This window comes from Rana temporaria, chromosome 8 (genome assembly GCF_905171775.1).
Source record: "Rana temporaria chromosome 8, aRanTem1.1, whole genome shotgun sequence".
NCBI lineage: Eukaryota > Metazoa > Chordata > Amphibia > Anura > Ranidae > Rana > Rana temporaria.
The window spans coordinates 1,217,460-1,502,688 of NC_053496.1; the positions used below are offsets into that span (position 1 = coordinate 1,217,460).

Sequence of the window (285,229 nt, forward strand, 5' to 3'; positions counted from 1 at the left end):
GCCAGCGTAGAGGGGGGAGGGAGGAGAGGAGCCAGGTTAGAGGGGAGGGGGAGGAGACGAGCAAGGTAAGGGGGAGGAGCCACATAGGAGAGGAGGAGCCAGCTTATAGGTGGGAGGGATGAGAGGAGCCAGGTTAGAGGTGGGAGGGAGGAGTGGAGCCAGGTAGGAGGGGGGAGGAGCCAGGTTAGAGGGGGAATGAGAGGAGGAGCCAGGTTAGAGAGGGGAGGAGAGGAGGAGCCAGGTTAGAGGGGGAAGAAGAGAAGGAGCCAGGTTAGAAGGACAGGAGGGGAGAAGCCAGGTGGGAAAGAAAAGTGGGCAAAGCCAAGTTAGGATGGAAAATCCAGGTTGGAGGGAAATATGAAGGGATGATTAGAATGTAGAAAAAAGAAAGAAATTGAAATGTAAAAGTTAAAAAAGAATCTCTGGGGACACCAGGCGATGTCATTTTGGACAGGACAGGAAGGTGGAGCAAGTCTACTGAGAACAGAAAAGATCGAAGGAATCAGACAAGAGAGAAAACAGAAGATTTGTAAAACTGAACTCCAAGCAAACTGCCAACATAGAGTTTTACCTTCCGAAGGGTTCACAATCCGGTTCCGCCGGTGATTTAGCCCCCTTCTTCCAGGCTGTGTAGCCAGGCCTGGGACCTCTAAAGTATTTACAGCACTGCAAGACCACGCCCCCCAGGCAAATTCAGAAGAAGCAGCAGCACACTGATGAGATCAACCTTCTGCTCTCTCCCTCTGTACATGCAGCAGGGGGTGGCCCGTCCCTCTCCCAGTCTCAGGAGGCGGATATGGATGTGAGGTGGGGGGGGGGCTTAAGAGTGTAAGCTCCTTGGGGGTGGGACTTCTATACAATATATGTAAAAGCACTGCGGAAACGTTCAGCGCTATATAATCACCTGTAATAATCCAGGTACTAATAACATTAAAAAATACAGAAATTCATACAATCGCGGCATTCATTAGCGACGATCGCGTCTGCCTGGAGTTCAGGTTTAAAGTCTGAGAAGAGAGAGAGGGGCGTGGTTCTGGAATTGCGGTATGATGACGCTGGACACGCCCCCTTCACCGTATGATTGCGTACAATTAAAAAAAAATAATAATAACCAAGAGCGGAGAATACGCTGAGTGGATAGATATACACACTTTGTTCTGTATATATTTATACATATTATATCCAGGACACAGGCTTAAACATCCCCTGGCAGATTAGCAGAAACTAGCTAATTATAACCTTTAATGTAGAGTATTATCTCATTAGGGCCCCACCCCTCGCCCCGCCCCCTTCCCGTCAGTCTTTCGTCGCTCCTCCTTTATTCCTATGCGGTGAAGTTCCAGGTGAAGGTTTTGTCAGGTGAGGAAGAGCAGGAATCAGATAAGGATTAAAAAATAATATATAATACAGAACTCCACCCCCACCCACCCCCTCCCCCACTTACATATAAGGGTATAAAATAATGAGTCCAAAAAAAAAATCTTAAATCATTATTGACCCCGCCCCCTCCCTCCCCAACCCCCTCCCCCCACTAGTCCGTCTCACACAGGCAGATCTTCCTGGCTGCGTACAAACTGCAGTTGCTCCGTAACACTGGCAATGCACCATCCCACCCCGTTGGCACTGCAGTCTCTGCGTGTGTGTTTTTTTTTTTTTAGGGAGTGCAGCGCGTCGGGTCGAAACGCGTCGAGTCGAAACGCGTCGAGTCGTAACACTGCGTTGCAGCCTCTCCGCGTACTGTTAATGTATACTATCAGCAAGCAGCATGGGTTTTTTTTTGCGTTTGGGTTCAAAACGATTCCCCAAAAAAACAGCTTTGAAGGCCCCTCCATTATACCGAGGCTGTGATAGGTTCGTGGATTCCTCTCTGCCGTCTGTCTCCTGACAAGGCCAAAGTTCCTTGTAGTCTCTCAATATTTCCCCCCCAACCCTCTGGGAGAGGCGTGGCCCAGACCCGTTGATACTTTCCCCCCAACATTGTCTTGGTCTGGGACCTCTCTCCCCCCGTCTTGCCTGGATATCCTGTAACCCCGCCCCCCCCCCACACGGCCCCCCTCCCCCCCTTGTGCGTAACTAGGAGCTGGCGAGATGTTCCACTTGGATGGTACTGGTGGAGACGGTTAGACACAAGTCTTTGTGGTGGTCAGTCTTGAAGGGGTTCATGTCGAAGGAGCACTGGGGTCCATCAGATGACGGGGCCTGGGACACGGGGGTGAAATGAGCTTGTGTGGTCAGAACCTGCGTAGGTTGCTGGCTTTCGGGGGCATTGTGTTTCCTCATGTGTTTCATCAGATAGGTCTCCTGCAAGACACAAAACGGCAAAGAAGAAAGAAGTTTAGCGGCAGAAAAGGAAATGCGCACCGGGAAATACACACAATAAATACATTTAGAACTGACAGGGGTGTCCAACCCGCGGCCCAACAAAGTTTAGCATGTGGACCGGGCATGTCTGGAGAGATGCTGGGGATGCCGTGCAACTAGAGCAGCCGCGGCTCCTGGAATATACCTGGTGGGCTGCAGTGCCAATGGCCTCCCAATGGATGCATCTTCCAGCACTTCCCATTTGCAGCTTTCCTTCCCATTTCCCTAGCGAAGAGTAGGACTGCTGTTTGCCCTCTGGGACCCGCAAGGGAAGAGCGCGGGGGGCAGCGCGGCGCAAGGGAAGAGCGCGGGGGGCAGCGCGGCGCAAGGGAAGAGCGCGGGGGGCAGCGCGGCGCAAGGGAAGAGCGCGGGGGGCAGCGCGGCGCAAGGGAAGAGCGCGGGGGGCAGCGCGGCGCAAGGGAAGAGCGCGGGGGGCAGCGCGGCGCAAGGGAAGAGCGCGGGGGGCAGCGCGGCGCAAGGGAAGAGCGCGGGGGGCAGCGCGGCGCAAGGGAAGAGCGCGGGGGGCAGCGCGGCGCAAGGGAAGAGCGCGGGGGGCAGCGCGGCGCAGGGGAAGAGCGCGGGGGGCAGCGCGGCGCAGGGGAAGAGCGCGGGGGGCAGCGCGGCGCAGGGGAAGAGCGCGGGGGGCAGCGCGGCGCAGGGGAAGAGCGCGGGGGGCGGGGCAGGGGAAGAGCGCACGGTTAGCGCGGGGCAGGGGAAGAGCGCACGGTTAGCGCGGGGCAGGGGAAGAGCGCACGGTTAGCGCGGGGCAGGGGAAGAGCGCACGGTTAGCGCGGGGCAGGGGAAGAGCGCACGGTTAGCGCGGGGCAGGGGAAGAGCGCACGGTTAGCGCGGGGCAGGGGAAGAGCGCACGGTTAGCGCGGGGCAGGGGAAGAGCGCACGGTTAGCGCGGGGCAGGGGAAGAGCGCACGGTTAGCGCGGGGCAGGGGAAGAGCGCACGGTTAGCGCGGGGCAGGGGAAGAGCGCACGGTTGGCGGGGGGCAGGGGAAGAGCGCACGGTTAGCGCGGGGCAGGGGAAGAGCGCACGGTTAGCGCGGGGCAGGGGAAGAGCGCACGGTTAGCGCGGGGCAGGGGAAAAGCGCACGGTTAGCGCGGGGCAGGGGAAAAGCGCACGGTTAGCGCGGGGCAGGGGAAAAGCGCACGGTTAGCGCGGGGCAGGGGAAAAGCGCACGGTTAGCGCGGGGCAGGGGAAAAGCGCACGGTTAGCGCGGGGCAGGGGAAGAGCGCACGGTTAGCGCGGGGCAGGGGAAGAGCGCACGGTTAGCGCGGGGCAGGGGAAGAGCGCACGGTTAGCGCGGGGCAGGGGAAGAGCGCACGGTTAGCGCGGGGCAGGGGAAGAGCGCACGGTTAGCGCGGGGCAGGGGAAGAGCGCACGGTTAGCGCGGGGCAGGGGAAGAGCGCGGGGTTAGCGTGGGTGCAGAGCGGCGCTAGAGCGAAGGTGGGGGGGGGGGGGGGCGGCGCTAGAGCGAAGGAGGGGCAGCGCGCCGCTAGAGCGAAGGAGGGGCAGCGCGCCGCTAGAGCGAAGGAGGGGCAGCGCGCCGCTAGAGCGAAGGAGGGGCAGCGCGCCGCTAGAGCGAAGGAGGGGCAGCGCGCCGCTAGAGCGAAGGAGGGGCAGCGCTAGAGCGAAGGAGGGGCAGCGCTAGAGCGAAGGAGGGGCAGCGCTAGAGCGAAGGAGGGGCAGCGCTAGAGCGAAGGAGGGGCAGCGCTAGAGCGAAGGAGGGGCAGCGCTAGAGCGAAGGAGGGGCAGCGCTAGAGCGAAGGAGGGGCAGCGCGTCGCTAGAGCGAAGGAGGGGCAGCGCGTCGCTAGAGCGAAGGAGGGGCAGCGCGTCGCTAGAGCGAAGGAGGGGCAGCGCGTCGCTAGAGCGAAGGAGGGGCAGCGCGGCGCTAAAACGAAGGAGGGGCAGCGCGGCGCTAGAGCGAAGGAGGGGCAGAGCGGCGCTAGAGCGAAGGAGGGGCAGAGCGGCGCTAGAGCGAGGGGGCAGAGCGGCGCGAGAGGGGGCAGCGCGGCGCTACAGCGAGAGGGGGCAGCACAATCTAGCATACCATGAAAATTAGACACCTACCGAAGTGTACGCTCGGCTGCAGATGGAACAGGTATAGACTTTTGCGTGTTTGACGGTGTGCGTTGACAGATGGACCTCCAGCGAAGTGGCGTCGGTGTACGCCCGGTGACAGTTGTGGCACTTGAAAGGTTTATCTTTGTTGTGCTGCCTTCTGTGGGACTGAAAAACACACACAAGGTACAGAAATAAATATTAGGAGACATTAAAAAAAAAAAATAATAATCCCTGGTTGCCAAGACCTGAGATTCCCCATCGCGTCTCACCAAATACGGTCCTGTTCATATTTGGTTAATGATGTCATCGCCTTTATTTACATTCTATTGGTCACTGGAGGGGAACCTTTCCAATGGGGACAACTGAGAGGATATTTCACTCAGTGATATTAAAACACAGAACTTTGAGCCTTTACAAACACATGAAGGGATAATTCCTCTCACTTTCTGTTGTGTCTCCAGGAGGCTGCAAAGCATTGTATCTGCGATCAGTGGATTGCGGGTGGCCGGGTGCAATGTCAAGCTCCTGCAGACACTTCCTAGAACTCTCTACCTGTACCTCTGCATGGGCTGCCAGCTACGGGAACCGTCAGTGGACTATAGAGGGCGCTGATCAGTAGTCCAATAAAAACTACAAGTCCAATTTGTTGCAGTGGCAGATGGGACTTGTAGTTTATTGCTGTGAATGAATGATGCCACTGTGCTGATTAATGCACAGATTGCTGTGAATGAATGACACCACTGTGCTGATTAATGCACAGATTGCTGCGAATGAATGACACCACTGTGCTGATTAATGCACAGATTGCTGCGAATGAATGACACCACTGTGCTGATTAATGCACAGATTACTGCGAATGAATGACACCACTGTGCTGATTAATGCACAGATTGCTGTGAATGAATGACACCACTGTGCTGATTAATGCACAGATTGCTGTGAATGAATGACACCACTGTGCTGATTAATGCACAGATTGCTGTGAATGAATGACACCACTGTGCTGATTAATGCACAGATTGCTGTGAATGAATGCTACAGAGCCCTGTATTTTAAATGTAGAAGTGGCTGCCGTTGGAAAAGGAACCCATGTATTCCGTCATGCGGGTGCTCGTGCATAGCAACATGTTACACCCTAAATACAGGTGTTACATGGCCCTTAATAAAAGATATGATGCTGCGACATTGCGGCGGCGGTCCCGGTGACACGGGACGGGAAGAGTCGTCATTACCTGCAGATTGGACAGCTGGGTGAACGCCTTCTCACATCCAGGCTGGACACATTTGTAAGGTCTGTCCCCGGTATGAATCCTGTGTGTGGAGACAGAACAGAAGACTTTAATGACAGGCACACAATCATATGAAAAGGCAGGCATGGGTAAGCAGCACAGGGCGGGGGAGGGGATGTTAATGGGGGAAGGGAGGGGGGGGGGTGGTGAAATGAGCAGACAAGGGTGTCATCCCTCCCCGGACCCCGTTTCCATTCAGACAAGTGTGCATGCGGTTGGTAGGGGGGGGGGGGGGGGGGGGGGGGGAGGAGGGAGGGGGGAAGGGCACATGCTGGTGTCGGGGGCTCCCCCAGCTCTCTCCTCCGGCCCCCCCTTACCGTGTGTGTTGCTGGAGGTGAGAGAGCTGGCGGAAGGCCTTCTGACAGTAGCGGCAGTTGTACGGCTTGGCCCCCGAGTGGATGCGCAAGTGCTGGGCCAGGTAGGAGCTGTTGGCGAAGGTTTTGGAGCAGTGCGGGCACTTGTGGGGCTTGGACACCACACTATGCACCTTCATGTGGATCCTGCCAGAACAACACAATGGTTGGGTCTGGGCCAATCAAAGCAAGATAGAGGAGGGGGAGCTTGGAGAGTGGATGAGACTAAAACAGACAAGGTACTGCACTGGGGTTCTGCTCCACATACGTGGGGGAGGGGGGCCCTCAGGAACATGGGAAGGTACTGGCATCACCCACAGGTGGACAAATGGAGTTCAGGAACAAGTCAGTCTGGTCCAGGAGCTAGCATGGTTCTTTAAAGGGAAACTGTCACTTCTGAAAATTTCTCATTCGTCCTGATTAAATGAATCAATTCACATGTCAACACACAGGGTGGCGCTGTGGGCACAAGCTGATAAACCGTGCCTCTTCCTTAACTACTCAATGGTATTGGTTGGCAAACAGAAAATGGACTTTAATGGCGCCACAAACTCCTATCTGTTCAGATTTAAACATTTTATTATCCAAACAAAAAGATTAAAAGATTCACATTCAGTTTACATCAATTATTGCTGGTGCCCCCCCCCCCCCCCCCAATGAGGGTATAGGAGACTCGGGAGGAACAATACCCTACGCTACTAGCCAGACCTCAAGGGTTACTCGGCCCAACCCCTACCATGCCCCACCCCCAATCCCGCCCCTAAACACGCCCTCATAAATTATCTCATTAAATGACACTTAAATGTTTTATGCAGAATTAAGTTCTAAAAATAAATATTAACAACAACTTTATCCATGCCCAAAAATGCAGCCTGTCTGTGTCCACCAATACAACCTGTGTCCCCACAGTGCAGCCTGTGCATGCCAATGCAGCCATGTGTCACCAATTGTGTCCCCAATGCAGCCTTGCGTCCCCAATGCAGCCGTGTGTCCCCAATGCAGCCTTGCGTCCCCAATTGTGTCCCCAAATGCAGCCGTATGTCCCCAATTGTGTCCCAAATGCAGCCATGTGTCCCCAATGCAGCCTTGCGTCCCCAAATGCAGCCGTATGTCCCCAATTGTGTCCCAAATGCAGCCATGTATCCCCAATGCAGCCTTGCGTCCCCAATTGCGTCCCCAAATGCAGCCGTATATACCCAATTGTGTCCCAAATGCAGCCTCGCGTCCCCAGATGCAGCCTCGCGTCCCCAGATGCAGCCGTATGTCCCCATTTGTGTCCCAAATGCAGCCATGTGTCACCAATGCAGCCTTGCGTCCCCAATTGTGTCCCCAAATGCAGCCGTATGTCCCCAATTGTGTCCCAAATGCAGCCATGTGTCCCCAATGCAGCCTTGCGTCCCCAATTGTGTCCCCAAATGCAGCCGTATGTCCCCAATTGTGTCCCAAATGCAGCCATGTGTCCCCAATGCAGCCTTGCGTCCCCAATGCAGCCGTATATACCCAATTGTGTTCCAAATGCAGCCATGTGTCCCAAATGCAGCCTCGCGTCCCCAGATGCAGCCTGTTGTGTCCCAAAATGCAGCCTTGCGTCCCAAAATGCAGCCTTGCGTCCGTGCCCAATGGCCTACCTGTGTAGGGAAAGGGAGACGCCGCCACCGCCTGGTTGATCAGCGCACGGGGAACATAACCGCTTTCATTTCAATAGCTTCCCCGCTGCGTGCCGTCATATACAGCTCCTCCCCCTTGTTCGGGCACTTTTCTGGGACAGAAAGTGCCCAGACAAGGGGGAGGGGCTGTATATGATGGTGAGCGACGGGAACACACAGCTATTCAAATGAAAGCTGTTATGTGGCAGAGAGGCAGTGGCAGCTCTCTTCCCCTACGATCGACCACCCCCCCCCCCTCCCAGGCAGCCCACGCTCACCAGCCCTCAAAATCCACTCACAAAATGCTTGGCCCGCTCGTCTCTATGGGGCGGTCTGGTGTGTATGCAAGTCATAGCTTGGCCCGCTCGTCTCTGTGGGGCGGTCTGGTGTGTATGCAAGTGATAGCTTGGCCCGCTCTTCTCTGTGGGGCGGTCTGGTGTGTATGCAAGTCATAGCTTGGCCCGCTCTTCTCTGTGGGGCGGTCTGGTGTGTATGCAAGTGATAGCTTGGCCCGCTCGTCTCTGTGGGGCGGTCTGGTGTGTATGCAAGTCATAGCTTGGCCCGCTAGTCTCTATGGGGCGGTCTGGTGTGTATGCAAGTCATAGCTTGGCCCGCTCGTCTCTGTGGGGCGGTCTGGTGTGTATGCAAGTCATAGCTTGGCCCGCTTTTCTCTATGGGGCGGTCTGGTGTGTATGCAAGTCATAGCTTGGCCCACTCTTCTCTATGGGGTGGTCTGGTGTGTATGCAAGTCATAGCTTGGCCCGCTCTTCTCTATGGGGCGGTCTGGTGTGTATGCAAGTCATAGCTTGGCCCGCTCGTCTCTATGGGGTGGTCTGGTGTGTATGCAAGTCATAGCTTGGCCCGCTCTTCTCTATGGGGTGGTCTGGTGTGTATGCAAGTCATAGCTTGGCCCGCTCTTCTCTATGGGGTGGTCTGGTGTGTATGCAAGTGATAGCTTGGCCCGCTCTTCTCTATGGGGCGGTCTGGTGTGTATGCAAGTCATAGCTTGGCCCGCTAGTCTCTATGGGGCGGTCTGGTGTGTATGCAAGTGATAGCTTGGCCCGCTCTTCTCTATGGGGCGGTCTGGTGTGTATGCAAGTCATAGCTTGGCCCGCTCGTCCCTATGGGGTGGTCTGGTGTGTATGCAAGTCATAGCTTGGCCCACTCTTCTCTATGGGGTGGTCTGGTGTGTATGCAAGTCATAGCTTGGCCCGCTCTTCTCTATGGGGCGGTCTGGTGTGTATGCAAGTCATAGCTTGGCCCGCTCTTCTCTATGGGGTGGTCTGGTGTGTATGCAAGTGATAGCTTGGCCCGCTCTTCTCTATGGGGCGGTCTGGTGTGTATGCAAGTCATAGCTTGGCCCACTCTTCTCTATGGGGCGGTCTGGTGTGTATGCAAGTCATAGCTTGGCCCGCTCTACTCTATGGGTGGTCTGGTGTGTATGCAAGTCATAGCTTGGCCCACTCTTCTCTATGGGGCGGTCTGGTGTGTATGCAAGTCATAGCTTGGCCCACTCTTCTCTATGGGGCGGTCTGGTGTGTATGCAAGTCATAGCTTGGCCCGCTCTTCTCTATGGGGCGGTCTGGTGTGTATGCAAGTCATAGCTTGGCCCGCTCTTCTCTATGGGGCGGTCTGGTGTGTATGCAAGTCATAGCTTGGCCCACTCTTCTCTATGGGGCGGTCTGGTGTGTATGCAAGTCACAGCTTGGCCCACTCTTCTCTATGGGGCGGTCTGGTGTGTATGCAAGTCATAGCTTGGCCCGCTCTTCTCTATGGGGCGGTCGGATGTGAATGGGCTGCCTGTCCCTCTCCATCCAAATGTCATCTGATGCACCGGAGGGTAGGCGTACGTATCCCCCATCTGTCTGTTTTTGCAGACTGGATCAGATGCCGGCGGGTGTCAGCGGACATTCCCCGGTCCATAGAGAACAAGGGGGTTGTCCCCCGATCGGTATGAAAGGGACCATAAAGGATAACTCTGAGAAATAACCGTTTTCTCCAAATAGTCGAGAAAATAATAGAGTTCAGAAGTGACAGGTCCTCTTCCGAGAAGCCAAAGACTAAACCTCTCCAATATCATCAACAGGAAGACAAAACCAAAGGTCAGTAGCGGGGGAGTCTGCTCTGGTTAGTAGCAGGGAGGTCTGCTCTGGTTAGTAGCAGGGAGGTCTGCTCTGGTTAGTAGCAGGGAGGTCTGCTCTGGTTAGTAGCAGGGAGGTCTGCTCTGGTTAGTAGCAGGGAGGTCTGCTCTGGTTAGTAGCAGGGAGGTCTGCTCTGGTTAGTAGCAGGGAGGTCTGCTCTGGTTAGCAGTGGGGGGGGGGGGGTGCCTGTTATGGTTAGCAGTGGGGGGGGCTGCTCTGGGTAGGGGGCTGCTTTGGTTAGTAGTGGGGGGGCTGCTCTGATTAGTAGTGGGGGGGGGGGTTTGGTCTGGTTAGTAGTGGGGGGGGGTTTGGTCTGGTTAGTAGTGGGGGGGGGTTTGGTCTGGTTAGTAGTGGTGGTGGGGGGGGGGTTTTGCTCTGGTTAGTCGTGGGGGGGGGGTTTGCTCTGGTTAGTCGTGGGGGGGGGTCTGCTCTGGTTAGTCGTGGGGGGGGGTCTGCTCTGGTTAGTCGTGGGGGGGGGGTCTGCTCTGGTTAGTCGTGGGGGGGGGGTCTGCTCTGGCTAGTAGTGGGGGGGGGGTCTGCTCTGGCTAGCAGTGGGGGGTCTGCTCTGGCTAGCAGTGGGGGGTCTGCTCTGGCTAGCAGTGGGGGGTCTGCTCTGGCTAGTAGTGGGGGGTCTGCTCTGGCTAGTAGTGGGGGGTCTGCTCTGGCTAGTAGTGGGGGGTCTGCTCTGGCTAGTAGTGGGGGGTCTGCTCTGGCTAGTAGTGGGGGGTCTGCTCTGGCTAGTAGTGGGGGGTCTGCTCTGGCTAGTAGTTTGTCCTGCCCCCGCATAAAGCTGAACGCCAGCATTGTTTTTTTGGGTACAGCACCGGCCAATCGCCACGCCTCTAAGGATGAGTATCCTACGTCAGCCTGGCTGCTGTAGAAATCATTGGATATTACTCTGCGGTGATCTTCCTGTGCAGCAGGGATGAAAGGCAGCGGCTCGCAGCAGTGAAGGCTTCTGTGAATGGACAAGGGGAGATCCTGTTATTTATCCACCCCCTCCTCTTCCCTTGTCCATTCACAGAACATGATTTGCAGGTGGGAAAGTGACGCCATGTCTGGCGGTGAAGGAAGAAGTAAGGACACCGAGCTGTAAAGAGGAGAAATTGTTGGTGCCGCTCATCTGGGACTGAAGTTACCAATTTATTTGTGTGGCGAGGTGAAGTATCAAAGGTTATGACGCCATCTTGCGTGGTCCACATGGCAGGGTGGATATAAATCAACGATTTAAAAAAAAATATAGATATTTTTGGATTTAAATCGATTTTTTGTTATCAATTTTTTTTATTAAAATGCTTTTGGAGTAAAGAAAGTTTTCTATTTAAGATATATTAATAATTTCTGTAGCATGAGGCTGAATATTCTGCAATATTTACATTTTTGGAAAACTCATTCAATGAATCCAAGCTCTACAAGCTGAGATAACATGCACTGCATTGATGTCACAGTAACCATGAGATAAAACAAAGTTCAGGACTAGTCCTCCATGTACACTACAAACTGTATGATTGGATCGGTTCTGTTATCACTTACGTTTTACTAACCTGACAGATTATTATTCTAGATAGGAAATCTTCATCTGACAGAGGGTCAGAGGAGGCGCCGGCAGAGGCAGAAAAAGGGCCGACAGAGGGTCAGGGGAGGGGCCGACAGAGGCAGAAAAGGGGCCGACAGAGGGTCAGAGGAGGGGCCGACAGAGGCAGAAAAGGGGCCGACAGAGGGTCAGAGGAGGGGCCGACAGAGGCAGAAAAAGGGCCGACAGAGGGTCAGTGGAGGGGCCGACAGAGGCAGAAAAGGGGCCGACAGAGGGTCAGAGGAGGGGCCGACAGAGGCAGAAAAGGGGCCGACAGAGGGTCAGAGGAGGCGCCGACAGAGGCAGAAAAGGGGCCGACAGAGGGTCAGAGGAGGGGCCGACAGAGGCAGAAAAGGGGCCGACAGAGGGTCAGAGGAGGGGCCGACAGAGGCAGAAAAAGGGCCGACAGAGGGTCAGTGGAGGGGCCGACAGAGGGTCAGAGGAGGGGCCGACAGAGGGTCAGAGGAGGGGCCGACAGAGGGTCAGAGGAGGGGCCGACAGAGGGTCAGAGGAGGGGCCGACAGAGGGTCAGAGGAGGGGCCGACAGAGGGTCAGAGGAGGGGCCGACAGAGGGTCAGAGGAGGGGCCGACAGAGGGTCAGAGGAAAGGCCGACAGAGGGTCAGAGGAGGGGCCGACAGCGGATCAGAGGAGGGGGCCGACAGCGGATCAGAGGAGGGGGCCGACAGAGGGTCAGAGGAGGGGGCCGACAGCGGATCAGAGGAGGGGGCCGACAGCGGATCAGAGGAGGGGGCCGACAGCGGATCAGAGGAGGGGCCTACAGCGGATCAGAGGAGGGGCCGACAGCGGATCAGAGGAGGGGCCGACAGCGGATCAGAGGAGGGGGCCGACAGCGGATCAGAGGAGGGGGCCGACAGCGGATCAGAGGAGGGGCCGACAGCGGATCAGAGGAGGGGGCCGACAGCGGATCAGAGGAGGGGCCTACAGCGGATCAGAGGAGGGGCCGACAGCGGATCAGAGGAGGGGGCCGACAGCGGATCAGAGGAGGGGCCGACAGCGGATCAGAGGAGGGGCCTACAGCGGATCAGAGGAGGGGCCGACAGCGGATCAGAGGAGGGGCCGACAGCGGATCAGAGGAGGGGCCGAAAGCGGATCAGAGGAATACCTGTGAGGAACAGGAGGAGGAGCCAACAGCAGGAGAGAGATGACAGTTGCTCTTTAAAAAATATTTTTTTAAATCAAATCCACCCTGCCACATGGTCACCTAAACCAAGAGAGACAAAAGGACATTGCACCGGATTGTGACCCGGAGTGCAGAGGTCAATCTCCGTCCCCTGAAGAACGAGTCTGAGCTCTGCAGTCACAGGTATTCTTTCTGCACTTGTCACAGAGCGCCTTGTATTCTGGAAATGAAAGGTGTTTTGTGAATGGATGAGGAGAGATGAAGGGGGAGGGGCAATACTTTACTGCCAAAGCTTCTTATCCCCACAGCACCAGGAGATGACGGCTTAGTTGGGTTCCAGGAAGTTTACTGGAGCTCAGCTTTACAAGTGGTTGTAAACGTTTGATTAAAAAAAACATGTCTATACTTACCTGCTCTGTGCAGTGCTTTTGCACAGAGCAGCCCCGATCCTCCGCTTCTGGGGTCCTCCCACCGGCACTCCTGCCGCCTCTCCTTTTCATCGGGGTGCTCCGACGTAAAGCCGCTTTCACCGGGAGGGGGGGGGGCACTCATTTGTGCTCGCTCCCAAGACCCGCTGCTGCATTCATTGACGACTCCGCCCCTGCGTCAGCTTTTGATTGACAGCAGCGGGAGCTGATGGCTTCTGCTGCTATCAGTCTGTCCAATAAAGAGGGAGACAGTGGCTGGAGCCGCTGCGCTCGTGTACATCGCTAGATCAGGCACGGGTAAGAAAAAGGGGGTGGGGGGCACAGAAGGTTTATCACCTTAATGCATAGAATGCAAAGAAAAACCTAAAGACTTTACAACCGCTCTAAGACTAAAACACAGGAAGAAAAATAAAGTTCATACATCTCCAATGTGGGAGAGGTCCTATAGGGCCCGGAGGGAGAGCTCCTCCCCCATAGGGCCCAGAGAGAGAGCTCCTCCCCCATAGGGCCCGGAGGGAGAAGTCCTCCCCCATAGGGCCCGGAGGGAGAAGTCCTCCCCCATAGGGCCCGGAGAGAGAGCTCCTCCCCCATAGGGCCCAGAGAGAGAGCTCCTCCCCCATAGGGCTCAGAAAGAGAGCTCCTCCCCCATAGGGCCCAGAGAGAGAGCTCCTCCCCCATAGGGCTCAGAGAGAGAGCTCCTCCCCCATAGGGCCCAGAGAGAGAGCTCCTCCCCCATAGGGCCCGGAGGGAGAAGTCCTCCCCTATAGGGCACGGAGGGAGAGGTCCTCCCCCATAGGGCCCGGAGAGAGAGGTCCTCCCCCATAGGGCCGGAGGGAGAGGTCCTCCCCCATAGGGCCCGGAGAGAGAGGTCCTCCCCCATAGGGCCCGGAGAGAGAGGTCCTCCCCCATAGGGCCCGGAGGGAGAGGTCCTCCCCCATAGGGTACGGAGGGAGAGGTCCTCCCCCATAGGGCCCGGAGGGAGAGGTCCTCCCCCATAGGGCCCGGAGAGAGAGGTCCTCCCCCATAGGGCCCGGAGAGAGAGGTCCTCCCCCATAGGGCCCGGAGAGAGAGGTCCTCCCCCATAGGGCCGGAGGGAGAGGTCCTCCCCCATAGGGCCCGGAGGGAGAGGTCCTCCCCCATAGGGCCCGGAGGGAGAGGTCCTCCCCCATAGGGCCCGGAGGGAGAGGTCCTCCCCCATAGGGCCCGGAGGGAGAGGTCCTCCCCCATAGGGCCCGGAGAGAGAGGTCCTCCCCCATAGGGCCGGAGGGAGAGGTCCTCCCCCATAGGGCCGGAGGGAGAGGTCCTCCCCCATAGGGCCGGAGGGAGAGGTCCTCCCCCATAGGGCCCGGAGGGAGAGGTCCTCCCCCATAGGGCCCGGAGGGAGAGGTCCTCCCCCATAGGGCCCGGAGGGAGAGGTCCTCCCCCATAGGGCCCGGAGAGAGAGGTCCTCCCCCATAGGGCCCGGAGAGAGAGGTCCTCCCCCATAGGGCCCGGAGAGAGAGGTCCTTCCCCATAGGGCCAGAGGGAGAGGTCCTCCCCCATAGGGTACGGAGGGAGAGGTCCCCCCCATAGGGTACGGAGGGAGAGGTCCCCCCCATAGGGTACGGAGGGAGAGGTCCCCCCCCATAGGGTACGGAGGGAGAGGTCCCCCCCATAGGGTACGGAGGGAGAGGTCCCCCCCATAGGGTACGGAGGGAGAGGTCCTCCCCCATAGGGTACGGAGGGAGAGGTCCTCCCCCATAGGGCCCGGAGGGAGAGGTCCTCCCCCATAGGGCCCGGAGGGAGAGGTCCTCCCCCATAGGGCCCGGAGGGAGAGGTCCTCCCCCATAGGGCCCGGAGGGAGAGGTCCTCCCCCATAGGGCCCGGAGGGAGAGGTCCTCCCCCATAGGGCCCGGAGGGAGAGGTCCTCCCCCATAGGGCCCGGAGTGAGAGGTCCTCCCCCATAGGGCCCGGAGAGAGAGGTCCTCCCCCATAGGGCCCGGAGAGAGAGGTCCTTCCCCATAGGGCCGGAGGGAGAGGTCCTCCCCCATAGGGGCCAGAGGGAGAGGTCCTCCCCCATAGGGGCCAGAGGGAGAGGTCCTCCCCCATAGGGTACGGAGGGAGAGGTCCCCCCCATAGGGTACGGAGGGAGAGGTCCCCCCCATAGGGTACGGAGGGAGAGGTCCTCCCCCATAGGGTACGGAGGGAGATGTCCTCCCCCATAGGGCCCGGAGGGAGAGGTCCTCCCCCATAGGGCCCGGAGGGAGAGGTCCCCCCCCATAGGGTACGGAGGGAGAGGTCCTCCCCCATAGGGTACGGAGGGAGAGGTCCCCCCCCATAGGGTACGGAGGGAGAGGTCCTCCCCCATAGGGTACGGAGGGAGAGGTCCCCCCCCCATAGGGTACGGAGGGAGAGGTCCTCCCCCATAGGGTACGGAGGGAGAGGTCCCCCCCCATAGGGTACGGAGGGAGAGGTCCTCCCCCATAGGGTACGGAGGGAGAGGTCCCCCCCCATAGGGTACGGAGGGAGAGGTCCTCCCCCATAGGGTCGATCGATTAACTAGAGAACACTCAGCCTGCCCACACATGGTTCGACTCTCGGCCAGTCCCTGCTGAACCGCTCGATATTTGAACAGTATATAATCTTCTTAAAGGGGGTTGTAAAGTCTCCAGGTTTGCATTCTATGCATTAAGGTGAAAAACCTTCTTTGCTGCCCCCCAGACAGCCCCCCCTTTGTTTTCTTACCTGAACCCATCCATTTCAGCCACTAGCACAAGCCCAGCAACTCCAGCCGCCGTCTCCGTCCCCATTGGCTCCCGCTGCCGTCAATCAAATACACTGACACGAGAACGGTCGGGTGGGGGGGTGTCCGGGTCCAGCTGTCTGTGTCAATGGGCGCAGCAGCGGGACTCAGGAGCGCGCCCGCACAGAGCGTGTCTCTCCGTGGGGGGCACCCGATGAGGAGGAGCCAGGAAGGCCGGCGGGGGAACCCCAGAAGAGGAGGATCGGAGCTGCTCTGTGCAAAGCCCTTAACACAGAGCAGGTAATTATAGGCGTGTTTAACCTTTAGAACCCCTTTAGGTTGGAGAAGTTCTGAGGACCAGATGAGTCCGGGGGGTCGGACAAACCCACCAAAATGGAACTCTTCAGCTTCCTAAACAAATCGGACAATAGAAGGTGCCCCACTTCCCTCTCCCAACCTTCCCTCTGTTTCATCAACATAGCCTCAGCTAGAGGCTCAACATCTGACACTTTGGGGCTCATTTACTAAAACTGGAGAGCTAAAACGTTAGAAGCCAATTGGCTACCGTGGACAGCTGCACCAGATTCTGCACTCTTTTGGGAGTGTCGGATTCCTGTGTCCCCCGGCACACCACAGTTCAGTCCTCCAACCAATTACACCACCGCTGTGTCCTGAAGTAACATAGGGACAAAATTAAGCAACTGTGAAGCATGGCGGTGTACTTATGGACAGGCTGAAACAGAGGGAAAATTAAGAGGCATGGGCAGCTATAGAGGTGGTGAGTGCAATTCTACTGCATGGACCTCATATAGACACCCGACGGGGTCTCCTTACAGTACACCTGCCATACAAGACACACAGGAGCCTCAGCACTATCTTAATCACATACCTGTCCTTATCTGTAAGTTTGTTTCAGGTCAGGGGCTGGAAACATACTGAACTAGGAGGATCAAGTATGACAGTCAGGCAATTTGTATTTTCAGGTGGTCAGCAATGGCAACCACCACTGGTCTCTACTGATTAAGGTAGCACAGTCACCCTGCTGGGCCAGTCGGGGAGGGGGGGGGGGTAGACTATCTCCCTGGGATTGATCCAGCCCTGGATGAGCCCCCCCCCCCTCTAAAGTCTACAGAGGATGAACAAGTAGAAGATGTGGAGCTGAGACTTTGTACTTTGTTAGGTGGGAGGGGGAAAGGGAAGGGAGGAGGGGGGGGGGGGAAGGGCACATGCTGGTGTCGGGGGCTCCCCCAGCTCTCTCCTCCGGCCCTCTTACCGTGTGTGTTGCTGGAGGTGAGAGAGCTGGCGGAAGGCCTTCAGACAGAAGCGGCAGTTGTACGGCTTGACACCTGAGTGGATGCGCACGTGCTGAGTCAGGTAGGAGCGGTTGGCGAAGGATTTGGAGCAGTACGGGCACTTGTGGGGCTTGGTCACCACATTATGCACCTTCGTATGGATCCTGCCAGGACAACACAACGGTTGGGTGTGGAAGCAAATCGCACAGAGAATCTTCTACAGCCGTCAGTATACACAAAGGGGCGTGTGCGTGGTGTGATATGAACGTGTGTCCTAGTGTGACTTTACTGGTGGTGCATGTGAGCCAAACACTGCCGGACTTCACCCGCCCGGACTTCACCCCCCCCCCCGGACAGCCAATCCGTTTACTACAAATCTGTGCCATGTCTTGGAGCTCACACGGGACTTCTCTTCCTTGCTGCATGGGCAAAACACAGCTATGATTAAGCACTAAAGTTTAGTGTGAAACGCGTCGGCTTGCACCCCGTTTGCCGTGGCATGTATCCTGTGTTTTTTATTTTACAATAAATGCGGCTGTCCAGAAATCCTTCCTTGATTGGGCAAAACACACGTACTTACATATCTAAAGACCTTAAAAGGGTGGATATCAAAACAGACGTGCCCGGCACTAACCGATCATCAACTGACTCCTCCCCCCAAAAGATCGATCAGCAGATGATGTCCGTTCAGATCTGAACAGATGCAGCATAATTACTGTGATCTGATCAAAAATTATATATATATATATATATATATATATATATATATATATATATATATATATATATATATATATATATATATATATATATATACATACATACATACATACACACACACACACACACACACACACACACACACAGTAGTACCTTGAATTATGAGCATAATGCTTGTAATCCAAAGCACTTATATATTAAAGCGAGTTTCCCCATAGGAATCAATGGAAACTCAGATAATTCGTTCCACAGAGGTGGGGGGGGCACTGTAGACACTTGGAAACACTCTGGAACGGAGTGTTTCCGAAGGTCTCCCCAGTGGGGCTCCAAAGGTCTCCCCGGTGGGGCTCCAAAGGTCTCCCCGGTGGGGCTCCAAAGGTCTCCCCGGTGGGGCTCCAAAGGTCTCCCCGGTGGGGCTCCAAAGGTCCCCCCGGTGGCGCTCCAAAGGTCCCCCCGGTGGCGCTCCAAAGGTCCCCCCGGTGGCGCTCCAAAGGTCCCCCCGGTGGCGCTCCAAAGGTCCCCCCCGGTGGCACCAAAAGGTCCCCCCCGGTGGCACCAAAAGGTCCCCCCCGGTGGCACCAAAAGGTCCCCCCCGGTGGCACCAAAAGGTCTCCTCAGTGGCTCTAAAAGGTCTCCCCAGTGGCTCCAAAAGGTCTCCCCAGTGGCCCCAAAAAAATGACATGTCAAATGTGGCATATCAGGGGGGTCACCTTCCCTTAAAGTGGAATATTCATTTTTGGGTGGAACTCTGCTTTAAGGTGAAAAAACTTCTGGCAATAACCGCCCCCCCCGTTTTACTCACCTGAGCCCCTTCATTCCCTCGGCAGCGACACGCTCTTCCTCTCTGCACGGTGGGTCCCGGCTGTTTGTTGGCTAAATTGATAGCAGGGCAGCCATTGGCCGTCAATCAAATCCAATGAAGTGGGCGCCAGGGGCCGAGTCCTACATTCCGCGTCTATGGACGCAAATGCTGGACTCTGGAGCACGCCCCGCAAGATAAACCCCCTCCCCCCGAGGGGAACCCAGGAGGAGGAGGATCGGGGCCTATTTGTGCAAAACTAACTGCACAGTGGAGGCAAGTATGAAATGTTTATTTAAAAAAATAAAAAACAAAGCCAATCACTTTAAAGCAGAGTTCCACCCAAAAATGGAACTTCCGCTTAATCCACTCCTCGCCCCCTGGCTTGCCACATTTTGGGGGGGGGGGGAGTGGGGGCTTCAGGAGGAGTGGGACTTCCTGTCCCACTTCCTCCCTCCGCCGAGGGGCTGCAAAGGCGAAAAACGTAATCGCCTTTTGGCAGCCCCTCCCTGTAGGCGATCGCCTGGGACACGTGACAGGTCCCAGGCGATCGGTAATGACTGTGCTAGACCCTGCGGTGCCCCGGGGGTTGGTGTATTTGGCGGCAGTGAAGGCAGTGCTTGTGGTGCATAGTCTATTCCTGTGTGAGGTAAGTACTTATCGTGTCCAGTGAAGGGGGGAAATAATAAGTGTGCGCACAGTGAATGTTGCACCTCTAATATTGGGGGGAAGAAAGGTGTTGGTAAAAAAAAAAGGATAAGCAGCAAATTAGAAGAATCAAAAAAGAGAAGACATTCATGTTGCGTCTATGAGGGGGGGGACGGGATATGGGGATGGATGGATGAGAAAGGAGTTTCAGGAATGCTGGGAAAACACACAAACACTGGAAAGACTAGAGATGGCTCTACATCTATACTATATATACAATAAGCCAAGAGGAAGGAAAGCACGGCACACACAATGCAGGGAAACAAAGGCCATGGCAGGCGAGGGGGAAGCAGAGCCACAGGGGATTGTGGGTAACAGCAGCAAAGATGAAGCCAGGCCAGGGCAGGGTGAGAAAGAGGCAGGAAGACCATTCGGAAAAAGAGCCATGTGGCCAAACAAGGGAACTGCAGACACTAAACTGTACAAAGGTGCCCATAAACAGAAGAACAATGCTGAAGGATTCACTCATGGAATGCGCACCTACAAATGGATTTGCAGGGGGGGGGGCGGGTGTATGAAAAGAAGGACGAGTTTTGCACTGTTGATGGGGGAGTTTGTGGCATCCGCCCCCCTTACACGATATAATTGTAATACACCCGCCCCCCCTTGCAGAGTGGAGCGAACATCGGGAGCGTGCGCCAGCGTGTGGCACAATTTTCGGAGGTCCGCTGCGCCTGCGCAGGACAGAGCGGGCAAAATCCGCCGGGGGACAATTCTCGGCACCTCCACCTCGGAGCCGAGGGACGGGTCTGCTTCAGGTGAGGACATCGTGGGCACCCTGGACAGGTAAGTGTCCATATATTAAGGGCCAGTGTACACTAGACGCAGGTCCGTGCAAAAAAAAAAAAAATTCCTGACGCATTCATGGCAGCACACACTGGGGGCGGAGTCACAACCCAGTGTGTGCTGCTATGAAGATGCGTCAGGAATGGAAAATTACGGAAAGGCGAGTATACAATTTTCCGTTTTTTTTTCTGCACTAAAAATGCAAGCGCAGCGTTTTCCACGTATTCCAGTGGCTCAAATTCACACCATGCGGTCAGATTCCGATGCAGAAACTGACCGCAACGCACTGTGTTGGTGCAGACCTGCATCTGCTGTGAACTGGCCCTAAAAGGCTGCAGTAATTGTAGCTGCTGACTTTTATTATTATTTTTTTTGCAGGCGAAACTCCACTTTAAGCATTACTTTCATTTATGAATTATAAGCCATGCCAGATTATTATTTTTTTTTTTTATATATATATCTTTATGTAAACAGCACATGTGCAGAAAGAACAAAGATATAACCTAATGAAACCTGAAGCTGGAAGGATGCGGCTGTAAAGAGCAATGCTGTGATATATGCGGAGAACACTCATATTATTAGTATTCATCTGATAAATTAAGACCCCTTTCACACTGGGGCATTTCTCAGGCGCTTTGGCATAAAAAAAAAAAAAAATAAAAAAAAGAGCCTGTAAAGCGCATGAAAGAAGCCTCACCTGCAATCCCAATGTGAAAGCCCTGAGTGCTTTCAGAGCCCTTTTACACTGCCAGCGCCCAAAAACGCTGGTAAAGCGCCACCAAGACCCCTTTCACACTGGGGCGTTTTTCAGGTGCTCTGGCGTTAAAAAGGCTCCCTCAATGGGAAGGGGGTTTTAGGAGCCGTGTATTCAACACACTCCTAAAGCGCTGCAAAGAAGCTGCTTGCAGGACTTTTTTTTACGTCCCCTGCCAGCGCAGCGCCTCAGTGTGAAAGCACTCGGGCTTTCATATTGAGGCTTCTTTCAGGCGCTTTAAAGGCGTTTCTTTTAACGCTAAGACCCCTTTCACACTGGGGCGTTTTTCATGCGCTTTAGTGTGAAAGCACTCGGCCTTTCACATTGAGATTGCAGATGAAGCTTCTTTCAGGCACTTCACTGGCGCTTTTTTTAACGCTAAAGTGCCTGAAAAACGCCCCAGTGTGAAAGGGGTCTTAAGGCTGGGGATATAGCACTAAAAATAACGCCTGCAAAGCGCCCTGAAAGAGCCGCTCCTTTCACTCCAGTGTGATATCCCAAAGGGTTTTCACACTGGAGAGCGACGCTCCAAAAAAGTCCTGCTAGCCGCATCTTTGAGGCGCTGTAGAAACGGGGGAATACACCGCTTCTAAAGAACCCCTGCCCAATGAAATCGATGGGTAGCTGCTCCGAACCGCTGGAAACACGCAGCTGCAGTGGTGCTTTGCAGGCGGTTTTAACGCTAACAGGGGTTAAAAGCGCCCCGCTAGTGCCCTGAAAAGGACCGCCTAACGCCGATATACGTCGGCAGAATGGCACAGCTGGGAACAATCACGTACCTGTATGTGATTGTATAATGCCCAGCCGTGGGTGCACGCCCGCGACCCGTTCCAAAGCTCCGTGACCGCGGGACTCGCGGACCTGATCGCCGCTGGAGACCCGCGATCGGTCCCCGGAGCTGAAGAACGGGGAGAGCTGTGTGTAAACACACCTTCCCCGATCTTCACTGTGGCGCCGTCATCGATCGTGTGTTCCCTTATATAGGGAATCACAATCGATGACGTCACACCTACAGCCACACCCCCCTACAGTTGGAAACACAGATGAGGTCATACATAACCCCATCAGCGCCCCCCTGTGGTTAACTCCCAAACTGCAATTGTCATTTTCACAGTAATAGTGCATTTTAAATGCATTTTTTGCTGTGAAAATGACAATGGTCCCAAAAATGGGTCAAAATTGTCCGAAGTGTCCGCCATAATGTCGCAGTCACGAGAAAAAAAAAAAAAAAAAAAAATCGCTGATCGCCGCCATTACTAGTAAAAAATAAATAAATAATAAAGTAAGTAAATAAATAATAAAAATGCAATAAAAACGATCCCCTATTTTGTAAACGCTATAAATTTTGCGCAAACCAATCAATAAGCGCTTATTGCGATTTTTTTTTTACCAAAAATATGTAGAAGAATACGTATCGGCCTAAACTGAGGGAAAAATGTGTTTTTTTATATATTTTTGGGGGATATTTATTATAGAGAAAAGTAAAAAATATTGCATTTTTTTCAAAATTGTCGCTCTATTTTTGTTTATAGCGCAAAAAATAAAAACCGCAGAGGTGATCAAATACCACCAAAAGAAAGCTCTATTTGTGGGGGAAAAAGGACGCCAATTTTGTTTGGGAGCCACGTCGCACGACCGCGCAATTGTCAGTTAAAGCGACGTAGTGCCGAATCGCAAAAAGGGGTGGTCCATTAGCTGCATTTTGGTCCGGGTCTTAAAGAGGGAGTTCACCCTATAAATTATTATTATTTTTTTCTAGCATTAAATTAAGCATAGTAGCGCGAGCTACAGTATGCCTTTATTTTTATTTTTTTGCCCCGTACTCACAGTGTAATCCTATAGTGAAGATTCCGGCTCCCCGCGGGGAATGGGCGTTCCTATCCAGAGGGAAGATGATTGACGGCCGGCTCTGGCCCGTCACGCTTCTCCGGAAATAGCCGAAATAGGACTTGGCTCTTCACGGCGCCTGCGCATAGTCTGTGCGCAGGCGCCGTATAGCGCCGTGAAGAGCCGAGACCTATTCCGGCTATCTTCGGGGAGCGTGACGCGCCATAGCCGGCCGTCAATGCTCTTCCCTCTGGATAGGAACGCCCATTCCCCGCGGGGAGTCGGAATCTTCACTATAGGATTAAACAGGGAGTACGGGGCAAAAAAAATAAATAAAGGCATACTGTAGCTCGCGCTACTATGCTTAATTTAATGCTAAAATGTTGTTATTGAGGGTGAACCACCGCTTTAAGTGGTTAAAATATCGGCACTTTACCGCCGACGCCCCAGTGTGAAAGTCGCCTAAATGTGTTTGAATCCTGACATTCTACGGCACTGCTGGACAGCTACAAAGTCTGGTGTATTTCTGGTTCTGTTACTTGGACTGTCACGTAGCAGATAGTTCAGTTATTGATCCGTGTATAATATATATATATATATTCATCTTCTGGGAAGGAGGCTCCTATGACAGTGAAGAAAAAGGCAGATAGGAGCAGATAACAGAGGACAGCGGGGGAGGGGAGCTATGGAGAAGCAGCGTGGAAGGAAACGAGGATCATCTCTATATTAGACACAATGAAGAGCAGCTCAGGATCACATGACACATGAAGGACGACACACACGTGATAAACAGAAACAACGCATCCTGTATGTGTGACACACATGACAATATATAGAAGGCACATGGAAAGGTTAGGAGACACAATGTCTGAATGGAAACGCTCCCTGTGTACAATCTACACAACATCACATCAATATCACTTATCTTACACCCTCCAATGATAGCCACGTACAGCAAGATTCCCATCGCGCCAAATCTGCTACATTCATCTATTGTGGTCTGTCTCTTTAAGGGGGGGGGAGCTGCTGTCAAGTATAAAGTGAAGGCACCCAGAGGCAACTTTTATTGCACCCGCTTTGCCCGAATGCCAAGCTGCGGAGTGTTCAGTACTTGCGGACGTTTGTCTGCTCCTCCCACATCACATCCTTAGACCCCTTTCACACCGAGGCGCTTTTCAGGCACTTTTGGGCTAAAAATATCGCCCATGAAAAACGCCCCTCCCCTGCAGTCTCAGTGTGAAAACCCCAAGTCATGTCACACTGTGACACGGACGTAGAGACCGGTCATATGTGTGCCCTTGAGAAACGGGGCATGTTGTGGACGGCCCAGCGCGTAGCTAAAGGCCGGCACACGCTCGATGGCCGAACATGGGGGGACTAAAAGGATCGAGGATCCAGCCTGTCACCCAGTCGGCAGTTGATTGTAGATCCCAGGATCCGAAAATGCAGTAAAAATAAAAGCGACAAAATCGCAGAAAAAAAAAAACCTCCAGAGCACATGGGCCCAGAAGAGCCATGTCTTCTCCTAACGCTAGGCAGAAAAAAACTGGGGCTGCATGAGGCAGAGAGAGAGAGGGATGTACCCGGGGGACCCGCCCCCTGGGAGGTACTGTACTGTGCAAAGTGTTTTAACACTTAACGTGCCGTTTTCTGTCTAGTTAATCTCCTAAAAGGGAGGATAATACCCTAAGGTCAATTGCTGCTGTGTCCGTCCATGAACGGAAAAGAAAAATAAAAAACTGCGAGCTGCTGCTTTGGAGCGGTGTGTGTACACCCCTCCTCCACCGCTCTAGTCCATTGAAATGAATGGGCAGCGCGGCCGAACCGCTGGCAACGTGCGCTTTGCTTGTGGTTCTAACCCTTTTTGACCGCTAGCGGGGGGTTAAAAGCGAATAAAGTAAAACCTTGGATTGCGAGCATAATTAGTTCTGGAAACATGGTTGTAATCCAAAGCACTTGTATATCAAAGCAAATTTCCCCATAAGAAATAATGGAAATTCAAATGATTTGTTCCACAACCATTTATTCACAAGTCCTTCCGTTTATCGTCCATATAAAAAGATTATAGCGATGTGATTGGTTGTGTGACCAGAAAATGTCCACAAATGGAAGCCTTTATAAGGAAATTAGAAGCAAAATCCCGCAGGAACTCCAGAGTATAGAAGAGAAGAGAGGCGCCTCTAAGGCGGCGTACACACGACCGAGTTTCTCGGCAGAATCCAGCAAGAAACTCGATGGGAGACGTATTCTGCCGAGAAAACCGGTCGTGTGTACACTTTTCACCGAGAAACCCGTCGGGAAACTCATCGAGCCAAATAGAGAGCATGTTCTCTATTTCCTCGTTGGGCAATGGGAAAATTTGGCTCGACAAGTTTTTTGACAGCCGAACGAGAAACTCGTCGAGAAAAACGATGCGTTTTGCCTGTCGAGTTTCTCGGACGTGTGTACGGGGCCTAAGTGTAGCAATAAGTTGCTAAATGTTGTCCCTTCATTAAAAATGTAACCATATTACTACACTTAGAGGCTCCTCTCTTCTCTTTTATAGTTGTGACATGACGCTACTCTTATATCAAGACATCGCTTGTATATCAAGGCAAAATGTATTAAAATATTTTGTTTGTCTTGCAAAACGCTCTCAAACCAAGTTACTCTCAAACCAAGGTTTTACTGTCCCCCCCTGCAAAAACAACGCTAAAAATAGCGGCACTTTACCACGACGCCGCCCCAGTGTGAAAGGGCTCTAACTGACTGGTGAGGCAACTCATCGTAGTGAGTGATGGGACATGAGAAATGTCTAAGACCTCTTTCACACTCGAGCTTTTTTTCAGGCGCGGTTGCACTAGCAGGAAGTTACAAAAAGTTCTGCAAGCGGCATCTTTGGGGCGGTGGAGGAGCGCTGTATGCACCCCCTCCTTCACCGCCCCTGCCCATTAAAAAAAAAACGAGTGGGCAGTGCTGCCGAAGCACCTGAAAAGCGATTCGGCAGCGGTGCTTTTCTAGTGTGAAAGGGCTCCAAGGAAGGGAGGGAACAAGCTGACACTACCAGCAAGTGCTGAGGGGATGAGAGACACCGCACCAGCGAGTGCGAATGCCTTAGAAGCACAGCCCAGTATTCAGGTGGGGGGGATAAAAGTTGCTGAAAGCGTGCGCCGTCACCGTCAGCTCCTCGTTTCTTTGTGAACCTCGCACGGCATCTGAATCGGAAATCTTGCTGCACGTGGCTAATTAAAACACAAGCCCAGGAAACCGACATCCTTCATGCTACTGAGGAACTGTAAGGCCCAATGTGCACTGCTAGCCGATGACCACATTATGGAAGATAGGGGGTGCAATCTCTAGTTTGAGAGACCAAAGGCCATCTTGGAATACATGATCTAGCTCCCCAATGCAAACAATCTTTTCTAAGGCCCCTTTCACATGGGGCGGATCAGTAATGATCCGCCCCGTGAACCTCCGCTTGCTCAGTCCCTGCACACTGTGAATAAAAAAATTAAAATAAAAAAAATATCTGTAGGTCAGCCCAAGACGGCCCCCCTCCCACGGCGGGAAAGAGTAGAGACCCAGGTCCACAAATAACTGGATGATTTTAGGCCACAAATCCTCTCATGATGGCAGTAAAAAGGTCAGCCAAAAGGGCAGAAGAAGTGGCCGTTGACGGAACAGATTCTAGGAGCAGAGGGGCCGCGTGATTTTTAGCAATGTCGGCCAAAACAGCGAGCCTAATGCATGCAGGGAAGGCTCTTTCTTTTATTAGCCATTATCCAATCCTCCTGTAGGGGGCAGTATAACCTAAAAGGTGAAAGACTTCTAGTGTAGACTTTGATTTCTGTGTTTTTTTTTCGGGTTATCAGGTACACAAGTAATTCTGCTTGTGTAGAGAATGTGAAGATAGTATTGGGAAACGAGGTTGTGGTGCTCCTGTTCCAGAATACTCTAAGGCCCCTTTCATGCTGGGGCGGGGGTCGGCGTTAAATCGTCATTTTTAGCGGCGCTTTAATGCCAATTTCGCAGGCTAATCTGCCGCTAGCGGGGTGTCCTTTTACCACCGCTGGTGGCCGAGAAACTGTAAAAACCACCACAAAGCACCTCTGCAGAGGAGCTTTGCCAGTGATCCAACGATGCGGTTCCAGCTATCGAGATGGTTCCAGGCGCAATCCTTGCCGACTGAAATCACCGATCCTCCAGGGCGACGTGGAATTTGAGGTAAGTGGCCAGTCGGCCTCACGCCCTTGCTTCGCTCAGACGGCTCGCTATGCTCGGACGGCTCGCTATGCTCGCTCGGCCTCCTGGCTCTTTTTTTAACATCCTCCAATCCACGGGGATGTTGAGGAATGAGCCTGGATGCCGGCCGAGATTCGGAGATTTACGTCGGCAAGGATTGCGCCTGCGCAGTTCTTACAGGAACCATACTCGACAAGTCACCGGTGATCTAGCCGTGTGCCCCATTGATTTCAATGGGCAGGAGCGGAGGAGGAGCGGTATACACACACCGCTCGAAAGATGCGGCTAGCAGGACTTTTTTTTTACCGTCCTGCTAGCGCACCGCTCCAGTGCGAGAGCCCTCGGGGATTTGACACTGGAGACACAACAGCGGCTGTTTCAGGTCGCTTTGCAGTTGCTATTTTTAGCGTTATAGCGCCTGCAAAGCGACCCAGTGTGAAAGGGGTCTTACATATGCCCTAGTCAATAAAAGTGCATCAAAAAGAGAAAATTCTGTAAGCCAATTAAGAGTTAAAATATGGTAGCAGGCAACGGGATCCTGCGGTTCCTCAGAAGCTGAATGGGCGCAGATTTCCTATTCTCGCTCTACACGTTACTACAGAAAGAACTGCCCAGTCATGTTTGTTGGCCTACAGGAGTAAATAGGAGGTAAAGCGAACATATATGATGAAAATGGTGATCATGTATGTGTCATGTGACAATACTCAACAAGCTAATACATCAGTACAGAAGATCATAATACAACAACAAACGTTCATATTTATCTATAATCTACTTGAATTGAATTGGGCAGAATTAAAAGAACTGATCTATTTCCCTCCCTTTCTATATTTCCAGCCCAAGGCCCGTCCTTGGACCAAATCCCCAGCTTGTCTTACCGTGTGTGCTGCTGGAGGTGGGAGAGCTGGCGGAAGGCTTTCTGACAATAGCTGCAGGTGTAAGGTTTGGCCCCCGAGTGGATGCGCACGTGCTGGGCCAAGTAGGAGCTGTTGGCGAAGGTTTTCGAGCAATGCGGGCACTTGTGGGGCTTGGCCTCTGTATGCGACTTTGAGTGAATCTGCATCTCCGACTTGGAAAAGAAGGTGATTGAGCACATGCGGCATCTGCAACACACAAAACGGGTAGAGTGTTAGCTCTGGAGGCAAACTGGTGTAGTTACATAATAAAACAAGTGATCACGCTGAATGGCACATGCTGAGAGCAATACAAAGGATTCCAATTTCCTAGTTACCTGACTGAATCCTGATTCTATACATTCAAAAGACAAAGACCCAGAACAACCGCAGAGAAAATGAAGTAACTATTCCCGATTTGCTCCAGGTCAATGTCTTCCAGGCATCCGCTATTTTAACTATTTTACTCATAGGATGGTGGACGGTCACAGGATGGTGGGCGGATGACCTGGGCTGTCACAGGATGACCTGGGCTGTCACAGGATGGTGGGCGGATGACCTGGGCTGTCACAGGATGACCTGGGCTGTCACAGGATGGTGGGCGGATGACCTGGGCTGTCACAGGATGGTGGGCGGATGACCTGGGCTGTCACAGGATGGTGGGCGGATGACCTGGGCTGTCACAGGATGGTGGGCGGATGACCTGGGCTGTCACAGGATGACCTCGGCTGTCATCGGATGGTGGTCGGATGACCTCGGCTGTCACAAGATGGTGGGCGGGTGACCTGGGCGGTCACAGGATGGTGGGCGGATGACCTGGGCTGTCACAGGATGGTGGGCGGATGACCAGGGCTGTCACAGGATGGTGGGCGGATGACCTGGGCTGTCACAGGATGACCTCGGCTGTCATCGGATGGTGGTCGGATGACCTCGGCTGTCACAAGATGGTGGGCGGATGACCTGGGCTGTCACAGGATGACCTGGGCTGTCACAAGATAGTGGGCGGATGACCTCGGGAGTCACAGGATGACCTCGGGAGTCACAGGATGACCTCGGCAGTCACAGGATGACCTCGGCAGTCACAGGAGGGTGGGCGGGTGACCTGGGCGGTCACAGGATGACCTCGGCTGTCACAGGATGGTGGGCGGATGACCTGGGCTGTCACAGGATGGTGGGCGGATGACCTGGGCTGTCACAGGATGGTGGGCGGATGACCTGGGCTGTCACAGGATGACCTCGGCTGTCATCGGATGGTGGTCGGATGACCTCGGCTGTCACAAGATGGTGGTCGGATGACCTCGGCTGTCACAAGATGGTGGGCGGATGACCTGGGCTGTCACAGGATGACCTGGGCTGTCACAAGATAGTGGGCGGATGACCTCGGCAGTCACAGGATGACCTCGGCAGTCACAGGATGACCTCGGCAGTCACAGGATGACCTCGGCAGTCACAGGAGGGTGGGCGGGTGACCTGGGCGGTCACAGGATGACCTCGGCTGTCACCGCATGGTGGTCAGTTGAGCTAGGCTGTCACAGGATGACCTCGGCGGTCACAGGATGGTGGGCGGGTGACCTGGGCGGTCACAGGATTACCTCGGCTGTCACTGGATGGTGGGCGGATGACCTAGGCTGTCACAGGATGACCTGGGCTGTCACAGTTCGAGCACCCACCCGTGCACTGTGGGTAAGATGACCAGCGTTGCCACCATCCATTAGAACACTAAGCCCCGGTTCACACTGCTGTGACTTACGAGTTCAAAGTCAAATCGCGCCCCATTAACTGCAATGGAGCCGTTCTAATCGGTGTGGCTCAGGTCGCAGGTTCCTGCACTACTTTGGTGCGATTTCAAATAGAACTTGCATTGACTTCTGTTGCATGCAAGCTGCGATGAAGCCGCGCAGGGATGTCGGATTCAGCCAAGGATCGCACTGAGCTGCAGGAATGAAGCCGTGCGAGTTTTCAGCTGAACGCACACGATTTCACTCCCGCATGTCAGTCCCGATTTCACAGACATGTGTGCGGGTTTCTGCACAGATGTCAATGTAAATCGCAGTCCGAAATCGCAAAAAGTAGTACAGAAATTACCGTATTTGTCGGTGTATACCGCGCACTTTTTTCCCCTTAAAATGAGGGGAAAATCGTGGGTGCGCGATATACGCCGATACCCGCGCTGTGTTTGAATGGCGCCGCCGACATATACCGAGCGCAGTACACTCGGCCAGGCTCGGCTCCGCTCGCGGTCACGCCATGTGCCACCTCCTAGCCTTTATGCGAGAGGAGACGAGTGTGGCTGAGCGTGCCCGAGTGTACTGCGCTCGGTATATGTCGGCGGCGAGAAGCGGGGATCGACTCAAACAGTGCGAGAGAAGCGGGGAGGACACCACCAGGGCCGCAGACATACGCCGGAAAAGGCCGCCAATGGACGCCGGGCAAGACACAGACGTGGGGCATTCAAACTAAGTATTTTCTTTTTTTCCTGAAATTTCCCTTCCAGGTTGGGGGTGCGCGCTATATGAAGCCGGGGCGCGCTATATGAAGCTGAATACGGTACTTTCTGAAATTATGCCATTGACAGCCATTGCTCAAGTCACGTGGAAGTCACACAGGGATGCTGGAGTCAAAGCCACGTGGAAGTCGCGGCAATGTCAACCCGGGCTTACAATATTGTACCCTCTGGCCATGCAGCTTTACCGGACTTTGGGCTTGTACCATTTGCTTCCCTTTTATTGTGTGTACACATTGCAGTAATACCGATCCCCACCTGTACATCTTCCCATCTTTAGGGTGATCGTCGTCATCTTCATTAGACAGGTCATAGGGGTCATGTAGCTCCGGTAGTGTGGGTTCCGGGATCCGCTTCTTCTTACGGCCACGTCCCGTCTTTTGGTGGCCCCCTTCTCCCATTTCTGCAAGCTTGGCCTTGGTGAGCTCAGACACGACTTGTAGGGTCTGTGTGCCGGGCAGAGTGGATACGATCATGGTAGACGGGGCAGAGATGGGGAACGCCTGGCCCGATGAGGACGGGGTGGTTACCAGAGATCCAGAAGGAGAAGTGATCACCAGGCCGGCTGTGTAGAGAGCAAAGAACAAATCACAAAATCAGAATCCAACATGGCGGCGGCGGCAACATCAAACACACTTCACAACAACAAAAAATAAATTAAAAAAAAATAGTTTTTTTATTGTTGGGCTTTACATATCAAAGTTTCACCCCAGAAATATCCCTTTCCTAAAGAATCAACTTTTACGGGATTCCGACCGGTGATCTGACGATATGGTTCCGGCTATCGAGATGGTTCCTGTAAGGACTGCGCAGGCGCAATCCTTGCCGACGGAAATCACTGAACCTCCAGGGCGACGTGGAATTTGAGGTAAGTGGCTAGTCGGCCTCACGTCTTCGCTCCGCTCGCTCGGCCTCCTGGCTCTTTTTTTAACATCCTCCAATTCACAGGGGTATGTTAAGGAATGAGCCTGGATGCCGGCCGAGGTTCAGGAGATTTCCGTCGGCAAGGATTGCGCCTGCGCTGTCCTTACAGGAACCATCTTGATAGGGGGAACCATACCAACAAGTCATTGGCTCCTGTACATTTACCTCGGCAGAATGTCACGGCTGGGCAAAGCAACGTATATTTACCTGACTTTGAAATTTCCGCCGTGTCAGCAGCTGCAGTATTTGTAGCTGCTGACTTTTAATATTTTTTTTCAGCGGACATCCTCTTTAACCCCTTCAGCACCACCTACAGGTTAACCCCTTCCCTGCCAGTGTCATTTTCACAGTAAACAGTGCATTTTTATAGCACTGCTCGCTGTATAAAATGACAATGGTCCCAAAAATGTGTCAAAAGTGTCCGATGTGTCCGCCATAATGTCGCAGTCAAGATTTGGATTACAAGCATTCTCCTTGAACGGATTATGCTCGTAATGCAAGGTTCCACTGTGTATATGTGCATGTATATATATATATGTATATATATATATATATATATATATATATATATATATATATACACACAAACGTCTATCTATAATCCAGTGCAGCAGGGCCACACTGAAGCAGTAAAGCTACAGGAGACGGTCTGGAAGTAGTCAGGGAGGACTTCCCTTCCCTACACTGACCACCTCACATTATGAATAGAAGAGAACAGGGAGGTCAGGGTAGGGAGCGGCTGTAATTTGGGTCTCTGATCAGAGAACAGAAGTGAAAGGTCTTACCTGCTGTCATGATCCCCGTGGTGGGGACCGGGAGGACCGTGATGTTCTGTGTGACAGAAGCTTGGCTGTGCGGGATTCCATGGATCTCCACCTTGTTCTCTCCATCCACACTGATCCCAGCGGGCAAAGACACGGACGTCGGCACGGTCAGAAGCGTGGGGTAGTGTGTGCTCAGGCTGCATCCCTTCTCCTGAATCAGCTGCTCCTTCACTTTGTTCAGAAACATGGAGTTGTCTATCTGCTAAAATGAATGACATGGAGTTATCAATATGCCAAGAGGCTCTGGAAGACAGAGGGAGATCAGCACAGGACAGGAAGTGACATAGTGCTGACAGGAAGTGACATAGTGCTGACAGGAAGTGGCATAGTGCTGTCAGGAAGTGACATGGTGCTGACAGGAAGTGACATAGTGCTGACAGGAAGTGACATAGTGCTGACAGGAAGTGACATTGTGCTGCATGACATGCAACTATTAAAAGTCTATCTCCAGGAAAAAAAGTAAATTTCTGCAATACATGAACATTTCCATATTTTATCCCTTAATAGAGAAGTATGGCTTTCCTTTTTTAGCTTCATCCTCTTCCCTGCGAGTTCCCAATACATTTTTCTTCCAGCACTCTGAGAAGTGCGTCCTTTGGCTCCATACACACCGGCTTTAAAAATCTTGGCTTCTACAGGAGTTTTTGTGTTCTTCATATAGAAGCAGCTTTATGTTCTCCAATGTTCTCCTACGTCTCCCAATGTCCTCTCCTACGTCTCCCAATGTCCTCCCCTACGTCTCCCAATGTCCTCCCCTACGTCTCCCAATGTCCTCTCCTACGTCTCCCAATGTCCTCTCCTACGTCTCCCAATGTTCTCTCCTACGTCTCCCAACGTCCTCTCCTACGTCTCCCAACGTCCTCTCCTACGTCTCCCAACGTCCTCTCCTACGTCTCCCAATGTTCTCTCCTACGTCTCCCAATGTTCTCTCCTACGTGCCCCCAATGCTCTCCTACGTCTCCCAATGTCCTCCCCTACGTCTCCCAATGTTCTCTCCTACGTCCCCCAATGTAGTATCCTACGTTTTCCAATGTCCTCTCCTACGTCTCCCAATGTTCTCTCCTACGTCTCCCAATGTTCTCTCCTACGTCCCCCAATGTAGTATCCTACGTTTTCCAATGTTCTCTCCTACGTCTCCCAATGTCCTCTCCTACGTCTCCCAATGTCCTCTCCTACGTCTCCCAATGTCCTCTCCTACGTCTCCCAATGTCCTCCCCTACGTCTCCCAACGTCCTCTCCTACGTCTCCCAACGTCCTCTCCTACGTCTCCCAACGTCCTCTCCTACGTCTCCCAACGTCCTCTCCTACGTCTCCCAACGTCCTCTTCTACGTCTCCCAATGTCCTCACCTACGTCTCCCAACGTTCTCTCCTACGTCTCCCAACGTCCTCTCCTACGTCTCCCAATGTCCTCTCCTACGTCTCCCAACGTTCTCTCCTACGTCTCTCAACGTTCTCACCTACGTCTCCCAATGTCCTCACCTACGTCTCCCAACGTTCTCTCCTACGTCTCCCAATGTCCTCTCCTACGTCTCCCAATGTCCTCTCCTACGTCTCCCAACGTTCTCTCCTACGTCTCTCAACGTTCTCACCTACGTCTCCCAATGTCCTCACCTACGTCTCCCAATGTCCTCACCTACGTCTCCCAACGTTCTCTCCTACGTCTCCCAATGTTCTCTCCTACGTCTCCCAACGTCCTCACCTACGTCTCCCAATGTCCTCCCCTACGTCTCCCAATGTTCTCTCCTACGTCCCCCAATGTAGTATCCTACGTTTTCCAATGTCCTCTCCTACGTCTCCCAATGTTCTCTCCTACGTCTCCCAATGTTCTCTCCTACGTGCCCCCAATGTTCTCCTACGTGCCCCCAATTCTATTCTATGTGACCCAATGTTCTCCTATGTGTCCGTACACATTAGGACCATTACTGTATACAGCGCTCCCAAAACACCCTCCCTATTGAAATGAATGGGCAGTGCAGTGCGTCCGAAGCGGCTGAAAAGCGGTTCAAAAGCGCCGCAACACGGGCACTTTGAACCCCTTCTTCGGCCGCTAGGTTAAAAGTGCCCCGCTAGCCGCCTGAAAAGTGCCGCTTAAACAGCGCCGCTAAAGCAAGCGGCCCTTTAGCACTAACGTGGCCCCAATGTGACAGTACCCCAAGTGTCGGATATAATTTGTTTGGGCCAGCTTGACCCAAATTAACTCGTCGAGGGCCGGTTCACACTGGTGGGCTGTGCGAGATCGCATGTGATTCGCACCGCAAATCACATGCGATGTCCGTGTGATACGATTTCAGCCATACAGGCTGAAATCGCATTCAAAACAAACTCGCACAGGACCCTTTTTTTGCACCGCACCAGAATCGGATCGCATGGGTGATCACCTATGCCAAAGCTCGACAAAATCTGTGTGCCCAGTCGCAATTGCGACAAGAAATTGTGACCTGGCGCCCGCTGGTAATTGAGGCCGCGGCTTTGCAGCCTTCACAGAAGGAAGCTTAGGCCTGCAGAAGGCCGCAAAGCCGCGGCCTCAATTACCGCCGAGAGCGGGATCCTGTGTCTCCGTGCGCCCCCACCCCCCTCTCGGTGCGATCGTGGCGGGCCCGGGCCCGCCAGTAATTGAGGCCGCGGCTTTGCGGCCTAAGCTTCCTTCTGTGATCTGGCGCCATCTTGTGGTGGCCGTTGGCATTACAAGTAAAACAGCAGTTCTAATGTGCCATCTCCTTCCCTCTAATTAGAACCTCCAAACATTATATATATTTTCTATTCTAACACCCTAGAGAATAAAATGGCGGCCATTGCAATACTTTCTGTCACACCGTATTTGCGCAGCGGTCTTACAAAAGGCACGTTTTTGGGGAAAAAATACACTTTTTTAAAATAAAAAATAAAACAGTAAAGTTGGGCCAATTTTTTTTTTTTAATATTGTGAAAGATAATGTTACGCCGAATAAATTGATATCCAACATGTCACGCTTCAAAATTGCGTCCGCTCATGGAAATGGCGACAAACTTTTACCCTTTAAAATCTCCATAGGCGATGTTTAAAAAATTCTACAGGTTGCATGTTTTGAGTCACAGAGGAGGACTAGAGCTAGAATTATTGCTCTCGCTCTACCAATCGCGGCGATACCTCACATGTGTGGTTTGAATACCGTTTTCATAAGCGGGCGCTGCTCACGTATGCGTTTGCTTCTGCGCGCGAGCTCGGCGGGAACAGGGCGCGTTTTCTGGCTCCTAACTTTTTTAGCTGGCTCCCAGATTCCAAGCAAATTTGTCAAACCCTGACCTATGCGATACGATTCATGCCCGAACTGACAGTTGGCAGTGCGATATGCGAGCTGAAATGGGGGTGTCATTAACATTGTATGGACGATCCCGGCAGTTGGCATAGGAGTGTGAACTGCCGTGCGAGTTGGGCGCGATGCGGCAACCCGCAGTGGATTCGCAGGGTCCTCGCATCGCACTCGTGTGAACCCGGCCCAAAGGGACAGTGAGGCTGGAGATGATCTTTCAGTGAAGATTTTGCCCCGCCCATGCTCAGTAAACGATGGAGCTTTTCATATTCAGAGAAGAGAATATTTGGCATGGAAATGGGCGTGTACTTACTTGTCCGGAAACTGTGGGGACCGCTGGCCAGAAGTAGGAGGAGTTGAAATGGGACTCCTCCATGGCTCCTGTAAATAGAATGCAGGCATTAGTAATTATTACAGAAACAACGCACTCATCTAGAACGTTTACATCCGGAAGATTTACCCCCCCTCCCCATGACCAGGCCATTTTTTGCTATACGGCACTGCGTTACTTTAACTGACAACTGCGCAGTCATGCAACGCTGTACCCAAGTGAAATTTATGAAGCCCCCCCCCCCCCACACAAATCTTTTTTGGCGGTATTTGAATCTTGTGCATTTTTTGCACTATAAGCAAAGAAGAAGTTTAAAATAAAAATATCCAAAAACCAAAAAAATTATGAAATCAAAATTTCTTTATCAACTTATTCCAATATGTATTCTTCTACATGCTTTGGGTGGGAAAAAAAATCCCAATCGGTGTATCCTGATTGGTTTATGTGAAAGTTAGCATGGGATCTACAGGGGAACCCCGGAGTATAATCCGTTCCGGGAGAACGCTTGTAAACCAAAGCGCTCGCATATCAAAGCAAGTTTTCCCATAGAAGTCAATGGAAAAGAAGATAATTTGTTCCACATTGACTTCTACAGGGGATCCCCGACTTACGAACGCATTGGGGACTTTCCTCTGGTTTGTAATCCGGAAATGTTCGTAAGTCGGCCTGCGCATGCGCGAAACGGCAATTACGGACATTTCTGTCATTTTCCGAGGCTCTGTCTGGCCGTGCAATGCGCAGAGCGGCACACGGCCCGCGCAGAGCGGCACACGGCCCGCGCAGAGCGGCACACGGCCCGCGCAGAGCGGCACACGGCCCGCGCAGAGCGGCACACGGCCCGCGCATCGTCCCGTTCGTGGAGTAGTTCGTAAGTTGGGCGTTCGTAAGTCGGGGACCCCCTGTATTGTATGCAGTACCACAGGTGGGGGGGCACCAGAGAGACTCGGAAATACTCTGAGCCGCTTGGAGAGAACCCCCTCCCCCCCCACTCTTACTATTTGTCCTGTTTTCCATTATCATTGAAAGTGAAAAAAAATCCCCAGAAAAGTAATGGAGGGGAAATGTAACGGGGACACTGAGAAATTCATTTAATTTGCAGGGGTTTCCTCTCACTTCCTGTTTTGGCTATGGAACAGGAAGTGAAGGGAAATCTCCCCAATGGGACACAGATGGTAAAAATAAACCTTACAGGTAGAGGTAGACCGATATGGGTTTTTCTCTGGGCGATGCCGATATCTAGAAATCGGGGCGGCCGATTTTTTTTTTTTTGGCAGGTGACACTGGCAGACACCAACATGTGGCACTGGTTGGCACTCATTGGCAGGTGGCACTAATAGGCACTGGCAGGTGGCACTAGTTGGCACTGACAGCTGGCACTGACTGGCAGGTGGCACCAATTGGCACTGATTAGCACTGGTAGACACTAACAGGTGGCACTGATTGGCAGGTGACACTGTCAGGTGGCACTAATAGGCACTGTCAGGTGGCACCAATAGGCACCGTCAGGTGTCACTAGATGGCACTGACAGGTTGCACTAGATGGCACTGACAGGTTGCACTAGATGGCACTGACAGGTTGCACTAGATGGCACTGACAGGTTGCACTAGATGGCACTGACAGGTTGCACTAGATGGCACTGACAGGTTGCACTAGATGGCACTGGCAGGTGGCACCAACAGGGCAAATGGCACTGGTTGGCACTGATTGGCAGGTGGGACCAATTGGCACTGATTGGCAGGTGGCACTAATTGGCACTCACTGGCAGGTTTCACAGCCGATAGCAGTGTGAAACTGCTCTCTGCAGCGCAGCAGTGTGTGAAACTGTATGGTGAGAGAGGAGCCGACCAATTCAGCGTGATGTTGGAGGTGGGCGGGGCCCAGCAGCTATCCAGCCAATGATTGGGCTGTTTAAGGAAGGGGCGGGGCAGATACCTGTATAATACAGGTATTTTCTCCCACTTCCAGGGGAAAGATCGCTGCAGTATCCGCGGCAATTTACGCCATGTCTGGCCCCCATCTCCGCCCCCCCGCTGGCTTCTGTAAGACACACAGGCCCCAGAACAGGGTTCGACAAACCCCGGGCACCAGGTCGCATTTGCGACTAGAATTAGCGACCTGGGGCGGCACATCTGTGGTATCTTGTGTCTCCGTCTAAGACAGGTATTTGCACCCACTTCCGGGATTACAGAACTGCGGCAGCCATGCCCCTACCCGCAGCCCCTGCTGTCTTCTGGGAAACACACTGTTCACAGGAGAGAGCGGGGACCAGTGACGGCGCCGCACTCGCGCAGTAGGGAACCAGGCAGTGAAGCCGCAATGCTTCACTTCCCGATTTCCTAACCGAAGATGGCGGCGGGTGCAGCCGAGGGACGAGCGGCGTGCTTCTGAAGCGCTGCCCATTCATTCGAATAAGCAGGGGCGTTTGGGAGCACTAAAATACAGAGCCCAGAAACCGCCCCAAAAGATGCAGTCCGCTTGCAGGACTTTTCAGAACGTTCTGCAAGCGCACCAACCAGGTGTGAAAAGTCACACTAGAATGAATGGGGAGGCGGTTTTATGGCGCTTAGCAGAGGCTATTTTCAGCGCTCAAGCACCGGAAAACCACCCTCGGTTTGAAAGGGGGTCTTACAGGATGTAATAAAATATCTAAAACCTCTTTCACACTGAGGAGCTTCCATGAACGGAAGAGAAATAGCACCAGTAAAGCGCCCTGAAAGAGCCGCTCCGCACACTCCAGTGTGATATCCCGGGGGCTTTCATACTGGAGCGGTCCTGCTAGTCGCATTTTTCAGGAGCTGTAGGAGTTGATGTATATACCCCTCCTACAGGCACCCCTGCCCAAGGAAATCAATGGGCAGAGCCGCGGAAACCACCGTCAAAGCGCCGGTTTTAACCCTTCATTTTGAACTCTAGCGGCCAAATAGCACCGCCCCAGTGTGAAAGGGCTCCAATGTCTCACCAAGAGAACCGAATACTTGCCGCTATGGGCCTCCCCATAATGAGGACATCCGGGCTTGTGCACCGATCCCCTCCCCCCATTCCAATGTTTAGCTTTTTCTTATGTACAGTGTAACAGACCTATGTATTCTGCCTGGACATTTATAATCTTCATGCATGGAGGACTACAAGGAACTGCATGGCTTGTCACAATTGGATGTACCACATTTTATTCTGAGCTCAAAGGGTTAATTGGACAAGGGTCTCTTTCACTGCTGAATGCTAATGTCCCCTTTGCATAGCTAATGAACTCTCTTTTGTGTAGGTAACAGCCTCCTGTGAGGTGTATGCTGATGGGGATTATGTGTGAGTGATAATTGTTTTAAAGGTTAATTGAATTCTATTGTCTGATCAAGCTAAGTTTAGGAGCCAAGACGTCTAGCAACTGATTGGCTCAAGGGAATGTCATTATTTCAAAGTATGTGTATTGAAGCCCCCCCCTGGGGGGGGGGGGAGTGTCATTTGTTTCTGTACAGTTTGTAACCAGATATAAGGAGGTAAAATGTGGCATTAAAAGTCAGTCTGCTTGACTCTGCAAACGTAGCACGTCTCGTTTCTTGGAAGGGCGTTCGATGGCATATACCGGCGGTACTTGCATATCGCAGCTTGCCAGGGAAAAGGACTTCTCCAACGGCTGAGACCCTCTCACTATCTGGGTAGCCGTTACATTGGTGGCAGCAGTGGGATGGTCCTTTTATCCAAAGAGCAAGTGCTGAATGGAGTCGCAGTACGCCAGGCTGAAAAGATCCACACTAAAAGATCTATTGGAGAGTCGTGGTAGGAGTGCCAGCAACAGACCACGGAGGGAGCCGATAGCTGACCTGCTGGAGCTGGACGAAATGGATGGATCCATGGAAGGAACGGAGCCCCTTGCACCGGTCAGCAAAGAAGATGTAATTACTGGGATTGTACAGCGGAGATTATCCTTGTATCCAGAAACGTCCGTGGAACTAATCAACCAGCTGTTCCGGGAAGCAAGGGAAGAGATACAAACGAAGAGGGGACAAGAACTGGAACTGGTAAGAGCGAGACAGCCCATTACACCTGCAGTTCCTACCCCCCCACCCGCTGCTACAGGAAAGAAAATACCGTTCACTGCATTTAAAGCTTTTGTAGAAAGTGAGGAGGAAATCGATGGATATTTGGCGGACTTTGAGAGGCAGTGCTCACTACACCAGGTACCACCAGACCAATGGGTCACTATTTTGTCGGGGAAATTGTCAGGCAAAGCCAATGAAGCCTTTTGGGCTCTCGCTCCAGAGGATATTTTACAATATCAGCAAGTTAAAAAGGCGCTGCTAACCCGATATGCCGTAACGCCAGAAGGAGATATAAGGAGGTAAAATGTGGCATTAAAAGTCAGTCTGCTTGACTCTGCAAACGTAGCCCGTCTCGTTTCTTGGAAGGGCGTTCGATGGGATATACCGGCGGTACCTGCATATCGCAGCTTGCCAGGGAAAAGGACTTCTCCAACGGCTGAGACCCTCTCACTATCTGGGTAGCCGTTACATACAGCTTTTTCATCACAACCCCAGATTGCTCGGGTATGACTTTATTGATTTAGTCATGGGATTGGATTTTACATATCTGTTTATTTACAGAGGAACTACACTTCATCGGAGCACCACAAAACAACAAAAAAAATACAATTCAATTTTAACCACTTCACATCCGGGCCATTTGTGACACTGCGCTGTAAAGATCTACTTTTTTTTTTTTGCTAGAAAATGACTTAGAACCCCCAAACTGTGCGACATAAACAATTGCAACACCCACCATTTTATTCTATAGGGTCTCTGCAAAAAATATATATATATATATATATATATATATATATATATATACCGTATACACTAGAGTATAAGCCTAGGGTGGCCATCTGCAAGTATCACCGTGTCCATCTGCAAGTATCACCGTGTCCATCTGCAAGTATCACCGTGTCCATCTGCATGTATCACCGTGTCCATCTGCATGCATCACCGTGTCCATCTGCATGCATCACCGTGTCCATCTGCATGCATCACCGTGTCCATCTGCATGCATCACTGTGTCCATCTGCATGCATCACCGTGTCCATCTGCATGTATCACCGTGTCCATCTGCATGCATCACTGTGTCCATCTGCAAGTATCACCGTGTCCATCTGCATGCATCACCGTGTCCATCTGCAAGTATCACTGTGTCCATCTGCATGTATCACTGTGTCCATCTGCATGTATCACCGTGTCCCATGTGCATGTATCACCGCGTCCCATGTGCATGTATCACCGTGTCCATCTGCAAGTATCACCGTGTCCATCTGCAAGTATCACCGTGTCCATCTGCAAGTATCACCGTGTCCATCTGCAAGTATCACCGTGTCCATCTGCATGTATCACCGTGTCCATCTGCAAGTATCACCGTGTCCATCTGCATGTATCACTGTGTCCCATGTGCATGTATCACTGCGTCCCATGTGCATGTATCACTGTGTCAATCTGCATGTATCACTGTGCCCATGCCTCACTGTGCCCATGTGCATGCCTCACTGTGTCCATCTGCATGTCTCACTGTGCCCATGCCTAGACTGACGTTTGACATGGGAGTCTATGGAAGGGGTGCCCGGCTTTGAGAAAACAAGACAACAAACTTTGCACACCTACAGAAGAGAAATGGGGCTACATATGTGCCAAGTTTCGGGTCCAGGGGACCTACGACCGGCCAATTCCGGGTTCCCAGAGTCACCGGAGAAATTACCGTTTAACATGGGAGTCTATGGAAGGGGTGCCCGGCTTTGAAAATTTGACGTTCCCCAGTCGTAGGTCCCCCGGACAACAAACTTTACACAAGATTTGGGACTAGGGGACCTACGGCCGGCCGGTACCGGGTCCCCAAAGTCCGGGAGATCAGGCGCAAAAAGGTGACTCGAGTATAAGCCGAGGGGGGCATTTTTAGCACAAAAAAAGTGCTGAAAAACTCTGCTTATACTCGAGTATATACACACATACATACATACATACATACATACATACATACATACATACATACACACACACACACACACACACACAATATATATATATTTTAGCAGAGACCCTAGAGAATAACATGTTTTGGTTTTTTTTACGTCGCACTGTATTTTCTCAGCAGTTATTCAAAACACATTTTTTTTTAAAAAAACACTTTAAATGGATTAAAAAAATAAAAACACACTAAAGTTAGCTCAATTATTTTTTATGTGAAAGATGTTACGGCGAGTAAAAAGATACCCACGCTTTAAAAGTGATCCTGTATTTAAAGCGGAGGTCCCACTAAAAAAATAAAAAATAATAATATTAAAGGCCAGCAGCTACAAACTTTTAATAAATGGACACTTATCTGTCCAGGGCGCCCCCGCCATGTCGGCAGCCGAGGCCGACCCGTTGCTCGAGGATCGGCTGCTGTCGCCGCCGCCATACTCGGTAAGGGAATTAGGAAGTGAAGCATTGCGGCTTCACTTCCCGGTTCCCTACTGCGCATGTGCGAGTTTGCGCTGCGCGTCTTCACTGGTCCCCGCTGTGTTCTGGGAGCTGTGCGTCTCCGAGAAGACAGCGGGGGGGTACAGAGTAGGCACCAGAAGTGGCGTAGATCAGTGGTCATCAACCTTGTCCTGCAGGGCCCACTAACAGGCCAGGTTTGCAAGATAACTGAAATACATGACAGCTGATATCATTTGCTCCTCAGTGATTGCAGTATTCTAGTCTGTATCTCCCCCAAGGTAATACATAAAACCTGGCCTGTTAGTGGGCCCTGCAGGACAGGGTTGATGACCACTGGCGTAGATCACCGAGGTGGGAAGTGGGAGCAAATACCTGTATTAGACCGGTATTTGCTCCCCCCCCCCCCTGAAAGGTGCAAAAATGTGACACCGGAAGGGGGGAGGGTTCTAAAAATTCAATTTTTGGGTGGAACTCCCCTTTATTAGCCACTCGGATCACTTCTGCATGAAAGAGAATCGCCGGCTGAAAGGAATGACACCGGGATGATGCTTGTAGGTCCGCCCACCATCCCGCTACAACCAGTGAAATCCGAGGACGTCCGTGTACCTACCTTGGGTGGCAAATGGTTAAAGTGGACGTAGTTAAGTCTCATTCTATGCATTACGATGAAAAACATTCTGTGCTGCAGCCCCCCAGAGCCCACCCCCCCCATCAGCACCCCTCTATCTTACCTGAACCCTTTCTTTCCAGTGACGAGCACAGCAGCCGCCGTCAATCAAATCCAGTGACATGAGAGTGGGGGGCGGAGTCCTGCCGCCTGTGTCAATGGACGCAGCAGCGGGATTTGTTAAGCGGTGCCCCCCGTGGAAAGCAGCTCTCTGTGTGGGCACCTGACAAAGGGGTGCCCCCAGAAGAGAAGGATTGGGGACGCTCTGTGCACAGAGCAGGTAAGTGTAACATCTTTTTTTTTTAATAACTCTTACAATCACTTTAAGGTTTGCATTAAGGAGACTCGTGAGCGCGCCCGCACAGGTGCCCCCGTGGAAAGAGGCTTTCCGTGGGGGGGCACCCGACGAAGAACGCCAATGGGGGACCCCAGAAGAAGAGGAGGATAAGAGCTGCACTGTGCAAAACCATTACACAGAGCAGAGAAGTACAACATGCCTGTTCATATTTTTAAATTCGAACGATTACAACCACTTTAAGATTTAAAAGCAAACTCACCCATCCATCCATTCATCCAAGTCTCCATAGTTTTTAATTTTTTATTTGATTTTTTTTTGTGTGTGTTGAAAAATCACTTTGAAAAACACTGCCTAGCATTTCTGGCTGTGGCCATCTTGAGTAAGGGCAATTGATTCACGTAGCATCTACTTCCTGGGATCCACCTGTTCTTAGCTCAGGCACGCAAGCAGTAGAGTGTTACTTAGCTGAGTAAGCCCCTCCTCCCCTACTGAAGACTCCTGGGATTTATGACATCATTTGCCTAGGCCTAGAAACCAGAAAAGTAACTGAAGAAATGTAAAAAAAAAAACAAAAAAAAAAAGTTTAAAACAAGTAAATATAAAATATTTTCCTATCTATTTACTAATCAGCATAAGGAATAAACAGTCAAGAGAGCGACGTTCCACTTTAACCACTTGCCCTCCGGAAGATTTACCCCCCCCCCCCTTTCATGACAAGGCCATTTTTTCCAATACGGCACTGCGTTACTTTAAAGGGGCTGTAAAACCTTTGTGTTTTTTCACCTATGCATTAGGGGAGGTTCCCCCTAAAAAAAAAATCTAACAATACATTGAGAAGACTGATTACACTGCGGGGTAGGCCGGGTTTTTTATTTTTTGCCGTACATACCTCGTTATCGCCGTTTCATCCCTCGGCTTCCGGGTACGATTCTTGCTGGACCTAGTTGATTGATGTTCCTCCGACCGGCGCATACTGCGCGTCACGACTTTCCGACAGAAGCCGAACATCATTGCGCAGGCGCCGTATAGAGTCGGCTCTATACGGCGCCTGCGCAGCGACGTTCGGCTTCGTTCGGAAAGTCGTGACGTCAAGTATGCGTCGGTCGGAGGAACGTCAATCAACTAGGAACGCCCAGACCCGCAAGAATCATACCCGGAAGCCGAGGGATGAAACGGCGATATCGAGGTATGTAGGGAAAAAAAAAACGGCATACCCGCAGTGTAATCAGTCTTCTCAATGTATTGTTAGAATTTTTTTTTTAGGGGGAACCTCCCCTTTAAGGTCAAGAAACACCTTGCACTGTCCGGCCCCCCGTTTTACTTACCTGAGCCCAGAATTTCCATGGGCGCGATCCCGCATTGCTCTCTCCACGGCTTCTCGGCTCTTCATTGGATAGATTGATGGCAGCGCAGCCATTGGCTCCCGCTGCTGTCAATCCAATGAGGCGGCCGCCGGGGGGCTGGGCCGAGTCATATACGCGACGGCTATGGACGCCAAGTGTATGACTCAGGAGTAAGGATGAGCTCTGGCGTGTTCGCATAGTACACGTGCAGAGCCCGCCAGGAAGTGAGCACAGGCGCTGCGCTGATCACAGCCAGGGAGACATTGTCCTGATGCTCGGCTGCAGAGATCGGGACAATGTCTCCCTGGCTGTGACTAGCGCAGCGCCTGTGCTCACTTCCTGGCGGGCTCTGCACGTGTACTATGCGAACACGCCGGAGCTCATCCTTACTCAGGGGTGCGCCCGCAAAGTAACCCCCCTTCCCAGAGGGGATTATCTAATGCGGGGGTGGAGCCGTGAGAGCCGCCGAGGGACCCCAGGAGGATTTGGGCCACTCTGTGCAAAACGAACTGCAGAGGTGGCAAGTATGATATGTTTGTTATTTAAAAAAAAATAAAAATGACTAAACCTTTAGTATCACTTTAACTGACAATTGCGCGGACGTGCGACGCTGTACACAAATACAATTTGTGTCGCCTTTTTCCCCACAAATAGAACATTCCTTTGGTGGTATTTAATCACCTCTGTGGTTTTTATTTTTTGTGATATAAAAAAAAAAAAAAAGACCACAAACCATATTTTTTACATTCTGGTATAAAACATTTCCAATAAAAAAATGTCCACAAAAATTTAGGCCAATATGTATCCTGCTACAGATTCTTTTGTAAAATGAAATCCCCAATAAGTGTATAATGATTGGTTTGGGCTAGGGTTGTCCCGATACCACTTTGTTAGGACTGAGTACAAGTACCGATACTTTTTATCGAGTCCTCGCCGATACCGAATACAGATACTTTTTTTAAATCTCATGTGACAGTGGCACATGTGTCAGTATTTTTTTACAATTATTTTTATTTAATTTTTTACAATTTGTTTAATTTTTTTTTTTTACAATACTTTTTTTTTTTTAAGGGGATGGGAAGGAATGGACAGTGTGTCAGTGTGTTTTTTTTTTTTACACAATTAATTTTTTTATTGTTTATTGCAATTCCTTTATTTTTTTTTATCAGCCCTGTTGGGGGGCTTTGGTGAGATATCGGGGGTCTTAACAGACCTCTGACATCTCCCCTCTGAGACAGATTAAGAGACTAGGGACACATGTTCCCCAGTCCCTTTCTCAGCAGCCTCAGCTGCACTGAAAATGAATGGAGAGAAGACAGCGGCTTCTTTTCATTCATAAACTGAATCATTGTAATCACAGTTTACGATGTTTCAGTTATGTGAATGTACAGAGTAGGGTTGTCCAGATACCGATACTAGTATCGGTATCGGGACCGATACCGAGTATTTGCGGGAGTACTCGTACTCGCGCAAATGCTCCCGATACCTAAATAGAATACTTTTTTTGTATTTATCAACATGTTCTATGAAAATTCTTTGAGTTTTTTACTACTGCGTGACAAGCAAATAAAACATTTTTATTCATTTTTATTCTTTTATAATGTCTTGAGTTAGAGTTCTTCATAATTCTAAAGAAAATATCCTTAGTCTGTATTGTGGTTTGAAAACTGTCACATGACATTTAAAAAAAGTATCGGTATTCGGTATCGGCGACTACATGAAAAAAAGTATCGGTACTCAGTCCTAAAAAAGTGTTATCGGGACAACCCTAGTACAGAGTCATCACTGACTCTGTACATTTGGAAAAGGTAGGAGCCGGATTTAGCGGCTCCTACCGCCGCTCTCCATCCTGACTGATCGAGGGGGTGGAGGAGGAGAACGGAGGGGGGGACGCGGCGGCAGCACGGAGGGGGGGACGCGGCGGCAGCACGGAGGGGGGGACGCGGCGGCAGCACGGAGGGGGGGACGCGGCGGCAGCACGGAGGGGGGGACGCGGCGGCAGCACGGAGGGGGGGACGCGGCGGCAGCACGGAGGGGGGGACGCGGCGGCAGCACGGAGGGGGGGGACGCGGCGGCAGCACGGAGGGGGGGACGCGGCGGCAGCACGGAGGGGGGGACGCGGCGGCAGCACGGAGGGGGGGACGCGGCGGCAGCACGGAGGGGGGGGACGCGGCGGCAGCACGGAGGGGGGGGACGCGGCGGCAGCACGGAGGGGGGGGACGCGGCGGCAGCACGGAGGGGGGGACGCGGCGGCAGCACGGAGGGGGGGACGCGGCGGCAGCACGGAGGGGGGGAGCAAGAAAAAAGACGGCAGCATGGAGGGACACGGTGGGGGGCTGGTGGCGGACAGTCAGCGGTGATCGGTGCTTGTAACTCCCCCACGCACTGATCACCCTGACTGTCCAAGTATCGGGTGAAGCATCGGAGCATTTGCCTGAGTACAAGTACTCGGGCAAATGCTCGGTATCGGTCCCGATACTAGTATCGGTATCGGTACAACCCTAGGTTGCGCAAAAAGTTATGACATCTAAAAACTAGAGCTGTACGATTAACCGCTAAGAATCGAAATCGCGATCGTTTTCGCCTTCCCGATCTTCAAAACAGCATTTCAGGATTCTAACAAGTGCAGAGAGTTCTTACAGCTGAAAAAAAAAAAAGAATCCAGGCAGCCTGCCACGTTTTATCACAACATCTTGGAGAAGTATAATAAACAAAGTAACATTTCTTCTTAGATCAAAGGAATGAACTTCTGTCTGTAGATGAGGGAAGATTAACTACTTAAAGAGATGTTCTGGGGTTTTAATGTTTATTAAAAGTAAGCAGCTACAAAAAGTGTAGCTGCTAAATTTTAATAAACTGACACTTACCTGTCCCACGATCCAGCATTGCGGCCGCCCCGGATCGTCACTCCTCTCCACCGGCGGGCTCTCCATTGACACCGTGGGCACCCGGCCGTGACAGATTGCGGCTTCACAGCCGGGTGCACACTTACCTACCCCATGGTCCAGCGATGTGGCCGCTCAGAGGCTCGCTCCTCTCCTCGGCGCCGCCATAGCAACTGTGGGCACCCGGCCGTGACAACTTACAGCTTCATGGCCTGGCGTACACTGCGCGAGATTCCAACTCTATGAAAAAGCCATGTGGGTGGGGCGAAACGTGTCAGTAGTAGCCGAGGCCTCTTTACACTCTAAGGCCCTGTACACACGAGAGGATATCCGTTGGAAACGGTCCGCCGGACCGTTTCCAGCGGACATTTCTGCTCCCGATTTTGATCTGATGGGCTGTACACACCATCAGATCAAAATCCCTGCGGAAAACATACGTGGTGACGTGCCGCGACGATGACGCGGCGACGTGCGCGACCCTGGAAGGTAAATACTTCCACGCATGCGTCGAATCACTTCGACGCATGCGAGGGATGGGGATCGCTTGGACTTATCCGGAGAGTCTGTACAGACGACCGGATAAGTCCGACGGACAGGTTTCCAGCGGATAGATTTCTTAGCATGCTAAGACATTTTTATCCGCTTGAAAACCGTCGGCTGGAGAAATGTCCGCCGAAAAATGTCCGCTAGGCCGTACACACGACCGGATTTGTCTGCTGGAACTGATCCGCGGATAAATCCCAACGGACAGATCCAGTCGTGTGTACGGGGCCTTACAGGCATGCTAGGAATGTGGCCTCCTCGGATTATATTCTAATACGGCAGGCTTGGACGAGCGTCAAGATGCCAGTGTCTTGTCGATAAATGCCCCCTGTCAAAAAATGTCTGCCCGGTACTGTGCATGCGCAATACCGAGCCGCCGAACATCCGAATCGACAACCAGCTGTACACTGCGCCTGCGCCTATACCCGACATACTGCCACACACTTACATGAGAGTAGAAAAACACCCGGGGGTCCCAGATTCTCTGACTTTTAGGGGACAGGTGGAGAAGTAAGGGGAAAGCTGGTTTGGCTGTACATCTTGTTCTGCACTCCTGTGACCCATTTTCAGCAGACAGGGCCGAATCCCGCTGTCGGCTGACGTCACAGAGCCGGTCCAATATTTGGGAAGAAGACCGCAACCATATGGATGGGATCCGCCTACATGCCTGAACCGACACCCGGCCCCAGCCTCTCAGCGAGCCATTCCCGTCCCCTTACAGCACAGCGCTCCATTGAACGAGAGGGGGGTGGGGGGATGAGAACAGACAGCTCTCTGCTCATGGAGCTCTAGGAACCCCCCCGAGCGATCAGAGGCGTTAGATCGCTCCGTTCTCAGTGTTAGACCCCTTTTACACTGAGACGCTCTTTCTGGACGCTAAAAAAAGCGTCCAGAAAGAGCGGCTCCATTCACTCCTGAGGGCTTTCACACTGGAGCAGTGCGCTGGCAGGACGATAAAAAAAAGTAATCTTTGAGGCGCAGTAGGAGTGGTGAATACACCGCTCCCACAGCGCCCCTGCCCATTGAGATCAATGGGTGGCACTGCAGCGGCACTTTGCACCTTTTCTCGGCCGCTAGCGGGGGGTTAAATGCGCACGCTAGCGGCCGAATAGCGATGCAAAAACATTGGTAAAACACCGCTAAAATAGCGGCACTTTACTGCCGACACCCCTGACCGCCCAAATGTGAAAGGGGCCTTAGAGCTGGCAGGGGACACATGCAGCATCCAGTATGGATATATAAAAAATAAATACAGTGGAACCTCAGATTGCGAGTAACGCGGTTAACGAGAGTTTAACAATACGAGCGCGGTGTATTTTTATAAATCCTAACTCGGTTTGCGAGTGTTGTCTCACAAAACAAGCAGGATTCAAGCCAAAGCGGTGTGCAGTACCGCGTTTGGTCTGAGGTGGGGGTGGAAACGAGTGAAGCCAAACGTAGCCGGTCGCCGCCGTTCGAACATGCTCGGAAAGACCCGGAAATACTCCATTCCTGAGGCTTGCCAAGGTCAGCCGAGCTGACCTCGGGCCTCTCCGGCTGTTTCCCAGGCTCTCTGGCACCCCCCCCCCCCCCCACAACTCTGGCCAAGGGCTGGGGGAAAATTGATATAAAATCTGAATTGAGTTGCAAGGGCAAATCGATTCAGATTTTGACCGAATACATTTTTTTTTTCCTGTAGGACTGGCGCTCCGCAGACTAGGCTGAAGCCGTGGCCTCGTCTAAAAAATGCTGCTCGCAGATCGCCGCGATCCTGGGAAAAGGCCACGAGGCCGGACGTCTTTTGCCTTTTCCCAGGATTGCGGCGGACTAGGCCGAAGCCTTGCCTAAAAACGCCTGCCGGCGCGGTGTCAATCAGGGAAAAAATAAAATAAAAAAACTCGATACGAACCGTCAATCAAGTTGTTTTTTATCGCATTTTTTTTTTTTTTGCACAAAATCGCCCAGCCCTACTCTGGCCACATGCGGTATTGCATGCCACTGAAGTCAATGCGGAACAAATTATTTTTGTTTCCATTGACTTCAATGGGGAAACTTGCTTTGATATGCGAGTGCTTTGGATTACGAGCGTTCTCCTGGAACGGATTATCCTCGTAATCCGAGGTTCCTCTGTACTTCCCTTTTAAATAATGATGATTACTAAAAATAGAAATAAAGAAAAAGCAGTCAAATAATAGTTGAATAGAGTTTTCATAATAAAAAATAAAAATTCCCAATTGTCAGGTTGCTTTAAAGTAGAACTAAAGGCAAAACTTTTTTTTCCATTTCGCCATCTTTGTCCTAGTGTGAAGATTTCCCCCTCACTTCCTGTTCAATAACCACAAAACAGGAAGTGAGAGGAAATCCCTCCAAAAAAGTGTTATAACCCAATGGGAAGATTTCCCCTCTATTACTGTTCTGGAGACGACCCAAAATGTGAGATTTTCTTTCACTTTCGGTGATAATGATAAACAGAACAAATAGAGGCGGGTGAATCTCCCCAACGGGCACGTCAAGCATATCGGCCGAAATTTTTTTCCCGGGGGTTCTAAAAAAAAAAAAATCCGGGACTTATGAAAAGTCTTGACCGCGTATTTCAAGTGCGGCTATGTCAGCAAACAGCTGTTCGCGGGGCTTTACCGCACATGCGCAAATTCATAGCTGCTTTATTGCGCATGCGGTCAAGGTATTTTATAGGTCGAGATTTTTTTTTTATTACACCGGCATTTTGCCAATAATGCCGCTGAAGACGCACGCGATTTTACTGTGCTTATGGGTGCGTTTTTCATAGATCATGCGACTCAAAACCTGCATCAAAAACGTAACGCGAAGTGCGTTATGGGTGCGTTCTTGCTGCGCTTTCAATGGGTGGGAGGTGCAGTTTTTTTTTTTTTTTTAACCGACCAAAAATACAGCAAGTAAAACATTTTTAAAAACGGAAGCTCAATGGATCAGTGTGAAGACATACATAGAGAATTTAAAGGGATGCATTTTTTTTTTTTCTTGCGCTAAAAGGTGCCGATAATGGCCGACAATTAATTCATATTCATTTCACATTCATGATATTTAGCGAAAAAAAAGTCAAATATACATTTAAATATAAAAATATAATATTTTTTTAAAAAAACTGTAATTTTTCATTTTTTTTGCGGCCAAGTGCATCCTGAATTTTAGGTTTTCTGCACAAAAATTTCCATTCGGCGCACCTCTAGCCAAAATGTAAAAAAAAATTCAAATTAAAAAAAAGTTTTTCCTTTAGTTATACTTTACCTGACATTATATGAGGATGGAAGTTCATCCTTGATCTGCAGATAAATGAAAAACGGAGTAAAAAAAAAAAAAAAGGGACAAATGTTACTTTGTATCTCTCGATTTCCCGTTTGAACGGTGTTGATAAACACTGAGTTACATTTTGTTTTTTTTGGACAGCAGGAGCTGCTAGATCTTTCTATTCACATAGCAACTCCCAGCTAACCCCTCCCCCTACCAGGCCAACCCTGACAACGTTTTTTTTTTTGCTAAAAAAATTACTTAGAACCCCCAAAAATATCTCTCTCCCGTCTCTCTCTCTCTCTCTCCCCCGTCTCTCCCTCCGTGTCTCTCCCTCGTCTCTCTCTCCGTGTCTCTCTCTCTCCCCGTTTCTCTTGTCTCTCTCTCCCCATCTCTCTTGTGTCTCTCTCCCCATCTCTCTTGTCTCTCTCTCTCTCTCCCCGTCTCTCTCTCCCCGTCTCTCTCTCTCTCCCCCCCGTCTCTCTCCCCCCCCCCCGTCTCTCTCCCCGTGTCTCTCTCTCCCTCTCCGTGTCTCTCTCTCCCTCTCCGTGTCTCTCTCTCCCTCTCCGTGTCTCTCTCTCCCTCTCCGTGTCTCTCTCTCCCTCTCCGTGTCTCTCTCTCCCTCTCCGTGTCTCTCTCTCCCTCCCTCTCCCTGTCTCTCCCTCCCTCTCCCTGTCTCTCCCTCCGTGTCTCTCTCTCTCCCCGTCTCTCTTGTCTCTCTCTCCCCGTCTCTCTTGTCTCTCTCTCCCCGTCTCTCTTGTCTCTCTCTCCCCGTCTCTCTTGTCTCTCTCTCTCCCCCCCTCTCTCTCTCCCCCCGTCTCTCTCTCTCCCCCCCGTCTCTCTCTCTCCCCCCCGTCTCTCTCTCTCTCTCCCCCCCCTCTCTCTCTCTCTCCCCCCCCGTCTCTCTCTCTCTCCCCCCCCCGTCTCTCTCTCCCCCCCCCGTCTCTCTCTCCCCCCCGTCTCTCTCTCTCTCTCCCCCCCCCCCCCCGTCTCTCTCTCTCTCTCTCCCCCCCCCCCCCGTCTCTCTCCCCCCCCGTCTCTCTCTCTCCCCCCCCGTCTCTCTCTCTCTCCCTCTCCGTGTCTCTCTCTCCCTCTCAGTGTCTCTCTCTCCCTCCCTCTCCCCGCGTGTCTCTCTCTCCCTCCCTCTCCCCGCGTGTCTCTCTCTCCCTCCCTCTCCCCGCGTGCCTCTCTCTCCCTCTCCCCGCGTGTCTCTCTCTCCCTCTCCCCGCGTGTCTCTCTCTCTCCCTCTCCCCGCGTGTCTCTCTCTCCCTGTCTCTTCCCCGTGTCCCTCCCTCTCCCCGTCCCTCTCTCCCTCTCCCCGTCTCTCTCTCTCTCTCTCTCCCCGTCTCTCTCTCTCCCCGTCTCTCTCTCTCCCCGTCTCTCTCTCTCCCCGTCTCTCTCTCTCTCTCTCTCCCCGTCTCTCTCTCTCTCCCCCCGTCTCTCTCTCTCCCCCCGTCTCTCTCTCTCCCCCCGTCTCTCTCTCTCCCCCCGTCTCTCTCTCTCCCCCCGTCTCTCTCTCTCCCCCCGTCTCTCTCTCTCTCCCCCCGTCTCTCTCTCTCCTTTAATGAGTTAAAAGGAAAACCAAAAACACAATATACAACCCAATTTTTTTGTTTTGTAAAACATGCGATGTCATGCCGAGTAAAATCGATGCTCAACAATTTAAAACTGCCTTTATTAAAAGAAGGACAGCACTACAAGTCACAGCAAAAAAATAAAAATAAAACCTGGCTACTGACGCGTTTCGCACTGGGACTAGTGCTTAGTCATAAAATTGCACACACGCTCGCGGAATTGCGCCAAACTATGGTACATAAAAATCTCCGTAGGCGAGGAGATTTAATATAAAAATACAGAAAAAATAAGAAATATCTTAGTACGTCTGCTACAGCACCGCTAATACCTTCTACCCCGCCCACCAGAGATATTGTCACAAAGCTTTATAGAAAAGCGGCAGATGACACTCACCCCCTCCCCACTTCCTTGCTGGGAAGTCTCCGCAGCGCAGGCACAGCAGCGATCTTTGGGTTCAGATCATGAAGGAGGATTCAGTTCAGCAATCTGTAAAAAAAAGCACAATAAAAACGGTCATTTTATATCTACAGGTTGTGGGAGTATCGAAGGCCAATCACTGAGCACCACCGGTAAGCCGATAGTAAAAGTTGTACATATAATAAGTAGAACTTCCTCCAGTATTTACAATTAAAGCGGAGGTTCACACAAAAAACAAGTATATAACATTACATTCAGTATACTGCAAAACATGTACAGTATGCCTTTTTTTGGGGGGGGGGGGGTGTACATACAGCAGGGCTCGACAAATCACGGTCGCCAGGGCGACTAGAAATCGGGTCCTGGCGACTTGGCTTGGAAGGGGGGGCCATCTGGTGGTGAGCCGTTGGTATTACAAGTTATTACCACCAGATGTGTAAGCTGGCGCCATCTGGTGGTGGCCGTTGGTATTACAAGTTAAGCATTACAAGTTAAACAGCAATTCTAATGTCATTTTTTACTATTTTCACTGCCATCTTCTTCCCTCTAATTAGCACCCCGAAACATTATATATATTTTTTATCCTAACACCCTAGAGAATAAAATGGCGATCGTTGCAATACTTTCTGTCACTCCGTATTTGCGCAGCAGTCTTACAAGCGCACTTTTTTGGGGGAAAAATTACATTTTTTTTTAATAAAAAATAAGACAACAGTAAAGTTATCCCCATTTTTTTTTAATATTATGAAAGATGAAGTTACGCCGAGTAAATTGATACCCAACATGTCACGCTTCAAAGTTGCGCCCGCTCGTGGAATGCCGACAAACTTTTACCCTTTAAAATCTTCATAGGCGACGTTTAAAAAAAATCTACAGGTTGGATGTTTTGAGTTACAGAGGAGGTCTAGGGCTAGAATTATTGCTCTCGCTCTACCAATCGCAGCGATACCTCACCGTTTACATATGCGGGCGCTGGTCACGTATGCGTTCGCTTCTGCGCGCAAACTCGTCGGGACGGGGCGTGTTTTCTGGCTCCTAACTTTTTTAGCTGGCTCCGAGATCCCAAGCAAATTTGTCAACCCCTGATGTACAGTATGCCGTTTTTTTTTTGGGGGGGGGGGTGTACATACAGTATTATCAGTATTTTCCTCCCGGCTTCCGGGTACTCACTCCCACGGGACTGGGCGTTCCTGTGCAGTGCCGCGATGTCATCTGGGACTTCGCCCACATGATTGACGTGCCCGAGAAGTCAGCTCTACACGGCTCCTAGCCAGTGCGCAGGCGCCGTATAGACCCGACTCCCAGTTCGGCTATTTTCGGAAAGTCATGACGCACCTTATCCGCCGGGGGGAGTTTTTCTCAGGCACGTCAATCATGTGGGCGAAGTCCCAGATGACATCGCGGCACTGCACAGGAACGCCCAGTCCCGTGGGAGTGAGTACCCGGAAGCCGGGAGGAAAATACTCATAATACTGTATGTACACCCCCCCCAAAAAAAAAAAATGGCATACTGTACATGTTTGAGGGATACTGAATGTAATGTTATATACTTGTTTTTTGGGTGAACCCCCGCTTTAAATAACAGGCAGATATAGAAAAAAAATAAAAATAAAAAATAATCATTAAAAAAATGTAAGAAGTATACGAAAAACTTGTGGTTTTATTTTTGGATAGAGTAAAAGGAGGGTTATAACTCCCGTCAGATTATTTTTTTCCGCCATCTGTGTCCCCCATTGGGGAGATTTTTCTTCACTTCCTGTCCCATAGCCAAACAGGAAGTGAGAGGAAATCCCTGCAAATTAACCACTTGACAACTGGGCACTCAAACCCCCTTAATAACCAGACCAATTTTCAGCTTTCGGTGCTCTCACATTTTGAATGACAATTACTCAGTCATACTCTGTACCCAAATGACATTTTGTCCTTTTTTTCACACAAATAGAGATTTCTTTTGGTGGTATTTAATCACAGTTGGGTTTTTTATTTTTTGCGCTATAAGAGAAAAAATACTGAAAATTCTGTAAAAAAAAAAATATTTTTTTCGTTGTTTCTGTTATAACATTTTGCAAAATTAGTATTTTTTCTTCATAAATTTTGGCCAAAATGTATTCTGCTACATATCTTTGGTAAAAATAAGTACTAATCGGTGAATATTATTTGGTCTTTGTGAAAGTTAGAGAGTCCACGAGCTATGGTGTCAATATCTGAAAATTGATCACACGGCCGATCTCATTTCCTGAGACCCTAACATGCCAGAAAAGTACAAATACCCCCCAAATGACCCCTTTTTGGAAAGAAGACATTCCAAGGTATTTAGAACGAGGCATTGTGAGTTTTTTGAAGTTGTCATTTTTTCCCACAATTCTTTGCAAAATCAAGATTTTTTTTTTTTTACACAATTGTCATATTAGCAGGTTATTTCTCACACACAGCATATGCATTCCACAAATTACACCCCAAAACACATTCTGCTATTCCTCCCGAGTATGGCGATACCACATGTGTGAGACTTTTACACAGCGTGGCCACATACAGAGGCCCAACATGCAGGGAGCACCTTCACATGTGTGAGACTTTTACACAGCGTGGCCACATACAGAGGCCCAACATGCAGGGAGCACCTTCACATGTGTGAGACTTTTACACAGCGTGGCCACATACAGAGGCCCAACATGCAGGGAGAACCTTCACATGTGTGAGACTTTTACACAGCGTGGCCACATAGAGAGGCCCAACATGCAGGGAGCACCTTCACATGTGTGAGACTTTTACACAGCGTGGCCACATACAGAGGCCCAACATGCAGGGAGCACCTTCACATGTGTGAGACTTTTACACGGCGTGGCCACATACAGAGGCCCAACATGCAGGGAGCACCTTCACATGTGCGAGACTTTTACACAGCGTGGCCACATACAGAGGCCCAACATGCAGGGAGCACCTTCACATGTGTGAGACTTTTACACAGCGTGGCCACATACAGAGGCCCAACATGCAGGGAGCACCTTCAGGCATTCAGGAGCACCCAGGCCAATTCTGAAATTTCTCTCCTATATTTAAAAATCATTATTTAGTTAAGCAACCGCCCTGTAGCCGTACTTTGTCTATGGGGCGGTTGTTAAGTGGTTAAAGCGGGTTGTAAACCCTTGTGGTTTGCATTCTATGCATTAAGGTGAAAAAACATCTGAGGATTAGCAGCCCCCCAGCACCCCCCCCCCCCCGTTTACTTACCTGACCCCTCAAAAGTCCCGAGCCGTGAACGCACTTGCTTTTCGGCTCATTCATTGGTTGATTGAAAGCATGTCAATCACATCCAATGACGCGGCGCGCCGGGGGGGGGGGGGGGGGGGGGCGGTGCCTAGTGATAGAGTGAGCGGCTATGGCCGCCGGCTGTATCACAGGAGCGCGCACGCAAGGACTCATCACCATGCAAGCTCGCTTGCATGAAGGTAATGAGTTCTTGTGAGGGGGGAGCCGAGACAGCCGCCTAGGGACCCCAGAAGACCAGGCTTGGGGCCACTGCGCAATACTAGCCACACAGTGGAGGAAAGTGTAACATGTTTGTTATTTAAAAAAATAAAACATTTCCTTTACATACCCTTTAAAGCGAAGCTCCACCCTAAAGTGAAACTTCCGCCCATCGGAACCTACCCCCCTCTGGTGTCACATTTGACACCTTTCAGGGGGAGGGGGGTGCAGATATTTGTCTAAGACAGGTATTTGCACCCACTTCCAGCCACACATGCCCCCCCCCCATACACGTCACACTGCGATACTCCTCATGTTCTGACACCTTCCAATCACAACCAGCAATCTGATCTCCCAGATCTCTTCTATTGATGCCAACATACATCAATGAGCCTCGGTCACCTATGACCCTGTCAGCGATTGGCCGGTTCTTCCTTGGAGCGCACCAGGTCAGTCCTGACCAACCACAGACCAGGAACATCCCACAAGAGCTGCGGTTCTGGAGTCGCTCTCACCACTACAAAGTCCTTCAAAACCTTTAACTTGCCCATTTCTGCTGCTTTACAAAGACCAAAACTTCAGGGACAACATGTTCACTTGCTGCCCAATACATCCCACCCACTTCCAGATGTCATTGGAATCAGATAATGTTGTGATGGCCGATGGGTGGAAATACCCCGGAAGGTAATAGAAGACATAAATCTCACAACAGTCTGCTTGTTCCATCACCTTCTTCCCTTGTCATTGGTCCAGCCGTGGGCCCGGGACTAAACAGACCAATCAGCCGCCACCGCCGCTCCTCACACCAGGAAAAGTCATAAATCAAACGTATTTTCATTCACAGCGATCGCCATTCAGACCGACGTGAAGAATGTTCAGCGCAGAATTTCCCAGGTTCCGGGAGGAACAGCAGACGTCTGTCTGGAGGAAAGTCATCGCTGTAATGTGTTCCATATGAGGAGGAGAAACCAAAACAAAGGCAACCCGTGTGCCTCTCTAATACCCACATACCGGGTGAGACCGCAACGCCACACACTGCAACCACCCCATGCACACCGCAACACGCGCACACGGCAACCGGCCAAAGTGTGCATATACACACTGCAACACGCGCACACGGCAACCGCAAAACGCGCACACTGCAACCGCCCAAAGCGTGCATATACACACCGCAACCGCCCAAAGCGTGCATATACACACTGCAACCGCCCAAAGCGTGCATATACACAATGCAACCGCCCAAAGCGCACACTGCAACCGCCCAAAGCGTGCATATACACAATGCAACCGCCCCACGTGCACACTGCAACCGCCCAAAGCGTGCATATACACACTGCAACCGCCCCACGCACACACTGCAACCGCCCAAAGCGTGCATATACACACTGCAACCGCCCCACGTGCACACTGCAACCGCCCAAAGCGTGCATATACACACTGCAACCGCCCAAAGCGTGCATATACACAATGCAACCGCCCAAAGCGCACACTGCAACCGCCCAAAGCGTGCATATACACAATGCAACCTCCCAAAGCGTGCATATACACAATGCAACCGCCCAAAGCGTGCATATACACACTGCAACCGTCCCACGCGCACACTGCAACTGCCCAAAGCGTGTATATACACACTGCAACCGCAGTGGGGCTGTGCTGTTAATCAATGTGCCGATTATCAGCACAGACCCCCCCCTCCACCCCGACAGGGAGAGCTGCTGATCGGCTCTCCCTGTCAGCGCGAACCAAGGAATGCTGTTTACCTGCTGCAAGCGATGATCAGCTGTGATTGGTCACAGCTGATCACGTGGTAAGTAACCTCTGTCAGAGGCTCCTCATCATGATGGGAGATGCGGCATATCAGACTGACACGCAGCGATTGTGCCCCCCGGCATGTTATCCCGCTGGATGTCACATGACGCCCAGTCAGGATAACAGAACCACTTCCCGGCCGTCAATCTGTTATAAGCCGGGCGGGAAGCGGTTAAATCTGTATTATTTGCTAGAAAGTTCCTCAGAACCCCCAAACATTATATATATTTTTAGCAGAGACCCTAAGGAATAAATTGGCGATCGTTGCAATTTTTTATGTCACACGGTATTTGCGCAGCGGTTTTGCACATGCAATAAAAATAAAAAAAATGTATTTACACTTTAACTACTTCCCACCCGCCATATAGTAAAATGATGGTGGATCGGTGCAGCTCTTGTTCTGGTACGACGTCATACGCCGTGATCGCGCAGCCGTGGGAGTGGGGGCGCCGTGTTCCTGGGACACGGCACAACCCCAATCTTGGCCAAGAGCCGCTCATCAGTGACATGTACCCGTCAGTGCCTGCATATCAGGAAGCACCCATCAGTGTCGGCCCATCCGTGACAACATGCACCCATCAGTGCCGCAGATTAGTGAATCCTCATCAGTGAGGAAGAATAAAAATGACTTACAGTATTCACAACATTTTCTGCCAGAGACTAAGAAAACCCCCCCCCCCCCATAAAATTTGGGGTCTTTTTTTTTTTATTTAGCAAAAAAAAAAAAACAGAGGTGATTAAATACCAACAAAATAAAAGTTCTATTTGTGTGACAAAAATGATACAAATGTGTACAGTGTTACATGACTGAGTAATTGTCATTCAAAACGTGAGAGTGCTGAAAGCTGAGAATTGGCCTGGGCAAGAAGGGGGTGACAGTAAAAAAAAACACCACAAAATATAAATATACACCCCATTATTTGTAAAATATAAAAGATGATGTTATGCGGAGTGAATAGATATCCAGCAGCAGTATGAAGGAAAAAATCCTCGAGCCTTTAGAACCATTTTAATTTGCAACACCTCTGAAAAGCAATATGTGTTCTGGCACCCAGCTAGGGCCCCCTCTCACGCCTGCCACCCAGCTAGGGCCCCCCTCTCACGCCTGCCACCCAGCTAGGGCCCCCTCTCACGCCCGGCACCCAGCTAGGGCCCCCTCTCAGGCCTGGCACCCAGCTAGGGCCCCCTCTCACGCCTGCCACCCAGCTAGGGCCCCCCTCTCACGCCTGCCACCCAGCTGGGGCCCCCCTCTCACGCCTGCCACCCAGCTAGGGCCCCCCTCTCACGCCTGCCACCCAGCTAGGGCCCCCCTCTCACGCCTGCCACCCAGCTAGGGCCCCCCTCTCACGCCTGCCACCCAGCTAGGGCCCCCCTCTCACGCCTGCCACCCAGCTAGGGCCCCCACTCACGCCTGCCACCCAGCTAGGGCCCCCACTCACGCCTGCCACCCAGCTAGGGTCCCCTCTCACGCCCGGCACCCAGCTAGGGCCCCCTCTCACGCCCGGCACCCAGCTAGGGCCCCCTCTCACGCCCGGCACCCAGCTAGGGCCCCCTCTCACGCCCGGCACCCAGCTAGGGCCCCCTCTCACGCCCGGCACCCAGCTAGGGCCCCCTCTCACGCCCGGCACCCAGCTAGGGCCCCCCTCTCACGCCTGCCACCCAGCTAGGGCCCCCCTCTCACGCCTGCCACCCAGCTAGGGCCCCCCTCTCACGCCTGCCACCCAGCTAGGGCCCCCCTCTCACGCCTGCCACCCAGCTAGGGCCCCCCTCTCACGCCTGCCACCCAGCTAGGGCCCCCCTCTCACGCCTGCCACCCAGCTAGGGCCCCCACTCACGCCTGCCACCCAGCTAGGGCCCCCTCTCACGCCCGGCACCCAGCTAGGGCCCCCTCTCACGCCCGGCACCCAGCTAGGGCCCCCTCTCACGCCCGGCACCCAGCTAGGGCCCCCACTCACGCCCGGCACCCAGCTAGGGCCCCCACTCACGCCCGGCACCCAGCTAGGGCCCCCACTCACGCCCGGCACCCAGCTAGGGCCCCCTCTCACGCCTGGCACCCAGCTAGGGCCCCCACTCACGCCTGCCACCCAGCTAGGGCCCCCTCTCACGCCTGCCACCCAGCTAGGGCCCCCACTCACGCCTGCCACCCAGCTAGGGTCCCCTCTCACGCCCGGCACCCAGCTAGGGCCCCCTCTCACGCCCGGCACCCAGCTAGGGCCCCCTCTCACGCCTGCCACCCAGCTAGGGCCCCCTCTCACACAGGCTGTCAGTTTTTCAGGCGGACCTGATCGGACCATGCAGTCTACATCTATGGAGCAGTCACATGTCCGCTGACACCCGCTGTCATCCAATCCGATCCTGTCCACCAAAAACAGACGGATGGTGGTCCTATTTTCCATCTGTCTGGTGGACCAGATGAAAAAAAACAGACCAGGCCCCCCATTTTTATCCGATTTCCCGAGAGAGGAGAGCAGACTGTGTCTGTGTCCGCTCTGCACAGTGGACCCGTCACCCGCCTACTCATTGGGAATCAGCGGGAACGATCCACCAATGAACAAGCGGATTCTGTAAAGCTGAGGCGCCCGTGTGAAAGGGACCATAACATTGTGAAAAATTGACTCCACATTTCTGTTGTGTGCCACATGGAGAAGAGGAAGAGCAGCAAAGAATTGTCTGAGGAAGAATGGACAATCCCGCAGTTACAAGTCCATCTCCAGAGATCTTCCGGTGCCCACCAGGACGTTTCCAGACCGTGTCTCCAGATATCTCCCTGTGCCCACCATTGTCAGAATGTTTCCAGCCCGTGTCTCCAGAGATCTCCCGGTGCCCACTGTGCCCAACATTGTCAGGACGTTTCCAGCCCGTCTCCAGAGATCTGCCGGTGCCCACTGTGCCCAACATTGTCAGGACGTTTCCAGCCCGTCTCCAGAGATCTGCCGGTGCCCACTGTGCCCAACATTGTCAGAATGTTTCCAGCCCGTGTCTCCAGATATCTCCCGGTGCCCACCATTGTCAGGACGTTTCCAGCCCGTGTCTCCAGAGATCTCCCGGTGCCCACTGTGCCCACCATTGTCAGGATGTTTCCAGCCCGTATCTCCAGAGATCTCCCGGTGCCCACCATTGTCAGGACATTTCCAGACCGTGTCTCCAGAGATCTCCCGGTGCCCACTGTGCCCACCATTGTCAGAATGTTTTCAGCCCGTGTCTCCAGAGTTCTCCCGGTGTCCACTGTGCCCATCATTGTCAGGACGTTTCCAGCCCGTGTCTCCAGAGATCTCCTGGTGCCCACCATTGTCAGGACGTTTCCAGCCCGTCACCAGAGATCTGCCGGTGTCCACTGTGCCCACCATTGTCAGGACGTTTCCAGCCCGTATCTCCAGAGATCTCCCAGTGCCCACTATTTTCAGGACGTTTCCAGCCCGTCTCCAGAGATCTGCCGGTGTCCACTGTGCCCACCATTGTCAGGACGTTTCCAGCCTGTGTCTCCAGAGATCTCCCGGTGCCCACTGTGCCCAACATTGTCAGGAAGTTTCCAGCCCGTATCTCCAGAGATCTCCCAGTGCCCACTATTTTCAGGACGTTTCCAGCCCGTCTCCAGAGATCTGCCGGTGTCCACTGTGCCCACCATTGTCAGGACGTTTCCAGCCTGTGTCTCCAGAGATCTCCCGGTGCCCACTGTGCCCACTATTGTCAGGACATTTCCAGCCCGTCTCCAGAGATCTCCCGGTGCCCACCATTGTCAGGACGTTTCCAGCCTGTGTCTCCAGAGATCTCCCGGTGCCCACTGTGCCCAACATTGTCAGGACGTTTCCAGCCCATATCTCCAGAGATCTCCCGGTGTCCACTGTGCCCAACATTGTCAGGATGTTTCTAGAGATCTCCCTGTGTCCACTGTGCCCACCATTGTCAGGACGTTTCCAGCCCGTATCTACAGAGATCTCCCGGTGCCCACCATTGTCAGGACGTTTCCAGCCCGTGTCTCCAGAGATCTGCCGGTGTCCACTGTGCCCACCATTGTCAGGATGTTAGCAGCCCATATCTCCAGAGATCTCCCGATGCCCACCATTGTCAGGACGTTTCCAGCCCGTATCTCCAGAGATCCCCCAGTGCCCACTATTGTCAGGACATTTCCAGCCCGTCTCCAGAGATCTCCCGGTGCCCACTGTGCCCACCATTGTCAGGACGTTTCCAGACCGTGTCTCCAGAGATCTCCCGGTGCCCACTGTGCCCAACATTGTCAGGACGTTTTCAGCCTGTGTCTCCAGAGATCCTCCGGTGTCCACTGTGCCCATCATTGTCAGGACGTTTCCAGCCTGTGTCTCCAGAGTTCTCCCGGTGTCCACTGTGCCCACCATTGTCAGGACGTTTCCAGCCCGTCACCAGAGATCTGCCGGTGCCCACTGTGCCCAACATTGTCAGAATGTTTCCAGCCCGTGTCTCCAGATATCTCCCTGTGCCCACCATTGTCAGAATGTTTCCAGCCCGTGTCTCCAGAGATCTCCCGGTGCCCACTGTGCCCAACATTGTCAGAATGTTTCCAGCCTGTGTCTCCAGAGTTCTCCCGGTGTCCACTGTGCCCACCATTGTCAGGACGTTTCCAGCCCGTGTCTCCAGAGATCTCCCGGTGCCCACTGTGCCCACCATTGTCAGGACGTTTCCAGCCTGTGTCTCTAGAGATCCTCCGGTGTCCACTGTGCCCACCATTGTCAGGATGTTTCCAGCCCGTGTCTCCAGAGATCTCCCGGTGCCCACTGTGCCCACCATTGTCAGGATGTTTCTAGAGATTTGCTGGTGTCCACTGTGCCCACCATTGTCAGGACGTTTCCAGCCCGTCTCCAGAGATCTCCCGGTGCCCACCATTGTCAGGAAGTTTCCAGCCTGTGTCTCCAGAGATCTCCTGGTGCCCACCATTGTCAGGACGTTTCCAGCCTGTGTCTCCAGAGATCTTCCGGTGCCCACTGTGCCCACCATTGTCAGGACGTTTCCAGCCTGTGTCTGTCTGACACACCGCAACACCGTATCGGCTTCTCCTCACTATAGTCTGACAGACACAAGTAGAGAGGAGCCTATCGGTGGCTCTACTGACGGGGGGGGGGGGGGTTGCGCTGAATATCAGCACAGGGCCCCCCCCCCCCACCGAGGATGCCCACCACTGATGACCACCAGGGATGTCAATCAGTTCCCATATATGATGTCAATCAGTGCCTATCAGTAATGCCTACCAGTGACTCCTTATCAGTGACAGCTGTCAGTGTCCATCAGTGCAGCCCATAAGTATCCATCAGTGCCGCCTTTCAGTGCCAACACATCGGTGCCCATTAGTGCCGTCTTATCAGTGCCCTTCAGTGCAGCATCATCAGCGAAGGAAAAAAAACGTACTTATTTACAAAATGTTATAAACAGAAACAAAGAAAAACTTTAAAAAAAAAATGTTTCATGGGAATGTATCCGAGACACCAAGACAAAAACACGGGAATGTATCTGGGACACCAAGACAAAAACACGGGAATGTATCAGAGACACCAAGACAAAAACACGGGAATGTATCCGAGACACCAAGACAAAAACACGGGAATGTATCCGAGACACCAAGACAAAAACACGGGAATGTATCCGAGAGACCAAGACAAAAACACGGGAATGTATCCGAGACGCCAAGACAAAAACACGGGAACGTATCCGAGACGCCAAGACAAAAACACGGGAATGTATCCGAGACACCAAGACAAAAACACGGGACTGTATCCGAGACACCAAGACAAAAACACGGGAATGTATCCGAGACACCAAGACAAAAACACGGGAATGTATCCGAGACGCCAAGACAAAAACACGGGACTGTATCCGAGACGCCAAGACAAAAACACGGGAATGTATCCGAGACACCAAGACAAAAACACGGGAATGTATCCGAGACGCCAAGACAAAAACACGGGAATGTATCCGAGACGCCAAGACAAAAACACGGGAATGTATCCGGGACGCCAAGACAAAAACACGGGAATGTATCCGAGACGCCAAGACAAAAACACGGGAATGTATCCGAGACGCCAAGACAAAAACACGGGAATGTATCCGAGACACCAAGACAAAAACACGGGAACGTATCCGAGACACCAAGACAAAAACACGGGAATGTATCCGAGACACCGAGACAAAAACACGGGAATGTATCCGAGACGCCGAGACAAAAACACGGGAATGTATCCGAGACGCCGAGACAAAAACACGGGAATGTATCCGAGACGCCAAGACAAAAACACGGGAATGTATCCGAGACACCAAGACAAAAACACGGGAATGTATCCGAGACACCAAGACAAAAACACGGGAATGTATCCGAGACACCGAGACAAAAACACGGGAATGCATCCGAGACACCGAGACAAAAACACGGGAATGTATCCGAGACACCGAGACAAAAAAATGGGAATGTATCCGAGACAAAAACACGGGAATGTATCCGAGACAAAAACACGGGAATGTATCCGAGACAAAAACACGGGAATGTATCCAAGACAAAAACACGGGAATGTATCCGAGACACCGAGACAAAAACACGGGAATGTATCCGAGACACAGGAAAATAGGGAAAGGCCGTCGTCACCAGGACAGGGAAATAGGGAAAGGCCGTCGTCACCAGGACAGGGAAATAGGGAAAGGCCGTCGTCACCAGGACAGGAAAATAGGGAAAGGCCGTCGTCACCAGGACAGGAAAATAGGGAAAGGCCGTCGTCACCAGGACAGGAAAATAGGGAAAGGCCGTCGTCACCAGGACAGGAAAATAGGGAAAGGCCGTCGTCACCAGGACAGGAAAATAGGGAAAGGCCGTCGTCACCAGGACAGGAAAATAGGAAAAGGCCGTCGTCACCAGGACAGGAAAATAGGGAAAGGCCGTCGTCACCAGGACAGGAAAATAGGAAAAGGCCGTCGTCACCAGGACAGGAAAATCGGGAAAGGCCGTCGTCACCAGGACAGGAAAATAGGGAAAGGCCGTCGTCACCAGGACAGGGAAATAGGAAAAGGCCGTCGTCACCAGGACAGGAAAATAGGGAAAGGCCGTCGTCACCAGGACAGGGAAAGGACGTCGTCACCAGGACAGGGAAATAGGGAAAGGCCGTCGTCACCAGGACAGGGAAATAGGAAAAGGCCGTCGTCACCAGGACAGGAAAATAGGGAAAGGCCGTCGTCACCAGGACAGGAAAATCGGGAAAGGACGTCGTCACCAGGACAGGAAACGCTGGAGGTTGTTGCCACGAGTATAACAGCAGAAAAGGGGACCGGGACCAGCTGCAGCCCTGGATTAGCAGTCCCCTGCACTCAGTGTCAGGGAAGGAACCGGATGGGAGACTTACGTGTACCTCTAGGGCAGGGTTATGCAATTAGCAGACCTCCAGCTGTTGCAAAACTACAAGTCCCATGAGGCATAGCAAGACTGACAGCCACAAGCATGACACCCAGAGGCATGATGGGACTTGTAGTTTTGCAACAGCTGGAGGTCCGCTAAGCATAAAGTGGTAACAGGATTACCAAGTGAAAAAAACAAATGCAGTCACCACAACTAAGAAAACAAACACAGCCAGGCACAGACAGGCTGCACTGACATACAACACTGACATTTGTGTTCTGATACAATGTGACAATATGACTCGAATATATTTAAACTTCTTTACAGAATTCTTGTTTCTGTATATAAATTACATGACCCCCCCCCCCCCTGAGCTCACCCCCCCCCTCCGCTCCCTCATTGCACTTGTGGCTTCTTATGCAAGAATGACATCCAAGGAGGCCTTAGGGTACCCCACAGTGCATGGGGGGGGGGGTCGGCTAGAACCAGAAGAGACGGTCAGCCCCCGATGAAGCAAATAAAGAAGACGGTGGTGAATGGCGGCAGGACAATGCTGGACCTTCTGTGACAATCAGTGGTGGTGCGGCCATAGCGGGCGCGGGAGCGCCACCCCCTCTCTCCTGCACCGTAATTCAACAATACATAGATCCATGTATCTGTACTATACTGTTGTCAGCGGCACGGGAAGTGAGGGGCACTGTTGTCGCCGGCACGGGAAGCGAGGGGCACTGTTGTCGCCGGCACGGGAAGCGAGGGGCACTGTTGTCGCCGGCACGGGAAGCGAGGGGCACTGTTGTCGCCGGCACGGGAAGCGAGGGGCACTGTTGTCGCCGGCACGGGAAGCGAGGGGCACTGTTGTCGCCGGCACGGGAAGCGAGGGGCACTGTTGTCGCCGGCACGGGAAGCGAGGGGCACTGTTGTCGCCGGCACGGGAAGCGCGGGGCACTGTTGTCGCCGGCACGGGAAGCGAGGGGCACTGTTGTCGCCGGCACGGGAAGCGAGGGGCACTGTTGTCGCCGGCACGGGAAGCGAGGGGCACTGTTGTCAGCGGCACGGGAAGCGAGGGGCACTGTTGTCAGCGGCACGGGAAGCGAGGGGCACTGTTGTCAGCGGCACGGGAAGCGAGGGGCACTGTTGTCAGCGGCACGGGAAGCGAGGGGCACTGTTGTCAGCGGCACGGGAAGCGAGGGGCACTGTTGTCAGCGGCACGGGAAGCGAGGGGCACTGTTGTCAGCGGCACGGGAAGCGAGGGGCACTGTTGTCAGCGGCACGGGAAGCGAGGGGCACTGTTGTCAGCGGCACGGGAAGCGAGGGGCACTGTTGTCAGCGGCACGGGAAGCGAGGGGCACTGTTGTCAGCGGCACGGGAAGCGAGGGGCACTGTTGTCAGCGGCACGGGAAGCGAGGGGCACTGTTGTCAGCGGCACGGGAAGCGAGGGGCACTGTTGTCAGCGGCACGGGAAGCGAGGGGCACTGTTGTCAGCGGCACGGGAAGCGAGGGGCACTGTTGTCAGCGGCACGGGAAGCGAGGGGCACTGTTGTCAGCGGCACGGGAAGCGAGGGGCACTGTTGTCAGCGGCACGGGAAGCGAGGGGCACTGTTGTCAGCGGCACGGGAAGCGAGGGGCACTGTTGTCAGCGGCACGGGAAGCGAGGGGCACTGTTGTCAGCGGCACGGGAAGCGAGGGGCACTGTTGTCAGCGGCACGGGAAGCGAGGGGCACTGTTGTCAGCGGCACGGGAAGCGAGGGGCACTGTTGTCAGCGGCACGGGAAGCGAGGGGCACTGTTGTCAGCGGCACGGGAAGCGAGGGGCACTGTTGTCAGCGGCACGGGAAGCGAGGGGCACTGTTGTCAGCGGCACGGGAAGCGAGGGGCACTGTTGTCAGCGGCACGGGAAGTGAGGGGCACTGTTGTCAGCGGCACGGGAAGTGAGGGGCACTGTTGTCAGCGGCACGGGAAGTGAGGGGCACTGTTGTCAGCGGCACGGGAAGTGAGGGGCACTGTTGTCAGCGGCACGGGAAGTGAGGGGCACTGTTGTCAGCGGCACGGGAAGTGAGGGGCACTGTTGTCAGCGGCACGGGAAGTGAGGGGCACTGTTGTCAGCGGCACGGGAAGTGAGGGGCACTGTTGTCAGCGGCACGGGAAGTGAGGGGCACTGTTGTCAGCGGCACGGGAAGTGAGGGGCACTGTTGTCAGCGGCACGGGAAGTGAGGGGCACTGTTGTCAGCGGCACGGGAAGTGAGGGGCACTGTTGTCAGCGGCACGGGAAGTGAGGGGCACTGTTGTCAGCGGCACGGGAAGTGAGGGGCACTGTTGTCAGCGGCACGGGAAGTGAGGGGCACTGTTGTCAGCGGCACGGGAAGCGAGGGGCACTGTTGTCAGCGGCACGGGAAGCGAGGGGCACTGTTGTCAGCGGCACGGGAAGCGAGGGGCACTGTTGTCAGCGGCACGGGAAGCGAGGGATACTGTTGTCAGCGGCACGGGAAGTGAGGGGCACTGTTGTCAGCGGCACGGGAAGTGAGGGGCACTGTTGTCAGCGGCACGGGAAGTGAGGGGCACTGTTGTCAGCGGCACGGGAAGTGAGGGGCACTGTTGTCAGCGGCACGGGAAGTGAGGGGCACTGTTGTCAGCGGCACGGGAAGTGAGGGGCACTGTTGTCAGCGGCACGGGAAGTGAGGGGCACTGTTGTCAGCGGCACGGGAAGTGAGGGGCACTGTTGTCAGCGGCACGGGAAGTGAGGGGCACTGTTGTCAGCGGCACGGGAAGTGAGGGGCACTGTTGTCAGCGGCACGGGAAGTGAGGGGCACTGTTGTCAGCGGCACGGGAAGTGAGGGGCACTGTTGTCAGCGGCACGGGAAGTGAGGGGCACTGTTGTCAGCGGCACGGGAAGTGAGGGGCACTGTTGTCAGCGGCACGGGAAGTGAGGGGCACTGTTGTCAGCGGCACGGGAAGTGAGGGGCACTGTTGTCAGCGGCACGGGAAGTGAGGGGCACTGTTGTCAGCGGCACGGGAAGTGAGGGGCACTGTTGTCAGCGGCAGGGGAAGTGAGGGGCACTGTTGTCAGCGGCACGGGAAGCGAGGGATACTGTTGTCAGCGGCACGGGAAGTGAGGGGCACTGTTGTCAGCGGCACGGGAAGTGAGGGGCACTGTTGTCAGCGGCACGGGAAGTGAGGGGCACTGTTGTCAGCGGCACGGGAAGTGAGGGGCACTGTTGTCAGCGGCACGGGAAGTGAGGGGCACTGTTGTCAGCGGCACGGGAAGTGAGGGGCACTGTTGTCAGCGGCACGGGAAGTGAGGGGCACTGTTGTCAGCGGCACGGGAAGTGAGGGGCACTGTTGTCAGCGGCACGGGAAGTGAGGGGCACTGTTGTCAGCGGCACGGGAAGTGAGGGGCACTGTTGTCAGCGGCACGGGAAGTGAGGGGCACTGTTGTCAGCGGCACGGGAAGTGAGGGGCACTGTTGTCAGCGGCACGGGAAGTGAGGGGCACTGTTGTCAGCGGCACGGGAAGTGAGGGGCACTGTTGTCAGCGGCACGGGAAGTGAGGGGCACTGTTGTCAGCGGCACGGGAAGTGAGGGGCACTGTTGTCAGCGGCACGGGAAGTGAGGGGCACTGTTGTCAGCGGCACGGGAAGTGAGGGGCACTGTTGTCAGCGGCACGGGAAGTGAGGGGCACTGTTGTCAGCGGCACGGGAAGTGAGGGGCACTGTTGTCAGCGGCACGGGAAGTGAGGGGCACTGTTGTCAGCGGCACGGGAAGTGAGGGGCACTGTTGTCAGCGGCACGGGAAGTGAGGGGCACTGTTGTCAGCGGCACGGGAAGTGAGGGGCACTGTTGTCAGCGGCACGGGAAGTGAGGGGCACTGTTGTCAGCGGCACGGGAAGTGAGGGGCACTGTTGTCAGCGGCACGGGAAGTGAGGGGCACTGTTGTCAGCGGCACGGGAAGTGAGGGGCACTGTTGTCAGCGGCACGGGAAGTGAGGGGCACTGTTGTCAGCGGCACGGGAAGTGAGGGGCACTGTTGTCACCGGCACGGGAAGCGAGGGGCACTGTTGTCACCGGTACGGGAAGCGAGGGGCACTGTTGTCACCGGTACGGGAAGCGAGGGGCACTGTTGTCACCGGTACGGGAAGCGAGGGGCACTGTTGTCACCGGTACGGGAAGTGAGGGGCACTGTTGTCAGCGGTACGGGAAGTGAGGGATACTAGTACAGGAAGTGTACCTCCTCATCATATTGGCCTATATTGTTGTCACCCTTACAGGAAGTGAGGGGCACTGTTGTCACCAGTACAGGAAGTGAGGGGCACTGTTGTCACCAGTACAGGAAGTGAGGGATACTGTTGTCACCGGTACGGGAAGTGAGGGGCACTGTTCTCACCAGTACGGGAAGTGAGGGATACTGCTGTTGTCACCGGTACGGGAAGTATCATTGGCATAAGTACAGGAAGTGAGGGAGGCCGGGGTCACTAGTACAGGAATTAAAGGATTCAGTTGTCACCAGTACAGGAAGTGAGGGATACCAGTAGAGGAAGTGAAGGAAGCCAGGGTCACCAGTACAGGAAGCGAGGGAGGCCGGGGGTCATCAGTACAGGAAATAAGGTATACCGTTGTCACCAGTACAGGAAATAAGGGATACCGTTGTCACCAGTACAGGAAGTGAGGGATACCAGTACAGGAAGTGTACCTCCTCATCATACCGGCCTATATTGTTGTCACCCTTACAGGAAGTGAGAGGTCTGGTTTGCCATCACTTCCTGTCCTGATAGCCACAATAATGGAAATATGGAACAGCCTGCAGGAAGTAGAAGTCGTGGACAATGAAGACAATGGTGGCTCAGAACTGTGATCCCAATGTAAACCATCCCCTGCCCCATTGTACGGAGGGGGGATGGGGGGACACACAGGGTAGGATGAGGGCCCCTTGGAGGACCCCCAGGGGGGGCAGAGCCGGGCACAATACATACACAAGGCCTCCTCAGAGGGGCCCGGACTCCGGCTAGAGGGGGATACACTGCCCCGTGACGTCACACCGGCCTATATACACACACACTTACCTCACACGTTATCACCTCGCTCCCTCTCAGCCTCCGGGTTCCCCCAGCTCTTTGCACCGCTTCCGCTTCCGGTCCCCCCGGGGAAGCGCGTGAACCGGCCTGCGCGTGACACCCCCTCCCCTCCGCTTCCTGCCGCGTGTATGCGCAAGCTCAGGCTCCCGCCGCCGCCGCCATCTTGACTAAGGGCATCAATTGCGGGGTTTCCCAGCCGAACAGCCAAGCGGAAAGACCCCACGAGGATGAAGCGGCGTCAGGAAAAGATAAATTTGTTTGGACGAATTTTTGGCCGCGCTTCGGTGACCGATGGCTCGGCATAGATAGAACGGCTGCCCACATCCAAAATGTCCGCCCGCTTCCCCCAGACGGTGACGTCACCGGAGCGACGTCCGATGTCTGAGGAATCCGCAGCCCCGAGTTTGGCCACGCCCCCTGCCTGCTGGACGAGGGCGGGTGTTTTTTTTTTTTTTTTTCGGGGCCGCCATTTTTTTGCAGCAAATTATCTTTATTGACAAATTGTTTATTGTACAGTGCTGCAAACTCCCGGGATGTGAGGAGAGATGAATGGCTGCGGAGCTGTGAGGCGAGGCTGCGGCCTGGTCCATCCTCAATCCCTCCCACAGTGTACACAAAGCACCATCACCCCAAGAGAACCTGTCACCATTCCCATATCCATATATTGTAATAAAATGGTTCACAACAGAGACCACACAACAACTTACTGAGGAGAACAAAAAGAACCTGTCACCATTCATATCCATATATTGTAATAAAATGGTTCACACAACCTACTGAGGAGAACAAAGAGAACCTGTCACCATTCATATCTATAATGTTATAAAATGGTTCACAACACAGACCCCACAAAGCACCATCACCCCTAGAGAACCTGTCACCATTCATATTGCATATCCATAATGTAATAAAATGGTTCACACAGAAAACACAACCTACTGAAGAGAACCTGTCACCATTCATATACATAATGTAATAAAATGGTTCACACAGACCCCACAAAGCACCATCACCCAAAGAGAACCCGTCACCAATCACATTCATAGCATATTGTAATAAAATGGTTCACAGAACCTACCGAGGAGACACCTGTCGCCAATCATACAATCCTGTGAAAAAAGTAATTGCCCCCTAATAACTGGTTGTGTCACCCATGGCGGTAACAACTACAATTAAGCATTTGCGATAACTGGCAATGAGTCTTTCACATCGCTTCGGAGCAATTATGGCCCCACTCTTCTCTGCCGAATTGTTTTAATTCAGCCACATTGGAGGGTTGGATTGGATTTAAAGCGGAGGTCCACACAAAAAGTGACCCTCCACTTTTTGGAACCGCCCCCCCCCCCCCCCCCTCCGGTGTCACATTTGGTATTTGCACCCACTTCCGGGAATAGACTCCCGTGGGAGTCACGCACCTTCGCGTCACACCCCCCGCTGTCTTCTGGGAAACACACAGGTCCCAGGAGACAGTGGGGACAGTGAGGGCGCGCCACATGTGTAGTAGAGAGCCGGGCAGTGAAGCCGCAACATTTCACTTCCTGATTCCATCACGAGCCGAGAGACAAGCGATTGCTCAGCCTCGGCTGCCGACATTGCGGGCACGCTGGACAGGTAAGTCTTCATTTATTAAAAGTCAGCAGCTGCAGTATTTGTAGCTGCTGGCTTTAAAAAACAAATAATTTGTGTGGACCTCCGCTTTAAGTCCGGGCTTTGACTAGGCCACTCCAAAAACCTAAATATTGCTTTGTTTGAACCATTTGGAAGTGGACTTGCTGTTGTGTTTCGGATCATTGTCCTGCTGCATAACCCAAGTGCTCTTGAGCTTGAGGTCACAAACTGATGGCCGGACATTCTCCTTTAGGATTTTCTGGTACAGCTCAAAATTCATGGTTCCATTATTATGGTAAGTCGTCCAGGTCCTGAAGCTGCAAAGCATCCCCAGACCATCACGCTACCACCATGTCTGACTGTTGGGATGATGTTCTTGTTATGAAATGCTGTATTTGTTTTATGCCATGGCACGCACACCTTCCAAAAAATAGGATTTTTGTACTCACCGTAAAATCCATTTCTCTTTCGTTCATTGACGGACACAGCCTTCTTTGACATTAGGGTTATGCTTCTTCCTACCAGGAACTCTCCTGGTAGGAAGAAGCATAGCCCTAATGTCAAAGAAGGCTGTGTCCGTCAATGAACGAAAGAGAAAGGTACATTTTTGTCTCATCAGTCCACACAATGGCTAAAAGTCTAGATGTTTTTTTGGTAAATGTGAGATGAGCCTTTGTGTTCTTTTTGGTCAGTGGTGGCTTTGGCTTGGAACTCTCCCATGTGTAGCAAGGTCTATGGTTTGTCCAGTCTCATGAGGACCTCCAAGACCAAAGATAGCTGACATCCTTCAATATGTGGTGAGTTGTGTGGCATAGTGGGTGCAAAGATGGTGAAAATCATTGGGCGCCAGACCCTTCTTGGATGTAAAAGAGGTTTTATTTCTTTTACAGTCCTTTTTGTATTTTGGGGGGAAGAGGGTTAGAGCCAGGACACCATTGGGAAGTTGCAAATTCAATTGTCAGACTCAGGGACTTCAATAGGAGGACAGCCGTGCAGGGAAAGGCCCCAGCAAGAAGTCACATCTGCACTTGCAGGAATGCTGTCTGCTATGGTAACAGTCTTTAACAGTTCCTAACTCAAACGTAACAGTTGTTTCAGCTTCACTACAACTACTTCTTGTAGTTCTTTAACACTGAGCTCCCGTCTCTCACTAGACTCTCTGATTCACTGACTGTATCCATTGAAGGTTTGCGGTGGTATCCCCTCAGGTGTCACCCACGCTTCCCTGCTCGGTCCCAAGCTTGGCACTCCAGATACTTCTCAAGCTTCACCCCTGCTAACCGACGAGGTCCCTGGCTTGACACACAAGGGTGCTCTGCAAGCATCACCTCCGCTGGTTGGGTCCCCGACTTGATCACCGCCTGAAGTTTCCCGATTCTCCACCGTGCCCTATCCGTGAGAATATGGTTCCGGTACTTGCTTCAGCTACTCACTGTGGTACCTGGTAAAGGTGGTTGGCCCCTTTGTAGCGACAGCTTCCCCTCTACCTGCGACCACGACAGGTTCTGCAGCCGACAGAGCCGTCACTTCTGGTTGGATTACAAGCCGCGGTCCCAACCCTGCACTGCTCTCTTCTTTCTGGATAGGCCCAATCTCTGGCCTAGCAGCCCGGGGCGTATAACACACATCTTCCTAAACAGTCGTCGTTTAGGTGGCACAGAACACAGATCACCTGACCTCACCTGAATATATAGGCTCTCCCAGCAGGTCAAGGGAGTCAAGAAAACCCCTGCCATTGGCTGAGAGACCCCACATACCCATAACCTGACCTTGGGTTGCCCTTCTCGTATCGTATCTAGTACCACCAAGTACCCGGCTACCTGGTGGTAGAAGAGAAAAGTGCAACAAAGCCAAACTTAGGAAGAAATCAATGGATCTCTATCAATCGACCAAGATAACTACTCCTGGCAAGTAAATTTGTGAGGAGCTCCCTGACTAAACTCTGAGGTGCTACACATGGACGCCATTTTTGCCCAGTCTCTTTCTTATTATTGAATGATGAACACTGATCTTACCTGAGGCAAGTGAGGCCTGCAGGTCTTTAGATGTTGTTCTGGGTTCTTTTATGACCTCCTGGAGTCCTTGTCATGCTCTTGAAATAACTTTTGTAGGTCAGCCTCTCCTGGGAAGGTTCACCACTGTTCCAAGTTATCTCCATTTGTGGATAATTTCTCTCCCCGAGGATCACTGGAGTTCCAAAGCCTTATGCCGCGTACACACGGTCGTTTTTCGGCATGGAAAAAAATTTTGTTTTTCAGTATGTCCAAAAAAATAAGTTTTTCCAAATTCATCATTAATAACGATGTTTCCCACACACCATCGTTTTTGAAAAATTATAAACAAAGTGCGGTGACGTACAACACGTACAACGGCACTCTGAAGGGGAAGTTCTATTCGCCTTTGGGCTGCTTTTAGCTGATTCCTTGTTAGGAAAAGACGATTCGCTCTTTTTTGTCTGTTACAGCGTGATGAATGTGCTTACTCCATTATGAATGGTAGTTTTACCAGAACGAGCGCTCCCATCTCATAACTCGCTTCTGGGCATGCGCGGGTTTAAAACGTCGTTTTAGCCCACACACGATAATTTTTTACAACACGAAAAATGACATTTCAGAAGCCGAAAAACTATGTGAAGCCCACACACAATGATTTTAAATGACGTTTTTAAAAACGATTTTTTTTTTCATGCCGAAAAACGACCGTGTGTACGCGGCATTAGAAATGGCTTTGAAGCCCTTCCTAGACCAATACATATACATTACTTTGTTTCTAATCTGTTCTTTAGTTTTGTTAGATTTGTGTGGCTTTTTGTGATCAGTTATCGTGCTTCACTTTGTCAGACAGCTTCTATTTATGTGATTTCTTTATTCAACAGGTCTGGCGGTAATCAGGCCTGGGTGTGGCAAAAAAACATGACCTGTTGGGTCGCATTGAGGACTGGAGTTGAGAAACATTGCTCTAGTATCATCTTTTATGCCTCCCAACTTTCTCTACCCCTGGTCTGAGGTGGTCCAGCGTTGCATTATTTTGGTGCCACTCCTATTGCCCCCCAAATACTATTACCCCTGGCCTGAGGTAGTTGATGTAGGAGGGTTTTTTTGTGTGCCATCTTGCTGAGCCCTAAATGTAATGATCCCTCACCTGAGGTAGTCAAGCATTGCACTTTTTTTGTGCCATCTTGCTGAACCCTGACTTCCATTACCCCATGGCCTGAGACCTGAGACAGTCTGGTGTTGCACTACTCTGGTGCCATTTTGTTCCCCTCCCCCCTACCTTCCATTACCGCATGCACATGTTGGAAGAAGTGTTCCTGTCAGGAGAACTCTACTTAACATTTTACTGTTTTTACGCCTGTAAAGCTGTCCTTTTACACTGGAGGAAACCTGGCGCCCCAACGGCTTCATTGTGGAAAGGCCTGGTGATGTCTATGATGCCCTTCTGCAGAGCCACTTATCTGTCTAGGGGTTGCATGAAAACATTTGACAAGCTTGGTTGGCGTCTTCTTCCACTGCAGGGTGATACAGCGGGTTAGTTGTATAAGGGAGGTCAGAGGTTAGTTGTATAAGGGAGGTCAGAGGTTAGTTGTATAAGAGAGGTCAGAGGTTAGTTGTATAAAGGAGGTCAGAGGTTAGTTGTATAAGGGAGGTCAGAGGTTAGTTGTATAAGGGAGGTCAGAGGTTAGTTGTATAAGGGAGGTCAGAGGTTAGTTGTATAAGGGAGGTCAGAGGTTAGTTGTATAAGGGAGGTCAGAGGTTAGTTGTATAAGGGAGGTCAGAGGTTAGTTGTATAAAGGAGGTCAGAGGTTAGTTGTATAAGGGAGGTCAGAGGTTAGTTGTATAAGGGAGGTCAGAGGTTAGTTGTATAAGGGAGGTCAGAGGTTAGTTGTATAAGGGAGGTCAGATGTTAGTTGTATAAGGGAGGTCAGAGGTTAGTTGTATAAGGGAGGTCAGAGGTTAGTTGTATAAGGGAGGTCAGAGGTTAGTTGTATAAAGGAGGTCAGAGGTTAGTTGTATAAGGGAGGTCAGAGGTTAGTTGTATAAGGGAGGTCAGAGGTTAGTTGTATAAGGGAGGTCAGATGTTAGTTGTATAAGAGAGGTCAGATGTTAGTTGTATAAGGGAGGTCAGATGTTAGTTGTATAAGGGAGGTCAGAGGTTAGTTGTATAAGGGAGGTCAGAGGTTAGTTGTATAAGGGAGGTCAGAGGTTAGTTGTATAAGGGAGGTCAGAGGTTAGTTGTATAAGGGAGGTCAGAGGTTAGTTGTATAAGGGAGGTCAGATGTTAGTTGTATAAGGGAGGTCAGATGTTAGTTGTATAAGGGAGGTCAGATGTTAGTTGTATAAGGGAGGTCAGATGTTAGTTGTATAAGGGAGGTCAGATGTTAGTTGTATAAGGGAGGTCAGAGGTTAGTTGTATAAGGGAGGTCAGAGGTTAGTTGTATAAGAGAGGTCAGAGGTTAGTTGTATAAGGGAGGTCAGAGGTTAGTTGTATAAGGGAGGTCAGAGGTTAGTTGTATAAGGGAGGTCAGAGGTTAGTTGTATAAGGGAGGTCAGAGGTTAGTTGTATAAGGGAGGTCAGAGGTTAGTTGTATAAGGGAGGTCAGAGGTCAGTTGTATAAGAGAGGTCAGAGGTTAGTTGTATAAGAGAGGTCAGAGGTTGGTTGTATAAGAGAGGTCAGAGGTTGGTTGTATAAGAGAGGTCAGAGGTTAGTTGTATAAGAGAGGTCAGAGGTTAGTTGTATAAGGGAGGTCAGATGTTAGTTGTATAAGAGAGGTCAGAGGTTAGTTGTATAAGGGAGGTCAGATGTTAGTTGTATAAGAGAGGTCAGAGGTTAGTTGTATAAGGGAGGTCAGATGTTAGTTGTATAAGAGAGGTCAGAGGTTAGTTGTATAAGAGAGGTCAGAGGTTAGTTGTATAAGGGAGGTCAGAGGTTAGTTGTATAAGGGAGGTCAGAGGTTAGTTGTATAAGAGAGGTCAGAGGTTAGTTGTATAAGGGAGGTCAGATGTTAGTTGTATAAGAGAGGTCAGATGTTATTTGTATAAGGGAGGTCAGATGTTAGTTGTATAAGAGAGGTCAGAGGTTAGTTGTATAAGGGAGGTCAGAGGTTAGTTGTATAAGGGAGGTCAGAGGTTAGTTGTATAAGGGAGGTCAGAGGTTAGTTGTATAAGAGAGGTCAGAGGTTAGTTGTATAAGGGAGGTCAGAGGTTAGCTGTATAAGAGAGGTCAGATGTTAGTTGTATAAGAGAGGTCAGAGGTTAGTTGTATAAGGCAGGTCAGATGTTAGTTGTATAAGGGAGGTCAGAGGTTAGTTGTATAAGGGAGGTCAGAGGTTAGTTGTATAAGGGAGGTCAGATGTTAGTTGTATAAGAGAGGTCAGAGGTTAGTCGTATAAGGGAGGTCAGATGTTATTTGTATAAGGGAGGTCAGATGTTAGTTGTATAAAGGAGGTCAAATGTTAGTTGTATAAGGGAGGTCAGATGTTAGTTGTATAAGGGAGGTCAGATGTTAGTTGTATAAGGGAGGTCAGATGTTAGTTGTATAAGGGAGGTCAGAGGTTAGTTGTAGAAGGGAGGTCAGATGGTAATTGTACTATTTAAATAAATAAATGCAACGTGGGCCTGTATGGGAAGGAAAGACACTGTCCCACACAAGACACAACTGAGGGGTCACCAGCCCGATAGATATAAAGAGCAGAAATTGGCAAAAAATTAGCTTTTAAATGGTGACCCCCCCTAGTAAGGATGTTGTATATATATATATGACATCCTTACTAGGGGGGTCACCATTTAAAAGAGCTGGTGACCCCTCAGTTGTGTGGGTCAGTGTCTTTCCTTCCCACCTCAGGCCAGGGGTAATGGCAGATGTGAAGCAACAAGATGGCACCAGTGTCGGGCAACGCCGGACTACCTCAGGCTGGGGGGCAAAGGAAGATGTAAGGAACAGAATGGCACCAGAGTAGTGCAAAGCTGGACTACCTCATAATAGGTGTTGGGAGGCAACAAGATGGCACCTGTGTAGGGCAACGCCGGACTACCTCAGGCCAGGGGCAATGGAAGATGTATGCTTACTAGGGGGATCATCATTCAAAAGGCCCATTTTTTACCAATTTTTGCTCTTATGATCCAAGATTCCTTATATTCTTTAAGCCCCCCCCCCTTCAAGATGGCCTCTCTGGGTCAGCTTCCTTGTGGTAAGGCGGTCCTAACACCTCGTCTATCCCCCCTCTAGCATTTTAAGCACAGTGAAGCTGTTATCATTGGGCACATGGTGGCCCTTTTTTCTTGTGGCATTGAAATCTCATGTTCTATTGTTGGACTCAGGGCGAAGGAAGACTAATTGGGGATGGGGGAGGGGTGGGTTTGGGCACGTGTTACGGTAGTGCTAGTAGGTCTCTGTTAGTAATGTCGCGTACACGCGATCGGAAATTCCAACAAGACAACCCTGGATTTTGTCTTAAAATTGTGTCACACAAAATTCCGACTGTCAAGAACGCGGTGACGTACAACACTACAACGAGCCAAGAAAAATGAAGTTCAATGCTTCCGAGCGTGCGTCCACTTGACTTCCGAGCACGCTTTGGTTTTTGGTGCGTCGGAACTGCATACATACGATCAGAATTTCCTCCAAGAACTTTTCTTGTCGGAAAATTTGAGAACCGGCTCTTAATTTTTTTCTTGGCGGAAATTCCGACAGAAAAAGTTCCGATCGTGTGTACGCGGCAAAGGCCCAGATTCTCGTATCTGGGCGTAAAACTGTGCCGGCGTAACGTATCTGGTTTACGTTACGCCAGCGCAAGTTTTACAGGCAAGTGCTTTATTCACAAAGAACTTGCCTGTAAAGTTGCGGCGGCGTAGCGTAAATCACCCGGCGCAAGCCGGCCTAATTCAAATGAGCCGGGTAGGGGGCGTGGAGCATTTAAATTAGGCGGGTTCCCGCGCCGAACGTACTGCGCATGCGCGGTCCGGAAAATATCCCAGTGCATTGCTCCAAATGACGTCGCAAGGACGTCATTGGTTTCGACGTGAACGTAAATGGCGTCCAACCCCATTCACGGACGACTTACGCAAACGATGTAAAATTTTCAAAATTATACGCGGGAACGACGGCCATACTTAACATTGAGTATGCCACCAGATAGCAGCTTTAACTATACGCCGGAAAAAGACGAACGGAAACGACGTAAAAGAATGCGACGGTCGCTCGTACGTTCGTGGATCGTCGGAAAAATCTAATTTTCATACTCGACGCGGATAACGACATGAACGCCACCCGGCGGCCGCCGGAAAATTGCATCTTAGATCCGACGGCGTACTAAGGCGTACGCCTGTCGGATCTAACACAGATGCCGTCGTATCTTGTTTGGTGGATCAAGAGATACGCCGGCGTAATTTCTTTGAGGATCTGCCCCAACATGTTCTCTTTTCCTCGGATGGAATTCCAATGTGAATTTGGTGGGACAAAGGTCCGATGGTGTGTACGGGGTAATAGTGGCCCAATGTGTCCCTCCCTGCAGTGCTTTGTTTTAAAAAATCTGCCAGATAATACAATTTAATAAAAGTGCGTCTCATAACAGAAAATCACCAAAAAGTGACAATCAATCCCAGGGATCCCGTGATCACGTGACCGGGTATTGGTGAATTTGGGAGGTGCAAAGTCCTGCTGGAAAAATGAAGGCCCAGATTCACAAAGCACTTACGCCGACGTATAACACGTTACGCCGACGTAAGTGCAAATGTGCGCCGGCGAATGTGTGCGGCAGACCCAAGCCTGAATCTGCAATTCTCATTTTCACCCATCTTTCTCTATCTACCTCAAGTTACTGTTTGCCGTGTTGGGCAAGAATAAAGCACAGAAAACGACACCCTGCTGTTTGGACATTCCGTCATTGCTCTCATCATTTGATCATACCCCTAGACACATCACAGAGGTAACACGCCATCCCAAATCTATCCAGCGGCTCCTGAGGGGGTAGCGCTACATGTGGGGGCTCGTCCGGGATCGGCTGTTACCCTTTTCGCAACGGAACTGTGAGTTTATTTTCTACTATTGAGAGCAAGAAATTGTGGTGTTGGACTGTGTGGTGAGGAAGGAGTTAACCTCAGGTAGCGAAAGCCTGGGTCGCACGTGCAGCCTGCAACGTGTCCAGACAAGTTCTTCAAGTGGGAGGAGCTACCCACCCCTGCGTGAGGTGTAGGGAGAAGTTTGGCGCCAAACCAGCAGAGTGATTGCCCCCCACGAAAGAGAGAGACACGTGCAACATGTCTGTTCCCCCGATGCCGTTCGAGCGATTGAGGCCTCCGATGTCCACCATTGGAGCCCATCCAAAGCCTGCTCCTGCCGGAGTACCCCTCACCGATACTGGGATCCGGATGCAGGCTAAGGGGAAATTTGTTCTTTTTTCGAGTGGAGGCGTGGAGGCCCTCGGACTGTCCTCCCCCCGCTGCTCAGAGCTGGCTGTCCGGATCTTGCCCTTTGTCCAATGTCGGGCTTACCTTTTCCAGATTGTGCCACCGACCAAGGCCTCTCGGGGGTATAGGGTGGATTGGTTTGCTGGAACTGTTACCGCTGAGGAGGAGGCCTCATGGCCGGAACCCTCCTCACCTGCTGTAGTCACAGATCCGGAGGTCATCACAGTGTCGTCTACACTTACCCTGCCATCGGCTGTTTCTTCCACATTATCGGCAGAGGTAAGCGAGGTCTCGGAAGAGACGGAATGTATGACCGATGTGACTCATGTGGCCAGCGCGCAGGCCGATGCTGTACCGGAGGCTACCTCTATCAATGTGGTTTCCGTGTGGCATGGGCCCTGCACAGGCTTCCCGCGGCTGCGGTCAAAGCCTACCTACCCACCTACCGGACTTGTCTTTTGCCCCGGCCGGGGAACGTAATAATTTGCCAGCCGAAGAATACGATACTTCGGACCTGGATTCATCGTCGGATGTTGGAGATGACCGATGGTTCGAGCCCGAGTTTCCCCGAATCCCAAGGCTATGGAGGATTTCGGGCCCACAGATGTCGCAGCCAAGGAGCGTAAGGCCGAGTATGCCCTTCTGTGTGTCGGCAATCGTCTCGAGAGTTGTTTGAGAGAGTGGAGCCCTGGTCGTTACATTTACAGTGGTCGTGTGGTTCTCAAGTGTCCGGGAAAAGCGAATCAAGTGTTTTCTGTGTCTTCCACAACTTCCCGAGGAGACATTGGCCCAGATTCAGTAAGCAATTGCGCCTGCGTAACCATAGGTTACGCAGCGCAATTGCTTACTTGCTTCGGCGTTACGAATGCTCCTGATTCAGGAACATCGTAACGCAGACTGCAGCCTAAAATCTGCGTGGCATAACGCTCTTATGCCACGCTGATTTTAGGCTGCATTCTTGCGATGACCGCTAGGGGGGCGCTCCCATTGTGCTCAGTGTATAGTATGCAAATTTCATACTAACACCGATTCACAAAGTTGCGCGGGCCCTGCGTACGCAAGGTACGGAGTTTCCGTACGGCGTCTTTAGCGTAAGGCTGCCCCTTCTAATAGTAGGGGCAGCCAATGCTAAAGTATACCTGCCCTTCCCGCGTCGCGACGTTCAAATTTTACGTCGTTTGCGTAAGTGTTTCGTGAATGGCGCTGGACGCCATTCACGTTCACTTTGAAGCAAATGACGTCCTTGCGACGTCATTTGCCGCAATGCACGTCGGGAAAAGTTTCCCGACGGAGCATGCGCTCTACGCTCGGCGCGGGAGCGCGCCTAATTTAAATGATTCCTGCCCCCCGGCGGGATCATTTACATTGCGCGCGCTTACGCCGGGCAATTTTGCCGGCGCGCCCTCGCAATTTACGGAGCTAGGACGTCATTTGCTTCTAAGTGAACGTGAATGGCGTCCAGCGCCATTCACGAATCACTTACGTAAACGACGTGAAATTTAAATTTCACGAGCGGGAAGGGCGGCTATACTTTAGCATTGGCTGCCCCTGCTATAGCAGGAGCAACCTTGCGCTAAAGTCGCCGTACAGAAACTCCGTACCTTGCGTGCGTAGGGCCCGCGCAACTTTTGTGAATCGGTGGTAGTATGCAATTTGCATACTATACGCCGATCACAATGGCCGCGCCCCATAGCGGACAACGCAAGAATGCAGCCTGAGATATGAAGGCATAAGGAGTCTTATGTCTGTCATATCCTAGGCTGCAGTCCGCGTAGCGATGTTCCTGAATCAGGGGCATTCGCTACGCAGGAGCAAAACAGCTATTGCGCCGCGCAATAGCTTCTTGAATCTGGGCCTGTATTTTAATTTTGTCCATCTGATCACCCCCCATATCTACTACACTCTGTTCCGCTTGACCCTCCCTTCTAGATTGTAAGCTCTAATGAGCAGGGCCCTCTGATCCTTCCTGTATTGAAACTATAATGTCTTCCCTGATGTTGTGAAGCGCTGCGTAAACTGTTGGCGCTACCGTATATAAATTCTGTATAATAATATATGTTCTAAAATGAATGTTGGACTGCCGTTGTAGTACCAGGGCACTGACCACTAGGGGCAAATTTCTCTTCACTACTGCAGAGACTTATTGGGCTAGATTCAGGTACATTTGCGCTTTTTTTACGGAGGCGCAGGGCAACGTTTTTGCCCTGCGCCCCCGCAAATTTTCTGCGCTGCCCTCGATTCACGGAGCAGTAGCTCCGTAAATTGCGTAGGCGCTCCGGCCAAATGCCCGGCGTAAGCACGCGCAATTTAAAATGATCCCGTAGGGGGCGGGAATCATTTAAATTAGGCGCGTTCCCGCGCCGAGCGTAGAGCGCATGCTCCGTCGGGAAACTTTCCCGACGTGCATTGCGGCAAATGACGTCGCAAGGACGTCATTTGCTTCAAGGTGAACGTGAATGGCGTCCAGCGCCATTCACGAATCACTTACGCAAACTACGTAAATTTCAAATTTCGCGACGCGGGAACGACGGGTCAACGTAACATTGGCTGCCCCTGCTAATAGCAGGGGAAGCCTTACGCGAAAACCACTGTACGGAAACGACGTAAACTGCGTACGCAGGGCTCGCGTAACGTTGTGAATCGGCGTTTGTATGCAATTTGCATACTATACGCTGAGCACAACGGGAACGCCCCCTAGCGGCCATCGCAAGAATGCAGCCTAAGATATGCGGGCATAAGACCCTTATGCCATGCATATCTTAGGCTGCAGTCGGCGTAACGAGGTTTCTGAATACAGAACACTTGTTACGCCCGGGCAAGTAAGCAATTGCGCTGCGTAACTATGGTTACGCAGGCGCAATTGCTCTCTGAATCCGGGCCAATGTAATATATATTGGGCTAGATTCAGGTAGCTGCGCCCCTTCTTACGGCGGCGCATCGTATCGTATTTACGCTACGCCGCCGCAACTTACAGGAGCAAGTGCAGTATTCACAAAGCACTTGCTCCGTAAGTTGCGGCGGCGTAGAGTAAATGGGGCCGGCGTAAGCCCGCGTAATTCAAATGTGGAAGAGGGGGCGTGTTTTACGCTAATATGTGATGACCTGACGTGATTGATGTGTTTTACGAACGGCGCATGCGCCGTCCGTGTACATATCCCAGTGTGCATTGCTCCAAATGACGTCGCAAGGACGTCATTGGTTTCGACGTGAACGTAAATTACGTCCAGCCCTATTCGCGAACGACTTACGCAAAAAATTCAAATTTCGAAGCGGGAACGACGTCTATACTTAACATTGGCTGCGCCTCCTAATAGCAGGAGCAACGTTACGCCGAAAAAGCCTTACGCAAACGACGTAAAAAACTACCGCCGGGCACACGTACGTTTGTGAATTGGCGTAACTAGGTAATTTGCATACTCTACGCCGAAAACAACGGAAGCGCCACCTAGCGGCCAGCGTGAGAATGCACCCTAAGGCCCCGTACACACCATAGAATCCATCCGCTGAAAAATCTCAGCGGATCGGTTTCAGCTGATAGATTCTATGGTGTGTACATTCCTGCGGATATTTATCCGCGGGAATTTCACGATTCCAGCAGATAAAAATTTGTAGACATGTCTACAAATCTATCCGCTTGAATCGATCCCAACGGATTGATCCGCTGGTCTGTACAGACTCACCGGATCAATCCGTCCGAAGGGATCCCCCGCATGCGTCGTAATGATTCGACGCATGCGTGGAATTCCTTTTATGACAGCGTCACGCTCGTCGCCGCGTCATCATCGCGGCGATGGCGCGACACGTCATCGCGAGGGGATTTCGGCGCGGATTTCGATCCTATGGTGAGTACACTCCATCGGATCCAAATCCGCTGAAATCCTCGAGAGGATTTATCCGCGGAAACAGTCCGCTGGACCGTATCCGCGGATAAATCCTCTCGTGTGTACTAGGCCTCAGATACGACGGCGTAAGAGACTTATGCCAGTCGGATCTTAGGCTAATGTCGGCGTATCTAGCTTTCTGAATACAGAAATAAGATACGCCGGCGCAGCTTTGAATTTACGCGGCGTATATCTATAGATACGCCGGCGTAAATCGTTGCTGAATCTAGCCCATTTTTTTTTCTTGCAATTCAGGAAAATGCCTAGCACTTACTGGTGTCTCTTTGGGAGGAAGGGGAGGATGCGGTCTCAACTCCAATCTCGGGGATTGTATATACAAAAATAGTTAATATATGAGAGTGTATATTTTTTGTGTGTGTTCTTTTATTTTGTCTTGCAGGTTCTTGACCTTCTATCAACGCTGTCGGAGACTGGGGCAGATTAGATAGCTAGGGTTGTGTAATTCCATAGCTCTTACTGTAGTATTCATGCAAGCAAAATGTTTTATATCTTAAAGTTTTGTATACTTTCCTACTTTCTCTCTGTTGCTGTTACGCAGAATCAGGCCAGGCATTCAATGCCTTTGTTAGGACACTGGGGACAGTGTCATTTCGAGTGGGGGGAGTGTGTAGCGCCTGTGTACTTTCAGTCCAGGTGCTATGTTAAATTTAAGAGGGGATCTCATCCGGTTAATTTAGGCTGGGCTGTCCTGTGGCTTCATTCTGTGTTCCAGAGATACCTTTCCATCTCTGGGTGACAGGTGGCGCCAAAGGGGTCCAGGCAGAGGCGCCTTCCTGCCAGCAGCCAATCAGAGGAGTTTCTCCCTCGCGGGGCATGCTAGGGGAGGGTACTTTTAGGGCGGACACCATTTTTTGGGGAGAGTTCCTGTGTGGTTCCGGGATGTGGATCAGGGTGTGCGCACATCACGGGCCCCGGCGATATGGCCTACCAGGCCTGGGCGCACGTGCTACGCTGTGTCTTTGGTTCCGGGACCACGTTGGCCTGGAGCAACTGAAGCTATGGTGGGGCCCCAGCCATCCACTGGGTCCCCAAATTTCTGAGGAAGATCCCAAGCGAGTTATGCTGTTTGGTGGGGAGTCACTCTGAGGAGAGCCCGGAGGCAGGTGATCCAACAGGGCCTAGACAATCCATCGGGGATCAAGGTGACCGGACATTGGGAGTTTGTCTTTTGGCAACCTGTCAGTCGGTGACCTGCAAACTGAGAAGCTACCTGAGGGAGGTTCAGGCAAAAACATCACTGAGAAGGATTCACTCCATTATCTACGTTCTAGAGCAAGGGCCTGTGGCAGAGGTTCCGCTCCTATCCTCATTTCAGCCAAGTCGGTGGCAGAGACCTGTCCCTCTCAGGCCTCGTACACACGACCGAACATGTCCGCTGAAACTGTCCAGTTTCCGCGGACATGTCCGACCGCGTGTACGGCCTAGCGGACAGGTTTCCAGCGGACAAAAGTTTCTTAGCATGCTAAGAAACTTGTCCGCTGGAAAGCTGTCCGTCGGACATGTCCGATGGTTAGTACACCTAATCGGACATGTCCGCTGGTTGTGACGTATAACCAGAGGCCCGAAATCCCGCGCATGCGTCGAATTGATTCGACGCATGCGTGGAAGTATTGAACTTCCGTGTCAGAGAACGTCGGTGTCTTCTACGTCACCGCGTTCTCTGTCCGCGGGGATTTTGGTCTGATGGTGTGTACACACATCAGACCAAAACCTCCCAGAAGACATGTCCGATGAAAACTGTCCGCAGACCGTTTTCATCGGACATGTCTGGTCGTGTGTACAAGGCCTCAAAGTTCCGAGTGGTGCCCTGGCTGCCGGGTCGGTGTGAGAGGCCTGTCCAGGGACACTACACCCCCTCAGCTGAGGGGCGACGAAAGTGAAAGTGTTATTTGAAGCAGGACTGCTTCTGTTCTATCCTGAATCCGCAACTTCTCCTTTTTACCCATCTTTCTCTATCTACCTCAAGTTCACTGTTTGCCGTGTTGGGCAAGAATAAAGCACAGAAAACGTCACCCTGCTGTTTGGACATTCCGTCATTGCTCTCATCATCATTACCGCTAGACGCTCACAGAGGTAACACGCCATCCCTATTCTGGCTCCCCCGGTAGCGCTACACACGTGCCCCTCCCTCATGTAAATGAGACCCCACCTTCCTGATATTACGTGCCCCTCCCCTCATGTAAATGAGACCCCACCTTCCTGATATTACGTGCCCCTCCCCTCATGTAAATGAGACCCCACCTTCCTGATATTACGTGCCCCTCCCCTCATGTAAATGAGACCCCACCTTCTGATATTACGTGCCCCTCCCCTCATGTAAATGAGACCCCACCTTCCTGATATTAATGCCCCTCCCCTCATGTAAATGAGACCCCACCTTCCTGATATTAATGCCCCTCCCCTCATGTAAATGAGACCCCACCTTCCTGATATTACGTGCCCCTCCCCCTGTGGGGTGAATGTCGCTCAGTCCTGATCATTTCTCCCTCCATACATACAGAAGCTCCTCCTCCTTCTGCTCATGAGGTAAAAAATCAGCAAAATGGTTCAGGCTCCTCCCATCGTATTCGCTCATCACCTCAGCTGTCCAATAGCGCCCATCCCTTTTTCCCCGCCCAGCTGCGTGATTGCTTGGTGCCGCCGTCAATCTTCTTCCGGAAGCCTTGTCTAATTGGATGTGCTTGTTTGTTGTAAAGCTCAGACGTGATTGGTCAAGCAGGCGCAGTTTGCTAGATTGTGATTGGTCGGCGCTCTGAGTGCGCGCGATGCGTGCCCTGCGCCGGCCTGTGATTGGCTGGCTTTTGGCGGGAGGAGCAAATTTGAAGTGATCCCTGATCGGTGAGAAGATCATCAGCTGCGCCAGTCCGGTTCCGGTGTACGGGGTGAAGCTGCTGCCGGTGAGTGTTGTGCGGAGAAGTGTCCTGTATACGGGGAAGTGTCCCCGGGCTCGGGAAGTAGGGAGGAGGAGGGTGATGATGTACTTTTATAGATGGCGACTTCAGTGTGTTTCTCTGTGTCGGAGGATCAGACTTCACTGGGTGCATGCTTGTTCTGTGTTAGTCCAGTGAGCTCCGGGGGGGCCCCTGGTGTGCCCGGGCTTGGGGGCCCTCAGGGTGATCGTTATCAGTATTATGGTCCTTTCAGAGGGCTCCGGATGAGAACAATGGGCCCATGGGTCACTCTCAATGCGAATGATTGGCTCCTGGGAGGGCTCTGCATAATGGGGGTTTGGGCCCTCAGGGTGCTTGGGATGAGGGGGGTGGCTCCTGGAGTGATTGATGGGGCCCCTGGGGGGCTCTGCATGATTGGGATGGGCCCTCGGGATGCTTGGGGATGAGGTATGGGCCCTGGGGTGATTGGGTTGCGTATGGAGGGGGCCTGGAGTGATTGATATCAGCATGATTGGCCCCTGGGGTGCTCTAGATGAGGTATGGGCCCTGGGGTGATTGATATCAGCATGACTGGCCCCTGGGGTACTCCTAGATCGAAGCTATGGGGTGATTGAGTTGAGTATGATGGGCCTCTTGGTTCCTCTGGATTGAAGGTATGGGCCTTGGGGTGTTTGAGTTCAGCATGACGGGCCCCTGGGTTCCTCTAGAACGAAGGTATGGGCCCTAGGGTAATTCATATCAGCACGACGGGCCCTTGCGGAGCTCTGGATGAGGTATGGGCCCTGGGGTGTTTGAGCTGTGTATGGTGCCCCTCTGGGGTACTTTAGATGAGGGGGGCTGGGGTGATTGATTTGAGTATGATGGGCCCCTGGGTTCCTCTAGATCGAAGGTATGGGGTGATTGAGTTGAGTATGATGGGCCCATATGTTCCTCTAGATCGAAGGTATGGACCTTGGGGTGATTGAGTTGAGAATGACGGGCCCCTATGGTACTCTAGATGGAAGTTATGGGCTCTGGGCTGATTCATATCAGCATGATGGGGGCCCCTGGGGTATTCTAGACGAGAGCTATGGGCCCTGGGGTGATTCATATCAGAATGACGGGCTCCTGGGTTCCTCTGGATTGAAGGTATGGGCCTTGGGGTGATTGAGTTGAGCATGACGGGTTCCTCTAGATCGAAGGTATGGGGTGTTTGAGTTGAGTATGACGGGCCCCTGGGTTCCCCTATATCGAAGTATGGGCCTTGGGGTGATTGAGTTGAGCATGACGGGCCCCTATTGTACTCTAGATGAAAGTTATGGGCCCTAGGGTGATTCATATCAGCATGATGGGCCCTTGGGGAACTCTGGATGAGGGGGTTGGGCTCCGGGTTACTCTATATGAGAATGGTCCCTGAGGTGATTGAGATGGGGCCCTCACGATGGGCTCCCAGAGTGATTGAGATAACAATGGCCCTTGGGGGCTGGCGGCTCTGGATGAAGGGGGCATGGCCCTTGGGGCTATTGAGATAATGATGGGGTTGTGGCCCTCAGGGTGCTTGCGATGAGGGGGAATGGGCCCTGAGGTGATTGTAATAAGAACAATTGGCCCTCCAAAATGTGAGGGATAGGCTCCAGTAATTGAGATGAGAACGATGGGGCCTCTGGGGGGGCTCTTCATGATGGGGGTGGGCCCTTGGGGTGTTTGGTATGAGAGGTATGGGCCCTGGGGTGTTTGAGTTGAGTATGGTGGGCCCCTCGGGTACTCTAGCTGAGGGGGGGTGGGCCCTGGAGTTATTGATATCAGCATGATGGACCCTTAGAGGGCTCTGGATGAGGGTGTTGGGCTTCGGGTTACTCTATATGAGACTAGGCCCTGGGGCTATTGAGATGAGAACGTTGGGCCCTCAGGATGAGCTCCCGGGGTGATTGAGATAATAGGGGGGGGTTTCTCTGGATGAAGGGGGTCTGGCCTTCGGGGTGATTGAGATAACAATGGGCCCCGGGGAGGGTTCTGCATGATGGGGTCGGGGCCCTCAGGGTGCTTGGGATGGGTTGTGATTGGTATCAGAATGACGGGCCCTTAGAAGTCTCTGGATGAGGGGATGGGCCCTTAGGGGGGCTCAGAATGAGTCCCTTGGGTGTGTTCTAGATGAAGGGGTCGGGCCCCTGGGGTGATTGGAATGAGAATGGTGGGGTGTTTGGGATGAAGGTGATGATAATGTCGGGCCCAGTACAGCACTCCCAGCCTCTGCCCCCTCGGAGGGGGGGATCTCCGGTGTCGGATCCTCAGTGCCGGGAGGCGCCACAATCTCCTCCTGGGCTCTGATCTCCTATTGGGACAGAGCTGATTGGCCCAGTGCTGTCACCTGACCCGGTCCCAGGCTCCTCCATCATTCAGGTATCTCCTTCAGCTCCACACACTGGATGGGGGGGGGTAGAGGGGTGTATGTTGGGGTGTCGGGGGGGTGGGGCTAAAGGTGAACTCCACTGTTGAAGTCAAGAACACCTCCATAGAGAAATGTAACATTTTCCTTCCTGTTTCAGGTTCCGTCATGTCTGTGCAGTTCATCGTCCCTCTGGCCTTCAGAGACCTCCTGAAGAGTGGGGGGGTGGGGCAGTATGTGGTCCAGGAGGTCCAGCCTGTGCGGCAGCTGCCGTCCCTGCTCAGCGGTAAGACTTCATTTGCCCCCCCCCCCCCCCCCTGTAATGCCCCTAGTAAACTATGTACAGTAATACTTATTTTTTCAGAGTAACTTGGTTTGAGAACGTTTTGCAAGACAAGCAAAGACGTTTTAATACATTTTGTCTTGATATACAAGCGATGTCTTGATATAAGAGTAGCGTCATGTCACACCTGAGTATAAAAGAGAAGAGAGGCTCCTCCTCTAAGTGTAGTAATATGGTTACATGTAATGAAGGGACAACATTTAGCAACTTATTGCTACACTTAGAGGCGCCTCTCTTCTCTTTTATACTCTGTAATAAAAAAAATGCTTTGATATACAAGCGCTTTGGATTACAAGCTTCTTTCTGGAAGGAATTATCCTCGCAATCCGAGGTTTTACTGTATATGTATTAGGGATGCACCAATATCCGTGCAGATACTAGGCATTTTTACGAGCATCTGTACTCGCTAAAATGCTCCGATACGAGAGCCGATACCGGAAGTGACGTCACGTGGGGGCGGACCGCCTCCTCCCCTCCAGACAGTGCCTTTGCTGTCCCCACTGTTTCCTCCTGTCATCGCATGGTGCAGGCCCCACAGGCTTCCTGTCCTAACCGCCCACCAGCCTGTCTCTGCAGCTTCCCTCCTCCAGCTTCCGGCCGCGCACAGAGCTCCCTCTCCTCCCTGAGCGTGAAGACACTGTACATCCTATCCTGTTGTACTGAGCAGCAGGGCTCCTCCTTGCAGTCCCTGTGCCATTGCCTGCAGTCACTTCTGTTTGTTGCCGCCTCCTTTCCTCTGCTAGCCGTCACCCCTGCCCCCATGTTTCCCAATAACCCTCCTATTCCCATCCTCCCCCAGCGATCACATCCCTTTCCATCCCAACTCTCCTGCCCCACAATCCCTATTTCACCTCAACTACCACGACCTCCCAAACATCACCTTTTCCTAGGCGATGGGTATCGGTAATTGGTATCGGCGAGTACATGACGTTAAGGTGGTGTCAGTGCATCCCTAATATGTACAGTGAATGGCACAACACACCATATGCAATGTTGGAAGATTTGCTGGAGCTCCTTGTGAAAGGTAGGTCTCCGCTCTTACTGGAGGTGTTCTGTAGTCCGGTGCTGTGTGTTCATGAATACCATTTCTTGGTGTAGTGATGGTGCGGACTTGTAATGTGATAAATACCCACTAATATGGGATAAGTATGTTCTTCTCCGATCTCTTCTCTGTGATCGGAAGTCTCTATAATCTTGAGTCCTTTACCAAGCTTCTTACATAATTGTGTATATAATATAATCTCCTCCTCCTAGGCAAGGCTAATCTCTGCCAAAAGTTCTCTTTAAATATTTTCTCCAGCCACATGATGAGTCCAAGGCGAATGTGACTCCTCCTTCCTCTGGGTGTGGTCTCTGCCCCGTGACCCCCGGTCTGTAATCTTGGTGGCTGTGGAGAAGGATCTCGCTGCCGCTGTAAGGCCAGACCTACAGCAGCCTAATGGCGGGTCTCTCTCATCCAATCCTGCCCTCCGAAGTCAGAGTGTGTAGAGACCGAGGGAGACCTACATTAAGTGCGGGGACCAATAAGGGGGCGGGGCAGAGCTCCTCACTCGGAGGTAACGGGGGAGATGTGAGCATGTGTTATTGGTAATCTGATGGCAACCTGGGAATCCAGACTTTGGCTGTAGACCCACCTTGGGAAATCCCTCCCCCCTATTTATTAAAGAACCAAGATGTTGTCTCTGTAGACTCTTGCAGCATATAAACGCGTTGAGATCATCTGTCCATGACTGTTCTAAAATACAGACTTCTTGTAACATAATATATTGTAGATTCATGTAGACCCGGCGTCTCCAAACTTCATAAACAAAGGGCCGTTCACCGTCCCAAGACTTTAGAGGGTCCAGAGTGGTCATTGGGAGTAGAAATGATCCTGGTGTCAGTGGGAGTAGAAACCATGCGTCGGGGAGGGGTGGTGGCCGGCAGATACAGGCATGGTGCCCCCTGGGTGTGGGGTGGCTGGCGTTAGCGGGGAGGGGCAGTGCCCCGGGGATAACATGGCTGGACATAGAAGCAAAGATTATTTCTGATCACCTTTATGATCCAGGAGGACTGGAGCAATGTCATGGCATCACTTCCCGTTCAGGGCGAGAGTTTCCCTTTCCTCATTTTATTTTTTTTGCCTTTTCTCCTCCTTTTTCCCCTTCTTTGCTCTTTCCCTTCCTCTTTGCTTGTTTTCTTTGCTCCCCCTCTTTGCTCGTTTTCTTTGCTCCCCCCCCCCCCCTCTTTGCTCTTTTTCTTTGCTTCCCCCCCCCCTCTTTGCTCGTTTTCTTTGCTCCCCCCCCCTCTTTGCTAGTTTTCTTTGCCTCCCCCTTTGCTCGTTTTCTTTGCCCCCCCCCCCCATTGCTCGTTTTCTTTGCCCCCCCCCCCCATTGCTCTTTTTCTTTGCTTCCCCCCCCCCCCTCTTTGCTCTTTTTCTTTGCTTCCCCCCCCCCCCTCTTTGCTCGTTTTCTTTGCCCCCCCCCCCCCCTCTTTGCTAGTTTTCTTTGCCTCCCCCTTTGCTCTTTTTCTTTGCTCCCACCCCCCCTCTTTGCTCTTTTTCTTTGCTCCCACCCCCCCCTCTTTGCTCTTTTTCTTTGCTCCCACCCCCCCTCTTTGCCCCACCCCCCCTCTTTGCTCTTTTTCTTTGCTCCCACCCCCCCTCTTTGCTCTTTTTCTTTGCTCCCACCCCCCCTCTTTGCTCTTTTTCTTTGCTCCCACCCCCCCTCTTTGCTCTTTTTCTTTGCTCCCACCCCCCCTCTTTGCTCTTTTTCTTTGCTCCCACCCCCCCTCTTTGCTCTTTTTCTTTGCTCCCACCCCCCCTCTTTGCTCTTTTTCTTTGCTCCCACCCCCCCTCTTTGCTCTTTTTCTTTGCTCCCACCCCCCCTCTTTGCTCTTTTTCTTTGCTCCCACCCCCCCTCTTTGCTCTTTTTCTTTGCTCCCACCCCCCCTCTTTGCTCTTTTTCTTTGCTCCCACCCCCCCTCTTTGCTCTTTTTCTTTGCTCCCACCCCCCCTCTTTGCTCTTTTTCTTTGCTCCCACCCCCCCTCTTTGCTCTTTTTCTTTGCTCCCACCCCCCCTCTTTGCTCTTTTTCTTTGCTCCCACCCCCCCTCTTTGCTCTTTCTTTTCGCGCTCCCCCCTTTCTCTTTGCTCTTTCTCCTTTTCAAGTGTAGAAGAGAAAGGTGTCTCCATAAAGAGGACCTGTCGTCCCACATTTCTATTACAAGGGATGTGTACACATTCCTTGTTTTAGGAAGAAAGGTGATAAAATAATGTAACGCCCCTATCCCTTTTTTGCTCATGCACAGAAGCAAACTCATGCTTGTGTCAGATATGTAAATGGCGATCACACCACACATGTGAGGCATCGTTGGAGTGAGAGCAATAATTCTAGTCCTAGACCTCCTCTGTAACTCTAAATGGGTAACCTGAGGATTTTTTTTAAAGCGTCACCTATGAAGATTTGTAAGTGTCGTAGTTTGTTTCCTTTCCCTGAGTGTAATTTTATTGGAAGTAGAAGAGATGTTCAGTAATGTGTTCTCCTCCTATGCGGATTTAGATGACTTGCGTCTGATTCTATTTTTTTTTTTTTCTTTTCTTCAGCTTATAAAGTGGCTCTCCGCTCTCAGGGTCCGCAGTGCGTCCTTCAGCACTTTGATGCGCTGTACAGCATGCTATAGTAAGTATCTCCTTTGTCTTTCTCTCCAGCCACATGATGAGTCCAAGGCGAATGTGACTCCTCCTTCCTCTGGGTGTGGTCTCTGCCCCGTGGCCCCCGGTCTGTAATCTTGGTGGCTGTGGAGAAGAGTCTCGCTGCCGCTGTAAGGCCAGACCTACAGCAGCCTAATGGCGGTCTCTCTCATCCAATCCTGCCCTCCGAAGTCAGAGTGTGCAGAGACTGAGGGGGACCTATAGGAAGTGCGGGGACCAATAAGGGGCCGGGGCGGAGCTCATCACTCAATGACAGAGGTAACAAGGGGGAGATGTGAGCACATGTCTTTGGTAATCTGATGGCAAGCCGGAAATCCACAATTTCTCAATTTTTATACTTTTGCTGGGTGTTGGACCACCGGGGGGGGGGGGGGTTTATATACTGTTTGTGTTTTGTATTTTTGCGGTTTTTGTTTTCCTATTCTGACTTCCTCTTTTCTTACAGCCATTTTCGCACCTTGGATGCCTCTATGAAAGAAGATTTGCTGGAGCTCCTTGTGAAAGGTAGGTCTCCGCTCTTAGTGGGGGTGTTCTGTAGTCCAGTGCTGTGTGTTCATGAATACTATTTTTTGGTGGGGACATGTAATGTGGAAGATGGTAAATACCCACTAATGTGGGATAAGAAGTCTGTTCTCCGATCTCCTTTCTGTGATCGGAAGTCTTTTTTTATAATTGTGATCTCTTTACCAAGCTTGTTACATAATTGTGTATATAATATAATCTCCTCCTCCTAGGCAAGGATAATCTCTGCCAAATTTCTTTTTAAAATATTTTCCTCCGGCCAAATGATGAGTCCAAGTCAAATGCGACTCCTCCTTCCTCTGGGTGTGGTCTCTGCCCCGTGGCCCCCGGTCTGTAATCTTGGTGGCTGTGGAGAAGTAACTCGCTGCCGCTGTAAGGCCAGACCTACAGCAGCCTAATGGCGGGTCTCTCTCATCCAATCCTGCCCTCCGAAGTCAGAGTGTGCAGAGACTGAGGGGGACCTACATGAAGTGCGGGGACCAATAAGGGGGCGGGGCAGAGCTCCTCACTCGGAGGTAACGGGGGAGATGTGAGCATGTGTTATTGGTAATCTGATGGCACGCTGGAAATCTGCTTATTTACTAAAGAACTATAGAACCAAGATGCTGTCTCTGTAGACACTTGCAGCATATAAACTTGTTGAGATCATCTGTCCATGACTGTCTCCAAACTTCCTAAACAAAGGGCCAGTTCACTGTCCAAGACTTGGTTCCAGAGTGGCCTTTGGGAGTAGAAATTGTCCTGCTGTCAGTGGGAGTAGAAACCATGCATCGGCATTGAGGGGTGGTGACCAGTAAATAAAGGCACAGTGCCCCCCTGGGTGTGGGGGGAGGGATGGTGCCCCTGTCAGCAGGGACAGACAGTTCGCCCAGGAAAAAAGGGATGGTGCCCCCTGGGTGTGGGTAGGGCTGGTGCCCCCTGTCAGCAGGGAGGGACAGTTCTCCCGGGGATAAAGACATGGTGCCTCGCGTCAGTGGGGAGGGACAGTTCGCCCCAGAAAAAAGGAATGGTGCCCCCTGGGTGTGGGGAGGCATGGTGTCGGCAGGGAGGGACATTACCCGGGGATAAAGGCATGGTGCCTTGCGTCAGTGGGGAGGGACAGTTCTCCCAGGAAAAAAGGGATGGTGCCCCCTGGATGTGGGGAGGCATGGTGGCTGGTGTCGGCAGGGAGGGACTTTACCCCTTGCGTCAGTGGGGAGGGACAGTTTGCCCAGGGATAAAGGAATGGTGCCCCCCTGAGGGTGGGGAAGCATGGTGGCTAGCGTCAGCAGGGAGTGATGGTGCCCAGGTGGCTGGTGTCAGCAGGGAGGGACAGTGCCCTGGGGGACAAAGGCATGGTGCCCCCTGGGTGCAGGGAGCGAGGTGGCTGGCTGATGTAAGCCGGGAGGCATGGTGCCCTGCGGATAAAGGCATGCAAAGGGCCACAGTTTGGAGACTGATCTAGGCAGAACTGAACAGCTTTATTTGCAGGATTGTAATGGAAACATTGTATGGTAAGATAGGGATTGATTCTTCTATTTCGGACATGTGACTAGAGTTCCCTGTTAAATTCATGCCTTCTCTTCCATCCCACCTTCTTCCAGCCACTTCCCAGCATGCCGCTGAGCTCCCTGCAGTCCTGGAAGATCTGTCCCTGGCTCAGGCGGATAAGAACACTCAGCTTAATACTCTGAAGATGAATTGCTTTCTCCTCGTACATTTGGTTGAGGCCTTTGAGGTGGAGACTTACAAAGCTGCGTTGGGGAACGTGGAGCCCAGTGGTAAGGTAAGGGGTATGCCCAGTTTCGTGTGTGTGTGTGTGTGTGTGTGTGTGTGGTTTCCTAAAGGATACCGGTTGTGGAAACAGAGGCGGCCATTACTGACCTCTACTTCTGCAGGCTCGTTGCCTCTCTGGTTTTAGTACATTCAATGATTGGCTTGCTGGTATGCCGACTGTCTTCCCAATCACGAGGAACGTCCTTATTGGCAAACTACCTCTGGGTCAGATATTTTCTTGAGCTGCTCACCAGTGGCATCCCTTGTTTTTCTGACGGCCTGACTTAATCTTTGCTTTCAGGGAAGGAAGGCGAAGTCCAAAGCTGACGGCTTTCTTTGGGAAACGGAGCGAGAAAATGTCCTGCAGACCATCACACATCTCCTCCAACTAGACATCCGGAGACTGTGGAGCATGTCGCTGATCGAGGAGGAGTTTATCAGGTCTGACCCTCTTATTCTTGGGAAGGGGGATGGGGTGTTTATGTATGTCCTAGTTACACACAGAGGTTGATTTGCTAAAACTAGAGTGCAAAATCGGGTTTGTTTTTTGTCCAAGCCTAAAGTGGAGCTCCACCCAAAAGGGGTTGTAAAGGTTCCTGTTTTTCACCTTTCTTCCTATGCATTAAAGTGAGAACATATCTGACAATTACCAAGCCCCCCTGTTTTAATTGCCTGATCCCTGGAAAGTCCCATGTCACGAACGCGCTGGATCTTTGCCCATGCTTCTCGGCTGTTCATTGGATAGATTGATAGCCCTGCAGCCATTGGCTTGCGCTGCTGTCAATCAAATCCAATGATGTGGGGGCAGAGTCCTGCACTTGGCGGCTATGGACTCCGAATGGAGGGACTCGGGAGCACGCCTGCAAGGGAACCCCCTTGGGAGAGCGCTTCCCAGAGGGGGGTTATCTGAGGCGGGGAGGAGCCGCAAGAGCCATCGGTGGACCTCAGTAAATGCAGTCTGTGCAAAACAAGCTGCACAGTGAAGGGAAGTATACCATGTTTAAAATAAATGCAAACATTTAGTATTACTTTAAGGCCTCCATCAGCCCCCCTCTTTTACAAATGGCATATTTTTTTTGCAGAGGGGGTGGCTACAGAGTTTTGGCGCTGGGGTGAGTTGATAACATCGCTGGTGAGTGTGCATTTATTAGTCAGCAGTTTTTGTAGCATGCTGACTGTTAAAAAACCAGCAAGCTGATTGCAGAGCTGCGCTGGATTCTGCGCACTCCAGTTTTTTTGGTAAATCAACCCCACACGTTGCAGAAGAGATCTGGGGTATCTACATCTTTGCACTTAGAAGTCAATAGACATATGTAAAGGCTAGGTTCCCCTTCAGAGAGGAAAGTGTGTGTGTGTGTGTGTGTGTGTGTATATATATATATATATATATATATATATATATATATATTGCACACGTTTTTGCAGAAAAGTGCAACTTTTTTATATATATTTGTTTTAGTGGATGGCGGGTGCAATGTTGGGCTGCTGTGAAAACTTTGTCCAGCACTCTGCCCATACTTCTGTCCGTTGCAGAGCTGGAGGAAGATTCAATGGGCTACAGGAGTGCACTGATTACCGCTCTATTGAGAACTACAAGGACGTCGGCCGCAGCAGCAGTCTGGACTTGTAGTTTATTCTTTCACGGATCTCCTGTAAAGGAGTGACATGACTGCCGTCAGAGCCCAGCACTTTAAATTTGCTGCAGGGTAGAGGAAGCCTCATTCGCTGTTAAGCTAGGGTGCGGGTTGTTTGTACAATGCTACAGATTACACTCTAAAATATGGTTGTATCGTGGTGCAAAATTTGACATTTTGCCTGCCATATACGGAGCAAATCAAAGACTCGGTTGAAATCACGGCCAGCTGCTGCTAAACCAACCAAGACTCGAACCGTGTATGAGCCGGTGTTGAGATGGTTCCCCTATCGGTTAGGTTCCGACCCTTACTGCGCAGGCGCCGCACAGTCAGTGGCTATAGAAATCTCCTAGCCAGGAGAGCTGTTTATTTGCTGTAAACGGAGCATGCGCAATGAACACTGCGCTTGCTCCCGACCTGATACTGGGGGGCTGGTTATACAAGCCCTCTCCGCTCGCTCTATACAGCAAGGGCCAGTGGTTACACGCCCCAAGTTTATTGATAAACCCAAAAAAACGCTGCTCAATATGACTTCCGCCCCTTTGACAAAAGCACTGTCCAGCGGGCGGAGGGGCTGTGTATAACCACTGCCCCTTGCTGTATAGAGCGAGCGGAGGGGGTGTGTATAACCAGCCCCAAGCATCGGAAGCGAGCGCAGTGTTCACTGCGCATGCTCCGTTTTCCAGCTGACAAACAGCTGTTCAGCCTCTGAGATTTCCGTAGCCTCCAACTGCGGTCGAGGTCGGAAATTTTTACGGCAGAGCGATGTCTCTACAATTGCTGGTAAGAAAGATTTAATAAATTTGGGTTCACTGCCGTCTAACACACTGACTGTTGTGTAGGGTGCAAATGCCTACCATGTTTCGTAGCGAGCCTCGGCTGGCTGTAATGGGGGAGCCTCGGCTAGCTCTCGGCGGACACTGAAGGCAGGCATGTGTGCTGTATGCAGATTTTGCATTGGGTGCCCAGTCAGAGCGCTGGCACTACTTCACCCAATATGTCGCGTCTGTTAGCGGTGTATTGTGGGCTATGGGGTGCCACTATGGGTTAACGATTTTAACATGATCTGCTTTTTTAACCTATTCTGCCGCGTGATGAGAAAAGGCAAATGTGACTCCTCCTTCCTCTGGGTGTGGTCTCTGCCCCGTGGCCCCCGGTCTGTAATCTTGGTGGCTGTGGAGAAGTAACTCGCTGCCGCTGTAAGGCCAGACCTACAGCAGCCTAATGGCGGGTCTCTCTCATCCAATCCTGCCCTCCGAAGTCAGAGTGTGCAGAGACTGAGGGGGACCTACAGGAAGTGTGGGGACCAATAAGGGGGCGGGGCAGAGGTCATCGCCCACCAATGGGTGAAGGGGAGATGTGAGCACATATATCTTTGGTAACCTGATGGCAAAATTTGACATCCGATATGATTGACGTGGCTTGATGTGCCTTTCATCTATCTGACCTGTGTGGTGTTTGTTTTTTCCTCAGCATGGTAACCGGCTGCTGCTATAAGATGATGGAAAATCCGAGTATAGGAGCTCTGAAGAACAAGCCGCTGTGGGAGGCATTATCGCACCTCCTGGGAGTGGCTGTAAAACGCTCCAATGACACGCTGAGTAAGTACAGGAAATGTGGTACTTGACCACTTCCCGCCCCCGCACTACATCCAAAAGACCGCTACAGGCTTACTTTACCGGGAGGGTGTCCATGGGCGTCCTGTAATTGTACTGCCTGCACTCTGAGTCCTTTGGACACAGATCGGGGTAAAGGGCCAATCGCAGCAACCCTTTACCACATGATCAGCTGTGTCCAATGACGCGACGTAAACGCAAGCCTGTTATTGGCATTCCTTTCCTCACGCTGACCGCATGAGGAGGGAAACGAGGGGCGCTAACCGGGTTGTGTTAAACGGGAGATAAGTATGATGATCAATGCTGCCAATCGGTGTCGCCTCATCTGTGAAGGAGAAAAATGTACCTGTTTTTCAAAAATTTATAGCGCCCCACCACCCCAAAATTTTCGTTTAGCAAAAATAAACATGGAGGTGATTAAATGCTACCAAAAAGTTCTATTTGTGTTTTAGGGGAGGGGGGGGGGGGTGAGATGAAGATTTCATATGGGTACAGTGTTGCATGACCGCACAATTGTTCAGTGACAACTTGGAATAAGTTCATAACTGGCCATTTTTTTTCTGTTTTTTGCTGTGGTAAGCACAGACCTGGAATGGGTAGCCCTTCAAGTCTGGAGGTGACCTCTTCATGCATGAAGGTGAACCTGTGCCTCAGCCCCCCCCCTTAATAGTGGAGCCTCAGATTACGTGTATAATCAGTTCCAGGCGAATGCTTGTAATCCAAAGCACTCGCATTTCGAGAGTTTCCCCAAAGAAGTCAATAGAAGCGAAGATAACTCTGCATTGACTTCTATTGCATGTGGCCAGAGGTGGGGGGGGGGGGGGGGCACCGGAGAGACTTGGAAAGGCTCCGCTGACTTCGGCAAGGTGCGGAAACTGAATGATTCCAAGGTATTTACGAACGGCTCTCAACCGTTTTGAGTGTCACCGACGCCCCCGCACCTCTGGACAAATGCGGTACTGCACACAGCAGAGGCTTGAATTCTGCTTGTTTTGTGAGACACTCAGTCAGGATTTGCTCATCTTTCAAGACGCTTGTAAACCAAGGTTCCCCTTTACTCACCTGAGCTCCTTCTCAATCCACCAATGTGCACAAGAGCTGAGCTTCTTCTGGGTCTCGTGTTTCTCATTGGCTGATGTAGTGGTGGGAGCCATTGGCTCCTGCTACTGTCTAACAGCCAGTGGGCAGAGGGCGTGGTGGGCCGAGGCACCGATTTTTCTCTTATGGACACCGTGCATGGCTCGAGAGGGCATGCACCAGTGTCCCCCCCCCCCCCCCCCCCCCCCCCCCCCCCCCCCCCCCCCCAGAGCAAGACTTGCTTTTTGGGGCACTGGCTGAAGAGGAGCGGCAACGGGGCACCAAAAAAATGGATCGGGGGCGCTCTGTGCAAAACACAGGGGCACTTAAACCCATCCATAAAGCAGTTTCATTTCTGGGACTTGCCAAAAATCTAACACTGCCATTGGTTGTGCCCTCAAACCATCCAATGCTCCGAGAGTGATCGCGTGTCCCACGGATTCGATGTCCACCAGGAGTCCCGCAATCATCTCGCGGAGAGGAAGAATGGTGAGATGCTGATGTAAAGATGGCATTTCCCCATCTTCTTGGTGACAGGACACTGATCACAGCTCCTTGTAATCGGGAGCAGTGATCGGTGTCGTGTTGCAAACCCCCCCCTACAGTTGGAACACACTTAACCCCTTCAATGCCTTCTCCTGGCTAACCCCTTCACCGTCGGTCACATTTACACAGTAATAAGTTGCATATTTGTGTAAATGTGGTCTAAAAATGGTAGAGTCCACCATGATGCGATAAAAATCGCTGATCGCCGCTATTACTAGAAAAAAAATGATATATATTTATTTCTATTTTGTAGATGCTATAACTTTTGCGCTTATTTCATTTATGATTAAAAAAAGTAGAATATATCGGCCTAAACTGAGGGGAAACATTTTTATTTATTTTGGGAATATTATAGCCCAAAAATTATATATATCTCGATTCGCTCTTTTTGTTAATGGCACTAAAATAAAAACCGCAGAGGAGATCAAATGCCACCAAAACAAAGCTTTTTTTTTTTTTTTTTTTGGGAGCCATGTCTCACCACCGCGCAATTGTCAAAGCGACGCAGTGCCGAAATGCAAAAAGTGGCCAGCCAAGTGGTCCGGGGCTGAAGTGGTTAAAAATGGTCCATCTTGGTAGAGGGAGAGATGTTCCACTTCACCTTTCCAATCTTGTAGGAGTGAATATTAATGTCTAAAGGAAACGGTTTATCATACTTTTGACCGTTGCTATTGCTGACCCCCCCCCTGATAATACTATATGCCTGGCTGTCCAGGCTGGCTTAGTGGGCGGTCCTTGCCTGCATGCGTCACTCGCTATACTTCATACAGTGCCAGCAAATTTGGGTTTCGTTGCTGCCGCGTGATGAGACAGAGGCAAATGTGACTCCTCCTTCCTCTGGGTGTGGTCTCTGCCCCGTGGCCCCCGGTCTGTAATCTTGGTGGCTGTGGAGAAGTAACTCGCTGCCGCTGTAAGGCCAGACCTACAGCAGCCTAATGGCGGGTCTCTCTCATCCAATCCTGCCCTCCGAAGTCAGAGTGTGCAGAGACTGAGGGGGACCTACAGGAAGTGCGGGGACCAATAAGGGGGCGGGGCAGAAGTCATCACCCACCAATGGGTGAAGAGGAGATGTGAGCACATATATCTTTGGTAACCTGATGGCAAAATCAATGACCTTTGCTGTGCTGCTATGAATGTCTCGGGCTGATGCAATGTCTGACCTTTTCATTGCTACAATAATATGGGGGGGGGGATTTGCAGCAGGTCCTTACTACTTCTCTGCCCTCCACGGCGGTGTATGCAGGGAATGAGGGATCCAGCAGGGGGCAGAGTTCTTTGCATGCCAAGATGGGGCAGATATGAGGCCAGATCTTTAATCTCATGGCAGGTAAGAGATGGGGATAGTCTTGTAGTCTCTGAACCACTGATGGTCAGCTCTTGTTATACAGTGAATGCTGCACTGGTATAATAGGACTTGCCTGTCTTGGAGTCCAGTGATGTCGGCACCGCAGCGGTTTGTCGGTACTGCCGCCGTCATTGCCTGGTAAGGGAACCCAGCAGTGCGTGTAGCCTTTTGGCGCCACGGCTGTGTCCCCTACTGCGCATGTGCAAAGCGCGCTGGGCTCTCGCTGGCCCGATGGGGAGGGGCCTAAACTGCTAACGTACTTTGCCACGGCCCGGTCTCCTGGAAGTGAGGACCGGGTACCTGGTAAAAAAAGCTACCCACTCCCCCAAATGTGGCACGGGGGGGGGGGGATAGAATCAGATGAGCGCAAGTTCTGCTTTTGGGTTGAACTCTGCTTTAATTAACACTTCTATATAAAAGGGGGAGATAGTATTGTAAATGAGGTACAGTATATGTCCCATATTTAATTATAATATCTATCAAGTCTTTATTACTTCTAGTAGATCATTTGCTTGGGTCAGCATGACAAAGTAGGCGTGGCTATGTTTCTCTGAAAAGCGTTAGGATTGGGAGCATTTGCTGCATTTCTCTTTACAGCTCGTGTTTCATCCCTGTGATTGGTTCACAACGTATAGAGCCACGCTGACTCCCATTTTTATTTTTCTCCTATGATCTGCATGTGTGGTACAGGTCTGGGCGTGGCACACAAGGACACGGGTACAGTGCTTTGTAGTCTCATTTTTATTTGTTACAGGTACTTTGTAGAGTGCTGTGTCTACATCAGTCTCTTTAGACATGAGCTGATTAACCTCCCAGCATGCCTCTGGTGTGTGGGAGGAAATCTGAGTACCCGGAGGAAACCCATACAATCTCCAGGCAGGAGTTGCAGCCACTGTGCAAAAAAAACCCTTCATGCAGATATGTGTGTGTGTGTGTTTGTTCACTAGAGCTGCACGATTCTGGACAAAATGAAAAAACGCAATTTCTTTTTTTATTAGAATCAAGATTCTCGCGGCGTAAAATCTTTCACATTAAAAAAAAAATTAGGCTAACTTTACTATTAATTTTTTTTTCTTTTTAATGCTTTTGAAAGACTGCTGCGCAAATATAGTGCGACATAAAATATTTCAACAACCACCATTTTATTCTCTAGGGTCTCTACAAAAAGTGTGTATTAAGTAACTTTCAAGCAAGAAAGATTTTAAAGGAGTTGTAAAGGAAATTTTTATTTTTTTTGCCTAAAATGAATGTCTGCAAGGTAGACAGACAGAATAGTGTGGTGATTCTGTTGAAGAAATTAGGTATTCACTTTTTTTTTTTTTATCTATATCACCTCCGGCGTTCTAGTTTCTGTTCTCTCATTCACTTCCTGGCTTGCGGCGCTCGTTCATGTAAGAACTACATTTCCCAGTATGCATTGCGGCACTCCCAGTAATTCTCACCTCCTTGAAGTCTCTTAACACGTAGAGCGTCCTGCCGCGCAGATGTAGTTCCCAGGAGGGGGCGAGCACGTCACTGACCACCGCAGTAAAGCCTCCCGTCAGTGGTCAGTGACAATCAGACAAGCAGGAAGTGAACAGAGAAGAAATAGAGCAACTTCTGAGCAAAAACAGACAATGAGGAAATGAGAAGAGCAATGTCTGCAGGTAAAGGATGACTATTATGAAAACATTTTTTCCTTTACAACCCCTTTAACTTAAAGCAGAGGTTCACCCTATAAAAAAATTCTAACACACCCAGCCCAGTTCTGCCTATAAAATGACACTGACCTTTCTTCTTTTTTTTTTTTTTTTTTTTTCCCCGTAGATAGGGTTTAGCCGTGGAATTCACCGCGGCTTCCGGGTAGGGAATCCCGCGGAAGTGGGCATTCCTATTGCCATGCCAATTGATTGACATGCTAAACGACGGCGCACACAGCGCGTCACGACTTCCTGAGGGAAGCTCGGGTCGGCTCTATTCGGTACCGGCGCCGAATAGAGCCGACCCGAGCTTTTCGGGAAGTCGTGGCGCGTTGTGTGCGCCGCCGTTTACATTGTCAATTGGCATGGCAATAGGAACGCCCACTCCCGCGGGATTCCCTACCCGGAAGCCGCGGTGAATTCCACAGCTAAACGCTATCTACGGGGGGGAAAAAAAAGGGTCTGTGTCATTTTATAGGCAGAACTGGGCTGGATTTAGTGTTAGAAATTTTTTATAGGGTGAACCCCCCGCTTTAAACGTCAGAAAAAGGTTTGGTGGTTACATTCCTAATTTACATACAGAAGTCTATTTCTTTGATGTGAAAGACAAATTGATACAATGTTTACACTTTTAATGTTCCACTGATGGAATGTTTTAAAACTTAATCTTGCAGCTCTGGTGTTCACACTAGTTTTACTTTTTTTCCTCCATGTTCAGAAGGGAAAATAAACGCAGGTGGCTATATAATTTATATTTCCAAATGATTCTAGACGCAATCTTGGCTAAACCGCGTGGTTTATTTATTTTTTTAAAACACTGGTTTCTTGCTGTCAAATTAAATTGTTTGAGAGGTTGAAAAACATCCTGTGTACATGAAACCTTATACAGCCCACTCACTGTTGTCTGGTCATTGGTGATGGTAAACCTTGGCCCCCCCTGATGATTTTGAACTACATTTCCACATGTTCAACTACACTGCAGAGAGGATAGAAGTGGGGTTTGGGGTACCCTAAGACCCAAGGGACCCCAAAACAAGGGAGAGTGGATAATTTCAAACGAAAATTTATCAATGTAGGTAAATTTATTGACCGTATCAAATATAAAAACATTAACCACTTAAGACTTATGGCCCGTACACACCATCCGAATATCGGACAAAAACGATCGTTCGATGAAGAATCGTACCATTTTCGGATCGTGTGTACACTACTTTTTCGAGAGCCGATCACGACAGTTCATCCGATATTATTCGATCGGACATGCACGAAAATGTTTCCTCATACGATGTCAGATCGTACGATTTTCGTTTAGTCAGTACAGTTGTCGTCCAATACAAATACATTACAACACATGACATCACTTCCGATATTTTTTTGGTCGTACGAGAATTTTCGTGACTTAAATAACCTATTTCATTTTACTTGCGACTCTTAAGCGAAAAAAGTCGTACGATATTCGGATCGTGTGTATGGGCCATTAGGCAGGTAAAGGACCCGGCCAGTTCTTGCGATTCGGCACTGCGTCGCTTTAACTGACAATTGCGCGGTCGTGCGACATGGCTCCCAAACAAAATTGGCGTCCTTTTTTTTCCCCCACAAATAGACATTTCTTTTGGTGGTATTTGATCACCTCTGCGGTTTTATTTTTTGCTCTATAAACAAAAATAGAGCGACAATTTTGAAAAAAATGCAATATTTCCTTTTTGCTGTAATCTCCCAAAAATACATTAAACTCTTTTTTTTTTTTTTTTTTTCCTCCGTTTAGGGCGATACGTATTCTTCTACCTATTTTTGGTAATAAGCGTTTATCGATTGGTTTGCGCAAAATTTATAGCGTTTACAAAAAAGGGATAGTTTTATAGCTTTATAATTTGGTGACTGCGACATTATGGTGGACACTTCGGACAATTTTGGGACCATTGTCATTTTCACAGCAAAAAATGCATTGTTTACTGTGAAAATTACAATTGCAGTTTGGGAGTTAACCACAAGGGGGCGCTGATGGGGTTGTGACACCTAAAATGTGTTTCTAACTGTAGGGAGGTGTGGCTGTAGGTGACGTCATCGATTGTGTATCCCTATAAAAGGTATCGCATGATCGATGTCAGCGCCACAGTGAAGAACGGGGAAGGTGTGTTTACACACGGCTCTCACCGGTCTTCAGCTCCGGGGACCGATCGCGGGACTCCAGCGGCGATCGGGTCCGGCGGAGCTTCGGACCGGGTCGCGTGCACATGCGACCGGGTTTAAAGAGCCACGTACGTGGATGTGCCATTCTGCCGAAGTATATCGGCGTGAATGGGTCCTTAAGTGGTAAAACATCTAAAACAATACAAATATCAAGACAACCATAATGGTCACCGATCATGGGAAATGTAGTTCAAAATCTCTGGGGTGCCGAGGTTCCCCATCACTGGCCTAGGCTCATGACATGTCTGTCGGATGAGTCATAGGAGGGCCAATAAGAGCTGGAGGTGTGCCTCTGTGTAGATCCAAGAAGTCAACAGGCAGCAGCTTCAGCTGCCCACAGTTAAAATGGCTGCAGCCGGACTCGGTGGAGGGAGATCTCTGCAGCATATTTGGCAAGTACAGATTCACAGTATATACAAAATGAGTGGTTGGAGGGAAGCTTCAGAATGGCAAAGATGGTTTTTATCACAAATTCTGTGAGCAGACTGCAGCTCCTCTTTAAGAAACTTTTTAAACCGCCCTCCAGCTTGGAGTTTCATGTGGTTTAATCAGTTTTCTGATAAGTTGCAACCCTGTATCTGTCGCCTTTTACTGAAAATCTTGGTCTTTATGTAAATGTGAAGAAAAATGTCAGCCGGTGAAATAGAAATTCTCATCTGTGATTGTAAAGATCTAATTTTTATCAAAAAACAAACATGTCATACTTGCCTGCTCTGTGTAATGTTTTTGCACAGAGCAGCCCCGATCCGCCTCTTCTGTGCTTATGGCCCCTCCCTCCTGTTCAGTGCCCCCACAGCATGCGGCTTGCTATGGGGGGGGCACCCAAGCCGCAGATCTCCTGTGTCCATTGAGACACATAGCCTAGACCAGGGTTTGACAAATGTGTTTGGAATCTAGGAGCCAGCTAAAAAAGTTAGGAGCCAGAAAACGCGTCCCGACGAGCTCACGCGCAGAAGCGAACGCATACGTGAGCAGCGCCCGCATATGTAAACGGTATTCAAACCACACAAGTGAGGTATCGCCGCGATTGGTAGAGCGAGAGCAATAATTCTAGCCCTAGACCTCCTCTGTAACTCTAAACATGCAACCTGTAGATTTTTTTTTTTTTTTTTTTTTTTTTTTTTTTTTAAATGTAGCCTATGGAGATTTTAAAGGGTAAAAGTTTGTCGGCATTCCACGATCGGACGCAATTTTGAAGCGTGACATGTTGGGTATCAATTTATTCGGCGTAACATTATCTTTCACAATATAAAAAAAAGGGGATAACTTTACTGTTGTCTTATTTTTTAATTAAAAGTGTAATTTTTTTCTCAAAAGTGCGCTTGTAAGACCGCTGCGCAAATACGGCGTGAAAGTATTGCAACGATTGCCATTTTATTCTCTAGGGTGTTGGAATAAAAAATATAATGTTTGGGGGTTCTAATTGGAGGGAAGGAGATGGCAGTGAAAAATGACACACAGAATTGCTGTTTAACTTGTAATGCCAACGGTCCCCACCAGATGGAGCCAGCTCACAGAAGGAAGAGCTTGGGACTTCACAAGGCCGCAGCCTCAATTACCGGCAGTCACGGGCCCGCCGCGATCGCGCGGTGGGGGCGCACGGAGACACAGGATCCTGTACCTCCGTGCGCCCCAGCCGCGCGATCGTGGCGGCCGGTAATTGAGGCCGCGGCCTAAATTACCGGCGGGCGCCAGGTCACAATTTCTTGTTGCTATTGCGACCTGGCGCCTGGATATTGTCGACCCCTGGCCTAGACATGGCCCCAGCCACTCTTTCATCATTGGCTTCCTGACTTTGACAGCAGCGGGAGCCGATGACTCTGTGCTGCTGCCTCAGCCAATGAGGGAGAGTCCCAGGCAGCCAAGACATTGCTGGATCTAAATTGGGACTCGGGTAAGTATTAGAAGGGGCGGGGGAGGTGCCGCACACAGAAGGGTTTTTATCTTGATGCATCTTCTGCCTTTACAATCACTTTAATGCTTTCATTGTACTTGTCACCGGAATGATATTTTTCACTTTTTCATAGAGGCTGTACTATATCTTCATGAATGGACGAGGCCGACCTTTCACATGCCCCTCCTCCTTTCATAGCTTTTCATTAACATAGAACTATAGGCAAGTTTTATTTTAATTTTGTTTTTTGTAAGACCCGTTTTGCACTGTGGCATTTTTCAGGCACTTTAGCCGAAAAGTGTCAAAGAAGCTGCATCTGCAATCCCAATGTTAAAGCCAGAGGGCTTTCACACTGAGGTGCTGCGCTGGCAGGGCGTCAAAAAAAATGTCCTGCAAGCAGCTTCTTTGTAGTGCTTTAGGAGCATTGAATACACGGCTCCTAAAGCCCCCTTCCCGTTGAGGCGCTTTAATTTTTTTTTTTTTTTTTTTTTTTTTTATCGCCAAAGCGCCTCGGTGTGAAAAGGGGTCTGAAAGCCCTCTGGGCTTTCACATTGGGATTGCAGATGAAGCTTCTTTCAGGCACTTTACAGGCTTTTTTAACACCAAAGTTCCTGAAAAATGCCCCAGTGTGAAAGGGGCCTAAGGGAGGATTATAACCCCTGCAAGATTACCTTTTGCCATCTCTGTCCCATTAATGAAATTTACCTTTTACTTCCTGTCCCATAAAAATAACAGGAAGTGAGGCAATCTCTTCCGCTGGTGACATCCCCAATGGAAGCTTTTTTTTCTCTTCCGTTAATGGACGGACACAGCCGCAATTGACCTTAGGGTATTATCCTTCCTTTTCCGGAGATTGTCTAGGCAGAAAACAGCACTTCAAGTGTTAAAACACTCCTCTCAGTATAGCACCTCCCAGGGGGTGTGTCCCCGGGTACATCCCTCTCTGCATCATACAGCCCCATTTTTTTTTTCTGCCTAGCGTAAGGAGAAGACATGGCTCATCTGGGCCCATGTGCTCTGGATATTTTTTTGCTTTTTTTTTTCTTCTCCCCGCTTTTAGTTAGTTTCTTTTCCTGCATTTTTGGATCCTGGGAGATCATTCTGGGGAAAAGCCAACATCTTTTGGTTTGTTTTACCTTTTGATGGGTACAGTAAATGGGACAGAGGTAACAAAGACCTAATGGGTATTCTAATCCCTCTCTAAAGTGTTTTTTTTTTTTCCCCTTTTATCTATACTTTAGTAGAGCACGGCTAAAAAGGCACGGGCATAGTTGGCACGGACTGAGGAATTCAGCTGGCACTGGCTCAAGTGACACTTTCGATTAAATGCAAGGACCGTTTCTTGTGCTGCCTTTTATTTTAATATCTTCTTAGGCTAAAGCTATCCATAGATGGATAGGGATCGGTGGCCTGAATGGAAAAATGAACCAAATCTTCTATCTGCACAAGCGATCGAAATTTTGTCAAATGGGAATGGCCGCACTCAAAATTTAGACAGTCCTTGCCCAACCGGCCAAATGATCTTCTATCCATAGCCAGGTCTTTACCCAACAGCCAAATTTTCATTCCATCCATGGCCAGAAGCCGATCCTGAGCCAGACAAATTTCCTTCCATCCATGGCCAGAAGCCGATCCTGAGCCAGACAAATTTCCTTCCATCCATGGCCAGAAGCCGGTCCTTTACCCAACCAGCCAGATTTCCTTCTATCATGGCCAGAAGCCGATCCTTCGACAAGCCAGCCAAATTTTTTTCCATTCGTGGCCAGCAGCCGGTCCTTTACCCAGCCAAACGTTGTTCCATCTATGGCCAGCCCAAGTGCAATGTGCTTATTAAGAACCTATATGAGGTTTTCTCTTCTCCGCCATCTTTTCTTTTTCTCATGGTCTTCTCTTTACATCCTGTTTTTAGGTGTCAGTGTGAAAGTCATCCAACTCCTGCAGCACTTTGAGCACCTGGCCCCTGTCCTTGTCCATGCGTTGGCGCTGTGGGCCACAGAGTATGGGATGAAGTCTCTGGTGGGAGAGATCATGAGGTGAGTGGCTCGTCCTACAACAGTAAATAGTAACCGACTTTATAAATGAGTGTAGTATTACTACTAGGCTTGGGTTGTAATCGGAGGTCTCCGAACCTTCTAATCCAGTGGTTCTCAACCTTTTCTAGCGGTGACCCCTTAATAAAAATTTTCCAAGTTGTGGGGACCCTAACGGTAAAATTATTCTCGTAGAGTGGGTTGTCGGCACCCAAGGCAAGAAAAGGAATTTGCGCCCCAACCCATTGACATATAGCGCTCCCTGAGTCCCTTCCACTCGTACGGTATTAAAACCTCATATGATACATTTTAGGATGTACCACTCTTTCTCTTTGTTCTCCTTTATCTCTTTTTTTTTTTTTTTTTTTTCCCCATCCCTCTCTAGCCGTATTTCTTGTTCTTTCTCTTATTCTTTCTCTTCCTTTTTTCTTTGTTGCTCCCCCTTACATTATTCCTTCTCTTACTCCTTGGTGGGGGCAATGGGACAAGTGGCAGTGCTTGCGGGGAGTTGGGGTTAGTGGCAATGTTGGGAGTTCTGATCGGCCAACTTGGGTGCTCTTGATCAAGGTCATCTGCTGATCTGAGAACTGTAGTGGGGACTTTTAATGGCAACTCCAATCACAAGTAGTGTTACTCACTGTGTCTCGGACTTTGGTGTTTCGTAGCAGTGACACCTATACCGAAATCAGGAGATGGGGTCCTCTCCAGCCCCTCCCACTTCACATTCCTCACCAGTCAGCTGATTTCTAGTCTCTGTCCCCAAGCCATGCCTGGAACTGAATGGGCGGCTGCGAAGAGGCTGAGTGGGTGGCTGTGGGCTCCAGGAACAGCCCAGCTGAGTGGCCACAGGCTCCAGGGACGGCCCTTTTTAGAGTTGAAAATATATTTATTGGTATTTTAACAAATAAAACAAATAACATGAAGTGTTACAATCGAAGAACAGTCATAAATGTGCAGGGGTAAAGAGTCAGCCCAATGGCTATCGCCCACAGGACTCCTACCAACGTGTAACATAATAAACACAATAATGACTTCAACATAAGACTATAACTAGATAAAACCACACGGGCCCCATCGTAATAGGTATAATTGCAACCAGGATTTCTAGTAGGAGAACAACAAACAAACAAACAGGACAAAAACCGAAACAAAATTGGGGAATCAAGGATCTAGGGTATTAGAGTGTAGGAAACGAAAGGGGTAGAGACGAGAGAAGAGGAGGGAGAGGGAGGAAGAAGAAGAAAGGAAAAGAAGAGGGAAAAAAAAAGGGAAAGGCTAGGGAGTGATCAGAGTAAAGCGTTCGAGTCGCTGACAGTACAATCGGAGGAGATAATGTAGGAAGAGCGGGGAAAGAGAGACCCAACCTGACCCAGGGCACTGAAATATAAAGTAGCGATCATGTCTGGGATGACAACATGTTCATCAGCATGTCAGAGGATGAGAAGCGGAGCCAGATGAGCCACAGCAGTTTATAATTATCAAAGGTGTCGTTGTCAAGAGCCAACATATCCTCCATTCTCATAGTGTCGTTCATAATTGAGACCCAATGTGACAGGGGCGGGATTGTGGTTGACTTCCAATAGGAAGGTATGAGCTGTCTCGCTGAGGACATAAAAAAACGGAGGAGATTTTGCTTCTGTGACGAAACTGAGCCTGGTAGTATAGAGAGAAGGGCAATCTTAGAGGAGGGGACCAGTAATTCATCGTACATTTTGTTGTAACACTCAAATACCTGAGTCCAGAAGGGGCGGATCCTCTCACATTCCCACCAGACATGAAGGTAGGTCCCCTCAGCAGCAGAACACCGCCAGCAGGTCGCCGGGGTGGACGGAAATATTTTGTGCAACGCGGAGGGGACCCTGTACCATCTTGACAGAATCTTGTAGTTCTTTTCCTGTGAGTAGCAGGAAATTGTGGACTTGTGAGTGAAATAAAAAGAAGTCTGCCAATCCGGTCGTAGGATGTCCTCACCCAAGTCTGCAGACCACGTCCTGGTGTAAGGGGGTAGCTCGGTATGCGTGAGTGCTTGTAAGAGGCCGTATACGGCCGAGAGAAGATGTCTGGGGGTCTCCGAAAGGGAACACAACCGTTCAAACTCTGTATTGGGGCGGTTAATTTGAGAGGAGGAATGTAGGTGCTTTGTGAATGTGGATAAATAAGTGTGGTGAGCCAATCGTGCGATCCTGTCGGTGTCACCGGTGACCCCTGAGTAGGATGCACGAAAGAGCTTGCCTGTGGCCATTCAGACCTTTTAAAGGGACCTAACGTTGATACCCCGATACCCTGAGGGAAGGAGGGATTGTCAAATAAAGAGGACAATGGGGAAGGGTCAGATGATAGGAGGGAACATAACCCCCTGTTATACCACAACCTGAGTGAAGCTAGCGTAAGCGGGGAGGGAGGGGGCATACGCGCCAAATCAGACCTATAACCCCATAAGAGAGCTCGAAGATCCACGTGGGCCAGATCCTGCTCTATGGTGACAGAGGCCTTTAAAAAGGGCCTCGGGAACCATTCCAGGACACGTGCTATGTGAGTGGCCTTGTAATATGGGACGGCCCTTTTTAGGTGGCTGCAAAAAGGCTGAGAAAGCAGTGTGGGCTTCAGGAACAGCCCAGGATATGGTGACCCCTGGCAAATCATCATTTGACCCCCCCCCCCAAGGTTGAGAACCACTGCTCTAAACAAAGGGGGCAATCTACTGTCGTTCTGGCTTTATAGAGGCCAGTGAGGGCACCGGTACAATTTTTGTACCGGTAAAGGTACAATTTTTTTTTTTTTTCTCCTAAATTATCTTCCTTTTCCTTAGTGCAGTCCTCCTTCACTTACCTCTTCCTTCCAATGTCCTTATTTCTTCTGAGGAATCCTCACTTCTGTTCTTCTGTCTGTAACTCCACACAGTAATGCAAGGCTTTCTCCCTGGTGTGGAGCGTCGTGCTCGCCCCCTCCCTTGGACTACAGGAGAGTTCAACAAATTTGAAAGTGTTTAGGTTTTGACCTCCTTTATTATGCATAAATGTATTAACTTGTCTAAGCCTATAATTAGCTAGTCTATTAGACTCTAAGCACAATAATATAAGGTTATCTATGAAAGTTTACACGCTGCTAGTAAAACAATATTTTAATTTATTTACCAAGAAAATAGGAATATGCTAATATCACACATTAAACAGCAGAATATCAAAAATACTTATCACAATTCTCTAGACACTCATCGGCTGGGCTCTGGATGGAAAAAGAGGGCTTTGTGGTTCAGACAACCCTTTTTAAAAATATCAATCACACCTCATCCAAACCCCACCCCCCCCCCCATTTCCAACCCTAATTTGATGTATCAGTGTTCACGGGGCAGTCCTCCTCAATAGATTATATTACTATCCGTCTTGCCGTATTGGACTCTAGGGGCAGTATTGCCCATGTATCTGTTGCTATTTTGATCTTTGTCATCAATTATCTTGGCAGCCATAGCTCTTATTGAAGCTTGCTTTCAGAGTGGTTAATCAATGATTGCCATCCTCTTTCGGTTAGTCAGATCGGAGCCGGCTTTACAATGCAAAGTTAGAAACGTAATTGGTTACATTCCAACTTGGGAGAAAATTAAAAAAAAGAAAAAAAATGGACAAGAAAATTGTTATAACTGCTCCACCCATATGGGAGGTACAGGGCAGATGGCTTACTGAGAGTCTGTGGGACCCTGGCATTGCACCTGCTGGCAACGAGGTCTTATTCCTCTCCGGTAGTAATATTCTTCATAAATATATGAATCCTTCTTTTTATAACGTCTCTAAACCTTTCTACTCCTTTCACAGGAAGATTGGCCAGAAGTCTTGTCAGGATCTTTCCAGGGAGAGCTCCAGTGTGAAGACGTTGGCCGCCTTTATTACTCAGCTGGCTGAGCGCATTCCCAACATTGTCATGCCCAATATCAGCGTGCTGCTGGACTACCTGGATGGAGAGGTGCGCTGGGGAGCCCATTCATTTATAGCGGGGGTGAGCAACCTCGGCCCTCCAGCTGTGCTGAAACTACAAGTCCCATCATGCCTCTGATGGTCGGGGTCTGATGGGACTTGTAGTTTCACCACAGCTGGAGGGCCGAGGTTGCCTACCCCTGGTTTGTGTGTGTTGTGTCAGTCATATGGTCCTATATCTGTGTTCCTTTTCTGTTCTGCAGCCTTACATCATGAGGAACGCAGTGCTGACTGTCATGGGAGAAATGGTGATCCGCGTTCTTAGCGGCGATCAGCTGGGTGATGCAGAGAAGAACACAAGAGATAATTTCCTGGACACTCTGCAGGAACACCTTCATGATATCAACACCTTTGTGCGTTCCTGCGTGATGCAGATTTTCAACCGGATTGTGCAGGAAAAGGTGCGTTGTTTAGACAGTGCCTCTTACCACACGATCATTGACGAGGCAGTGACGTCCTGTACATCACCTTCATTCATGTTGATCCCCTTGATTGTCTTTTCCAGGCTCTGCCTTTGTCACGTTTCCGGGCTGTGGTCACTCTGGTGGTCGGTCGGCTGTTTGACAAGTCGGTGAAAGTTTGTAAGAACGCCATACAAGTATTGGCCTCCTTCCTCGCCAACAATCCTTTCACTTGTAAGGTAATGGTAATAGAGCCTATCAGAAATGTTGTTACTCTGTTTTATACAGTGGAACTTCGATTGCAAAGAATGCAGTTAACGAGCGTTTCGCAATACGAGCGCTGTATTTTTAAAAAATCCTGACTCGGTTTGCAAGTCTCTCAAAGCTTGATTCAAACCAATGCCGTGTACAGTACCGCGTTCGGCCTGAGGTGGGGGAGCTGTTCGTAAAACCTCGGAAACACTCCGTTCCCGAGCCTCTCAAAGTTTAGCCAAGCTGTCCTCAGGCCTTTCCGGGTGTTTCCAAAGCTGTCCCCCCCCCCCCCCCCCCCCCTCTGGCCACATGCAGTATTGCATGCCATTGAAGTCAATGCGGCAAATTTTTTATTTTCATTTATAGTGACTTCTATGGGGAAACTGTCTTTAATATGCGAGTGCTTTTGGAATACGAGCATTCTCCTGGAATTGGTTATACTTGTCATCCGAGGTTCCACTGGACTGATTGGATTATGGATGTAATTGAATACAATTTGTATTTTGTTTTGCAATCCCAGCTCAGCAGTGTGGATTTGAAGGAGCCCCTAGAGAAAGAGACCACAAAGCTGAAGGAACTTAAGGAGAAGCGGAGAGTTAAACCCCCAGGTACATGTGACTGAACAGAGGTGTGAGGTGGTGTTGGATTGTGTGGATGAGAGTGGGGGGGGGGGGTGCAGATCAGTACCTAATAAGTCAGGGGGCAAGTAATTTTTCCCAAGGGGCCACATGAGAAACGGCAACTGTTGTGGACTTGAGGTCCATAAATAAATGTGATCTTAAAGGAGAAGTCCGCCCTGAACATTTTAGGCTGGGCTTCTAAGGGTCACAGGTGTGCAGTTAGTTTTGTAGTCCACTCATCACCAGGATCAGTCGAGGCAACGTGTCATCCTGACTTAGGAAGTCTGGATCTGCCAGCTGCTTTGGCTGATGGCCGTCTCAGTGAGCCGCTCAGCGGTCCAATGATCATGAAGGAGCAGAGCAGGAGAGATGCTGATTGACAGGCAGCAGCTCGGGGAGGTGAAAAACCGAGCCATTGGTAATATTCGGTAAAGAGGTAGCGGGGGACAGATGCAGCATCCGCCTAGATAAGTAATGATACAAAAAAAAAACATACATTTAAAGTAGAGGTTCGCCTAAAACAATTATGTAACATTACATCCAGCATACTAACAACATGTACAGTATGCTGGTATTTTTTTTCCCCCCGTACATACCGTTTAATTGTTTTCCCCCGGGTTCTGATTCCAGCGGGACTGGGCGTTCCTATTAAGAGCTTAGATGATTGACGTCTGAAAAACTTCCCATGGCGCGTCACCAGTTTTCCGTAAATAGCCGACTTGCGAGTCAGCTCTATATGGCGCCTGCGCAGTCAGCTCTACACAGCGGGCGCCGACTCGCAGGTTGGCTATTTACGGAAAACTGGTGACGCGCCTTATGCGTCATGGGAAGTTTTTCACCAGACGTCAATCATTTGAGCTCTCAATAGGAACGCCCAGTCCCATGGGAATCAGAACCTGGAAGCCGGGGGAAAATAACAAACGGTATGTACGGCGGAAAAATACCAACATACTGTATATGTCATTTGTATGCTGCTTTTAATGTTTGTTTTTCGTGTGAACCTCCACTTTAAAAAGGCATTTTCTACTTGTATGCAGAGAAGCAACACTTTAATAAAAAAAAAAAAAAACTTGAGTTGGCCCAATTTTTTATTTTATAATGAAAAATGTTACGACGCCAGAATCGCGATCTTTAGTCTAAGCCAAAAAAAATTGATTCTCATTTTGGCCAGAGTTGTGCGGTGGTAAAAATGGGTGGCTGGTTTGCAGTTTCACTCCCCACCAGCTGCCCATCTGAACGGTAAAATAACAGCCAGACAGGGATGGTCACATGCTGCAATTTATTGCGTCGTTCAGAGTTTGTCAAGCGGCACCCATTTTCATTTAATTTCCTTTTTTTTTTTTTTTTTTTGTCTTTAAACCTTGCTCTGCATGTTGCATGCTCTGTCTGAATACAGATGGTTCCCGTAGCATTGTTATGCAGGGATGATGAAGCATTGTAGAGGATGGCATGTCTGGTGTTTATACATAGTGGTCACTTGTCTATAAATTTATTTATAGGTTTTGCATGCAATAAAAGAAAATATATAAAGATTCCATGCCATTTTTATTTTGTGTTCGTTATCATTGGCTTCAGCATTGTACAAAGAAATCCACCCATGAAGTCTATACTCTCAGGTATACCCCCTTTATCTATGATGAAAACCAGTTGCAGTGTAACGGGTTGGGGACGAGGCCCGTCATAGCCGTTCAGGAGTCCCTGTTTTGTAGGGCATTTCTATGTTGGTAGACTCTCTGCACAGTGCATGATTTGAGCAGTTGGTTCTTTTGGGTTAATGGGTGAAGAGACTTAAAATCTTTTTTTTTTTTTTTTTTTTTTTTAAAGATGGCCACACTTCCTGTAGCCACCACCAATTGTGGAGAGGTTCCACATCCTTATTGCCCTGATGGTGAAAAATTCCCCCCCCTACACAGCTTAATGTTTAAACTGCTTCTCCTCTGTGTCCCCTGCATCCTTTTACACTCCCTAGGACTGAATAGTTTCCTATGCTGGGATCCTCATTGAGAGATTGGTATCACTATGATGTCTCCTCAAGCGTCCAGTCCCTTTTTAATTAGTTTCCATTCAGAGGACTGGTGCCCAGAACTGGACTGAAAACTCCAAGTGAGGCCTAACGTGTGTGTTCTAACCGTATACTCGGGCATAAGTCGACTCAAATATAAGCAGAGGGCACCTAATTTTACCACAAAAAAACTGGGAAAAACGTATTGACTTGATTATAAGCCTAGGGTGTCTGTGCCTCACGGTAGCTTAGGGGGGCATTTTCAGGATAAAAAAAATGTGCTGAAAAAGTTGATACTTATACTTGAGTATATACGGTATCCCTTTTTGTGCATGCTAATCTGCTGGCTTTGGCAGCTTGACACTGCATGCTGTTGCTCAACCCGTCATCTACTAGGACCCCCCAGATCCTTCTCCATCCGTGACTCCCCCAGCTGTACTCCACCTAGTGACTTTTTTTTTTTTTTTTTTACCCCAGGTGCATTACTTTACATTGCTCCACATTAAACCTCATTTGTCTGCCTACTTTTTATTTTATTCTGCAAAATTTTCATGTCCTGATGTGAGTTTATTACTCTGCTTAACTTTGTGTCAGCTTCAAAAACTGAGACTGAACTATTCATCCCATACTCCTCCTATATAATTTATTGAATAAAATTGGTTCCAAGACAGAACCTTGGGGTACCCCACTCACTACTCCAGACCAGTCTGAGAATGTTATTTATCACTACCCTTTAAACCCATTCCTGTATCCCACAGGTGTTAAACACAAGACCGCGGGCTGAATCCGGCCCTCCATGCCATTTCATGTGGCCCTCACCCCTCTGCTCCTCCAGACCCTTACTTTCTGCTTTCAAGCAATGCATCCAGCAACAGCATAAGGAAATGGGGGTGCACTGTGATGTAAGGGAGAGTAGGCGACGCAACTTCTGATGGTGGGGGGGCTCTTGGCATCTAATGCAACCGACCCTTTTGAGAGGCAGTTATAATGCTGATGCGGCCGTCAATGAAATTGAGTTTGACACCCCTGCTGTACCCAGTCTTTTACCCACGCACAAACCCTACGTCTAGGCCTGCAGACCTTGGCTTGTAAATTAAGTGATTTTGGGGGGGGGGGGGGGCTGGGGAGAACTGTATCAAATGCTTTGCAAAAGTAATTTTCTGGGTAATATACTTGCAGGCCTGGAATAATACTGAGTAATGGGGACAATTGTGAAAGCGGATTTCTTCAAGGAGTGTGGAGAGGGTAGGGAACTCTGGATGAAAAGTGACTTCAACATATTGTACATGTCTGGATCTTGAGATGTGATTCAGAAGAGGAAAGTAGAGAAGGTGTGTCTAAGTGCAGTAATAAAAATACTTCGACAAGGAAGGGTTAAAAACTTACAAGGTGGAAGTGAAAAAAAACAAACATATCATCCCCCTAGAGTTTTATGATCAATTCAGGTAGGTCCTCATCCCCCACCCCCAAATTGCAAGCTCTATACCCACTTATATTGACTGTCACCCTCCCAGCTTCTCTTTTGGTCTTAATACCCAAACCAGGGAAAAATCCGCTCTTCTCCTCCCCCCTACAGTTAGACTTCAAGATCCTAGCCAAAATTTTCAGCCTAATGCATCCTGACCGAGATGAGTGTTCATGCCCAACAAGGAACACGGCATTCATCTCCAGAGGCTCTTGATAAATCTTCAATCTACAGCAATGGCCAAAAGTTTTGAGAATGATACAATTTTCACAAAGTTTGCTGCCTCAGGTTTTTGAGATGGGGAAATTGCATAAACTCCACAATGTTATGAAGAGTGATAGAGACGAATTGCAAAGTTTCCTATTTTGCCATGAAAATTAACTTCATCCCATAAAAAAAAAAATTCACGTGCGTTTGTGAAGAAGGCTTCAGGGTGCCCAAGAAAGGTCCAGCAAGCGCCAGGGATAGTCTCCTAAGGAGTATTCGGCTGCGGGATCGAGTGCCACCAGTGCAGGAGCTTGCTCAGGAATGGCAGCAGGCAGGTGTGAGGCGCATGATCGGCACGCACAGTGAGGCGAAGACTTTTGGAAGATGGCCTGGTGTCAAGAAGGGCAGCAAAGAAGCCACTTCTCTCCAAAAAAAAACATCAGTGACAGATTGATCTTCTGCAGAAAATATGGTGAATGGACTGCTGAGGATTAGGGGGGCAAAGTCATATTCTCCGATGAAGCCTCTTTCCGATTGTTTGGGGCATCAGGAAGAAGACTTGTTCGGAGAAGAAAAGCTGAGTGCTACCATCATTCCTGCCAACAGTAAAGCATCCTGAGACCATTCAAGTGTGGGGTTGCTTCTCATCCAAGGGAGTGGGCTCACTCATAATTTTGCCCAAAAACACAGCCATGAATAAAGAATAGTACCAAAACACCCTCCAACAGCAACTTCTTCCAACAACAGTTTTTGGTGAACAATGCATTTTCCAGCACGATGGAGCACCGTGCCATAAGGCAAAAGTGATAACTAAGTGGCCCGGGGACCAAAACGTTGACATTTTGGGTCCATGGCCTGGAAACTCCCCAGATCTTAATCCCATTGAGAACTTGTGGTCAATCCTCAAGAGGCGGGTGGACAAACAAAAACCCACTAATTCTGACAAACTCCAAGAAGTGATAATGAAAGAATGGGTTGCTATCAGTCAGGAATTGGCCCAGAAGTTGATTGTGAGCATGCCCAGTGGAATTGCAGAGGTCCTGAAAAAGAAGGGCCAACACTGCAAATACTGACTCTTTGCATAGATTTCATGTAATTGTCGATATAAAAGCCTTTGAAACATATGAAGTGCGTGGAATTATATTTCACTACATCACAGAAACAACTGAAACAAAGATCTAAAAGCAGTTTAGCAGCAAACTTTGTGAAAACCTAATATTTGTCTCATTCTCAACTTTTGGCCACAACTGTACACATGACATTATCGGGTCCAGGGTAGTGGTCGGCCCGGATGCCGTAAAGTTGTTTCACTCTGGAATGAAGCTACCTGTGGGAATGTCTCCGCAGGTTTGGCTCCAACTCTACCAGGCTCCCACTGCCTGGATCCAAGTCAATGGTTGGATCTTGAACCCCTTCGCACTATCCTGTGGTACTCGGCAAGGCTGTCCTATAACCCCACCACTCTATGCTCTAGAGCCCACATGCCATCGCGGCACACCCGGACATTAAAGGCCTCTGCAGGTGACCGAGGTCCTCACTCTATGCAGATGATATGCTTCTATACCTTGGTCGCTGGCCCTTCACTCCAGGCAGCTTATCCAGCAATTTTTTATTTTTTTTAGATCAACTGGTCTAAATCCCAGATCCTTCCACTAGATGCCTCTACTGCAGACCAAGCCATATTTGCCCTAGTCAGAGCTAGCAGAATCAAATACTTGGGAGTACTAATGTCATGATCTCTCACAAATTACATAGGCCTCAACTTGGAGCCCCTATAATCCTTTTTTTTTTTTTTTTTTTTTTTTTTTTTTTAAAAAAAAAACCCAGACCTGAGTCTGACTTTCCCTCAATTATGGGATGTATTAGTCTGGTGAAAATTGTATGCCTTCCCAAACTTTTTTTGGCATGCCCCCCTATATATCGCTACACGTACCTTTTTTAAATCTATGGCATCTATTCTCAACCTGTTAGTTTGTATCGGGAGGGGCCCCAGATTATCATGGCAAGCTCTGAAGTGCCCTGTCCACCTGGGTGGCACTGCATTACCTGTCCTAGCCTTCTATTGCTTCTTAGTCATCTCATATATTTATATATTTATTAAGAAACAAATCCTATTACAACCAAGCTGATGGGGACAGATATTCTACACTAGTATGTTCCTCCATCTCAAGCTTGGTGACCCACCCCTTCCAAGACCTATTATGTGGCACCTAAAATTTGCTTCGCATGGGCAATGATGTTGTATGATATGCCGTCACTACAAAATTTGTCTGACTGTCCACTACCAAGGCCCCCCACACACCACTGTGGGACAACCCACATCTGCCTGAACTGCTGGCTTGTCCCTGATTTACAACCTATGGCTTGCTGGGGGGGGGGGGGGGATATTTCTCACAGCTCAGTCAATGGCTCAGTTAAATTGTTTCAAGCTCTAAAAAGACTAGTTCGGTGTGCCCAATTGTATGCTCTTCCGCTACCTCCAACTCCGCCATGCCCTCAACTCCCAGTTCCATGACTACACCCCGAGCCTTGAATTATCTGGTGGCAGTGATCATGGGTCAGGACCCCAAGAAATTAATCTCCTCATTCTATTACCACCTCATGTTGCCTGCGGCCACTGCTCAGAGCCCCTTGTAACGGTCACGCAACCGTTTACGATTTCCATTCCACCAACGCCAAGACCGCGTATCCAACACTCCACAATCCGGCAGACACAACCCATTCCATTTCCCAGAATGAACGAGACACGCACAGCTCTGTTCTCTGGTTCCAAAATGAATGAATCTTTAATGGTTGGCTCTCAGGTTTTTATATAGTTACAAGCATGCTTCAGTAAGCACAGGGACAATGAAACTCTCCACCCCCATCATCACACAATTGGGGCTTCAATACACATAGGCTAATTACTAATCATTTTCCAGACAGCCTGGCTCTGCATTTTAGAAGAGGTAATTACTACAGTTGACAAGCCACATCTTATCAATAGACTTTTCACACAAAACAGTGTCATTAGTATCCACAATGAAAGGTCTTTCAGAAGCCAGACTCAATTAACACCTCAAAGTTAGACATCTGACCTTTTACAGATTTAATTAGTACAATAGACACAAGCGTATTGGCATCACACAATGGACAATGGAATATCTTAGGAGCCTGACTCTTAACACCTCAACAGTCTATTGACCTGTTCATAAGCAACAACTTGTAATATTTCAAGATCCTGCAGTACATGAATTATCAGTAATGTCCCATCTCATGTAATTTTATATTTCTCAGTCATCCTATGCCCAAATGGGACATAGGATGACCCTAGACCCAAGAGTCGCCCAGAGGCGATTAAGTTCGCATGTGTTGCGCTATATAAGTTTTCATTCATTCATTCAAGAGTCATTAGTGAAGCTGGCACAGGAGTACCCCGCATCCTTAAGTCTCTGGGTGTCACGGGCCATTCCGTTGCACCCCTCAACTGAAATCCAGATGGGAGACGGATGTGGTGGATGAGGACTGTAAATTGGTGTCCCTTAAATTGTCCACCTTACTCGCCTCTTTATATTCTCCACAGGTCCTACCTAACAGTCGCCTTTCCAAATATAACCTGGACGGCAACCTGGCTAAATGCGGTCAACCAAGGGGGAACATTCTACCACCTAATATGGTTCTGTCCCATCACTCCTAGGATACTGGTTGTTACAGGATGACCTGTGACACCCAGAGACTTTGTAAGGATGAGGGGTACTCCTGTACCGGCGTCACCAAGGAGTCTTATGTCTAGGGTCACCTTATGTCCGATAGGGTGACTGAGAAATTGTATACTAAATTACAGGACAGGGGACATCACTAATAATTCATGTTTGCAGGATGTCTTGAGATATCACAAGGTGTTGGCTATTCAATGTGGGGACACATTCTTTTGAAAGGTGTTAATTGCATCTACTCCAAGATATTCCATTAACCATTGTGTAAAGGTGTTAATCCAGGTCTGCTCCCAGACCTCTATGTATGCTAAATACTGTTTATCTGTGGAATGTACTTGTTGGAGACAGAACGTCTGTCTAGGGATGTGGATTGAGAAGAGATCATTGTGTGATGGTGTTTTGTTTGAGTTCTGTTAATGAAGGAATGTGCAGTGATTAGATCATGATAATTATAGGCCGGCCCCGACATGTCTAGAATGTTTAGTAATTGGCTCAAAGAATGTGATTGAAGCCCCCCACGGTGTGATGTGTGGGTGGGGACAGTTTGATTGTTCCTGTGATTTCTGTAACCTGTGTACTGCATATAAGCAAGCTAAGTGTACCATTAAATTAGTCTTCATTTTGGAACAAGTACAGAGCTGTGTCTCGTCTTGATTCTGGGGGAAATGGGATAGATCGGATCCTGTTGGTTGGAGTGTCGATAAGCTGTAGTGGATGGGATGGAAGGTCGTAAACGGTGGTGACCGTTACACTGGTCACGGGTGGTTAAATTCCTCCATGATCACATGGGATCCCCCTTGACCCTACTCCTCTGTCGCTGTTTACTGGGCCTCCTTTCCATACCCGAGGAGGAAAAATATCTTGACCTATTTTTACAGGAATCCCTGTTCTTGGCCAGGTCCTGGATCAGAAAGTACTCCATCTAAATGCAACAAAATATAGGACGGGTTGCTTGAGCATGCCACCTATGCTAATGAGTAACCATCACCGGATACCGTGTGCTATTTCCTCTATCCCATGCTATATACACTTCCAATTGTCGCTTGACACCTCACGCTGAGGCATGCCAAATTATGGTGCACAGTACTAGGCTGTCCCTTTTCCCCCCCCCCCCCCCCATCAGGGTACACTCGGTTTCGCCAGGTATAGGTTCCGGTAATCCTCGGTTTCTTGACATTTTATATTTCTACACTGTATGGTTATGTCACTGATTTATCCTCATGAATGGTGCCTGTTGCACTTTGTGCTTGTTTTTATATTCTTTCAATATGCTCAATAAAACTTTATTTCTCTTCTGTTCATGGACGGACACAGCAGCAATTGACCTTAGGGGTATTGTCCTTCCTTTTAGGAGATTGACTAGGCAGAAATCAGCACTTTAAGTGTTAAAACACTTCTCTCAGTACAGTACCTCCCAGGGGGCGGGTCCCCCGGGTACATCCCCCCACTCTGCATCATGCAGCCCCAGTTTTTTTCTGCCTAGTGAAAGGAGATGACATGGCTCCTCTGGGCCCATGTTCTCTAGAGGATTTTTTGTGATTCCTTCGCTTTTATTTTTCCTGCATTTTATTTTTTATTTTTTTTGGGATCTACAATCAACTGCTGATTGGGTGACAGGCTGGATCCTCGATCCTTGCAGTCCCCCCATGTTCAGCCATCGAGCGTGTGCCGACCTTTAGCTACGCGCTGGGCCGTCAACGACCTGCCCCGTTGCTCCAGGGGTGGCCGGTGAGCTATACGCTCCAGGGCACACCTATGACCGGTCTCTGTGTGCCAGGCCGACGGCCATGCCGTAACTGCGTGGACGTTGGTTCTGTCTGGAATGACTCCAGCTGGTGGACGCAGGACGGGTAAGTAGCATTCCCCTTGCCGTGGCAGGTGGAAGTTCCAGCCGACCAGCTGTAATAAATACTGTCTGATTCAAGATGGCGGGCTGTGCTATCAGGACTAGCATGAAATCCAGGCAACCGGGAAGTGACGTCAAGAGTGGGCGGTACATGTTTCAGAGCATGACCAATTGCAGTTGGTTTGAAGGAGCCACTGGGCATGCTCATAACATGTACCGCCCACTCTTAACATCACTTCTGGGGTGTCTGGATTCCATGCTGGTCCTGATAGCACAGCCCACCATCTTGGATTTGAGAGGGCATGTTTACCACCACTGGTCAGCTGGAACTTCCACCTGCAGCTGTCCTTCCCAGGAGGCATCACACTGGATCCATTGATATACTTTCATCTTTGTAGGTGGTTTTTAATCCTTCCTCGTCAAAGTGTATTTTATTACTGCACTTGGAAGCGCCTTCTTTCCATTTTTATTTATTTTTTCCTCTTCCACCATATTTAATGGGCAAAGCCCAGGATCTGCCATTGGAGCTACCTGGGGGAAAAACCAAACCTCACACTGCATGCTCTTTAACCACTTAAGACCCGGACCTTTAGGCAGCCAAAGGACCCGGACAGTTTTTGCGATTCGGCACTGCGTCGCTTTAACTGACAATTGCGCGATCATGCGACGTGGCTCCCAAACAAAATTGGCGTCCTTTTTTTCCCCCCACAAATAGAGCTTTCTTTTGGTGGTATTTGATCACCTCTGCGGTTTTTTATTTTTTGCGCTCTAAACAAAAATAGAGCGACAATTTTGAAGAATTTTTTTTTTTTTTTTACTTTTTTTTCTATAATACATATCCCCAAAATATATATATATTTTTTTTCTTTCCCTCAGTTTAGGACGATATATATTTTTGGTGAAATAAAATCGTTTATCGGTTGGTTTGCGCAAAATTTATAGCGTTTACAAAATAGGGGATAGTTTTATTGCATTTTTTTTATATATTTTTTTTTTTTTTTTTTTTCTCTCGTGACTGCGACATTATGGCGGACACTTCGGACATTTTTGAGACCATTGTCCTTTTCGCAGCAAAAAATGCATTGTTTACTGTGACAATGACAATTGCAGTTTGGGAGTTAACCACAAGGGGGCGCTGATGGGGTTATGTGTGACCTGAAGTGTGTTTACATCTGTAGGGGGGTGTGACGTCATTGATTGTGGTTCCCTATATCAGGAACACATGATCGATGACGGCGCCACAGTGAACAAAGGGGCAGCTGTGTTTACACACCTCTCCCATTCTTCAGCTCCGGGGACCGATCACGGGACTCCAGCGGCAATCGTGTTCAAGTCCCATGGCCGCGGAGCTTCGGACCTGGTCGCGCCATCGAGACCCCACGGCTGAGCTTAAAGGGCAACTTACAGGCACGTTGATGTGCCCAGCCGTGCCATTCTGCCGACATATCAGCGTGAAGGGTCCTTAAGTGGTTAAACGTCGCTTATGGAGATTTTTAAGGGTAAAAGTTTGTCGCCATTCCACAAGCAACTTTGAAGCGTGACATGTTTGGTCTCAATTTACTCGGCGTAACATTCTCTTTCACAATATTAAAAAAATTGAACTAACTTTACTGGTGTCTTATTTTTATTTGTTTTTTTTCCTCAAAGTGCGCTTGTAAGAGCGCTGTGCAAATACGATGTGATAGAAAGTATTGTAACAGCCGCCATTTTATTCTCTAGGGTGTTAGAATAAAAAATATAATGTTTGGGGGTTCTCATTAGAGGGAAGGAGATGGCAGTGAAAACAGGGGAAGCTCCATTAGTCTTATGCCAACGGCCCCCTCAAGATGGCGCCAGATCCCAGAAGGAAGCATAGGCCTGCAGAAGGCTGCAAAGCCATGGCCTCAATTACCGGCCGGCGAGGTGGGGGGGGCGCACAGAGATACAGGATGGGGGTATCCTGTGTATCTGTGCACCCCCACCACGCGATCACCGGTAATTGAGGCCGCAGCTTTGTGGCGTTCTGCAGGCCTATGCTTCCTTCCCCAGGTTGCTAATTCTAGTCGCAATTGCGACCTGGCGCCCGGATTTCGTTGAGTCCTGCATTACAACAGTGGTCATCAACTCCTGTCCTCAGGACCCACTAACAAGCCAGGTTTTATGTATTCCCTTGGGGGAGATGCAATCACTGAGCAGCAAATGAGATCACCTGTGATGTATTTCAGTTATCCTGCAAGCCTGGCCTGTTGATGACCTCTGCATTCCAGTATACCACAGCGAGCGATGTCTTCCATTAATGAATACAAAGCCTGTTCAGATTGGCAGTCGCCTCTCTGACTCTCAAAGCCAATCCTAAGCAGGCTTGGTATTCATTAATAGAATACATCGCTCGCTGTGATTGGCTCAGCGCGGTGTACTGTTACCACACATCCAGCGGGCGGACATTTATACCGGCGTATAAGACCAGCCCCAATTTCATGTATAAAATGTTGTCTTATACACTGTAATATTTTATACAGCAGTGTATTTCCCTCTTTCTGTGACCTTTTTGCTTTCTCAAATTGTTTTTATTTTTTTTTATCTATTTTAGTGGTGGTGATTTCTCCGGAGGAAGAATGGGAAGCCATGCTCCCTGAACTGAAGGATACTCTGCACACCCTGGCACAGGAGAGTGATGAGGAAGATGAAGAAGAAGAAATTGATACAATAGAGAAATTACAGGAGCGTGTTCTGCATCTCCTGAAGATCACCAGTTACAAGTCAGTGTGGAGGGGGAGGGGGGGGACCCCGACCCTGGGGGTGGATTTCTGACTCCTGTGTTTTCCAGTTCTCAATCTCTACCTGTGTGTTTTGTAGACACTCCATCTTCTTGGTGAAGAAAGGAATATCGAGCTTCCCGGACGATTCCTTGTTCGGAGTTGGTGAAGATGCCGAGGATGAAGCGGTGCTGGGGATTCTGGAGCAAATCTTCACAGGTAGCGTCTGCTTATATTAGGTTTAAAAGTTTAAAATGTAGAGCTAAACACTAGGGTTGTCCCGATGCCAAGCATTTGCCCGATACTTGTACTTGGGCAAATGCTCCCGATGCTTCACCCGATACTTGTACTGTCAGGGTGATCAGTGCGTGGGGAAGTTACAAGCACCGATCACCGCTGACTGTCCCGTGTCCTCCTCCAGCCCCTCTCCGTTTTGCTGCAGTCTCTTTCTCTTCTCTTTTTTTCTTTTTTTTTTTCTCTTTCTTTTTCTCGTCTTTCTTTTCTTTCTTTTCTTTCTTTTCTTTCTTTTCTTTCTTTTTCTTCTCTTTCTTTTTCTTTTCTTTCTTTCTTTCTTTCTCCCTCCGCGTTTCTCTCCTCCACCCCCTGGAACTGTCAGGATGGAGAGCGGGTTAAAAGACGGTAAATCCGGCTCCTTACTGCTCCGAATGGATAGTCAGTGATCACTGACTCTGTCTATTCATAAACTGAAACATTGTAAACTGTGATTACAATGTTTCAGTTTATGAATGAAGAGAAGACACTGTCTTCACACCATTCATTTTCAGCACTGCTGAGAAAGGGACTGGGGAATCTATGTCCCTAGTCCCTTTCTGTCTCAAAGGGGAGATGTCAGAGGTCTGTTAAGACCACTGATATTTCACCAAAGCCCAACAACAGGGCTGAAAAAAAATATATATATATAAAAGAAGAATTAAATTATTGTAGAAAAGAAAAAACACACTGACACGGTGCCCCCCCTTAAAAAAAAATAAAGCATTATAAATAAATAAAATTAAATACAATTAAAAAAAAATTAAAAACAAATTGTTAAAGATTAAAAAAACCTATTGACACATGTGCCGCTGTCACATGAAATAAAAAAAAAAGTATCGGTACTTGTACTCGGTGTTAAAGTGGTATCGGGACAACCCTACTAAACACAGATTATATTCTACATGTTTTATCTTTTTAACCACGTGCTTACTGGGCACACATACCCCCTTCCTGGCCAGGCGAAATTTCAGCTTCCGGCACTGCATCGCTTTAACAGACAATTGTGCGATGTGGCTCCCAAACAAAATTTACTAATTTTCTTTTGGTGGTATTTGACCGCCTCTGCGGTTTTTATTTTTTTGTGCTATAAACAAGAGCGACAATTTTGATGAAAAACACAATATTTTAACTTTTTGCTATAATATCCCATAGTTTTTTTTCTTTCAGTTTAGGCCAATACGTATTCTTCATATTTTTGGTAAAACAAACAAAAAAAAAAACGAAATAAGCGTATAGTGATTGGTTTGCGCAAAAGTTATAGCGCCTACAAAATAGGGGACGCAATTTTTTTTTTTTTTTCCCCTTCTTTGGGACTGCGACATTATGGCGGACACTTTTGGGACCATTCACATTTTATACAGGGATCAGTGCTATAAATATGCACTTATGTATAAATGTGACTGGCTGGGAAGGGGTTAACACTAGGGGGCGAGAAAGGGGTTAAATGTGTTCCCTAGGGAGTGATCCTTACTGTGGGGGAAGGGGACTGACTGGCGGAGGTGACCGATCTGTGTCCCTATGTACAAGGGACACACCATCGGTCTCCTCTCCCTGACAGGACGTCGATCTCTGTTTTTCACCCCATCATTACACACACACACACACATCCACGGTCCTGCTCAGTAACTGGGCGTAATAGCGGCCGCCAGGCATGCGCACCATGATCACAGTAACGCAGCGTGCACGCGCCCCCTAGTGGCTCTAAAAGACGAGGATGTCATATCAGAACAATGGAGCTATCTTGCCGCAACTGACGGTGGCCGGTAGTTAAGTGGTTAAGCAATGCAGAAAGATGACTCGAAATGGCATGCTTTTAACTTCGGATTTGAGCTGCCTACATGGGGGGGGGGGGGGGGGGGGCTTTAGCTTAGCTTGGCTTGTTAAAGTGCTTGTAAACCCTTTGCAGCTACTTTTACCTACAGGTAAGCCTATCTTCTCATATCCCTTCCTTTCCCTTTCATCTCTATAACCCATCGTTGTGGAAAGGTTCTGGAATTAAGATTCCTTCTTTTTGCTCTCCTTTATATGGCTTGGCGTACCATGTCCTACTCCTTCACCCCAAAGTCTCTTGGGTCGTGCACAATGCTTGTAAAAACTGAATATCCTGACCGTATCCACATGAATTGTGGGCGCCATTTGAGCGCTTGTGGCATGAGTGTCCGGTGTACAAGCAGGCTTGCCAAATAAAGTGTGTGTGTGTGTGTGTGTGTGTGTGTGTGTGTGTTTGTCTCGTGTCATTTAGCAGTGAAAGGTTCCTAGAATTGTAGTTTTAATTTTTATTTTTATTTTTTTTGGGCAGCAAAGGGAAAGAATTTGGAATCCCCGCCCAGTGAGGATCCGTTGCCTCCCCCCGATGGAGAAAACAAGGACTCTGAAGAGACTTCAGATGAGCAGGACAAGACTGACCTGAGCAAGCAAGAAATGCTGGTCCAGTACCTGACAGACGCTCGCTATTTTGCCTTGAAGATCGAGGAAGCCATTGATGTCATCAGCAAGATGATGTATGAAGCGGCCTCATCAGGTACGTGCAAAGAATTGATTGGACAAGCTTTTTAATAAACCACAAATGGCTCAAATATAAAATACACGCTAAATCTCTAATAAAAATCTCTATTTAAATACAAATATAGGATACAGCAGGGCTCAAAATTTCAAGTCCTGAGCTACGAGCCAGGCCTCAAGGGTACCCTACTATACCCCGCCCCTAAACGCGCCCTTGTAAATGATTTCATGAAATGACACTTTAATTTTTTATGCAGAATTAAGTTGTAAAAATATTGTCCCGTATTCAGATAGGAGATACGCCAGCGTATCTGAGTCCGGCCGTCGTATCTATGCGACTGGTTCATAGAATCAAGTTGCGCATAGATATCCCTAAGATCCGACAGGTGTAACTGTCTTACAAGGTCGCATCTTGGGCTGCAATTTCACGCTGGCCGCTAGGTGGCGCTTCCGTTTGTTTACGCGAGGAATATGCAAATTACTATTAACGTCGATTCAGAAACAAACGACCGCCCAGGGCATTTTTTTACGTGGTTTGCGTTCGGCTTTTTCCGGCGTAAAGTTACCCCTGCTATGTGAGGGGTATGTGCGGCATATCCTATGTTAAGTATGGCTGTCGTTCCCGCGCCGAGTTTTGAAATTTTTACGTTGTTTGTGTAAGTCATTCGCGAATACGGCTGGATGTAATTTACGTTCACGTCAAAAGCAATGTCGTTTTCCCGCGGATTTTCGAGCATGCGCACTGGGATGTTTTCACGAACGGTGCATGCACCGTTAAAAAAAAAAACGCCAAATACGCGGGGTCAAGCCAAATTTAAATAAAACAGGCCCCCTACATCCCCATTTGAATTACGCGGCCTTGCGCCGCAACACATACGTTACGCCGCCATAACTAAGGGCGCAAGTTCTTTCTGAATACAGAACTTGCGCCCAAAGTTACGCCGCTGTAGAGTATCGGAGATGCTTTACGCCAGAAGATGTGCGCATCTTTCTGAATCTGGCCCATTAACTTTATTCATGCCCATCAATGCTGCTTCACCCATGCAGCGCCTGCCCCTTTTTTGTCTGCCCATGCGGCGCCTGCCCCTTTTTTTTGTCTGCCCATGCGGCGCCGGCCCCTTTTTTTTGTCTGCCCATGCGGCGCCGGCCCCTTTTTGTCTGCCCATGCGGCGCCGGCCCCTTTTTGTCTGCCCATGCGGCAGAACAGAGGAAGAGGATTGGCGGCCGGATGATCAGAGAGCAGAGGAACTTCACTGGAACAGCTTTCATTTCAATAGCCGTGTGTTCTTGATGTCATACAGCCCCGCCCCCTTTGATACACCTCACTCCCGATTGGATGGGTCATCTGTTAAAGACCAGGGGGTGGTGCTGTGTGTGTGACAGCGAGTGCGGGGAACACTCTGCTAGTAAAATGAAAGCCACTAGTGATGTTCTGTGCGCTCTCATGATCTGCTCGCCTCTCTTCCCCCTCCGCGCTGGACGCCCATACAACCCTGGCACCCCCAACCAGTCCCCCCCCCCACTTCCCAGGCAGCTCCTCCTCGCCAGCCCTTAAAATCCACTCGCGAGGCGGGTGGAATTTGAGGGCTGGGGTACAGTATAGATTTTTTACGTTGACCTCCCTGGATTTTTGAGTTTTTAAATGAAAGAATTATATGTAAACCTTACACGTTGTGCTTGTTACAGCAGACTTTAGGCTTGTGTCTATGGAATCAGTTTTTACGTCTGTCTGAAATGTTTTGAGATCACCCAGGTCATTGCTGGGGGGCCTTTTGTCCCATTACAAGCGGATTCGCCTTCCCACCAACTTGTGCAAAAACCCATATAAAGGAAACCAAAGCGCATTGGTGCGGTCCCTTGTGTGAAATACGTTTGGCCCCTCCCACTACCTCCGTATTGAGATCTGCAGACATTTATGTGCAGTTTAACCCATTCAGTTTTTTTTTTTTTTTTTTGGGTCGGTATAGTGCTGGGGTGTGGTGTTTAAGTTCACTATAAACGGAAATATGTGCAAATATTTATAATGGTTTGAGCTTGGAAACTTTTTTCCCCCTCTCTGCAGTGGTACAGGAAGTCATTGAGTTCTTTGTTACGGTGTCGCAGTTCGGGGTGCCTCAGGCTGTGATCGGTGTACGCCGCATGCTGCCACTTGTCTGGTCGAAGGAGCCTGGTGTTCGTGATGCCGTGGTGGGCGCTTACCGCCAGCTGTACCTCTCCTCTTCTGGCTCAGAATCTGAAAGGTAAGTGGTAGGGGTTCACCGATTGGAAATTTGGGTGCTGAAACAGAAAATGACAGATTTAAAAAAATATATTTTTACTGGCGTATAACACACTTTTTTACTCTGAAAATCACTGCGACATTATGGCGGACACATTGGACACTTTTGACACATTTTTGGGACCGTTATCATTTATACAGCGATCAGTGCTATAAAAATGCACTTTTTACTGAATTTTTTTTTACTGGCAAGGGTTAACACTAGGGGGTGATCAAGGGGTTGTGTTCTCTATGGTGTGTTCTAACTGTAGGGGGAGTGCGACTGACTAGGGAAAGATTGATTGGTGTTCGTACATTGTATGAACACAGTCTCCTCGCCGCAGTATAACTTTGTCATCAATTAAAATTAAGGCTGTTACCGATTTAAAATATTCATCTTCGATTAATCGTGGTGCGTTTTTTTTTTTTTTTTTAATCGACTAATTTTACATCAATTATAACGCACATACATTTTTTCAGATTCCCACCATATCCCCCCCCCACTGTAATATCCTGACATTCTTTCCCCCCCCCCCCCCCACTGTAATATCCACATCTCCTCCTCCTCCGACGAGAAGCCGGGCAAACACAAGCAGTTGAGGCCGGGTAATAACAGAGCACTGTTCTAGGCTCACCTAGGCCGCCGCCGGGTGAACCTAGATGGCCGCCGCTCCGGGAGCTAGGCTGAAGCCGCGGCCTTTCCTATGGCTGAGGCGGCAGAGCTCCGGATCACGTGGTGTGCTGATCGCATCCGTTCAGATCATCCCCCCCCACCCCACCGTAACTGCGCAGGCCTTTGCCTCCGAAAATTGCCGAACACGTAGCTCCCTGCGCACACTTCTGACATTTCAGGCTCATTCCTTGCCATCCCTGTGGACATGGAGGATGTTAAGAGCCAGGAGAGCGAGCGTAGCGGTAGCGTCCAAGTGAAGTGAGGACGACTGGGCACTTACAGCGAGGTTCACACAGGCGCTGCATGTTCGGCTATTTTCGGAGGCAAGCGCCTCCAAGGGGACACGTCGGCAACACCGGGACAGGCGAGTGTTGAGCCTCTCTTATGGGCGATTTGATGCATATTTTTAATCCCAAACAATTTTCTTTTAAAACTTTTTCTTGTAGGGTGAGAGCTCAAAATCTGATCCGGAACCTTTCTCTGCTTATGGTGGACTCGTCTGCCGGAGTGATCCAGTCTCTGGAGGAGATCGTGAGTGGGAACCGTTTCTTGTCTCGGTTGGGTTTTGTTACATTGGAGATGATCTCTACATGTATGTTATATATTTGGTAGGTGCTGGAGTTTGTGCAGAAGGGGGAAATCAACCCCGCCGTCCCCCAGTTACTTTGGGAGAAGTTTACACTCAAGTCTCCTTGTTCTGATCTGGAACGCCGCGCCGCCGTCATGATGCTGGGGATGATGTCACGGTAAGTCCCTTGTATAGGTGTCTGATCAATACGTTTTTTAGAAGAAGCTTCCTGTACCCTTACTGGTGTGTACTCCTCATTTTCAGAGGTCAGCCGGAAATTGTGCTGAGTAATATAGAGACTCTTGTGAATGTGGGCCTGGCCCAGGAAGGGGAGAAGGATTATCGGCTCGCTCAACACGTCTGCAACTGCATCCTGAAAATTTCAGCTGGACAAAAGGTTGGTCTGAACCTGTGAACGTGCAGTGTGGGATGCGCAAGCGGTAGCGGCCATGAATAGGTCTGGGTGCTGCTATAATCTGAAACGTGTTTTGTTGACCTGATAATCTTATGGGAAGTTTGTCGTAATGGCTTGGCATAAGTCTCTTTACCAGGAATATCCAATAATTTGAGATATATTTATTTTTTTGCAGTCGCCCCTTGGTAAAACATCGGCACCCTTTCGCCTTCCGAATGACCATTGTCTATTCCAAAACCTGAAAGAAGCTGTTGTGGGAGGTAAGACTTGATTTTTTTTTTTTTTTACTTATCTTTTATTTTTATTTTCTCCAGCGTATACCATACAATTTTCTTACATTACTTCTTCCAGTAATATTACATTTTCAAATACATAATTCACATAAGCTATCCTACTCAATATCCTTATCTATACAGTATTCATTCCTATTACTCCCTATTTCCCCTCCCCCCCCCCCCCCCCCCAAAAAAAAAAAAAAAAAAAACAAGAAAGAAAGCCCCCTCCCTCCCTTCCTCCCTCCCGTCCTCTATACATCCTCTCCATTCCCCTCCATAAGTCTCCTTCCTTCTTCAGATCTCGTGAACATATTCCATCCTGACCAAGTATCGATGTACTGTGTCCTCCTATTCTGCGCTGAAAGCACCAAATCTTCCATTGCTCCTACCTCTTGGATCCTATTGAGCCACCCTGAAATACAGGGTGTCCTTGTATCTCTCCACCTCAACGTGACTTCTGCCCTTGCTGCATTTATCATGTGGCACACCACTGATTTTCTATACTTTTTCCAAGATATTTGTGAACTATGAAGTAGAAAGAAAGCGGGATCATCTGGTATCAAATCTTCAATACATTTTTGACTTATTCTTCGTACCTCCTCCCAATAATGCCTCATTTTATTACAGGACCAGAAAATATGTAAAAGTGTACCCTGTTCTCTACCACATCTCCAACAATTTCCGTCTGCCTGCTTGTCAAATTGGTGTAACCTTTCTGGAGTGTAGTACCATTGTGTTAAGAGCTTATAGTTCGCTTCTTGCGTCTTTGAACACACCAAGGAATTTACTGCCATAAAGATTATCTGTTTATGTTGGGTTGGGGTGAAAATTCTCCCCAGATCCCTCTCCCATTTCCGAATACTTGGCATCACAAAGTCCTCTGGAGGTGCGTTCACAAACCCATACATTTTCGACAACACTCCAGATAATGGTTCCACTTCATTACAACATCTCTCCAGTAATGTCAATTGTCTTTGAAATTCCCCTATCCGTCCCAAAGATCTTAGGAAATGGCTTACCTGCAGTGCCTGCCACAGTGCAAGTTCATATGCACCTCCTATTTCTGTTAAGTCTCTAATTGAGGGCCACTCACTTGATTTTGTAAAGTCTAACACCTGACTAAGGCCCTTTCTTCTGAACTTTTCACCTATAGCCTGTTCCAACCCTGGAGTAAAATTAGGGTTTCCTATTACCGGTATCAATGGTGATTTGCCTGGTGTGTATTTCTTATCTCCACATATTTTAGCTGAGATTTGCAATGTTGGACCTATTATAGGATGTCTCTTTAGATATCTGGGGAGTGCCGAATAGCACCAAGCTGCTCTAGATAACGGGATCGGGCTTACATCTTGCTCTATATTTACCCACCTTTTGGACTCTCCATGTCTACACCAGTCTATCAATCTGGTCAGGTGAGATGCTCTGTAGTAATTTATTATATTTGGGATTGCCATCCCTCCCACCTTTTTTGGCATTCTCAATAGTTCCCTTTTAATTCTAGGTTTTTTCCCTGCCCATATAAAACTCATGAACAAAGTATTTACCTGTCTTAAGAAAGTTATCGGTATAGAAATTGGCAAGGCCTGGATCATATACAGCATTTTTGGTAGAATACACATCTTTACTATGCTTCCTCTCCCAAACCATGAATGCATTCCTTGTCCCCATTTATCTAACAGTAATTTCATTGCATTATATAGTGGAGGGAAATTCAGAGCAAAGATGTTCTTGATGTTTGATGTTATATATGTACCTAAATATTTTAGTACTGACACCCATTTAAACCTAAAGTTCTGTTTTATTGTATCTCCTATCCCTCCCCGACTCTCTACACTCATCGCTTCTGATTTGGTATTGTTAATCTTCATATTTGAGACTTTCCCATACTGCTCGATTTCTCGTAGGAGGTTGGGGAGTGATATATGGGGGTTAGTTACTGAGAAAAGTAGGTCATCCGCATATGCTGCGATTTTATGTACCTGTTTTCCCGTCTGTATTCCCTGAATATCTACATTTTGTCGAATTCTGTTTAGTAAAGGCTCTACTGTGAGTACAAACAACAGGGGCGACAGTGGACATCCCTGTCTTGTACCATTTTTAATTTTAAAGGGAGATGAAAGTACTCCATTAACCCTTACTGAGGCCCGTGGGTTTGTATATACACTCATAATCCATCTGATCATACAATTTCCCAAACCCACCTGTCTCAGTACTTCTTCCAAAAACCGCCAACTCACCCGGTCAAAAGCTTTTTCTGCATCTGTATTCAAAAATACACATGGAATTTTCTTTTCTCCTGCATAATATACCAGGTTAAGGATTTTGATCGTATTGTCTTTGGCCTCCCTCCCCGGCACAAATCCCACCTGATCCATATCTACCAGCTGCGCTATCCATGGTTGAAGCCTAGATGCTATTATTTTTGAAAAAAACTTTAAGTCTGCGTTTAACAGTGAAATAGGTCTGTAACTACCGCAGTCTGCCGGGTCCTTCCCCTCTTTTGGGATCACGGTGATATGTGCCAGAAGGGCTTCCGGAGGGAATACCGCCGTACCCCCCAATGCATTAAAAAACTTTGCCATCTGTCCATTCAATAGCCCGGAGAATTCTCTGTAGTAACTCACAGAGAATCCATCCGGGCCTGGGGATTTCCCTAACTTAACTTTTTTTAAGATTTCTCCTACTTCTTGCGCAGATATAGGTAACTCTAATTTCTTTCGGGCCAATGAAGGTAATCTAGGCATACCTGCTCCCTGCAGATATTCCTCTATCCCCGACTGTGTGTCCCCTTCTGATGACAGGTTATATAGGGCTGAATAATATTCCTCAAACGTCTGCGCTATTTCTCTTGGTTTTTTTTAACAGTTTCCCCTCTTTCCCTTTAATTTGAGGGACATAAATTGTTCTGCTCTTCTCTTTCAATTTCCCTGCCAACAACTTACTGCATTTGTCCCCCATCTCATATTTAGCCTTCCTCCCTCTCTGTATACTTGCTTTAGCTTTAAATCGCATAATCTCTGATATCTGCCTCCTCAATTGTCCCAATTCCCTCCCTACCTCCGCTGATAGTTTTTCCTTATGTTGAGTTTCTAGTCTCTGAATTTCTTCCAGTATCTCCTTAATCTGTTTCTCACGTTTTTTCTTCAGGTAGGACCCATGTTTTATCAGGATCCCCCTGATCAGTTTTATGTGCTTCCCACACTATTCCGGGGTCACTGCCTGGTATATCATTGACCTGGAAGTATGCCGCAATCTCCCTAGTTACATCCTCCTTAACTTCTGGGTTTTGCAGCAAGCTCTCATTCAGCCTCCATCTTCTATCTTGAGCAAATACCATATTAGATAGGGAGAGATTCATACTAATCGGGGCGTGATCAGACCAAGTTATATTTCCAATTGTAATTTCAGAAACTGAAGTAATCAGATAATGGGGGACAATAAACATGTCTATGCGTGTATATACCTGATGTGGAACCGAAAAAAAAGTATAGTCCTTTTCATCTGCATGAAAAGTCCTCCACACATCCACTAATTGTACCTCGCATAGTTTCTTCATTATCCCTCTTCTGACTCTTCCTGGAATCGACGAGACCCCTGAGGATGCGTCCATTTTTGGCTCTAAAGTAATATTGAAATCTCCTCCCAAAATTAATTTCCCCTCTGAAAATTCTACCAGATCTGTGAGCACTTTCTTAATGAATACGTCTTGTTTAATATTTGGTGCGTACAGCGTAGCCAGGGTTACCTTGACCCCTCCTATACTCCCCTTTAGGAAAAGGAACCTGCCATTAGGATCTAAACGTTTTTCTTGTAGCGTCCACGCTATTCGATTTGAGATCAAAACTGATACTCCCTTAGACTTCGCCTCTTGATTCATCGCATGATATACGCATGGGAGAAGTCTGTTCTGTAAGAATGGCAGGCTCCCTCCCCTAAAATGGGTTTCCTGTACAAAAGCGACGTCTGTCCCCCATCTACTTAGGTCCTTTAACATCATTTTCCGTTTTTCTGGAATATTAAGTCCCTTCGCATTTAGGGAGGTTACCTTTATTGTCCCCATCTCAATATTACTTAAGGAGACCGAATAGAGGCCAGGGAGGGAAGAGAGGGAGACCGCGAGGAAAGGAGAGAGAGGAAGAGGGAGAGAGGGAAAAAAAAAAAAAATCCCCCACTAAAAAAAGGGGGAATAAAAATTTAGCCCCAGAAAGAAAAAAAAAAAAAGGGGGGGAGAAAAAACTACCCTGGTACCTCTGTACCTACCTCCACCCCCTTTTCTATGCCCCTAAGGGAAAAACCACCCAAGGCTGGATCCTTCTCCAGCGATCACCGTGGGTGTATACTACTATAGGGGGATTTGCCAGAATGGTCAAGTGGCTCCCACCCAGCTCCCCTACGCCCCCCCCCCCCCCCCCCCGACCTTCTTCATCCTGTTTTTCTATCCCATTTTTCTTTTTCTTCCCCATTCCATTCTCCCCTTCCCTTTCCTCCCCCCCCCCCCCCCGTCTCCCTCACCAGTTATTCTTCTTTTACCATATCTCTTACTTCATTACTTTCTTACTCAATCGTTCACACTTTCCGGTCCATTTAACACCAAATTATCTTTATGTATTTATTTATTTAGTACTACTACCCTCCAAAGGTCCTATGCCCTCTTCCTCGAGGGGATCCCCCCTCCATTCCTTACCTCCTTGACCCCCAAAAAAAAAAAACCCTGACCGCTACAACTTATTCATACTGGTAAGGTGAGGCGGGGGCTCATTTCAGGGAAAGCGAGGAAAAGGAGGGGAAAAAAAAAAAAAAAAAAACCCCTGTACACCTAAACGGCAATGGGGAAGAAAAATAAAAATAAAATAAAAATAAAAACCACCCTCCTCCTGCCATCCTATCTACCGCTACGGCCTAGCTATCTTCACTATCTTCACTCCCCTACCCCTCCCCCTGGTCACTTCCCCCCTTTCTTATTATCTTTATTACCATGCACCCAACTCATATCCAGCCTATATCAAACTGGGAACCCAGAAAGACCGCCTATCCCCCTGGCGTTGCCCCTCCCCTCTGTTCTCTCTCCACCCCCCGTCCTCCCTCGGCCCTCCATGTTTAGTGAGAAAAAAAAAAAAAAGAAAAATGTGCTTATCAATCTCTACTGTTCAATTTCCTATACACAAGTTCTCTTATCTCAAACCTATGCATTCCTGTGTTTACTGTGGCTCAGTGACATTTTGTGAAAAAAAAAAAAAAAAAAAAAAATCAACATACACAAACAAAAAAAAAAAAAACCAACCCCATTTTACCCCATGGTTCTATTTCCCATGGGGCCTAAGAGAAACCCTGCAACCCTTCCCCCAGAAGATCCCCGCTGCTCCCTCCCAAAGGGGGGACAGGGGGGAAAAATATATACCCCCAAAATCTACTACCCCATAATATACACCCCTCCCCCCCAAAAAAAAAACAAAAAAAAGTTATAAATAAATTTAAAAAATTCAGTGTTCATCTCGTGTTTTGTGTCTCGGACTCCTAGTTCTAATCTTCTTCTTATTTATCTTCCTTTCTAGTCCTGTGACGTGCTATTGTGTCCCAAAAAAAAAAAAAAAAACCTCCCTCCAGTGAGAGAGAGAATAATTAAAAATAAAAAAAGAGCAATTTGGTGGGCCAACCGGTGGGTAGGGGACGCAACAACTTCCCAAACCTGGGGGAAAAAAAAAAAAGAGGTGTATTTCCTCCCTTCCCCTCCTCTCTTCTCCTTTGGAGGGGGCCCAAAAAAAAGGAGCGGGGGTCTCTTCCTCTGATACTCCTCAGTCTTTGTCTTCCCTTATTTTCTTAGTCTGGGTATCCCCGGTATTTGCTGTAGCCAATCTGGTACCTCCATAGGTTCCATTCCCAAAAATTTAAACAGGGCTGGGAGGTCCTTATGCTGCTGTAGAGGGAAAGACTCCGTCCCCATTCTAATTGATACCGATATTGGGTACCCCCATCTGTAACTCCCCCCCAATCCTTTCACTTTGTCCAATAACGGGCGCAACATGGCCCTTCGTTGCAACGTTGCCTTAGATAGATCAGGGAGGATTTTTATTTGCACCCCTTCACACACAATCTCGCCGGCTTCCCATGCTGCTCTACTGACCATCTCTTTATGCGCGTATCTGTGGAAGCACCCAATTATGTCCCTAGGCCTGTCCAGGTTCGCTGAACGCGGACCCAGTGCTCTATGGAGTCTTTCAAATTCAAACCCCTGGGGGGGAGGGGATCGCACCAACTGGTTACATAGGCCATTTATCATTGTCTGCAAAGTCTCCTTTTCCACCGTCTCAGGGACCCCTCTAAATCTTAAATTCCTTCGTCTGCTCCTGTCCTCCATTTCCTCCAACTTCAGCTGCATATCGTCAAATTTTGACCTATATGTCCGTTCTATAACTGAGACCCGTGCATCTATGTTTACCAACAACTGTTCATCTCTATCCAATTTGTCTGATAACTGCAATACTTCCTCTCGGACCACCTCCATGTCCTTTCGGTGGGCTTCCTCCATTCGCTTCACCAGGGTCTCCATATCAGTCTTAGTCGGCATAGCCAATAACATAGCTTTCAGCTCTTTCAGCTCTGACCTCCTGGTCTCCTAGCGCTGAATCTGTGTTAACTGTCCCGCCCAGGTCTCTCTGAACCTGCATGTTTTCACCTCCTCCTCCGCTCCCCCTTACCTCTCCTCCTCCGGTCTGCAGCATCACCGTCCCCCCTGTCGGCTGCGTAGAAAGAACCGCCGCGGACTTGAGCTTCTTCTCACACGTCACGACTACACGTGACCCGGTCTCGCGATGTCTGTTTGCAGCCGACCTTGTCAGCGGGAAGTATCGCTGAATCTCCGGCTGAGACAGGGGGATCTGCTTAGGCTGTCTACCCGATACGGACAACTCAAGTGTCTGCGGTTCCAGGGACAACTCCTTATGCCGCTCCTCGCCAGGTAATTGAATAGCCTCCTTTTTCCTCCTCATTACCCGATCTCGTACCTTCTCCCCCGGTACCCTCTATCCAGGAGGGTTTTGTGAGGTGCAATATACACTGTCCGTACCGCCGTAGCATACAGAAAATTTTCAAATATTTTACAGGATTTCCAGGTGTTTGTGGGATAAATACTTCATCTAGACCTGGTCAGGGGTGGAGGAGCGTAGCTGTAGCTGTGGAGCGTGTCTGTCTCTACTCCACCATCTTCCGGTCACACCCCCAGAACCTTGATTTTATTTTTATTTATTTTTTCCAACTGCTTAAACCAGAGTTTGACAAATCCCAGGCCACCATGACCACGGTGACTCGAAATTTCGACCTGGCGCCTGGGCTTTTGTCAGTCCATTGACTGTTGCCGAGATGCACAATCTGAATCGCCCGATGCCCGGGAGTTGTAGTTCTGGGTGCAGGGCAGGTACTTTTTATTTTTCTCTTCTGTTCATGGACGGACACAGCAGCAATTGACCTTGGGGTATGATCCTTCCTTTCAGGAGATTGACTAGGCAGAAAAACAGCATGTTAAAGCGGATGTGCCACTAAAAAAATATATTAAAAGCCAGCAGCTACAAATACTGCAGCTGCTGACTTTTAATATAAGGACACTTACCTGTCCTGGAGTCCAGCGCCGATCGCAGCAGATGACGAGCGATCGCTCGTCACCCTGCTGCTCCCCCCTCCATCCACGGTGAGGGAACCAGGAAGTGAAGCGCTCCGGCTTCACTGCCCGGTTCCCTACGGCGCATGCGCGAGTCGCGCTGCGCCCGCCGATTGGCTCCCGCTGTGTGCTGGGAGCCGAGTGTTCCCAGCATACAACGGGGGACGGACGGGAAGCAGAGAAAAAAACCCATCTTTTGCCCGTATCGTAGGGCCGGAAGTGGGTGCAGATACCTGTCTGTAGAAAGGGGGAGGGTGCCGATCAGCGGGACTCCACTTTAGAGTGGAGATCCGCTTTAAGTTAAAACAGTACAGTACCTCCCAGGGGGCGGGTCCCCCGGGTACATCCCTCTCTCTGCCTCATGCGGCCTCAGTTTTTTTTTTTTCTGCCTAGCGAAAGGATTTTTTTTGCGATTTTTCTCGCATGTTTGTTTTTTTTTCCTGCATTTTTGGATCCTGGGATCTACAATCAACTTCTGACTGGGTGACAGGCTGGATCCTCGTAAGGTGAGGGGTTACCTGTGATCACCTGTAAGTTCACACTTCTGCCTTGCTATCTTTGCTCTGGGTGTGAGGAGTCCTCCGATCGGTTAATCAGCAAGACGCTAACACGAATATCATTTAGCAAGATTACAATTGATTTCCGGCATACAGCTGGTTTTACTAAACATTTGAGGTACACCCTCTTCGTGGACCAGCCAATCAGGTTACAACATTTCTTACAGTATATATTTGCCTGGAGATAAATGTATTAATGTAAATGTGATAAAACAAAAGTTTGCCTAGAGATAATGCTACGTGACAGATAATAATATATATTCTGACCACAGTCTCTCAGCTCATCTTATTTCTATAAATGTTTATAAAACTTCACACATGTCTGCAGATTATTGACCATCCACTCTTCTTTGTAAAGAATATTTCACACATTCTGCAAAACGGCAGCTTTAGCCGCAAGCTTTAAGTTTCCTGTGCTTTCACAAACGAGAATGTAATATAAAAGTTTTAGAAGAATTTAAAATGATTGAGTCTAATAGGAAAATAAAGGCCAATACTCCCTTGTTCCTATATCGGACCAGACCACCCAAAACAAAGGGGTAACCCCACTTTCCTTTCAACCCCTCCTTTTGATCAATGTTCTGCTTAAGAACATTTGATCAATTACGCATTATACCATCTAATCATTTCAGTTTCACTTGCACTTTCTTCCTTATGTATATTGGCTGAGGCTATTTTTGAAATTAAACACTGCGGCCCATATTCTGAGTAAATTTCCGCCAGCTGCGCTTAAGGCACTTACACTCCGCTGTCCCAACTTACTGGAGCAGGTGTTGTATTCCTCAAACACTTGCTCCGTAAGTTGGGACAGCGGAGTGTAAGTGTCCCGGCGTAGCCTGGCGGATCTCCAAGGGGGCGGCTTCTATTCAAATGAAGCGCGCCCCCGATGCGAAAGAACTGGGCATGCGCCGGGCTGCAAAAAGCCCAGTGCGCATGCTCCAGTTCTCGGCGGAAAACGTCAATGACGCCGACGTGTGCGTCATTGACGTAAAGTCGTATTCAAGAACGACTTACGTAAACGACGTACCCGACGAAAAAACACGACGGGGACCAGACGCCATCCGTAACATGGCCTACGCGAGACTTGCGGAAACTTACCCCTCATATAGCAGGAGTAAGTTTCCGCTTACGCAAACGACATTAGCGACGGTTACGCGACGCGAACTCGTTCGGGAATCGGCGTAGAAGGATCATTTGCATACGCAAATGACTCCTTCACTTAAATGCCATCTAGCGGCGGCCGGCGTCATTGCATTTAAGATCCGCCAGTGTAAGTGACTTACAGATGGCGGATCTTAAGTGTATCTATGCGAAAATGATTCTGAGAATCAGTCGCATAGATACACGGGCCAAAAAAGGGAGATACGATGGAGTATCCTGAGATACTCCGTCGTAACTTCTCTGAAAATATGGGCCATTATAATTAGGGTTGTCCCGATACCACTTTTTTAGGACCGAGTACAAGTACCGATTATTTTTTTTTTTTTTTTTTTTTTTTCCCATGTACTCGCCAATACCGATACTTTTTTTTAAATGTGTCCCCCACAAATGCAGCCGTGTCCCCCAAGAGAATGCCAAGCCCCCCCCCCCCCCCAGTTGATAAGCGCGGGGAACAATACAGCTTTCATTTGAATAGCTGTGTGTTCCACGCCCTGTTATATATATATATATATATATATATATATATATATATATATGTGTATATATATGTGTGTGTGTGTGTGTGTGTGTATGTATATATATATATATATATATAGCCCCTCCCCCTTGTCTGGGCACTTTGATAGACAGATCACCCATCCAATCCTGGGACGGGTGATCTGTCTGTCAAAGTGCCTGGACAAGGGGGAGGGGGCTATATGACGAGGCACGGCGGGGGAACACACAGCTATTCAAATGAAAGCTGTTTTGTTCCCCGCGCTTAACTAGATGGCCGCGGGGGGAGGTCTTGGGTTTTCTCTTTGAGGACTGCACTGCTCCGCTCACCGCCAGCTCTCTGGGGGAAAAAAAAAGTATCGGGCGAAGCATCGGGAGCATTTGCGCGAGTACAAGTACTTGCGCAAATGCTCAGTATCGATACCGATACTAGTATCGGGACAACCCCAATTATAATTTTAAAAGCAATGTTGTTGCTGGAGGCGCATAATGCCTCGGAGGTCTGTGTGGACCTGGCCGACCAGTTGGTGCAGGGCCTGAAATTTGTCTGTGAGTCGGCCCTGGATACGCTTCCCCTGCTTTCCAGGGCCTATGCGGTTTTGTTACGCCGCCTTGTGTGGCTGAAGTGTTGGTCTGCGGACCAGTCTTCTAAAAAGGCCTTGGTGGACTTACCCTTTAAGGGTGAACGGCTTTTTGGGGCGTCTCTGGATGACATCATTAAAGATGCCACGGGAGGTAAGAGCACTCTGCTCCCTCAATCGAGACAAGGCAAGGACCCTCCTTTACCGCCCCCATGCCTTTTTTTTTCCGTCTGCCTGGTGCGGCAGGAAAACGTTTCCAGGGCGCTAAGGCGCCCACTGAAGGGCAGAAGCGCCCCTGGTTCCGCAAGCCCAACAAGCCTGCGGATAAGCCTGCCTCCGCATGAAGGTCTGCCCCCGCCCGTCTCTCGTGTGGCTCTCGGGATGCCATGTAGTTCCACTTTTAAGCAGTATGGGCCAGATTCTCGTACTTTTGCGGCGGGCGTAGCGTAAGCCATTTACACTACGCCGCCGCAACTTACTGGAGCAAGTGCCGTATTCCTCAAGCACTTGCTCCGTAGTTTGCGGCGGCGTAGTGTAAAAGGCCCGGCGTATCCCCGCGTAATTCAAAGGGGGCGGCTTGTATTTAAATTAAGCGCGCCCCCGTGCCGATCGAACTGCGCATGCGCCGGGTTTAAAATAGCCCAGTGCGCATGCTCCAGCTCACGCCGGAAAACGTCAATGACGCCGATGTTTGCGTCATTGACGTAAAGTCGTATTCGAAAACGACGTACCCGACGGGGAAAGACGACGCGGACACGACGCCATACTTAACATGGTATACGGCGGACTGGCGTAAGGTTACCCCTCATATAGCAGGGGTAACCTTACGCAAATGTCGGCTACGCGACGCGAATTCTTTCAGGAATCGGCGTATCGGGCTCATTTGCATAAACAAATGAGACCTGAACGTAAACGCCACCTAGCAGTCGGCGTTGTATTGCATTTTGGATCCGACGGTGTAAGCTATTTGCACCATTTGGATCCTAGCCTAATTCCGGCGTGTCTTGTTTTGTGAATACAAAATAATGATACGCCGACGGGAAATTCGAATTACGCCGGTGTATCAGTAGATACACCGGCGTAACTCTTCTGAGAATCTGGCCCTGTGTTTTTAGTATCGCTTTAATCCTAGTGAATGGATTTGTTGGACAATTAAGTATTAGTAAATGTATATTTCTATGTGATTGTATACCCCCCCGCCCCCGGTGTTCTCTTCACCAAACTAAAACCCATTCTTTGGATTTGTATATCCTGAGTGTAGCTGAGAAATCCATTCCCCTCTTCATACAGGGTTATGTCTGCCTGACGTGCTCATAGATCTGCTTTCTTCTATTGTCAGGGATCGCCCAGCAGAACCCGTACTGGTTGCCCTTCAAAGAGACGGCTGTGAGGTTGGTGTATGAAATGGCAGAAGAGCCGGAGGAGATCTGCGCTGAAGTGTTACAGAGATGCAGTCAGCAGGTCCTGCAGGAGTTTACCAACCAAGAAGGTGAGAGGCGGGGCTTCTTCTCTGGCAACAGAAATGGGGGTCCTACATTTCTGACTAGGCCAACTTCCCCAATGATGGGATTTCTATGTATAGACCCGATCCAAGCTGTCCGGCAAATTATATCCCTGCCAAGGGGGTTCATCATGTTTGAATACAATTTGCTGCAACTGCTCAAGAACAGAGGTCATGAAGTTGGTTCCCTACCAAATCTCTTTAACCACTTAAGATCCGGACCAAAATGCAGCTAAAGGACCAGGCCCCTTTTTGCGATTGCGCGGTCGTGCCACGGCTGGGCATTTAACCACTTAACGACCGCCGTGTGTGTGTGTGTGTGTGTGTGTGTGTGTGTGTGTGTGTGTGTGTGTGTGTATGTATATGTGTGTGTGTGTGTGTGTGTGTGTGTGTGTGTGTATATATATATATATATATATATATATATATATATATATATATATATATATATATATATATATATATATATATATATATATATATATATATATATATATATATATATATATATATATATATATATATATATATATATAATGTCCCTGCCTTTCCACGGGTCAGGGGTCCGATCGGACCCCCCCCCCCCCTGTACATGTGGCGGTCGGAAATCATGGGAGCAATCCGGGATGAGGGGGCGGCTAGAAACGTTTCTAGCCGCCCCCTCGCGATCGCTCCCCGGAGCTGAAGAACGGGGAGAGCCGTATGTAAACACGGCTTCCCCGTCCTTAACTGTGGTGGCGCATCGATCGAGTGATCCCTTTTATAGGGGAGACTCAATCGATGACGTCAGACCTACAGCCACACCCCCCCCTACAGTTGTAAACACACACTAGGTGAAACATAACTCCTACAGCGCCCCCTGTGGTTAACTCCCAAACTGCAACAATAAACAATGCAATTTAAATGCATTTTTTGCTGTGAAAATGACAATGGTCCCAAAAATGTGTCAAAATTGTCCGAAGTATCCGCCATAATGTCGCAGTCACGAAAAAAATCGCTGATCTCCGCCATTAGTAGTAAAAAAAAAAAAATTCATAAAAATGCAATAAAACTATCCCCTATTTTGTAAACGCTATAAATTTTGCGCAAACCAATTCGATAAATGCTTATTGCGTGTGTTATTTTTGGTAAAAAAAAAAAATGTCAAGCTTTAAGTGGCTAACAATCACGTACTTGCCCAGCCGTGCCATTCTGCTGAAGTATATCTGCGTTCGGCGCTCCTTAAGTGGTTAAAAGTAGACCTATAGGCTTTTTTTTTTTTTCCATGTGTGATAGAGTAGAGTTTATAAACCTGTCAGATTTTATTTTATTATTTTTCCCCTCTTGCTATCTGTATTCCAGTGCAGAGATGTCCCTTTACTTCCTGTCCCATAGCTAAACAGGAAGTGAGAGGAAATCCCTGCAAATGAAAGTGGTTTTAAAGGCAGAAGGTGCGTTCTATGCATTTTTAAGTTTAGATCAGGGATATGCAATTAGAGGACCTCCAGCTGTTGCAGAACTTTAACTCCCATGAGGCATAGCAAGAATGACAGCCACAAGCATCACACACAGAGGCATGATGGGACTTGTAGTTTTGTAACAGCTGGAGGTCCACTAATTGCATATCCCTGGTTTTAGATAGATAAAAATATATATATATATATATATATATATATATATATATATATATATATATATATATATATATATATATATATATATATATATATATATATTTTTATATAATAGTGTGTGTGTGTACCTACCTTTTTTCTATTTCCTCTTGTGCATTCCCATCTTGCTTGTGGGTTGGCGAAGCCCACAAAGAAGGTTCTTCCGGGATATGGCACTGCTGAATAACCAGCATGCACCGCCGGTTCTCGCGCATGTGCAGTATGGACACATCGCAGTGCTGGAAACCTAGCAAGCCCTCGGCGCTGCCCCCGGGGAAATTATGAGAAGCATCTCCTAGGAGCACTAAGCGAGCACAGGCGTCGAGGGAAAATGACGTCGGGCGCCGTGGAGGAAGTGGCAGAATACAAGGGACCCCTTTAGGTGTTAGAAATAAAAATGTCCAAAATTGTTTTGTGTGTGTGTGTTTTTTTTTTTTTTTTCCTTTATCGGTGCAACTCCGCTAAAAAGTCTTCTGTGTTCAGGAGAGAACTAGGCGTTAAAGCGGAGGTCCCCCCTAAAACAAAATTCACATTCGCACCTTTCAAATATTTTTTATTTCTTTAAAACATTCGAAGAGTTGTTGGTTTTTTTTTTCCTTGACAAAACGCCTGTTGCTAGGCAGTCGTCCTAATCTGCCGCTCCCTTCTTCGGAGCGCCTTGTTCTCGTCCTCCCATGTGTTGTCTCCTGGGAAATGGGGCGTGATGTCTTCTGGGACCTGTGTGTCCCAGAAGACAGGGCCCAAACCCCCTCCTAAGGGATGTTCCAGAACGTCCCTCCGGAGAGCGCGCCCACATGCAGTACGAAGTGGTTAAGCGCCACACAATTTTTTTTATTTTTTTTAAAGCATGACATGTATCCATTTGCTTGACGTAATATCTTACACGTTAAATTTATTTATATATTTAAAAAAAAAATGGTAGTAATTTTTTTATTTTTTATTATTGAGTGAGAAACTTTTATATAGTGCAACACATGCGAACTGAATCGCCTCTGGGCGCTTTCATTCTTTTTTTTTTCAAAATTGCATTTGAAAAATCGCCAGGCAAATATCGTGACTTTTTAAAAATTGCAACACACATCATTTTATTCTTTAGTGCCTCTGCTAAAAGTGCGTTTTGGGGGCTCTACGGAATTTTTCTAGCAAAAAAGTTAGGGCCAGATTCGGCAGCGTAACGTATCCCATTTACGTTGCACCGCCGCAGGTTTACAGCGTAAGTGCCTGATTCACAAAGCTCTTACCTGTAAACTTGCGGTGGTGTAACGTAAATCCGCTCGGCGCAAGCCCGCCTAATTCAAATGGGGCGGGCACCATTTAAATTTGGCACGTTCCCGCGCCGAACGTACTGCGCATGCTCCGTCCGTCAAATTACCCGACGTGCATTACGCTAAATGACGTTGCAAGGACGTCATTGGTTTCGACGTTAACGTAAATGGCGTCCAGCGCCATTCACGGACGACTTGCGCAAACTACGTGAAATTTAAAATTTCGATGCGGGAACGACGGCCATACTTAACTTGGGTTACACCACGTAGAGGCAGCCTTAGTTTTATGCGGCGTATTTAGACGGAAACGACGTAAATTTAGAGCGACGGGTAAAGCGTACATTCGTGAATTGCCGTAACTAATCATTTGCATATTCTACGCCGACCGCAATGGAATCGCCACCTAGCGGCCGGCCTAGAATTGCAGCCTAAGCGGATCAGAGATACGACTGCATATCAGGAGTTACTCCGTCGTATCTCTTTTGTGAATCTGGCCCTTAATTTTTACGCAAAGGCGCAAAATTGGCCCAGATACAAAGTGTTGTTTTTTCTGTTGAGTTGCTTTTTATTCACCATGTTTGTTTTTTTTTTTCCTTTTCAGAATCGGTGATCTCGGCGTTCCTCCTCACCCACTTGCTGTCTCTAGCGGGAGACGTGGCCTTACAGCTGGTGGTGTATCTGGAATGTACCGTCAGTGCGGAGCTCCGGAGGCAGAGACTGGTGAGGGAGGAACAAGCCGCCGAGAAACAGGGAAAGAAACAGCAAAGGAAGTCTAAGGTAAGTGCTGGAGGGTGTACAGATCTCCAACCATCAGGTGTTCTGACTTTGTGCAATGTGGGAGGGTTACCACCTCTGTTGGGTTTTTGTCACCCCGAATGCAATAATTGGGGGGGGGGGGGGGGGGATTCTTCTACATTTGTGTCTAGGCCAGAGGTTCTCAGCTCCTGTCTTCATGACCCACCGACAGGACAGGTTTGCAGGATAACTAAGATGCATGACAGGTGGGATCATTTGCTGCTCAGTGATTGGAGTATCTGTATCTCCCCCTAGGTAATACATAAAATCTGGCCTGTTACTGGGTCCTGAGGACAGAAGTTGAGAACCAATGCTCCTAGAACACGGGTGTCAAACACAAGGCCCGCAGGCTGAATCCAGGCCCTCCAGGCCACCTTATGTGGCCCTTGCACCTCTCCTGCAGCTGCAGGAGAACTCCAGCCCCGCTCTGGTCCTCCTCCAGATCCTTACTTTCTGGTTTCAAGCAATGCATCCAGCTTCTTCCAGGCAGCAGCATAAGGAAAGGGGGGGGGGGCACTGATGTAAGGGAGGGTGGGGGACTCGACTTCTGATGGGGGGGCTCCCGGCATCTAATGTAAGAGGAGGGGATGCTCTGGACATCTAATCTTACAGATACAACCGGCCCTTCTGAGGGGCAATACGGCTTTCTTTTGGTGGCATTTGCTCACCTCTGCCTTTTTTTTTCTTTTCTATAAACAAACCCATTTTGAAGAAAACTATTTTGTTTACTTTTTGCTATAATCCCAAAAAATTGAAAACAAATTTCTTCAGTTTAGGCCAATACGTATTCTACATATTTTTGGTAAAAATCGCAATAAGTGTGTGGATTTTTTTTTTTTGGGTTTGCGCAAGTTATAGCGTCTAATATGCAATTAGCGGACATCCAGCTGTTGCAAAACTACAAGTCCCATCATGCCTCAGCCTCTGGGTGTGATGTTTGTGGCTGTCAGAATCTTGCTATGCCTCATGGGAGTTGTAGTTCTGCAACAGCTGGAGGTCCGCTAATTGCATATCCCTGGTCTAAAACATGGATAGATTTTTTTTTTTTTTTTACTAGTAATGGTAGTGATCAACAATTTATTTTTTGAGGGGGGATTGTGGTGGGCAGATCAGACGCCTTTGACACTATTTGGGGGCCATTGTAATTTTTACAGTGATCAGTGCTATAAAAATGCACTGATTTCTGTGAAAATGACTCTGGCAGTGAAGGGGTTAACCTGTAGGGCGCTGAAGGGGTTAAGTGTTTCCTAGGGAATGATTACTACTATGTGGGGGCGTGGCTTGGTGCGACATCACTGATCGTCTTTCCTGATGACAGGGAACAGACGATCAGTGACGGTTACACTGGGAAGAACGGGGAAGGTTTGTTTACATTGACATCTCCCCGTTCTTCAGCTCTTTGAACCGATTTGCAGGACACCGGTGGCGATCGGGGGCGCGGTCAAGGAGAACAAGACCAGGCTGGGCTCTTAAAGGCGCCGTACAGGTACGTGCTTGTGCCATTCTGCTGACGTATATCGTCGTGCGGCGGTCGGCATGTTGCACCCGTGGTGAAGGTTTATGTTGGGGGGGGGGGGGGGGGGGGGGTTCTTTCATGCTGTGCCTCCGGTACCCGTCTGGGACAAATCTCGGGGGTCCCTCAGCTCAGGGTCTCAGAGGCCTTTATGACTCGCAAAGCCAGGATTCTCTTTTCGTGTATTTAGGACTTTCAGAAATGTATTGGTCTGTTATAACTTGTAATGGAATGGCCCTGAACCCCCCCGGGGGAACGTTTCTCACGCTGTGTTGTCCTCTCAGGGAAATGACAGTATGGGAGAAGACGACATGGGGCTGGTCGGCGCCTCCGCTGATGATGCCGACGCTGAACTCATCCAAAAGATTTGTGACAATGAGCTTCTGAATGGTAAGTGTCGGCTCTGTACACCAAACCCAAGACGTTGTGTAGGAATCGCTGGACTCGGTGACCGAGGATATATTTTCTCTCCTTTTTAGGCCAACAATATCTGTCTGCATTTCTGCCGCTGGTGCTGAAGGTGTGTAAGAATTCTGGGAAAGACAGCGATCCTGCCCTGTGCACCGCTGCCGCCCTCGCCCTCACCAAGTTTATGATGATCAGGTAAGATGAGGGGAGTAATGCTGCCGCCTTCCAGATTTCTCTGCATTGATCAATGCTCATGTGTCGTCGTCCCCCACCCGCATATCTCCTCCTCCAGCTCAGACTTCTGCGACTCCCACCTGCGTCTTCTATTCACTCTCCTGGAGAAGTCGTCTTTGCCCGCCGTCCGCTCCAATATCATGATTGCTCTGGGGGATCTCAGCATCCGCTTCCCCAATCTCATCGAACCCTGGACTCCGCACCTCTATGCCAGGTAAACCCCAATAGGGAAATGGCTGCAACCTCTGCTCATGGGGAAAGTGACACTGCTGACTTATTTTCTTTTATTTGTTTTAATCCATTTTTTTTATTTTATTTCTTCTGAAAACGAGTTGCTTGGCAGTCTCTGCCTTCTGTGTTTTCTGGGTCATTCTTTAGCCACTTTTCCACCGGGCCAATTCTGGCACTTCTCCATGTAAAAATCACAATTTTTTTGCTAGAAAATTAATCAGAACCCCCAAACATTATATATATTTTTTTTAGCAGACACCCTAGGGAATAAAATGGCGGTCATTGCAACTTTTTTTTCTTGCACGGTTTTTGCGCAATAATTTTTCAAACGCCTTTTTTTGGGGGGGGGGAAACGGTTTCATGAATTAAAAAATAACAAAACAGTAAAGTTAACCCCAATTTTTTTTTGTATAATGTGAAAGATGTTACGCCGAGTAAATAGATGCCTAACATGTCACGCGTTAAAATTGCGCGCACTCATGAAATGGCGCCAAACTTCGGGACTTAAAAATCTCCATAGGCGACGCTTTAATATTTTTTACAGGTTACTATTTTCGTGTTACAGAGGAGGTCTAGTGCTAGAATTGTTGCTCTAACGCACGCAACGATACCTCATCTGTGGGAGTTTGAACGACATTTACACATGTGGGCGGGACCTGCATGTGTGTTCGCTTCTGCACGCGAGATAACGGGGACAGGGGCGTTTTGAAAACAAATATTTTTTTTTTTGATCACTTTTATTCCTATTACAAGGAATGTAAACATCCCTTGTAATAGGAATGTGTGTGACAGGTCCTCTTTATGGAGAGAGGCGGGGTCAATAAGACCTTCCCCCTCCCCCCACATCTCTCCTTCAGGCTTACAAGCATGAAATCTGTGGGGAAAAAAAATCGCCAATCACATGCTGACAGCCACGATTGTGGCTTTGTTTACTTCCTGGTACCGGGCGTGACGTCATAACGTCGCACCCGGGCCTCAGACGGTCATAGAGATGACTGGTGACCATCTGGTCACCAGTCATCTCTATGCTTTCCAGCACCGCCGACCGATTCGTTCTCCGGGCCCCCGATGGCACGGGAGAGCCCGGAGAACCACCGGATGGCGGCGGGAGGGGGTGGGGGAGTCCTCAGTCCCCTCCCGCTGCCTATAAAGAACGATCAAGCGGCGGGATCGCAGCTTTGATCGTTCTTATGGTGCACAGAATCGGCGGCTGAAGACGGCGATATCTAAATGATGCCTGTAGCTGCTCCCATCATTCAGATATCACCGCACAAAGCCGAGGATGTCCTCGGTGGTCAAGAGGTTAAGACATTCAGGAAAAGTGTTAAGCTGAAGTTGTACCAGCTGATTTGGTACATTGTGTACTGTGCATCCTCAACCATAAAATATTTAATAAGTTGTACAACCTGACAGCTGGACCAGCAATTTGTCTGGAGTGGTCGGCAATGGTAGATGATTGGAGGCCTCTCCCAGTGTAGGTTTCCATTTAAAGCCCCACTGTGGGCAAAATTTTTCAAATCTGTGAATGAATGATGCAGCCGTGTGGGTGGAGCTTTGAGCACATCCGGGGAGATGGTCCTCGGCCCGCTGTCACATGGGGGGGGGGGGGAGCAGGCAGATGCTGAATGGGTTATATGTTAAACCCTAAATATGGGTGCAAAAAATTGACAAAGGTAAACTGTCCCCTTTTTTTTTTTTTTTTTTTTATACACCCAAGATTTACTGTAACTATTAAAGTGGATCTTCATAGCCTCTGACACTAGGGGGGGGGGGGGGGGCTTCCCTAAATCCCCCCCTTCCCTTCAGGTATTGAGAGCCAGCGGGGGGCCGACTAGCAAGATATGGAAACTTGGGCCAGTAGGGAGATTCTTCCATCCACACAGTTCAGTGTAGATGGAGGAATCTGTTCCACGTTTTCCATCTGACCATAGAAAATCTGCAGATCTATAGGTGTATGGGCAGCTTAACTGGGCTTTTTTTTTTTTTTTTTAACCGTCCTGCCAGCGCACCACTCCATGCGAGAGCCCTCGGGGCGGCCCCACACTGAAAACACAGCAGTGGCTTTTTCGGGTCGGTTTGCACGCGCTCTTTGTAGTGTGAAAGGGGTCTAAGGGCGCAGACTGAAGCCACAAGAACCCTTTTCAGAAAGAATTTTTGGTTTATAGGATTTCAAATTTTTATCTACTTTATCAAGAATGATTGGGTGTTTCTTTAGGCATTTTTCCTGAATTGGAAGAAGATGATTGGTTTCTATAATTTAGGACAAAGTCTACATTGTAATCCTGGGACTAGTGATGCGCCTCGCAGAACAATCACTTGTATGAATTGTTATCAAAAGGCCATAATTTTGTTTGTGGCAAATCTCCTCCTGGGACCAGACGTGCCGCCTTCACTCACTTCAGTTCTTGTCTTCTTTTTTTTTTTTAACCAGCCATACTAATATGACGTCGGCAGGAACTGTCTCTCCCCAGAGTGTATGTCATATGACGTCCTTTACATCGCGGCCGCTAGGGGGGGCGCCATCGCTCGCGGGCCGCGATGTCCGCCGGGCACCCGCAATTGTCGGAGTGTGGATCTGTGTGTAATGATGGGGTGTAAACGCACAGATCCACCACCTGTCAGAATGGAGGAGACCGATGTGTGTTCCCAGTACAGAGGAACACAGATCTGTCTTCTCCCCTTGTGAGTCCCCTCCCCCCTACAGTTAGAATCACTCCCAGGGAACATATTAACCCCTTCAGCGCCCCCTAGTGTTAACCCCCCTTCCCTGCCAGTCACATTTACACAGTAATCGGTGCAGTTTTATAGCACTAATCGCTGTAGAAATGTGATTGGTCCCAAAAATGTGTCAAAAGTGTCCGCCGCAATGTCACGGTCACAATAAAAATTGCAGATCGCCACCATCACTAGTAAAAAAAAAAGACTAATAAATAAAAATGACATAAATCTATCCCCTATTTTGTAGATGCTATAACTTTTGCGCAAACCAACCTATATACGCTTCTTGCGATTTATTATTTTTGTGTGTGTGTGTGTGTGTGTGTGTGTGTGTGTGTGTGTGTGTGTGTATGTATGTATGTATGTATGTATGTATATATTTATATATATATATTATACCAAAAATATGTAGAGTATGAACAGTAAAAAAGTTTAAAAAAAAATTGATATTTATTAAATCACAAATTGTCGCTCTATTTTTGTTTATAGCGCAAAAAAATAAAAATCGCAGAGGTGATCAAATACCACCAAAATAAATCTCTATTTGTGGGGTGATAAACATAAAGATTTAATTTAGGTACAGTGTTGCATGACCACGCAATTGTCATTCAAAGTGAAACTGCGCTGAAAACTAAAAAATTGGTCTAGAAGGGGGTGAAAATGCCCGGTATGGAAGTGGTTAAAGATAAGACCATCCAATCTTGTGTTCTTCTTCCAGACTCCGAGATGATTCCCAGGAAGTCCGGAAAACCTCGGCCATTGTAATGACCCATCTGATCCTGAAGGACATGGTGAAGGTCAAAGGACAAGTCAGCGAGATGGCCGTTCTGCTCATAGATTCTGCTCAGGAGATCTCCTCATTGGCCAAGAATTTCTTCACCGAGCTGTCCAACAAGGTGCGCCGGAGGACATCCAATTAAATGTCATCCAATTACAGGAGGAATTTGTTTACTACCCTTTTCTCTTCTACCCCCCAGGGCAACGCCGTTTACAACCTTTTACCTGATATTATCAGCCGCCTGTCTGATCCGGAGTGTGGGGTGGAGGAAGAAGCTTTTCACACCATAATGAGGTGATTACATGACACTGACCATTCTCCTCCTCCTTTTTATTTGTATTTATTTCAGGTACTTGTATGGAGCCTCCGCTCTGCTCGGATCTCTTCGTCTCATTTTTATACCGCACTCTTCATCTCACCCTTCATTCCCTAAAGGTCCAATCATTATTTGTGATCTTCTAAAGATGGCCAGAACCTCGCCTTGTACACACATTGGCCCAGATTCACAAAGCACTTACGCCGACGTATAACAAGTTACGCCGACGTAGGTGCAAATGTGCGCCGTCGTATCTGTGCGCAAGACCCACAAACAGATATGTGCCTAAAACCAGGCTACACCCTGCCGACGTAGCTTGCTTACGCCGGCGTAGGGTGGGCACACATTTAGGCTGGGTGCATGATGGCGCTCCCATTGATTAGCCATTCATACATGCAAATGAGGGAAATACTGCGATTCACAAACCTGTGTGCGCCCGACGCGAGGTGCGCTTAAGTTGTACGTCCGGTGTAAAGTTGTTTTCCATAAAGGAGGTGCAACCCGGCAACAGACATGGAAAGGTCTGCACCAGCGAACACAAGCCAGCGTATTTTACTTTGCACGTTTGTCTGGCTAGGCGTAGTTTACGTTCACGCCGTACGCAGTGATCCGGCGTAGTTTAGGCAGTTGTTCCGACGTGGTTGTGAGCAGGCGCAGGGGGATGCTTCCACAGCGCATGCGCAGTTCGTGATACGTATCTGTCTGGCGCTCAGCCAATCATTTGCATGGGGTCACGCCTCATTTGCATGGGTCACGCCCACTTCCACCTACGCCGGTGTACGCCTACGAATCCCACGCTGGCGCAGCGTTGGGAGCAATAGCTTGCTGAATGCAATGCTTGCCTCTCCGCGCGACGTACAGCGTTTGCGCTACAGCGGCGTAATGTGCGCCCACACTGTGAATCTGGGCCAAAGAGACTATTGGGCGAATTATTTTTATATATAATTTTATGCTCGTCTCGAACAAACTTATGAAAATTCTCCTACACCAGAATACAACCTCAGAAGTGATGTAATGTATTTGGTGATGAGCTGGAAATGGGGTTTTCAGCGCTGTGCCGAAAACAAGACGCTGATGAAACCGCCTGCCGTTTTCTTCTTATTGAAAGTCAGCAGCTGCAGTATGTTGTACAGCAGTGTTAAAAATCCAGCTTGGTGCACATCTGGTCAGCCACCCCCCCCCCCCCAATTGAAATGCCGCAAGACTGCCTCAAAAATGCACCCGCATTGTGTTTTTGATGCATTTGAGTCACATGTCCTATGAAAAACACACCATGAGCGTGGGATCCTGAAGTCCAGCGATGTCGGCACCACAGCTGATGTTTCCATTGGTTGTCGGGTGCTGCCACCAATGTGGGTAAGGGATCCCGGCAGTGTAGCCCTACGGCTTAACGCCGGGAACCCTACTGCGAGCCTTCGCTCCCCTCTCTCCTACTTGCCTGGCGGGGGGGGGGGGGGGGGGGGGAAAGAGAGTGGAGCCAAGCTACTGGCGTCAAGACAGAGATCCGCCCCCCTGAAAGGTGCCAAATGTGGCACCAGAGGGGGGGGGGGAGAAATGAGCGGACGTTCCCCTTTGGGGGTAAGTATTATTATTATATAATATAATATTCCCCTTTTCATTTCGGTGCCCCGCTGAATGTATTTTCATTTCCGAGCATGCGTGATCTTGGTTGCACGTGTTTTTTTTTTTTTTTTTTTTTCCTCTCTCAAAGAAATACCATACGAACTACATGAAAATCGTTCGGTCTGTTATCGCAGTGGTCCCCAACCTTTTTGGCACCAAGGACCGGTTTGTGGAAGAATATTTTTCCAAGGCCCGGTAGGAGGAATCGCAATGTGTTGCGTTTTTGCGGCGGCAGTTCACATTGCCCTATGCAAACTGCTGGGAGTGTCCGTTAAAAGTTAACACCCCCAAATCAGTTTGCATATCGCAGTGCGATCTGCAAACTCTGACAGGAACCGATCTGCAAACTCTGACAGGAACTGACACGATTGCATGGGTGTGAACACGATCCGTTTTTGCTACGGACAAAAAAGGGTCCTGTGCGAGTTTGATGTGAATTCAGCCATATAATTTGTATGGCTGAAATCGCATCGCACAGAGATCGCATGTAATGTGCAGTGCGTTGCAAATCACATCCGAACTCTGACATCGGTGCAGTGTGAACCGGCCCTAAATGTCCCAGTATAAAAAAGTATATACAAGTCCCTCTGCAGTGGCCACTGTAATTAGTCTCGGCACAGGAATGTGAGAGTGAGCCATTAGAGATTGCGAGAATGCATAGGGAGGGTGGGCGGAGAGATGACGTCATTCTCTCGCGCGCTTGGCCGCGCAGCCCCGGATGTTAGGGCGGGCACAGCGGCGTGCCTCTGCGTAGCGCAGAGAGATGGCGTCATCTCTCTGCATGGGCAGCTGCATTTCTGCCGGTCTCCTCCGCGGCCCTAGATATAGCGGCGGTACGGCCCGGACAGTGTCCCTTGCCTTGCGGCCCGGTTAGAGAAACGAGAAATATTTTTCATACTTGCCCCTTCAAATCTTTCACTTTGTGATCATCTCTGGAAATCCATGTATTCTGTGTCCGGTTTTTCCTCATCGTGTGTACTAGGCTTTCCTTTGGATGCTGCAGTTATGTGGTTTGCCAGCAGGGGTCCTCAGCACCAGCAGAAAAGGTGAAAGGTCCTCATCTTGTCTGCAAGCGATCGATGGGGGTGAACGTGCTGCTACATAAGATGTTCTGGGAAGATGTTCTGGTTTTTGTAGTGGGAAAGGTGAAATGCTGTATATTCCACTAAAAAGCCTCAGGCTGCCACCTATTGAGGTTGTAGTGTTCTTCCCCTGCCTAGTCATTCTTCGGAACGCTGATTGCGCATGCTGGTTGGATAAGTGCGGTTGCACCAAACAAACGTATCCAATTTAACTTAATACGGCAATAATGTATCGGCTTTTCAGTAATTTCTGATTGTAGGTTTTTACCCCTCGGATTGGTCACTTTCTGCCCTTGGAATAGAACCGTTACAAACAACTTTTGCATTTGTTCTTTTTGCAGATTTCTTGTCCCTAACCTGTAAGGCGCTGGATATGCGGCGTGTGTGTATAACCTGTGAGAGGCGCTGGATATGCGGCGTGTGTGTGTATAACCTGTGAGAGGCGCTGGATATGCGGCGTGTGTGTGTATAACCTGTGAGAGGCGCTGGATATGCGGCGTGTGTGTATAACCTGTGAGAGGTGCTGGATATGCGGCGTGTGTGTGTGTGTATAACCTGTGAGAGGCGCTGGATATGCGGCGTGTGTGTATAACCTGTGAGAGGCGCTGGATATGCGGCGTGTGTGTATAACCTGTGAGAGGTGCTGGATATGCGGCGTGTGTGTGTAACCTGTGAGAGGTGCTGGATATGCGGCGTGTGTGTGTGTAACCTGTGAGAGGCGCTGGATATGCGGCGTGTGTGTAACCTGTGAGAGGCGCTGGATATGCGGCGTGTGTGTATAACCTGTGAGAGGCGCTGGATATGCGGTGTGTGTGTATAACCTGTGAGAGGCGCTGGATATGCGGTGTGTGTGTATAACCTGTGAGAGGCGCTGGATATGCGGCGTGTGTGTGTAACCTGTGAGAGGCGCTGGATATGCGGCGTGTGTGTATAACCTGTGAGAGGCGCTGGATATGCGGCGTGTGTGTATAACCTGTGAGAGGTGCTGGATATGCGGCGTGTGTGTATAACCTGTGAGAGGTGCTGGATATGCGGCGTGTGTGTGTAACCTGTGAGAGGTGCTGGATATGCGGCGTGTGTGTGTGTAACCTGTGAGAGGCGCTGGATATGCGGCGTGTGTGTAACCTGTGAGAGGCGCTGGATATGCGGCGTGTGTGTATAACCTGTGAGAGGCGCTGGATATGCGGTGTGTGTGTATAACCTGTGAGAGGCGCTGGATATGCGGTGTGTGTGTATAACCTGTGAGAGGCGCTGGATATGCGGCGTGTGTGTGTAACCTGTGAGAGGCGCTGGATATGCGGCGTGTGTGTATAACCTGTGAGAGGCGCTGGATATGCGGCGTGTGTGTATAACCTGTGAGAGGTGCTGGATATGCGGCGTGTGTGTGTAACCTGTGAGAGGTGCTGGATATGCGGCGTGTGTGTGTGTAACCTGTGAGAGGCGCTGGATATGCGGCGTGTGTGTAACCTGTGAGAGGCGCTGGATATGCGGCGTGTGTATAACCTGTGAGAGGCGCTGGATATGCGGTGTGTGTGTGTAACCTGTGAGAGGCGCTGGATATGCGGCGTGTGTATAACCTGTGAGAGGCACTGGATATGCGGTGTGTGTGTATAACCTGTGAGAGGCGCTGGATATGCGGCGTGTGTGTATAACCTGTGAGAGGCGCTGGATATGCGGCGTGTGTGTATAACCTGTGAGAGGTGCTGGATATGCGGCGTGTGTGTGTATAACCTGTGAGAGGCGCTGGATATGCGGCGTGTGTGTATAACCTGTGAGAGGCGCTGGATATGCGGCGTGTGTGTGTATAACCTGTGAGAGGCGCTGGATATGTGGCGTGTGTGTGTGTGTATAACCTGTGAGAGGCGCTGGATATGCGGCGTGTGTGTGTAACCTGTGAGACGCTGGATATGCGGCGGGTGTGTATAACCTGTGAGGCGCTGGATATGCGGCGTGTGTGTGTATAGATATATACTGTATGCGGCTCTGTATACAGAATTCCGCACTGTTCCGGGTTCCAGACGACACTTCCTGTTTCATACCCGGAACACAGGAGAGTCTACAGCAGCGCCGCTCAGAATACATCGCTTGCTTCCTCTGATTGGCTGAGTCGGAGGCAGGCTGATGTCAAAACTTCCGACTCGGCCAATTAGAGAGCTTTATGTTCATTGGGTAGAATACATCACTTGCTCCGAGTGTCATTGCGGTAAACTTCTGTGTTCCTTTTTAACTGCTTAACCACTTCAGCCCCAGACCATTATGCAGGTTAAGGACCTGGCCCCTTTTTGCGATTCGGCACTGCGTCGATTTAACTGACAATTGCGCGGTCGTGCAACGTGGCTCCCAAACAAAATTGGCGTCCTTTTTTCCCCACAAATAGAGCTTTCTTTTGGTGGTATTTGATCACCTCTGCGGTCTTTATTTTTTGCGCTATAAACAAAAATAGAGCGACAATTTTTTGAAAAGAATATTTTTGCTGTAATAAATATCCCCAAAAGTATATAAAAAAAATATTTTTTTCCTCAGTTTAGGCCGATAAGTATTCTACAAAAAATCGCAATAAGCGTTTGATTTGTTTGCGCAAAAGTTATAGTCTACTAAATAGGGGATAGTTTTATGGCATTTTTATTTATTTTTTACTAGTAATGGCGGCGAACACTTTTTTTTTTTTTTTTTTTATCGGTACTGCGACATTATGGCGGACACTTTTGACACATTTTTGGGACCATTGCCATTTTTATAGCGATCAGTGCTATAAAAATGAATTGATTACTATAAAAATGCCACTGGCAGGGAAGGGGTTAACACTAGGGGGCGTGGAAGGGGTTAATTATGTTCCCTGGGTGTGTTCTAACTAAAGGGGGGGATGGGACTGACATGTGGAAATGACTGATCGCTGTTCATACATTGTATGAACAGACGATCGGTCATTTCTCCCCCTGACAGGACCGGGAGCTGTGTTTACACACCGAGCTCCCGGTCCTCGATCTGTAATGAGCGCTTGCGGGTGCTCGGCGCGCGCCCATATTGGCTGACATGCGAGATGACGTATAGCCGACCTGCCGCTGTATAATTGCGGCGGCTGGTCGGCTAGTGGTTACAGACCACCTACTAAATATACTGCAGCAGGGCAGCTCTATTGTACGCAACAACGCACCTGTACATAATTTCCCGCAACAGACAGCGGGGGAGCATGCACACGCTGATTGGCTCTCCCTCTGGCCAATCAGCAGGTCCAGCAGATGTGATGTCCGCAGAGATCTTTCCCCAGAGGCAGAACAATGATCTGCCTTTGTAAACAAGGCAGAGCGCCGTTCTGACGGAAGAACTTCCAGAAGACGGTAGGGATCATTCAGATTGTGTACTTCAGACCGCAGTGATGGATGGTGAAGCATGAAACGGGTTTGTACACGTGACGGAACCCCTCCCCCCGCGTTCTCCAGACACACGTCCTTACTTTCCCTTTTTCCCTTTCTGCTCCGGGGGGTGGATCCTTTTTTTTTTTTTTTTTTTTTTTTGTACTGCAGCAAATGTTACAATAAAGTATTTATATTCTGGAATGTGCAAGAAAACAAAGTAAAGTTTTGACATGTTGCCTTTTAACCACTTGCCTACCGCCGTATGGTACAATGACGGAGTCGGGCACCCTTCCTCTCTCCGGGCGGGCGTCATATGACGTCTTTGTTATTCTGGCGAGCGCTCGCTCACCACATCGATGTGTACACAATGTGTGTGCCTGATGACCGCCGGCCACCTGGGTGTAAACCTACAGATCCACATCCCATCAGGGGAGAGGAGAACTGATCGTATGTTCCTTGTATATGGGAACAACAATCGCTCGCCTCCTCTCAGTCCCCCTCCCCCCCAGTTAGAATCACTCCCTAGGACACACACACACACATTTAAAGTGGTGGTCCTGGAATAAAATTAAAAGCCAGGAACTTCACATACTGCAGCTGCTGGCTTTTAATAATCGGACACTTGCCTGTCATGGAGTCCCTTGATGTCTCCCCCCGCAGCTGTTGCCAACGGCTGTCTGGTGCTGCCGCCGCCATTGCGGGTAAGGGTACCCGGCATTGTAGCCTTTTCGGCTTCTCGCCAGGAACCCTACTGTGCATGCGCGAGGCCCCGCTCCTATTGAGCCAGGGGCGGAGAAATCCCTGTGGTGACGTCATGAGCCGCTGTCTGCGGCCGGACTCCCGGAAGTGGGAAAGGATACCTGTCAGACGGGTATCTTGTACCCCCCCCCCAAAGGGGATTCGGATGAATGGAAGTTCCACTTTAGGGTGGAACACCGCTTTACCCCTTGGGTAGGGAGACCGCCGCTCCAGGTGAGCACAGGCAGGTAATCAATGTCCACTCAGGAATCACACGGGTGCTGGCAATGCATAGAATTAAGCAGGTGGGAGAATGGATGGACAGCCGCACTCCAAAAAGTCTTGTTGAAAAAAGACGTGCTCTTTATTGTAAAAAGGAAAAAATGCACAGCACACAACAGCATACAGTGGGATAGACAGCTGACGCGTTTCGCATTAACAACTAATGCTTAGTCATAGCTTTACCCCTTGATACGCCCCCTAGTGTTAACCCCTTTCCTGCCAGTCACATTTATACAGTAATCAGTAAATTTTTATAGCACTGATCGCTGTATAAATGTGAGTGGTCCCAAAAATGCGTCATGTGTCCGCCACAATGTCGTTCACAATAAATAAATAGCAGATCGCCGCCATCGGTAGTAAATAAATATATATATATTAAAAGGCATCTATCCCCGATTTTTGTAGACTCTTTTGCGCAATCAATATTTTTGTTTTGTTCTGTTTATTTTTTATTTTTTTACCAAAAAACATGTAGAATATTCTGCCTAAATTGATGGGGGGGGGGGGATTTGTCAAAAAAAAAAATGATTATAGCAAAATAACACACTTTTTTTTACTTTTTACTATAATAAATATCTTATTTGAAAAAAATGTTTCCCCCTCGGTTAGGCCGGTAAGTTTTCTACATATTGTTGGTAAAAATAAAGCTTCCTTTTGATGGTATTTGATCACCTGCATGTTTTTTTTTTTTTTTTTTTATTATTTATTTATTGCTCTATAAACAAAAAAAGGGCAACAATTTTGGAAAAACGCACTTTTTTTTTTTTGTTTATAGCGCAAAAAATAAAACCGCAGAGGTGATCAAATACCACCAAGAGAAAGCTCTATTTGTACGTAAAAAAAAATTGGGTACGTTGCATGACCACACAATTGTCATTCAAAGTGCGACAGCATTGACAGTTGGCCTGGGCAGGAAGGGGGAAAAGTGCCCCCCGGTATTGAAGTGGTTTTGTATCTTTGATCTTGTAGACAGAAGTGTGGAATCTGCCCTCGGCTTTAAAAAGTATTGCTGAATATTTCTGTATCTTGGGGACTATAATCTTGTTTTTGGTGTTCATCCTTCTCAGGCATCTCCTCTCCTACATCACCAAGGACAAGCAGACTGAGAGTTTGGTGGAGAAGATGTGCCACCGCTTCCGTACCGCCAGGTGAGGGCACAATGCTTGCTGCTGCTTCCTTGTAAACAAAACTGGTTTATAAAGACTGAAGGTAAAACCTGCTCTGTGCCGCTCGGTTGTCCCAGAGGAGTATCCGCCTCATTCCGCCGCTCTTACCGGCCCTCCCGTGCCATCAGGAGACCAGATCCGCCTCTTCCGGTGGCTAGAGACAGACTGGCATGAACCCGGAAATGGCTTCCTTCCAGGCTTCTCTCTGTAAACACGGAAGTGACGTCACGACCGTTTCACTCAGCCGCCAATGGCGCCGTTTTTTTAAAGATCTACAGTATTCAGAATTGGAGGTCGACCAAAATATCAGCCGATATTTGGGCGCTTTTGAGAAATCGGTCAATTTTTATTTTTTTTATCCAAACTTGGCCGATATTTAACATGGCCACTAGCGGTGCCACGGCTCCGGAGCTAGGCCAAAGCCATGCCCTTTCTTGATGCTGTGATTGTGGCGGCAATCCGCGGATTGCCGCCGCGGTCACAGCATCAGGAAAGGCCGCGGCTTCGGCCTAGCTCCGGAGCCGCGGCCATCTTGGTACACCCAGCGCGGCGGCCCTCCTCTGTTTACACCCACAGAGGGGGAGGGGCCCACGCTCGTGTGGACACACACCGCTCTCTGCTGTCTGTACTACCGGGGGGGGGGGGGATCTGTACTGAGGGTGGTGACGCTATTTATTTATTTTTGCACTAGTGCCACTTGCCGTTTAGTGTTATCTGCCAGTGCCACCTTCCATCCAGTGCCATCTGCCAATGCCACCATCAAGTGCCAATTCCAGTGCCACCTTCCATCCAGTGCCAACTAAAGCCATCAGTGGCCAATGTCAACCAGTGCTAACTATTGCCACTTGCCAGTGTCACCTGCCAGTGCCATCTGCCAATCAGTGCCATCTGCTAGTACCATCTTTCAGTGCCATCCAGTGCAACCTGCCAGCCTGTGCCTTCTGCTAGTGCCATCTTCCAGTGCCAATTAGTGGCATCCAGTGCCACTAAAAAGAATCGGCATAAAATATTGCCCGCAAAAATCGGCATCTTATATCGGGCGCCCCGATTTCTAAATATCGGCATCGGTCGACCTCTATTTAGAATCGCTGTTTTTTGTGATCTAAATACTTTGCAGGGCATAGGAGGGATATGGGGTCTATAGACCTCCATAAAGAGGACCTGTCTCCTACTATTCCGGTCACATGGGATGTTTATGTCGGGTCACATATCACTTTGATGCATTTTGAACAGAATTGTGCCCTGTTTGCCACTCTAGAACCTTCTGTGGTAATATCCTGGTGTTTTCTTTTTTTTCTTTCACAGAACGGAGCGCCAATGGCGGGACCTCGCTCACTGCCTCTCCCTCCTGCCGTTCTCCGAGAAAGGACTGGTGAAAATTCAGGATTGCTTTGACTGCTACGGGGACAAGCTGAGCGACGACGCCGTCTACGGTTCCTTCATAAGCGTCATAGGGAAGATGCGCAAAGGAGCCAAACCGGAACTGAAGGTAAGAAGATGAACAGACCTGGTGCGTGAATAATTGCCCCATTGTGACGACGAGCCAGAGATCCCGCCCCCCCGCACCTGCTGTCATAATAAAATAAGGGGGGGGGCTATACAGGCTCCACCCACCTAGCCGTGTCATTCATCAGAGTTCTCTGAATAGAATAACTACTGTCAGCCTTTTGCTGCTGACGGCTTGCAGTCCTTAATGAACTACTATAGTGCTGAGTTCTCTGGTAGTTCATTGACCTTCCTGTCATTCAGTATCTGCCCGCCCGAGGGGTACGTGGCAAACTACACTGACAGCCTGCAGGAGCCTGAGCTTACAGCCGGGATCTGTTGAATGTGGGTGCAATTTTACAGTCTCCTGATGAAAATGGTGCATGTGTGTATTTAAATGCACATTTTTAATCCATATATTTAAAAGCACATTTTTGTGCTCATATCTCCTAAACCATAAAGGTTTAGGAGATATTTTTTACCTACAGGCAAGCCATATTATATTGCTTACTAGTAGGTAAAAAAAAAAAATGACTAAACAACCGCTTTAACCCCCCCCTGGCGGTATTCCCGAGTCTGGCTTGGGGTGGTATTTCATTACCAAAAGCGGTATCCCCGAGCCAGACTCGGGATCGCCTCGCAGCATCCACAGGCAGAGCTTACTTACCTTGTCACTGGATCCTGTGATGCCGCCGCGCTGTGTGAGCGAGCGGTGTCTCCTCGCTCAATTCAGTGTGCTGCCGAGCTCCGTTCCCTGCACCGTTACGACGCACGGGGGCGGAGAACGGCGCCAAATTCAAAAAAGTAAACACAATACATACAGTATGTAAAAAAAAAAATACACACCCCCTTTGTCCCTAGTGGTCTGCCCAGTGTCCTGCATGCACTTTTGTATAATAAACTGTTCTTTCTGCCTGGAAAACTGTAGATTGTCCATAGCAACCAAAAAGTGTCCCTTTATGTCAAAAGTGGTTTTAGAACAGCTAGAAAACGGCGATAATAAATTATAATCACTTGCAGAATTGAGCGATCACGATTTGTGGGGAAATTCGTCATAAAAAAAAAAAAGTAATGACAGCGACAATTCTGCAACTGAGCAAATTTCTCGATTTTTTAGTTGATTACATATATTGAATCATTTTTATTATAATATTTATTATATTATAATTTATGATTTTTGTTTTTCAAACTTTTTCATACCCGGGATGTCTACTAGACTCTGGTTCGGACAGATTAGCCAACCTCCATATAGAAAATTCAGTACATGTACACAGGATCCCCCATCTCTCTTCTGTTATCAGTACATGTACACAGGATCCCCCATCTCTCTTCTGTTATCAGTACATGTACACAGGATCCCCCATCTCTCCTCTGTTATCAGTACATGTACACAGGCCCCCCCCCCCCCATCTCCTGTTATCAGTACATGTACACAGGACCCCTGATCTCTCTTCTGTTATCAGTACATGTACACAGGACCCCCCATCTCTCTTCTGTTATCAGTACATGTACACAGGATCCCTGATCTCTCTTCTGTTATCAGTACATGTACACAGGATCCCTGATCTCTCTTCTGTTATCAGTACATGTACACAGGATCCCCCCCATCTCTCTTCTGTTATCGGTACATGTACACTGGATCCCCGATCTCTCTTCTGTTATCAGTACATGTACACAGGACCCCCCCGATCTCTCTTCTGTTATCAGTACATGTACACAGGACCCCCGATCTCTCTTCTGTTATCAGTACATGTACACAGGATCCCCCATCTCTCCTCTGTTATCAGTACATGTACACAGGATCCCCCCGATCTCTTCTCTGTTATCAGTACATGTACACAGGATCCCCCATCTCTCCTCTGTTATCAGTACATGTACACAGGATCCCCCCCATCCCTCTTCTGTTATCAGTACATGTACACAGGACCCCCCATCTCTCTTCTGTTATCAGTACATGTACACAGGACCCCCCATCTCTCATGTTATCAGTACATGTACACAGGACCCCCCATCTCTCATGTTATCAGTACATGTACACAGGATCCCCGATCTCTCTTCTGTTATCAGTACATGTACACAGGACCCCCCGATCTCTCTTCTGTTATCAGTACATGTACACAGGACCCCCCCGATCTCTTCTGTTATCAGTACATGTACACAGGACCCCCCCCCCATCTCTCTTCTGTTATCAGTACATGTACACAGGATCCCCCCGATCTCTTCTCTGTTATCAGTACATGTACACAAGATCCCCCCGATCTCTCTTCTGTTATCAGTACATGTACACAGGATCCCCCATCTCTCCTCTGTTATCAGTACATGTACACAGGATCCCCCCGATCTCTTCTCTGTTATCAGTATATGCACACAGGATCCCCCCGATCTCTTCTCTGTTATCAGTACATGTACACAGGATCCCCCCGATCTCTTCTCTGTTATCAGTACATGTACACAGGATCCCCCCGATCTCTTCTCTGTTATCAGTACATGTACACAGGATCCCCCCCATCCCTCTTCTGTTATCAGTACATGTACACAGGACCCCCGATCTCTCCTGTTATCAGTACATGTACACAGGATCCCCGATCTCTCTTCTGTTATCAGTACATATACACAGGATCCCCGATCTCTCTTCTGTTATCAGTACATATACACAGGATCCCCGATCTCTCTTCTGTTATCAGTACATGTACACAGGACCCCCGATCTCTCTTCTGTTATCAGTACATGTACACAGGACCCCCCCGATCTCTTCTGTTATCAGTACATATACACAGGATCCCCCCCGATCTCTCCTGTTATCAGTACATGTACACAGGATCCCTGTGTGTATTTTTATTTATTTTTTAAATGCCAGTTACTATCTGTCAAGTTAAATGGTTCAGGTGAGGTTATAAAAACATCTCGTAAACATGAAGCCTTTATTGTGTTTGAATTGAACTTTTGGACGGACTCAATAAATGTTTAGCAATTGTTTATACTGCTAAACTATCTAAACAATGGGGTTTGCTTTAGATCCGGGTGATTTCTCCTTGAGAACAATCCAGTTATCATCTTGTGTCATCTTTAATGCGACATTAGGCCTTTTCATCTCCCCGCCCAGAACTTGTAAATCTCTTTGGGTTTCTGTTGCGCAATTTTTATTTAGTGAGAGTTTTACATTGAAAGTTGGCAAATAAATGAAGTCCTGGTGAGCCTTGGGTCACCTCTGTTCTGAGGCCGAACTGACCTTGCGACATTTTTTTTTTTTTTTTTAATCAGCGGACCTGAATGGACGCTCCCTGCACCTCTATGGAGGGTGGCCTGTGGATCTTGCCTTGCAGTCCAAGGGCGGCTATTGGGTGGGTCAGCATGGCGTCCGAACCGGATGCTTCTCCCCCAGACATGCCGGCGTTAACCCTTGGTGCCCCTGTTCCTGCAGCCTCTGTGGATGCTATGACGGCAGTCCTTGCAAGGCATTTGTTGCAAGGATTGTAGCAGCACGTGGCCAGAGGGGGGGGGGGGTAAAAAGCACCTCCTCCCCCCACCTTCTTCTGGGGATGCCTCGGACATGAAATCAGGCCCTGCTACTGCTTCCAGGCCTGGTTCCGTGGTGTCAGAGGATGCCCGCCTAGTCCACACTAGTGAGGCACACTAGTGAGGATGACTCTGCTTCAGGGTCAGCGCATGATGGGGCGCTTGTTGGAGCTCTTATCACTGCAGTACGGGATACTCAAATTGAGGATTCGGCGGAAACATCGGAGATGCCGGTCCCTTTTGGGTTCTGCAAGCCGGCCCGCACTGTGAAAGTGTTTCCTTGTGTTCCTTATCTGGACAACATTTTGTATAAGGAATGGGATCGGCCGCAAAAAGTTTTTTTCTCTGTTCCAAAATGCTTTGCGGTCCGTTGCCCTTTTGAGGAGGACTTCCTGAAAAAGTGGACCCCCTTGTGTCCAGGCTGAACAAGGCGACCACGTTGCCTGTGGAAGGCGCTCCCGCTTTAAAGGACCCCGCAGATAGAGCTGAGGCTGTGGCCCGCTCCATGTTCACAGTGGTGGGGTTGGCGGTGAGACCGGTCTTGGCCGGGGCTCTAGTGTCACAGACACTTGCCAAACGGGCAAAGTTGTTGCTTTAGGAGTTGGAGGAGCATAACGCCCTTCCGGACTGTGTGGCGCTGGCCGACCAGTTGGTGCAGGGCATAAAATTTGTCTGAGTCAGCCCTGGATACGCCTCCCTTGCTCTCCAGGGCCTCGACCTACGCGGTGGTGTTACGCCGCCTTGTCTGGCTAAAGTGTTGGTCTGCGGACCAGCCTTCTAAAAAGGCCTTGGTGGACTTACCCTTTAAGTGTGAACGGCTTTTTGGGGCGTCTCTGGATGACATCATAAAAGATGCCACGGGAGGTAAGAGCACTCTGCTCCCACAATCGGGTAAAGGTAAGGAGCCTCGCTGTAGGCGGGGGCCCTCCTTTACCGCCCCCAAATGTTTTTTTTTTTTTTTTTGCCCGGTGCGGCAGGTAAACGTTCCCAGGGCGCTAAGGCACACGCTGAGGGCAAAAGCGTCCCTGGTTCCGCAAGCCTACAGGAAAAAGCCTGCTTCCGCATTAATGTCTGCTCCTGCCCGTCTCTCAGGTGGGGGCGGCTTCGCAAATTCGCGGCTCGTGGAGGTCTCTTTCCGACCGGTGGGTTTGCGAAGTAGTTTCCTCGGGGTACAAGATAGAATTTCTCTCGTCCGCCGAACAAATTTTTTCCTTCCAACCCCCAGCTCCCTCCGGGTCGTCGGGAGGCCCTGTTTGGGGCTGTTCAGGATCTGCTGGTCAGGGAGGTGATCGTGCCGGTCCCTTAACTGGAACGGTTTCAGGGGTTTTACTCCAATCTGTTTGTAGTCCCCAAGAAGAAAGGGGTCCGCCCAATACTGCATCTCGAGGCCCTCAACTGTTTTGTCAAAGTGCAAAAGTTCAGGATGGAGTCTATTCGCTCTGTAGTGGCGGCGATCCATCAGGGGGATTTTCTGGCATCCTTGGATATCAAGGACGCGTACCTGCATATCCCCATATGCGCAAAGCACCAGAGATTTCTGCGGTTGGGGAGGATCACTTTCAATTTGTGGCCCTCCCTTTCGGCCTGGCCTCGGCACCACAGGTTTTCACCAAGGTGCTCGCTCCGATTCTGACCCTGCTGAGGCAGCGCGGGATCGCTATTGTAGGATACCTGGACGACCTTCTCCTGAGAGCTTCTTCAAGCTCAGAGTTAGAGGTGGATGTGTCTTATCACCTGCCAGACCCTCCGGGAATTCGGTTGGCTGCTAAATGTCCAGAAGTCGGTGTTAGTACCGTCTCAGTGCCTGGAATACCTGGGGTTGGTCCTGGATTCCTCGGAGGCAAGAGTTTTACTGCCAACGGAGAAACTACCGACACTGCAATCGGCGGTGCAGCGGCTGACGACCCAGAAGTGGTCGTCGCTTCGCTTTTGCATGCGGTTTCTGGGTCTGATGGTGGCCTCCTTTGAGGCGGTTCCGTATGCTCAATTCCACACTCGAGTGTTACAGAGAGAAATTCTGTCGGGTTGGGACAAGCTCCCTTCGTCTCTGGATTACCAAGCCCGGTAAGTCGCCTGGTCAGGTCCTCCCTAGTGTGGTGGGTGACATCTCCGGTACTACGGGCCGGGAAATCATTCCTGCTTTACCAATGGACAGTGGTCATGACGGATGCCAGAAGGAATGGAAGCCGAGTGGATATCAACAATCCTAATTGCTCCGGATTGGCCTCGCCGTCCCTGGTACGCAGATCTGGTGCGTCTGGTGGCAGACGTTCCTTGGCGCCTGCCTCTGCGAGAGGATTTTCTGTCGCAGGGTCCTATCTCATCCTGCTTTACAGTCGTTGGCTTTAACGGCGTGGCTATTGAAAGCCAGGTGCTGAAGGATCGCGGTCTGTCGGACTCGGTGATCTCTACCATGCTGCGGGCGCGGAAGTCTACCTCCCGGAAGATTTACTATCGTACGTGGAAGGCTTACATTTCTCTGTGTGAGGAGATGAATTGGCACCCCTGTGCATACGTGATGTCCCGGATTCTGCTGTTCTTAGTGTGGAGTGGATCAGGCTCTCGCCTTAAGTACAGTTAAGGGGCAGATTTCAGTCTTGGCTGTTTTCTTTCAGCGACCCTTGGCGGCGCACTCTCTGGTGCATACGTTTGTGCAGGGGGTTCGAAATGTGGCCCCTCCTGTGCGTCCTCCACTACCTCCGTGGGACTTGAATTTTAGTCCTCTCGTGCTTAAGCAGTCTCCGTTTGAGGACATTGGGGAGATCCCTTTATTAACCATTTCCCAGAAGGTGGTTTTTCTGGTGGCAGTTACATCGGTCAGATGGGTATCTGAATTAGCGGCCTTGTCTTGCAAGGCCCCTTACTTGGTCATCCACAGGGATAAGGTGGTGCTGCGGCCGCAGCCGTCATTCCTTCCTAAGGTTGTTTCGGCCTTTCACATTAATGAGGACATTGTTCTTCCATCCTCATGTCCTCGACCGGCGAACCCAAAAGGGGCCGCATGGCATTCCTTGGACGTGGTTCAAGCCCCACCCGGTTAAGGCGCAATCGACCAGGGCGATTGGTGCCTCTTGGGCTTTCCACCATCAAGCGTCTGTTTTACAGGTCTACACACCTTCTCAAAGTTTTACAAGGTGGATGTAAGTGCATCTTCGGATGCCTCCTTTGGCCGCAAGGTTTTACAGGTGGCTGTTTAGGGTTGCACCTCCTCTGTTGAGGAACTCTGGTTTGTTTGGGGTGAAGTTGGTTTGCTGTGTTTTCCCACCCCTCGATTTTTTGACACTGCTTGGGGACGTCCCTAAGGTCAATTGCTGCTGTGTCCGTCCATGATTTTACGGTGAGTTCAAAAATCCTATTTTTCACCCATCTGGCAGATCGGATGAAAACTGGTCCATCTTCATCCGATCCCCCCCCCCCCTAGAGGAGAGCGACGCTCTGACAGGTTGGTCCCTGCAGTGTAGACAGACCTGTCGACTGCCTGCTCAGCCTGGATTGACAGAGCGATCCCTGCTGAGCAAAACGGAGCCCGTCTGTGTGAAAGGGCCCTTAAACGTATGAGATCTGGTTATTTTTTTATCATAAATTGCAACACTATGCAGAAGTGAGCCTGATTGAGTTTTTTTTTTTTTTTACTCTCTCCAGCTTTGGTAAATCGCACACTCTGCATTCCGGGGGCCTTGCACCTGCATGGATGTCCAATCAGGAGCTGTATCTGTGTCCATGCAGCTGCCCAATTGCTAGGAAAGGGACTTCCCATGCACCTCTGTTCTGGAGCTGTACGATTCTGACCAAAATGAGGAGAATAATGTTTTTGCTTAGTATAAAGATCACGATTCTCACGGCGTAAAATCTTTCACATTATAGTGCAACATAAAATATTGCAACAACCACCATCTTATTCTCTAGGGTCTCTACAAAAAAATATACTTACTTCTGTATGTAAATTTGGACCGTTTAACCACTTAAAGCGGAGGTTCACCCAAAAGTGGAACCCTCCCCCCCCCCCCCCCCCTCCTATGTCACATTTGACACCTTTTCAGGGGGAAGGGGGTGCAGATACCTGTCTAAAACCTGGAGTCCGCGATAACTATTCTGGCCCATTAATCGTGCAGCTCTACTCTGTTCTGGAGAACACTGTTGTGTGCTGTAGTAATGAACGCTGTGCTGATGAGGCCTATGACCTGGAGTTGGGTTGGCCGTAGTGGTGCAACGGATCACAGTTGATCCGAACGGGTCACCCCATTCGGATCCGCACACAGTGACCCGCGGATTGCCGCGGCTCCGGAGCTAGGCCGAAGCCGCGTCCATAACATTAGGAAAGGCCGCGGGTTCGGCCTAGCTCCGGAGCCGCGGCCATCTTGATACACCCGGCGGCGGCCCTCCTCTGTTTACACCCACAGAGGAGGAGGAGCCAGCACTTGTGGGACACATCGCTGAGAGTACTACCTGGGGGGGGGGGGGGTGTCTGCCTGTTACTACCGAAAAATGATCCGATCCGTGACTCCTGATCCGAGGAACGATCCGAACCCGTGGTTTTTTTTTTTTGATCCGTTGCACCCCTAGTTGGCCGTAGTCAATAATTTGCCCAATTCAACAAAACAGAAGGACGATTATCTGAAAAAGAAATGTCCCAAGTGTTGTCATGTTGGTATGCGATTATCAGATTTCAGGTCCTGTAATTTCCTCCTCCATCCTGTGTGGATGTTCTCACAACGAGAGCGGTCTGCATTCTTGAGTCTCCAGTGCGGTGTTCTGCAACACCCCCCCCCCCCCCCCCGGGTAGGGGATGGCGCTCTGTGTAGAAAAAACTGACATTTTCTGTGCCAGAGATGGAGGGTGAAGCATCTGCTCCGGTTCTGTGCCAAGGCTGGCAGTCCTCACAATACAACCTTGTTCTGAACCAACTCTCTCCCCTGTAGTGAAGGGTAAGCCTGAGTGTTATATAAAGGTCTTCTGTTTAAAGAACCAGGAACCCCGAAAAACACAACCTGGATCTGAAAACTTCTTCTCGAGGATTAGAAATGTAAATTCAGACCCGCAGTGTGTAGTTTTGTTAAAGCAGTTGTATACCCGCTGACTTTTATGTATTTTATTTTTGGTACACCTGTAAGGCAAGAGGCACAGCATACTAGCTCATTATGAAATACTTGCCTTAGAACGAGGCGTCGGTATCTCAGCCGGTCCACGCCGAGGGAGATGATGATTTTCCTTGGCGTGTCTTCCGGGTATCTCTGTTCCAGCGCTGTGAGTGGCTTGAGCCGCAATGTCATCGCTCCCACGCATGCGCGCGGGACACTGCTTTCTGGCTAGGTCCGGCGTCTGCCGTGCTTTCAGCCGAGAATCCCCAATGCGCATGCGCCACTGAAGTCGGCGGCTCATTGCAAGAGGAATATCCTAAACCGTGCAAGTTTTGGAGATTTTTTTTACCTACAGATAAGCTTTATTATAGGCTTGCCTGTAGGTAAAAGTAAAAAAATGCTATACAAACTCTTTAATGGAGCACAGAAAGCTCTGTGATTGGAGGCGAGCTGGTCACGTGATCACCAGACCAGGCTTGCCCCCTGGCTTTTTTTTTTTTTTCTTTACTCCCCCCGTTCAGTTGTGCTTTTGTAGAGAAAGCATGCATATGGGGGGTGTCTGTCTATCTCTATTGGGTTTTGCACGTCACAGTATTTGTATTTATAACGTTTTTTTTTGTTTGTTTTTCCAACGTAACTTGAGCGAAAATGCACTAAGTAAAAAATGTAATGCAAAAAACACAATTTACAGATCCCAATTTTTGTGTAAATGATAAAAGCTGTTACAATGTTTCAACTTCATGTTCATTGTTGATAACCGTGAAATGTTAAAAAATAAATAAAATGTTCCACTGAGTAAATGGATACCAAACCTCACGCTTTAAAATCGCACACGCCTGCACAATGGTAAGAGGCGGACATTTTACTATCCAAAGGCGACACTTTAAAAGTCTTTACAGAGGAGGAATGGTGATTGAATTGCTGCCCACGATCAGACGTTTGCGGCGATACCTCACGTGTGTGGGACTGGCGCATGCGTTCGCCTTTGCGCGCCAGCATGGGGGGACGGGGACACTTAAGTGTGTGTGTGTGTATATATGTATGTGTGTGTATATATGTATGTGTGTGTATACACATATATATATACACATATATATATATATACACATATATATATATATATACACATATATATATACACATATATATCCGAATTCGGTAAGACTTACGACAGCGTATCAGTAGATACACCGTCGTAAGTCCGAATGCGCGCCGTCGTAAGTCCGAATGCGCGCCGTCGTATCTTTAAGCGTATTCTCAAACTGAGATACGCTTCTCTGTTGCTAAGATACGACCGGAGTAAGTCTCCTACGCCGTCGTATCTTGGCTGCATATTTACGCTGGCCGCTAGGGGCGTGTACTTGGATTTACGCCTAGAATATGTAAATGAGCAAGATACGCCGATTCACAAACGTACGTACGCCCGTCGCAGTAAGATACGTTTACGTAAGACATACGCCGGCGTAAAGATAAACCACCAAAAAGATGGCGCAGCCCATGCAAGGTATGGACGACGGAACAGCCGTCGTATTTTACGTCGTTTGCGTAAGCGTACGTGAATGGGGCTGGGCGTTGGTTCCGTTCACGTCGAAATCATTGAGCCGACGTCGTGACGTAGGGAGTGTTTGCGACGTGATTCTGAGCATGTGCCGTACCAACGGCCCACATTTACATGGGGTCACGGGTAATTTACATGGAACACGCCCCCTACCTGCCTACTTTGAATTAGGCGGGGTTATGCCAGGCCATTTACGCTACGCCGACGTAACTTAGGAGGCAAGTGCTTTGTGAATACTGGCCTTGCCTCACTATGTTACGTCGGCGTAGTGCAAATGGGATGCGTTACGCCGGCTTAAACATACGCCGCTCTTCCTGAATCCGGCTAATAATCTCTGATTGCTGTCACAAGAATGTTAAACGTCAGCAATAGACATGTGACAGGTGCTCTTTATGAAGGGATCTATAAGACTCCAGATTTTCTAACAGTCACCTTCCAGGTTACCATAGTGGAGATCCATTCCTGGCTTTTTTCGGGTCTCCGGCCAGCCTGCAGGCGTGCCAGCTGGTAGCTCTGGTCTCCTGGTGGGATGGTAAAGCCCGAGTGAGCCGCGGAAGGTAAGGCAGGGGGTGGAGTCTCTCCTCCCACTGCTTGTAATGGCAATTGAGTGGCGGATTACAGAGCCAACCGCCGGCTCTAAGAAAAGGTAACGAGGTGATTCATATCATGAAGTCCAATGACTTGCCAAGTATGCGATTTGACAGCAGGCGGTTATTAATGCTTAAAGCGGGGGTTCACCCTTAGAGGGCACTTTTCCCCTTAGCTTCCTGCTCGTTTTTACTAGGGGAATCGGCTATTTATTTTAAAATATGAGCTGTACTTACCCGTTTACGAGACGCATCCTCTCCGTCGCTTCCGGGTATGGGCTGCGGGAATGGGCGTTCCTTCTTGATTGACAGTCTTCCGAGAGGCTTCCGACGGTCGCATCCATCGCGTCACGATTTTCCGAAAGAAGCCGAACGTCGGTGCGCAGTATAGAGCCGCACCGACGTTCGGCTTCTTTCGGCTACGAGTGACGCGATGGATGCGACCGTCGGAAGACTGTCAATCAAGAAGGAACGCCCGCTCCCGAAGACCCATACCCGGAAGCGACGGAAGAAGATGCATCTCGAAAACGGGTAAGTACTGCTCATATTTTAATACAAATAGCCGATTCCCCTAGACCGAACGAGCAGGAAGCTAAGGGGAGAAATTTTTTTTTTTATAAATGGGTGAACTCCCGCTTTAAAGACCGTCAAAGTGTGAGACTGCTGCTGGGTGCCGCCATCTTTGGCTGTGATGTCGGCAGACTCGACACTGTCACTCAAGTGACACACTAGCAGGGATATGCAATTGGCGAACCTGCAGCTAAGGCAAAACTACAAGTCCCGTCATGCTGGTGTCTTTCAGTCTTGCTTATGCCTCTTGGGACTTGTAGTCCTGCAGCAGCTGGAGGTCCGCTGATTCCATATCCCTGCACTATAGTATTCCCCTTGGCTCCTCTCTCCAGCCATACTGCATCTGCCAACACAGCAGAGACTTATTTCGATCCTGGTGTTTTATAGATGCACCCGTTTTGGGATTCTTCCCCATTCACTATCCGCTTGCAGCAGTCCTGAGGGGGGGGGGGGGGTCTGTTCCCCCTGAAACGCGTTAACTTGTTGCTGCTTTCATTAACCACTTGCTGCCCGCCCATGACAAATTGACGGCGGCAAAGTGGTTTCAATATCCTGAGTGGACGTCACATGACATCCTCGGGATATTGAGCCGCTGCGCACCCCCGGGGGCGCGCATCGCGGCGATCGTTGTTGCAGGGTGTCAGTCTGACACCCCGCAACACCGATCTAGGTAAATGGTCTCTGACGGAGACTCTTTACCATGTGATCAGCCGTGTCCAATCATGGCTGATCACAATGTAAACAGGAAAAGCCAGTAATCGGCTTTTCCTCACTTGTGTCTGTCAGATGCGAGTAGAGGAGAGCCGATCGGCTGCTCCTCTGACAGGGGGGGGTTTGTGCTGATCGATTATCAGCACAGCCCCCCGAAGATGCCCACTGGACCACCAGGGATGCAAAAAAAACAGGTATGCCACCCTAGACCACCAGGGATGACAATGACACAAAAAATGGATGCCAATCAGTGCCCGCAATGGGCATCACTGATTGTCGGGCATTGTTTGGCACTGATTGGCATCCATTAGTACAACACATACGATGGTGCCGCCTATCAGTGCCCATCCGTGCCGCCCATCAGTGCTGCATATTGGTGCCCATCAATGCCACCACATCCGTGCCCATCAGTGAAGGAGAAAACATACTTATTTACAATGTTTTATAACAGAAACAAAAAAAAATGTTCTAAATTTTCAGTCACTTTCTTTTTTTTGTGCAGAAATTAAAAATCTCAGAGGTGATCAAATACCACCAAAAAAAGGCTCTATTTGTGGGAACAAAATGACCAAAAATTTAGTTTGGGTACAGTGTAGCACGACCGCGCAATTGTCATTCAAAGTGCGACGGCGCTGAAAGCTAAAAATTGGTCTGGACAGGAAGGTGTATAAGTGCTCCCCCCCCCCCCAGTATGGAAGGGGTTAAATTACTTCAAATTCAAGATGGTTGAGCCTCTGAACTGGGGGGCTGTTGAGCCTCTGAACTGGGGGGCTGTTGAGCCTCTGAACTGGGGGGCTGTTGAGCCTCTGAACTGGGGGGCTGTTGAGCCTCTGAACTGGGGGGCTGTTGAGCCTCTGAACTGGGGGGCTGTTGAGCCTCTGAACCTGGGGGGGGGGGGGGGGGGGCCGTTGAGCCTCTGAACCTGGGGGGGCTGTTGAGCCTCTGAACCTGGGGGGGCGGGGGGGCTGTTGATACAGATTTGATTTAGGAGGTCTGGCCTGGATGTCCGGTCTTCTCTCTGCACCCCAAATGATATGTTGACTTTCTTGAACTCTCGTTCCAGACTATGATTGATGAGTTTGAGAAGAAGCTGACGGTGTGCCATAACAAAGGTCTGGAGAACATGGATGTTCCGGAGGAGGGGGTTCCGGACGGGGAGAACCCTCCGCCTTCCGCTGTGAAGAAGAATGTTCCGGGTAAGTCCAGGAATGTGCAAAATGTCCATCCCGTGAGCCGTCCTGGAAATGTATTATGTCATAGCTGGCGCACTAGTTTCACTTCAACACACGTGTGTTTGTAGGCCGTATTAGAGGTTGTAAATCGAGAACAAAAAAAGGGGGGGGACCCCTGTGAGACAAAAGCATAATGAGCTCATTATGAAATACTTGCCTTAAAATGAAGCCTTCCAGCGGCGCCGGCACACGGCTGACCTCTTCCCCGTAGTTACTCCAGGTTTGTGGGCTCCGGTGCTGTGAGCGGAAGGAGCCGCGATGGCCCATTGGAGCCGCCGGTCACCGCACAGTGCTGGGAAGGAAGGGAACCCATGGCCGTTCCTTCAGAGCCAGTGGTGTTTGTAGATCTTTGATGTCAGTGGCGGAGGGATGGTGTTGTTGATCTTTGTCAGTGGGGGGGGGGGGGGGATGGTGTTGTAGATCTTTGTCAGTGGGGGGTGTTGTAGACCTTTGTCAGGAGGGGGGGATGGTGTTTGTAGATCTTTGTCAGTGGCGGGGGATGGTGTTGTAGACCTTTAATGTCGGTGGGGGATGGTGTTGTTGATCTTGTCAGGAGGAGGGGGGGGGGTGTTGTAGATCTTTGATGTCAGGAGGGGGGATGGTGTTGTAGATCTTTGATGTCAAGAGGGGGGGGGATGGTGTTGTAGATCTTTGCCGTCAGTGAGGAGGGGGGGGGGGGTGTAGATCTTTGATGTCAGTGGGGGGGGGGGGGTGTGTTGTAGATCTTGGATGTCGGTGGATGGTGTTTTGTAGATCTTTTGGCATTCATTTGTATTTTCTCCTCAGCTAAGCGGCGCCCTCTTAAGTCTGTAAATAGATCGCAGAAAGTAAATGAAGAGGCGGAGTTCCAGACCCCGAAAGCCCGCCCCCCGAGGAGAACGCAGAGGAAAGCCACCATTACATTCTCCAGTGATGAGGAGTCCGGTGAGTGTCGCTGGAAGGAAACTTTAGGGGGGAGGGCAGGGGTGGATTTACTAAAACTGGAGACCCCAGAATCTGGTGCAGCTCTGCATGGGAGCCAATCAGCTTCTACCTTCAGCTTTGATGATAAAACCTGAAAGCTGATTGGCTCCCATGCACAGCTACTGCAGATTCTGCACCCTCCAGTTTTAGTAAATCTCCCCCCATTGAGTCTTTAATAAAGTCGCATCATCAATCGTTGTTTTTGTTTATTCCTCAGACCTGGAGGCGGAACTGAGTGAGGCGGACACACCCAAAAACCCCACCCCCATCCGACGCACAACGACTCGCTCCCGCGCTCGGTGACCGTCACCGTCTCTCCGGTGTCCTGTGTTTTTATCTTCCTTTCCCTTTCCTTATATTTGTATGATCTTTTATATAAAAGTCTTCATATTTCCAGATCCGAGTCGGATTTTCCTGTCTGTGTCCGTCACTCCTCAATAAAGTTTTTTTCATGTGTTTTACACACGAGCAGTTTGATGCCTCAGTATGACCCGGACCTCGCTGCACCGGTGTTCTGGGTTCACTTACCAGAGCGGCCTGAATCCTTTATTGTCTCTCTTGTATGGATGATGGAATGTCACGCAGAGAAAACTGTGAAGAGCTCAACCTGTGGCCCTCCGGCTGTTGTGAAACTACAAGTCCCATCATGTCTCTGCCTTTGGGGAGTCATGCAATACTTCATGGGACTTGTAGTTCTGCAACAGCTGGAGGGCCACAGGTTGAGCGCACATGGTGAAGTGTGCGCTTGTATTTAGGTTTATTTTTTATTGGAATTTTTTATCATTCCTGTTTGGGGGGCTTTGGTGGGGGGGGGGGGGGTCCTTAACAGGCCTCAGAGATGAAACCCTCTTACATAAGATGTCAATCACCCAAGGCCAGTTTTCTCTAAAGCACTTTTCTGCTCCAGAAGATGAGGGCTGACTCGCACTGCACAGCAAAGAGCTGAGTGTAATCTGACACCTGAGTGAACCCTGCAGTCTGCTAGGGCTGTGGTTTTTAACCTCAGTCCTTAAGTACCACCAACTGGCCGTGTTTTTCTTTTTCTTTTTTTTCACTTTGCCCAGCTGCTTTAAATCCATATAAATGCCTTTTTTTTTTTCCTTTTTTTTCTTTTTTTATAATCGCACAGAAAAAACAAAGTTTGGGGGGGGGAACATTTTTACTTTCTGCTATAAAACGTATCCAATAAAAACAAATTTATACACATATTGGCTAAAATGTATTCTATTCTGCTACATGTCATTGATTAAACAAAAAAAAATAATCCCAATAACTGTATATTGATTGGTTTGTGTGAAAAGTTTTGGTGTCTACAAACTATTTTATATATATATATATATATATATATATATATATATATACACACACACACACTTAACCTTTTCATGCCTAAGCCTATTTCTGACATTTGGTGTTAAAATCTGTATTTTTTGCTAGAAAATTACTTGGAACCCCCAAACATTATATATATTTTTATAGCAGAGAATCCTAGAGAATAAAATGGCGCTTGTTGCAATATTTTATGTTACGCGGTATTTGTGCGGCGGTGTTTTAAATGCAACTTTTTGAGAAAAATTTACTTTCATGAATTTTTTTAAAAAATTAAAAAGTAAAGTTAGCCCAATTTTTTATTTTTATTTTTTTGCATAATGTGAAAGATGATGTTGCGCCGAGTAAATAGATACCTAATATGTCATGCTTTATAATCGCACGCACTCGTGGAATGGCAACAAACTACGGTACCTAAAAATCTCCATAGGCGACGCTTTAAACTTTTTTTTTTTTTTACAGTTACCGAGGAGGTCTAGTGTTAAAATTATTGCACACGAGATTGCGGCGATACCTCACATGTGTGATTTGAACACAGTTTTCATATTGCGGGCGCGACTTCCGTATGCGTTTTCTTTGTTGCGCAAGCTCGCGGGGAGGGTGCGCTTTATTAAAATAAATTTTTTATATATATATATATATATATATATATATATATATATATATATATATATATATATATATATATATATTATAATTTTTTTTTTTTTTTTTTACATTTTGATATTTTTTTTATTGCTGTCACACGGAATGTAAACATCCCTTGTGACAGTAATAGTCAGTGACAGGTCCTCTTTTATGGAGGGATCGGGGGTCTAAAAGACCCCAAATCCCTCCTTTGCACTTCAAAGTATTCAGATCGCCCAAAACGGCGATTCTGAATACTGTGTACTTTTTAAAATCCGGCGCCATTGGCAGCCGAGAAACCCGGAGGTGACGTCATGACGTCGCTTCCGTGTTTCCATTGCGGAGACTGAATCAAAGCCGTTTACGGATTAGTTTCAGTCTGCGCCTGGACACAGAAGGCGCCGGATGGAGGATCGGGTCTCCCGGTGGGACGGGAAGCCCCGGTCAGAGCTTTTAGCCGCATCGGTTGTTATGTCTGGATAGCCAATCGCTGGCTCTAAACAACGGTACCGGGATGACGCCTGCAGCTGTGGGCATCATCCCGGTATAAACCCCGAAAGCCGAGGACGCATATATGCGTACGCCCGGCCCGACACACACACAGTGGTGGATGGTTTTTACCAAAGGGGCGGATATGATTATAAGAGGCGGCGCTCACTGAATACAAGAAATGTATGATGGTGCTTTTTTTTATTTATTTATTTTTTGTGCTAAAAATGCCTGAAAACTGCCTCAGTGTGAAAGAGGGTCTACTTTTTTATTATTTTTTTTTATTTATTTTTTTAACCCAGCCCCCTTAACCACTTAACCCCCGGACCAAATTGCTGATCAAAGACCAGAGTACTTTTTGCGATTCGGCACTGCTTCGCTTTAACTGACAATTGCGCGGTCGTGCGACGTGGCTCCCAAACAAAGTTGGTGTCCCTTTTTTTTTTTTTTTTTTTTTTTTTTCTTCCCACAAATAGAGCTTTGGTGAGATATCAGGGATCTTAACAGACCTCTGACATCTCCCCTTTGAGACAGAGAAAGGGACTAGGGACACCAATTCCCCAGTCCCTTTCTCGGCTGCGCTGAAAATGAAAGGAGAGAAGACGGCATCTTCTCTTCATCCATAAACTGAAACATTGTAAACACAGGTTACAATGTTTCAGTTATGTGAATAGACAGTCAGTGATCACAGACTCTGTTCAATCGGAGCTGAATTTACCGTCTCCTACCCCGCTCTCCATCCTGACAATTCCAGGGGGTGGAGGAGGAGCACGGAAGGGGAGAGAAACACAACGGGATACATGGAGAGAGACACAGACTGCAGCAAAACGGAGGGGGGCTGGAGGAGGACAGCGGTGATCGTGTGTGGGGGGAGCTACAAGTACCGATCACCGCTGATTTTAAAGCAGCTGAAAGCCGCACGGGGGAGGGGTGTAGAGAGAAGCGGAGAAATTATAGATTAAAAATCAAAGCGGTGATCGGTGCTTGTAACTTCCCCATGCACTGATCACTGCTGACAGTACAAGTACTCGGGCAAATGCTTGGTATCGGTCCCGATACCAATACTAGTATCCGTATCGGGACAATCCTAGTTCTTTCGATTTAAAAGGTGAAATTTGAACAGTTCTCCACAAAGCAGTTGATATCCACATTCAGGCCTCTGGGGGACAAGGGTGTCAACTTTGTGAATCCAAAAGGTTTCCGTTTTTGGGGATAAACTCTCCAGTGTGGATTCACAATATCGATCCCTATAAAAGTAGGTAAGCTCCCGTTGGTGTGGTTGGAGGTGGACCGATGTGGGTTTTTCTCTGGCTGATATTTAGAAATCAGGACAGCCGATATATAATGCCGATTTTTGCGCCCAATATTTTAGGCCAATATTTATTTATTGGCAGGTTACACACAGTTGCACTATTACTTACTCTGCTATGTAACTGAAGGCGGAGAGAGACCAACTGTTACAATTCAGCGGGGATGTCGGGGTGGGTGGGATCCAGCCGCTATCAAACTCCAGCCAATAATTGGGCTGCTTAAAGGGGGTGGGGCCACCTACACATAGCGGCCTGCCCAGATTCCATCGGCTTGTGTTTGATAGCTGCTGGGTCCCGCCCACCCCCGACATCAATGCTGCATTCTGACAGCTCCTCTCTCTGCATGTCAGTTTCACACACTCTTTGGCTCGGGCAAGTGCTGCTCTGCCAATGGAGTGGGGGAGGAATACTTGTGGGTTGACGGGCATGGTGCGATTAATTCTAATGCTAATAATAATATGCCGATTTCATAAAGGCCAAATATCGGCTGACCTTTTTTATGTGTGTATTTATTTTCGCTCTCTTAAAGGAGTTCCAGGCTATTTTTTTTTTAGTTTTAGAAGTCGGCAGCTATACTTTGTGTAGCTGCTGACATTTAATAACTGTGACGGTATCGGTATGATATCCCCGTCAACGTTCCCTTCTTCCCATAACGAAAATCACCCCAATATTCCACGAGGAGGGATATCCCTGGAATCGCCCAGAAAGCCACACATGAGACCAGCTTACTGCTTGAACAACACAGCCTTTAATGTTATAACACACAGCTTATATGTCATTTCCAAAACTGTTACAATGACAAATCTCCGCCCCCCTCACACTGGGGCTTCCATACAGATTATAGGTAGACACGACGGGGCCGATGCTGAAACACATTTTCTTTAGACAATGACATCAATGACGCTGAGCACTAGCTGTACTGAATACATCAACCAGACCGCTCGACCCCGCATATAGAGAGATAATAACCACAATGAAGCAATCAGAATAATTAACACAAGCCACTTAAACCCAGCTCTCCTTCACACAACACAATAGATCAATTAACCTTTAGAAATAGTGAGGGGACATTAGCACATCAATAACCTGGCTAGCAGGGAGCAGTAAACTGAGACATATAGGCAAATGTATCACAATGGCCCCCCTTTTGCTCCCTGCTCCGGCAAACCCGGTTGGACCTTCCCTGGTCCAGTAGGGTTGACGGGTTCAGAGCTATTAGTCAGAGGTTAACTCCGTTTGGCATGACTGACCTCCCTTGGCAACTGCTTCAGACTCAGGTATGTCACCGGGTCGTCAGATCACACGCCGGTCAGTCCCCAAGTCTTTGTGCGATCTGCAAAGTCACCAGAAGTCAGTGTGAAGACAGCGAATGGGTCTGTGCGCCGCCGTCTAGGTGTCCCGCTATGGGAGGGGGCAGGTTATGGCTCTGAAGTGACAATCCCAGGAGATTCATAAAAAGAAAAAGTTATATTTGTTGAAATGCTGTAGCACTGGTGCTCAGAGTCCGGGGGGGGGGGGGGGGGAGGGAATCAGAGCCCCATAAGGTCAGCCACCCCCTGCTCCCTCCGCAGCCGCCGGTTCTCCTCTTGGAGCTTCTCCAGCTCCATCTCCAGTTCATGCGGCTGTGACCTCAGGTGGTTGTTCTCCTCCTCCATGTGGCTTATGCACTCCTCCAGCTCTATGTACTCACGGATCAGCTCCTGCTTGCTCATGTCCTGCAGGCTCTCCACGTGGTCCTTCATCATCAGGAACTGGGTGGTGGTGTAAGGGGCCACCGGTGGGCCCTTGGCGAACATCTCGGCACGCATCTGGGACGCCCGCTGCGACTCCCTCTCCTCCAGTCGCTTCTTCTCCTCCCAGGTCAGCTTGTTATACGGCTTCCAGGACCTCTTCTTCTTGAAGGGTGGCCGGCGGTGCCTCTTTCTGCCCAGCTCCCTCCAGGGCCCCTCCGGCTCAGGGCTGTCGCCCATGACCAGCTGACAATGGTGTTCCCTGTTGTCCGTAATAACAGATTGTACCATGAGGGCTTCGTAAGGGGTGCCCAATGGTTCTTCCTGACCCAGCTCCTTTGGATCCCAAGCCGAGTCTACACAATGGGCTGCTGCTGGTGGGCGGTACCCAGGTTGAGACCAATTTGACCTGGTGTTGTCATTCATGGGGCAATTCTGCTTGAAGTGACCCAGCTGTTTGCACCGGAAGCAGCGTTGTTCGTTGCCCTCCTGGCGATGATAGCGAGGGCTAGATGTCACCGGTCTGTTAGGAGGTTGGTATCTAGCGGTTGGTGGGTGTGAGGGCACCGTTTGTGGTGGAGGTTGTTCCTGTGGTGTGACCTGGTTCGTCTTGCGAGTATCTGCATATTCATCCGCCAACTTCGCGGCCTCTGGTAGAGTCATGGGCCTGCGATCTCTCACCCAATCTTTGACGTCCGTCTGGATGTGATTGTAAAATTGCTCCAGGAGCATTAGTTGCAAAATGTCCTCTGCGGTGGTGGCCTGGCTGCTGTTAGCCCAGTTAGAGGCCGACCGGGACAATTGGCATGCCCATTCCGCATAAGAGTCTTTCGTGGTTTTGCGTGAGTCCCTGAACTTCTGTCGGTGGGACTCTGGGGTTACTGCATAACGAGCCAGGAGCACTTCTTTAACCCGGGCGTAGCTATGAATATCCTGATCTGGCACGGTCCGGAAAGCATCAGAAGCTTTGCCTGACAGTTTGCCTGACAATATTGCAACCCAGTCTCTTCTAGCTATTCGGTGCAGGTTACATTGTCGCTCAAAATCTGCCAGGAAGTTATCAATCTCACAGTCCTTTTCATCAAAAGCTTTAAAAGCGCTAAACGGAATCTTCCTTGCGTCTGCTGTGCTGTACTCACTGTTTGGAGAATGTGCGGCTGCTTGTTGGACTGCTGCCAGTTTTAACTGTAGTTCTGCGTCCCTTATTTGTTTATCCTTCTGTAGTTCTGCGTCCCTTATTTGTTTATCCTCCTGTAGCTCTGCGTCTCTTATTTCTTTATCCTTCTGTAGCTCTGCGTTTACTAACAGGTCCATCACTTTCAGTACCACATCTGGCGTTGGGTTCGGGCCGAACCACGCTAGCTTCTCTCTCATTAGCTTGTTGGCTGGCGATTCCTCCTCCTGAATCACTGGTGTCTCCATCTCTTGTACTGCTGGCGTTGCTGCAATCCCGTCCTCCTGGTCTAGCTCCATTGATTCTGCTATGATGACCCACTTGGTTTTGTTGCTAGCAATCCTTCCACGAACTTCCAGTAGTTCTTCCAGTGTCTGCTTGGAATCCGGGTGTGAAGGGGAATAGAAGGGAAAAATCCCACTGCTACCAACCAATTGTGACGGTATTGGTATGATATCCCCGTCAACGTTCCCTTCTTCCCATAACGAAAATCACCCCAATATTCCACGAGGAGGGATATCCCTGGAATCGCCCAGAAAGCCACACATGAGACCAGCTTACTGCTTGAACAACACAGACTTTAATGTTATAACACACAGCTTATATGTCATTTCCAAAACTGTTACAATGACAAATCTCCGCCCCCCTCACACTGGGGCTTCCATACAGATTATAGGTAGACACGACGGGGCCGATGCTGAAACACATTTTCTTTAGACAATGACGCTGAGCACTAGCTGTACTGAATACATCAACCAGACCGCTCGACCCCGCATATAGAGAGATAATTACCACAATGAAGCAATCAGAATAATTAACACAAGCCACTTAAACCCAGCTCTCCTTCACACAACACAATAGATCAATTAACCTTTAGAAATAGTGAGGGGACATTAGCACATCAATAACCTGGCTAGCAGGGAGCAGTAAACTGAGACATATAGGCAAATGTATCACAATAACCACTCACTCACCGGTCTAGTGATGCGGCAGCATGGAGGCCCCCCTCCTCCCCCACGGCGACATCATTTGAACTGTGGGCACCTTTGGGTGGAACTTCTGCTTTAAGTGCTTTTTCTTCACCGAATTGCCAAGAGAAGCTGTGAAGACGCATCCCCCCCCTCCCCCTCCATAAGGGTTAAGGCTTGCTTTGTTTAATTACCGGTGGAGGATCACAGACGGTGGTTTCACAAAACTGGGTGGACTGGTTTTGCGGTCTATGGCTGTTTATTTACACACAGCGGGGAGATAAGTTATTGAACACACGTCAACATTTTTCTAGGTAAATATATTGACGTTAAATGTTGTTGTCTTCCCCCCCCGTCAGTGACTGACCATCCAAACAGAGACCCCAAAACAAATCCCTTCAGAAATTAAGTCCTGTGTAATAAAATGGAAGGACACGGGGGGGGGGGGGTGGTGGTGGTGGTGTATTGAATGCATGAAGAAAGGGAGGTGCAAAAAGTCATGGAAAGCCAAGACACCAGCTGAAATCTATTAGACGGCAATCCTGTCACTGAAGAAGCATGGTGGTGAAGTTTGCTGCACAACATTTAGACAAGTCTGTGAAATACGGGGAGAATATCGTCTGGTCAGAGGAGACTAGGGGTTGCAACGGATCAAAAAACTCACGGTTCCCCCCCCCCCCTCCTCAGGACAGTGACCCCCCCCCCTCCTCAGGACAGTGACCCCCCCCCCTTCTCAGGACAGTGACCCCCCCCCCCTTCTCAGGACAGTGACCCCCCCCCCTTCTCAGGACAGTGACCCCCCCCCTTCTCAGGACAGTGACCCCCCTTCTCTCAGTACAGTGACCCTCCCCCCCAGCTAGTACCGACAGACGAGCGGCGTGTCCCACGAGTGCGGGCTCCTCCTCTGTGGGTGTAAACAGAGGAGGGCCGCCGCCGGGTGTACCAAGATGGCCGCGGCTCCGGAGGTAGGCCGAAGCCGTGGCCATAACATTAGGAAAGGCCGCGGCTTCGGCCTAGCTCCGGAGCCGTGGCAATCCGCGGATCACAGTGTGTTCCGATCCGAAGGGGGTGACCCGTTCGGATCACGGATCAACTGTGATCCGTTGCACCCCTAGAGGAGACCAACATGGAACTCTTTGGAGGCCATAATACACCCCATGTATGGGGGTCACATCACCCCAAAAATGCCCCCCATACCAACAGTGAGGTTTGGAGGCGGGAACATCATGGTGTGGGCGGGGCTGATTTTCATCAAACTTCCTATCATTGGAGGAAGGATGAATGGTGATAAAAATCTGCCACAGTCTCCCAGGATGATGAAAGGAGGAGGAGATCTCAGGAGGACAATCATCCCAAACACAAAGCCAAGGAGGAAGAAAATAAAACTGCGAGAATGTGAATCATTAAAGTTTTAGGTATAAATTTTATTGGAGCAAAAAAAAAAAAAAACTTTTTATTATGACCTATAAATGTTAAAATAATAAGTATATCGAGAAATGTAAGCTAAAGTTCCACCGGCCAACTATTGTTCCAGAATATCCTCAACAAATGTAACCAAGCGAGACTGGGGAGTGACCCGGGATGGTAATAGAGAGAGTGACCTAAACAGATAATATATCCATTCAAGAAGAGGGTCAGCGAAACAACTCGGGATCTATCAATTTCCATTGGGTATTGATTCGATCAAGGCTCGACTAGTTTCGCGCATCCATGTGCTTCGTCAGGAGCCAATCATCTCTCTCTCTCTCCCCCCCTCTCCTCTCTCTCACCTTTTCTTGTGATGACACTTTGTATCTACAATGTTGTGTAGTGAGTGTACAGCTTGTATAACAAATCACTCAGCACACAGCCATTAATGTCTAAACCTCTGGCAACAAAAGTGAGGACACCACTGTAACGGTCACCACCGTTTACGATATTCCCATTCCATCGCCCACGTCAGTTTATCCGACAAGCCAGCAGACACGATCCATAATAATTCCCTCAGAGAGACGAGACATATGCTCTGTGTTCTGAGTCAAATGTATGAACACTTTTAATTGTATCTTAGCTTTTTGATATACAGTACAAGCATGTTAAAGTTAATCACAGAGACAAAGAAACTCTCCACCCCCAATATCACACAATGGGGCTTCAGTACACATTCAGATGGTCTAATTACTAATCATCCCCCAGACGTCCCGTCTCCGCATTAGAGGGGTTAATTATTATAGCTTGACAAGTCACATTCCACATACAAAACGGTGTTATTAGCATACATAATGAAAGGTCTTTAGGAGCCAGGCTGAATTAACACCTAAAAGCTAGACATCTGACCTTTACGGACTGAATTAGCATCTCACAATGGAATGTCTAGGAGCAGCTCCAATTAACACCTCAAAAGCATGTGTCCCCCCATTGAATGAAAACACTCCATTTGGAGTCAGACTTTAACAACCTGTAAAATTCCAAGATATCCTGCAAAACATGAATTATCAGTAATGTCCCATCTCATGTAATTTATAATTATTATTTCTCATTCATCCTATGCCCAAAAGGGGCACAGGATGACCCTAGACCCAAGAGTCATTAGTGACGCTGGCACAGGAGTACCCCCATCCTTCAAAAGTCTCTGGGTGTCATGGGTCATTCTGTTACAACCCCTAAGTGAAAATGTCCAAATTGGGCCCAATTAGCCATTTCCCCTCCCCCGGTGTCATGTGACTGGTTAGTGTTACAAGATCTCAGGTGTGATAAATTTGGTGTTATCGCTCTCACTCTCTCATACTGGTCACTGAAAGGACAACATGGCCCCTCATGGCAAAGATCTCTCTCAGGATCTGATATAAAGAATTGTGTCTCTACATAAAGATGGCCGAGGATATAAGAAGATCGCCAAGACCCTGAAACTGATCTGCAGCCCGGTGGCCGGGACCATCCAGCGGTATAACAGGACGGGTTCCCCTCCCCCCGCCTCTCCATGGTCCACCAAAGAAGTTGAGGACACGTGATCAGCGTCATATCCAGAGGTTGTCTTTGGGAAATAGACGTATGAGTGCTGCCAGCATTGCTGCAGAGGGGGGAGGGGTCAGCCTGTCAGTGCTCAGACCATACGCCGCACACTGCATCAAATTATTTTGAGGGGGACAGCAAATTTACACTGTTATACAAGCTGTACACTCACTACTTTAGACAAAAATGTGAAGGGTGTACTCACTTTTGTCAGACACTGTACATAAAAATATGAAAAAAAAAATAATGAAGACATATGCAACCTTTAACCACTTAAGACCCGGACCGTTATGCAGGTTAAGGACCTGGCCCCTTTTTTGCGATTCGGCACTGCGGCGCTTTAACTGACAATTGCGTGGTCGTGCGACGCGGCTCCCAAACAAAATTGACGTCCTTTTATCCCCCCTAAATAGAACTTTCTTTTGGTGGTATTTGATCACCTCTGCGGTTTTTATTTTTTGCGCTATAAACAAAAATAGAGCGACAATTTTGAAAAAAAATGCAATATTTTTTACTTTTTGCTATAATAAATATCCACAAAAATTTTATTTTTTTTCCTCAGTTTAGGCCGATACGTATTCTTCTACCTATTTTTGGTAAAATAAATTGCAATAAGCGTTTATCGATTGGTTTGCACAAAAGTTATAATGTCTACAAAATGTATAGCATTTTTTTTTTTTACAAGTAATGGCGGCAATCTGCGATTTTTTTATTTTTTTTTTTAATCGTGACCGACATTATGGCGGACACTTTTGACACATTTTTTGGACCATTCACATATATACAGCGATCAGTGCTATCAAAATGCACTCACTAGGTGGTGCTGTAGGGGGTTAAGTGTTCCCTAAGGTGTGATTCTTACTGTAGGGGGGGGGGGCGTGGCTTGCTGTGACACATCACTGATCGCTCCTCCCGGTGACAGGGAACAGACGATCAGTGACAGTGTCACTAGGCAGAACGGGGAGATGTTGTGTTTACACTGACATCTCTCCTTGACCCGATCGCGGGTATGGCCGTGGTGATCCGCGGGTGCACTTACGGAGATCGCGGCGGATGCGCGCGACAACAGCTTCTTTAAGGGGACGTATAGGTATGTCCTTTTGCCTGCCCGTGCCATGCTGCAGACTTATATCTGCATGCGGCGGGCGGCAAGCGGTTAACCACTTAAGGACCCCTTCACACCGATATACATCGGCAGAATGGCACGGCTGGGCACATCCACGTACCTGTACGTGGCTCTTTAAGCCCAGCCGTGGGGTCGCAGGCGTGTGCACGCGACCTGGTCCGAAGCTCCGTGGCCGCGGGACCCGTGGACCCGATCACCGCTGGAGTCCCGCGATCGGTCCCCGGAGCTGAAGAACGGGGAGAGGTGAGTGTAAACACACCTTCCTAGTTTTCTTCACTGTGGCGCTGTGATCGATCGTGTGATCCCTTTTATAGGGATTCACAATCGATGACGTCACACCTACAGCCACACCCCCCTACAGTTAGAAACACATATAAGGTCACACATAACCCCTTCAGCGCCCCCTGGTGGTTAACTCCCAAACTGCAATTGTCATTTTCACAGTAATCGGTGCATTTTTAATGCATTTTTCGCTGTGAAAATGACAATGGTCCCAAAAATGTGTCCGCCATAATGTCGCAGTCACACAAAAAAAATCGCTGATCGCCGCCATTAGTAGTAAAAAATAAAAATGCAATAAAACTTTCCCCTATTTTGTAAACGTTATAAATTTTGCGCAAGCCAATCGATAAACACTTATTGCGATTTTTTTTTTTTTACCAAAAATAGGTAGAAGAATACGTATCGTATACTGAGGGAAAAAAATAATGTTTTATTTATTTTTTGGGGGATATTTATTATAGCAAAAAGTAAAAAAATATTGCATTTTTTTCAAAATATAGATTTTTTGTTTTTTCAAAATTGTCGCTCTATTTTTGTTTATAGCGCAAAAAATAAAAACCGCAGAGGTGATCAAATACCACCAAAAGAAAGCTCTATTTGTGAGGAAAAAAGGACGCCAAATTAGTTTGGGAGCCACGTCGCACGACCACGCAATTGTCAGTTAAAGCGACGCAGTGCCGAATCGCAAAAAAATGGCCAGGTCCTTTAGCTGCCTAAAGGTCCGGGTCTTAAGTGGTTAAATCATCACTTTTTTTTTTTTTTTTCACTTTTTGTTTTTAACTTTCTATTTTTCATGTTTATAGTTATATGGAAAGGTTATTTATTTATTGTTTCACATGTACATTGTTCATCTTCTATAATATTCGAGGTGACCTTTGTTCTTTGGTATTTTATCCGCGGTCTGGGTATTTTTATCTGTCGGGCCAGGTGACTGTGTCACTCCTCCTGGTTTCTGATTGGGTCTCACAAACTTTTGGCTACAAAAAAAGAAAACATGCACACCCCGGGGAGGGGGAGGGTAATTTAGTGATGAGTAAGCAAGTTTGTGTGAAACGCGTCCACTGAGCACCTTGCCGCGTGTCCCGTGTTTTTTTCAATTAATAGTTATTGATTTGAATTTATGGATGTGTCGCCGCCCTTCTTTGTCCCACACCCAAACAAAAACAAAAACAATCCCTATCAGACGCACAGCTCCTCGCTCCCGCGCTCCGTGACCTAAAAATGCCTCTCCTGTGTCCTGACTTCACTTTCTTCCTCCTCCTCCATATTTGTATGATCCTCATGTTTCCAGATCCGGGTCGGATTTTCCTGAGTCTGTGCCTAAAACTCCTCAATAAAGTTTTCACGTGTTTTTACACACGAGCAGTTGTATGACGCGGACCTCGCTGCACCGGTGTTCTGGGTTCACTTGCCAGAGCGACATCGTCCGTACAAAAGAGGACTTCTAAACTGATTCCCGACCACCGCACGCACTTTTACAGAATGGCACTGCTGCGCAAATGGGCGTATATATATATATATATATATACCGTATTTATCTGGGTATAGCGCGCACCGGCGTATAGCGCGCACCCAGTTCTAGGAGGGAAATTTCCTGGAAAAAATAATTACTTACAGTTTAAATGTCCCTCTTTGGTATCTTGCCCGGCGGCCTTGTCCAGTCCGGCGTCTTCGGCCTTCGTGGTGTTCTCCCGCACTGTCTCCGAGCGCCGCCGCCGACATATACCGAGCGCAGTACACTCGGCCACGCTCGGCTCCTCTCGCAGGGCGTGACCGCGAGCGGAGCCTAGCTGAGTGTACTGCGCTCGGTATATGGCGGCGGCGGCGCTCAGAGACAGGGGACCGGCGTATAACGCGCACCCGCGATTTTCCCCAGTTTTCAAGGGGAAAAAAGTGCGCGTTATACGCCAATAAATACGGTGTATATATAGTGACAACCGGCCCCCTATAGATGTAGTGGTGGGGGTTCTTCCACATACCTCCTCAGATAGAGAGTCCCGCCAGAGAGATGAGACAGGGATCCCTGCATTAGCTGCCTACGTCCCCTTTAACCACCACCGAATAACAGCGGCAGGGTGGTTCCTTAACTCTGGGAGGACGTTATATAACGTCCTCCCAGAATCGCGCACACATGGGAGTCTCCGAGTCCAGAGGACCCGACGGATCACGGTACATCGCCGCTAATAGCGGCCGTTTACCAGACGATCGCTCCGTCCAATGACGGAGCAATCGCTTGTAAACAAACCGGCGTCATGTGATAACGCCGGGTTCCTCCCCTCCCTGTACCGATCGGTACAATGTGAGAGGAGAGAGCGGAGGCAGCAGCACTGTGGGCTGGGGATCCATGCCCATACACTGCAATACACTCTACCATACCCAGTGCAATACCCACTTCCCGCCTGCCATCATATGACGTCCTTGACATTGTGGGCGGTGATATCTGAATGTTGGGAGGAGCTAACGGCATCATTCAGATATCCGCTTTTTCAGCCAGCGATTCCCTTCACCATAAGAACAATCTTAGCGGCTGTTCCGCCACTTGATCGTTCTTACAGGCGGGGAGAGGGGACTTCCCCGTCCCCCTCCCGCAGTCCTCCGGTGCTTCTACCTACTCACCGCTACGATCGTTGGACCCCCTTTATTAGGTCCCCCTTGCTGTAGTGGGTTGGACCCCCTTTATTAGGTCCTCCTTGCTAGTAGCAGGTTGGACCCCCTTTATTAGGTTCTTGCTAGTAGTGGGTTGGACCCCCTTTATTAGGTCCTTGCTAGTAGTGGGTTGGACCCCCCTTATTAGGTCCCCCTTGCTAGTAGCGGGTTGGACCCCCTCTATTAGGCCCCCTTGTTAGTAGCGGGTTGGACCCCCTTTATTAGGTCCCCCTTGCTAGTAGTGGGTTGGACCCCCTTTATTAGGTCCCCCTTGCTAGTATCGGGTTGGACCCCCTTTATTAGGTCCCCCTTGCTAGTAGTGGGTTGGACCCCCTTTATTAGGTCCCCCTTGCTAGTATCGGGTTGGACCCCCTTTATTAGGTCCCCCTTGCTAGTAGCAGGTTGGACCCCCTCTATTAAGTCCCCCTTGCTATTAGCGGGTTGGACCCCCTCTATTTTTTTTATTTCAGTCTTCCCAGCCTAGTGGTGAGATGTGAGATCTTATTGACCCCTCCCCCCATATCTCACTGTAAAGAGGACCTGTCATGTCATATTCCTATTACAAGGGATGTTTACATTCCTTGTAATAGGAATAAAAGTGATCAAAAAATAAATGTTTGTGGAAAAAAGTGTCAAACTAAAATAAATAAAGTAAAATGAACAATAAAATATAAATATTTTTTTTTAAAGCACCCCTGTCCCTGTGAGCTTGCATACAGAAGCGAACGCATACGTAAGTCCCGCCCACATATGAAAACGGTGTTCAAATCACACATGTGAGGTATCTCTGCGAACGTTGGAGCGAAAGTGATAATTTGGGCCCTAGACCTCCTCTAACGCAGAACATGTAACCAGTAAAAATATTTAAAGCGTCGCCTATGGGGATTTTTAAGTAGAGAAGTTTGACGCCATTCCACGAGCGTGTGCAATTTTGAAGGGTGACATGTTCGGTATCTATTTACTCTGCGTAACTTCATCTTTCACATTAAGCAAAAACATTGGGCAAACTTTACTGTTTTTTTTTAGCACAAAGCAGTTTTTTTTCCGTAAAAAAAAACGTTAGAAAAATTGCTGCGTAAATACTGTGCGAGATAAAAAGTTGCAACGGCCACCATTTTATTCTCTAGGGTCTTTGCTAAAAAAAGCATATATAATGTTTTGGGGGTTGGCTTTGACCTGCTGATGAACTCCTTGCTGTGTACACATGCGAATGCATTGGGCAGGTTAACTTTGTTGGTAATCAGACTGGCGGGCATAAGCATTTAGAAAACATGCTTGCTGCGACTGTACACAACAAGGAGTTCATCAGCAGGTCAAAGCCAATAAATCTATAGATTAAGATAAATAAAAGCCCCCCCCCCAATACTTACCTGAGCCCCCCTCTAGATCCAGTGAGATTGCATCAGAGACGCGGATGCCTGGGACTCTCCTCCCTCGTTGGCTGGCACAGCAAGGGTGCCAATTGATTGGCTCCCTGCTGCTGTGAAAGTTAGTGAGCCAATCAGGGGAGAGAGGGAGGTGGGGCCGAACCGCAGCTCTGTGTCGTCTGAATGTACGGGGCTCAGAGGTCCCCAGGGCCCCCTCCTCCGCTTGTCAATCCGCAGCAGCACCCCCCTGGTTCTCAATCCGCAGCAGAACCCCCTGCTTCTCAATCCGCAGCAGCACCCCCAGCTTCTCAATCCGCAGCAGCACCCCCTGCTTCTCAATCCGCAGCAGCACCCCCAGCTTCTCAATCCGCAGCAGCACCCCCGCTTGTCAATCCGCAGCACCCCCCGCCTCTCAATCCGCAGCAGCACCCCCGTCTCTCAATCCGCAGCAGCACCCCAGCTTGTCAATCCGCAGCACCCCCCGCCTCTCAATCTGCAGCAGCACCCCCAGCTTCTCAATCCGCAGCAGCACCCCCAGCTTCTCAATCCGCAGCACCCCCCGCCTCTCAATCTGCAGCAGCACCCCCCGCTTCTCAATCCGCAGCAGCACCCCCAGCTTCTCAATCCGCAGCACCCCCCGCCTCTCAATCTGCAGCAGCACCCCCAGCTTCTCAATCCGCAGCACCCCCCGCCTCTCAATCCGCAGCAGCACCCCCCACTTCTCTTCTCAATCCGCAGCAGCACCCTCCGCTTCTCAATCCGCAGCAGAACCCCCCAGCTTCTCAATCCGCAGCACCCCCCGCCTCTCAATCCGCAGCACCCCCCGCCTCTCAATTTGCAGCACCCCCTGCTTCTCAATCCGCACCCCCCCCCCCCCCGCTTCTCAATCCGCAGCAGCACCCCCCGCTTCTCAATCCGCAGCACCCCCCGCTTCTCAATCCGCAGCAGCACCCCCCGCTTCTCAATCCGCAGCAGCACCCCCCGCTTCTCAATCCGCAGCAGCACACCCCCAGCTTCTCAATCCGCAGCACCCCCCGCCTCTCAATTTGCAGCACCCCCCACTTCTCAATCTGCAGCAGCACCCCCTGCTTCTCAATCTGCAGCAGCACCCCCCCCCCCCGATTCTCTGTTCCGGGGGGCCCATGCCTGAAGCTGTGTTAAGGGGCCCTAAAATTCCTGATGACGGCCCTGCAAGGAACACACCATGGGTCCTCCTCCCTCTGATAGGATGTGGAGCTCTGTGTTAACACCCCATCATTACACACAGATCCACGGTCCTGCTCAATCGCGGGTGCCTGGCGGACATCGCAGCCGCCGGGCATGGGCATCGGGTCCCCAGTAATGTGGTGCGCCCCCTGCTTCTCAATCCGCAGCAGCACCCCCCGCCTCTCAATCCGCAGCAGCACCCCCGTCTCTCAATCCGCAGCAGCACCCCAGCTTGTCAATCCGCAGCACCCCCCACCTCTCAATCTGCAGCAGCACCCCCAGCTTCTCAATCCGCAGCAGCACCCCCAGCTTCTCAATCCGCAGCACCCCCCGCCTCTCAATCTGCAGCAGCACCCCCAGCTTCTCAATCCGCAGCACCCCCCGCCTCTCAATCCGCAGCAGCACCCCCCACTTCTCTTCTCAATCCGCAGCAGCACCCTCCGCTTCTCAATCCGCAGCAGAACCCCCCAGCTTCTCAAACCGCAGCACCCCCCGCTTCTCAATCCGCAGCACCCCCCGCCTCTCAATCCGCAACACCCCCCGCCTCTCAATTTGCAGCACCCCCTGCTTCTCAATCCGCAGCACCCCCCCCCCGCTTCTCAATCCGCAGCAGCACCCCCCGCTTCTCAATCCGCAGCACCCCCCCGCCTCTCAATTTGCAGCACCCCCTGCTTCTCAATCCGCAGCAGCACCCCCCGCTTCTCAATCCGCAGCAGCACCCCCCGCTTCTCAATCCGCAGCAGCACCCCCCGCTTCTCAATCCGCAGCAGCACCCCCCGCTTCTCAATCCGCAGCAGCACACCCCCAGCTTCTCAATCCGCAGCACCCCCCGCCTCTCAATTTGCAGCACCCCCCACTTCTCAATCTGCAGCAGCACCCCCTGCTTCTCAATCTGCAGCAGCACCCCCCCCCCGATTCTCTGTTCCGGGGGGCCCATGCCTGAAGCTGTGTTAAGGGGCCCTAAAATTCCTGATGACGGCCCTGCAAGGAACACACCATCGGTCTCCTCCCTCTGATAGGATGTGGAGCTCTGTTTTTTACACCCCACCATTACACAGATCCACGGTCCTGCTCAATCGCGGGTGCCTGGCAGACATCGCAGCCGCTGGGCATGGGCATCGGGTCCCCAGTAATGTGGTGCGCCCCCCCCTAGTGGCTCGGGAAGGCGAAGACGTCATATGATGTCTGGCCAGAACAAGAGCCTCATCGTCCCGCCGTCATATGACAGCGGCGGGCGGTAGGCTGCTGGTCAATCAGTACAGCTGCCGTCTGCAAATAAAATTCAAATACGTTACAACGCGTGACGTCGCTTCTGATTTTTTTTTCTTTTTTGTTTGTTTTTGTCGTACGAGAATCTTCGTCACTTTTGTAACCTCTCAATTTTCGATATATGACTAGTATGGAATTTTTTTTTTTCGGATCGTTTGTACGGGGCCATTACTGTATATACAGCACATCTTCTTCTTAATGCTGGAAGGTGAATGTTTGTTCTGCAAATCCTGGAAAAGGTGCGACTGTCCTCCTACATCTGAACTCTAATCTCCTGCGCTCCTGCGCTCCGGTGTCTCGCTGGTCATGGGTGGTGTGTTCCACTCTTTGGATTAACCACTTAAGCCTCAAGCCTGTTTTTCAGAAGTTTAAAACAAGTTTTTATTTTTTTTTGCTAGAAAATTACTTAGAACCCCCAAACATAATGGCCCGGATTCACATACATCGGCGCATATTTATGCCGCCGTAGCGTATCTCAAATACGCTACGCCGACGCAGCGCAGAGAGGCAAGCACAGTATTCACAAAGCCAGTGCTGCCAATTCTACGCTGGGTTTCTTAGGCGTAAGTCGTCGTAAGTGGAAGTGGGCGTGAGCCATGCAAATGAGGCGTGACCCCATGCAAATGATGGGCAGAGCACCATAAAGATACGAATAACGAACAGCGCATGCGCCGTCCCGTGGACGCATCCCACTGCGCATGCTCTGAATCACGTCGAAACTACTCCCTAAGATACGACGGATCACTGCCTACGACGTGAACGTAACTTACGCCCAGCCCTATTCACGTACTACGTAAACGACAAAAGACACAACGGCTTGTGTTCCCTGGTCCATACCTTTTGCATGGGTTGCACCTCCTATATGGTGAATAACGTTACGCCGGAGGTACGACTTGCGCAAACCGCGTATATTATGCGCCGGGCGCATGTACGTTCGTGAATAGACGTATCTCCCTCATTTCCACATTTGAATAGGAAATCGATGGGAGCGCCACTTTCGTCCAGCGTAAATATGTGCCCACGATACGCCGGCGTAGGCAAGTTACGTCGGTCGGATGAAGCCTATTTTTAGGCGTATCTCGGTTTGTGAGCACGGCGCATATTTGCACTTACGCGGCGTATCTCTAGATACGTTGGCGGAAGTGCTTTGTGAATCCGGGCCTATATATATATATATATATTTTTTTTTTTTTCTAACACCATAAAATGGCGGTCATTGCAATACTTTTTGTCGCACCGTATTTGCGCAGCGGTCTTACAAGCGCACTTTTTTTTGGAAAAAAATAAATAAGACAACAGTAAAGTTAGCCCAATTTTTATTTTATATTGTGAAAGATAATGTTACTCCGAGTAAGATGATACCCAACATGTCCCGCTTTTTAATGGGATGAGTGGATTGGGTGCTCTTGATGAAGGTCATCTGCTGATCTCTCGTAGCAGTGACACCTATGCCGAAATCAGGAGATGGGGTCTCCTCAAGCCCCTCCCACTTCACATTCCTCACCAGTCAGCTGACCTCTAGTCTCTGCCCCCCAGCCATGCCGTGAACTGAATGGGCAGCTGTGAAGAGTGGGAAAAAACCCCGAAAGGGCATAAAACAGGATTTTAAGGGCGAACAATAAGAGCAAAGAATTTATAAAAATATAATTTATTAGAAAAAAAGTCTTATATTTATCTTAAAGGGGGATTGATTATATGCAAAGGAGTATGTGTCATGGATATGTAGTATGTCTGGCAGCTTACCTTCTCTCCATGTGTTCATTAGAGGCCAGACTCTGGCTGCCTTTTATCATCTCTCCTCCCTGTATGGCTCCACCCCAGGCCATCCCAGGAAGTCTATATTAACCACTGCACTGCAGATCTGCTTTGCTGATCAACATTGTTTGTTAGCTTGTGTTCCTGCTTGCCGTGTGCTACGTTATCTCTCTGTGTACCGATTTTGGCTCTTCTCCGACTACTCCTGTTTGCCTGTGACCCTGACCCTTGGCCTGTCCCTTGGTTAATTCACGTCTGCTTGTTGCCCTCGACCTCGGCTTAACCCTTTACTATCGCTTGTGTGCTGCTTCCCCTCTCTCCCTACGGAGCGTGACCTAGGGGACTCCAGGGGCTGCGACCTGGATCCAGCTGCAGTAAAGGCCATATTCACCACTAGAGGCTCTGGTGAACACCAGATGGGTCTTAGACTCCGCGCCCTGGGGTATCTTGGGCTCAAGCTGCCTGTAGGATCCCTGTTTGTGCCCCAGCGAACCTCTCCTACATATGCGCTCTGTGGTCCGACCGCAGCAGTCGGCTATAAGGTTCACTACCCTGTGGTGCACCCCCGACTCCAACGGGGTGCACTTGTCACCTGGCAGTATGTCAAGCACATTAATCATTCACATAATGTACATAAATTGATACAATCACAAATTGAAACATTTGTACAATTTTCCATTGCAAAGAAATTGCTCCTCTAGCCCAACATGTTTCGGGAATACCAATCCTTTCTTCAGAGGCTCTTGGTAGGAGAAAATTTAGACAATATGGCCCAGATTCACAAAGCACTTACGCTGACGTATAACAAGTTACGCCGACGAAAGTGCAAATGTGCGCCAGACCCACAAACTAATATGCGCCTAAAACCAGGCTACACCCCGCCGACGTAGCTTGCTTACGCCGGCGTAGGGTGGGCGCACATTTAGGCTGGGAGCATGGTGCCACTCCCATTGATTAGCCATTCAAACATGCAAATGAGTGAAATACAGCGATTCACGAACGTGCGTGCGCCCGGCACATGCTACGCAAGATGCGCGTAAGTTGTACGTCCGGCGTAAAGTTATTCCCCATAAATGAGGTGCAACCCGGCAACAGACATGCTCAGGTCTGCACCAGGGAACACAAGGCGGCGTATTGTGCGTTGGATGTGTGTCTGGCTGGGGGTACGTTATGTTCACGGCGTACGCAGTGATCCGGCGTAGCTTAGGCAGTTTTGCTGGCGTGTTTGTGAGCAGGTGCATGGGGGTGCGTCCACGTCACAGCGCATGCCCAGTTCTTGATACGTACCTGTCTGGCGCTTGGCCCATCATTTGCATGGGTTCACGCCCACTTCCACCTACGCCGACGTGCGCCTTCGAAACCCACGCCACGCTGGCGCAGCTTTGGGAGCACTGGCTTTCTGAATGCAATGCTTGCCTCTCCGCGCTGCGTTGGCGTAGCGTACAGTGTGTGCTCTACGGCGGCGTAATGTGCGCCCTGCTCTCTGTGAATCTGGGCCTATGTCTAAATAAATGGTCTCTACAACCTTTGTGAGTAGCACATTAATCTAATGTGATCTCACTAACCCAAATAGGAAAGATTAGAGTGGTCAGCCGCGGGCTCCAGGAACAGCCCTGCTGGGCGGCCGCAAAAAGGCAGGGAGAGCGGTGGAGGACCCCCTACCAAATCATCATTCGACACCCCCCCTTTTAATAAAAAGCGATAATACTTCTCACAAACGAGCGCATGCAAAGGCTTTTCTATCAATCGCACCGCATCCCTTGGCACCTGATGACGGGAGGATCAGATGGTACCTCCAAACAACTGACGCGTTTCAGGGGCGTACCCTTTTTCTTCAGAGCCTAAGCAGTCAGTCCGTTTAGGCTGTGGAAAAAAGGGTACGCCCCTGAAATGCGTCAGCCGTTTGGGAGGTGGAGGGTAATGAGGGTGGAGGGTCCTAAGGGTGTTGAAGGTGGGGGGTCCTGAGGGTGGAAGGTGCTGAAGGTGGAGGGTGCTGAGAATGGAGGGTGGTTGAAGGTGGAGGGTGCTGAGAATGGAGGGTGGTTGAAGGTGGAGGGTGCTAAAGGTGGAGGGTAATGAGGGTGGAAGGTGGAGGGTCCTGAGGGTGGAGGGTGCTGAGAATGGAGGGTGTAGGGTGGTTGAAGGTGGAGGGTCCTGAGGATGAAGGGGGCGGACTGACCATCTGTCCCTGAAATGTCCCTTACCGACATCCTTTTGGATGTCCTCCTCGGTGTGTGCATTCTGTGTGTATGTATACTGTGTGGCCCCATAATCTCCTATTGCCCGGGGGCCCCATAATCTCCTATTGCCCGGGGGCCCCATAATCTCCTATTGCCCGGGGGCCCCATAATCTCCTATTGCCCGGGGGCCCCATAATCTCCTATTGCCCAGGGGGCCCCATAATCTATTGCCTGGGGACCCCATAATCTATTGCCCGGGGGCCCCATAATCTATTGCCCAGGGGGCCCCATAATCTATTGCCCGGGGACCCCATAATCTCCTATTGACCAGGGGCCCCATGAGTTGTCAGTCCACCCCTGGTACCATCTGATCCTCCCGTCATCAGGGGCCAAGGGATGCGGTGCGATTGATAGAAGAGCCTTTGCATGCGCTCGTTTATGAGAAGTATTATTGTTTTTATACTTTTTAATAAAACTTTATCGGTAATGCACAAGGTCGGGTCGCCCTTTTTCTTTTTCCTCCTCTACATCTGACGGCTCTGCTGAATGTCACCTCTTCTCTATTTTGGAGATTTTTTTGTAACTCCCTTCGGGGCTCTTCCAATCCCAATGTTAGGTCAGAGGTGACCGGCTCCTCGTCCCTTTCACCATTCACACAAACAAGGCAAAGCTGGAGAACCGGTTTCCTCCGATGGATAAACAGGTGTTCCTCCAGGCTGTTCTGTCCCCGGGGGTGGGGGGCATTGTGGTCTCAGCTGTCCCGATGACACAATACTCCGCTCTGTGTTCTTCCCCTCCCCCGCCTGTGAGCGGATCCTCTGTGTCTGAATGGGGGGGGGGGGGGTTCAAAAGCTGAAGGAAACGGCCCCCCCAAGTGTTGTATCTGAACTTCTCTTCTATATTGGATTGGCTGCTGTTCATTTCCAACCCTCGGCCAGGTCTGGTTCTTGGTTCTCTCTCCGTGAAAAGATAGATTGCAAGCCCATCGCCCCAGAAGCCCCCCCAAGCCACACTATTAGAGCTGACTAATTACAATTTATTCTTTTTGGAATTTTTTTTTTTTTTTTTTTGTAACATTTTAACTCTCGGACCCCTGGAAGATTCCCCCCCCCCCCCCAATGACCAGGCCACTGCGTTATATTGACAATTGTGTAAATGTGCGTCTTCTTTTGGTGGTATTTGAGAACCTGTGCATTGTGCAACTGGCCTGCACGGCCTCTGGCTTGGGACACAGGGCTTCTCTGCAAGCGTCGCCTCCGCTGGTCGGGTCCCTGGCTTGATTCCCCACTTTAGTTTCCTGATTCTTCATCATCCCCGATGAATTAGAGCAGAGACTGCGAGCCAGGCCTTCTCGTCCAACATCTGTCCCTGAAGAATGGTCAGGGATGGACTGGCTATTGGGCCTACAGGGAGTTTCCCGGTGGGCCGATGGCTCAGTGGCCAGCTTCAGTGACAGCGGATTGCCACCCCCCCTCTGTCTCTCCCTTCCCACAGTGCTCACCTCCTCTCCCTCCCCACATCGCTCCCCTTCTCTCCCTCCCTGCAGCGCTCACCTGGGGGGAACAGAGAAGCAGGGGGAGGACCAGAGGAGCAAGGGGGGGGGACAGAGGAGCAGGAGGGGGGACAGAGGAGCAAGGGGGAGGGGACAGACCGCTGACTCAACAGCTATGGCCTGGGAGTTTCTCACTTCTGCCTAATCTTGTCCCATAAGGGGGGGGCACCGAACTGATTGTTTGCCCCGGGTGAAATAATGTCTAGCTTCCCCACTGGTACTGCCTATAAGAGTACCAGCCGCTCTACTCTAATAAAGTAGAACGGCTAGTGGCTAGTGAAGAGGGAGAGGGGGCTTTAGTGGCCGTGGGGGGGGGTGCGGGAGTTGCCCGGCCGCCATGGGAGAGACCTATCAAAGTGGGCCAGTCTGGGTGAAGTCCAGGGCCAAATTTCTGTCCCAGTCCAGCCCTGAGAATGGTCAAACATTCCCATAGACACCCTCCTAAACCTTGTGGACGGCCTTCCCATAAACACACCCCTAAACCTTGTGGACAGACCTTCCCAGAAGAGGTGAAGGTGTTATCGCTGCAAAGGGCGGGGCCAACTCCATATTGAACCCTCCGGACCAAGACTGGGGGGGTCATTAAAGTTCATGTGCGTGTAAAGGCAGGCGTCCCAATACTTTTGGTAATATAGGGTATATACCGCCAACACAGATCATTAATGTGTTATTGTAAGGGAAGTACAGTTATATAATTAGTGAGGTGTTGTCCTCTACTAATGCAAATGATTAATTAATTGCAAAACCAAAATAATAATAAATAAAAATCCACCCATTTAATGAGCATTTATCTCCAGTGCCCTTGTTTTAGCACAGACTATAGAGATGAGCGGGGTGGAGGGTGCTGAAGGATAAGGGTCCTGAAGGTGGAGGGTGCTGAGGGGGGCGGGTCCTGAGGGTGGAGGATGCTGAAGGTAGAGGGTCCTGAAGGTGGAGGGTGCTGAGGGGGGCGGGTCCTGAGGGTGAAGGATGCTGAAGGTAGAGGGTCCTGAGGGTGGAGGGTAATGAGGGTGGAGGATTGAGGGTCCTGGGGGTGGAGGATGCTGAAGGTAGAGGGTCCGGAGGGTACTGAAGGTGGAGGATCCAGAGGGTGAGGGTAGAAGATCCAGATGGTTGAGAATGCTGAGGGTGGAGGGTGCTGAAGGTGGAGGGTGCTGAGGGTGGAGGGTGCTGAGGGTGGAGGGTCCTAAGGGTGTTGAAGGTGGAGGGTGCTGAAGGTGGAGGGTGTTAAGGGTGGAGGGTGTTAAGGGTGGAAGGTCCTGAGGATGGAGGGTGCTGAAGGTGGAGGGTCCTGAGAATGGAGGGTCATGAGGATGGAGGGTGCTGAAGGTGGAGGGTGTAGGGTGGTTGGAGGGGGAAGGTGTTGAAGGTGGAGGGTCCTGAGGATGCTGAAGGTGGAGGGTAATGAGGGTGGAGGATGGAGGGTCCTGGGGGTGGAGGGTGCTGAGGGTGGAGGGTCCTGGGGGTGGAGGGTCCTGAGGATGCTGAAGGTGGAGAGTCCTGAGGGTGGAGGGTAATGAGGGTGGAGGATGGAGGGTCCTTGTGGATTGAGGATGGAGGGTCCTGAGGATGGAGGGTGCTGAAGGTGTAGGGTGGTTGGAGGGAGGGTCCTGAGGGTGGAGGGTCCTGAGGGTGGAGGGTGCTGAAGGTGGAGGGTCCTGAGGGTGGAGGATGGAGGGTCCTGGGGGTGGAGGGTGCTGAAGGTGGAGGGTCCTGAGGGTGGAGGGTGCTGAAGGTGTAGGGTGGTTGAAGGTGAAGGGTGCTGAGGATGGAGGGTCCTGAGGGTGGAGGGTCCTGAGGATGGAGGGTCCTGGGGGTGGAGGGTGCTGAAGGTGGAGGGTCCTGAGGATGGAGGGTCCTGAGGGTGGAGGGTCCTGAGGATGGAGGGTCCTGGGGGTGGAGGGTGCTGAAGGTGGAGGGTCCTGAGGATGGAGGGTGCTGAGGATGCTGAAGGTGGAGGGTCCTGAGCAGGGATGGACAGGCCATAGGGACTACAGGGAGTTTCCCGGTGGGCCGATGGCTCAGTGGGCCGTTTTTTAAAACAGAGATGCTACTTGGAGGACTTTTTTTAACGCCCCGGCAGCGCCCCAGTGTGAAAGCACTCCGACTTTCACACTGGGACTGCAGCGGAAGCGTTTTTCAGTCGCTTTACAGGCGCCCAAAAGCGCCTAAAAAATGCCTCAGTGTAAAAAGGGGTCCTACACTCACCCCCTCTCTTTTACACTCACACACTCATACAATAATGGATGTAGGGGCCTTTTGGTGGGCGTGATTTTTCGGGGTGGGGGCAGCATTTTATTGAATTAAAGTGGGCCGGTCTGGATGAAGTCCAGGGCCGAATTTTTGTCCCAGTCCAGCCCTGGTCCTGAGGGTGGAGGGGGAAGGTGAAGGGTGGTTGAAGGTGACACTGATTTGTCTGGTGGTTTGGTGTTGTCCGGCTGCCTCTCCCTCCCCTCCTCCACACTGATGTGATGACGTCGCACCCCCTGGCAATGTCACCTTGGACACAGAGCGGTGGGGGGGGGTGACTCTCTGTCTGACCCCCCCGATGTATTGCCTGGGGGGGGCACAGCCTGTGCGAGTCTCTCAGCGAGTTCAATATTTCCTCTCCAGTGCTGCTGAGATGATTCAGCAAATTTCAGAATCCGGAATCCGACATCCGGGAATAAAATAATTGATGTGATGAGAAGACGCTCCATCTATTCACATGCAGGATGCGCTTCTACAGGGAGAGCCCGAGATCCTGGGCCTCACATCATAGTGAAGAGGAGCGTCAGGCCGTTATAAAACATATAATGATACAAAATATAACCTTTTTTTTTCCCGCTCCATTCGTTATTTCGATAATTCGTAAAAATCCGAAAATAAGAACGAAAATCCAAAATAATATCCGACTAATAAATTCTAGGCGTTGGAATTTCCTTTTGAAATTTGTCTCTTAGAGAACGGAAAAAATCCGGATTTATCCGAAGTTACGAATTTTCTGAAATAATGAATGGCGCATCTAAACGAATGGAAAATAACGTATTAATTAATCGCCTTGCCGACCGACCGCCGCATGAACGTATACGTCGGCAGAATGGCACCGACAGGCAAATGGGCGTACATCTACGCCCCTTTAAATTTGCCGCCGTGTGGTCACACGCGACCCTGCTGTGAGCTCCGTGCCCGCGGGACACGCAGATGTCCGCCGGCGTCCCGCGATCGGGTCGCAGAGCTGAAGAACGGGGAGATGTCAGTGTAAACACAACACCCCCCCCCCCCCATTCTTCCTAGTGACATGTCACTGATCGTCTGTTCCCTGTCATCGGGAGCAGCGATCAGTGTCGTGTCACAGTAAGCCCCTCCCCCTAACAGTTAGAATCACTCCCTAGGACACACTTAAGCACTTAAGGACCCCTTCACGCCGATATACGTCGGCAGAATGGCACAGCTGGGCACATCTACGTACCTGTACGTGGCTCTTTAAGCCCAGCCGTGGGGTCGCGGGAGCGCGTGCACGCGACCCGGTCCGAAGCTCCGTGGGCGCGGGACTCGCGGACCCGATTGCCGCTGGAGTCCTGCGATCGGTCCCCGGAGCTGAAGAACGGGGAGAGGTGAGTGTAAACACACCTTCCCCGTTCTTCACTGTGGCGCTGTCATCGATCGTGTGATCCCTTTTATAGGGAAACACAATCGATGACGTCACACCTAAAGCCACACCCCCCTACAGTTAGAAACACAGATGAGGTCACACATAACACCATCAGCGCCCCCTTGTGGTTAACTCCCAAACTGCAATTGGCATTTTCACAGTAATCAGTGCATTTTTATAGCACTTTTTGCTGTGAAAATGACAATGGTCCCAAAAATGTGTCAAAATTGTCCGAAGTGTCCGCCATAATGTCGCAGTCACGGAAAAAATCGCTGATCGCCGCCATTAGTAGTAAAAAAAAAAAAATTTATAAGAATGCAATAAAACTATCCCCTATTTTGTAATCGCTATAAATTTTGCGCAAACCAACCGATAAACGCTTATTGCAATTTTTTTACCAAAAATATGTAGAAGAATACGTATCGGCCTAAACTGAGGAAAAAAACGTTTTTTTATATATTTTTGGGGGATATTTATTATAGAAAAAAGTAAAAAATATTGAAGTTTTTTCAAAATTGTCGCTCTATTTTTGTTTATAGCGCAAAAAATAAAAACCGCAGAGGTGATCAAATACCACCAAAAGAAAGCTATATTTGTGGGGGGAAAAAGGACATCAATTTTGTTTGGGAGCCACGTCGCACGACCGCGCAATTGTCAGTTAAAGTGACGCAGTGCCGAATCGCAAAAAGTGCTCTTTTTCAGGAAGGGGGGTAAATTCTTCCGGGGCTGAAGTGGTTAATAATAAAATGTAATACCTCTAACATGGACGCCCTCCCAGCAGTTTAGGCCGCGGCGTCGCAGTCTTTCAGCTATAGCGCGGGCGCCAAGATGTAAAGATCAAGATAAAAAGAAGGGGGAGGGGGAAATGCACCGGACTGCATCAAAAACGCTCTGGAACGCGCCAAAAACACGCATGCAGAACGCCTCCGGACTGCGCGTCTGTGGCGGGAACGCGCCCTGATTCTGTTTTTTGAATTTGTTATTTTTTTCTGACATGTCGGCGTTTTATCTCTCACTAGGATGGTATAAGTTGTAAGTAAATACAGCTGGATAAAACAAAAACTGTCTCTGTCTTCATTTCATTCTGCAAAGCAACAAAATGTCATTACAGTGGAACCTCGGATGGCGAGTCGCGCCGCTAACGAGCGTTTTCGCAATACGAGCGCTGTGTATTTTTGAAAATCCTGACTCGGTTTGCGAGTGTCGTCTCACGAAACAAGCAGAATTCAGGCCTCGGCGGCATGCAGTACCGCGTTTGGCCTGAGGTGCGGGGGCGCCGGAGCAATCAGAGCCATTCGGAAATACTCAGTTCCTGAGGTTTTCCGAGTTCAGCCGAGCTGTCCCCGAGCCTTTCCGGCTATTTCCCTGGCGCCCCCTCCCCACACCACTGGCCGGAGGCGGTATTGCATGACATAGAAGTCCATGCAGAACAAATTATCTTCGTTTCCATTGGCTTCTATGGGGAAACTCGCTTTGATATGCGAGTGATTTGGATTACGAGCGTTCTCCTGGAATGGATTATCCTTGTAATCCGAGGTTCCTCTGTATTTTACAGGTGGGGGTGGGGATGATTCTTTTCTATGCTGTAACTCGCTGTACAGTGATGGAGGTCTGTCCTCTTTAAAAGCTCGGTGATGCGGTGGTGCTCCTGGCAGGGGGGGGGGGGGGGGTGACCTTGGACTGGCACATCCTATGCCCACCATTGATCTCCAGTCTGGGCCGCCTCGTCCTCCGTCACACAGAAGTGACCTTGGTGATCGGCATTTAATGTGAGATGATAAAATATTCATATCATCTCTCTACATACATGAGCGCCGGAGCAAAGCGGCCGAGGAGCGTCAGAGCGTCTATACACTTGTGGTTACATAATAATAATATAGTTACACAGAGATACACAGAGATACATATAGTTACACATAGATACATAGAGATACACAGAGATACATATAGTTACACATAGATACATAGAGATACACAGAGATACATATAGTTACATAGAGATACAGGGCCAGATTCACGTAGCTCAGCGGATCTATAGATCCGCTCGATCTACGTGAATTAAGATCCGCTCCCGCAAGTTTAGGAGGCAAGTGGCTAATTCACAAACCACTTACCTCCAAACTTGCGACGGCGGATCCTAAATCCCCCAGCGGAATTCAAATTCCGCGGCTAGGGGAGTGTCATATTTAAATCAGGCGCGCTCCCGCGCCGATTTAAATACGCATGCGTCGTCCGGGGAATTTCCCGGCGTGCATTGCTCCCACTGACGTCAATAGGACGTCAGTGGTTGCGACGTGATCTAGACTTGCGACGCGCGTGTTCGTGAATCGGCGTACGCAAACGACGTAGGAAATTTCAAAATCGACGCGGGAACGACGGCCATACTTAACAATACTTACCCCTGCTTTTAGCAGGGGTAAGTATACGACGGGTACCGCGCTACGGAAACGACGTAAGAACACTGCGACGGGTCCGCGTACGGTCGTGAATTTCGCGTATTTCGCTGATTTACATATTATTCAGTGTAAATCAGCGGGAACGCCCCCGGCGCCATTTTTAATTCAAAAAAAAGATCCGACAGTGTAACACAGTGTGACACTGTCGGATCTCAGCCCTATCTATGCGTATGTGATTCTATGAATCAGGCGCATAGATAGGACCAGAAAAAATCCGAGATACGATGGTGTATCTGAGATACTCCATCGTATCTCTTCTGTGAATCTGGCCCACAGAGCGTTACACAGAGATACATATAGATACACAGAGATACATATAGTTACACAGAGATACATATAGTTACACAGAGATACATATAGTTACACATAGATACATAGAGATACACAGAGATACATATAGATACACAGAGATACATATAGTTACACAGAGATACATATAGTTACACAGAGATACATATAGTTACACATAGATACATAGAGATACACAGAGATACATATAGATACACAGAGATACATATAGTTACACAGAGATACACAGAGATACATATAGTTACACAGAGATACATATAGATACACAGAGATACATATAGATACACAGAGATACATATAGATACACAGAGATACATATAGTTACACAGAGATACACAGAGATACATATAGTTACACAGAGATACATATAATTACACAGAGATACATATAATTACACAGAGATACATATAGTTACACATAGATACATTGGGCCAGATTCACAAAGAGATACTCCGGTGTATTATCTCCTGATATCTCCTGATCCCCCATCGTATCTCTGACTTACACTGGTCCTATCTATGCGCCTGGTTCATAGAATCACATACGCATAGATAGGGCTAAGATCTGATTGTGTTCCACTGTCCGATCTTTTTTTCAATTTAAAAATGGCGCCGGAGGCGTTCCCGCTGATTCACGATAAATAATATGTAAATCAGCGAGATACGCAAATTCACAAACGTACGCGGACCCGTCGCAGTGTTCTTACGTCATTTCCGTAGCGGTTTTCCCGTTGTATACTTACCCCTTCTTTTATCAGGCGCAGCCAATGTTAAGTATAGCCGGCGTTCCCGCGTCGAATTTGAATTTTCCTACGTCGTTTGCGTACGCCGATTCACGAACACGCGCGTCGCAAGTCCCGCTCACGTCGCAACCACTGACGTCCTAGTGACGTCAGTGGGAGCAATGCACGCCGGGAAATTCCCCAGACGGCGCATGCGCATTTAAATCGGCGCGGGAACGCGCCTGATTTAAATATGACACTCCCCCTAGCCGCGGAATTTGAATTCCGCCGGGGGATTTAGGATCCGCCGTCGCAAGTTTGGAGGTAAGTGGTTTGTGAATTAGCCACTTGCCTCCTAAACTTGCGGGAGCGGATCTTAATTCACGTAGATCTATAGATCCGCTGAGCTACGTGAATCTGGCCCTAAGACTCCATACACACTGAAGCTAAAAAAAAGCTATAAAAAAACGCCAGTAGCTTTGCAGGGAGCATTTCAACGTTTTTTAGCGTTTTTCAGTGTAGCTTTTTTTTTTTTTTTTTACTTTTTTTTTAATGGATAAAAAAACGCTAAAGATGTCGCTCATCACACTGAGGGCTGCAGGGGGGGGGGGGGAGCTCTGGATTGAAGGTGAGTTTTGCACCAGCCCTGGTTTTATTATTATTCATCTTTTGACAGATTGTTCATTTTTCTCTTGTTTTTATTATCTGGAGTTCTGCTTTAAGTAATGGCGTCACCCGGGGCAGGGCAGGTCCTCTTTAACAGCGCGGCCCCGAGGACGCTCCCATGCGGCATGCGCTGCTCCTTTCCCGGCTGCCGTGGAAACCGTCCCGGCTGGAAGACGCTGATACTGAATTGTGGTTGGATGTCAAAACATAGAAACAAACGCGACCTTAAAAGGAAGTTTGTAGAAGAGAGTCGGATCCTCATGAAATATTCAGCAATGTCTGAATACTAAGAGAAGAGTGTCCCCCGGATCAACCTCCCCCTGGAAGGGTAGGGTGCACCCACAATGTACTCCCCTTCTACAAACTATGGGAGGGCAGGGTGCACCCACAATGTACTCCCCTTCTTCTATAAACGATGGGAGGGCAGAGTGCACCAACAATGTACTCCCCCTCTTCTACAAACTATGGGGGGCCAGGGTGCATCCACAATGTACTCCCCTTCTACAAACTATGGGAGGGCAGGGTGCACCCACAGTGTACTCCCCCTCTACAAACTATGGGAGGGCAGGGTGCACCCACAATGTACTCCCCCTCTACAAACTATGGGAGGGCAGGGTGCACCCACAATGTACTCCCCCTCTTCTACAAACTATGGGAGGGCAGGGTGCACCCACAATGTACTCCCCTTCTACAAACTATGGGAGGGCAGGGTGCACCCACAATGTACTCCCCTTCTACAAACTATGGGAGGGCAGGGTGCACCCACAGTGTACTCCCCCTCTACAAACTATGGGAGGGCAGGGTGCACCCACAATGTACTCCCCCTCTACAAACTATGGGAGGGCAGGGTGCACCCACAATGTACTCCCCCTCTTCTACAAACTATGGGAGGGCAGGGTGCACCCACAATGTACTCCCCTTCTACAAACTATGGGAGGGCAGGGTGCACCCACAATGTACTCCCCTTCTACAAACTATGGGAGGGCAGGGTGCACCCACAATGTACTCCCCCTCTTCTACAAACTATGGGAGGGCAGGGTGCACCCACAATGTACTCCCCTTCTACAAACTATGGGAGGGCAGGGTGCACCCACAATGTACTCCCCCTCTTCTACAAACCATGGGAGGGCAGGGTGCACCCACAATGTACTCCCCTTCTACAAACTATGGGGGGCAGGGTGCACCCACAATGTACTCCCCCTCTACAAACTATGGGAGGGCAGGGTGCACCCACAATGTACTCCCCCTCTACAAACTATGGGAGGGCAGGGTGCATCCACAATGTACTCCCCCTCTACAAACTATGGGGGGCAGGGTGCACCCACAATGTACTCCCCCTCTACAAACTATGGGAGGGCAGGGTGCACCCACAATGTACTCCCCTTCTACAAACTATGGGAGGGCAGGGTGCACCCACAATGTACTCCCCTTCTACAAACTATGGGGGGCAGGGTGCACCCACAATGTACTCCCCCTCTACAAACTATGGGAGGGCAGGGTGCACCCACAATGTACTCCCCTTCTACAAACTATGGGAGGGCAGGGTGCACCCACAATGTACTCCCCTTCTACAAACTATGGGGGGGGGCAGGGTGCACCCACAATGTACTCCCCTTCTACAAACTATGGGGGGCAGGGTGCACCCACAATGTACTCCCCCTCTTCTACAAACTATGGGAGGACAGGGTGCACCCACATGGTACTCCCCCTCTTCTACAAACTATGGGGGGGCAGCGTGCACCCACAATGTACTCCCCCTCTACAAACTATGGGAGGGCAGGGTGCACCCACAATGTACTCCCCCTCTACAAACTATGGGGGGCAGGGTGCACCCACAATGTACTCCCCCTCTACAAACTATGGGAGGGCAGGGTGCACCCACAATGTACTCCCCCTCTACAAACTATGGGAGGGCAGGGTGCACCCACAATGTACTCCCCCTCTTCTACAAACTATGGGAGGACAGGGTGCACCCACATGGTACTCCCCCTCTTCTACAAACTATGGGGGGGGGCAGGGTGCACCCACAATGTACTCCCCCTCTTCTACAAACTATGGGAGGGCAGGGTGCACCCACAATGTACTCCCCCTTTTCTACAAACTATGGGGGGGCAGGGTGCACCCATAATGTACTCCCCCTCTTCTACAAACTATGGGAGGACAGGGTGCACCCACATGGTACTCCCCCTCTTTTACAAACTATGGGGGGGGCAGGGTGCACCCACAATGTACTCCCCTTCTTCTACAAACTATGGGAGGGCAGGGTGCACCCACAATGTACTCCCCTTCTACAAACCATGGGAGGGCAGGGTGCACCCACAATTTACTCCCCTTCTTCTACAAACTATGGGAGGGCAGGGTGCACCCACAATGTACTCACTCCCCTTCTTCTATAAACTATGGGAGGGCAGGGTGCACCCACAATGTACTCCCCCTCTTCTACAAACTATGGGGGGGCAGGGTGCACCCACAATGTACTCCCCCTCTTCTACAAACTATGGGGGGGCAGGGTGCACCCACAATGTACTCCCCTTCTACAAATTATGGGGGGGGGGGTAGGGTGCACCCACAATGTACTCCCCTTCTACAAACTATGAGGGGGCAGGGTGCACCCACAATGTACTCCCCTTCTACAAACTATGGGGGGGGCAGGGTGCACCCACAATGTACTCCCCTTCTATAAACGATGGGAGGGCAGGGTGCACCCAAAATGTACTCCCCCTCTTCTACAAACTATGGGAGGGCAGGGTGCATCCACAATGTACTCCCCTTCTATAAACTATGGGGGGGGGGCAGGGTGCACCCACAATGTACTGCCCTTCTACAAACTATGGGGGGGGGCAGGGTGCACCCACAATGTACTCCCCTTCTATAAACGATGGGAGGGCAGGGTGCACCCACAATGTACTGCCCTTCTACAAACTATGGGGGGGGGCAGGGTGCACCCACAATGTACTCCCCTTCTATAAACGATGGGGGGGCAGGGTGCACCCACAATGTACTCCCCTTCCTCTATAATGTTCCTGGTCTGTACCATTTGGTACTCATCAAGATGATAATGACTTGACAGTTGGGTGGCCCCAATGACATGATGATGTACCATATATATGGATCCAGCCAATGTGACTTTGGGTAGCAATGTTCCTGGTCTGTACCCTTTAGTACTCATTAAGATTATGATGACTTGGCAGTTGGGTTGCCCCAATGACATGGTGATGTAACAAAAATATGGGTGATCCAACCAATGTGTCTTTAGGTAGTAAGGTTCCTGTGTTGTACCCCTTAGTACCGGTTAAGATGACGATGACCTGGCAGTTGGGTGGCCCCAATGACATGGTGATTTACCAAATGTATGGTGATCCATCCAATGTGACGTTGGGTAGTAATGTTCCCGGCCTGTACCCTTTGGTACTCATCAAGATGAAGATGACTTGTCAGGTGGATTACCCCAGTGTCATGGTGCTGTACAATACACATGGATGATCCAGTCAATGTGACGTTGGGTAGTAATGTTCCTGGTCTGTACCCTTTGGTACTCCTCAAGATGACGATCACTTGGCAGTTGGGTGGTCCCAATGACATATGGGTAATCCAACTAATGTGACTTTGGGTAGTAAGGTTCCCGGTCTGTACCCCTTAGTACTCATTATAATGACTATAACTTGGCAGTTGGGTGGCCCCAGTGACATGGTGACTTACCAAACATATGGGGTATCCAAACAATGTGACTTTGGGTAGTAAGGTTACTGATCTGTACCCCTTAGTAGCAGTTAAGACGATGATGACCTGGCATTTGTGTGGCCCCAATGACATGGTGATGTAACAAACATAGAAGTGATCCAACCAATGTGACGTTGGGTAGTGATGTTCCCGGTCTGTACCCTTTGGTACTCCTCAAGATGATGATGACCTGGCAGTGGGATGGTCCCAATGACATGATGATGTATATTACATTTGGGTGATCCAACTAATATTACTTTGGGTATTAAGGTTCCTGGTCTGTACCCATTATAATAACGATAACTTGGCAGTTGGGTTGCCCCATTGACATGTTAGCGTGGCATATAATATGATCGACCCAACTGATGTGGCCATACTGTGACTTTGGGTAGCAATGTTCCCGGTCTGTACTCTTTAGTACTCATTAAGATGATGATGACTTGGCAGTTGGATTACCCCAGTGCCATGGTGCTGTACAATACATATGGATGATCCAACCAATGTAACGTTGGGTAGTAATGTTCATGGTCTGTACCCTTTGAAACTCCTCAAGATGAAGATCACTTGGCAGGTGGATTTATCGCAATGACATGGTGATGTACCATACATATGGGTAATCCAACCAATGTGACTTTGAGTAGTAAGGTTCCTGGTCTGTACCCTTATTAGTACTAATTATAATAACGATCTTGGCAGTTGGGTTGCCCCATTGACATGTTACCGTGGCATATAATATGGTTGACCCAACTGATGTGGCCACACTGCGACTTTGGGTAACAATGTTCCCGGTCTGTACTCTTCGGTACTCATCAAGATGACGATGACCTGGCAGTTGGATGGTCCCAATGACATATGGGTAATCCAACTAATGTGACTTTGGGTAGTAAGATTCCTGGTCTGTACCCATTATAATAACGATAACTTGGCAGTTGGGTTGCCCCATTGACATGTTAAAGTAGCATATAATATGGTCGACCCAACTGATGTGGCCACACTGTGACTTTGGGTAGCAATGTTCCTGGTCTGTACTGTTTGGTACTCCTCAAGATGACGATGACCTGGCAGTGGGATGGTCCCAATGACATGGTGATGTACCACACATTTGGGTAATCCATCTAATGTGACTTTGAGTAGTAAGGTTCCTGGTCTGTACCCATTATAACGACGATCTTGGCAGTTGGGTTGCCCCATTGACATGTTACCGTGGCATATAATATGATCGACCCAACTGATGTGGCCACACTGCGACTTTGGGTACCAATGCTCCTGGTCTGTACCCTTTAGTACTCATTAAGATGACGATGACCTGGCAGTTGAGGGGCCCCAACCACATGGTGATGTAAAAAACATATGGGGGATCCAACCAATGGGACGTTGGGTAGTAAGGTTCCTGGTCTTGTACCCCTTAGTAGAGGTTAAGATGATGATGACCTGGCATTTGTGTGGCCCCAATGACAATGTGTGGGAGATCTTATGAACGTGACTTTGGGTAGCAATATTCCTGGTCGCACTGCCAACGCCTGTCTCTTGCTGTCTCTCTTTTCAGCCCTTGTTTTGTAACTTGTAAAACTTCAATGAAACTTTATCTAAACAGAAAACTTGATATTTTCGGGGGAGGTAATCGGAAAGGCCAAGCGGGATTCAGAAGAAGTGCCTGCGGCGCTATTTTCGGCTCTATCACTATACGGAACTCGCCTCACCGCAGCCCCACAGCGTGACGACCCGCAGATCACAAAATATATACACAAGCTGAGGGTTCCTGTGAACCGGAGAACCCGGACCATGTGTCCCTGTCCTTCCACCAGTGACCTTTGCACCTGCCCCCCCTCCCCCCCACCCCATCTCCTGACCCAGCAGCTCCGGGTCCCGCTATGACACCGCTGGCACTCCAACTCCTCCAACTCGTCTGACCTTTATGTAAAGGTCGGACCCACGGCCGGGCGCTATTTTAGGACGCTGCCCTTCAAACACCCGCGTTCCTTCGGGACGCCAAGAATAGTGCCAGGCTCCTTCGGAGAGGTCACATTGGAACAGAAGGGGGCTGAGGAGACGCCGGGCAGCAGAATGTTCTTCCGAGGAGATCCCGGTGACTGAGGATCTGCGCTGCAGCGCAGGAACGCCAAGTTCAGACGGGCGCTGATAGCGCTATTTTTCAGAATTTACGATTGCTGCCTATTATTTTTATGATCATCATTATTATTATTATCATTATTATTATTATTATCATCATTATTATTTTTATTATTATTATCATTATTTTTATTATTATTATTATTCTTAATAATAATAATAAAAATAATGCTAATAATAATAGAAACAATAATTATAATAATAATAATAAAAATAATGCTAATAATAATAATAAAAATAATAATAAAAAAAATTATAAAAAAAATTATAAAAATAATAATAATAATGATAATAATGATAATAATAATAATGATGATGATAATAAAAATAATAAAAAAAATAATAATATCATCTTCATCATCATCATTATTATTATTATTATTATTATTTTTATAATTTTTTTTATTATTATTTTTATTATTATCATCATCATCATTATTATTTTTATTATTATTATAATTATTTTTATTATTAGTATTCTTCTTATTAATAATAATAAAAATAATGCTAATAATAATAGAAACAATAATTATAATAATAATAAAAATAATGCTAATAATAATAATAAAAATAATAATAAAAAAAATTATAAAAATAATAATAATAATGATAATAATAATGATGATGATAATAATAATAATAAAAAATAATATCATCTTCATCTTCATTATCATTATTATTATTATTTTTATAATTTTTTTATTATTATTTTTATTATTATTATTAGCATTATTTTTATTATTATTATAATTATTATTTATATTATTATTAGCATTATTTTTATTATTATTATTATTATTATTATTATTATTATTAATAATAAGAATAATAAAAATAATGATAATAATAATAAAAATAATAATGAAGATAATAATAATAAAAATAATGATGATGATATTATTTTACATAATGTATTAGAAAATATAAATATGATAACAAATTGAAGGAAAATCTCCATCTCACACTTCATCAGTTACAGCAGTTTTTATATTTTTATATAATTTGGGGGATAAAGATTTTATGTGAATAAATGTCTCATCCGTGTAAACTGATACATTCTGCTGGAGAGCCCCGGCTTCTGGAAAACAACAGACTAAAGAGAGGAAAGAAAGCCTAAAAAACAAAAATTTATCTAATAAAGGGGTCCAACCCACTACTAGCAAGGGGGACCTAATAAAGGGGGTCCAACCCACTACTAGCAAGGGGGGCCTAATAAAGGGGGTCCAACCCACTACTAGCAAGGGGGGCCTAATAAAGGGGGTCCAACCCGCTACTAGCAAGGGGGACCTAATGAAGGGGGTCCAACCCGCTACTAGCAAGGGGGATCTAATAATAAAGGGGGTCCAACCGCTACTAGCAAGGGGGACCTAATGAAGGGGGTCCAACCCGCTACTAGCAAGGGGGACCTAATAAGGGGGTCCAACCCACTACTAGCAAGGGGGACCTAATAAAGGGGGTCCAACCCACTACTAGCAAGGGGGACCTAATGAAGGGGGTCCAACCCGCTACTAGCAAGGGGGACCTAATAAGGGGGTCCAACCCACTACTAGCAAGGGGGACCTAATAAAGGGGGTCCAACACGCTACTAGCAAGGGGGACCTAATAAAGGGGGCCCAACCCATTACTAGCAAGGGGGACCTAATAAAGGGGGTCCAACCCACTACTAGCAAGGGGGACCTAATAAAGGGGGCCCAACCCATTACTAGCAAGGGGGACCTAATAAAGGGGGTCCAACCCACAACAAGCAAGGGGGACCTAATAAAGGGGGTCCAACCCACTACAAGCAAGGGGGACCTAATAAAGGGGGTCCAACCCACTACTAGCAAGGGGGACCTAATAAAGGGGGTCCAACCCACTACAAGCAAGGGGGACCTAATAAAGGGGGTCCAACCCGCTACTAGCAAGGGGGACCTAATAAAGGGGGTCCAACCCGCTACTAGCAAGGGGGACCTAATAAAGGGGGTCCAACCCTCTACTAGCAAGGGGGACCTAATAAAGGGGGTCCAACCCGCTACTAGCAAGGGGGACATAATAAAGGGGGTCCAACCGCTACTAGCAAGGGGGACCTAATGAAGGGGGTCCAACCCGCTACTAGCAAGGGGGAATCTAATAAAGGGGGTCCAACCCGCTACTAGCAAGGGGGATCTAATAAAGGGGGTCCAACCCGCTACTAGCAAGGGGGACCTAATAAAGGGGGTCCAACCCACTACTAGCAAGGGGGACCTAATAAAGGGGGTCCAACCCGCTACTAGCAAGGGGGACCTAATAAAGGGGGTCCAACCCACTACTAGCAAGGGGGACCTAATGAAGGGGGTCCAACCCGCTACTAGCAAGGGGGCCTAATAAAGGGGGTCCAACCCGCTACTAGCAAGGGGGATCTAATAATAAAGGGGGTCCAACCGCTACTAGCAAGGGGGACCTAATGAAGGGGGTCCAACCCGCTACTAGCAAGGGGGACCTAATAAGGGGGTCCAACCCACTACTAGCAAGGGGGACCTAATAAAGGGGGCCCAACCCATTACTAGCAAGGGGGACCTAATAAAGGGGGTCCAACCCACTACTAGCAAGGGGGACCTAATAAAGGGGGCCCAACCCATTACTAGCAAGGGGGACCTAATAAAGGGGGTCCAACCCACTACAAGCAAGGGGGACCTAATAAAGGGGGTCCAACCCACTACAAGCAAGGGGGACCTAATAAAGGGGGTCCAACCCACTACTAGCAAGGGGGACCTAATAAAGGGGGTCCAACCCACTACAAGCAAGGGGGACCTAATAAAGGGGGTCCAACCCACTACAAGCAAGGGGGACCTAATAAAGGGGGTCCAACCCGCTACTAGCAAGGGGGACCTAATAAAGGGGGTCCAACCCGCTACTAGCAAGGGGGATCTAATAAAGGGGGTCCAACCCTCTACTAGCAAGGGGGACCTAATAAAGGGGGTCCAACCCGCTACTAGCAAGGGGGACATAATAAAGGGGGTCCAACCGCTACTAGCAAGGGGGACCTAATGAAGGGGGTCCAACCCGCTACTAGCAAGGGGGAATCTAATAAAGGGGGTCCAACCCGCTACTAGCAAGGGGGATCTAATAAAGGGGGTCCAACCCGCTACTAGCAAGGGGGACCTAATAAAGGGGGTCCAACCCACTACTAGCAAGGGGGACCTAATAAAGGGGGTCCAACCCGCTACTAGCAAGGGGGACCTAATAAAGGGGGTCCAACCCACTACTAGCAAGGGGGACCTAATAAAGGGGGTCCAACCCGCTACTAGCAAGGGGGGCCTAATAAAGGGCGTCCAACCCACTACTAGCAAGGGGGGCCTAATAAAGGGCGTCCAACCCACTACTAGCAAGGGGGGCCTAATAAAGGGGGTCCAACCCTCTACTAGCAAGGGGGACCTAATAAAGGGGGTCCAACCCGCTACTAGCAAGGGGGACCTAATAAAGGGGGTCCAACCCTCTACTAGCAAGGGGGACCTAATAAAGGGGGTCCAACCCGCTACTAGCAAGGGGAACCTAATAAAGGGGGTCCAACCCACTACTAGCAAGGGGAACCTAATAAAGGGGGTCTGACCCGCTACTAGCAAGGGGGACCTAATAAAGGGGTCAATTTTTTTGGTAGTTCAGCAGTGAGATACAAGAAGGGAAGAGTATTATAATACACGGCACTTTAGCCAAAAAATGACATTCGGACAGATTTTGCAGCCATTTTTTTTTTTTTTGCATTCTTTGGGCTAGATTCAGATAGCCCTGTGTAATATTTTGCAGGTGTAACGTATCTCCGATACGTTACGCCGCCGTAAATTAGGGCGCAAGTTTTCCGTATTCAGAAAGAACTTGCGCCCTAAGTTACGGCGGCGTAACGTATGTGCTCCGGCGTAAGCCCACCTAATTCAAATTTGGATGATGTGGGCGTGTTTTATTTAAATTTAGTGTGACCCCACGTATTTGACGTTTTTTACGAACGGCGCATGCGCCGTTCGTAAAAGAATCCCAGTGCGCATGCTCGAAATTCCGCCGCAAATCGTCAATGCTTTAGACGTGACCTTAGCTTACGTACAGCCCTATTCGCGAACGACTTACGCAAACAACGTAAAAATTTCAAAATTTGACGCGGGAACGACGTCCATACTTAACATTGCGTACGCCTCATAAGAGCAGGAGCAACCTTACGCCGAAAAAGCCTAACGTAAACGATGTAACAAAATAGCGCCGGGCGGACGTACGTTTGTGAATCGGCGTATCTACCTAATTAGCATATTCCTTGCGTAAATCGACGGAAGCGCCACCTAGCGGCCAGCGTAAATATGCAGCCTAAGATACGACGGCGTAAGAGACTTACACCTGTCGGATCTTTGGGATATCTTTGCGTAACTGATTCTATGAATCAGGCGCAGAGATACGACCGGGCGCACTCAGAGATACGACGTCGTATCTCCTATCTGAATCCGGCCCTTTATGTTTTGCATTTATTTTGATATCATTATTCGGATAATATTAATTTTGGAGGAAATAATGGAGGCGGGGATAAAGGGTTAACCATCGCACTCCCGGGATTAGCGCAGTAATGAGTATAAAGGGTAATAAGCTGAGCACAGAGAAGGATTATTATAATCCGGAATGGTTGCTGGGACGCTTTCCTCGAGTGATTGTATACATGGAAAGTATTGGAAACCCGACGCCGTATTATCGGTCACTACAGAGGCTGAGCCATATGTCATTTCTCTGCCCCTCCCCCCTACAACACTATTATTGGGCTGTCCCAAAACCCCCGCAATGGTAAGGACATAATACGTATAATATATGGAATTGTCCCCTCCATAGTGTACAATAATATTATAATACAGTGTACAAAATAACAATAAATTATAATAATATATATATATATTACAGTGTACAATATAATGATATGTTATAATAATAATATAAAAAAATTATATATATATATATTTTTTTTTTTTATTATTTTTATTATATTATTATAACATATCATTATATTGTACACTGTAATATATATATATATATATATATATATACTGTATATATTACAGTGTACAATATAATGATATGTTCTAATAATATAATAAAAATAATAAAAAAAAAATATATATAATAATACAGTGTACAATATAATGATATATAATAATATAGGGCCAGATTCACGTAGAATCACGGCGGTGTAACGTATCGTAGATACGTTACACCGCCGCAAGTTTTCATCGCAAGTGCCTGATTCACCAAGCACTTGTGATGAAAACCTACGCCGGCGACCTCTGGCGTAAGCCCGCGTAATTCAAATGGGCGTGTGCCATTGAAATTAGGCGTGCTCCCGCGCCGGACCTACTGCGCATGCTCCCTTTTGAATCTCCCGCCGTGCTTTGCGCAAAGTGACGTCGTTTTTTCGAAACGGCGACGTGCGTAGCGTACTTCCGTATTCCCAGACGTGTTAACGCAAACGACGTTAAATTTTAAATTTCGACGCGGGAACGACGGCCATACTTTAGACAGCAATACGTTTGCTGACTAAAGTTAGGGCACCTAAAACGACGACTAACTTTGCGACGGGAAACTAGACTAGCAGCAACGTAGCGAACGCGAAAAACCGTTGTGGATCCGCCGTAAATCCTAATTTGCATACCCGACGCTGGTTTACGACGCAAACTCCCCCCAGCGGCGGCCGCGGTATTGCATCCTAAGATACGACAGTGTAAAACAATTACGCCTGTCGGATCTTCTGGATATCTATGCGTAACTGATTCTATGAACCAGCCGCATAGATACTCTGAGAGATACGCCGGAGTATCTCTTTTGTGAATCTGGGCCTATGTTACAGCGGCGTAGCGTAAATGGGCCGGCTTAAGCCCACCTAATTCAAACTAGGCTGGTACGGGGCGTGTTGTATGTAAAGGATTCATGACCCCACGTAAATGACGTGTTTAACAAACGGCGCATGCTCAGTATCACGTTGAATTTTCAAAGTATATTACGCCGGCTCAATGCCTAGACGACGTGAACGTAACCTACGCCCAGCCCCATTCACGGACGACTTACGCAAACGGCGTAAAATACGACGCTGTTCCGACGTTTCCGACGTCCATACCTTAACATGACTTACCCCTGCTTTATGAGGGGTAACTTTACGCATGTCAGACGCCTTACGTAAACTACGCATCTTGATACGCTGGGCGCTCGTACGTTCGTTATTCGGCGTATCTAGCTCATTTGCATATTCAACGCGGATATATACGGAAGCGCCCCTAGCGGCCAGCGTAAATATGCACCCAAGATACGCCGGCGTAGGAGACTTACGTCGCTCGTATCTAGGCAAAATTCATGCGTAACTGATTCTGAATCAGGCGCATAGATACGACGGCGCACATTCGGACTTACGACGGCGTACGTGGAGTTACGCCATCGTAAGTCCTTTGTGAATCTGGGCCTCTGTCTAAAAAATGCTACATTTTCCCCATGGGAATTTAAAGGCACAACATATATAATGTAACAAAACTTTATTTACAAAATCAGTTGAACCCCCTGACCTCTGGAAGATTTACCCCCCACATGATGACCGGGCCATTTTTTTTACGATACGGCACTGCGTTACTTTAACTGTACACAAAAACACAAATAGAGCTTTCTTTTGGTGGTATTTGACCACCTCTGCGTTTTTTTTTTTTTGCGCTATAAACATTGCCACCAATTTTTGGACTGCGCAACCATGTTGGAACAGGGAGGGGCCACATCCCCAAACTCCTCCTACAAAGTTGGGAGCATAAAATTGTCCAAAATGTCTTGGTATGCCGACGCCTTAAGAGTTCCCTTCACTGGAAATAAGGGGCCAACCCCTGAAAAACAACCCCCACACCATAATCACCCCTCCCCCCACACCAAGTCGTAAATGTTTAACCCTTAGAAGCGCATGGAATGAGGCCGCATCGCGACGAAGCGGCGAGGGATCTCAGTGTGATGCCCCTCTTCAGACATCGCTGACAGAGCGACCCGTCTGTGGAGAACGCCTCACCAGCTTGTGTTCCTGTGGAAGGGCTGGAAGGGGTTAATGGGAAGGCGTGTTGCTCGGCGGGGACATTAGGACAAGGTCACATGAAAGGACACGGAACGCTCTCCGCTCGCTCTTCAGACCTGAAGGACGTTATCTCTGCACAGGATGGAGGAAAACCATTATGGCTAAATTTAGCCACCGATTGTTGAAGCCGAACTCCCGGGAGATACAAAAGACGCCAACCAATGATCTCCGAGGCTCCAGTCACACCGCGCGGCGCCGAATCACGGGATCAACAATTCCAAAACGCACAGCAATCGCAACGCGCGTTTGGGGAACATTATCCTTCAATATCAAACCCAATGTGATGCGATTCATCTGCGACTGTCACACAGTACATACATCATACATGATACATACACACAGTACATACATCATACATGATACATACACAGTACATACATCATACATGATACATACACACAGTACATACATCATACATGATACATACACACAGTACATACATCATACATGATACATAAATCATACATACACACAGTACATACATCATACAAGATACATACACAGTACATACATCATACAAGATACATACACACCGTACATACATCATACAAGATACATACACACCGTACATACATCATACACACCGTACATACATCATACACACAGTACATACATCATACACACAGTACATACACACAGTACATACATCAGACATACAGTACATACACACAGTACATACATCATACACACAGTACATACACACAGTACATACATCATACACACAGTACATACACACAGTACATACATCATACACACAGTACATACACACAGTACATACATCATACACACAGTACATACACACAGTACATACACCATACACACAGTACATACACACAGTACATACATCATACACACAGTACATACATCATACATGATACATAAATCATACATACACACAGTACATACATCATACACACAGTACATACACACAGTACATACATCATACATGATACATACACACAGTAAATACATCATACATGATACATAAATCATACATACACACAGTACATACATCATACAAGATACACACAGTACATACATCATACATACACACAGTACATACATCATACAAGATACATACACACAGTACATACACACAGTACATACATCATACATGATACATACACACAGTACATACATCATACATGATACATAAATCATACATACACACAGTACATACATCATACAAGATACACACAGTACATACATCATACATGATACATAAATCATACATACACACAGTACATACATCATACATGATACACACAGTACATACATCATACAAGATACATACACACAGTACATACATCATACATGATACATACACACAGTACATACATGATACATACACACAGTACATACATCATACATGATACAGAATCTCAATGTGTGTAAATCTTTTCTTGTATCTTTTTCATGTGACAACACTGAAGAAATTACACTTTGGGCCGGATTCATATAGGAGATACGCCGTCGTATCTATGCGTCTAATTAATAGAATCAGGTTCCGCATAGATCTCCCTAAGATCCACCAGGTGTAAGTGACTTACACTGTCGGATCTTAGGCTGCAATTCCAGGCCGGCCGCTAGGTGGCGCTTCCGTATTTTTTAAGCGACGAATATGCAAATGAGGAGTTACGCCGAATCAGAAACGAACGACCGCCCGGCGCATTTTTTTTTTACGTCGTTTGCGTTTGGCTTTTTCCGGCGTATAGTTACCCCTGCTATGTGAGGGGTATCCTATGTTAAGTATGGCCGTCGTTCCCGGGTCGAATTTTGAATTTTTTACGTCGTTTGCGTAAGTCGTCCGCGAATACGGATGGACGTAATTTACGCTCACGTCGAAACCAATGACGTCCTAGCGACGTCATTTGGAGCAATGCACGCTGGGAAATTTAGCAGACGGCGCATGCGCCGTTCGTTCGGCGCGGGGACGCGCCTGATTTAAATGTTACACACCCCCTAGCCGCGGAATTTAAATTCCGCCGGGGGATTTACGATACGCCGCCGCAACTTTAGAGGCAAGTGCTTTCTGAATAAAGCACTTGTCTCAAAAACTTGCGGCGGCGTAACGTAAATCAGATAGATTACGCGGATCTAAAGATCTGCTGACCTATCTGAATCTGGCCCTTCGTATCTACAATGTTGTGTAGTGAGTGTACATGGGGGGGGGGGGTGCACACAGGGGGGGGGGGTCCTTGTATCTACAATGTTGTGTAGTGAGTGTACATGGGGGGGGGTGCACACAGGGGGGGGGGGTCCTTGTATCTACAATGTTGTGTAGTGAGTGTACATGGGGGGGGGTGCACACAGGGGGGAGGGGTCCTTGTATCTACAATGTTGTGTAGTGAGTGTACATGGGGGGGGGTGCACACAGGGGGGAGGGGTCCTTGTATCTACAATGTTGTGTAGTGAGTGTACATGGGGGGGGGGTGCACACAGGGGGGAGGGGTCCTTGTATCTACAATGTTGTGTAGTGAGTGTACATGGGGGGGGGGTGCACACAGGGGGGAGGGGTCCTTGTATCTACAATGTTGTGTAGTGAGTGTACATGGGGGGGGGGTGCACACAGGGGGGGGGGGGTCCTTGTATCTACAATGTTGTGTAGTGAGTGTACATGGGGGGGGGGGGGTGCACACAGGGGGGAGGGGTCCTTGTATCTACAATGTTGTGTAGTGAGTGTACATGGGGGGGGGGTGCACACAGGGGGGAGGGGTCCTTGTATCTACAATGTTGTGTAGTGAGTGTACATGGGGGGGGGGGTGCACACAGGGGGGAGGGGTCCTTGTATCTACAATGTTGTGTAGTGAGTGTACATGGGGGGGGGGTGGTGTACACAGGGGGGGGAGGGGTGTACACAGGGGGAGGGGTGTACAGCTTGTATAACAAATAACTCAACACACAGCCATTCATGTCTAAACCACTGGCAACAAAAGTCAGTACACCCCTTAGTCGCACGATTTTGCCAGCGGCGATTTTGACAAGACAGTCATACGACTGTGGATCCGACTTCGCCCTACAACTTCAATGAGCAGGGACGCGACTTTGATCCCCCAATAATTAGGGGGAACTCCACGCCAATTTATTTATTTTAAACAGCATAGGTTTCCCCTTCATGAGCATATCGGGTCCTTCGGTCTGGTATGGATCTTAAGGGAACCCCCCAAAATCCATACCAGACCCTTATCCGAGCGCGCAGCCTGGCAGGTCAGGCCAGGGGGTGGGGACGAGCGAGTGCCCCCCGCCTGTACCGTACCAGGCCACATGCCCTCAACATAGGGGGATGGGTGCTTTGGGGCACTGCCCCTCCCCCCACAACAAAGCACCTTGCCCCATGTTGATGAGGACAAGGGCCCCTTGCCGACAACCCTGGCCGTTGGGGTCTGCGGGCGAGGGGCTTATCTGAAACTGGGGGCCCCCTTTAATAAGGGGGACCCCAGATCCCTTGGCCCCCCACCCTATGTGAATGAGTATGGGGTACATTGTACCCCTTACCCATTCACCTGGAGGAAAAGTGTCAAAAATAAAACACACTACACAGGTTTTTAAAGTAATTCATTAGGCAGCTCCGGGGGTCTCTTCCTTCTTCTCCGCTCTCTCCAGTTGTCTTCTGCTGGGCTCCTCCGCTATCTTCTGCTCATGTTGAGGGCATGCGGCCTGGTACGGTTCATGGGGGGGGAGGGGGCGCTTGCTCATGCCCACCCCCTTTCCTGACCTGCCGTGCTGCGTGCTCGGATAAGGGCCTGGTATGGATTTTGGGGGGGACCCCCGCACTGTTTTTTTCGGTGTGGGGGTTCTCCTTAAAATCCATACCGGACCGAAGGGCCCGGTATGCTCATGAAGGGAAAACCCATGGCGGTTAAAAAATAATAAATAAATTGGTGTGGAGTTCCCTTCATGCCAAAGTCGGATCCGTTCATTCGGTGCGACTTAAAGTCGTGCCAGTATGAATGGCAGTCATTGAAAATCCTGGAGAATGGCTTGTCGTGCGATTTTGCCGTCCACAATGGTGGGACAATTCGTATATGTGTGAAAGGGGCATAAGTGAAAATGTCCAAATTGGGCCCAAAGTGTCAATATTTTGTGTGGCCGCCATTATGTTCCAGCACTATCCTTTACCCTCTTGGGCAGGGGTCTCCAAACCCCGGCCCGCGGGCCACATCCGGCCCGCCTGTGTGTTTATCCGGCCCACAGTGTAAACCAAGCCACCCATGCTGCCACGCCGTTTAACCACTTCCCGACCTCCGCATGTAAATGTACGTCCACAATATGGCACGTACAGGCACATGGGCGTACACGTACGTCCTTGCCTATTAGCAGGTGGGGGGTCCGATCGGGACCCCCCCCGCTACATGCGGAGGTCGGGTCCGCTCGGGGAGCGATCCGGGACGACGGCGCGGCTATTTGTTTATAGCCGCTCCGTCGCGATCGCTCCCCGGAGCTGAAGAACGGGGAGAGCCGTGTGTAAACACACCTTCCCCGTGCTTCACTGTATCGATCGTGTCATTCCCTTTATAGGGGAGACACGATCGATGACGTCAGTCCTACAGCCACACCCCCCTACAGTTGTAAACACATACACAGTGATCCCTAACTCCTACAGCGCCCCCTGTGGTTAACTCCCAAACTGCAACTGTCATTTTCACAATAAACAATGCAATTTAAATGCATTTTTTTCTGTGAAAATGACAATTGTCCCAAAAATGTGTCAAAATTGTCCGAAGTGTCCGCCATAATGTCGCAGTCACGAAAAAAAACGCTGATCGCCGCCATTAGTAGTAAAAAAAAAAAAATTAATAAAAATGCAATAAAACTATCCCCTATTTTGTAAACGCTATAAATTTTGTGCAAACCAACCGATAAACGATTATTGCGATTTTTTTTACCAAAAATAGGTAGAAGAATACGTATCGGCCTAAACTGAGGACATTTTTTTTATATATGTTTTTGGGGGATATTTATTATAGCAAAAAGTAAAAAATATTGAATTTTTTTCAAAATTGTCGCTCTATTTTTGTTTATAGCGCAAAAACTAAAAACCGCAGATGTGATCAAATACCACCAAAAGAAAGCTCTATTTGTGGGGAAAAAAGGACGCCAATTTTGTTTGGGAGCCACGTCGCACGACCGTGCAATTGTCTGTTAAAGCGACGCAGTCCCGAACTGTAAAAACACATTGGGTCTTTAGGCTGCATATTGGTCCGGGGCTTAAGTGGTTAAAAAAAAAAAAAAGAGAGAAACAGCGCCGCTTTTTTTTACATTGGCTGCTGCCTGGGAACGCCGAGGCGCGGCACCTCCCCTTTTCCCGCCTGCTGTTTGAAGTTACGATCCTTCCACGAGTGACGTCACAGGTGCGGCACCTCCCCTCTTCCTGCCCGCTGCTACACTCGTGGAAGGATCGTAACTTCAAACAGCAGGCGGGAAAAGGGGAGGTGCCGCACCTCGGAGACGGGAGCTGCAGAAGCGCTGAAGTCGATAAGTACAGAGGTAAGAGGATGATCGTGTTATTGTGTTGCACAACGCAGATAAGCACACTACAGGGGAGATTGCTACATTGTTGTGCTGATGGGGATGCTGCTGATGGGGACACCACTAATGGGAACACCGCTGATAGGGACATGGGGTCACTGCTGATGGGGACATGGGGTCACTGCTGATGGGGACATGGGGTCACTGCTGATGGGGACATGGGGTCACTGCTGATGGGGACATGGGGTCCCTGCTGATGGGGACACCGGTGATGGGGACATGGGGTCACTGCTGATGGGGACATGGGGTCACTGCTGATGGGGACATGGGGTCACTGCTGATGGGGACATGGGGTCACTGCTGATGGGGACATGGGGTCACTGCTGATGGGGACATGGGGTCACTGCTGATGGGGACATGGGGTCCCTGCTGATGGGGACACCGGTGATGGGGACATGGGGTCACTGTTGAGGGGGACACCGCTGATATTTTATACATAACTGTTTTTTTTCAGGCCCCCGAATACTTGTAAATTCTACAATGTGGCTCTCGTGTTGAAAAGTTTGGAGACCCTTGCTCTTGGGCATGGAGGTCCCCTCCCCCATGATGACATCACAGAGCTGGTGGATGTTAGAGACCTTCCCCTCCTCCACCTTCTGTTTGAGGATCCCCCACAGATGATCAGTAGGGTTTAGGTCTGGAGACATGATTGGCCAGTCCATCACCTTCACCCTCAGCTTCTTTAGCAAGGCAGTGGTGGTCTTGGAGGTGTGTTTGGGGTGGTTATTCATGTTGGATTGACTCGCACTGTGACACCTTGCACTATGACGTCTCGCGCTATGACGTCTCGCACTATGACGCCTTGCGCTATGACGTCTCGCACTATGACGCCTTGCGCTATGACGTCTCGCGTTATGACGCCTTGCGCTATGACGTCTCGCGCTATGATGTCTCGCACTATGACGTCTCGCGCTATGACGTCTCGCACTATGACGCCTTGCACTATGACGTCTCGCACTATGACGCCTTGCGCTATGACGTCTCGCGCTGTGACGCCTCGCACTATGACGTCTCACGCTGTGACGCCTTGCGCTCTGACGCCTCGCACTGTGACGCCTTGCTCTCTGACGTCTTGCACTGTGACGCCTTGCGCTCTGACGTCTCGCGCTGTGACGCCTCGCACTATGACGTCTCGCGCTGTGACGCCTTGCGCTCTGACGTCTGGCACTTTGACGCCTCGCACTATGACGTCTCGCGCTGTGACGCCTTGCGCTCTGACGTCTCACACTGCATCACACAGTGAGGCGCTGCCATGCGTCACGTTGCGCTGCATCAGAAAAAACGCTGCATGTCCAATTTTTGATTGGTTCAGAGTGATTGCGCCCTTCGTGTCACACAAGACGCAGAACACATTAACGCCACAAACGGCCCCCGAGTTGTGTGAAGGCCCCTTTAGGAGAAGACGCCCCGCCCTGACAGGGATAAATTGGACCCCAGTTTGGGGCCGAGTCACCTTTTTATAGAAATCCTCTGCAGTCTGAGCCGTGACGCCACCTTTCTGGCGGCGCTGGAGATGAATATTGATTGGCTTGCTGAGCCAATACGTCAATTGGGGGTCCCTGCGGGATTCATGCAATCATTTATCATATCACTCCCCTCCCCCTCTCTTAACCCCCTCCTGCCCATCCTCCGCAGCGCCTGCTCATGTAATGTCCCCGAAGAGTCATTCATGGCGTCCTCGGCGGCAGGAAATTGTCACCTTCGATTCCTCCGAGTGCTTTGTAATGATGTGTAATGATTGTAACACATGGATCCCCCCCCCCTCCCCCACACAGCCTGAACAGCGAGTGAGCGCCAGTGCTGGGCCGCAGTCTGCATGGAGTTTGTATGTCCCCCCAGGAGCTCCCTCCATACAGCAGATGGATGGTGGTGACAATGAGGGACCAGATCTGTGCCAAGGGTGTCAGATTGTAGTCACCGCCGTTCCTGTGACACGGTGACAACACAGGAGGGATTCTGGGAGACAGGAAAGAGAGTTGTCACCTTAAAGGGGGTTGTACACCCTCCAGAAAAACCTTCTGTGCTGCAACTCCCCCCCCCCCCCCGAGCCCCCCTTTTTCTTACCTGACCCCGGTTCTCATGATCATTGAACCTCCACGAGGGGAGATCTTGTATGGAGCCCCCAGAACGAGTAGGGTTGCCGCCTCATTCCTTTAAACCCAAACTCCTTGGTTAGTTCAATATCCCCACCTCTTTAGGGACCAAAGAATTCAAGTGGGGGGAGAATGTAGCCATGAAGTCAGGGCTGTCTTAATAGCATCATGGGCCCCTGGGCAAAGTAATGCTCTGGGGCCCCCTACAATTGAAGCAACGCAGGTAAACGGACATCAAATAGGTAGGAGGCAGACAAGTGGAGCTTTCCCTTTTGGGTGGAGCTCCGCATTAACTACATGAACAATCATTCTGTACAGCAAAGAAACAGTGGGGGAAATACTACATACTGACAAAGCTGTCCTGAGCATATAATATATCTGCTAGACTGATGCCTCCCCAGCACTCCGACCCCTCTACACCCCAGATATCCCCCCAGCACTCTGACCCCTCTACACCCCAGATATCCCCCCAGCACTCTGACCCCTCTACACCCCAGATATCCCCCCAGCACTCTGACCCCTCTACACCCCAGATATCTCCCCCAGCACTCTGACCCCTCTACACCCCAGATATCCCCCCAGCACTCTGACCCCTCTACACCCCAGATATCCCCCCAGCACTCTGACCCCTCTACACCCCAGATATCTCCCCCAGCACTCTGACCCCTCTACACCCCAGATATCCCCCCAGCACTCTGACCCCTCTACACCCCAGATATCCCCCCAGCACTCTGACCCCTCTACACCCCAGATATCCTCCCAGCACCATTGGGCCCCCAATTTCTGGGCAGCGTGGGATCAAGGACCAGCTACTTTGGGAAAAGTGCAGGGGTCCCCCATGCAGCTGGGGCCCCTGGGCAGTGCCCAGGTGTGCCCACTCATTAAGACAGCCCTGCATCAAGTACACAGGTTCTGAGGCTGATTGAGGTGGAGATTAAACTCACTTGGTGCCTCATCTGCATTAAATCAGAACCCGTGTAATTCATATGTGATCGGGTTTATAGGAATAAGGTGGCCACCCTAAGACGGCGGGAGGGTGATCGCTATTTTGTGTCTCTTCGATTTGTGAATAATCCCACCAGCTGTTGTCTCCTCCCACCAGCTGTTGTCTCCTCCCACCAGCTGTTGTCTCCTCCCACCAAGCTGCTTGGCGAGGGTCTTGTAGCCCATTCCAGCCTTGTGTAGGTCTCCGATCTTCTCCCCGACATCCTCGGACAGATCTTTGGTCTCGGCCATGGTGGAGAGATTGGAATCTGATTGGTTGATTCTGTGGACAGGTGTCTTCTATACAGGGAACAAGCTGAGATTAGGAGAGTGCTCCCTTTAAGAAAGAGAGTTCTCCTAATCTCAGCTTGTTACCTGTACAGAAGACACCTGGGAGGCCGAGATCTTGCTAATCGATCGGGGTTCACATACTTATTTCCCTCATTAAATTCAAATCAATTTTATAAACTTTTATGAAATGTGTTTTTCTTGATATTTTTGTTGTTATAATAAACCGACCAATAAAATTATAGAGGCCGATCGTTTCTTTCTCACAAGATCAGCAGCCGATCGAATACTTTTTCCCCTCACTGTATGTATATAACATATATAAAAAGTATCTACTTACTCGGCATAAAATCATCTTTTCTACCTTAAAAATGTGGTTATAAATTGTATTTTATTTGCATTAAAATTCTTTAAAGTGTTTTTTTTTCCCCATAGAAATTGCATTTAAAAATTGCAGCGCGAATACAGTGTGACGTAGAAAATTGCAACGACCGCCATTTTATTCCCTGGTTGTTGCTAAAAAAATATATATATTTAAAAATATATATTAGCTAGATTCAGGTAGCCGGGCGCATCTTTGAGGGGGCGTAGCGTATCGTATTTACGTTACGCCGCCGTAAGTCAGAGAGGCAAGTGCTGTATTCACAAAGCACTTGCCTCCTAACTTACGGCGGCGTAGCGTAAATGGGGCCGGCGTAAGCGAGCCTAATTCAAAGTAGGCAGGTCGTGGGCGTGTTGTATTTAAATTAACCGTGACCCCATGTAAATGCATGGCCGAACGAACGGCGCATGCGCGCGCATGCTCAGAATTACGTAGAATTTACTCCCTAAGATACGCCGGCTCAATGCCTGTGACGTGAACGTAACCTACGCCCAGCCCCATTCACGTACGACTTACGTAAACGACGTAAAAAGATACGCTTGTTCTGACGTCCATACTTTGCTTTAGCTGCGCCTCATATAGCAGGGGTAACTTTAGGCCGGACGTAAGCCTTACGTAAACGGCGTAGCTGAATGCGACGGGCGCAAGTACGTTCGTGAATCGGCGTATCTAGGTCATTTGCAGAAGAAGGGTCGCCTCTCAGCACCCGGCGGAGCTCGCCTACTCCTAGGGGAAGAAGGGTCGCCTCTCAGCACCCGGCAGAGCTCGTCTACTCCTAGGGGAAGAAGGGTCGCCTCTCAGCACCCGGCAGAGCTCGTCTACTCCTAGGGGAAGAAGGGTCGCCTCTCAGCACCCGGCGGAGCTCGCCTACTTCTAGGGGAAGAAGGGTCACCTCTCAGCACCCGGCAGAGCTCGCCTACTCCTAGGGGAAGAAGGGTCTCCTCTCAGCACCCGGCAGAGCTCGCCTACTCCTAGGGGAAGAAGGGTCGCCTCTCAGCACCCGGCAGAGCTCGTCTACTCCTAGGGGAAGAAGGGTCGCCTCTCAGCACCCGGCGGAGCTCGCCTACTCCTAGGGGAAGAAGGGTCGCCTCTCAGCACCCGGCAGAGCTCGTCTACTCCTAGGGGAAGAAGGGTCGCCTCTCAGCACCCGGCGGAGCTCGCCTACTCCTAGGGGAAGAAGGGTCACCTCTCAGCACCCGGCGGAGCTCGTCTACTCCTAGGGGAAGAAGGGTCGCCTTTCAGCACCCGGCGGAGCTCGCCTACTCCTAGGGGAAGAAGGGTCGCCTCTCAGCACCCGGCAGAGCTCGCCTACTCCTAGGGGAAGAAGGGTCTCCTCTCAGCACCCGGCAGAGCTCGCCTACTCCTAGGGGAAGAAGGGTCGCCTCTCAGCACCCGGCAGAGCTCGCCTACTCCTAGGGGAAGAAGGGTTGCCTCTCAGCACCCGGCGGAGCTCGCCTACTCATAGGGGAAGAAGGGTCGCCTCTCAGCACCCAGCGGGGCTTGTCTACTCCTAGGGGAAGAAGGGTCTCCTCTCAGCACCCGGCGGAGCTCGCCTACTCCTAGGGGAAGAAGGGTCGCCTCTCAGCACCCGGCGGAGCTCGCCTACTCCTAGGGGAAGAAGGGTTGCCTCTCAGCACCCGGCGGAGCTCGCCTACTCCTAGGGGAAGAAGGGTCGCCTCTCAGCACCCAGCGGGGCTCGTCTACTCCTAGGGGAAGAAGGGTCTCCTCTCAGCACCCGGCGGAGCTCGCCTACTCCTAGGGGAAGAAGGGTCGCCTCTCAGCACCCGGCAGAGCTCGTCTACTCCTAGGGGAAGAAGGGTCGCCTCTCAGCACCCGGCAGAGCTCGCCTACTCCTAGGGGAAGAAGGGTCGCCTCTCAGCACCCGGCGGAGCTCGCCTACTCCTAGGGGAAGAAGGGTCGCCTCTCAGCACCCAGCGGGGCTCGTCTACTCCTAGGGGAAGAAGGGTCGCCTTTCAGCACCCGGCGGAGCTCGCCTACTCCTAGGGGAAGAAGGGTCGCCTTTCAGCACCCGGCGGAGCTCGCCTACTCCTAGGGGAAGAAGGGTCGCCTCTCAGCACCCGGCGGAGCTCGCCTACTCCTAGGGGAAGAAGGGTCGCCTCTCAGCACCCGGCGGAGCTTGCCTACTCCTAGGGGAAGAAGGGTCGCCTTTCAGCACCCGGCGGAGCTCGCCTACTCATAGGGGAAGAAGGGTCGCCTCTCAGTCAGCACCCGGCGGAGATTGTCTACTCCTAGGGGAAGAAGGGTCGCCTCTCAGCACCCGGCGGAGCTCGCCTACTCCTAGGGGAAGAAGGGTCGCCTCTCAGCACCCGGCGGAGCTTGCCTATTTCTAGGGGAAGAAGGGTCGCCTCTCAGCACCCGGCGGAGCTTGTCTACTCCTAGGGGAAGAAGGGTCGCCTTTCAGCAACCGGCGGAGCTCGCCTACTCATAGGGGAAGAAGGGTCGCCTCTCAGCACCCGGCGGAGATTGTCTACTCCTAGGGGAAGAAGGGTCACCTTTCAGCACCCGGCGGAGCTCGCCTACTCCTAGGGGAAGAAGGGTTGCCTCTCAGCACCCGGCAGAGCTCAAGTCGTAGGCGGTCCTGGTCACGTGACGTCCCCCTGCTCTGTGGTGTTGACACTAAGGATCTCGTGTTGGTGTGACGGCGCCAGCTTCCTCCCCCGGGATCCGAATTTTGAACCGCAGATTGGCGGTAAAAAGTCTACAGCCTCAGTGCCGGGTGGGCACCCTTTGAAGTAAGCGGCCATTTGGCATTTCCATGTTTTTAATGTTATTTTAAATTAAACGGTATCACGCTATTGGCTCCTCCTGGTTTCTTCTTTTGCATATTATCTCTTTTGGAGCGTCTGGATCTAAGATTGAGCTATCCTTATCCCATGTGCGCAGGCACAATCCTGCATATGCTTGTTTGACTATTTTTCTAACGAAAGTGGTCAACAAGCTCTGGTAAGAGCATTATATTTTCAAAGCACCTTGGGTGGAAATTGAAGATTTCAAGTGTGGTGGTGGCACTCTTTCACTTTTATCTCTAGGAAGATCACAACATTTGAAGAAATGTTGAATATTTTTCTCTTGAATATTGGGACTTTTATTAATATTTACACATCGAATGATATTTATGTGTGATCACCAAATGTGCAGTGTCGTCTGCAATTTCTGATTGTTTATTTTTTTTATTTGGTTTCCTTATAAAGGTTTTTGTAAGATTCAGCATACTATTACCAATCAATTGGTTGATTGGTTGTGTTTTTTGCACCATATATTGATTAAGGCTCAACATGTGTGTAATTTAGCGCCCTCTATTTTCACCTTTAATGGGCGTAAGTTACGTTCACGTCAAAAGCATTGACTATTTGCGATGCGATTTGGAGCATGCGCACTGGGATACGTCCACGGACGGCGCATGCACCGTTCGTTCGAATCGTCATTTTGGGGTCACGATTAATTTACATAAAACACGCCCACCTCTTCCACATTTGAATTAGGCGGGCTTATGCCGGCCAATTTACGCTACGCCACCGCAAGTTACGGAGCAAGTGCTTTGTGAATACTGCACTTGCCTCTCTAAATTGCGGCGGCGTAACGTATATAACATACGCTACGCCCGCACAAAGTTAAGCTGCCCTACCTGAATCTAGCTATTTATGTTGGAGGGATGTAAACAATGCAGGCGGGAGGGATGTAAACATTGTATGCTGCAGGGATGTAAACAACGTAGGCCGGGTATATAAACATTGTAGACCGGAGGAAAGTAAATATTGTAGGCCGGGGGAAAGTAAACATTGTAGACCGGGGATGTAAATATTGTAGACCGGGGGGATGTAAACATTGTGGTCAGGTGTGATATAAATATTGTAGGACGGGGGGGATGTAAACATTGTAGGCCGGGTGAAAGTAAACATTGTAGACCGGGGATGTAAACATTGTAGGCTGGGGGAAAGTAAACATTGTAGACCGGGGATGTAAACATTGTAGGCTGGGGGAATGTAAACATTGTAGGCCGGAGGATGTAAATATTGTAGACCGGGGGGATGTAAACATTGTGGTCAGGTGTGATATAAATATTGTAGGACGGGGGATGTAAATATTGTAGGCCGGGGGATGTAAACATTGTAGGCTGGGGGATGTAAAAATTGTAGGCTGGGGGATGTAAACATTATCGGCCAGGGATGTAAACATTGTAGGCCAGGGGATGTAAATATTGTCGGCGGGGGATGTAAACATTGTAGCCCGGGGATGTAAATATTGTCAGCCGGGGGGTGTAAAACAATGTAGGCCGGAGAGATGGAAACATTGTCAGTCGGGGTGGTGTAAACATTGTAGGCCGAGGGATGTAAACAATGTAGAGTGGAGAGATGGAAACATTGTCAGTCAGGGTTGTGTAAACATTGTAAACCATGGGATGTAACCATTGTAGGCCGGGGGGGGGTGTAAACATTGTAGTCCAAGGGATGTAAACATTGTTGGCCGGGGATGTAAACAATGTATGCCGGAGAGATGGAAACATTGTCAGTCGGGGTGGTGTAAACATTGTAGGCCGAGGGATGTAACCATTGTAGGCCGGGGATGTAAACATTGTAGCCCGAGGGGGGGGGGTGTGTAAACATTGTAGGCCGGTGGATGTAAACATTGTCCACCAGGGGGATGTAAACAATGTAGGCCGGGGGATGTAAATGGGGGTATTAGAGGGGTGTAGGTTGTATAAGGGGGTATTAAAGGGGTGTAGGTGGTAATATGGAGTATTATGGGGTATTAGAGGGGTGTAGGTGGTATTACACATTACGGCTCACTGATTGGTTGCTAGAGGTTACAGCACAACATCTCTTCACTGCAGAGGGGCATGATATACATATGAATGCCGCCGGCCTCTGCTATTTACATATGAATGTTCCCGTTATTTACATATCAGTGCTGGTTATTTACATGTAAACACAGGGTCTGCAGGTGAGTCATCGGTACACAACAATAGGGCAAAGCTGGGCAACATTAGTAGCAGCACTTCACACTGAGATATCAAGACACAGCACAGGACTAAAACTTCAAGGGAAAAGGGAATTTAAACTGGGCTAGTTGGCAAGTATGAGGCAGCTGCTTTGGGCCCCACAACAATAACAGGGCCCAGGGCAGCTTCCCCATTTGCCCCGCCTTCAAGACGGCCCTGCTTACAAACATCCGACTTATGGAAGGAGACAACAGGAAGTGAGAGGAAATCTCCCCCTAGGAAGGGAAATTCTCTCCTGTAAGAGGCGTCTCCTCTCCACTGATGCTTTATCACAATCCTTGTTTCACTACAAAACCCAAATTTTCTAAATACAATTCTCATTGGGTGGAGCGACACTTACAAAAAGTACCAGTTCCAAATTACAAACAGATTCTACATTAAGAACAAACCTACAGGCCCGGTCTTGTTTGTAACCCGGGGGGGGGGGGGGGGGGGGGGGGGACCGCCTGCACATGTCGGAGAAGGGAGCGGTGCGCGTTTACTCGCAGTGATACGGTAGCTCAGGTGTGTAGATGTCAGAGCTGAGAAGTAAAAGAATGACTCCGCGCCCGCTGATTGGCTGCTGGTAGGCGGGGTGGGCAGCGGGAGGAGTATATAGGGCGGCTCCGGGGTGACCAGAGCACTCTTCTGCACCAGGACGGTGTGAGATACAGGTGAGGATTGGGGGGGCTCATTGGGATCGATGTTAAGCTGGGTGCTGGCTGTACTACCTGTGGTATGTACTTTATTGTTGTTTGCAGCCAGGTATCCCTGGTGGGGGGGGGGGGTGGTTGTAATTTCTATTAATGGATCTCTTTTCTTAGCAGAACAGGCAACTGACATCTACAGGCAACTGACATTATGCCGACGAAAGTTGGCATCAATGGGTGAGTGCGGTGACCTGTAGAGGTTTATTACCCCCCTGGGGTGTGATTTATATTTATATGTAACGGGGCTCATCCTCTATGAAATGTAACATTTATAGGACTAGAGTCATTGTCCCTCTAGGTATCGGCTGCCACGGGGAGCCATTGGTCCTGTGCCAAGACTCCCCCCCCCAGGGTGTGCCCTAACCTGTATAATTGGGGTGAGCTTGTAAAAGATGAATGTCCAGTGAGGTCTGAAGAGATGGGGCTGAAGGGTTAATGTCAATTGGGGGGGGGGGGGGGGTTGAAGGGTTAATTTCCAATGGGGGGGTTGAAGGGTTAATGTCCAATGGGGGGGGGGGTTAAAGGGACTTGATGGAGGGCTGACTCGAGGAATGATGGGGATGGTTGTCGGGATCTTCTGGTCTCCTGAGAAGCTTTTCTCTACTGTGCATGAAACCCGCCCACCCTCCCCCCCCCCTCGGGATTTGAACCCAAAACCCCAGGTCTGTCCGATCGCCCCTTGGGGTCCACTAGCATTAAGGTAAAGGAGGATATTTAGGGAAAATAAATTTACCTCTACATCCCCTTTAATAAAATATTTTTTATAAGGAGATTTACTGTTCTCTGTCCATGTAGAATATTTTTTAAGCTCCTGAAGAGTTCCCACATGTAACATGCTACAGCACTACAGCACACCAACATGCTACAGCACTACAGCACACCAACATGCTACAGCACTACAGCACACCAACATGCTACAGCACTACAGCACACCAACATGCTACAGCACACCAACATGCTACAGCACTACAGCACACCAACATGCTACAGCACTACAGCACACCAACATGCTACAGCACTACAGCACACCAACATGCTACAGCACACCAACATGCTACAGCACTACAGCACACCAACATGCTACAGCACTACAGCACACCAACATGCTACAGCACTACAGCACACCAACATGCTACAGCACTACAGCACACCAACATGCTACAGCACTACAGCACACCAACATGCTACAGCACTACAGCACACCAACATGCTACAGCACACCAACATGCTACAGCACTACAGCACACCAACATGCTACAGCACTACAGCACACCAACATGCTACAGCACTACAGCACACCAACATGCTACAGCACACCAACATGCTACAGCACTACAGCACACCAACATGCTACAGCACTACAGCACACCAACATGCTACAGCACTACAGCACACCAACATGCTACAGCACTACAGCACACCAACATGCTACAGCACTACAGCACACCAACATGCTACAGCACTACAGCACACCAACATGCTACAGCACTACAGCACACCAACATGCTACAGCACTACAGCACACCAACATGCTACAGCACTACAGCACACCAACATGCTACAGCACTACAGCACACCAACATGCTACAGCACTACAGCACACCAACATGCTACAGCACTACAGCACACCAACATGCTACAAGCACTACAGCACACCTCCAACCTCTCTACACCAAGCCTGTTGTAACCTCAAATATGCCACTTAGAATTTTTGTATATATAAAGGATTAATGTTGGCGATATTGGGGGGCGTTCGCCGTCCTCTATACGTTGAATGGAAAATGTTTTTTTAGTAATAACTTTTTTCAAAACTTTGTAATAAAGAAATGACATTTGTATATTTGATGGTGGTGCCAATAAAGTTTAAAGTTTCAATATCATAACAGCCCATCATAACCAGGACGTGGCACTTTCTAACTACGTTTTGTATCTACAGCGCCACTCTGTGGTGATACAAAGCTACCAGTGGAGGTGCGTCCATAGAGGGCGCAGGAGCGCCGCCCTCTCTCTCTCCTGCACCGCCACTGAGTACAATACATGAATCCATGTAATGTTGCTGCCGCCCAATATTCAGATGCCCCGCCCCCTGGTGCGCGCCGGCCATCTGAATAACGGCAGCTGGTTGGTTTTGGAAGTGCCTATCAGAGCTCTGATAGGCTTTCCGATTACAGCCCTAGGCCGTAATCGGCTTCCAAATAGTTAACCAGGGGACACTCGGGGGGCGTTCCTTGGATAAGACTGACAGGCGTCTCAGCCAATCAGGTTCACCGGTTCTGGTTACCGGTAACCTGATTGGCTGAAGCGTCATCGAGGGCGGGAGAAGACATTGAGGGACCGTGGAAGGAGGATGGCTGACCCCAGAAAGGTAAGTGCCGGGTAGGGGGGGGGGGAATCTGGCAGCATTTTACAGGGCACAGTGGTGACAATTGATGGGCACAGTGGCTACAATTGATGTGGGCACAGTGGCTACAATTGATGGGCACAGTGGCGACAATTGATGGGCACAGTGGTGACAATTTATGGGCACAGTGTTGACAATTGATGGGCACAGTGGCGCCAATTGATGGCACAGTGGCTGCGTTTGATGGCACAGTGGCTGCGTTTGATGGCACAGTGGCTGCGTTTGGCATGGCACAGTGGTGACAATTCATGGGCACAGTGGTGACAATTGATGGCACGGTGGCTGCGATTGATGGCATGGCACAGTGGCTGCATTTGATGGCACAGTGGCGACAATTGATGGCATGGCACAGTGGTGACAATTGATGGGCACAGTGGTGACAATTGATGGCACAGTGGCTGCATTTGATGGCACAGTGGCTGCATTTGATGGGCACAGTGGCTGCCTTCGATGGGCACAGTGAGGCTGCAATTTATTTATTTTTTTTGTTTGTTTGCGCCCCCCCCCAACAAAGAAAAATTGAGCACCAGCCGCCACTGAAAGGTACTTCTGCTCTGCAGTCTGGTTGAGGATTCCCATGGTTCAGGGGAGGCCACACCCCCAGGAGGCTCCTGTAGAGCCTCCTATCCTCACACCACTTGTTTTGGCCTGTCTGGGTTGCTGAGGATGTCCTTAAAGGTGGTATACCAGGCACACGGGTATACCAGGCACACGGGTATACCAGGCACACGGGTACACCAGGCACACGGGTATACCAGGCACACGGGTACACCAGGCACACGGGTATACCAGGCACACGGGTATACCAGGCACATGGTGCTTTTTGGCAAAGATGTTGATGGGTCCACCAAAACATATGGGGGGTGTAAACAGGACACAGGTCAGGGTTACGGCTTTTATTTACTAAATTTGGTGCTTTCGTGCTCCGACACGTACGTTAAGGGTACACATAAGGGTTTCTAATGTCTACTTTCTCTCCTTAGATTTGGCCGTCTCGGGCGTCTGGTGACCCGTGCTGCTTTTTTTTCTGGCAAGGTCGAGGTCGTTCACATCAATGACCCCTTCATTACCCTGGAAAACATGGTAGGTGAACATTTTGCTGTCTCTGTGGGGCAAGAATTGATGTCGGACCTGTCTTGTTTGTAGGGTGGGGGTGTCTCGGGTGGCTTATCGGGAACGATCCTGGGATGGTTTATGCAAACTGAAGGTCCCGCCCCATAGACTAGAGTTCCATCAGATTTGGGGCCCATTCACCCCATTGTATCACAAGACCAGAGGTTCTCACCTCCCGTCCTCCAGGACCCGCTAACAGGCCAGGTTTGCAGGATAACTGAAATACATCCCAGGTGAGATCATTTGCTGCTCGGTGATTGGAGTATTCTAGTCTGCATCTCCCCCCGAGGTAATACTTAAAATCTGGCCTGTTAGTGGTCCTGAGGACAGGAGTTGAGGACCGCTGATCTAGACCACAAGACACTGGGAACTGCAGTGATGGAGCCAATAAGGGTGAGTTTGGACGCGGCCTATCGGGAGGCAGTAGGTGCTTTGCAAGGTAAGTGTGTAAATATGAATACTGCACCTTTGTTGGGTTCCTAGGAGGCGGAGCTAGTTTGCTCCATTGTTTAGAATTCCATATACAGTAAAACCTTGGTTTGAGAGTAACTTGGTTTGAGAGCGTTTTGCAAGACAAGCAAAATGTTTTAATACATTTTGCCTTGATATACAAGCGCTGTCTTGATATACAAGCGATGTCTTGATATACAAGCGATGTCTTGATATACAAGCGATGTCTTGGTATACAAGCGATGTCTTGATATACAAGCGATGTCTTGATATACAAGCGATGTCTTGATGTACAAGCGATGTCTTGGTATACAAGCGATGTCTTGATGTACAAGCGATGTCTTGGTATACATGCGATGCCTTGATATACAAGCGATGTCTTGGTATACATGCGATGCCTTGATATACAAGCGATGTCTTGATATACAAGCGATGTCTTGATATACAAGTGATGTCTTGGTATACAAGCGATGTCTTGATATACAAGCGATGTCTTGATATACAAGCGATGTCTTGATGTACAAGCGATGTCTTGATATACAAGCGATGTGTTGATATACAAGCGATGTCTTGATATACAAGTGATGTCTTGATATACAAGCGATGTCTTGATATACAAGCGATGTCTTGGTATACAAGCGATGTCTTGATATACAAGCGATGTCTTGGTATACAAGCGTTGTCTTAATATACAAGTGATGTCTTGGTATACAAGCGATGTCTTGGTATACAAGCGATGTCTTGATATACAAGCGATGTCTTGATATACAAGCGATGTCTTGATGTACAAGCGCTGTCTTGATATACAAGCAATGTCTTGGTATACAAGCGATGTCTTGATATACAAGCGATGTCTTGGTATACAAGCGATGTCTTGGTATACAAGCGATGCCTTGATGTACAAGCGATGTCTTGATATACAAGCGATGTCTTGGTATACAAGCGATGTCTTGGTATACAAGCGATGTCTTGATATACAAGCGATGTCTTGATATACAAGCAATGTCTTGGTATACAAGCGATGTCTTGATATACAAGCGATGTCTTGGTATACAAGCGATGTCTTGGTATACAAGCGATGCCTTGATGTACAAGCGATGTCTTGATATACAAGCGATGTCTTGATATAAGAGCAGCGTCATGTCACACCTGAGTATAAAAGAGAAGAGAGGCTCCTCCTCTAAGTGTAGCAATATGGTTACATGTAATGAAGGGACAACATTTAGCAACTTATTGCTACACTTAGAGGCGCCTCTCTTCTCTTTTATACTCTGTACAAAAAAATGCTTTGATATACAAGCGCTTTGGATTACAAGCGTGTTTCTGGAACGAATTATCCTCGCAATCCGAGGTTTTACTGTATCTAGATTGTGATGTGGCTGGTTTGGCGGTCTTGCTCGGCCACAAGATGATTGACCAAGTTGACGCTTTTCTAGGCTTCCATGTTCATGAATGACTCCGCCCACGGACGCTTCAAGGGAACTGCGGCGGCTGAAAATGAAAAGACGATCATCAATGAAAACGCCGCCACCGTGTCTCAGGAGTAAGTTCAGAGGGTTTAAGAAAATTTGCCGGCTCTGGCTAATGCCCCAAATTGGGTGGTGAAAAAATGTAGCGCTAGTAAGCAAACAATAAGTGAGAAACCATGGATAAATAAATGAATATAATTGAACCACAGAATAAGTGTCCATTAGTTGATAATGGAAGCACCAAGACAAACAAAGGTCCGTCAGTAGAAAAGATATGACCACATCATCATCATGGAGAAGACATTCTGCACGAAACAAACAGGATTGGATGGAATACTCTTACCGAATGACGTGGATCTGCTTGTCAGCGACAACAGATCGTATGCGCATGGAAGGACTCCACTCGAATCAGCTAAGCTGGATGTAGACCCAATGGTAGGCTCCCCTGCAGGATATCCAGATATGAGGCTGTAGTCCTGGACTGGAGCTTCGCCCTGGGTGGATTCGCTCAGACTCAGACTCGAAGGCAAAGACAGAAGTCTGCTTGTTCCAAAGCGACAATCGATGATGACAAAGTGGTATCCACTCAGAGACAGTGGGCACAATCTTGGAGTATGAAAAAACTTAGTAACCCAGCAGGACATGCAGGGGAAAGAAAAAAACAAAGCTCCGGATGGTGCAGATAAAAGAGGGTAGGTTTTATTGTAGTAAAACCAATATACATAAAAGTGATGACTGTAGCATAAAAGGATAAAAGCAATGTGGAGAGCAGGTGTACCAAATCCGACGCGTTTCGTCCAACTGGACTTCAACTGGGGCATCTCCATATTGCTTTTATCCTTTTATGCTACATTCATCACTTTTATGTATATTGGTTTTACTACAATAAAACCTACCCTCTTTTATCTGCACCATCCGGAGCTTTGTTTTTTTCTTTCCCCTGCATGTCCTGCTGGGTTACTAAGTTTTTTCATACTCCAAGATTGTGCCCACTGTCTCTGAGTGGATACCACTTTGTCATCATCGATTGTCGCTTTGGAACAAGCAGACTTCTGTCTTTGCCTTCGAGTCTGAGTCTGAGCGAATCCACCCAGGGCGAAGCTCCAGTCCAGGACTACAGCCTCATATCTGGATATCCTGCAGGGGAGCCTACCATTGGGTCTACATCCAGCTTAGCTGATTCGAGTGGAGTCCTTCCATGCGCATACGATCTGTTGTCGCTGACAAGCAGATCCACGTCATTCGGTAAGAGTATTCCATCCAATCCTGTTTGTTTCGTGCAGAATGTCTTCTCCATGATGATGATGTGGTCATATCTTTTCTACTGACGGACCTTTGTTTGTCTTGGTGCTTCCATTATCAACTAATGGACACTTATTCTGTGGTTCAATTATATTCATTTATTTATCCATGGTTTCTCACTTATTGTTTGCTTACTAGCGCTACATTTTTTCACCATTTTCTTTCAATTTTTGTCACATTGCTAGTGTAGCTGCTCACCTTTATTTTTATTTACATTTTTCAGATTAGCGCAGTTTTTCCCTTTTTTCACGCCCCAAATTGGGTGCTGTTGGGTTGAAGTATAAAATGGAATATACTGTCTACATTTTGGCACTGTGCCAACTGGAGGAAGACAGATATGGGTTTATCTCGGGCCGATGCCGATATTTAGAAATCGCGGCGGCCGATATATGATGGGGGGGGGGGGGGGCTTCTCCCGTCAGCATGAAGAGAAAGCCAATCACCAGCTGTTTACATCACATGGTAAGGGGCCAGGATCGTCCTCTTACTCCAATCTGTAATCGGCCGAGTCTCATTCGCTGAACAGTGTGAGCTGCGTGCGCCCCGCAGGGTACATCCTCTCCTGCACGCGACGTACATAGACGCCAGTGGCGGTGCTTCCATAGTGGGCACAGGAGCGCCGCCCCCTCTCTCCTGCACCTGTCACTCAACAATAGATAGAATTACGCATCGCATGAATCTATCTATTGTCGCCGCTGCCGCCCCCCCTAACCCCAGGTCTGTCCAATTGCCCCTTGGGGTCCACTAGCATTTTTAAGATCTCAAAGATGGCTGCTCCTCATTACCCCCTTAAAGTCTTGCCCAAGGCTCCACTTACGTCAGAGGGGTTCAGTTTTGCATCACATTTGCCCAACTGATCCCCAGGAGAACGACCCACCCCCTTGTAAGATCCCCCCCACCACCCGCATTACCTCCTTGCTGGAGCCGTTTGCTCAGTTGCCCCACCAGGCTAATGGTCCACCTTTCTCAGGGGCGTTCCCTGTTTCCAAGAGGAGGACTGTCATTGGCCACTGCTAAAGCCAATCACAGTCCTGCCAGCCCCGTCCACCATCTGGGGGAAGAAGACGACTCGATTGGTTGCCACTTCCAATCTCAGAAAGAAGGGATTTCGCTGTGATTGAGAAAACCAATCAGGTGACAGTTTGTGGAATTATTGTTGAGCTTCTGGGAACTTTGTGGTTGTAAATGTGCAATTTATTTCCCCCAAATATCTTCCTTTACCTCAGTGCAGTCCTCCTTCACTTACCTCAGTGCCGTCCTCCTTCACTTACCTCAGTGCCGTCCTTCACTTACCTCAGTGCCGTCCTCCTTCACTTACCTCAGTGCCGTCCTCCTTCACTTACCTCAGTGCCGTCCTCCTTCACTTACCTCAGTGCCGTCCTCCTTCACTTACCTCAGTGCAGTCCTCCTTCACTTACCTCAGTGCAGTCCTCCTTCACTTACCTCAGTGCCGTCCTCCTTCACTTACCTCAGTGCAGTCCTCCTTCACTTACCTCAGTGCCGTCCTCCTTCACTTACCTCAGTGCCGTCCTCCTTCACTTACCTCAGTGCCGTCCTCCTTCACTTACCTCAGTGCCGTCCTCCTTCACTTACCTCAGTGCCGTCCTCCTTCACTTACCTCTGTGCCGTCCTCCTACACTTACCTCAGTGCCGTCCTCCTTCACTTACCTCAGTGCCGTCCTCCTTCACTTACCTCAGTGCAGTCCTCCTTCACTTACCTCAGTGCCGTCCTCCTTCACTTACCTCAGTGCCGTCCTCCTTCACTTACCTCAGTGCCGTCCTCCTTCACTTACCTCAGTGCAGTCCTCCTTCACTTACCTCAGTGCCGTCCTCCTTCACTTACCTCAGTGCCGTCCTCCTTCACTTACCTCAGTGCCGTCCTCCTTCACTTACCTCAGTGCAGTCCTCCTTCACTTACCTCAGTGCCGTCCTCCTTCACTTACCTCAGTGCCGTCCTCCTTCACTTACCTCAGTGCCGTCCTCCTTCACTTACCTCAGTGCAGTCCTCTTTCACTTACCTCAGTGCCGTCCTCCTTCACTTACCTCAGTGCCGTCCTCCTTCACTTACCTCAGTGCCGTCCTCCTTCACTTACCTCAGTGCCGTCCTCCTTCACTTACCTCAGTGCTGTCCTCCTTCACTTACCTCAGTGCCGTCCGCCTTCACTTACCTCAGTGCCGTCCTCCTTCACTTACCTCATCCTTCCATTTTGCCTTTAAATGTCCTTATTTCTTCTGAGAAATCCTCACTTCCTGTTCTTCTGTCTGTAACTCCACACAGTAATGCGAGGCTTTCTCCCTGGTGTGGAGTGTCGTGCTCGCCCCCTCCCTTGGATTACAGGAGAGTCAGGACGCTCTCTACGTTGCAGATAGAGAAAGGAGCTGTGTGTTAGCGAGCGTCCTGACTCTGCTGTAGTCCAAGGGAGGGGGTGAGCACGACACTCCACACCAGGGAGAAAGCCTCGCATTACGGTGTGGAGTTACAGACAGAAGAACAGGAAGTGAGGATTTCTCAGAAGAAATAAGGACATTTAAAAGCAAAATGGAAGGATGAGGTAAGTGAAGGAGGACGGCACTGAGGTAAAGGAAGAGATTTAGGGAATTTTTTTTTTACCTTTACAACCCCTTTAAAGGTGGTATACCAGGCACACGGGTATACCAGGCACACGGGTATACCAGGCACACGGGTATACCAGGCACATGGGTATACCAGGCACACGGATATACCAGGCACACGGGTATACCAGGCACACGGGTATACCAGGCACACGGGTATACCAGGCACACGGGTATACCAGGCACATGGTGCTTTTTGGCAAAGATGCTGATGGGTCCACCAAAACATGGGGGGGGGGGGGTCAAGCAGAACACGGGTCAGGGTTACGGCTTTTACTTACTTTTGCTCTTTCGTGCTCTGACACGTACAAGGGTTTTCTAATGCCTACTTTCTCCCCTTAGATTTGGCCGTCTCGGGCGTCTGGTGACCCGTGCTGCTGTTGCGTCTGGCAAGGCCAAGGTTGCTCACATCAATGACCCCTTCATTACCCCGGACAACATGGTAGGTGAACATTTTGCTGTCTCTGCGGGGCGAGAATTGATGTCGGACCTGTCTTGTTTGTAGGGTGGGGGTGTCTCAGGTGGCTTATCGGGAACGATCCTGGGATGGTTTGTGCAAACTGAAGGACCCACTCCATAGACTAGAGTTCCATCAGATTTGGGGCCCATTCACCCCATTGTATCACAAGACCAGAGGTTCTCACCTCCCGTCCTCCAGGACCCGCTGACAGGCCAGGTTTGCAGGATAACTGAAATGCATCCCAGGGGAGATCATTTGCTGCTCAGTGATTGGAGTATTCTAGTCTGCACCTCCCCCCGAGGTAATACTTAAAATCTGGCCTGTTAGTGGTCCTGAGGACAGGAGTTGAGGACCGCTGATCTAGACCACAAGACACTGGGAACGGCAGTGATGGAGCCGATAAGGGGAGTTTGGACGCGGCGTATCGGGAGGCAGTAGGTGCTTTGCAACGTAAGTGTGTAAATATGAATACCTGCACTTTTGTTGGGTTCCTAGGAGGCGGAGCTAGTTTGCTTTTAAATCAGCAGCAGGGGCGTTTCTGGTTGGCAAAAAGACCAGGGGCTTCAGCCCGAAGACCAAGGCCGCAAACCGGGGGGGGGGGGGGGGGGTCTGGTGTATGTGACGCTGGCTTTTTTTTTGGCTGGCCCTTGACCTACCAGACCTACCTACACTGACCTACCTGACCTACCTACACTGACCTACATACACTGCCGGTAGTGACCTATATACACTGACCTACCAGACATACACCGACCTCCTACCTGACATACATATACTGACATTTACATACACATTACACTGTTTGACCTACCTCAGCTCAGCGGTGTCACAGCAGGCAGTCAGTCATTCCGTCAGTCGTCAGAGGAGGAGCCGAGGAGAGGAGGAGAGCCGAGGAGCCTGGAGGGGAGGAGAGCTGAGGGAGGAGAGGAGAGCCAATGAGCCTGGAGGGGAAGGAGAGCAGAGGACCCTGGAGGGGAAGGAGAGCCGAGGAGCCTGGAGGGGTAGGAGAGCCGAGGAGCCTGGAGGGGGAGGAGAGCCAGAGGAGCCTGGAGGGGAGGAGAGCCGAGGAGCCTGGAGGGGAGGAGAGCCGAGGAGCCTGGAGGGGAGGAGAGCTAAGGAGCCTGGAGGGGAGGAGAGCTGAAGGAGGAGAGGAGAGCCGAGGAGCCTGAGTAGAAGAGCCGAGGAGCCTGGAGGGGAGGAGAGACGAGGAGCCTGGAGGGCAGGAGAGCTGAGGGAGGAGAGGAGAGCCGCCCACCTGAGCGCCGAGCGGGGATGTGGCGCGGTGGCCGCATTGTAATTCCCACCTTCTGGACCCTGCAGCGCCTCTGCTGGATGTCACACGTCCGCTGTCGCGCATTGGACCAGTGGGACGTCCATCATAGGCGTTGCGCAGGCTCCAGAAGGTGAGACCTGCTATGGCACTCGGCGAGTCGACAGGACTCGGCCGCACTCGGCCACATTTGACGGCGCTCGGAATCAGATCGGTCCCGGCGCTCGGGGCTAACAATGGAGACCTGCCATCATGAGACTCAGGACTTTTTGGGGGTCACATTCGGGGCTTTAGCCCCCCCTAGCCACCCCCTCCCGACGCCCCTGATCAGCAGTGTTGTACTTTTGTTATGTGCTGACTAGACAAGATCTTCAGCAGTCTAAACCAGTCTAAACCTCATAATGGTGTGAGATGCGCCCCCCCCAGCTCAGTACTGCTGGCCGTTACAGGGCAGGTGCCTGCTCCCCCCCCCCCCAGCTCAGTACTGCTGCCCATTACAGGGCAGGTGCCTGCTTCCCCCCAGATCGGTACTGCTGCCCATTACAGGGCAGGTGCCTGCTCCCCCCAGCTCAGTACTGCTGGCCGTTACAGGGCAGGTGCCTGCTCCCACCCCCCCCCCCCCAGCTCAGTACTGCTGGCCGTTACAGGGCAGGTGCCTGCTCCCACCCCCCCCCAGCTCAGTTCTGCTGGCCGTTACAGGGCAGGTGCCTGCTCCCACCCCCCCCCCCCAGCTCAGTACTGCTGGCCATTAAGGGACATATTTCCATAGATGAGCACACAGCTGGGGGACAAGACATGCCACTCCTGGGGTGTTGTAGGCTTTGGTGAAGTGTTGGAAATGGGGCGTCTCTAATATGCCACAGTAGCTATAAATCCGTCACTGATACAACCCCCTCCTCCTCTTATCTGAGCCCCTTTTATTTGGGGTCCTCCATTGTTTAGAATTCCATATACAGTAAAACCTTGGTTTGAGAGTAACTTGGTTTGAGAGCGTTTTGCAAGACAAAATGTTTTAATACATTTTGCCTTGATATACAAGCGATGTCTTGATATACAAGCGATGTCTTGATATACAAGCGATGTCTTGATATAAGAGTAGCGTCATGTCACAGCTGAGTATAAAAGAGAAGAGAGGCTCCTCCTCTAAGTGTAGCAATATGGTTGCATGTAATGAAGGGACAACATTTAGCAACGTATTGCTACACTTAGAGGCGGAGCCTCTCTTCTCTTTTATACTCTGTAATAAAAAAAATGCTTTGATATACAAGCGCTTTGGATTACAAGCGTGTTTCTGGAACGAATTATCCTCCCAATCCGAGGTTTTACTGTATCTAGATTGTGATGTGGCTGGTTTGGCGGTCTTGCTCGGCCACAAGATGATTGACCAAGTTGACCCTTTTCTAGGCTTCCATGGTCATGAATGACTCCGCCCACGGACGCTTCAAGGGAACTGCGGCCACCGAAGGTGGAAAGTTGATCATCAATGGAAAAGCCATCACCGTCTCTCAGGAGTAAGTTCAGAGGGTTTAAGAAAATTTGCCGGCTCTGGCTAATGCCCCAAATTGGGTGCTGTTGGGTTTAAAGCGGAGTTTCACCCAAAAGTGGAACTTCCGCTTAATCCACTCCTCGCCCCCTTACATGCCACATTTGGCATGTCATTTTTTTGGGGGGGGAGTGGGGGCTTCAGGAGGAGTGGGACTTCCTGTCCCACTTCCTCCTTCCGCCGAGGGGCTGCTAAGGCGAATAGTCAGATCACCTTTTGGCAGCCCCTCCCTGTAGGCGATCGCCTGGGACATGTGACAGGTCCCAAGCGATCGCCTGTCCAATCGGATGGCGCAGCGCCGCTCACGCCTGCGCAGTGGGTGTCCGGCCGTGAAGCCGAAAGCTGTCACGGCCGGGTGCCCACACTTAGAATGAAGACGCCGGCCGGAGAGGGGGGGAGAGGAGCCCTGGTCGGCGCGTCGCTGGAACGTGGAGCAGGTGAGTGTATGTTTATTAAAAAACAGCAGCTATACTTTTTGTAGCTGCTGACTTTTAATAAACATAAAAAATTACTGGAACACCCCTTAACGTATAAAATGGAATACTATCTCCATTTTGGCACTGGCCCCCCATGCGCCTCTATCCCCCTATGATGCACTGGTCCCCCATGCACCTCTATCCCCCCCATGATGCTCTGGCCCCCTATGCGCCTCTATCCCCCCCTATGATGCACTGGTCCCCCCATGCACCTCTATCCCCCCCATGATGCTCTGGCCCCCTATGCGCCTCTATCCCCCCCTATGATGCACTGGTCCCCCTATGCGCCTCTATCCCCCCCATGATGCTCTGGCCCCCTATGCGCCTCTATCCCCCCTATGATGCACTGGTCCCCTATGCGCCTCTATCCCCGCTATGATGCACTGGTCCCCCATGCACCTCTATCCCCCCTATGATGCACTGGTCCCCCATGCACCTCTATCCCCCCCATGATGCTCTGGCCCCCTATGCGCCTCTATCCCCCCCATGATGCTCTGGCCCCCTATGCGCCTCTATCCCCCCCTATGATGCACTGGTCCCCCTATGCGCCTCTATCCCCCCCATGATGCTCTGGCCCCCTATGCGCCTCTATCCCCCCTATGATGCACTGGTCCCCCATGCACCTCTATCCCCCCATGATGCTCTGGCCCCCTATGCGCCTCTATCCCCCCTATGATGCACTGGTCCCCCATGCGCCTCTATCCCCCCCATGATGCACTGGTCCCCCATGCGCCTCTATCCCCCCTATGATGCACTGGTCCCCCTATGCGCCTCTATCCCCCCCATGATGCTCTGGCCCCCTATGCGCCTCTATCCCCCCCATGATGCTCTGGCCCCCTATGCGCCTCTATCCCCGCTATGATGCACTGGTCCCCCATGCGCCTCTATCCCCCCTATGATGCACTGGTCCCCCTATGCGCCTCTATCCCCCCCCATGATGCTCTGGCCCCCTATGCGCCTCTATCCCCCCCATGATGCTCTGGTCCCCAGCAGAGCTCACCTCCTCTCTCTGGCTAGTTAACTTCAGCGTGACTGAATACAGACATGCTCCTCGGGAGTCGCACTGAGAAGCTCATCATACGATCCGGAAGGACGGCGGCCGCACACAGCTGTGACATAAGCTTCCTCGGCACTTGTTCTCCTGGTCTTTCCTTCCCCCGCTCTCCAATCTGTCTGCTGCCACGGAGAATCTATATGGAGCGCAGGGGAAGGAAAGACCAGGAAAAGGAAGCTTATGTCACAGCTGTGTGCGGCCGCCGTCCTTCCGGATCGTATGATGAGCTTCTCAGTGCGACTCCAGAGGAGCGTGTCTGTATTCAGTCACGCTGAAGTTAACTAGCCAGGGAGAGGAGGGGAGCGCTGCGGGGAGGGAAAGACAGAGGAGCGGGGGGGCGGCGGTCCGCCGTCACTGAAGCCGGCCCACTGTAGTCCCTGTAGTCCCTGTAGTCCCGATGGCCAGTCCATCCCTGCCTCCACTATGCAGCTTGTTTTGTACAGAGTGGCCTCCGATCCTCCTCTTCTGGGTTCCCTCGGCGGCTGTCTCGGCTCCTCCCCGCATGAGCTAACCCCCTTCATGGGAAGAGCTCTCCCAAGGGGGTTAGCTTGCGGGCGCGTTCCCGTGATACAGCCGGCAGGCCATAGCCGCCGACTGTATCACTCGGCCCTGCCCCCCGGCGCGGGAGCCAATGGCTGCACTGCTATCAATCTATCCAATGAAGAGCCAAGAACAGCCTGAAGACAGGGGCGAGTAGCCAGCGCGTTCACGGCGCGGGATTTTCGAGGGCTCAGGTAAGTAAACCGGGGGGCTTGTAAGCATCGAAGTTTTTTCACCTTAAAATCAAATCCAATCCACCCCACTTTCCACGGAATAAAGTTACTTGTAAATTGTTTTGCTGCAGTTGCTAAAGTTCTCTTTCCCTCCTAGAAAGGACCCCGCTGCCATCAAATGGGGGGAGTCTGGTGTGGACTACGTGGTGGAATCTTCCGGGGAATTCACAACCATTGAAAAGGCTTCTGTAAGTAACCCGGAGGTGTCAGTCCATCCTACACAACTCTCAAATTGTAGGCAGAAGGTTCTAAACTTTATTACAAATACAGTAAAACCTCGGATTGCGAGGATAATTAGGTCCAGAAACATGCTTGTAATCCAAAGCGCTTGTATATCAAAGCATTTTTTTTACAGAGTATTAAAGAGAAGAGAGACGCTTCTAAGTGTAGCAATAAGTTGCTAAATGTTGTACCTTCATTAACCACTAAAGCCCCGGACCATTATGCGGGTTAAGGACTCTAACGGTCACCACCGTGTACGATATTCCTATTCCATCAACCCACGACAGCTTATCCGACAGTCCGACAATCCAGCAGACACGATTTATATGGATTTCCCCAGAATAAACGAGACATACGCTCTGTTCTCTGGTTTCAAAATGTATGAATGCTTTAATGGAAAATTCTCAGGTTTTTATACAGTTACAAAGCATGCTTCAGTAGTTACAGGGACAATGAAACTCTCCACCCCCAGCATCACACAATGGGGCTTCAATCACATTCTTTTAGATAATGACATTCAGGTGAGTTAATTATCCCCCAGACGTTCGGACTCCACCAATAAGCGATTCACCTGCACAATACACATTCCTATGTCAGACATTTTGGCACCGATCTGACATAATTAACATGACCTAATTACTACAGTTGACAAGTACATTCCACACTGTGTTATTAGCATACATAATGAAAGGTCTTAGGAGCAGACCTAATTAGCACAATGGACACAAAACAGTATTAGCATCACACAATGGAATGTCCAGGAGCAGACGCAATTAACACCTCAAAAGCATGTGTCCCCCCATTGAATGAAAACACTCCATTTGGAGTCAGACTTTACCAACCTGTAATATTCCAAGATATCCTGCAAAACATGAATTATCATTTATCAGTCACCCTATGCCCAAAAGGGGCACAGGGTGACCCTAGACCCAAGAGTCATTAGTGACGCTGGCACAGGAGTACCCCCCATCCTTCAAAAGTCTCTGGGTGTCACAAGTCATTCCGTTACAAGGACCTGGCCCCTTTTTGCGATTCGGCACTGCGTCGATTTAACTGACAATTGCGCGGTCGTGCGACGTGGCTCCCAAACAAAATTGGCGTCCTTTTTTCCCACAAATAGAGCTTTTTTTTTTTGGTGGTATTTGATCACCTCTGCGGTTTTTATTTTTTGCGCTATAAACAAAAATAGAGCGACAATTTTGAAAAAAAATCTTAATTTTTTACTTTTTGCTATAATAAATATCCCCAAAAAATATATAAAAACATTTTTTTTTTCCTCAGTTTAGGGCGATACGTATTCTTCTACATATTTTTGGTAAAAAAAATCGCAATAGGCGTTTATCGATTGGTTTGCGCAAAATTTATAGCGTTTACAAAATAGGGGGTAGTTTTATTGCATTTTTATTAATATTTTTTTTTTTGTTCCCAAGAGCCCCGTATGGCAACCCCACCTTTTTTTAATAATTTTTTCCATTTATATATATATTCATTTTTTAATTCTTTTTTTTTGTAAGGGGCACAGAGGTCCCCAGGGCGGGCCACCCCCCCCCCCCAATTTGTGGCACGGCACCCCCCCCCCGTTCTCAATTCACGGCCCCCCCACTTCTCAATTCGCTTCTCACCCCCCCCCCCCCCCCCCGGCTCTCTACTCCAGGGGGCCCATGCCTGAAGCTGTGTAAGGGGCCCCATAATTCCTGATGGTGGCCCTGTTTGTGTGTTTGCCTCTAGTCTGTTCTTCATGTCTTGGTGGTGCTCATAGCTGACTCATAGGGCTGCATTAAGATCCTTTTCTTCTCCCCCTTTATCAGGCTCACTTGAAGGGAGGAGCCAAGCGTGTTATCATCTCCGCTCCTTCCGCTGATGCCCCCATGTACGTTGTTGGTGTCAACCATGAAACCTACGACAAGGCAAACAAAGTTATCAGGTAGGTTCCATATTTTGTGATCGTATCCTTTAGACTTGTTGCCTTTCCCAGTAAGGGGTAAAGTGACCAGATCTCCAAAGCTTTTGACCCCCTTATTCTGGGGGGGGGGACAAAGATTGCCGCTCCAGCCTTTCAAATCTAAACAGGAACGCCCGTCACCCGCCCTAATGGAAATCACAGGTGCTTTGGTGGTTGCATAATTTAGCGGCCTGTTACTTTTTAGCCGGCGCTGCTTTAAATTTAGAGGGTAGTCTGAGAGTTAGTTGACTCAGACCGTGTGATTTTTTCCAAATTTTGGGCCTCTGTTCCAGCCATGGCTGTACTGTGAGTGACCACTATTGTTGTTTGGGGTGTCATTACCACAACAAGCCAAGGGTGGCAGCAGTCAGGTCAAGGTGTTTTGGGTGTTTCCCTTCGGCAGCCAATCAGTGGGGGTTGATCGTCCCGCTGTGCATGCTGTAGAGGAGTATTTAAGGGACAGACGCCATTGGACCGGGGTCGTCGATCACTGGTCTGTCGTCCCACCACCCCCCCATGAGTGGCCCTCCTAGCCGGGGGTGCGTGTTCATGTGTTCCTGGCTCCGGGACCATGTTGTTCCGGGGTTGTGATCTACTAAGTAGGCCCGGTAGTCAGACTGGGTCTACATTTGCAGAGTGGTCCTGTGCTGTCCGTCCTGAGGGAGGAAGCCACTCGATGAAGAACCTGTCTTGGAGAGCACCGAACACGAGGCTGGTATCTCAGGAGAGGCCTTGAACTTCATCGAAGGACGCACCACTACTGAGAGGTTGGATGATGGTCGCCTGTCAGTTCTAAGTTCATAAGAAGTTAATCGGGAGAGGTCCGGGTGCTGAATCCTGTGTTGAGAGGATTTTGGACCGAATATACCTCCATCTTTGGGAAGGTCTGTGGCAGAGACTTTACCAATTTCCGTGCACCATCCTGGCTGCTAGGCTGGTGAGAGAGGCCTATCCAGGGGCACAATACCCGCTCTGGCTAGAGTGGCAACGAAAGCTGCGTTGCTGGAAGCGGGAGTGTTTCCGGACAGAAGTTGTGCACCTGAACCTCTTACCTGTTACCCTTCCACCTCTTCAACTCTTCTTGTATTCTTTTACCAAGTTCAGCAAATAAATCAAAGAAAAAGTTGAACTTCTTCTCAACTCTCATCTGATACCCTAGACGGCAAGGAAATAGAGGTAACACGCCACCCAAAACAAACCAGCAGCTCCTTCGGGTGTAGTGATACACGTGGGGGCTCGTCCGGGGGTAGTGCTACACGTGGGGGCTCGTCCGGGGGTAGTGCTACACGTGGGGGCTCGTCCGGGGGTAGTGCTACACATGGGGGCTCGTCCGGGGGTAGTGCTACACGTGAGGGCTCGTCCAGGGGTAGTGCTACACATGGGGGCTCGTTCGGGGGTAGTGTTACACATGGGGGCTCGTCCGGGGGGTAGTGCTACACATACTTTAAATGAGATGAAAACCACTCAAATCTTCACTTATGGCTACACAGAGGTTGTATTGGAGGTAATACTTGCCCCGTCATGCCCTCAATCCTGTGGCAGCCATTGGCCTACAGAAGAAATTGGAGCAAAGCACAATGCAGGGCCTGGCATAGTGGCTGGTCCTTCATTGTTCTCAAAGCTGTGACTTCCTCTTGACTTGTCCGTAGGGATATATTTAGGTCTACAACAGGAAGATGATGAAATGGGGGGGAATCAGATTGAGCGAATCTTTTAGTTTAACATCTATTGCCAACCCAAGAAATGCCTAACAACCAATGGGTGGGTATTGGTTATGCCGGACTAATGATGTGCTATCTTCTGCAGCAATGCCTCCAGCACCACCAACTGCCTGGCTCCTCTTGCAAAGGTCATCAATGACAAATTTGGCATTGTGGAGGGGTTGGAGGTAAGTCCAGTTTATGAATTGTCGTGCCTCTGGGAAGGTGATCCTGAACTTGCTGTCTTTGTCTTTTCCTTCCAGACCACCCTCCATGCTTACACTGCTACACAGAAGTGCGTAGACGGACCATCTGGCAAAGAATGGCATGATGGCAGAGGTGCTGCACAGAACATCATCCCATCATCCACCGGTGCTGCCAAGGCTGTCGGCAAAGTCATCCCTGCTCTGAACGGGTATGTCGGCCACTCTGCAGAGATCTGTCTCTGAAACTAAAGCCTGCAAGTACTCCAGTGTTGCCAACTGTCAGTATTTTTACTGGCAGCCATTAAAAAATTGGCACTTTTCTCCTGCCCGTAAATGCCAGTAAGAGGCAAAGGCTGCCAGTAAAAAATATTTTTGTGACACTCAGCTCGGAACTGTGCATATGCAGCTTGGGTCCGGAGTCAGCTGAGATCATTCCAAGTGCCTGCGCAAGTGTGTTCGGGCGTTGTCGGCGGGGGGCGGGTCTGGTGGAGGCGGTGTCTGAGCGTGTCGTGTGATGTCATGGTGCAAGGGAGCCGAGTGGAGCGGCCAGAGCCTTGTGTGTGGGTCTGCAGGACAGGAAAAAGGCAAGTCAGGGAGCAGGACTGTCAGTGCTATTTGGACTGGAGGGGGACTAAGGGGACCATCTGGCATGGAGAGAGACTGTCGCTGTCACTCAGGAGGGAAAATAAGATTCTTCCACCTTATTCTGCCCTCCGAAGATGATGGCTGATGCTCAGTGTGCACCCATTTGTGTGTCGAGGGCCACCCGCCGCACCCAATTGTGTGTCCAGGGCCACCCACCGCACCCATTTGTGCATTGAGGGCCACCCAATTGTGTGTTGAGAACCACCCGCCGCACCCATTTGTGTTTTGAAGGCCACCCGCCGCACCCAATTGTGTGTCGAGAGATACCCGCCGCACCCATTTGTGTGTCGAGGGCCACCCGCCGCACCCAATTGTGTGTCAACGATACCCACCGCACCCAATTGTGTGTCGAGGGCTACCCGCCGCACCCAATTGTGTGTCGAGAGATACCCGCCGCACCCATTTGTGTGTCGAGGGCCACCCGCCACACCCAATTGTTTGTCGAGAGATACCCGCCGCACCCAATTGTGTGTCGAGAGATACCCGCCACACCCACCCATTTGTGTGTCGAGAGATACCCACCACACCCATTTGTGTGTCGAGGGCCAACCGCCGCACCCAATTGTGTGTGTCGGGAGATACCCGCCGCACCCAATTGTGTATGGAGGGCCACCCACCGCACCCATTTGTGCATTGAGGGCCACCCAATTGTGTGTTGAGAACCACCCGCAGCACCCATTTGTGTATTGAGGGCCACCCGCCGCACCCATTTGTGTATTGAGGGCCACCCGCCGCACCCAATTGTGTGTCGAGAGAAACCCGCCGCACGCATTTGTGTGTCGAGGGCCCCCCGCTGCACCCATTTGTGTGTCAAGGGCCACCCGCCGCACCCACTTGTGTGTGTAGAGAGATACCCGCCGCACCCAATTGTGTATGGAGGGCCACCCACCGCACCCATTTGTGCATTGAGGGCCACCCAATTGTGTGTTGAGAACCACCCAACGCACCCATTTGTGTATTAAGGGCCACCCGCCGCACCCATTTGTGTATTGAGGGCCACCCACTGAATCCATTTGTGTATTAAGGGCCACCCGCCGCACCCATTTGTGTATTGAGGGCCACCCACTGAATCCATTTGTGTATTGAGGGCCACCCGCCGCACCCATTTGTGTATAGAGGGCCACCCGCCGCACCCATTTGTGTATTGAGGGCCACCCAATTGTGTGTTGAGAACCACCCGTGGCACCCATTTGTGTATTGAGGGCCACCCACCGCACCCATTTGTGTATTGAGGGCCACCCGCTGCACCCATTTGTGTATTGAGGGCCACCCACCGAATCCATTTGTGTATTGAGGGCCACCCGCCGCACCCATTTGTGTATTGAGCTATACTGAACTATACTATATTGAAAATAACTGGAATTTGCACTTAAAACTGTCATTTTGTAACTTTTGAAACTGCCAGGAAAAACTTGGCTCTGCCAGTAAATTTTGGGATCCGTGTCAGTAAATTTCAATCTGGTAGGTTGGCAACACTGAAATACTCCCCACTTGTCTCTGCACACAAGGCCACATTTTTGGGGGGGGTTCTCCTTTTGCAAAGCAGTGTCACGGTCTACAAGTACAATCCTCATAGCATTGACCTAGCATCGGATTTCTGTTGCTGTGCACACCGTACCCAAAGCCGTCTTTGCCATGCCCTGTTTGGTAGTCTACTGTCTGCAGTCTCCACGTCTCCTAGCCTGTGCAAAAACCCAACTATTGAATGAATGAATGAATGAAAAACTTATAAAGCGCGGCGCATGCGAACTGAATCGCTTCTGGGCGCTAGTTGTTCGTGTCTCATGACATCAAAAGAGCAGAGTTTTGATCCGTCTTCTGAAAGTCAGGTGGTTTTCCTCCAACCGAATGCTGGTTGGTAAAGCGTTCCATAGTCTAGGACCTTGGAAAGCAAACCTTCTTTCTCCTTTGGACTTGTATTTGGTTTTTGGTACCCTGACCAGATTTTGGTCGGTGGATCGCAGAACGCGATTCGAATTGTGAGGTTCTATCTTGTCGCAAAGATATTGCGGAGCCTTACCATGGATGCACTTATGTGTCAGGCAGAGTGCTTTGAATGCAATTCTGTCTTTTACTGGCAGCCAGTGAAGGGTTCTCAGCGAAGGTGAGATTGATTCCCATTTTTTTTTCCCAGTCACCAGTCACTATTGGTGACGTGAAATGCTAGTTACCTGGCTCTGAACGCAGCATCGAAATGTGTAGGTTCCTGACTAAAGTGTGCCCCTTTCCCCACAGTGGTGTCAACTTCACTCCTCTCCTGCCGGTAGCTGGGCACACAAATTAATTTCAGGATGTTGAGCAGAGGGGGGCTCGCCATCCTGAATGAACACGGTGAGCGATTGGAACCATTCACTCACTGATGAAGTCCCGATCCATAGGGACGCAACGCGTACGGATGGGAGTTTCGTGACGTCACCAGCAGGCCACCGCACGCTCGTTTTCTAATATACACGCTGTTTCACCTGGCACTGGATTAGTGCCGTGTTTGTAAGTTTTTATTCTTATTTTATCATTAAGGCAATTTCTTTTGCGGAGAGCACTATGTATTGTTTTTAGGATTTCGTGATCCATTTTTTTCCTCAGTTTAGGACGATACGTATTCTTCTACATATAAAAAAAGGGAGATTTCATCCGGGGCCCTGGGGACCACCAGGCCCCTTAGAGGTGGGGGGGGGGGGCTTTGGGTGCTGACGAAAAAAGAAAAAAAGTGTAAAAAAAAGGGGGGTGCCACCTGGGGACCACCGGACCCCTTAGAGGTCGGGGGGCTTTGGGTGCTGACGAAAATAAATAAATAAAAAAGAGGGATGCCATCCGGGCCCCTGGGGACCACCGGGCCCCTTACAGGTGTACTGCCTGCACCCCCTGATGGCACCCCCTGCTTTACAGCAAAGTAAACTGAGGCGGTCATCGGACTGACTTGGAACTTTTTTTCCCTTCTCAGAAAAATCACCGGCACGGCCTTCAGAGTCCCCAGTCCCAACGTGTCTATGGTTGACCTGACCGTCCGCCTGGAGAAGCCTGTAAGTGTGAACTAAAGATCCCAGCAAGACTAATGGAGCCCTGCACCCCTCCCCCCTTTCTTCCTCTAATGCCCCGTACACACGATCGGATTTTCCATCTAAAAAACCTTGGATGATTCTTCCGACGGAATTCCGCTCAAGTTTGGCTTGCATTCACACAGCCACACAAAAGTTCTCTGAATTTTCGACTCTCAAGAACGCCGGCGACGTACAACACTACGACGAGCCGAGAAAATGGCGTTCAATGCTTCCGAGCATGCGTCTGAATTTTGCGCGGCGGAATTGCATACAGACAAACGGAATTTCCGTTAAGGGATTTTTTTCCATCGGAAAAATTGAGAACCAGCCCTCAATCTTTTGTGGAAATTCCGACAGTAAAAGTCCGATGGAGACCACACACGGTCGGAAATTTCCATTCAAAGGCTCACATCTGACTTTTGCTGTCGGAAAATCCGATCGGGACAGTACAGGGCATTACAAATGTCTTTCGCGTTTCAGGCCAAATATGAAGACATCAAAGCTGCAGTGAAGGCCGCGTCTGAGGGACCACTGAAGGGAATTCTGGGATACACCGAGGAGGAGGTGAGCGTCTCACTGATCACATGTAGAATGGAGGAACTCCTGGAAACATCTTTCTAACTTTGATACTTTTTTTGCAGGTCTTCTCCAGTGACTTCAACGGTGACACCCATTCCTCCATCTTTGATGCTGGCGCCGGCATCTCACTTAATGAGCACTTTGTGAAACTGGTTTCCTGGTGAGTTTTAAAATAAGGACACTTACCTGTCCAGCATGTCGGCACCCGAGGCCCACCTGTCCCTCAGTCCTCGGATGCTGCCGCCGCCCCCATCTTCGGTAAGGGAATCAGGAAGTGAAGCCTTGCGGCCTCACTTCCTGGTTCCCTACTGTGCACGCGCGACTCACGCTGCGCAATACCACTGGTCCCTGCGGTCTTCTGGGACCCATGTTTCTCCCAGAAGACAGCAGATGGGGGCGCCGGACGTGGCGTAGACTACTGCAGATAATGCGGGGGTCTATGCCCAGAAGTGGGTGCAAATACCTGTCTTAGACAGGTATCTCCCCCCCCCCCCCCCTGAAGGCTGCCAAATGTGACACAAGAGGGGGAGGGGTCTGGACAGCGGAGGTTCCATGTTTGTGTGGACCTCCGCTTTAAGTCTACCTCGCAGGACCATTCCTAGGCTTATTGATTATTTAAGACTGTTTTTATTGCACTTCTGGAATTGCTGGTTCCAGGATTATGATTCTTTATGAGTTACTTTGCCTCTCCAGTCACAGAAGCCTTTGTATTGCATGAACTCGTTCACATACAAAAGCTTCTCTGAATGGGCAGGCATTGCAGCTCTGTGTGCCCCTCACCTCCCACAGTCTCAAGTGTCGGTGGAAGATTATCTTTTCGGTTCTGTGATATTACACTTTGGACTTCTACTGTCTTGGTGTCCCATGGGCAGGGGGTGGATTTTCCTTTTGATGACCCGACTCCTAAACCTGCATCTAACCTAATCGTGTTTTGCTAATATTGCAGCTCTAGAAAACGAACCATCTAATGGGTTTAAACCCTTTAGCGGAGCTACAAAGTCTAGTATCTGCTGAATTGGTACTGAAGATCGTATAACCTCTGCTGCATCTTCTGATCTGGTTTTCCTTCTCTTGCAGGTATGACAATGAGTTTGGTTACAGCCACCGTGTGGTGGACCTCATCGTCTACATCGCTAGCAAGGAGTAAAGTCTTTGTCACGGTCATCCCATCTCCTGTCACTGCAGGGCCCCAATCTCTCACCCCAGTGGTTTTGTCTTCATCACTGAAGGGGCCCAGAGTCACCCCTTACTAGTTTGTCTGTCAGTTTCTGTGTAATAAATAAATTGTGAAACACTGAGAGCTGAGTCTGGTCTCTTCATGGTTGTGGGTGGCCTGGTCTCTTCATGGTTGTGGGTGGCCTGGTCTCTTCATGGTTGGGGGGTGACCTGGTCTCGTCTCTTCATGGTTGGGGGGTGGCCTGGTCTCTTCATGGTTGGGGGTGACCTGGTCTCTTCATGGTTGGGGGTGACCTGGTCTCTTCATCGTTGGGGGTGGCCTGGTCTCTTCATGGTTGGGGGTGACCTGGTCTCTTCATGGTTGGGGGTGACCTGGTCTCTTCATGGTTGGGGGTGGCCTGGTCTCTTCATGGTTGGGGGTGACCTGGTCTCGTCTCTTCATGGTTGGGGGGTGACCTGGTCTCGTCTCTTCATGGTTGGGGGGTGGCCTGGTCTCTTCATGGTTAGGGGTGACCTGGTCTCTTCATGGTTGGGGGTGACCTGGTCTCTTCATGGTTGGGGGGTGACCTGGTCTCTTCATGGTTGGGGGTGACCTGGTCTCGTCTCTTCATGGTTGGGGGGTGACCTGGTCTCGTCTCTTCATGGTTGGGGGTGACCTGGTCTCTTCATGGTTGGGGGGTGACCTGGTCTTGTCTCTTCATGGTTGGGGGGTGACCTGGTCTTGTCTCTTCATGGTTGGGGGTGACCTGGTCTCGTCTCTTCATGGTTGGGGGTGACCTGGTCTCGTCTCTTCATGGTTGGGGGGTGGCCTGGTCTCGTCTCTTCATGGTTGGGGGTGGCCTTGTCTCTTCATGGTTGGGGGGTGACCTGGTCTCGTCTCTTCATGGTTGGGGGGTGACCTGGTCTCGTCTCTTCATGGTTGGGGGTGACCTGGTCTCTTCATGGTTGGGGGGTGACCTGGTCTCGTCTCTTCATGGTTGGGGGGTGACCTGGTCTCGTCTCTTCATGGTTGGGGGTGACCTGGTCTCGTCTCTTCATGGTTGGGGGTGACCTGGTCTCGTCTCTTCATGGTTGGGGGGTGGCCTGGTCTCGTCTCTTCATGGTTGGGGGTGGCCTTGTCTCTTCATGGTTGGGGGTGACCTGGTCTCGTCTCTTCATGGTTGGGGGGTGACCTGGTCTCGTCTCTTCATGGTTGGGGGTGACCTGGTCTCGTCTCTTCATGGTTGGGGGTGACCTGGTCTTGTCTCTTCGTGGTTGGGGGGTGGCCTGGTCTCGTCTCTTCATGGTTGGGGGTGGCCTTGTCTCTTCATGGTTGGGGGTGGCCTGGTCTCTTCATGGTTGGGGGTGACCTGGTCTCTTCATGGTTGGGGGTGACCTGGTCTCTTCATGGTTGGGGGTGGCCTGGTCTCTTCATGGTTGGGGGTGACCTGGTCTCGTCTCTTCATGGTTGGGGGTGACCTGGTCTCGTCTCTTCATGGTTGGAGGGTGACCTGGTCTCGTCTCTTCATGGTTGGGGGGTGGCCTGGTCTCTTCATGGTTGGGGGTGACCTGGTCTCTTCATGGTTGGGTGGTGACCTGGTCTCTTCATGGTTGGGGGTGACCTGGTCTCTTCATGGTTGGGGGTGACCTGGTCTCGTCTCTTCATGGTTGGGGGTGGTCTGGTCTCTTCATGGTTTGGGGTGACCTGGTCTCGTCTCTTCATGGTTGGGGGGTGACCTGGTCTCGTCTCTTCATGGTTGGGGGGTGGCCTGGTCTCTTCATGGTTGGGGGTGACCTGGTCTCTTCATGGTTGGGTGGTGACCTGGTCTCTTCATGGTTGGGGGGGTGACCTGGTCTCTTCATGGTTGGGGGGTGACCTGGTCTCTTCATGGTTGGGGGGTGGCCTGGTCTCTTCATGGTTGGGGTGTAGGCGGTATTAGGGAGTATTGTGGGGTATTAGAGGGGTGTAGGGGGTATTAGGGAGTATTATGGAGGTATTTGGTGTTGTGGGGAGTACTGGGGTGATATTTGAGGTGGGTGATGGGTATTAGGGGGTACATGTGGTATTAGGGGTGATATTTGAGGGGTGTGAGGAGTATTAGGGGGTACATGTGGTATTGGGGGGGGGGTATTTGAGGGGGAGATGGGTATTATGGGGTACATGTGGTATTGTGGGGGGTATTTGAGGGGTGTGCGGAGTATTAGGGGGTACATGTGGTATTAGGGGTGATATTTGAGGGGTGTGAGGAGTATTAGGGGGTACATGTGGTATTGGGGGGGGTATTTGAGGGGGAGATGGGTATTATTGGGTACATGTGGTATTGTGGGGGGTATTTGAGGGGTGTGCGGAGTATTAGGGGGTACATGTGGTATTAGTGGGGGATTTGAGGGGTGTGAGGAGTATTAGGGGGTACATGTGGTATTGGGGGGTATTTGAGGGGTGTGGGGAGTATTAGGGGTTACATGTGGAATCAGTGGGGTTATTTGAGCGGTGAGGAGTATTAAGGGGTACATTAAGTGGTATTAAGGGGGTATTTGAAGGGTGTAAGGATTATTAGGGGGTACATGTGGTATTAGGGGGGTATTTGAGGGGTGTGAGGAGTATTAGTGGGTACATGTGGTATTAGGGGGGTATTTGAGGGGTGTGAGGAGTATTGGAGAGTACATGTGGTATTAGGGGAGTATTTTAGGGGTGTGAGGAGTATTAGGGGGTACATGTGGTATTGGGGGGTATTTGAGGGGTGTGAGGAGTATTAGGGGGTATATGTGGTATTAGGGTTAATATTTGAGGGGTGTGAGGAGTATTAGGGGGTACATGTGGTATTGGGGGATATTTGAGGGGTGTGAGGAGTATTAGGGGGTACATGTGGTATTGGGGGGTATTTGAGGGGTGTGAGGAGTATTAGGGGGTACATGTGGTATTAGGGGTAATATTTGAGGGGTGTGAGGAGTATTAGGGGGTACATGTGGTATTAGGGGTGATATTTGAGGGGTGTGAGGAGTATTAGAGGGTACATGTGGTATTAGGGGGGATTTGAGGGGTGTAAGGAGTATTAGGGGGTACACGTGGTATTAGGGGGTATTTGAGGGGTGTGAGGAGTATTAGGGAGTACATGTGGTATTGGGGGGGTATTTGAGGGGTGTGAGCAGTATTAGGGGTACATGTGGTATTAGGGGGTGTATTTTTTCCATTATCTGTGCCCTTTCTGATGATCATGTACTGGTCGGAACGAAGGGAATATTTCTTCAGTTTCGGTTGCTGCCCGTTCACATGTTCTTCTGCCTTGGCTCACGTCCCGGCCAGCCGCCTGCCTATCTCCTTGCCTTCCCTGGCGGAGGGATATTCCTCCGCTCCCCACCCAGTAGTAGGCGGGGCCCAGAGAGGAAGACTTGACAGGCTGTGAGGCGACGGGCAGAGAGTCGCTGATTGCCGCCATTACTAGTAAAAGAAAATATGTCCCCGGATTTCATTTTAAAAATCTTGTCACCTTATATTAGGGGGTATTTGAGGGGTGTGAGGAGTATTAGGGGGTACACATGGTACTAGGGGTAATATTTGAGGGGTGTGAGGAGTATTAGGGGGTACACGTGGTATTAGGGGTGATATTTGAGGGGTGTGAGGAGTATTAGGGGTTACATGTGGTATTGGGGTGATATTTGAGGGGTGTGAGGAGTATTAGGGGGTACATGTGGTATTAGGGGTGTGAGGAGTATTAGGGGGTACATGTGGTATTAGGGGTGATATTTGAGGGGTGTGAGGAGTATTAGGGGGTACATGTGGTATTTGGGGATGTATTTGAGGGGTGTGAGGAGTATTAGGGGGTACATGTAGTACTTGGGGGGATATTTGAGGGGTGTGAGGAGTATTAGGGGGTACATGTGGTATTGGGGTGATATTTGAGGGGTGTGAGGAGTATTAGGGGGTACATGTGGTATTAGGGGTGATATTTGAGGGGTGTGAGGAGTATTAGGGGGTACATGTGGTATTAGGGGTGATATTTGAGGGGTGTGAGGAGTATTAGGGGGTACATGTGGTATTAGGGGGATTTGTGGGGTGTAAGGAGTATTAGGGGGTACATGTGGTATTAGGAGTGATATTTGAGGGGTGTGAGGAGTATTAGGGGGTACATGTGGTATTGGGGTGATATTTGAGGGGTGTGAGGAGTATTAGGGGTACATGTGGTATTGGGGGGGGGGGATTTGAGGGGTGTGAGGAGTATTAGGGGGTACATGGGGTATTTGAGGGGTGTGATGAGTATTAGGGGGTACATGTGGTATTAGGAGTGATATTTGAGGGGTGTGAGGAGTATTAGGGAGTACATGTGGTATTAGGGGTGATTTTTGAGGGGTGTGAGGAGTATTAGGGGGTACATGTGGTATTAGGGGTGATATTTGAGGGGTGTGAGGAGTATTAGGGGGTACATGTGGTATTAGGGGTGATATTTGAGGGGTGTGAGGAGTATTAGGGGGTACATGTGGTATTAGGGGTGGTATTTGAGGGGTGTGAGGAGTATTAGGGGGTACATAGGGGATTGGGGTGATATTTGAGAGGTGTAAGGAGTATTAGGGGGTACATGTGGTATTAGGAGTGATATTTGAGGGGTGTGAGGAGTATTAGGGGGTACATGTGGTATTAGGGGTGATATTTGAGGGGTGTGAGGAGTATTAGGGGGTACATGTGGTATTAGGGGGATTTGTGGGGTGTAAGGAGTATTAGGGGGTACATGTGGTATTAGGAGTGATATTTGAGGGGTGTGAGGAGTATTAGGGGGTACATGTGGTATTGGGGTGATATTTGAGGGGTGTGAGGAGTATTAGGGGTACATGTGGTATTGTGGGGGGTATTTGAGGGGGGTGAGGAGTATTAGGGGGTACATGGGGTATTTGAGGGGTGTGATGAGTATTAGGGGGTACATGTGGTATTAGGAGTGATATTTGAGGGGTGTGAGGAGTATTAGGGAGTACATGTGGTATTAGGGGTGATTTTTGAGGGGTGTGAGGAGTATTAGGGGGTACATGTGGTATTAGGGGTGATATTTGAGGGGTGTGAGGAGTATTAGGGGGTACATGTGGTATTAGGGGTGGTATTTGAGGGGTGTGAGGAGTATTAGGGGGTACATGTGGTATTAAGGTGATATTTGAGAGGTGTGAGGAGTATTAGGGGGTACATGTGGTATCGGGGGTATTTGAGGGGTGTGAGGAGTATTAGGGAGTACATGTGGTATTAGGGGTGATATTTGAGGGGTGTGAGGAGTATTGGGGGTACATGTGGTAGTAGGGCTGGTATTTGAGGGGTGTGAGGAGTATTAGGGGGTACATGTGGTATTAGGGGTGATATTTGAGGGGTGTGAGGAGTATTAGGGGGTACATGGGGTATTTGAGGGGTGTGAGGAGTATTAGGGGGTACATGTGGTATTAGTGGTGATATTTGAGGGGTGTGAGGAGTATTGGGGGTACATGTGGTAGTAGGGGGGGGGGGTATTTGAGGGGTGTGAGTATTAGGGGGTACATGTGGTATTAGGGGGTATATGTGGTATTAGGGGGGGTATTTGAGGGGTGTGCGGAGTATTAGGGGGTACATGTGGGATTGGGGGTGTATTTGAGGGGTGTGAGGAGTATTTGGAGGTACATGTGGTACTAGGGGGGTATTTGAGAGGTGATAGGACAGTTGGGGGGGTCACATGATCACACGGTACAGTCTCCTCACACCCCGCCGCAGCACGCGGGGGAGCGGTAATTACGGAATTACGGTAATTAATGATGGCGGACTTTATACAGCTCGGGGGAGGAGGGTGGTGCGCGTTTGCTCGCAGTGATACGGTAGCACGTAGCTCTCTATGGAGATGACGGAGCTGACAAGTGACAGAATGACTCCGCGGCCGGTGATTGGCGGGAGGCTGCTGGTAGGCGGGGAGAGCAGCGGGAGGAGTATATAGGGCGGCTCCGGCGTGACCAGAGCACTCTTCTGCAGCAGGACAGTGTGAGATACAGGTGAGGATGGGGAGGCTTCATTGGGAGGCTTCATTGGGAGGCTTCATTGGGAGGCTTCATTGGGAGGCTTCATTGGGAGGCTTCATTGGGAGGCTTCATTGGGAGGCTTCATTGGGAGGCTTCATTGGGAGGCTTCATTGGGAGGCTTCATTGGGAGGCTTCATTGGGAGGCTTCATTGGGAGGCTTCATTGGGAGGCTTCATTGTTAAGCTGGCTGCACTACCTGTGGCATGTATTGCTCTGTGTGCAGCCAGGTATCCCTGGTGGGGGGTTGTTGTTGTATTTTTTTTTTGTACAATTTCTATTAATTTCTCTCTTTTCTTAGCAGAAACTACAGACTACTGACATCATGACAGTTAAAATTGGAATCAACGGGTGAGTGGTGACCTGTAGAGGTTTATTACCCCCCTCAATGCTGGGGTGCAATATTTATATGTAATGGGGCTGATCCTCTATGTAACATTTAGGATGTGCGTCATTGGTTTGCCATGGTGAGATGTTGGTCCTATGCCAAGACTTCTCCTCCTACCCCATAGGGTGTGTCCTCACCTGTATGAATGGGGTGAGGTGCTATGTCACGGCTGGTCTCTGCCCCCCCCCCTCCCTGTCTCTAATTTGCAAATGGGAAGATGAAAGACTAAGGGGATTCAGTTCCTGGGTCAGCTTCTGAAGGGTTAATGTCTAATGGGAGGGGGTGGTTTGAAAGGGCTGTAGGGTCAATGTCCAATGAAGGTTGAAGGGTTAATGTCCAATGGGGGGGGGATGAAGGAGCTATAGGGTTAATGTATAATGGGGGGGGGGGGTGGGGATGAAGGAGATGAATGGTTAATGTCCAATGGGGGGTTGAAGGGTTAATGTCCAATGGGGGGGGGGGGGGTTGAAGGAGCTGAAGGGTTAATGTCCAATGGGGGGGGGGTTGAAGGAGATGAATGGTTAATGTCCAATGGGGGGGTTGAAGGGTTAATGTCCAATGGGGGGGTTGAAGGGTTAATGTCCAATGGGGGGGGGGGTTGAGGAGATGAAGGGTTAATGCCCAATGGGGGGGGTTGAAGAAGCTGAAGGGTTAATGTCCAATGGGGGGGGGTTGAAGGAGATGAAGGGTTAATGTCCAATGGGGGGGGTTGAAGGGTTAATGTCCAATGGGGGGGTCGGAGGGGCTGAGGTCCATACTTGATGGGGGGGGCTGACTCGAGGAATGATGGGGATGGTTGTCGGGACCTTCTGGTCTCCTGAGAAGCTTTTCTCTACTTTGCATGAAACCCGCACCCCCCCCCCCCCCCGGGAACCCAAAGCCCCAGGTCTGTCCGATTGCCCCTTGGGGTCCACTAGCATTTTTAGGATCTCTGCTCCCCATTCTTCCTCCCCCGATGTCTTGCCGAAGACTCCATGGCTTCCTCTTGCATCAGAGGGTTTCAGTTTTGTGTCACGTTTGCCCAACTGATCCCAGGAGAACGTTCCCCCCCCCCTCCTCTTGCTGTAACCTTGTTATAGATGCTCCATGGTTTCCTCCAACCATAGACCCCCCCCAGGCTTTGAACATGCCCCCCCAGGCTTTGAACATGCCCCCATCATATTTGCTCAGCTCCCCCCACCAGTCCACCTTCTAGAAGATGGCCGCTCCTCATTAACCCCCTTTGAAGCAGCCCTGCCATAGAAACGTCGCTGTGACTCACACCCCCTTCTACATCCTCCGCAGTTTCCTCTTGCAACTCATTCCCCCCCCCTCTGTCGCTCTGCAGGGAGGTGGATGCGCCAGCAGCCCAGCCCCCCCCCCCAGCTTCAAGGGCACCTCAAGGTTGGCGTCTCATCAGGACATCCTTGTCTCTGGAGGGCTTTGTGGTCCTCCTGCTGGTTTGCATCCATTACCTGCACTGTGTAGGGGGTGGGTGTGTCTGCAGTGGGGGAGGGGGGACAAGCTGCGTTCTATTCGCCCCCCCCCCACCTCCTCCTTTCAGTTACTGAATCACTTACACAAGAGGTTGGAGCTGACTCACGTCCGCCTCTCGTGGTCTGTCTGCACGTACGTGCTCGTGGGGGGGTGTCCCTCCTAGACATCGAGGTGCAATGAGGGAAGGGGGATGTCCCTCCTAGACATCGAGGTGCAATGAGGGAAGGGGGTGTCCCTCTAGACATTGAGGTGCATTGAGGAAAGGGGGTGTCCCTCTAGACATTGAGGAAAGGGGGTGTCCTAGACATCGAGGTGCATTGAGGAAAGGGGGTGTCCCTCTAGACATCGAGGTGGAATAAGGGAAGGGGGTGTCCCTCTAGACATCGAGGTGGAATGAGGGGGGGGTCCCTCTAGACATCGAGGTGCAATGAGGGAAGGGGGATGTCCCTCTAGACATTGAGGTGCAATGTGGGGGGGTCCCTCTAGATATTGAGGTGCAAATCTCTGGAAATTTTCCTCTGCGGAGGATACATAGTTACAAAGTTGGTCAGGTTGAAAAAGACACGTCCAACCATAAAAAATAAAATATGGCTACAATTCTATGCCCACAGTTGCTGTGATATTCTAATGTTTCTAATGACCTCCATCAGAGTGGCGCTGTGCCCTCCATCTTTTGCCCTTTCCATCGGGGGAAAGTAGGTCTCCTATTTATAGCCCAACGGCAGCTGCCTGGGGAAAGGGCAGGAGGGGGGAGGGGAGTACAGTTCCTTCTCCTGGTTACTGGGGGGTGTGTAATTTGGCGAGCTTTCGCTTGCGCATAACTTGATACCGGCTCCTAGAGACCAGCTTTGTTTGCCCGTCTCCCCCCTCCCCCTCCCAGCCCTGGTGGCACTTTTCCTGTTTGTTCACATTTTGCACACTCAGCCGGTGAACTTTGCCTTTGCCGGGAGGGGTCCGCTCCATAGGATCATTTTTCCTTTGTACGTCAGGCCTGCGGGGCATTGCGCTGGAGACGCGTCGGGCTGTAATGACAACATGTTGTCTTTGGGTGTCTGGGAAACCTTGTGCAATGGGCCAGGAGGGCGATCCGTCCCGACGGCGTGCTGACCCAGCACTTGGCTTCGCAGGCAAAGGTCACCGGAGTGTAGAAGGGATTAGAGTCTTTCTGAAAATAAAAAATTCCTCCTGGTGACTAGTATCTCACGGAGGTCATCGCCTAACTAGAGGTCATCTACCTAATGACCTAGACCTCGTATGTGGTCCTCACCTCCACCATCGGGGGTCACCTAGATGTCTTGTGCTACAAATTACAGCCCCCCCCCCCCCCCCATCTATGGTGCTATATTCATACAAGGGGGGATCATGTTTCTTGCCCCCCCTACAGATCCCACATAAACCTTCTCTCCCCCCTACAGAGGTCTACTGAAATCTTACAACAATGGCCTCAGGAATGGGTCTCCTCAAATTGCTTTTTATCACGCCCTTGGGGCACTTTCATTCATGGATACTGATGCCAACAATGGGGCACCATTCCTCCACAGTGGATCCCGATGATGGGGGTGCAATTTCACCTTCTGAGCCCAATGATGGGGGTGCAATTTCACCTTCTGAGCCCAATGATGGGGTTGCAATTTCACCTCCTGGTCCCAATGATGGGGTTGCAATTTCACCTCCTGGTCCCAATGATGGGGTTGCAATTTCACCTCCTGATCCCGAGGATGGGGTTGCAATTTCACCTCCTGATCCCGAGGATGGGGTTGCAATTTCACCTCCTGATCCCGAGGATGGGGTTGCAATTTCACCTCCTGGTCCCAATGATGGGGTTGCAATTTCACCTCCTGATCCCGAGGATGGGGTTGCAATTTCACCTCCTGGTCCCGATGATGGGGTTGCAATTTCACCTCCTGATCCCGAGGATGGGGTTGCAATTTCACCTCCTGAGCCCGATGATGGGGTTGCAATTTCACCTCCTGAGCCCAGTGATGGGGGGTACCATTACTTCACAATGGGGCACAATTTTCTAAACAAGGATCCCAAGAATGGGGCACAATTCCTCCCAGTAACCCCCATGTTGGGGGGGGGGGGGGGCGGCACAGTTCTTTACTGACACTAAAGATGCATTACTCTGGCTTATGTATAATTACATCCTGGTGATGCTGCCAGTAACACTTCCTGTGTAAGGGTGACCACTCATACATTGTCGTCTATGGAGGAGCAGATGTGTCGCCTAGGCTGCTCTCCTGACTTGGGCTACAAATGCCACCTTTCTCTCTACAATATATTAGAGTTGCACCATTCTGGCTAAATTATTATATATTTTTTTTATATTGCTGTCTTTTTTTTCTAAAAAAAAAAAAATTAATTTGAAAGACCGCTGGGTGAATACTGTGACATAAATATTGCAGCAATTGCCATTTTACTCCCCGGGGTCTCTGCTAAAATATGTTTTGGGGGTTCCAAGTAATTTTCTAGCAACATTTTTTTTTTTTTTTTTTTTCACTAAAACAAATGTCGAAAGATTTGGACTTTAAATGGTTAAACATCCTGCATGCACACACAAGTTCATCCCTTTGATCTAAGAAGGAAGCGCTGGTTACAATGTTTTCTGTTAAAAACTTTGGCAGACTGCCGGATATTTTTCTTTTGACAGCTGATAAGCATTGGAGATCGTAGGGGGGTAGGGTGATGCAGCCCAAAGCCTTGTTCCTCTCTGCGGCACCAGTGCTCTGTCAAAGCTGTAGTGCCCCCCCCCCCCCAATCGAATAGTGCCTGGGACAAACTACGCATGCACCATACACCATGGCACAAGAGCTGATTTGCCGATTGGCTAGGCTGATGTAACCATGTGCACATCGTAGGAGGCATTTCACAACCACATATTCTCAACACGGCATTGCAAGTGTGAGCGCCCAGCAGTGACATCTTTATAGTTGGGTGTGGCCGGGCAATCTTCTGTGATATATCGGGGAGAGTCGCTGGGGGGGGGGGGTGTCAAGTAGAAGACGGGTCAGGGTTACAGCTTTTGTGCTCTGACACATGCAAGGTTTTCTCATGCCTACTTTTCTCTCCTTAGATTTGGCCGCATCGGGCGCCTGGTATGCCGTGCTGCTATTGCTTCTGGCAAGGTCGAGGTCGTTCACATCAATGACCCCTTCATTGACCCAAAATACATGGTAGGTGAACGTTTTGCTGTCTCTGTGGGGCGAGAATTGATGTCGGACCTGTCTTGTTTGTAGGGTGGGGGTGTCTCGGGTGTCTTATCGGGAACGATCCTGGGATGGTTTGTGCATCATTACACAAACAGCTCGGTACTGCTGCCCATTACAAGACATATTTCCATAGATGAGCACACAGCCGGGGGACAAGGTCCTGGGGTGTTGTAGGCTTTGGCGAAGTGTTGGAAATGGGGCGTCTCTAATATGCTGCAGTAGCTATAAATCCATCACTGATACAACCCCCTCCTCCTCTTCTCTGAGCCCCTTTTATTTGGGGTCCTCCGTTGTTTAGAATTCCATATCTTTAGATTGTGATGTGGCTGGTTTGGCGGTCTTGCTCGGCTACAAGACGATTGACCAAGTTGATGCTTTTCTATTTCTAGGCTTACATGTTCATGTATGACTCCACCCACGGACGCTTCAAGGGAACCGCAACCGCCGAAGGTGGAAAGTTGGTCATCAATGGAAAAGGCATCACCGTCTCTCAGGAGTAAGTTCAGAGGGTTTAAGAAAATTTGCCGCTCTGGCCAATGCCCCAAATTGGGTGCTGTTGGGTTGACATATAAAATGGAATATGTAGTCGGTGCCAATGTCTTACTTTTCTAATCTGTTTAAAAAAAAAAAGTCTAAAATAAAATCGCAGCTTTCCAGTCTTGACGGGGAGGCTGCTTTCCTACCCCCCCCCCCCCCCCCCCCCCCCCATGATCCTTTCAGTAACTCTTCTGTCCTGGGGTGACAACTTGCTTCCTGTATATCATCCAACTGCCAACCACAATACACACGTGTGTGTGTAACAACTTTCATGTTTTACAAAAATTGGGAGGCACATTGTGGGCGGTATTAACCCTTTATCGGCCGCTAGCGGGGCTTAATAACGCACGGCTAGCGGCTGAAGCAAATCCAGTGGTATAGCAACTATTTTTAGCGGCGCTATACCGCACCAGTGTGAAAGGGGCCTGGGGGGGGGTGCCTCAAACTGTTACCGAGATCAGCCGAGCTTTCCTCCAGGCCTTTCCGTGCATTTCCGAACGGCAACGCTCAGCTCCGGCGCCCCCACCCTCAACTTAGGCCAAATGCAGTACTGCGTGCCGCTTTGGCCTGAATCCTGCTTGTTTTGCGTGACGACGCTTGCAAACCGAGCTACGATTAAAGAAAAAAGGCAGTGCCAGTATTGCGAAACTCTGGTTAACTGCGTTACTTGCAATGCGAGGTTCCATTGCATTTGGCTCAACACACCTTCCCTTGCCCTAGGTCATATATATATATATATATATATATATATATATATATATATATATATATATATATATATATATATATATATATATATATATATATATATATATATATATATATATATATATTATTGTTTAGGAACAGAGCACACCCATCTCTGACCCCCCCCCCCCCCCCCCATCTAGATGTAAAATCATTAAGAATGGGGAAAGTCTAAAACTCCGAGCCCTAGAATGTAATTTCCACCAGGGTGGATATAAATCATTTTTAAAATTTCTTTCCTCTATTTAAGATGCATTAATTTAGTTTCATTAGCATGGAATGGAGCTTATGTAGAATCTATTCTGCAATATTTAATTTTTTTTTTTTTAACCACTTGCCCCCCGGACCATATTGCTCCCCTAAGACCAGAGTACTTTTTGCGATTCGGGACTGCGTCGCTTTAACAGACAATTGCGCGGTCGTGCGAAGCGGCTCCCAAACAAAATTGACGTCCTTTTTTTTTTTTTCCCACAAATAGAGCTTTCTTTTGGTGGTATTTGATCACCTCTGCGTTTTTTATTTTTTGCGCTATAAACAAAAATAGAACGACAATTTTGAAAAAAATGAATATTTTTTACTTTTTGCTGTAATAAATATCCCCCAAAAATATATAAACATATTTTTTCCTCAGTTTAGGCCGATACGTATTCTTCTACATATTTTTCGTTAAAAAAAATCGCAATAAGCGTTTATTGATTGGTTTGAGCAAAAGTTATAGCGTTTACAAAATAGGGGGTATTTTTATGGCTTTTTTTTTTTTTTTACTAGTAATGGCGGCGATCAGCGATTTTTATTTTTTTTCGGTATTGCGACATTATGGCGGACACTTCGGACATTTTTGACACATTTTTGGGACCATTGGCATTTTTATAGCGATCAGTGCTATAAAAATGCATTGGATTACTATAAGCTCCTGTTCCCCGCTCTGTACCGAGCAATCGCGCCCGCCGGGCACACGCACGGGAGTCGGGGGCGCGCGTGCGTGCCTCCGGCGCGCGCCCCTAGTGGCGGCTAATAGACAGGACGTCATATTACGTGCTCTCGCCTAGGAGAGCCACCTTGTGGACGTATTTCGGCGGTGCGCGGTCGGCTAGTGGTTAAACTCATCCAATGAATGGAAGCTGAGAGCGGTTCACACTGGGGCGGCACGACTTCAGGGGCAACTCGGCAAGACGTCCTGAAGACTACTTCAGAGGCGACTTGCAAAATGACTTCTGTATAGAAGTCAATGCAAGTCGCCCCCAAAGTCGTACAAGAAGCTTTTTCTAAGTCGGAGCGACTTGCATCGCTCCTATTAGAATGGAATGCGACTTGTCAGGCGACTGAGTCGCCTGACGCGTCGCCCCAGTGTGAACCGGCTCTGAGATGACATTCACTGCATTGATACTTTCCCACAATGTCACAGTAACCATTAAATAAAACAAAGTTCAGGAATATTCCTTCCATTGTATTGCAAATCTACCTACACTACAAACGATACGATTTGTATCGGATCTGATATCGCTGTTTTACTAACCTGTCGGCTTATTCTAAGTGGGGAAGCCTTAATTTCGTTTGCAAATATTAAAGACTCTATAACTACAAGCAAGAATAAGTCCTTGCATTTAAAGGGCACCTGTCATTTCATATCCATCATGGCAACGCCTGTTAGTGGGGCGCCCAATCACTCGCTGCCGCCACCGTCCCTTGCCTTGTGTCGCTGCCGCCACCGTCCCTTGCCTTGTGTCGCTGCCGCCACCGTCCCTTGCCTTGTGTCGCTGCCGCCACCGTCCCTTGCCTTGTGTCGCTGCCGCCACCGTCCCTTGCCTTGTGTCGCTGCCGCCACCGTCCCTTGCCTTGTGTCGCTGCCGCCACCGTCCCTTGCCTTGTGTCGCTGCCGCCACCGTCCCTTGCCTTGTGTCGCTGCCGCCACCGTCCCTTGCCTTGTGTCGCTGCCGCCACCGTCCCTTGCCTTGTGTCGCTGCCGCCACCGTCCCTTGCCTTGTGTCGCTGCCGCCACCGTCCCTTGCCTTGTGTCGCTGCCGCCACCGTCCCTTGCCTTGTGTCGCTGCCGCCACCGTCCCTCGCCTTGTGTCGCTGCCGCATCACCAGACCTCCCATTAAAGTGAATTTTACTGTTGGTGAGCCGACAGCAGGCGAGGAGGCACCTCCTGCGGGACAAATGACAGTTGCTCTTTAAAAATTATGTTTTTTAAATTGAGTTGCTTTAAATCCAATCCACCCTGCTTTCCACTGAGTGATTTGTAAATTGTTTTGCTGTAGTTGCTAATTTATATTTATTTTTTTCTTAGACGGGACCCCACTGCAATCAAATGGGGAGAGTCTGGTGCTGACTACGTGGTGGAATCTACCGGTGTGTTCACTACCATTGACAAGGCTTCTGTAAGTAACCCCGGAGGTGTCAGGCCATTCTACACTGTAAAGCAGGGGTGTCCAGACTTTTTTTCAAAGAGGGCCAGATTTGATGAAGCGAACATGCGTGAGGGCCGACCGTTTTGCCCGACATTCTGTGAACCATTAAAATTCGGTCTAAGTGTTTTCATTCAAGCAACTAATACACGGCCCAACAAGAACTCTCCAGCCTTTGTGGTGAGATGAGCTCAGGCGTGTTCTGTGGATAGATCGTATTTATCAGAGTATAACACGCACCTTCACTTCAAAAAATCTTAAACTGAATCAAAATAAGGGTCGCTGCCCATGAATGCAGCACCGCCCCCCCCCCCCCGCCATGAATGCAGCATCACCATTGCAGCCTGATTGGTTTATCTGCAGCATTAGAGGGGGCGGGGTGAGCACCAACAGACATGCAGGAGAATTTCCTGTGTTTTATCGGCGGCCTCTTTAATCGAAGTCCCGCCTCCTGTGATGGAACAGTTGTGTCCAATGGCAGCACAGGAGGCGGCACTTTCTATTAAACAGGCCACCGTGTGAACAGGAAGTACTCCTTTATGCACGGCGCTCGTCTGCCTCCTAGGCAGCCAGCATGTATTTATTTTGTGGCGTTTGGGGGGGGGGGCGGCCACAAGACATGCATGTCAAAATGACCAGTGTGGACCGTCTAATGCGGGCCGGACTTGGCCATGCCTGCTGTAAAGGGTTGAAAAGAAAGAACTGTGGGCATAACATGGGGCAGTAGGTTATAAACTTGGTGGTCTCTGTAGTCCCTGCGGTCTCAGGGGCAGGACCTTCCTGGCAATGGGAGTCCTAGTGATGCCATACATGGCTGTCATCAGACTTTGAATCATTATTGGCTCATAGCTGACTTGCAGGACTGCATTAAGATCCTTTTTTTTTTTCTTCCCCCTTTATCAGGCTCACTTGAAGGGAGGTGCCAAGCGTGTTATCATCTCCGCTCCTTCCGCTGATGCCCCCATGCATGTTGTTGGTGTCAACCATGAAACCTACGACAAGGCAAACAAAGTTATCAGGTAAGTTCCATATTTTGTGATCACATCCTTTAGACTTTTTGACTTTTCCTGTAAGGGGGTAAAGTGACGATCTCCAAAGCCTTTGACCCCCCCCTTATTCTGGGGGTGGGGCGGCATTGGGGCCAACAAGTTGTACAGAACTTTACAATACAGTAAAACCTTGGTTTGAGAGTAACCTGGTTTGAGAGCATTTTGCAAGACAAGCAAAATGTTAATTTTGCCTTGATATACAAGCGATGTCTTGCTATAAGAGTAGCGTCATGTCACAACTGAGTATAACGAGGAGCCTCTAAGTGTAGCAATAGGGTTACATTTAATGAAGGTACAACATATTTTATACACTTGGAGGTGACTCCTCTTTTATACCCTGTAAAGTCTTGCTATACAAGTGCTTTGGATTACATGTCTGTTTCTGGAACAAATTATGCTCTCAATCCAAGGTCTGGCTGTATAAGGGCCCTGCTCAAAAGAGCTTACAATCTACTTGGCTTAGGTAAGAGGGGGAGAATCTGAGCTGTGTATCTGTGGTGCTTGGCCCATTCTCCCTGGGAGAACATCACTGGTCACCTTAATGGTTGAAGGAGGTGGAAAGCCAATGAAGTGGTAGGTGGTTGGGGTAGACTTTAATTCGCACAGACCCGATTGCTTTGCTCTGAATAGACTGAGATTGGGCTTTCTGACTGCATAAGACCTAAAGGATGTGAAATGATTCCCTTGGACCAGATTCTGGAGGATTTATTGAGTTCCCTTTTTATAGTTCGTTCAACTTCGCATCTAACAAGCCTTTAGGCAAAAACTCATAACTTGTGATACTTTGGTGGCAGATTTCAATGTGCAGTATAGGGGGGGGGGGTCCTCCGGAGGGATGTAGTCCCAAGGGAGGTGGCGAGCCCCCAGGACAAGCAATATGCCTCTTTATTCCCAGTCACATGTTTCTGCCACCATTGTTTTTTGTGGCCTAACTGGGGCAAGGACAGCTTGGGTGACCCTCTTGCTCTCCCTCCTGGTCGTAAGGCCTGGGTGATGAGAAATTTAAAGATCTACCAGCACCAAGACGGTTAAATGTGTGATTTAGCAATCGAATTCCAGATGCTTTGGTGGTCTCGTGCTTTAAAATGAGATTAAATCAAATCTTCACTTATGACTACAAAGGGGTAATGCTTGGCCCGTCCTGCCCTCAATCCTGTGGCAGCCATTGGCCTACAGAAGAAATTGGAGCAAAGCACAAAGCTGTGACTTCCTCTTGACTTGTCCATAGGGATATATTTGGGTCTACAACAGAAAGCTGATTGGGGGGGGGGGGCAAATAAGATTGAACAAGTGTCTCTAGTTGGGGATTTCTTGGGTTGGCAAGAGATGTTCAACAACCAAAGCGTGGGTATTGGTTATGCCGGACTAATGATGTGCTATCTTCTGCAGCAATGCCTCCTGCACCACCAACTGCCTGGCTCCTCTTGCAAAGGTCATCCATGACAAGTTTGGCATTGTGGAGGGTTTGATGGTAAGTCCAGTTCATGAATCGTCATGCCTCTTGTGTTCTCCTCTCTGGGAAGGTAATACTGAACTTGCTGTCTTTTGTCTTTTTCCTTCCAGACCACCGTCCATGCTTACACCGCTACACAGAAGTGCGTAGACGGACCATCTGGCAAACTGTGGCGTGATGGCAGAGGTGCCGGACAGAACATCATCCCAGCATCCACCGGTGCTGCCAAGGCTGTCGGCAAAGTCATCCCTGCTCTGAACGGGTATGTCGGTCACTCTGCAGAGATCTGTCTCTGAAACTAAAGCCTCCAAGTACTCCCCGCTTTTCCCTGCACACAAGGCCACATTTTTTGGGGGGGGTTCTCCTTTTGCAAAGCAGTGTCACGGTCTACAAGTACAATCCTCCTCACAGCATTGACTATCGGATTTCTGTTAGGCGTCCTGTTGCTGTTTGCACACCATACCCAAAGCTGTCTTTGCCATGTCCTGTTTGGTAGTCTGCAGTCTCCACGTCCCTAGCCTGTGCAAAAACACAACTGCAATGGAACGTCCCACACTCCGATTGAGTGCTTCCGTCATAGACCACTTCATATGTCTGGATATCAGATATTCCAGCTGCCCTCAACACACAAGACTTGTTTGTCTGCTCATGAAGTGTTTAATAGAACCAATAATGCAACCTTGTATACAGTTTAGAGGAGGTAACCAGCTCATAAATTAACATGAGCTAATTAACTAATCATTTACCCAGACTAGACGACTCCGAGATATGACCTTTCAAGGTAGACATCCTGTCTCCTCTCACCTGCTATACAATACAGATTATCATAAGTGTAAACACAGGACATCTTCACACAATAGCCGGGTCAATTGGTATCTAACAGTATGTGTCCCTACATGATGGATGAATCACTCTTACAATTAACCAGTTGAGTTCAGAATCAACAACCTGTAAATGGTTCTTATAGATATCCTGGAATATATTGTGGATAATTAAATAATCCCATCTCGGGTAGTCCAAGATCTCATTTCTAAGTCATCCTATGCCCCTAGTGGACATAGGGTGATTTTAGACATAAGAGGGTTCGGGCATGTCCCGGGTGAGTCTGTCACACCAACTATTGGTGACGTGAAATGCTAGTTACCTGGCTCTGAACACAGCATCAAAATGTGAAGGTTCCTGACTAAAGTGTGCATGTCGGGCAGGGCCCCCTGATGAGGCAGTACAGCCAGCCCTCCTCTACTGGGCCCAGGCCTCATCAGTTCAAAAGGAGCCCAAAAACCGGCCAAGCAGGAGGGCTGGTACTGCTGCCTTATTGCTGGTGTGTGGGGGGGGGGGGTTATTTTCACCCTCTTCTGCCTCCAGCTGTGCTGCGGGGGGCACCCCCCTGTGTGCCTCTTTCCCCACAGTGGTGCCAACTTCACTCCTCTCCTGCCGGTAGCTGGGCACACCATTAATTTCAGGATGCTGAGCAGAGGGCTCGCCATCCTGAATGAACGGGGTGAACGATTGGTAACATTCCCTCACTGTGGGGGGCACAGATATAGCCTCTGTGCCACTCTTCGCTTGAATGGGTCTTCAATGGGGGGGGGGTTGGATTTCTTGCATGGCATTTTAGCCAAAATATAATTGGTGGGGGGGTAGCAATCGCCCCCATGCAAGCTATCGGCAACCCTGGTGTCAGGTATTGTAAGCATCAAAGCGGGGTCACTTGGCACAATGGCCTCTATGTCCCTAATGTGCTTCCTTGCCTTGAAGTCTTCGGGGCCAGACCATGACATGTAGGGTTCTCCTCCTAAATCTTGCTGATGCAGAGGGCTGTGACATTGGAATCTGAATGCTGTGGCAGTGACCCCCCCCCCCCTCCTTTCATGACAGAAGATTTTCACCGCTCCAGGTGAGCCCTATAGACAATCATTGACGGTCGGATTACCAAGGTGCTGGCAATGCACATAGCAATAGGAGGAAGGAGATGGACAGCCGCACTCCAAAATAACTTTTCAAAAAAGTTGTCTTTTGTGCGGCTGTCCATCTCCTTCCTCCTATTGCTACCCCTTCATAATGACGCCTTGCAATCACAGTATCATTGGGCTTAAGTGGCATTTAACCCAGAATCCTCATTCCTGGGATGAGGTAGTCTTGTGCTGCATGTACCCCTTAAAGCAGAGTTCCACCATAAAAAGTACAAATACTGCAGCTGCTGACTTTCGGAATACAAACACTTACATGGGCACCTGCCATGTCAGCACCCAATGCCAAGCTGTCTCTCGGGTGGAGGCGCTGCCATCTTCGGTGAGGGAATTGAAGCCTTGCAGCTTCACTTTCTGGTTCCATACTGAGCGTGTGATCCGTGCTGCACGACCCCCACTGATCTCCGCTGTCTTCTGGGACCTGTCTCTCCCAGAAGAGACGGTGGGAGGAGGTGGTGATCTTGGCACAGAAGTGGGTGAAAATGCTTGGGGGGGGGGGGGGGGGTAGAGAATTCTGAAAACCAGAATTTTTTTATTTGGGCTACACCTCTGCTTTACTCCTGTAACTCTAAACTTCTGCTGCTCTTGGTCTTCATGCATCGAAGACTTGATGGCGGCAAAGACCTCGCCCCAGACTTGACTGATATTTGTGTGGCAGAGGCTGTATCTGTAGAGAAATCCGTAATCTTTTTACAGCAAAGTAAACTGATATGAGGCTGACTTGGAACTTTTTAATTTTTTCAGAAAAATCACCGGCATGGCCTTCAGAGTCCCCACCCCCAACGTGTCTGTGGTTGACCTGACCGTCCGCCTGGAGAAGCCTGTAAGTGTGAACTAAAGATCCCAGCAAGACTAATGGAGCCCTGCACCCCCTCCCCCCTTCCTCAACAAATGTCTTTCGTGTTTCAGGCCAAATATGAAGACATCAAAGCTGCAGTGAAGGCCGCATCCGAGGGACCACTGAAGGGAATCCTGGGATACACAGAGGAGGAGGTGAGCTTCTCACTGATCTCATGTAGAATGGAGGAACTCCTACAAACATCTGCGGGTTTCTAACTTTTTTACTTTTGCAGGTCGTCTCCAGTGACTTCAACGGTGACACCCATTCCTCCATCTTTGATGCTGGCGCCGGCATCTCACTAAATGAGCACTTTGTGAAACTGGTTTCCTGGTGAGTTTTCTGTTCATGGACGGACACGACAGCATTGACCTTAGGGTTATACATCTTTCAGGAGAGACTTGGGCAGCACTTCAAGTGTTAAAACACTTCTCAGTACAGCTCCTCCCATGGCGCGGGTACATCCCACTCTCTGCACATGCAGCCCCAGTTTTTTTTTTTCTGCCTAACGTTGGGAGAAGACATGGCTCCTCTGGGCCCATGTGCTCTGGAGTAACATTTCTATTGTGAGGGTTCTTGGCTATTGGTACTCCAACCACCTCCCTCTGTTCAGGATGCCTCAATATCCCTGGAGCACAAACCTATCCAGTACATCTCTCAAATACAGTGTTCGTTTTTTTTTTTACGAGTATAATCCTTTCCAGGAGAACGCTCATAATCCAAAGCGAGTTTCCCCCATAGTCAATGGAAACACCAAATTTGTTCTGCATTGACTTCAATGGCATGTAATGCCACATGTGGCCAGCAGTGGGGGCACGGAGCCTCAAATACTTGGAAAGGCTCAAAGCGGTATTTCTGAG

General features: G+C 49.6%; 4 protein-coding genes and 5 non-coding genes across 22 annotated transcripts; 8 read left to right on the forward strand and 1 right to left on the reverse strand.

The window, feature by feature from the left end:
* Positions 1 to 2,055: 2,055 nt before the first annotated feature.
* Positions 2,056 to 70,814, reverse strand: ZNF384 (zinc finger protein 384). Of its 9 annotated transcripts, none has more exons than XM_040361173.1 (12): positions 70,706 to 70,814; positions 53,010 to 53,102; positions 51,042 to 51,076; positions 35,586 to 35,653; positions 31,943 to 32,180; positions 30,492 to 30,798; positions 27,716 to 27,940; positions 17,004 to 17,186; positions 6,043 to 6,225; positions 5,669 to 5,747; positions 4,443 to 4,601; positions 2,056 to 2,301 (listed from the first exon to the last, which is right to left on the reverse strand). In XM_040361173.1, the coding sequence occupies exons 3-12, from the start codon at positions 51,067 to 51,069 to the stop codon at positions 2,074 to 2,076; spliced, it is 1,698 nt and encodes a 565-aa protein (XP_040217107.1). In that variant the 5' UTR covers positions 51,070 to 51,076; positions 53,010 to 53,102; positions 70,706 to 70,814; the 3' UTR covers positions 2,056 to 2,073. The 9 variants fall into 9 exon arrangements, with proteins under 9 accessions (XP_040217107.1, XP_040217105.1, XP_040217111.1 ...); XM_040361171.1 differs by having other exon boundaries at positions 31,943 to 32,183; XM_040361177.1 differs by lacking the exon at positions 51,042 to 51,076.
* Positions 70,815 to 87,397: 16,583 nt separating this feature from the next.
* On the forward strand, positions 87,398 to 180,630 carry NCAPD2 (non-SMC condensin I complex subunit D2). Of its 2 annotated transcripts, XM_040361181.1 has the most exons (32): positions 87,398 to 87,530; positions 90,050 to 90,175; positions 93,815 to 93,890; positions 94,368 to 94,426; positions 96,028 to 96,209; positions 96,501 to 96,640; positions 99,307 to 99,434; positions 110,090 to 110,213; positions 114,020 to 114,167; positions 114,382 to 114,579; positions 114,684 to 114,818; positions 115,352 to 115,439; positions 127,236 to 127,404; positions 127,502 to 127,620; positions 129,974 to 130,195; positions 132,239 to 132,416; positions 133,553 to 133,637; positions 133,719 to 133,852; positions 133,939 to 134,071; positions 134,265 to 134,349; positions 146,149 to 146,298; positions 149,829 to 150,004; positions 151,820 to 151,925; positions 152,015 to 152,138; positions 152,236 to 152,391; positions 155,845 to 156,022; positions 156,104 to 156,198; positions 164,369 to 164,449; positions 165,773 to 165,956; positions 179,036 to 179,168; positions 179,991 to 180,128; positions 180,385 to 180,630. In XM_040361181.1, the coding sequence occupies exons 2-32, from the start codon at positions 90,058 to 90,060 to the stop codon at positions 180,468 to 180,470; spliced, it is 4,128 nt and encodes a 1,375-aa protein (XP_040217115.1). In that variant the 5' UTR covers positions 87,398 to 87,530; positions 90,050 to 90,057; the 3' UTR covers positions 180,471 to 180,630. The 2 variants fall into 2 exon arrangements, with proteins under 2 accessions (XP_040217115.1, XP_040217116.1); XM_040361182.1 differs by lacking the exons at positions 87,398 to 87,530; positions 90,050 to 90,175; positions 93,815 to 93,890; positions 94,368 to 94,426 and adding an exon at positions 91,208 to 91,256.
* LOC120912630 lies at positions 91,532 to 91,833 on the forward strand. The gene has a single exon (XR_005743160.1). It is a non-coding gene; the product is annotated as a small nucleolar RNA U85 (small nucleolar RNA).
* LOC120912629 lies at positions 93,919 to 94,227 on the forward strand. Its single transcript, XR_005743159.1, has one exon. It is a non-coding gene; the product is annotated as a small nucleolar RNA U85 (small nucleolar RNA).
* On the forward strand, positions 94,703 to 95,004 carry LOC120912633. The gene has a single exon (XR_005743163.1). It is a non-coding gene; the product is annotated as a small nucleolar RNA U85 (small nucleolar RNA).
* Positions 98,920 to 99,225, forward strand: LOC120912632. The gene has a single exon (XR_005743162.1). It is a non-coding gene; the product is annotated as a small nucleolar RNA U85 (small nucleolar RNA).
* Positions 101,869 to 102,175, forward strand: LOC120912631. Its single transcript, XR_005743161.1, has one exon. It is a non-coding gene; the product is annotated as a small nucleolar RNA U85 (small nucleolar RNA).
* A 59,171-nt stretch (positions 180,631 to 239,801) lies between the features above and the next one.
* On the forward strand, positions 239,802 to 284,778 carry LOC120946615 (glyceraldehyde-3-phosphate dehydrogenase-like). Of its 3 annotated transcripts, none has more exons than XM_040361191.1 (11): positions 239,802 to 239,831; positions 270,598 to 270,644; positions 275,231 to 275,330; positions 275,756 to 275,862; positions 278,942 to 279,032; positions 279,963 to 280,078; positions 281,498 to 281,579; positions 281,672 to 281,823; positions 284,276 to 284,354; positions 284,441 to 284,524; positions 284,605 to 284,778. In XM_040361191.1, exons 2-11 carry the CDS (start codon positions 270,619 to 270,621, stop codon positions 284,704 to 284,706), a joined length of 939 nt encoding a protein of 312 aa, XP_040217125.1. In that variant the 5' UTR covers positions 239,802 to 239,831; positions 270,598 to 270,618; the 3' UTR covers positions 284,707 to 284,778. The 3 variants fall into 3 exon arrangements, with proteins under 3 accessions (XP_040217125.1, XP_040217123.1, XP_040217124.1); XM_040361189.1 differs by lacking the exon at positions 239,802 to 239,831 and adding an exon at positions 270,210 to 270,269; XM_040361190.1 differs by lacking the exon at positions 239,802 to 239,831 and adding an exon at positions 270,219 to 270,269 and having other exon boundaries at positions 270,595 to 270,644.
* On the forward strand, positions 239,951 to 264,421 carry LOC120946614 (glyceraldehyde-3-phosphate dehydrogenase-like). 3 transcript variants are annotated; one of them, XM_040361187.1, is made up of 13 exons: positions 240,004 to 240,044; positions 243,252 to 243,351; positions 245,268 to 245,374; positions 249,558 to 249,657; positions 252,350 to 252,456; positions 254,889 to 254,979; positions 256,822 to 256,937; positions 258,762 to 258,843; positions 258,919 to 259,070; positions 262,448 to 262,526; positions 263,025 to 263,108; positions 263,186 to 263,283; positions 264,201 to 264,421. In XM_040361187.1, the coding sequence occupies exons 1-13, from the start codon at positions 240,019 to 240,021 to the stop codon at positions 264,268 to 264,270; spliced, it is 1,212 nt and encodes a 403-aa protein (XP_040217121.1). In that variant the 5' UTR covers positions 240,004 to 240,018; the 3' UTR covers positions 264,271 to 264,421. The 3 variants fall into 3 exon arrangements, 2 of the variants coding, with proteins under 2 accessions (XP_040217121.1, XP_040217120.1); XM_040361186.1 differs by having other exon boundaries at positions 258,762 to 259,070; XR_005750774.1 differs by lacking the exons at positions 263,025 to 263,108; positions 263,186 to 263,283; positions 264,201 to 264,421 and adding an exon at positions 261,742 to 261,993 and having other exon boundaries at positions 239,951 to 240,044; positions 258,762 to 259,070; positions 262,448 to 262,528.
* Positions 284,779 to 285,229: the final 451 nt, after the last annotated feature.

Bases quoted from the DNA above. Each gene is read 5' to 3' on its own strand.
- NCAPD2 (XM_040361181.1), top strand. From the start codon at position 90,058: ATGTCTGTGCAGTTCATCGTCCCTCTGGCCTTCAGAGACCTCCTGAAG. The intron at 94,427-96,027 runs GTAGGTCTCCGC...ACCTTCTTCCAG, and splicing joins GCTGGAGCTCCTTGTGAAAG to CCACTTCCCAGCATGCCGCT. The intron at 156,023-156,103 runs GTGCGCCGGAGG...TCTACCCCCCAG, and splicing joins TCACCGAGCTGTCCAACAAG to GGCAACGCCGTTTACAACCT.
- ZNF384 (XM_040361171.1), bottom strand. From the start codon at position 51,069: ATGAACTTCCATCCTCATATAATGTCAG. The intron at 30,799-31,942 runs GTAAGACCTTTC...CTCTCTACACAG, and splicing joins CACGGGGATCATGACAGCAG to CCGGCCTGGTGATCACTTCT. The intron at 27,941-30,491 runs GTGGGGATCGGT...TGTGTGTTGCAG, and splicing joins AAAGATGGGAAGATGTACAG to ATGCCGCATGTGCTCAATCA.
- LOC120946615 (XM_040361191.1), top strand. From the start codon at position 270,619: ATGACAGTTAAAATTGGAATCAACGG. The intron at 275,863-278,941 runs GTAAGTTCAGAG...TTTTTTTCTTAG, and splicing joins GGCATCACCGTCTCTCAGGA to ACGGGACCCCACTGCAATCA. The intron at 281,824-284,275 runs GTATGTCGGTCA...TAATTTTTTCAG, and splicing joins GTCATCCCTGCTCTGAACGG to AAAAATCACCGGCATGGCCT.
- LOC120946614 (XM_040361186.1), top strand. From the start codon at position 240,019: ATGCCGACGAAAGTTGGCATCAATGG. The intron at 252,457-254,888 runs GTAAGTTCAGAG...TTTCCCTCCTAG, and splicing joins GCCATCACCGTCTCTCAGGA to AAAGGACCCCGCTGCCATCA. The intron at 256,938-258,761 runs GTAGGTTCCATA...TATCTTCTGCAG, and splicing joins AAGGCAAACAAAGTTATCAG to CAATGCCTCCAGCACCACCA.